The 285755-nt window shown below is 37.6% G+C and overlaps 21 protein-coding genes across 58 annotated transcripts in view; 4 read left to right on the top strand and 17 right to left on the bottom strand.

The window, feature by feature from the left end:
* Window positions 1-16584: 16584 nt before the first annotated feature.
* LOC112569145 (neuroglian-like) lies at window positions 16585-39878 on the bottom strand. Of its 6 annotated transcripts, XM_025246851.1 has the most exons (11): window positions 39776-39835; window positions 39454-39531; window positions 31158-31280; window positions 30268-30468; window positions 27820-28152; window positions 25838-26211; window positions 22277-22487; window positions 20825-20947; window positions 19543-19689; window positions 17899-17996; window positions 16585-17470 (listed from the first exon to the last, which is right to left on the bottom strand). In XM_025246851.1, exons 4-11 carry the CDS (start codon window positions 30308-30310, stop codon window positions 17411-17413), a joined length of 1389 nt encoding a protein of 462 aa, XP_025102636.1. In that variant the 5' UTR covers window positions 30311-30468; window positions 31158-31280; window positions 39454-39531; window positions 39776-39835; the 3' UTR covers window positions 16585-17410. The 6 variants fall into 6 exon arrangements, with proteins under 6 accessions (XP_025102636.1, XP_025102634.1, XP_025102635.1 ...); XM_025246849.1 differs by lacking the exons at window positions 30268-30468; window positions 31158-31280 and having other exon boundaries at window positions 39776-39878; XM_025246850.1 differs by lacking the exons at window positions 30268-30468; window positions 31158-31280 and having other exon boundaries at window positions 39766-39865.
* Window positions 39879-41179: 1301 nt separating this feature from the next.
* Window positions 41180-43282, top strand: LOC112569517. Of its 2 annotated transcripts, XM_025247326.1 has the most exons (4): window positions 41180-41213; window positions 41493-41567; window positions 41796-41889; window positions 42110-43282. In XM_025247326.1, the coding sequence occupies exons 1-4, from the start codon at window positions 41187-41189 to the stop codon at window positions 42373-42375; spliced, it is 462 nt and encodes a 153-aa protein (XP_025103111.1). In that variant the 5' UTR covers window positions 41180-41186; the 3' UTR covers window positions 42376-43282. The 2 variants fall into 2 exon arrangements, with proteins under 2 accessions (XP_025103111.1, XP_025103110.1); XM_025247325.1 differs by lacking the exon at window positions 41180-41213 and having other exon boundaries at window positions 41223-41567.
* A 13065-nt stretch (window positions 43283-56347) lies between these two features.
* Window positions 56348-60588, bottom strand: LOC112569239. 2 transcript variants are annotated; one of them, XR_003100342.1, is made up of 5 exons: window positions 59681-60588; window positions 59079-59429; window positions 58462-58749; window positions 57965-58263; window positions 56348-56880 (listed from the first exon to the last, which is right to left on the bottom strand). XR_003100342.1 is itself a non-coding variant. In XM_025246972.1 (4 exons), exons 1-4 carry the CDS (start codon window positions 59751-59753, stop codon window positions 58073-58075), a joined length of 903 nt encoding a protein of 300 aa, XP_025102757.1. In that variant the 5' UTR covers window positions 59754-60588; the 3' UTR covers window positions 56351-58072. The 2 variants fall into 2 exon arrangements, 1 of the variants encoding a protein (XP_025102757.1); XM_025246972.1 differs by having other exon boundaries at window positions 56351-58263.
* A 3761-nt stretch (window positions 60589-64349) lies between these two features.
* Window positions 64350-71413, bottom strand: LOC112568803. Its single transcript, XM_025246285.1, has 7 exons — window positions 71277-71413; window positions 67561-67640; window positions 67260-67339; window positions 66691-66813; window positions 65919-66191; window positions 65344-65441; window positions 64350-64902 (listed from the first exon to the last, which is right to left on the bottom strand). The coding sequence occupies exons 2-7, from the start codon at window positions 67566-67568 to the stop codon at window positions 64858-64860; spliced, it is 627 nt and encodes a 208-aa protein (XP_025102070.1). The 5' UTR covers window positions 67569-67640; window positions 71277-71413; the 3' UTR covers window positions 64350-64857.
* Window positions 71414-73707: 2294 nt separating this feature from the next.
* LOC112567459 lies at window positions 73708-76440 on the bottom strand. The gene is made up of 5 exons (XM_025244150.1): window positions 75675-76440; window positions 75135-75494; window positions 74609-74896; window positions 74177-74482; window positions 73708-73766 (listed from the first exon to the last, which is right to left on the bottom strand). The coding sequence occupies exons 1-5, from the start codon at window positions 75757-75759 to the stop codon at window positions 73708-73710; spliced, it is 1098 nt and encodes a 365-aa protein (XP_025099935.1). The 5' UTR covers window positions 75760-76440.
* Window positions 76441-86542: 10102 nt separating this feature from the next.
* On the bottom strand, window positions 86543-96935 carry LOC112568539. 3 transcript variants are annotated; one of them, XM_025245858.1, is made up of 12 exons: window positions 96690-96935; window positions 95783-95863; window positions 95269-95368; window positions 94385-94507; window positions 93065-93325; window positions 89762-89884; window positions 89099-89359; window positions 88636-88758; window positions 88002-88253; window positions 87399-87503; window positions 87098-87116; window positions 86543-86783 (listed from the first exon to the last, which is right to left on the bottom strand). In XM_025245858.1, the coding sequence occupies exons 3-12, from the start codon at window positions 95315-95317 to the stop codon at window positions 86669-86671; spliced, it is 1431 nt and encodes a 476-aa protein (XP_025101643.1). In that variant the 5' UTR covers window positions 95318-95368; window positions 95783-95863; window positions 96690-96935; the 3' UTR covers window positions 86543-86668. The 3 variants fall into 3 exon arrangements, 2 of the variants coding, with proteins under 2 accessions (XP_025101643.1, XP_025101644.1); XM_025245859.1 differs by having other exon boundaries at window positions 86543-86741; XR_003100117.1 differs by having other exon boundaries at window positions 86670-86783; window positions 87399-87460.
* An 8826-nt stretch (window positions 96936-105761) lies between these two features.
* LOC112568305 lies at window positions 105762-111721 on the bottom strand. The gene is made up of 7 exons (XM_025245546.1): window positions 111530-111721; window positions 111234-111305; window positions 109679-109801; window positions 109115-109315; window positions 108331-108444; window positions 107906-108100; window positions 105762-106767 (listed from the first exon to the last, which is right to left on the bottom strand). Exons 2-7 carry the CDS (start codon window positions 111289-111291, stop codon window positions 106685-106687), a joined length of 774 nt encoding a protein of 257 aa, XP_025101331.1. The 5' UTR covers window positions 111292-111305; window positions 111530-111721; the 3' UTR covers window positions 105762-106684.
* Window positions 111722-112571: 850 nt separating this feature from the next.
* On the bottom strand, window positions 112572-121187 carry LOC112568035. Its single transcript, XM_025245034.1, has 8 exons — window positions 121174-121187; window positions 117125-117202; window positions 116594-116710; window positions 115840-116040; window positions 115606-115716; window positions 115116-115319; window positions 114422-114515; window positions 112572-113918 (listed from the first exon to the last, which is right to left on the bottom strand). Exons 2-8 carry the CDS (start codon window positions 117171-117173, stop codon window positions 113894-113896), a joined length of 801 nt encoding a protein of 266 aa, XP_025100819.1. The 5' UTR covers window positions 117174-117202; window positions 121174-121187; the 3' UTR covers window positions 112572-113893.
* A 1255-nt stretch (window positions 121188-122442) lies between these two features.
* On the bottom strand, window positions 122443-129542 carry LOC112568034. Of its 2 annotated transcripts, XM_025245031.1 has the most exons (9): window positions 129454-129542; window positions 128421-128485; window positions 128091-128187; window positions 127530-127652; window positions 125893-126093; window positions 125040-125159; window positions 124678-124881; window positions 123625-123740; window positions 122443-123530 (listed from the first exon to the last, which is right to left on the bottom strand). In XM_025245031.1, the coding sequence occupies exons 3-9, from the start codon at window positions 128137-128139 to the stop codon at window positions 123471-123473; spliced, it is 873 nt and encodes a 290-aa protein (XP_025100816.1). In that variant the 5' UTR covers window positions 128140-128187; window positions 128421-128485; window positions 129454-129542; the 3' UTR covers window positions 122443-123470. The 2 variants fall into 2 exon arrangements, with proteins under 2 accessions (XP_025100816.1, XP_025100817.1); XM_025245032.1 differs by lacking the exon at window positions 125040-125159.
* Window positions 129543-132959: 3417 nt separating this feature from the next.
* Window positions 132960-160773, bottom strand: LOC112568036. Of its 8 annotated transcripts, XR_003099963.1 has the most exons (12): window positions 149642-149965; window positions 149022-149115; window positions 148471-148590; window positions 147253-147345; window positions 146573-146764; window positions 145444-145503; window positions 144555-144652; window positions 140097-144029; window positions 139580-139702; window positions 137840-138040; window positions 133989-134080; window positions 132960-133648 (listed from the first exon to the last, which is right to left on the bottom strand). XR_003099963.1 is itself a non-coding variant. In XM_025245035.1 (7 exons), exons 2-6 carry the CDS (start codon window positions 149068-149070, stop codon window positions 144561-144563), a joined length of 513 nt encoding a protein of 170 aa, XP_025100820.1. In that variant the 5' UTR covers window positions 149071-149117; window positions 149643-149937; the 3' UTR covers window positions 143417-144029; window positions 144555-144560. The 8 variants fall into 8 exon arrangements, 1 of the variants encoding a protein (XP_025100820.1); XR_003099966.1 differs by lacking the exon at window positions 149022-149115 and adding an exon at window positions 160755-160773 and having other exon boundaries at window positions 147253-148590; window positions 149642-149741; XR_003099967.1 differs by lacking the exon at window positions 149022-149115 and having other exon boundaries at window positions 149642-149970.
* Window positions 150714-160734, bottom strand: LOC112568032. 4 transcript variants are annotated; one of them, XM_025245028.1, is made up of 10 exons: window positions 160496-160734; window positions 156263-156558; window positions 155547-155894; window positions 155145-155429; window positions 154652-154954; window positions 154365-154505; window positions 154198-154210; window positions 153682-153752; window positions 153139-153188; window positions 150714-152671 (listed from the first exon to the last, which is right to left on the bottom strand). In XM_025245028.1, exons 2-10 carry the CDS (start codon window positions 156339-156341, stop codon window positions 152510-152512), a joined length of 1452 nt encoding a protein of 483 aa, XP_025100813.1. In that variant the 5' UTR covers window positions 156342-156558; window positions 160496-160734; the 3' UTR covers window positions 150714-152509. The 4 variants fall into 4 exon arrangements, with proteins under 4 accessions (XP_025100813.1, XP_025100812.1, XP_025100815.1 ...); XM_025245027.1 differs by lacking the exon at window positions 160496-160734 and having other exon boundaries at window positions 156263-157771; XM_025245030.1 differs by lacking the exon at window positions 160496-160734 and having other exon boundaries at window positions 150715-152671; window positions 156414-157769.
* Window positions 160774-162194: 1421 nt separating the features above from the next.
* On the bottom strand, window positions 162195-165862 carry LOC112569597. The gene is made up of 5 exons (XM_025247421.1): window positions 165841-165862; window positions 165225-165322; window positions 164368-164490; window positions 163961-164218; window positions 162195-163427 (listed from the first exon to the last, which is right to left on the bottom strand). The coding sequence occupies exons 2-5, from the start codon at window positions 165271-165273 to the stop codon at window positions 163219-163221; spliced, it is 639 nt and encodes a 212-aa protein (XP_025103206.1). The 5' UTR covers window positions 165274-165322; window positions 165841-165862; the 3' UTR covers window positions 162195-163218.
* A 3485-nt stretch (window positions 165863-169347) lies between these two features.
* Window positions 169348-172086, bottom strand: LOC112568396. The gene is made up of 5 exons (XM_025245693.1): window positions 171699-172086; window positions 171017-171373; window positions 170356-170643; window positions 169959-170264; window positions 169348-169549 (listed from the first exon to the last, which is right to left on the bottom strand). The coding sequence occupies exons 1-5, from the start codon at window positions 171862-171864 to the stop codon at window positions 169482-169484; spliced, it is 1185 nt and encodes a 394-aa protein (XP_025101478.1). The 5' UTR covers window positions 171865-172086; the 3' UTR covers window positions 169348-169481.
* Window positions 172087-174367: 2281 nt separating this feature from the next.
* Window positions 174368-221244, bottom strand: LOC112568397. Of its 8 annotated transcripts, none has more exons than XR_003100086.1 (12): window positions 221148-221225; window positions 185160-185206; window positions 183625-183975; window positions 183119-183406; window positions 182689-182988; window positions 182001-182051; window positions 179579-181057; window positions 178717-178839; window positions 178119-178379; window positions 177555-177662; window positions 176835-176853; window positions 174368-176229 (listed from the first exon to the last, which is right to left on the bottom strand). XR_003100086.1 is itself a non-coding variant. In XM_025245695.1 (12 exons), the coding sequence occupies exons 6-12, from the start codon at window positions 180932-180934 to the stop codon at window positions 176118-176120; spliced, it is 711 nt and encodes a 236-aa protein (XP_025101480.1). In that variant the 5' UTR covers window positions 180935-181057; window positions 182001-182051; window positions 182689-182988; window positions 183119-183406; window positions 183625-183975; window positions 221148-221244; the 3' UTR covers window positions 174368-176117. The 8 variants fall into 8 exon arrangements, 3 of the variants coding, with proteins under 3 accessions (XP_025101480.1, XP_025101479.1, XP_025101481.1); XR_003100084.1 differs by lacking the exons at window positions 185160-185206; window positions 221148-221225 and adding an exon at window positions 184301-184415 and having other exon boundaries at window positions 179579-179631; window positions 180900-181057; XM_025245695.1 differs by lacking the exon at window positions 185160-185206 and having other exon boundaries at window positions 179579-179631; window positions 180900-181057; window positions 221148-221244.
* On the top strand, window positions 201470-227255 carry LOC112568399. 3 transcript variants are annotated; one of them, XM_025245700.1, is made up of 7 exons: window positions 201470-201649; window positions 222724-222822; window positions 223215-223328; window positions 223718-223918; window positions 225054-225167; window positions 225397-225579; window positions 226078-227255. In XM_025245700.1, the coding sequence occupies exons 2-7, from the start codon at window positions 222741-222743 to the stop codon at window positions 226170-226172; spliced, it is 789 nt and encodes a 262-aa protein (XP_025101485.1). In that variant the 5' UTR covers window positions 201470-201649; window positions 222724-222740; the 3' UTR covers window positions 226173-227255. The 3 variants fall into 3 exon arrangements, with proteins under 3 accessions (XP_025101485.1, XP_025101483.1, XP_025101482.1); XM_025245698.1 differs by lacking the exon at window positions 201470-201649 and adding an exon at window positions 210493-210639; XM_025245697.1 differs by lacking the exon at window positions 201470-201649 and adding an exon at window positions 220162-220648.
* Window positions 227256-228029: 774 nt separating this feature from the next.
* Window positions 228030-232524, top strand: LOC112568334. The gene is made up of 4 exons (XM_025245592.1): window positions 228030-228141; window positions 228623-228976; window positions 229323-229607; window positions 229971-232524. The coding sequence occupies exons 1-4, from the start codon at window positions 228063-228065 to the stop codon at window positions 230294-230296; spliced, it is 1044 nt and encodes a 347-aa protein (XP_025101377.1). The 5' UTR covers window positions 228030-228062; the 3' UTR covers window positions 230297-232524.
* A 1666-nt stretch (window positions 232525-234190) lies between these two features.
* Window positions 234191-249566, top strand: LOC112569156. Of its 6 annotated transcripts, none has more exons than XM_025246870.1 (8): window positions 234191-234491; window positions 236410-236491; window positions 243069-243168; window positions 244059-244175; window positions 246133-246405; window positions 246865-246969; window positions 247444-247462; window positions 248269-249566. In XM_025246870.1, exons 3-8 carry the CDS (start codon window positions 243120-243122, stop codon window positions 248477-248479), a joined length of 774 nt encoding a protein of 257 aa, XP_025102655.1. In that variant the 5' UTR covers window positions 234191-234491; window positions 236410-236491; window positions 243069-243119; the 3' UTR covers window positions 248480-249566. The 6 variants fall into 6 exon arrangements, with proteins under 6 accessions (XP_025102655.1, XP_025102659.1, XP_025102658.1 ...); XM_025246874.1 differs by having other exon boundaries at window positions 234191-234596; XM_025246875.1 differs by lacking the exon at window positions 234191-234491 and adding an exon at window positions 235810-236147.
* A 6201-nt stretch (window positions 249567-255767) lies between these two features.
* LOC112568439 lies at window positions 255768-261214 on the bottom strand. Of its 2 annotated transcripts, XM_025245743.1 has the most exons (5): window positions 261137-261214; window positions 260492-260851; window positions 259357-259644; window positions 258949-259254; window positions 255768-257002 (listed from the first exon to the last, which is right to left on the bottom strand). In XM_025245743.1, exons 1-5 carry the CDS (start codon window positions 261207-261209, stop codon window positions 256986-256988), a joined length of 1044 nt encoding a protein of 347 aa, XP_025101528.1. In that variant the 5' UTR covers window positions 261210-261214; the 3' UTR covers window positions 255768-256985. The 2 variants fall into 2 exon arrangements, with proteins under 2 accessions (XP_025101528.1, XP_025101527.1); XM_025245742.1 differs by having other exon boundaries at window positions 255768-259254.
* Window positions 261215-263086: 1872 nt separating this feature from the next.
* Window positions 263087-271089, bottom strand: LOC112569512. Its single transcript, XM_025247318.1, has 7 exons — window positions 270716-271089; window positions 269255-269342; window positions 268647-268769; window positions 268048-268341; window positions 266708-266818; window positions 265964-265982; window positions 263087-265356 (listed from the first exon to the last, which is right to left on the bottom strand). Exons 2-7 carry the CDS (start codon window positions 269334-269336, stop codon window positions 264933-264935), a joined length of 1053 nt encoding a protein of 350 aa, XP_025103103.1. The 5' UTR covers window positions 269337-269342; window positions 270716-271089; the 3' UTR covers window positions 263087-264932.
* Window positions 271090-277622: 6533 nt separating this feature from the next.
* LOC112568955 lies at window positions 277623-283676 on the bottom strand. 3 transcript variants are annotated; one of them, XM_025246543.1, is made up of 8 exons: window positions 283558-283676; window positions 282490-282574; window positions 282077-282164; window positions 280838-280960; window positions 279604-279870; window positions 279120-279227; window positions 278628-278646; window positions 277623-278313 (listed from the first exon to the last, which is right to left on the bottom strand). In XM_025246543.1, exons 3-8 carry the CDS (start codon window positions 282123-282125, stop codon window positions 278262-278264), a joined length of 618 nt encoding a protein of 205 aa, XP_025102328.1. In that variant the 5' UTR covers window positions 282126-282164; window positions 282490-282574; window positions 283558-283676; the 3' UTR covers window positions 277623-278261. The 3 variants fall into 3 exon arrangements, with proteins under 3 accessions (XP_025102328.1, XP_025102329.1, XP_025102327.1); XM_025246544.1 differs by lacking the exon at window positions 283558-283676 and adding an exon at window positions 282792-282862; XM_025246542.1 differs by lacking the exon at window positions 283558-283676 and having other exon boundaries at window positions 282490-282881.
* Window positions 283677-285356: 1680 nt separating this feature from the next.
* Window positions 285357-285755, bottom strand: part of LOC112568664 — a 2791-nt gene continuing 2392 nt past the window's right edge. Inside the window, exon 5 of the mRNA XM_025246072.1 lies at window positions 285357-285755. This exon is cut by the window's right edge and continues 440 nt beyond it. The gene's annotated coding sequence lies outside the window, so the exon portion shown is untranslated.

Genomic DNA, 285755 nt, shown 5'->3' with positions numbered 1-285755 from the left:
ACAGTGTTTACTTTTTTAGCCCTCTCTTTCTCCCTCGATACACGAAGTATGATAAACACAATATACGTCTGGTATACGTCGCGTTTACGTCCAGATGTACACTTGAAGGACTTATACTCGCAAGTGTACTTGGTAGTCTAGTAGGATGCAAGAAGCCAGTCCTGCCCATAAAAGCAACAGGTGTATCTGATTATTCTTTCAAGCGTTTGTCGCTTTGTTTAATTCTCACTACATATCTATATATTGAAGTTGCAAACTTCTCTGTTTATTTACGGACTTCCCAGGAAATCTTGTGTGCAATGATTTTTTCCCATAGATATAATAGTTTTAGAAACAGCTCGATTCCAGTGGAATCAACTGTTTATTTCTATTTACCGTTGAATCTTGTTGCCGTTGGTAACGTTGAGCTTGGAAACACGTACAGTCGTGACGTCAGCTAGCTTCGCGGAGTCCAACGAGCAGAGTGTTTACAAATGAACGAATGCGGAAACTTCAATTATTGTCTTTAGTTCGTACTGTACTTCTTTTTTTATTTAGTTTTTTTTTTGCTACCTTCTTTGGTTTCTTTTTCCTGAAGCTGTTTATTTCGGTGTAGTTTATTGCCTAAAGAATAAAAAAGTGGAGGATAACCATTGTGTAAATATTCACGACTTGTTATTTATGGTTGTCCAAACGTTTTTTTTATACGTTCAGTGTTGAATCCAAAAAAATACATTCTTAGGGGAAGGAAATATAGAGAATGATGCGTGATACTCTTTGTTCTTTGTAAATCGCTCTGTTAACTGTTGACTCAAGAAGATGATCTGTTTATTATTATTATTTTTAAAGAGAACGTTTAGGTCATAGCAGTGATTCTGATCCACCAGGTGACCTTTACAAGTAGTGATCGTAGAAGTGTAAGTATTCAGGTAGAAAGCAAGACACTCAGGCATCCATACAAGGGACTTATTAGTTTGATAAGTAAAAAAATATACTTAATTCAACATGTTTTGATACATATCAAAGAAATTAAGAAAAATCAGCTTCATCCACTTTAGGTAAAACAACAGTTTAAGTATAATACAAATTTTATTGTTTCTTTTAGTTGATATCAATGACTGATTTGGGTGTGGTGGTAAGGACGAACACGTAAGTGGAGTAAATAATTGCCATCAATGCTTGCCATGGACAGAGTGGTGACGTCACTTACATTTTATCGTTTGAGAAGCTTCAGGCACGAACAACAAAAAGCAGTAGATAAAGAGACGCTCCTTCAGAATCGACACGATACAGAGACAGCAATTACAGGCAAACATATCGCTTGAAGTAACAAAAAGTCAGCTTTGCTAGAGGCCTTAACGACTCTGTGCACAAATGTAGGTAAAGACATTCCTAAACAAAAACAAACTTTTTATTTCCTTTAAAGAAGGAGCTTCCAGTAGTTCTCAGCAGGTGAAATACCGACTTCTTTTTTCCCAGCGGCCTGTGATTGATTTGAAGACAAGAGGACAATGTTCATACTACATTTGTATGTTGTCTGCGAGCTCCATCGCCATCTGCTTTTCGCATTCGAGTTTCCGAGCTTACACTATCCTTAGGAAAATATAGATGTAAGTCTTATATAGTATTTTTATGGTATTTGTATTATTCTTCGCTGGTAAAAAAATAAGTTTTTATTTCTCGCAGTCTCTATACAATCTTTGAACCCCAAGCGTTTCCGAGAAAGGTAGGTAATGGTTACTTATGGCCAAAGCCTTAGATTGAAATCTTGACAGTTGGCTTTTTATTCATTATTGTAATAGTAAGAATAACATAATAGGAAGTAAAAACATACAACACGCCTAATAATAACAAAAAAATCCTAATTGTGGATCTGAATCCCTTCTATGAAATTTCTGAGTAGCGCAGGAATAAATGAGGGTCTACAACTCCTAGTTTGCTTTTTTTAATTAAATGAGGGTGTAACTCTGTAAATGAGTCTTAAGACTAAATCCTAACTCTTGGCTGCCACTAAGACAAAAAAAAACTTATTGCAAATACTATCACCGATGTTTCAGGCAATCTTCTTAGACTATTAGTGCACATAGAGATGTAGAAGAGGTAGTGTGGTACATCATTGCAACGGGATACCAACTAAATTAGTGATATTGTGTGATTCCCTCCTTCTATGGAACTGCTGGATGCTGCTCTCACTCACCTATCATCACAGCTGTGGCAACGGGATTCCCTCCTTAAATCAAACCGCTGCATTCATCCTTCCTTCCCTTCTTCCCTATTTTAAATATCCAAAACATTTGTGAATATTTTAGGTACATTCAACTGGTTTTATACAGGATTCTAGAGCTCAGTCTTGATCTTTATCATAAACATATGTCATTGATGTATGAACCATCAGGCCTACCCATTGTTTGTAATTTCTCAAAATTCATCAAAAGCATGAAAGCAAACATTGCTGATAAGTCACGATGCAACGGACGCTTAAAAAGAAAATAACTTATAACTACAGCTGCATTTAATCTTACAACACTCATGTGAACAAACAATTATAAATAAATCTGTCAAAACGAAGCAAATTAACGAAACAGTTAAAAAAGAAAAATGAGTCTGTTGAGGAAATTAATCAAATCTCTAGTCCGTTTTTCTTTATCTGTTGCTAACGCAAAGCTTTCTTGATAAGTATATCAACAATGTTTATTAAATGTTTACTCACCTTTGCTGTATGTATCTCTGCATTTGTGTGAATGGATTTATGAATGTAAGTAAGATGTACTGTGCGTGCCCAAATGTATAATTGTAGCCCTATATCTTCACATTGCTATAAGTAGCTTCAATCTGATTGTATGATTGAAATAAAGAGAGGGTTTAATGGTGAAAAACTCAAGAGTGAAAAGACCCCGAAATGAAGATAGAAGAACACATACATTTTTCGACACTCCACAGTCCGCTGTTATAGGCGCACTCGAGGGCGAAAGTGTCGTCTGCTGTTGTAGCTTACAGATGCTTTGTGTGTGTGTTTTTTTTTTCTCTGTGTATTCTGTCTCTCGTGTTCGAAGTTCATACAAAGGCTTTTTTAGTTCTTGGCTGTCGCTTCTTGAACATTGGTCACAAGGGAGGAAAAACAAAGTAATGTTTAAGGTGTACATCATTAACTGTAGTGAGTGACCTTTGATATCATCCAACGTACAATGGGAGGCTACTGCGATTATGACACTAAGACAACCGAGTTGTCGACCTTGACAGCCTGAATTAATTTATTTTCCTTTTTTTAGCTCTCCCTCTTTGCCTTCTCTCCAATCATGTTAACAGCCTTATTTGCTGATCTCGTAACAAAACCTTCTTCAGCTGTGACGTCACTAATAAGTACTGCAATTTAGTCTTCGTTCTTTAACTTTTTATTTATCAAATAAATCTTTCCTTTCACATTAAATACAAGATGAGAAACCAGGGAATTTTGTTTTAAAGTGTAGCAGGTCATTGATACGTGAATCTAAAATGCAAAGATAAAAGTAACTCAGCTTTACGGACTAAAAAGCTGTAAAATAATCTTAAATACACTTGACACATTTGAGTGCACACGCATGGGAGAAGTTTGTTGCTCTCATCGGGCATTGAACCAGCGCGCTCTCAGTTCAAACGTCAGTGCACTAATTACTCTGTCATCCGCTTTCATTCAGTTGTATGTTTAAAGGCAAATACTTTCATCCTTTTTATTATTCTCTCCATCCCAGCTTCCTTTGTTGCCCTCAATCAGGCGCTATATATTACTTTGTCTCTAATCCCATAACACATTTATTTATTTAATTTAATTTGTTTATTTTAACGATTTTTTTATATCATTCTGTCATTAAGCACTAAAGTTTACTAGATAATGATCTGAATAAATTACTCATCATCATCATCATCATTGTCGTCGTCATCGTTGTATTTTTAATAGTCCAACGTGTAAATCTCTATTTTCTAGTGCAATGTTTGCTTTTCCTGTCATCTTGATGCTTGCCTCCATTATTCCCTGTGTGGTCTTCTTCTTCCTGCCAAACATGTTACTACAAAGGAAACCTTTTTTAAATCGACAGAAGAAGGTTTTAAAGCAGCTGACTGTACTACGATGTGCATTACAGAGAGATGTTACTGTTATACAGGAGGAGGGGGGAATTGTCAGTCAGTCAAAATAAAACATTCGAGTATAAAACTGTATTTCTTTTTGTATAATTTGTTATTGGCATTTGTTAAAATGCATATAAATTAAAATAGCCAGTAAATTGTTAAAGAAATCTCAAATGCCCTGTTAAAATAATCGCATTTTATCTGGTATCGGGTATACAAGTAAAAAATTTTAAAGGCATCTGGCCTATGGTTCATCGGTACAGGGCTTGTCACCAAGATTAGTGCAAGTATGCTATCCTTTACATGGCATTATAAAGGAACACCAAATAAACTTCCTTGATATTATAAAATGTGACATTTAAAACAACTTTAATAGTAATTAAATCCACTTACAATTGACTTGCAGAGCTGTGTGCTTCAGAACAACTGGACTCGAGATTTCTTTGAAAAATACCCATACAACACCAGTGTATGTCCTCTTGATCAGCAAAGAAACCCGCATCTCGGAGTTGTCGGCCTGACAGAGTCATTGACTAGACTTTTACAGACTGGAACAGGATTAGTAAACCATCGGCACCTACAAGATTCGTGGAGCGTATAGTTTTCACATAATTTTATTTCAATTCGAAAATCCGATTCTTCAGTAGTTTCTCTTGTTGTTAGCTGATAGGTGAAGTTGGCGAATGTGTTTTCTGCATGTACACTACTCTCGTAAAATAGCTCTTTGTCTTTAGGTGTACCTGAAAAATGTCGAAAGATATGTTTAGATTGTTTACGAGAAGAAATTTTGAAGTGTTATCAACAAAAAGTTCAATTTTTCAGTCGTTAATACTTATATTTTTCAACAGGCACTCTAAATTTCCATTTTTCATGACATCGCTATGTGCCACTATCAATAGTAAGATTTAAAATAATTTAACTAATTGATGATTGGTTTAAAATTCCATAACTATCTCTTAAAGATAAAAAAGGACTTACAAGCTACAGTGCTGCACACTCCATTATCTTGAAAGAGAAGCAACAGAACCATCAAGCAAATCGTGTTCCCCATTTCAATGCTCATGTTTCTTCATCTGATAAAGCCAAGGGCGTTAGGAAGAGACGACCACGTGACACAACCAACCGACGTTCTTCGGTTTCTCTTTCCTGCATCTAAACCTTTGTACTCTTTATTAATTAATTAATAACAGATTGCTGTCTTATCCCAGCGTTTAACAAGATCAGTACCAACACCAAATTTTTAAATGTGCATTTATCTATCCATATAAGAAAATATAGTTGTGAAGATGACAATGATAACAGAGAGAGAGAAAGAGACAGAGAAAAAAGAATAAAGATCCTTATAAACAAAATAAAAAGTATTTCAAACAACACCTTTATTTCGGTCGACTGCCATTTGACTGTATTTAGTAATATCTGAAGCACCACTTACATGGAATAGAATTCCCATACACATTCCAACACATTCCGGCTTCAGTCCGCAGGCAAGAACAACATCCTGCGGTGCATCAGGCTGCCTGTCTCTGTAGCAAATGTAGGGTTCAGTCTCTGTACAAGAGATAATGTCTGCAACATTCAATACACAGCAGGCAGCCACATCACCATCTGTGTCTTCCCCACTGTTACTGCCGACTCTGAGCACAAAGAAACTCCTCGCTTTTGTGAGTTTCATTAGGTGGGAGAGAGGGTATGACAATGGAACTTAAAGGTTTACTTTCTTTAAAAACATACTGAAAATAAAAGTCTAATTTCTTAGTTCTGAGGTGGGTGTGACGAGAAAACGTAAAGATTTTAGTCCTGTAAAGATAAATGTAAGACAAGTAAAAATATATATTTTCTGAGTCGTTTATTATTTTTTTCTAATTTACTAAAGCTATTTTTAAAATTAATTATTAAATTAAATTAATAAGTGTGCATGCTGCATCAAAATAGCCTGGCAGAAAAATATTTCTTTTAATGATTTACAAGTTTTAAAATTGACTTCAGTTTTCTTACAAGAGAAAAATACTTATTTTTGTTGTAGCTCAACTTCTCAAAAACTTTGTTTTAACGGAGCACTATGAGCCTTAGAGAAATATAAGGTTAATTTTTAAGGAGGTTTTTAGAAAGCAGGGATTGAAAATAATTCCGAAATTTCGAAAAATGTTTTTACCCGTAAATATATTTCTTGGATAATTCTTCTTCGATTTCCATATAAGCTGTGTAGCTGAGGCCATGTATTCTCTGCTTCTCTGTGTGTCTACTACTCAGTATGCTTGTAGACATCAGCCAACGGCTGGTCAGTAAGGTGTTAGGAATTTTATGTTTAGATTGTAGACATGTGTTTACAACACAATGTTAAAGAAAATTTAAAGCCTCTTAAAGTGTAAGTAGTAACTCATATTAACAGTTTTGTAATATAATTAATATGAGCAGGTTGTTAGTTTGATGAGAAGGCCACACTGATATTCCACTTGCCTGATGACCTAGTATTATCGACTGATGATCGGTTTGTAAGAAACAGTATTTATTGTTAAGTATTAATATGTAAGGTATATTTACTAAGCAGGAGGAGGGAGTTGTAATCTGCTGAGGATACAAACTTGTTAATGAGTTGTACCTATTAAACAGATACTTAACAAACCTCTTGCTTAGTTTAACTGGAGTTTTATCACTTTCACTTTCATGGTCGAGGATCAGGATTTAATGATTCATTGTCAAAGTATATCTATACAGGTTTACATTATATATATTACACCATATAAAATTACTTTATCATAAACATAGGAAGATGAAGAGAAAAATTTGTAAAGAAATAATTATGAGTTAAAGAAAAAAATTACAGTTAGAGTGTGTAAGAGATTTGTAAAAAATGTCCTAAATATAAGTAAACAAAGCTTACCGCAGATATCACAATGTTTGAGAATTTCTCTCCTAACATCACCGAGAAAAGCTCATTCAATGAGTTCGCTGCATCTCTTCGTGTGCTGAGCCTCTCTCATCGATATCTCTGGCTCGTCCTGTCGCCTGTTTTGTTGTTCGGGGGACTGTCAACAAACACAATTACCATCCTCACTTTTTGCAAAATAATAATGAAAGCGGTTAAAAAAGAAAAGCCAATATTAATGTATTTTGTGCTATTGGCGGTGACCGATTCTGTTGCTTTAATCGTGTTTTTGACACCTGATTGGCTGGAGGTTTCCTTCGGGGTCAGACTGTGGTCACGTGTCACGTGTAAACTTGTAGCCTGGCTCCGCGAAGTAGCAACCTGTCTGTCATCCTGGTTTCTCGTTACCTTGACAACGCATCACACGTTTTCTCTAATCGTCACCAACATTTCCAATACTATGAATCGTATGTTTCCTGTAACAACATTTGTACTAACGGTTGTTGCGTTGTTTATTAACAGTCATCGTTTGACAGGGACAGAAGCAATCGGTAATTTATGTGTGTACTACAATGTATTTAATTACCTTGCTTTTTTGACTGGTCCGTGGACTGTAATCGTGCAAACACTGTATCTTATTATACCCTGTGTTGTAGTGTTTGTTAACAATGTTATGTTAATAAGACATAAACGTGCGATAGACGAGGCTGCCAGAAGGACAACATCTGATGTAGTCACTGGAACCTCATCGACATCCATCACGGTTACCCTGATTGCTTTGTCTCTAGTGTTTATAGCGGTTGTCCTGCCAAACGTTTCTATCTTTATTGCAACATACTTTCTAAATGATATTTTCACTTCTTATTTCCGTCTCTTCGGATCATTTCTATTACCCACCTTCTATTCAGTCAAATTTTTTTTGTATTCTCTAACATATCCGAACTTTAGACAAATGGTGTATAATACGTGTAGTTGTCATGTCTGTGGATACTTTAAACATTCTACTCACTTTCGTAAAATAGACTGTGCAGTCTACAATAAAGGAAACTAGGTATGTACAGTTCACGTTTTAGTTTTTTTTTAATGTTACATTGAAAAATGTCAATGGTTAAATTACTATTTGTTAGATTTTTAGTTTTTTTTTCCTTTCTCATTCATTACAAAAGTACACATGTAGAGGTCTCAAGAATAGGGAAATACATTTTAATGAGTTTAATGGAGAACAGCAATCATTTGACTAAACTTACTCAAAATGTATCATGCTGCTTATTGTTTCTTTCTAATATGTGAAAGTAGACAAAATGCTTTATTTACAGTCCAATCGTGTTTACACAGTGAACTAAAAATAATTACCGTTAACTGCTACTTTCTCTGACTATGTAAAAGTTTGTTTTGTTTACTCTTTGCATCCAATTTCGGAATCTTTGAATCTACTTTTTTGTATAAAAGTATTTGGTCGTTGTGTAAAGATATGTTCTACCTGGATAGAAGTATTTCGTGTCTCTATGAACATAATTTTTTTGTGGTGTAAAAGTATTATCTAAGTGTGGCAAGTCGGTTTTGACAGTATAAACCAGGTGAAGTGATCGGTATGACAGGAAAAGCCGATCCTTAAAGAGAAATCAGACGAGAGTGTGCTACAATGGGTGAGTACTTCTGTTAAAAAGTTAACATGTGTTTCCAAGCTGAAGAAAGAAGAAAAGAAATTCACGAACAGTAAAAGCTTGAAAACGCTGGATGAGAGATGTAAGAAGTTTTGACTACGAACACGACGAGAACCATCCAGCACTTAGGTAAATACAACTGTAAACATTAGTTTTAAGCTGATAAGTCTTTAGGAAGAATCCTATTCCAAACTTCATAGCAAACCTTTCTGTTCAAGGAAAGTAAAGAAGAAGCAAGCTATATAGATGTAATCATTAGTAGCTTATAGAAACTGCTCCTCAGGTTGTTGCATTCCCTGCTGTTGTTATCTTGCCGACCACACCCTAGAATTGATTACCCTGATAGATGTTGTGACTTTGTTTTCAATTTACTTTGTTACTCCGATGGCTTGTAGATATGTGTGGAAGGTGCACGGTGTGTGTGGTAATCATTCTCACAAACACTCATATATCAATCCACAGTCTGCTACAGTATTTCTGGGTTTTAGTAAAACATAAATACTGGCCACGGGTTGCAGGGGAACCATAGTACAAAACTCACATGTCCATCACACAGTTTACCACGTGGCTCACTAGCCCCTGCCTTTGTTGTTCCTTGAACACAAAACCTGATGTTTGATGTAACGTATAGAAATAACAGATTTATCAAACATAAAATTACATATAATGAAAAGACTCGTGTAGGTGGGAGAGTGTCCCCTGTGCTATTCGAGTACTTCCACTATTCCAGTCGTGTTATCTTTCTCTACATCGACCATTTTCTTTCACATGATCATCAAATTAGCTCTGATGTTAAAATTGTTTTTGTATTTGTCGGTGTTTGGGTGGACACCAATACTTCACACGACAGTCACGGCACTGATGACTTGCCTTCGAAAGTGTTGTCCTTCCCGCCCGATCTGCCAACCTCGTCAGAGAGCGACGACAGTTCTCCCTTAGACACAGAGTCTCACAGGTAGTGCCAGTCTTCTCATCAGTAGTGCAAGTCCTCTTACAGGTAGTGCAGGTCCTCTCACAGGTAGTGCATGCCATGGTCACGACATCCCTTCTTCACTGAGTCGCTCACTTTCTAAAGATTCTCTAACCCAACATCCTTCTTCTCGATCATTGCCCTCTTGGCTTAAGACTGTCTCCAGGTACAAGTGAAGTTGTCCTTAAAGAATTCCGTGAAGTGTCATCCTGATTCTCTGTTCACTAATTTCACTTTGCACATTCGAAAAAAACACATACACGGAGGGATGCCATTAGTCGCTCACTCACCAACCAATCAAGTAGCCAACATCGACAAGAGAATGACAACCCTAGTGAAGCTCCAGAACCGACTGCACTGGCTCACTCCCCGTCAACCTGGCAGACAGGTGTTGTAGTCCCCGATGTGTCACAATCTTTATAGACGTCACTGACACCTCTGCCAATCGGCTGGTCACACTCGGCTGCTGTAACCACTTAGGGCTGGCTACTTAAAAAACCTCTGCTCTCTTACCCCATACAACACCTGTACACTGGTACACGCGCCTTCCTTTTCTGACCTAAATGACTTCGGGTTATCAAGAAGCCACTCTAGACACTAAAGAGCGATTGTTACTTTCATATTTCGGTTACCACATGACACAGTCCTACACCTCGATTCAGCCACTCACGCACAGCTTTAACTTTATTTAGGAGTGTGTCTGCTAGTGTGTGTTGTGTATTCGTTTGTAGGATTCTATCCATATGCGATTATGTTTTTGTGTGGACGTTCGCTTTTTCTGTGTTTGTGTGTGTGTGTGTGTAAATTGGGAAAATTAAGGTGGTAATACGCACTACTCACACATTGTGCTGACACTTCATTATTCACACAAATAATTATCGCAGTAGGTGAACAAGGCGCCCTGAGAGTTGGAACAAGAGAAAGAATATGGCAAACACTGGAACTAACGCTAGCTTCTCGTATCCGGACTACATCATCTTTGAAACAAACACCAATGACTGGGGTTTGCCATTTAAAATGGCTATCCACTGGATACAAGGAACACTTCCGTTACCTCTTTACATCATCGGCACGTTTGGCAACGTCATCAGTATCGTGGTTCTGTCTCGTGTGACATCAGACCTCCGCTCGTCTCATCTCTGCTTTATGGTTCTGGCCGTGTCCGATTTGCTTGTAATCAACTTTGTTTTGCTAAATGCATTTATTAATGAGAATTTTACGACTTCATTTAAAAATGTCAACGACATTTGCTGTAAAGTGCACACCTGGATATCGTACATCCTCAGAGGGATGTCGGGCTGGATGCCAGTGCTGCTGACAGTGGAGAGAGCTGTCGCCGTCCTCTGGCCTCATCGTGTTGGTGTATTGTTTACATACAGACGGACAAAGCTGATCATCCTAGCAATGACAGCGTTTTTCGCTTTGTTTAACTCTCACTACATATATGGATTTAAGTTGAGATCATTTCTGCTTGTTTTTAACACTTTCCAAGAGGAGCATATTATGTGCATAGCCTCCTTTGGAAGCTATGAGATTTTTAGACACCACTGGAGTCACATAGAATCAACAGTTTACTTCTATTTACCTTTAGCTCTTGTTGTCGTTGGTAATGTTGTGCTTGTAAACACAGTGGTGAGGTCAGCAAGCTCCGCGGTGTCCAACCTGTTGAGGGGCGACGTGTCTCGAGATGAACGAAGGCGCAAACTTCAATCATTGTCTTTAGTCCGGACTGTACTTGTTGTCTCTGTAGCTTTTTTCTGCTTTCTTTTTCCAGAATCTGTTTATTGCGCTGTGTTTACTTATAGGTTTGACAGCATAGTTGCGGATACAAATTATTTTTTCGTTGACGACTTGTTTCTGGTTATTGTAGTACATCTTTTTTTTATACATTCAGTGTTAAATCCGTACATTTACATTCTTACTGGACGAAAATTTAGACAAGAATGCTCAAAGCTCCTTTGTTCTTTGTATTAGGAACAAAGTTTTAATAACTACAACAATATTCAACTTTCGAGAAGAATTTGGAGAGGGCTAAAGATGACGATGCGCCACACTCCGTGGTTTGACATGTTCATTTGTTTACAACACACAACGAAAACCAATCTTTTGTTTATAGGGTTTACACACCCGTTGAAGTATAATTTTATTTTTTAAGAAAAGATAAGTTTTTAACGAAAAGGAATAAACATTTAATGAATTCATAAAACAATCTCCACAATATCTGTAGTAATTAAATACTCTTGACCTATAGTCACTTTATAAATGTTTCATAACAGCAAAACAACAAAAACCACAACACTAATGTAGGTCTTAGTCTTCTATAACAGACAATTCAGTGGCTCTGATAGTTCTTGCCTCCATTTTTACTTCTAAAAATGAAGATGTTAGCCTCATATGTGTCGACCACAGACGTGTATAGGTGGATAGTTTTTTGTTTGCCCAGACAAGGCTTAGTGTCTTGGGAAGTTCTTCGCTATTAGTCTCAGCGTGACTAAACAATAAATAAGATTAAACCACAAACTTTGTACACACCTCAATGTTTTTGAAGTAGTGAACTGGAAAAAAGTCGTCCAGCAGTCCAGTAATACGTGGCTGGACTGTCAGGCCCAGAAAATCGTGCGAACCTTCACCTGTCGAGCTTCTCACATGCGAGGGAGGAGAGCGGGTGTAAACACAGGTGTACTGACACGCACCTGGGATAAATTAAGATGATTTCAGTAAAATGTTTATTATTGGCTAAGTACATTGGCTAAGTACAGGGCTATTGTCTTCCTCAGCTTGGAAAATTTTGGTTTACCATGTACCAAGGGCAAGCAATGTTAAGGACAAATTGTTACCAGATTCCCGTTACATCAATCAATCAGAAAAAAGATTTTACGGTGAAAGTGTTTCCGAAATTAATTATTTATTATTGATTGAAAGCGAACGACAAAGACTGTTGGTTCTCACGGTCCAAATACCATCAAAATAAACAGTTCCAATGAAAAGGTTTATTGTTGACTACCTTCAGTTTGAATATGAGTTACAACAGTTTTTTTTTTAACCAACATAACATGGTGTTGTCACTGTGCATACAGGTCTAGTATTTATTGCATTGATGTTTACATTTATGTATTTTAGGATATATGCGAGCTACACATCAGCTTGTCTTTCTGATCATAGAGATACCACGTTAAGATTTTATCTCTATCATCAATTACAATGAAATATTTATATGGTGGACGCTTGAATTCCTCTTTATATTTTGTTCTCCTTATTTTGTTAATGCACGTCGTTGATTATACAAATAGTTTCTCCAATTTCTTATCGACGATAACACAAGAAGAAAAAAATATTCTTTTGTACGTCTACCCATCGGGCTAATTAGTAAAAATAGAAACATTACATTAATTGGAATAAAGGTAATAAAAGCAGAGAGAAAATATAATATGTCCAAATAGAGTGGTTGGTATCTGAATTGTTGCCGTCTTCTAGCCTCATTGTTTTTGTGTATTGTTTACATACAGACAAAGAATACTGATTATTCTTTCAATGATTGCGTTTGTCGCTTTGTTTATTCTCACTACATATCTATATATTGAAGTTGCAAACTTTTCTGTTTATTTACTGACTTTCGAGAAAATCTTGTGTGCACTGTTTTCTCCTACATCTGTAACAGTTTTAGAAGCAGCTCGATTCCAGTGGAATCAACAGTTTATTTCTATTTACCGTTAAATCTTGTTGCCATTGGTAACGTTGTGCTTGGAAACAAGTACAGTCGTGACGTCAGCACGCTCCGCGGAGTCCAACGAGCAGCGTGTTTACAAATGAACGAATGCGGAAACTTCAATTATTGTCTTTAGTTAGTAATGTACTTGGTTTTTTGGGTTGTTTTTTTTAAATTTTGCTACCATCTTTGCTTTCTTTTTCTTGAAGCTGTTTATTTCGGTGTAGTTTATTGCCTAAAGAATAAAAAATTGGAGGATAACCATTGTGTAAATATTCACGACTTGTTATTTATGGTTGTCCAAACGTTCTTAGGGAAAGGAAATATAGAGAATGATGCGTGATGCTCTTTGTTCTTTGTCAATCCCTCTGTTAACTGTTGACTCAAGAAGATGATCTGTTTATTATTATTATTTTTAAAGAGAAAGTTTAGGTCATAGCAGCGATTCTGATCCACCAGGTGACCTTTACAAGTAGTGATCGTAAAAGTGTAAGTATTCAGGTAGAAAGCAAGACACTCAGGCATCCATACAAGGGACTTATTAGTTTGATAAGTAAAGAAATATACTTAATTCAACAGGATTTGATACATCTCAAAGAAAAATCAGTTTCATCCACTTTAGGTAAAACAAAAGTTTAAGTCTAATGCAATTGTTATTGTTTCTTTTAGTTGAAATCAATGACTGATTTGGGTGTGGTGTTAAGGACGAGCAAGTAAGTGGAGTAGATAATTGCCATCAATACTTGCCATGGACAGAGTGGTGACGTCACTTACATTTTATCGTTGGAGAAGCTTTAGGCACGAACAACAAAAAGCAGTAGATAAAGAGATGCTCCTTCAGAATGGACACGATACAGAGACAGCAATTACAGGCAAACATATCGCTTGAAAGTAACAAAAAGTCAGCTTTGCTAGAGGCCTTAACGACTCTGTGCACAAATGTAGGTAAAGACATACCTAAACAAAAACAAACTTTTTATTTCCTTTAAAGAAGGCGATTCCAGTAGTTCTCAGCAGGTGAAATACCGACTTCGTCTTTGCCAGGGGTTTGTGATTGATTTGAAGACAAGACGACAATGTTGGTACTACACTTGTATGTTGTCTGCGAGATCCATCACCATCTGCTTTTATCTTTCGGGTTTCCGAGCTTACACTATCCTTAGGAAAATATAGATGTAAGGCTTATATAGTATTTTTATGGTATTTGTATTATTTTTCGCTGGTAAAATAAAATATGGTCTTTCAAGTGTATTTGTCCAAACGCTGAATATTGTTGACATGTGGTGAGAAAATCTTCTCATATAGCCTCCACTTGTCATTAAGGTCGTCGTTTGTCTTTCACTTCTGCTGCACCAGGTTGACTACTAAGGATGGTAGCGAATGTTTGGCTTGTACTAAAACTACTACTAATGTGTCTATGTAGGTACGTGTTTGTGATTGATGCACGTGCTTGAAAGCTCCTACAGTTGTATCCTTTACACGTGCCAACTGTCTACTCCATCAATTCTTGAAATAAATGTCTGTGATGTCCAGCAGAACGATGTGGTGTCGTCCTGTCAGCTTTGATCACGTTTACCAACATTCAAACAAACAATAAGTATTTCCCATGTTTTGCTGTCTTTGATATTAACCGCATGAGATAAGGAAATCACCATTCGTCTTCTTTTAACAAACGAAATTTTTATTTCTAGCATTCTCTATACAATCTTTGAACCCCAAATATTTCCGAGAAAGGGAGGTAATGGTTACTCAGTAGAGAAACAGCGTTTGAATTTCGTCTGAAAGCAGTACGGATCGCAGTAGGGTACCTTGATTAAAACGTATTTAAAGTCAATGTCTAGAGACTTTGAAAAACAAAGTCATGTTTAAGGTGTACATCATTAACTGTAGTGACCATTGATATCATCCAGCGTACAATGAGAGGCTACTGCGATTATGACACTAAGACAACCGAGTTGTCGGCCTTGACAGGCAGAATTAGTTTATTTTCCTTTTCTCTTTTCACGGGAGTTTTCGTTGTTCCTCAGCTACTGTGCCTTCTCTCCAATCATGTTAACAGCTTTATTTGCTGAAGCTCACAATAAAGTCTTCTTCAGCTGTGAGGTCACTAATAAGTACTGCAATTTAGTCTTCATTCTTAAACTTTTTATTTATCAAATATATCTTTCCTTTCACATTAAATACAAGATGAGAAACCAGGGAATTTTTTAACAAGTCTAGCAGGTTACTGACACGTGAATTTAAAATACAAAGATAAAAGTAACTCAGCTTTACGGACTAAAAACCTGTAAAATAATCTTAAATACACTTGACACACTTAAGTGCACATGTATGGGGGAAGTTTGCTGCTCTCATCGGGCATTGAACCAGCGCGCTCTCAGGTCAAACGTCAGAGCGCTAATTACTCTGTCATCCGCTTCCCTTCAAGTGTATGGTTAATTATAAATACTTCTATCATTTTTATTATTCTCTCCATCCCCGCTTCCTCTGCTGCCCTCGGTCAGGCGCTTGATATTACTTTGTCTCTAATCCCATAAAACATTTATTTATTTTATTTATTTATTTTAACGAATTTTTTTATAATTCTGTCATTAAGCACTAAAGTTCCTTAGATAATGATCTGAATAAATTACTTATCATCATCATCATCATCATCATCATCATCATCATCATCGTCATCGTCGTCGTCGTCGTCATATTTTTAATAGTCCAACGTGTAAATCTCTATTTTCTAGTGCAATGTTTGCTTTTCCTGTCATCTTGATGCCTGCCTGTATTATTTCCTGTGTGGTCTTCTTCCTGCAAAAAATGTTACTACAAAGGAAACCTATTTAACATTGACACAAGAAGGTTTGAAAACAGCTGACTGTACTACGATGTGCTTTACAGAGAGATGTAACTGTTGCACAGGAGGGGGGGGGGAGAATATGTCAGTCAGCAGCAGGTTATGGTGAGGTCACTGAGTTCAGAGGGCATCCTGGTGTGACTCTTGAAGGATGCTGACATCGAGGACGTTGCTAAGGGTGCAGACACCTCATGTGAGTGGATAAGATGGATAAGATGGATAAAGGGCGACTCTTGGACAGGAAAGTCGTATATCTAGAGAGATATGCTAAGGGCATTAATGACCAAACTGCACGACTTGTAAAGTTAGTGATTATCTCCCTTGTCTACGCAATTTCTGTCTACATATCGAACTGTTTTAAGACGATGCATTTCATTTCCGTTGTCATTTTAGTGAATTTAATTAAATTGCACTCATGCTACCAAAATAAAATGTGCGCAATAAGTCTTCTTGACATTGGTAATATCCGGTTTTTATTCTTTCAAAAATAAATCTCAATCCATTGTTGTGGTAGAAATGTGTGTGTGTTAGAAACAGGAATCTTTGATTCCCTCAGCATCAAGTTGAGTGTCAGTAAATCAAAAGGTAAACTAAGCTTGAGAGAATAAATTGATCTTCCTTGTAATTACTCCTTCTCTTGTGAGCCTGGAATGTGTCCAGGTCACTGGAAATATGTTCCAGCTGATTCCATACAAAACAGCGAGCCTGTCTGAAGGTAAAACATTTGTGGTGATGGTAAGAAGGAAAAGGACGAGGAGGAAGTGATGAAAGAGAAAGAGCCTGAAAAGAAGAAGAAAAATAAGACCAAAAGTTATTGTTTAATGCACTTACCTTGCTCGTGCAGTACCAGCCCCCCAACGACAGAAATATGTTGATAAGAAAGCGAAATCAACAGTCAACAAAAGTCACAAATTGTAAGTGGAGGCCAGTTCAGAGATGTAGTGCACATCTACACAGTCATTATGAATCTGTGATAACAGCATATTATGGGAAACACAAAACATTGAAAAGTCTGTGTACAACAGTCAGGAGGCCTAAACAATAAACAAAAAGCAAACTGTGTTTGATTGCAGTGAAAAAAAAAATAATGTGAGTTTATATCCACCAAATCATGTTCCCATATTTCATTTTACTTAAAAATTTTCCTGACAGTTAAATCAAATATATAAAAATCTCTTCCTTTTGTGTTAGACTTAGGCTAAGTGATTGTAGATATGTCTGCTGAATTAATATCAAGCTAGTTCATCTTCACACTTATCCACACGAGCAAAACATTTTAAACATCAGAGGTGATGACCTGCTTCCATTTCATGTTCATATTCTCTTCTTGCTTTTTCTGAAAGAATAAAAGTCAACTATAAGATGTTACAATTATTTAATTTTTTATAGAAAATTTGATTAAAAAGACATTTTGAAAAAGCAACAGTTTTAAGACATCTAAATGAAAACATAGCAAGTATGCACTCGATTGCATACACATGCACATGCACGCTCTTTCTTTCTCTTTTTCAAACACACACACACACATTTATTGGTTTCTTCGAATTCTTACTTTCAAAATATGTGTCCATGTTGTCTGTGTGTGCGTGAGAGAGAAAGAGAGGAATGTTTTTTCTTAACCAATTTTAGTCTCTAGCAAAATGCTAGAAACACACGCGTAATAAACAATATGTATTGGTAAACGTTTCATGTCCAGAAACACTTCCTAATGTTTAAGTATATGAATTTATTTCATAGATTCGTTATTTGTCATTTTCAACTCACCGTTCGTTTTAGTTTTAGTAGAACAGTAACAGCTACTGCAATCAAAGTCAAACCAGCGACGACAGGTAGCACCACCATATATACAGGTACAGGTGAACCTTAACATAACACAGATTCAAGTAGTTTTAATAAACTGAAATGGTAGGCGTAGGAAATGATTTGCTTTGGGCCATAGCCAAAGTGTATGGTCTAAAAATCTAATGCCAGGTTATGAAACAAACTAAATTACGTGTAATTAATCTATTTCAGGAAATGTGGTATGATTTATGTTCGGTAGAAATGCTTGCGAGTAACTCTGTAAGGAAAATAAAAACAGGAAAGGAAACGAAAAGGACAGAAAAGGACGGGAGAGACCTAACCCTGCACCTTACTGCCAGTTAAAGGTAAGTGAGCAGTAGTTTTAGAAGCAGAGGTTGATGCATTAGACTATCTTCATATTTTGGAAAACACTTTTCGATGAGATAATGTCCTTTAAACCCTCGCTAAATAAAAACTCTTAGTGTAATTCAATCTGTACAGAAAGGTGCAAGACTGTATTATGATAAAATGGTAACTAATATATATGTCCCTAACTTTTGCTCAAAATGGGATACAAGACTAAATAGAAATGTTGATTGGCATATTATATTCAGGAAAGTAGCCAAGATTTAATTAAAATGGCTCCAAATCAGAGTCCTGCATAGAATACTTTGGACAAAAATAGCTTTATTTAATATGGGTCTAGAAATTGATGATCTTTGTGACTATTGTAGATGTGAAAAGGAAAACATTCAACATATTTTTTGGAAATGTAAATGTGTTCAAGATTTCTGGCAAAGCTTTCAAAATTATGGGTCAAACAAATGTGGGATTATGACAAGGATGATTTTAAGCGAACACCGGGTTTTATTTGGATGCAGTAATACATTTAAGACAGATGATGTACTGGATTTAATTTTACTGCTTGCTAAATCATACATATACTCTTGCAGATTTAAAAAAAAAACCACACCTCAGTTGCAACCATTCATTCAGATACTGCAACATAGATTTAAAATTGAAATTTTTAATGCAGGTCTGGAAATGAAAGAAGAAAAAGTTGTACAACTTTGGCTACCTTATATTCAACTTTTTGACCAAAATCTAAACAGTGACTAGACTTTCATACATGTTGACATACACTACCTTATATGTCTTTTATATTGTTATATATGGTATAGTGCAATGGAGTGAATGGCTTAAACATAGAATATGCTATATGATTAATGGGTAAATGAAGACTATTATATGAAGAATAGTATATTGAAATGACTCATAAAAATGTAGGGGACAAAAATGTCTGGCACTATTTAATGTTTGTGATATTATGTACGTTTGTTATATTTCAAGGAATATGATTTAGATGATTTTGTCATGTAATGTGTTAATGGAGAATAAATGTTTATGTAAAAAAAAGAATACACACACACACAGAGGAATCCACACACACACAACTCTCAGAAGCGATATAATAGCGGAGTGAGCGTAGTGAATTTAAAAAAAAAGAACGTTGATATATTATCTGATTCTACATTAGTCTGAAAAATGGACAAATCATCATTCACTGGTGTGTGACTGAAGTCAGTGAGGCAGGACGGAAGAAAATGGATGAGATAAATGACTAACCCTTGCCCCGCCCGGAACTGGTTCGTGCCGACACCACAAGGCGGTAATTATTGGCCGGTTCCAAACCAGTGATCTTGGCTTGCAAGGTCTCAGGGTCATCTATTTTGGGCTTCAGGTTCCTTACTGGGCCGAGCTGGGCGCCCTCCACTGTAGAACACAACAGAGACAACAACACACAATGACAACTCACATCCGGGGATGAGGTCTGACTGCAGCTTTGTCCATCAGCATGGCGGGGGTTAGCTAACCCCTCGTCACAAGCATCACACATTCAAGTGGAAACCAGTTGAGTCACAACACTTCTTGTCAACAACAGTATAAAAATATCAATGTTTACAAAATCAATATTTACAAGTTAAATAAAAAAGGAATATAGAAAGAAAATATAGAAAACAAAAGAATGCAACAAGGAAGGAAAGAATGGCAGAAATCTAAAGGTTCAGTTGTGAGGAGACAGAGGTCAACAAGTTCAGTTGGGAGGAATTAATGATGGAAGTATCGGGGAAATAAATTAGTTAATGTAAAAGTTGATGTAAAAGGAAAGAATAGGTTTGGTGGATGACACTGTGTGAAGTTTTACTAGAGTTTGCTGTAGGGGCTCGCGAGACTCCTCGAGAGCTGACTTCAAACGACCTTCCCCCTGACCTGGTGGGTGTGGTGTGATGCCCAGGAAACCCACAGCAAGACTTTTGTGGCTTCGTGCCTGCCTCCCCATCCCAACACCCTGACTCTATTAATAGCTCTGGGGTCGGATCAACAATAGGACACAGAACAGGAAGTGAGAACACGAACATGTGTGGACGAAAAAAAAAAGACGACAGGAGAGAGAAATTCTGTCGCCGTCGTTGTTCTAAAAACAAAAGACTGAAGGAGCAGAGGATAATGTGAGTCACATCTGCATTCAGAGCGGAAATACAGACTTTAGCTGCCAGCAGCCACAGTGTTAGTAGGCGTGGCTATCAGTCACAGTGTTAGTAGGCGTGACTATCAGTCACAGTGTTAGTAGGCGTGGCTATCAGTCACAGTGTTAGTAGTCGTGGCTATCAGTCACAGTGTTAGTAGGCGTGGCTATCACTCACAGTGTTAGTAGTCGTGGCTATCAGTCACAGTGTTAGTAGGCGTGGCTAAGTATAGTCACAGTATTAGTAGGCGTGGCTAACTATCAATCTCTGTGACTGCCGTTTATTATTATTGAGGGGCTGTTTTTTTCTGTTTCTAGTTGTTCTCAGTAAACATCACTGTACACCCACCTGGCTGTCAACCCGCCTACCCGTGAACCCACCTGGTTGATACCCGATCTCAAAGTCTGTCAGGCAGCCGTTGGGTTCCACCGGCGGCTCCCGCGACAGCAGGACGTAGTCCTCCTCCACCTCCACCGTCGGCAGGCTCAGCACGGCGCTGGGCGCTGTCACATATCATCACATGACAGATGTTTCCAGAAGCTGTCCCCTTGTTTAGTGGTCTATACCCGTGTTTATGTTACTGTACTTGCATATCAACTGAGGCCTATGTGTACCTCACGCACCTCTCAACTACAGGATGAGTGAGACAAGGCATCTCAAACTTCTCTTGGGGTTAGATGAGCTCAGTGACTCAGCTTATGTAAGTTAGGTAGATACCAAAGTACAATAAGCTGAGTTAGTGAATGTGTTGGATGTTTGAAACTAGTCAGAATGAACGATGACAGCAGGGTTTACACAATGCTTATGGAGTTAGATGCCACGGACAAAAGTAACTGTTTATCCAATATTAACACAAAGTTATTTACTCTTGTGTTTTTTTGTGGTTAAACAGGGTTACAACAGGTCCGCTTGTTTACAAGCAAGTTACAGCAACCACAGGTGTTGTGTAGATGACAGGAGTGGGAGTATCCCATCAATAGTAGTGAGAGGCTTTTTTTTTATTCTCCTTATGGGATCGCAAGAGCTGTTACAATATTTGCCAGTGGACACCGAGGACCAGACGGTGACAGTTGGGCTCAGTGGAGACTGGGTGTGTCCGGTACTGCACTTAATTGTCTCCGGTGTAGAGGACTCACTACACACCACCCTCTGTGCCCATTAGGTCACGAAATGAAGATGCTCACTGTGTCCTCTGTTGTCAAGCCCTAAAGTAAGGTTCATACACACAATGGTAGATTAGTCCCAACACATTGAAAATGAGTTTGTTACAGGCCTCATCAAATGAACAAGTTGTTAAAATGTGAAATTATACCTTGTCTACACTCACACGTCTACAGTAGAAGATTAATCTACGTACCTATATAACATCTGATGGCAGTGTTTGCAATTATAGCTTTCATATCACGTGTTACTGTAGCAGTGCATTATCTTTGCTGTTTGCCTCCCCTTCTAATGGGGCAAAGGCCCTTGAAAAAAAGATTCAATTGAATTCTCAAATATTAGCCAATGTAAGGTGCACGTGGATCACTCCCACTCCGTGTCGAGCTCCAGACACAGGTTACTGTCGTAATCGACAACAACAGCGACTGCACGGTGCTAAATGCCAGGTGCTACGTGTCAGGTGCTAAATGGCAGGTGTTAGCTAAGTACCACGTGCTAACTGCCAGGTGCTAAATGTCAGGTGCTAAGTGCCAGGTGCATGGCTAAACTAAATATGTCACGAGCAGTTTAGTCGACTGTTTAGTCACTAAGCCAATCATCTCGGGACTTGGCGGCGCACTTGTGCACACGACCCCTAACCGTGAACGATGACGTCATCCATAGCGACTTACTTCCTTCCGGTGTGAAGAAGTCGATGGTCTTGCTGGGCGGCCCGGTGTAGTGCGTGTTCCTCACCGCAACCTGGCCTCGCAGGGCTATGTTGGCGGGTAGGCCGGCCAGAGTGGCCCTCACCACTGGGTGGCGCTCCACGGTGTCGGGGGTGACTGTGATATCAACCTCCTGCATCTTGCGCCGGCCCTCGCTGGACTTCCAGTACTGCAGCTGCACGTGGGGACGTCACTAACATCACAACTCATTCACTTCTGACACTTTGACCGCCTCTGTGTCCATGCAACTGCCTACTCAACTGGCATTCAACCCGTCTATACATCTACCCACATACCTAGCATTCCACCCGTCTATACATCTACCCACACAAGCAGCATTCCACCCGTCTATATACCCGTCATCTGCAGGGCCTAGCTCACTGTGCACAATTTTAGTCTCTTACAGAAAGAAGACAGTAGTATCTCCCTTCCCACGTCTGATGACCGTCCTCTTATTATTCCTGTTTACCAGACACCACCACCACCGACCACCACCACCACCACCACCACCACCACCACCACCACAACAACAACAACAACAACAACAACAACAACATGGTTTATGGTTCCTGTTCAGCGAAACAGTCAAACTCTCCCCCAGTCAATATTTGCCTGCTGCCCACCCGTCACTGAGTGCTTGACACGGTCACAACTCATCTCTTCCTGTGCATCGCTGCTGATAGCAGTGCACACGGTGCTGGTCCACCTGCAGCCTCCACCCTCGAGGTTCCTGCTACCACATTCTTTGTTGTGTCTTCTGTATTTATGTCTTCTGTCAGTCGTAAGTACTGCTGCTTATCCCTCCGTCCTTCGTACGTTGTCTCTGTCTCACTCTAGTCTCAAGAGCTGAGCATGTTGCTTATGCGCTGCACAATTCACGCGTTTATTGTTGTTGTTGTGGTTGTTGTTGTTAGTAGTTAAATATGTAACGGAAGTCTGTAATACGCATGCGCCAAACGCGAGTTCTGCTGATCCGTCTTGCGCCAGGAAGGTCGCAGGTCACGTTGAGGAGTAAATGCGATTAGCTGCCCCTGCTGTGTGGTGCTGTCCTCTTAATGCCAGCAGGTCAGACATTCAAACCTCAGCCTTTCCCTCGGTTCCTGCACCAGGACCCCAGCCCCTCCACTTCCTCCAGCCCTTGTCTGTCATCAGACGGACGTCACTGGTGGACCGACTGTCACCTCAGTGTGCGGACCTGTGACTCAGTATTGACCAACAAGGACTGGAGGCCAACAAGCAGCGGCCACTACGTCCTCATCCCGTGATTATCACCCCTCGCTGTCCGCCACTACGTCCTCATCACGTGGTTATCGCCCCTCGCTGTCTGGCACTACGTCCTCGTCACGTGCTTATCACCCCTTGCTGTCCACCACTACGTCCTCATCACGGGTTATCGCCCCTCGCTGTCTGGCACTACGTCCTCGTCACGTGCTTATCACCCCTCGCTTTCCGCCACTACGTCCTCATCCCGTGGTTATCCCCCCCCCTTGCTGTCTGCCATCCGACGCCTCGTGCCGGCAGTCCGGCGAGCGAGTGCACAGAAAAAAATAAAGGAAAAGTCAGAAAAAATGAAAGACATGACACTCAGGTATCTGGCTGTCAAAGGGCCGACAATTCACCCCACTGCCTGAGTACGCCTAGCCCCCTCCCTTCCCTCCCTCCCCATGAACTCTCCAATAATTTCGGCCAGACAACAAAAACGAGAATGGGGCTGGGGCCTGGGTTGCCGGCTACAAGCAGGGAATTATTTGGTTTTCTGTGGGACTACAGAAGCTAATATGGCGCCCGGGCACAACCCCAAATAAGGTCTGGGCAGCCGCGTGAAATTTCGTCTCAAGTCTCAAGCAGACAGAGAATTTTCTGGAAATTGTTACCTCGGACAAGATGTCGTAGGTTCTCAGCTGGTTCCGGTGTCTGTGGCATGAGTCGGTTGTGTACTTGCGGTTAGGTAGCAGCAGGTGTAGGGGGGCTGGCGACAGAGTTGTCTGTTGTTTGTACCACTAAATCTTTGTTCTCACTGCTTGTGGTTTGGGTTGATGTTGTGGTTCAGTCGCTCTGCGCCCATGAAACCTTTTTCTTCAAGGCTTGCAATGCCTTGGCAGGCATCTTATTTCAGGCTGGCAGCGAAAAAGATCAAGAAGCTGCAGAAAGGTTCTGGTGGTTGCTAATGGTGTTTTTCGTACTGAGTTTTTAACTACGGGTTCCAGGCGCTGTCTCTCTGTAGCCACAAGTCGTTGGAAGCATCTTCCTCTTAAAAAAGTATAGTTCTCGAGAGGTATGGAAGAAAAAGAATGATGGCCGAGAGCTAGGGATTTTATCTGACAATAGACGTTCTGCAACGAACCCCAAACTTGATTTTTGTTTGCAAAACGCGGTTAGTGCCGACCGCGACACAGCCGCTGACAGCAGCTCACCTCCTGCTCCACAAGTCGCAAAAAGTCGAAAAGACTTGGAAGTCTGCGAGACCTCAGGAAAACCAAACCTCGTGAAAGTCACAAGAGATGTACAAACTGTGACATCACAACGAACAGCTGTGACGTGTCACGAGGTATGAGGGTGAAGGACACCTTGTTGTCGGGTCTTCAACTTTCACGCAGGTGTCGGCACCTGATGGTCGCTTTCGTCATGTGAGGCTGCGATGAGAGAGTTGTCTGCAGTTGTCTAAATACCGGCGAGTGGATAAAAGGGTGTTACCTCCCCTGAATGAACCATAAAAGGCTTTGGTAATAGCAGCACAGAGACCGCCATAACCACACTCACGCTGTCTACAAACACCGCAAACCCTGTCCTGATGCTCCCAAACCAAAAACTACCCGTGTTAGTTAAGTGGGCATTAACCGGCAAGAGGAGACAAACACATCAACCGTCACTGCACGACGCCATCTTGTCTCGTTAGTGACGCGAGTCGCCCCGGACATGGCGCCCGAGCCAGACCCTACAACTGTGGCCGTCTGTCTGGCGGGCACCAGACCACTGCTTAGCGTATTCACAAAGCTGTCAACACTGCATAGTGTATTATCAACACTGTCAACACTGCTCAGTGTATTGTGAACACTGCTTAGTGTATTCACAAAGCTGCTTAGTGTATTGTGAACACTGCTTAGTTTACAAAACTGCTTAGTGTATTATCAACAGTCAACACTGCTTAGTGTATTCACTACACTCCTTCGTGTATTCTCAACACTGCTTAGTTTTAGCTGCTGTGTGTAAGGTGTTACCTGTGTGTATAGTGTTACCTGCTGTAATGCATTAGCTGTTGTGTGTTGTTCCAGTTCTCGCTGTGCCAGAGGACCGTGATGACCATTAGTGGACGAGTGCAGACGTGTTAGTCAGTGCAACATTCGTCCTTTGTTCAGCAGGAGTGGAAGAGTCTGAAGATGTGTGAAGTGTGTGTGAATACGTTTTGATGTGTGTGTGTGTGTGTGAATGTGTGTGAATGTGGTTGTGAATGTGGGTGTGAATGTGTTTTGATGTGGGTGTGCATGTGTGTGTGTGTGCAATGACCGACAGTGACGTCCTACCCACCGTCCACTCGATGACAAGGTAGCCCTTCTTGTGTGTGCGCGTCACCACCTGTTTGGGGCTGCGGTCCGGCTTGTCGGGCGGCGTGGTGCAGCTGCGCCGCGTGACGTCACTGGGCTGGCTGTCGCCGATGTCATTGCGGGCCAGCAGGCGGAAGGTGTAGATGCCGTAGGGGGGCAGGTCCACGAAGAACTCGTGACGGTCGCCGGGTATGCGCTCGTAGTACGGGTACCACACGTCCGGCTCCTCACTGGTGTTGAACTCCAGCGAGTACTCCCTGATCTTGGCCCCGTTAGGAGGGGCTGCCCGCCACGCCAGTTCTGCTCGGTTTCCATGGCAACTTCGCACTTCCACAGACGTCGGAGGCCCTGGCCTACCTGCGAATCAATCCATCCTTAGTGTCCACCACTACACTACAGCTCATGAAGGTTTATAATCTAATATACTTGTAGAAACATCGTCTCGCTAGTGTTGGATGGGCCCTCATTGATTTTACCTTTACCTGTCATCAGTTTAAGGCCTTGAGCTATTTTGCCTGTCGCAATTCACTTTATGTCACCCTTCATAGTATTTAAAAGTTGTAGAATTATTCCCCCAGAACAAGTTTCATAGCTGTCAAAGAGTGAAGCGGAGATTGGCTTAGAAGGGAAGTGTGCAAGGTCGCTGACGTCACGCTTCCGAAGGCTTCCAAGCTGCTTCATCATTTAGGGAAAAAAGATCAGCGGCCCGGATCAACAATGACCACACTCCCTATCGGCAGGCTCCAGGCTGGCTTCAGACCACGTAGAAGCACAGTTGAGCAGATCTTCAACTGTCACATTCTTATAAAAAAGCATCTTCAGCATTAGCGGAACCTGTACTGTAACTTCACTGACTTTAAAAAGGCATTTGACAGCGTCTGGCACGAGGGCTGTGGCATGTAATGCAAAAATTCAACATCGAAGAAGACCTCGTTCAATTCACTGAAGCGCTGTAAACAGCTCAATGAGTTCAATACTGCTGAACAACAAATAGGAGATTACTGCAGCACCACAGAATGTGTATGCCAAGGATGCCAACTATCACCGGGGCTGTTTAACAATCTTCTTGGAGAATATCATGCTCGAAGCTCTCCACCATCATGCTTCCATCTCAACTGGTGAAAGACCGATCTGAAAACTGTGCTTTGCAGATGACAGACCTGTTAGCAGGCACTAACATAGACCTGTAAGGCCTCAACAACAGACTGACAGACAGTTCACATTCACATGGAATGGAGACCAGCACTGAAAAGAGCAAAGTTATGGTCAATGGCAGTGACAAAGCAGAGATCTCTGTAAACTTGGGAATCACTTTCTCCAAGGACGGCAGCTCCACGCCAGATATCCATATCAGGATCGTGACATAACAGCAGCAATGGCTAGATTAGATAGGATCTGGCATAGTCAAAAGATGAGGTTCACTACAAAGTACAAGCTGCACAAACCCCTGGTAGTGCCGATCCTGCTGTACGGATGTGACGCGTGGACTCTGCTCGCCGAGACTGAAAGGAGAACCCCGGCATTGAAAAACAAGTGCCTGAGGAGGCTGCTCCGGATCTCATACAGAAAACATAGATCCAACGACTTTGTAGGAAACAAGATGGCCACACTCATAGGACGCCTCTACTGTCAACAGTCAAGCGACGTAAGCTGGTCTTTGGTCACGTGACTCGGCACGACACCTTGTCGAAGACTGTCCTTCAAGGAACCTTAGAAGGGGACCAACACCGCGGTGACCAGAGGATGAACTGACACAAACGCAAAGACTGGACAGGTCGTCCTGCACACTGTGTACAGCACCTGCTGACTGTCGCCCACAATAGACAAGATGGCGGCCTGTCAGCTGCCGATTCTATCCATGTGATCCCCCCAACCACAGGTGGCGGTCAAGAGACGACTGACCGACACCCCAAAGACACACGCATACGCATACCGACACACATACACACACGTCAGGCTTCTTACCTTTGACAGCAAGGGAAGTGGTTGTCCACAGTACAGAGCCGTTGGCATAATAACCCTCGCAAGTGTAGAGGCCAGCGTCTTCCAACTGGGCGTTACGGATGACGAGAGTGAAGCGGGTTTTGTCCGCCTTTTGCGAGTATTTCTTGTTGTTGATGTTTTTGATGATTTTGTTGCTCTGCGTGACGTTCATGTTCAGTTCCCGTCCGTTTTGGTACCAGCGCACCTGCAGGTGGCTTCTGTCGAGCAGGTCTGATGACGTCTTGCACAGAAGTCGGACTCTGGAACCTTCCTCCACCTCCAGGTCTGTCGCTCGGGCTTCTAGACACAGCAACACTGCAACAGGCAACAGACAGAAACGTCAGACAGTTGCTCGGCAACAACTAATCCCAACACAAAGGAGAGAAACAAATCCGTTGTTTGCTACGTAGCATCACTACAGACAGCACTACATCACTACAGTATGACTGGCTCCATCCAGGAACTTCCAGATGTTTTACTGAAATACACTTGAGAAGGAACAGCGCAAGAACCTCGCCCGTCACAAGGGGTGGGCTGCATGCGGGGCTTTAGGTCTGAGCTTACCTTAAGCTCAATTTGTTGTCTTAACTTGTAAAGATTGTGGTGGTGTAGGAGCTTGTAATAAGTCTGTCTCACCGGTCTCACGCGGCAAGTCGACTCCTCCCACCAAACGTAACAAAGGTGACTTGCACTTAAGACCGGAGATTTAAGACTTATTTTCAAGGCCGCATATGCAACCCGGACCAGTCGCCTGTCCTCCCAACTCGCAGCTCCGTTAGTTGCCAGGACAACGGGCTGGCAGGCACCAAAAGCGACCAGTATACGTGGGACAAAGTAACGCCATAGTAACGATATTAAACGCTTTTAATCGGAAGAATAGTTATTTTCTTTAGCGACTCTGAGTGTATTCTCGACATTTCTTGCAAGTCGATAAAAACCAAGAATGAATAAAAACAAAATGTGATCATCTGTGGCAGCCAAAAGGTTTTTGGTGCCATTTGTAGCCCACGTGTTTACGGTGAGTCTCTCGCTGTCAAAACAGTTGCACCTTATGTACAGGTGGATGTTGTGGACGTCAGCCAAATGCCATCACCAGCTGCCTATAGAGCACGCCTGTCGATAGGAATACTACGACAGCGCACAGGCTGCTACAACAGTTCTCTTAATTTCACCAAGACGACATACACATGTCCGTTTCAATCCACACCTAACGATACGTCTCTCCGAGCACTTTTCTAGCCACCAGCAATGTCCGTGTGCTCATTAATGTTCATCACACACACCCACACAGTCCGTGTAAACCGTCTTATTCTCCCTCTAACGTAGACGGTGGAGATTAACAATGTGGGGTACGACCTCCCCCGCTCTCCCTCTACAGGTAAACTCAAAAGGCAAAATTCTTACTTTGCGTTGTCGGCATCCGCGGACAATTAAATCGTCAGTGTCCTCGACACTCCATTGAACGAATTTAAAAACGACAGCGACGGCCCTCCATGAGGTCGGTGTGTCGTCGTCGTTGTCAGGTACGAGAGTGGAGCCCACTTGCTCAACACTCTCCGAGGCTTTGATGAGGATGTTCTCCGCCTTATCGCCGGCTCGGGTTCTTCTTTCAACAGGAACCTCTCGTCTGCTTGGCGACTGCCACTGCTTCCTCTCAGCAGAATCGGCGTACAACCTTCAGCAAACTGTGAGTCGGCTGTTTAACCACAACAGCAGCAAGTGTTCTAAACTAAGTTGCAATCCACAAAACACAGTAGCAGCGGCTCTACAGCAACACAGCAACAGCGAGTCTGTCATCAATCCACTCCAATCTATAATACCACAATTAACAGCCGCCGCTGGATCAATCAGCCTCTCGATTGCCCGATGGCTCTCTCTCCCTCTGTCGTCTGCTTCCTCCAAAAATTTTCACTCTCCCCAAACTTCTAAAACTACGTCATAAAATGACGTCGTGTTCTGACGCTTAAACACGACGCAACCAAAAAACACTCTCCGATACTGGTAAGGGCAATAATCTTCTGACAACAAAGGTAACACCCCCTGTTTCTCAACAGACTGGTGCGCGTGACAAGGGGGGGGGGGGCTGATTCACCATCATAACCAAAAGTACAAAAGATTTTGGTGACGGCATCAAAAATAAAAATAAAGAATGCCTTTAATGTTTCATATTCACACACTAAATGACACAGAAAAGATCATTTAAATATTACTTTTCCTTAAGCACAGTACTGTCAGAAGCAACCAATTTTTTTATAAAAATAATTTTAAATTAAAAAACGCCATTCAGGATTATTTTGTTGTCTATAGCTTTGTTTATTACTATAGAAGGCACGCTTATACATAATAATATTAACTGTTTTTATGTGATGGATATTGTTTTAAAGAATGTCCCATAAAACTTTCTCTCATAAACATGTACTTCAGAGCTACCTCTCTCGTCAGGAGGTCGACAGGATTTGACAGTATGATGCATATGGCCTTCAGGTACACATCTTTAACTTCCATTTTTGTCCCCAAAGGTTTCTGGAATGGTGATTTCAGCTATTTCAGACACCGGGTGTTTGCACTCGAAATCTTCTTGTTGGATGCATCTAAGCTCTGACTTGTCCCATGCGCAGTCCACCAGTGGCTCTGCAGGATGATTCTTTACATCACTCTCAAGCACATGCAAGCATCATTGTTTGAAAGTAAAGGTAAAAGGCCTTAATTTCCTCTAGTATTTGTCTAGACACAAAGTGTTGTACATCATAGGCTCATTGCATATTAATCGTAGTTTACCTTCTTGACCTATATTTATTAAAGCAAACGGGTAAGCAAGGCTGTAATTAACAACTTTGAGATTCAAAGTCATGCTCATGAAGTAGTTACCTTAGTGTAAAGATCTCACAAACCCAATAGTAATATCATAAATTACATGAGATTTTAAATTTTAAATAAAATTTGATACAGCATATGATCTTAATGCAGAAAATTTTTCTTTGAGTTTTTATCTTTGTGACACTATTAATTCATTATGCAGGACAGAGTTTTTTTTAAACTGGCTTATAATTTCGTTATTTCACAATTATGCTTTACCAATTTCCAGGATTTTACCATTGATTTTTAAAGTCCACAGATTTTAATTCTGGTTTCTTGCTTAAAAAAAAAATCATTTATCTGTTAATTAGAACTAATTAAATAAGCGTTGAAACCATTTCTAGAGATTGGGTTTTCATTGCTTGCTTGACATATACTTTACATATCTTTGTCTTTTTTATTTTCTTTAATGATAGCAATCCATCCATTTGTTTTTTTAAATACAATATTGACTAATCAGTGACCTTCGCCGCCATCGTCAGGATAAAAGTAAACTGCAAAATCGCTTTGCGTTAAGTTCACGTTGAATGGAAATTTGCAAATCAAGTTCCTTTTGTTTGCTGCAGTGCATTGTGTTCCTGTGCTTCCTGAAAACACACGTACTAAATTATTATGTTTATCTTTAGTGGTGGAAAGTTTCCCATGCACCTATGCGACATACTGTAAAAAGGAAAACGTTCCAAGTAAATGCATTGCACCACGAACTTATATCCCCATGATCCCACTAACAGGCAGAAGAAATGAAGACAGACGTACAATTAACAGTCTTTTGTTTATAATTTAATTACACACACCATGCACACAAATAAAAGCCTTTCACGAGTTATCTGTAGCAAAATCTATCACATTAGAAACCCCTGTTTCCAATTAACTCCGCGTTATTACTAGCTATTCCCGACGGAGAGGCGAAAACAAACTGAGACTCTATTTTGGACTTGTTTATTTGTTCACCCTTGACTCAACGGATACCATCAAGGACCTCTCTGTATGTACCGAGTTCGATTTTCTGTCGTATGAGGCATGAACCGTGGAGAACACATGTTTCTTTTGTTAAGCACTGCTTTTAGGCCCTTGGTCACCCAAGGTTTGTTGTTAGGATAAAACATAAACTGCTTTGAATGGAATTCACAAAAGGAGTTATATGAAGTGATGGTGTTTCTCACAGAAGGAGCTATATGAATTCAGTGATGGTGTTTCTGGGTCGTCCGGATTATGACTTGCTTCTAAAAGTCATCCCAGTCAGTACATTCACCACAGCCTTTACATAGAAGCTAGGACTAGGAGGATGAAGACAATGGAATTCAGACATTTTGTTGCAACCTGCAATGCCAATTATTTATTTAATATATACACAGAAATTTTAAGTATTGGAATTTCTTGACGGAGATCCTAACTACTTGTATCTTTACTCCTGTGTGTTTAATGTCTATATGAGTATGTATACCTGCCCTTGTGAGCGACAAAAAATTTCTGTCCTGGGTATCCTCGCCAGACAATAAAGTTTGTTTTGATTTTGATTTGATTTTGATTTGAAAAATATCTTGCTTAATATATATATATACACAGTAAGCACAAAACAAGCACATATTTATTAAAATATACATTAGAATTTAAATATTATTTACCGTTTTCTTCTAATGTTCGGTTGTTTTAGTACAAATCTAAGTTGAATTGAGTAACCGGCAACTGACTTGGACATAGCGCTTGATCAACTAATCCCTCGCCTACTTTTAAACATCAAAATGCCGGATTGGTCGACATTTTCAGCTGTCAAAGGGAAATAATCCATAGTGGAAGAATTCCTAAAGGTTCCCGTATTTTCTCCCTTATGTATTCATCGATTTGCGCACAGTTTCAACCTCAGACTTATCTGTGGTTACATCAATGTACACCGGTGAAGAAAACGTAGACAAGTGAAGGTCTCGCACTCGCTGCCCAGTGTCCGACCTCTCGACGAGCATGAAACGTAAAATAGGGGACTACTAAAATACTAATTTGAATCTCTAACGACTAATTTCCATTATAGAGCAACACGATAGCGCAGCGGTTACATGTGATGATTACACTAACTGGTGGCGGCCCTCGTTAGGTACGTCATGTGGAAAGAGTGTCTATTGTCACAATTAAAGTAAGAAAAACACGTTTTTATTACATATCCGATATCGGGACTTCGCATGTTTCTCTTGCTAACAGGTCTGGCTTCTGAAAGTATTCTCCGGGTACTTCAGGTTGTTTCCTCAATCGTATCATAAATCTTTTTTTAGAATAAAAAACAACATCTAAAGCCTTTTCAAACTAAATCAACCAACCAATTAGGGCTGGCCGTCGTGGGGTTTTCCGGTTTAATTCCTTCCCTTTCTGGCCTCCTCATAAAAGTTGTTACTAGCAGGAAATCAATCAAGTAGCTACTTAACAATATTGCAGCTCTAAAATTCCAACAAAATATAAGATTACGAGAATGACCCGATTGTAACAATTTTTTTTCAAAACTACAGACTGTACCTGCTGTACGAATGTTTTTTACTAGTCTGTGTTTACGAGAAGAACCCAATTCCGTAAAACTAATATGGTCGGAAGGTATCTCTAGCGCATCAACACGCCTGCTTACACCTTACTGTGCATACTTATGACAGACTTTGGAAGGATTCTCCTTTAGCTGAACGATGAATCAGTCCAGGTTACCAAAAATCAGTTCTTTAGTTCCTTCTCCTAAACCTACCCAGACACAAAGTTCGTTGCAACACCCCAAAAAAACAAAAACAAAGCAAAAAAAAAATTGCAGAACACTTTTCTGATTTTTATTGCAAGTGCAAGTGCTAACGAACACCACACCCAGGCCGGACTTGTGTCAGAACAACCCACTATCCAAAGCATATCGTCCACTCTTGCCGTTCTATCTACTTCTCTTTCCCGCATGGAGCAGTCTCAGACCACTTTTGTTTGCACCGTACACACTCAGCTGAGCGGTATTGAGGATTCTATTACTCAACAGATTTCGCAACAAATTCAGACTTCCTGCCAATCCTTGATACAAAACATCTCCAGGCTCCAGCAAGGTATTGATTTGGTCAAAGAAAATGTACTTGGAAATGAGAGACGGATCAACGAATTAACAGATGAAAATGAACTACTAAAAGAAAAAATGTATGAAATCATAACGGAAATGGATAAGCTCGAGGCCGTGTCCAGACGAAAAAATATTAGGCTGTTCGGCATACAAGAAAGTATCGGTGAGAACTACACAGAGTGCAGCTCAAAAGTGATTAGTCTCTTGAACAAACTATGTGATGTAAAATCATGGTGTGCTGAGGACATTGAGCGGGCCCATCGACTTGGGTTTAAGAGGACTGGCGACAACCGCCCCCGACCCATGATTGTACAATTTCATCGATGGTCCGACAAAATGATGCTACTAAGCGATAAGAATGTGAAGGACAATCTTCGAATGGCCGGTATTAGAGTAGCCTCTGACCTGACGAGACTTCAGGCAAATAACATATCAAAAGCCCGTGAAAAAGGGAAGTTTGCCTTTTACAAAAAGGGACAACTCCACACAGAACCGAGACGCACACGTCCCAGAATCGACAACGAGGTTGCTGTTAATAAAGTAGTTAACGAAGATGGCAAGCATACGACGGACCCCGACCACCCTGGTACTGACACCCTAGGTGCCGCAAACTGCCAGGAATACATACGTCAAACTCAATCGAATGGACAAGATCGGAGTGAGAGACGCCAACAACCTACCCGATCTTCTCCCCTCCAGACATCCTTCGCTGGCGACACTGACACCAACTGTGAAACGCATGGTGCGATGTCTACTAAACGCTCTGTTAGCAGCGTGTATGCAAATGTGTGTGCAAGTGATCAGCATGCTAAGCAGAGCGAATCCAGTGAATACAGTGAAAATTCGGAGCAAGATTGTACAGATAGACAATCTTCAGGACGTAGACAGCCCCCTCGTACAGCGCATGCAAAGAACGGTAGTCAAGTAAATCAATCACCTCGTACGAGTGGTCAGAGTTGCCTACCCAGTGAATGGAGGACCTCGAAAACGACATCGAAAATGGAATACAGTACCCTAAAAAGAACACCAACAAGGAAAAAATGACAGGATGGCCCGGCCTACTATAGTTCATTAAAATTCCTATCATATAATATCGAGGGACTTTCTGTGGACGGTAAGACAGACTTGCTGTTACTGTTTGATAAATTTCACATTGTTTTACTGGTAGAAACATTCTGCAAATCAGTGCCTGAGGCTATGTTCCCAAATTTTACAGTTTTTACCTCACCTGCTCTTAAATTGTCAGATTCCCCGGCAGGCTTTCGGGCGGTGTAGCTTTACTAATTAAGAATGACTTGAGACAATTCGTTACACAAATTTTGGTTGAATTTGATAACATGGTTGCTATTAAGATGTCAAAACAACTGATGGGTGGAGATCAAGACGTTGTACTTTTAGGTCTGTACATTCCTCCACCAAATTCACCTTACTATAAAGATACTGATATCTACAATGGCATAGCCATATTAGAAGACTGTATACTAGAAGTACCAAAACAACTGGGAGAATTACCGCTGATGATTTTAGGCGACCTGAATGCAAGGACAGGATCCGAGAATTTGAGTACAGCTGACGATGATGAGAGTGGTATAGATCAACAGTGTGTTACTACTTTATGTAATTTCCACAGATGCTCTGCGGATGTAGTAATTAACTCTTTTGGACGTTACTTGTTGCAGGTCTGTAATGAATTTAACCTTGTAATTGTTAATGGTTTAGAAACATTGCATACATCTAGCCATGGCACTTTTAGTGGAAACTTTACATACATCTCTAGAACAGGTTGCAGTGTTATTGATTATTTTATTGTTTCTGAAACTTTACTGAGGGTGTGTCATCTTCTCTCAGTTTTACCTATGGTGGAATCCAAACACATGCCTGTAGAGTTAACGTACTTAACTCGTTTCAATAGTGGAGATCAAGACAAGCAAACTTCAGAATGTAATTTTGAAAAATTTATATGGATAGATGATAAAATCATAGAGTTTCAGAACAACCTTCAAAGTGATGTAGTGCAAAGCCTCTTTAGGGAGGCTGAAAATCTTATTGTAAAAGACATAAATACTGCCCTTACAATGTTCAGTGATGGCTTACGGTTAGCTGGTGAATGTGTTAAGAAGACCATATACACAGGGAGAGAGAGGAGAAAAGTTTGGTTTGATGCAGAATGTAGAGAAAGCAGGAAACATCTACGCAAGACCCTCAAGAAATTTTGTACATCTCACTCTGATGAGGATAGATATATATATCTGCAATATAGGAAAATCTACAAAAAATTGCTTTGTAAGAAAAAAGCAGACCATAAAAACTCTTTAGTGAGATGTCTAAAAGAAAATATAACTGATTCTAAACGGTCTTGGGAAACAGTCAAGACCATCCAGAGGAAAACCTCAGCTGCACACCCTATACCTATTGAACAATGGTTCAACCATTTTAACTGTGTTTTTAACCCAAGCGAAGAAGTGACAGAAAACAGTACTACAGCTCATTATAATAGTGTAACAGAGGATACTAGTAGCAACACTAAGGAAAATGATGAAGCACTAAACAGTGTTATCTCAAAAGAAGAAATAGTAAATGTTTTGAGATCCTTAAACAATAAGAAGGCAGCTGGGCCAGATGGCTTAATTGGAGAACTTTATAAATATGCCTTAGATCAGTGATGCACAACCTTTTTCGGCCTGCGGGCCATATCCATTTCGGGCAGCCGAGTCGCGGGCCATATCCATTTCGGGCAGCCGAGTCGCGGGCCATATCCATTTCGGACAGCCGTGTCGCGGGCCACTTCACCGAAAAAATACAAAAAAGAACAAAAAATAGTGCAGATACCATTTTTACTAGAAACAAGTTGTACTTACCATTAATTATGTAGTAATTAGTGGGATATTTGAAGTTGTTTTCCCGAAACCAACTTCTTCTGAATGTCCGGCTGTATCGTAGAGACACCAAGTCGGAGCACTGAATCGAAATGTTCGTCCATCGAAAAAAACATTGGGAAACGCCCCTACGTGGGGATAAATACTTCTTCCCTTTTTTCGTTTTTTTTTTCGTTTTTTTTTAATACTAACATGCCGATTTCCTGCACTGTTGGCAGAAGTTTCGCGGGCCGGATGGCACCGCGTCGCGGGCCAGATATGGCCCGCGGGCCGAAGGTTGTGCATCCCTGCCTTAGATTATGTGCTCCCTTTTCTCACCACATACTTTAACTACCTGTTTGACAACAGCCTATTTCCTGACCAGTGGACAGAATCAATAATACAACCATTACACAAAAAAGGTGATCCCAGTAAACCAGAAAATTATTGAGGCATTTCTCTTGTAAATGTCTGTAGCAAAATATATAGTGCTATTTTGAATAAGAGAATTACAGATTGGATGGAGGACAATGAAATAATTGGGGAGGAACAAGCAGGGTTCAGGAGAGGGTACAGTACCATAGACCAAGCCTTTGTCCTCATGGCATTAATTCAGAAACAGCTACTAAACCATAAAAAATTGTATGTTGCTTTCATAAACTTTCGTCAAGCGTTTGATATGGTTTCAAGAAACAAGCTATGGAATGTACTTATCAAAAATGGTTTAAAAGGAAAAATGTTTTTAGCAATCCAAAGCATGTACAATAATGTAAAGGCTAGAGTGCGAGGTGGTGCAAAACTGTCTGATTATATTGAATGCCCCCGTGGCCTTAAACAAGGTGAGATTTGCAGCCCTGTATTATTTACTTTGTTTATAAACGAACTAACAAAGGACATAAATGAGTATGGGAAGCACGGTGTCCAGCTAACCCCAGAACTTATTGAGGTATTTATTTTACTTTTTGCTGATGATGTTGCCCTTGTATCAGATAAAATCATTGGACTGCAGAACCAGTTGAACAGTCTTTTTCAGTGCTCAAGGTCTTTAAATCTCACTGTTAACCTTGACAAATCAAATGTCTTGATTTTTCGAAATGGTGGTTTTATATCTTGTAAAGAAAAATGGTTATTTGGTAATTCTTCTTTAAAAATTGTGAATGCATACAAATACTTGGGTATAGTTTTCTCTACAAGGTGTATTTTTACACATGCATTAGAAGATATAGCCGAAAAAGCAAAGAGGGGAGTTATAGGTATTCTCAAACTGTTATGGTACATTGGCGATACTTCACCTAACCATTTTTTCAAACTTTTTGATGCACAGGTCCAGCCAATACTTTTATACGGCTCTGAAATATGGGGTCTGTGTACCAGTAACGATAGCATTGAGAAGGTTCACACCTTTGCAATGAAAAGATTTTTAGGAGTCACAACGAGGACACCTAACTCATTGACATATGGGGAATGTGGTAGATTCCCTTTGTTAATACATCAGTACGGTGTGTTGGTTATTGGCTCCGCCTTATAAGAATGCCACAAACTAGACTCCAGAAAAAAGCCTATTTAATGTTAACACTACTTCATGAGCAAAACAAGAAAACATGGCTGCACTTTATTATGATATTTTTGTATAAATATGGTTTTGGCATGGTGTGGGAAAGCCAAAGTGCTGGAAATGATAAACTGTTCCTACAAATCCTGAAGCAGAGACTGATAGATTGTCACCACCAACAGTGGCATGATGCTATTCAAAGCAGTTCAAGATATTTCCCATACAATACATTTAAGACTCATATTATTTTAAGCAACTATCTTGTCTGGTTGAAACACAGAGGCATAAGAGATGCTTTCATAAAATTTAGAATGGGTATAACTGTGCTTAAATGCCATCAGCAGCGTTATTCCTTAACTCAATCAGAATGTCTGAACTGCCCCTTTTGCCCTGACATAGTTGAAACTGAACAGCACTTTCTCCTTTGATACCCTAAATATATGGACCTTCGTAAACTTTTCATCCCTAATAAATATTTTAAGCACCCTTCCCTTTTCCATTTCACACTCTTGATGATAGATAATAGAATGCGAACTACACTATGCCTTGCCTCTTTTGTTTACAATACACTATAAATAAGAAAAACTGTGACTTAGACCAAACATATGTTAATGTTAGTTTGCTATATGTTGTCTTGTGACTGAAATTAATTTAATAAGTATTTGTACTTACATATTTCTATAACTGTATGGTATATGGTTAAATGACAATGCATATATTTACTTGCACCTGGGCATGTTGTATAATATTACTATTGATTATATTACCTATATTATATATAATTGTATTACTATTGATTATTATCTATGATGGTTATGTTCCCCCTTGAAAAGGGCCCCTTGAAAAGGGCCGATGGCCTATTCAATAAACTGATTCTATTCTATTCTAAGCTGCACTATTTATCCATTTTACATTTAACTATTGATTTTGTAAATAAATAGTGCCTTTATTGTCACTTGAAAAGTGAGTGTATAATTGAACCATTAATCTTGTTTCTAAATCGGTAAACACTATACATTGATTATTATTTAAAGTTAGCATATTTTGGGGGGGATGCCTTATACTATTTAATCAACATATTTATCTTAACAACAATCTTACTAGTGAGGAATGTTTGCCTGTCACAGAGAGTGTACATGGTGCGTCCTTGTGCAGGTTTTCTCGATGTTGCTAAAGTAGAACAGAAATAGATTTAACGTATTTAAAAGTGTACTTAATGTAAATGGGATATAATATAAATATTATATGTCTATGTATATAATACATAGTAAAAATGTCGCACTCACCAATCGCCGCTGCAGGCAGTAGAAAGCAGCAACATATCACTCCCTCTATCTTGCATGGCATGGTTCAGTGGTAAATCACTGCAATTTAACTTAGTTTAATTTAAATAAATGGTGCATTGTAACGTCGAACGATATGTCAGTACTAACACTGCTCAGTTATGTGGTGCTGGAAAAAGGATATACTATGTTGCTAATTAGTAGCTACCCGCATACACGAGTTTAGGCTGCGCTGCGTTGCCCTGACATGCAAGGCGTATAAGTAAAGGTTTAAATCATTGAGCAAAATTGGATAGTTTCAAAGCTACACCTTACATTTTCTTACCTCCTGCACAATAGTCCACAGCTTCCTTTCTTGGTGAGAGGCTCGGACCAGAAAGCAAGCTGTCTTTCCAGCTTGTTTACCGAGTTGTCCTATTGAGTCTGGGATTCTCTTACGTCACTAAGGGGTATGTCACACGAAGCACAAAGGCTTTCAAGCGTGCTTCTCGAAGTTTCACGATATGAGACTAGAAGTGATCGGAGATCCAAACTACCATGATAATGTATCTTTACTCCTGTGTGTAAAGTATTTTGTCTGTATGAGTATGTATGCCTGCCCTTGTGAGCAAACGAAAAATGCCTGTCCTGGGTCTCCTCGACAGACAATAAAGTCTGATTTGATTTGATTTGAGAAGAAAATTGTCATTAATTTGTAACAGAAAGTCTCCTTGAATTCTAAGAAATTCGTTGTTTTTGATTATTGTTGTTGGCAAAAATACTAAGAAATAACTCCTAAGAATACCTCCATAAAGATACAAAGATTTGATAAAATAAATACTCACATATTTTAGCCTTTACAAAACTGGTTAAACAAAGTTTCAGTTAACCATGTTATAAAGCTCTTGCGAATATAAGTAGACATGGGGTCTGGTATTTCAGAGAAACAGGCATGTGAAAGAAGAGAAACTGATCGATAAATAGATTGTTATGATACCCCTTAATACATACATCTGTTTGTGTGTACAAGGGATGACGGTGGGCAAATAAGCCAGGTCATTAAAAAGGTGCTACATGCTGAGGAAGAACAGTGACACGGGATCTGAGCCCAGAGAAATAATACACGGAGATCTCACAAAACCTTAAGTGGTTTCTGAAGTAACTTTGTCTTCCTCTTTATAATCTTAGTATAGGCTAAACTCCGTGTGACTTAACCCTAAGTTAATGTTTCGTTCCCAACTAGTATGGGTACACTTGCAGTCTAGTCATAGAGAACATGATGTCGACCTTGAACTCAGCCTTTTATTTAAAAGCATATCTGGAGCAAGAAGCTGTTGAGACGAGCAGGTGTGCTGTGTGCATTCACTGGCTCACCACTTCAGTTTGACACGTAATGACTGGAGCCCAACCCTTTTTATTTTCTTTTAAAGATCAGATACACCCTGCTGCATGAATAAATAGCAGTCCCGCGAACACACAGTAGTTTAAGGGATTTATTAACCTCAGGGTGACCGTCTTCTATTTCTTGAGGCTTTACTTTGTTTAACTTGTATCTGTTTTGTTGCACTGTTATGTAGCTTTGAAATTTCTAAGTCAAATTAGCGTTCTTTCTCTGTCACACAATGAATAAATGCGTTCTCTTCATGCAGAGACAGGATTGGTATCTCCCAGCGCGCGCCAACAGTGTTCCTGTTGCGAAGCCCCGTTATCGTCTGCTCGGGAAAAACCCCGCATAAAATACTTCCGATCACGACACGATGGACAGTCTTGACCAGATTTTGCAGGTATAACTGAAGTCTTATAAATGAAAGAGTTTTTGTAAAATATTTAGACTATGCTTCTTCGTCTATTCTTGAAAGAAAAAGGTTGATTTGATAATTTTGTGCGTGATAGGAAACCGATTAAGTATGTAAATGAAGGATTTAGTACGATGCTGTTTACAACAGTAACCACCGATTATGGTAGTAGTTAAAAAGCCAGCATTCTGATAACTGTTATAATTTTTTTTAAATCGCTGTTTCTAGGGAACAATGCTTCGTGTTGATTTTGTTCTCATATCGCAGGATGTGGAAGAAGATCTATTCGTTGATTCTGAGAATGATGTTTGTGGAAAGATACCACATGACAAAAATATCAAAGTAAGTGCACAAAAAACCTAAGTCTGTTAAATATTCCGACGCACGTTCGAATATTTGTATTATTTTCTGTGTGATTGCATGCAGTTTTTTTCCAAAATGTCTGAAGTAGAATCATTACTTATTTATCTTTTAATTTGCATTTTTGTGGAAGTTGTATATAGAATGTTGCACCTGGTAAAGGGACTCAGGCCTGTTTAGTTTGTTAATTTTTGTTTCAAAAACGTTCAGGTGAACATTGATTTGGTAGACCAAGTCTGTGAGAAACTGATTGCTGATAACTGCATGCCTACAGAGGTACATGAAGCTTGCAGGAGTGTTGACAGTAAGTTTCTGTGCTACTTTTTATTATTTTTATTATATCATTGCATAAAAAATATACATTTTAGTGGCAGAATGTGTCCTGGCAAAGTGTGGGGTGAATACTTTTGTCTTTACCAGTTCAATTTCAGGTAATTTAAAAATAGCCGTTGCTTGTGTTCAAGTATAATTGTGACACACGCTATTCTGATGTATAAACAGAAATCCTCTGTATATTTTCTTAGGACAAGAGCTTGTGTCTCGAATGCAGTTCCTGGAAAGATGTTTTGAACTGCTTAAGACCTGTTTCAAGAACAGCAGCAAGGAAAAAGTGTGGACAAAATTCCACATGGCAATGAAAGATCAAGACAACCTTCGGTCACTTGATGAGATGGTCACTTCAGCTGTCTCACCATGGCTCTGTTTTGAAGCTTTGAATATTATGATTAGTACTGTTTTTGACACATTTTTCAAGACAGAAATCAAATACACAGAAAAAGGAAATCAATAACTTAATGATATAGAAAAGAACATTACTCATTACATTGGAGGAGCAAAAAATCAAGAAAAAAACTTACATACTTAAGGACCAAGAGGAAAAACAGGAAATCTTGACTATATTAGAGTCACTTTCAGCTAACAGTTTTGAAAGCACTTTAAGCTTAACATCTTTACTAGACAGAGGAGGGCTTGTGACACTTCATCCAAATATAGAACTTTTGTTTACAGAACTCGAAATGACTTTTAGAGCAATGTTCAGTGGATTTTCTTCTTCAGCAATATCCTTTGAGGCCTACCTCCAGGAATGTTCTATTTCAACAGTTTCAAAAAAATTTTATGATCATCTCTACTCAGTGTGCACCCAAGAAAATAAAAAAGAGAAAGTCCTTAAGGATGTGATATACATTTATTTCAAGATCAGAGCGCACCACAAGTGCAAGACATTTATGGATGACTTTTATCGGCGTTCAAAAAAGGAAAAGAGAGAAAAGGGAACCAGAAAACGGTTGAAACAAGCACACAAAATTTGAAAGTCATGAGATGAGCAGTGCTGGATGATGAGCAGAACTATTATTAGAAATGAGTGATGAGTGACAACTGAGGTTGTTATTGTGATGAGAGACGTGAAGATGATAACTAATGATGGTGGTGTAAAAACAGGAACAATTGTTGGTAAGAAATGAGGGGGGAAAAATCAGATTGTGGTGGTTAAGTTTGTGAAAGATATAAGACAGAGAGAAAGGGGATGATAATGTATGCCTGGAAGGGGATTTTACTGTTCATGGGATTCTGATATTTTCAATGCTCTTACATGGTGAGGAAAAGAACCTAGGATCTTGACAATTTAAAAACATGCTGCTTACATGCCACTATTTTCAGCAATGAGAAGGTTATAAAATAAAGCAAGTTGAACGCAAGTTGTGTACATTTACTTTTTGCATGCAAAACACCTTTATAAGAATGTAAAAAAATAATATGTTGATCAATCAATCAACCTTTGTCTTTACAAGGCAGAGTCCAGCACAAAAATTTCTTTTTTGCTCACAAAGGTTGCTCAATGCCTCTTTCTTTTCTTCATGGGGCTGTTGCTGATTGTTATAGAGTCATCAGGTTCAGCTTGCCTTTTCCTTGCAGTGTTGTCATTCACATTGTCATATAGTTGTGAAGATGACAATGATAACAGAGAGAGAGAAAGAGACAGAGAACAAGAGTAAAGATCCTTATAAACAAAACAAAAATATTTTAAACAACACCTTTATTTCGGTCGACTGCCCTTTGATTGTATTTACTAAAATCAGCAGCACCACTTTCAGGGAATAGAATTCCCATACACATTCCAACACATTCCGGCTTCAGTCCGCAGGCAAGAAGAACATCCTGAGGTGCATCAGGCTGCCTGTCTCTGTAGCAAATGTAGGGTTCAGTCTCTGCACAAGAGATAATGTCCGCAACATTCAATACACAGCAGGCAGCCACATCACCATCTGTGTCTTCCCCACTGTTACTGCCGACTCTGAGCACAAAGAAACTCCTTGCTTTTGTGAGTTTTATTAGGTAGGAGAGAGGGTATCACAATGAACTTAAAGGTTTACTTTCCTTAAAAACATACTGAAAATAAAAGTCTAATTTCTTAGTTCTGAGGTGGGTGTGACGAGAAAACGTAAAGATTTTAGCCCTGTAAAGATAAATGTAAGACAAGTAAAAATATATATTTTCTGCGTCCTTTATTATTTTTCTATGTTACTAAAGCTATTTTTAAAATTAATTATTTAATTAAATTAATAAGTGTGCATGCTGCATCAAAATAGCCTGGCAGAAAAATATTTCTTTAAATGATTTACAAATTTTAAAATTGACTTCAGTTTTCTTACAAGAGAAAAATACTTATTTTTGGTGCAGCTCAACTTCTCAAAAACTTTGTTTTAACGGTGCACTATGAGCCTTAGAGAAATATAAGGTTAATTTTTAAGGAGGTTTTTAGAAAGCAGGGATTGAAAATAATTCCGAAATTTCGAAAAATGTTTTTATTCGTAAATATATTTCTTGGATAGCTCTTCTTCGCTTTCCATATAAGCTGTGTAGCTGAGGCCATGTATTCTCTGCCTCTCCGTGTGTCTACTACTCAGTATGCTTGTAGACATCAGCCAACGGCTGGTCAGTGAGGTGTTAGGAATTTTATGTTTTGATTGTAGACATGTGTTTACAACACAATGTTAAAGAAAATTTAAAGCCTCTTAAAGTGTAAGTAGTAACTCATATTAAAAGTTTTGTAATATAATTAATATGAGCAGGTTGTTAGTTTGATGAGAAGGCCACACTGATATTCCACTTGTCTGATGACCTAGTATTATCGACTGATGATCGGTCTGTTAGGAACAGTATTTATTGTTATGTATTGATATGTAAGGTATATTTACTAAGCAGGAGGAGGCAGTTGTAATCTGCTGAGGATACAAACTTGTTAATGAGTTGTACCTATTAAATAGGTACTTAACAAACCTTTTCTTAGTTTAACTGGAGTTTTATCAGTTTCACTTTCATGGTCGAAGATCACGATTTAATGATTCATTGTCAAAGTATATCTATACAGGTTTACATTATATATATTACACCATATAAAATTACTTTATCATAAACATAGGAAGATAAAAAGAAAAATTTGTAAAGAAATAATTATGAGTTAAAAAAAATACAGTTAGAGTGTGTAACGGATTTGTAAAAAATGTCCTAAACATAAGTAAAGAAAGCTTACCGTAGATATCACAATGTTTGAGAATTTATCTTCTAACATCACCGAGAAAAGCTCATTCAATGAGTTCGCTGCATCTCTTCGTTTGCTGAGCCTCTCTCATCGATATCTCTGGCTCGTTCTGTCGCCTGTTTTGTTGTTTGTAGGACTGTCAACAAACACAATTACCTTCCTCACTTTTTGCAAAATAGTAATGAAAGCGGTTAGAAAAGAAAAGCCAGCGTTGATGTATTTTGTTTTATTGGCGGTGACCGATTCTGTTGCTTTAATTGTGTTTTTGACACCTGATTGGCTGGAGTTTTCCTTCGGGGTCAGACTGTGCTCACGTGTCACGTGTAAACTTGTAGCCTGGCTCCGCGAAGTAGCAACCTGTCTGTCATCTTGGTTTCTCGTTGTCTTGACAACGCATCACACGTTTTCTCTCATCGTCACCATTTCCAATACTATGAATCGCTTGTTTCCTGTAATAATATTTGTACTAACGGTTGTTGCGTTGTTTATTAACAGTCATCGTTTGACAGGGACAGAAGCAGTCGGTAATTCATGCGTGTACTACGATGACTTCAATTACCATGTTTTTTTGACTGGTCCGTGGACTGAAATCGTGCAAACACTTTATCTTATTATACCGTGTGTTGTAGTGTTTGTTAACAGTGTTATGTTAATAAGACATAAACGTGCGATAGACGAGGCTGCCAGGACAACATCTGATGTAGTCACTGGAACCTCATCGACATCCATCACGGTTACCCTGATTGCTTTGTCTCTAGTGTTTATAGCGGTTGTTCTGACAAACGTTTCTATCTTTATTGCAACACACTTTCTAAATGATATTTTCACTTCTTATTTCCGTCTCTTCGGATCATTTCTATTACCCACCTTCTATTCAGTCAAATTTTTTTTGTATTGTCTAACATATCCGAACTTTAGACAAATGGTGTATAATACGTGTAGTTGTCATATCTGTGGATACTTTAAAGATTCTACTCACTTTCGTAAAATAGACTGTGCAGTCTACAATAAAGGAAACTAGGTATGTACAGTTCACATTTTAATTTTTTTTAATGTTTTTAATGCTATTTGTTAGTTTTTTAGTTTTTTTTTCCTTTCTCATTCATTACAAAAGTACACATGTAGAGGTCTCAAGAATAGGGAAATACATTTTAATGAGTTTAATGGAGAACAGAAATCATTTGACTAAACTTACTCAAAATGTATCATGCTGCTTATTGTTTCTTTCTAATATGTGAAAGTAGAGAAAATGCTATATTTACAGTCCAATCGTGTTTACACAATGAACTAAAAATAATTACCGTTACCTGCTACTTTCTCTGACTATGTAAAAGTTTTTTTTTTTTGCTCTTTGCATCCAATTTCGGAATCTTTGAATCTACTTTTTTTGTATAAAAGTATTTGGTCGTTGTGTAAAGATATGTTCTACCTGGATAGAAGTATTTCGTGTCTCTATGAACATAATTTGTCGTGGTGTAAAAGTATTATCTACGTGTGGCAAGTCGGGTTTGACTGTATAAACCAGGTGAAGTGATCGGTATGACAGGAAAAGCCGATCCTTAAAGAGAAATCAGACGAGTGTGCTACAATGGGTGAGTACTTCTGTTAAAAAGTTAACATGTGTTTCCAAGCTGAAGAAAGAAGAAAAGAAATTCACGAACAGTAAAAGCTAGAAAACGCTGGATAAGAGATGTAAGAAGTTTTGACTACGAACACGACTAGAACAAAGCAGCACATAGTTAAATACAACTGTAAACAGTAGTTTTAACCTGATAAGTCTTTAGGAAGAATCCTATTCCAAACTTCATAGCAAACCTTTCTGTTCAAAGAAAGTAAAGAAGAAGCAAGCTATATAGATGTAATCATTAGTAGCTTATAGAAACTACTCCTCAGGTTGTTGCATCCTCTGCTGTTGTTATCTTGCCGACCACACCCTAGAATTGATTACCCTGATAGATGTTGTGACTTTGTTTACAATTTACTTTGTTACTCTGATGGCTTGTAGATATGTGTGGAAGGTGCACGGTGTGTGTGGTAATCATTCTCACAAACACTCATATATCAATCCACAGTCTGTTACAGTATTTCTGGGTTTTAGTAAAACATAAATACTGGCACCGGGTTGCAGGGGAACCATAGTACAAAACTCACATATCCATCACACAGTTTACCACGTTGCTCACTAGCCCCTCACTTTGTTGTTCCTTAAACACAAAACCTGATGTTTGATGTAACGTATAGAAATAATTTTTCAAACATAAAAATACATATAATGAAAAGACTCGTGTAGGTGGGTGAGTGTACCCTGTGCCATTCGAGTACTTCAACTATTCCAGTCGTGTTATCTTTCTCTACATCGACCATGTTCTTTCCCATGATCGTCAAATTAGCTTTGATGTTAAAATTGTTTTTTGTATTTGTCAGTGTTCTGGTGGACACCAATACTTCACACGACAGTCACGACACTCTGATGACTTGCCTTCGAAAGTGTTGTTCCGCCTCTCCGTCGTCCTTCCCACCCGATCTGCCAACCTCGTCAGAGAGCGACGACAGTTCTCCCTTAGACACAGAGTCTGACAGGTAGTGCAAGTCCTCTCACAGGTAGTGCATACCATGGTCACGACATCCCTTCTTAACTGAATCGCTCACTTTCTTAAGGTTCTTCTTCCTAAACATTGTCCTCTTGACTCAAGAAGCCACCCTAGACACTCAAGAGCGATTGTCACTTCCCTATTTAGGTTACCACATGACACAGTCCTACACCTCGACTCAGCCACTCACCCACAGCTTTAACTATATTTAGGAGTGTGTCTGCCAGTGTGTGTTGTGTATGCGTTTGTAGGATTCTATCCATTTGCGATTATGTTTTAGTGTGGGCGTTCGCTTTTTCTGTGTTTGTGTGTGTGTAAATTGGGAAAATAAAGGTGGTAATACGCACTACTCACACATTGTGCTGACACTTCATTATTCACACAAATAATTATCGCAGGAGATGAGCAAGGCGCCTTGAGAGTTGGAACAAGAGAAAGAATATGGAAACCACAGGAACTAACGCCAGCTTCTCGTATTCGGACTACGTCCTCGTTGAAACAAACACCAATGACTGGGGTTTGAACTTTTATATGGCTTTACACTGGATTCGTGGAACACTTCCGTTACCTCTTTACATCATCGGCACGTTTGGCAACGTCATCAGTATCGTGGTTCTGTCTCGTGTGACATCAGACTTCCGCTCGGTTCATCTCTGCTTTATGGTTCTGGCCGTGTCCGATTTTCTTATAATCAACTTTATTTTGCTAGATGTATTTATTTATGAGAATTTTATGACTTCATTTAAAAGTGTGAACGACATTGGCTGTAAAGTGCACACCTGGATAGGGTTCATCATCAGAGGGATGTCGTGCTGGATACCAGTGCTGCTGACAGTGGAGAGAGCTGTCGCCGTCCTCTGGCCTCATCGTGTTGGTGTATTGTTTACATACAGACGGACAAAACTGATCATCCTAGCAATGACAGTGTTTCTCGCTTTGTTTAATTCTCACTACATATATGGATTTAAGTTGGGATCATTTTTCTTTGTTTTTAAGACTTTCCAAGCAACGCAAAATCTGTGCATTGCCTCTTTTAAAGCTATGCCGATTTTAGAAGCAACTGGATTCACATAGAATCAACAGTTTACTTCTATTTACCTTTAGCTCTTGTTGTCGTTGTAATGTTGTGCTTTGTAAACACAGTGGTGAGGTCAGCAGCTCGCGGTGTCCAACCTGTTGACGGGCGACGTGTCTCGAGATGACGAAGGCGCAAACTGCAATCTTTGTCTTTAGTCCGGACAGTACTTGTTGTCTCTGCAGCTTTTTTCTGCTTTCTTTTTCCAGAATCTGTTTATTGCGCTCTGCTTCCTTATAGGTATGAAAACTTAGTTGCGGATACAAATTATGCATTCGTTGACAACTTGTTTCTGGTGATTGTACAGCAACTTTTTTTTATACATTCAGTGTTAAATCCGTACATTTATATTCTTACTGGACGAAAATTTAGACAAGAATGCTCAAAGCTCCTTTGTTCTTTGTATTAGGAACAAAGTTTTAATAATTAAAATAATATTCAACTTTTGAGACGAATTTCAAGAGGGCTAAAGGTAACGATGCGCCACACACCATGGTTTGACATGTTCATTTGTTTACAACACACAACGAAAACCAATCTTTTGTTTATAGGGTTAGGGTTTACACACCCATCGCAGAATAATTTTATATTTTACCAAAATAGACATTTTTGAACGAAAATGAATAAACATTTAATGAATTCACAAACCAATTTCCACAATATCTGTAATAATTAAATACTCTTGACCTATAGTCACTTTATAAATGTTTCATAACTGCAAAACACCAAAAACCACGACACCAACCTAGGTCTTAGTCTTCTATAACAGACAATTTAGTGGCTCTGATAGTTCTTTGCCTCCATTTTTACTTCTAAAAATGAAGATGTTAGTCTTGAAAAAGGTGAACCTCATATGTGTCGACCACAGACGGGTATAGGTGAAGACTTTTTTGTTTAGTGTCTTGGGAAGTTCTTCGCTATTAGTCTCAGCGTGACTAAACAATAAATAAGATTAAACCGCAAACTTTGTACACACCTCAATTTTTGAAGTAGTGAACTGGAAAAAGTCGTCCAGCCCGTCCAGTATTACGTGGCTGGACTGTCAGGCCCAGAGAATCGTGCGAACCTTCACCTGTCGAGCTTCTCACGTGCGAGGGAGGAAAGCGGGTGTAAACACAGGTGTACTGACACGCACCTGGGACAAATTAAGATGATTTAAGAAAAATGTTTATTATTGGCTAAGTACTTCCTAAGCTTGAAAAATTTTGGTTTACCATGTACCAAGGGCAAGCAATGTTAAGGACAAATTGTTACCAGATTCCCGTTACATCAATCAATAAGAAAAAAGATTTTAAGGTGAATTTGTTTCCGAAATTAATTACTTATTATTGATTGAAAGCTGACTGCCACATTGAATTCTAACCAGATTCCCGTTACATTAATCAATAAGAAAAAAGATTTTTAGGTGAAACTGTTTCCGAAATTAATTACTTATTATTGATTGAAAGCGAATGACCAAGACTGTTGGTTCTCACGGTCCAAATACTACCAAAATAAACAGTTCCAATGAAAAGGTTTATTGTTGACTACCTTCAGTTTGAATATGAGTTAAAACAGTTGTTTTTTAACCAACATAAAATGGTGTAGTCACTGTGCATACAGGTCTAGTATTTATTGCATTGATGTTTACATTTACGTATATTAGGATATATGTGAGCTACACATCAGCTTGTCTTTCTTATCATAGAGATAACACCCTAAGGTATTATCTCTATCATCATAAATTACAATGAAATATTTATATGGTGTACGCTTGAATTCCTCTTGATATTTTATTCTCCTTATTTTTTTAATGCAAGTCGTTGATTATACAAATAGTTTCTCCAATTTCTTATTGACGATAACAGAACAAGAAAAAAATATTCTTTGCTACGTCTATCCCATCGGCTAATTAGTAAAATAAAAAACATTACATTAATTGGATAAAGGTAAAAAGCAGAGAGAAAAGTTGATCAAATGTACAAATAGAGTGGTTGTATCTGAATTGTTGCCGTCCTCTAGCCTCATTGTTTTTTGTGTATTGTTTACATACAGACAGAATATTGATTATTCTTTCAATGATTGCGTTTTGTCGCTTTTGTTTGATTCTCACTACATATCTATATATTGAAGTGCAACTTTTCTGATTATTTACTGACTTCGAGGAAATCTTGTGTGTACTGTTTTTCTCCTCTATCATACTTTTTAGAAGTAGCTCGATTCCAGTGGAATCAACAGTTTATTTCTATTTACCGTTGAATCTTGTTGCCCTTGGTAACGTTGTGCTTGGAAACACGTGCAGTCGTGCCGTCAGCACGCTCCGCGGAGTCCAACGAGCAGTGTGTTTACAAATGAACGAATGCGGAAACGTAATTATTGTCTTTAGTTTGTAATGTACTTGGTTTTTTGTTGCTTTTTTAAAAATTTTTGCTACCTTCTTTGCTTTCTTTTTCCTGAAGCTGTTTATTTCGGTGTAGTTTATTGCCTAAAGAATAAAACAGTGGAGGATAACAATTATGTATGTATTCACGACTTGTTATTTATGGTTGTCCAAACGACTTTTTTTTATACGTTCAGTGTTAAATCCAAAGAATTACATTCTTAGGGGAAGGAAATATAGAGAATGATGAGTGATGCTCTTTGTTCTTTGTCAATCCCTCTGTTAACTGTTGACTCAAGAAGATGATCTGTAGATTATTATTTTTAAAGCAAACGTTTAGGTCATAGCAGCGATTCTGATCCACCAGGTGACCTTTACAAGTAGTGATCGCAGAAGTTGAAGTATTCAGGTAGAAAGCAAGACACTCAGGCATCCATACATGGGACTTATTAGTTTGATAAGTACAAAAAATACTTAATTCAACATGATTTGATACATCTCAAAGGAATTAACAAAAATCAGTTTCATCCACTTTAGGTAAAACAACAGTTTAAGTCTAATACAGTTGTTATTGTTTCTTTTAGTTGACATCAATGACTGATTTGGGTGTGGTGTTAAGAATGAGCAAGTAAGTTGAGTAGATAACTGCCATCATTGCCATCAATACTTGCCGTGGACAGAGTGGTGACGTCACTTACATTTTTATCGTTTGAGAAGCTTTCGGTAGGAAAAACAAAAAGCAGTAGATAAAGAAATGCTCCTTAAGAATCGACACGATACAGAGACAGCAATTACAGGCAAACATATCGCTTGAAAGTGACAAAAAGTCAGCTTTGCTAGAGGCCTTAACGACTCTGTGCACAAATGTAGGTAAAGACATACCTAAACAAAAAAACTTTTTATTCCCTCTAAAGAAGGCGATTCCAGTAGTTCTCAGCAGGTGAAATACCGACTTTGTTTTTCCCAGCGGTTTGTGATTGATTTGAAGACAAGAAGACAATGTTCGTAAGACACTTCTATGTTGTCTGCGAGCTCCATCACCATCTGGTTTTCGCATTCCAGTTTCCGAGTTTACACTATCCTTAGGAAAATATAGATGTAAGGCTTATATAGTATTTTATGGTATTTGTATTATTCTTCGCTGGTAAACGAAAATATTGTCTTTCAACTGTATTTGTCCGAACGCTGACTATTGTTGACATGTGGTGAGAAAATCTTCTCATATAGCCTCCACTTGTTATTATGGTCGTCCTTCGTCTTTCGCTTCTGCTACACCAGGATGACTACTAGGGATGGTAGAGAATGTTTGTCTTGGTGGGTGATCGTAATTAGAATCAGACGACTATAAACTATGACATGGCTGAGGATGGTGACGAGGACATTGAGGGCTGTAGACCATGAGCCTCTTGTAACTGTCTGTCCTGCGCTTCCTTGTGCAGTGCATTCATATGCCATAGTCGTTTCCTACTTAAAAAAATATTGAACGATAAACTTTGGAAGGACTGATCATTGACACATTTAAATCTCTCATTATTATCGGAAAACGTGGATAAACAAGTTGGACCAACACAAAAAAAAAACCATCTAATAACATCTTCCACACAGCATCAATAAAACTAACTTGTGGACACGTAGGCTACAGGCCGTTCGACCCACCGGTACACGGAATTTTACTGATTTTCAAAAAATTAAAAAATAACTAAAACAGCTAGAAGAATAATTCAAATTGATAATGATAGATCAAAATGTGTAAAATAGGAACAATCCTACCTGAACCTTGCTTGAGAACTCACTTTTATTATTGTAATCCATACAGAATCGGGTAGATGAAGCAGAATTTTTTTTTTCAGCACGTGTTACACAAGTTGTCACCGTACACGAAGTCTAACACAAAGATGACTTATAGGAACACATTTTGATCTTTGAAAACCAAAAAGAAATGCACACACATTGTTCTTGCCAATAGAAATTCACAAATGATGCCAGAAGTCTGAACAATCCGAGGAACTAGCCGTACATTTGTCAATCGTCAAGCCATTTTTTCTGAAGGGGAAAAGATAGGTTACTCTGGAAAATTGACGATAGTGTAGTCAAGACAGAGTACCTTCCCTTTACAAGGGAAGTAACTGTGTTCAGAAACGCCCAAGCTTTCGTACCTAAGCGATTTGTTTACTAAAAAAAGCGCTGTAAACGCCAAAAAAATAAAAAAAATAAAAAAAAATAAAAATAAAAATAAACAAACAATGGTCCTGTACGCCCTTCGTTCGCAAGTGGACTACGCGCGGGTGCGGGCCAAGGACACCCACACATTTCTACCGAGCTTGTACAGTTGTCGTGAGACTGTTTTATTATATATCTCGTGTCAAACTTACTTGCATTTCGACGTCGATGCTGTATATAGACGGTAATGTCCTGGTTGTCCTTTACAGCAACAGGGAAGGAGAATCAGATTTCAAACATTTTATTGAGTGCAAGAGTCAGATTTTGGTAATCTCCCTTTACTTCGTAATTTGTGTTTGACGCTGAATAAAAAAAAAAAAGATCAGAAACTAGGAGATGGATGTAATATTTTGAATGATTCAACTAGAGTTTTTCAGAAATTTCATCCTTATTTTGGTCATATTTTAATATAAATAATGCTGTTAATGATGATCTCTACTTTTATTTTTCTTAGATGTTTTTTGTCAACTACTTATATCGTCACGACGCCGCCAGTGCCTCTCGTCTTTCACTCTCTCCAACACACCAGCGGGTCGGACAATTGCGCGTTCTTTCGCTCCAATTAAAGAATGATGCGTCTGTACGAGTCTCCCGTGTTTACTGATCAAAATCACCAAAAAAAAAAAAAATCCTAACTATAAAACCAAAACGGTTCTAACAATAGTTTTTCCTTCGATTTCCACATCTACGAAGTACAAAGAACACCTCACACACTATAACCTCACTGCCTTGGCAATCAACGTCTCTTCTATCGCAATCACAAAAAATCCACCTTAGCTTCTACTCGCTTTTCAAACTTACTGTCTTGGCAGTAGTTCCTTCGTTCATACTACCACATTCGATCTCCGACTAGCGAAGCAAATGTCTCGGCAAATGCGTTCACTTCTCCCTATCCGCTCTCTAACCTCCTTCTTCTTCCACTCACTAACGTTCTTCCTCTTCTATCCACTCTCTAACGTCCTCTTCTTCTCTCTATTCTCCAGCGTCCTTCTTCTTCTATCTGTCCTCTAACGTCATTCTCCCTCTAGCTGCTTCCTAACGTCTCCCCTCTTACCTCACTATTTTGTTTGACGTCACTATACGTCATTTTTCACGTTCCATTTAGAGAACATCCATCATTCACACGTTTTCATCCACGCACGCGCAGAGTCCTAGCACTCTGACTAGATCCATGATATCTATACAAGTAAAGATAAATTTATTGTAGTATGTTTTAACGACAGCAAAGTACGTCAATGGTTGTAGCTGCGTAAAGGCGTGAATGATGATTTCAGGGAGGATAAAGCCTTTTTAAAATCAGATGAATAATTCTTTTGGCCTATGTTTAGGAGTTTGTTGTTATTATTTGACAATATTCAAAAATACTCACCTTGAAAGCAGGAAAACATTGATATCATCATGACAACATTAAATATGTTGAGGTAACAAGCCATCATTTAAAGATGGTGGTATTTGCTGTGGTCCTTCAGTTCCGAGCTCGCTGGAGCATTTGAAGCTCTGGCTCTAAAGCGGAAATCACACAGGATCAAAACTACACCAACATCTTCCTCCAACATACAAGAGGTTATTGTAACAATTCTCTATTTTACCAGATGCCTGTAACTGAACTTCTTCAGGAGTAGTAACTTTTCCAGCAGATGTAGCGAAAACAATCTTACAGACTACCAGAAGTCATCTGAGAAAAATATAAAAGAGGCAAATAAATTACATCAGCCCAAGTATTCAAAGTGTTTAGTTCTTGGCTCTCGCTTCTTGAACATTGGTCACAAGGGAGTAAAAACAAAGTAATGTTTAAGGTGTACATCATTAACTCTAGTGAGTGACCAGTGGTATCATCCAGCGTACAATGGGAGGCTACTGCGCTTATGACACTAAGACAACCGAGTTGTCGGCCTCGACAAGCTTCAGTTTATTTTCCTTTTCTCCTTTCACAGGAGTTTTAGGTCTCCCTCTTTGCCTTCTCTCCAATCATGTTAACAGCCTCATTTGCTGAAGCTCGTAATAAAGTCTTCTTCAGTTGCGAGGTCACTAATAAGTACTGAATTTAGTCTTCGTTCTTAAACTCTTTATTTATCAAATATATCTTTCCTTTCACATTAAATACAAGATGAGAAACCAGGGAATTTTTTTAACAAGCCTAGCAGGTCACTGATACGTGAACCTAAAATGCAAAGATAAATTAACTCAGCTTAATTGACTAAAAACCTGTAAAATAATCTTAAATACACTTGACACACTTGAGTGCACATGTATGGGGGAAGTTTGCTGCTCTAATCGGGCATTGAACCAGCGCGCTCTCAGTTCAAACGTCAATGCGCTAATTACTCGGCATCAGCTTCCCTTCAAGTGTATGGTTAATTATAAATACTTCTATCATTTTTATTTTTCTCTCCATCCCAGCCTACTCTGTTGCCCTCGGTCAGGCGCTACATATTACTTAGTCTCTAATCCATAACACATTTAACAATTTACAAATATGAACTGTAAGTTTTAATTCTTGAAACCAATCAAGACAAGGCTTAATGGATAATTTTAATCCTCTAATGCCTTTCTCTTCGCCAGCCTGGATTTGGTGGAAAAGTGTTTAACATCCTTACAACCCCATTCCTTTTGCACATCATCATCATCATCATCGTCGTCATCGTCGTCATCGTCGTCGTCGTCGTATGGTCGATATATTTTTAATAGTCCAACGTGTAAATCTCTTTTTTCTAGTGCAGTGTTTGCTTTTTCTGTCATCTTGATGCCTGCCTGCATTGTTCCCTGTGTGGTCTTCTTCTTCCTGCCAAAAATGATACTACAAAGGAAACCTATTTAACATTGACACAAGAAGGTTTGAAAGCAGCTGACTGTACTACGATGTTCATTACAGAGAGATGTTACTGTTATACAGGAGGAGGGGGGAATATGTCAGTCAGCGTCGGGTTATGGTGAGGTCAGTGAGTTCAGAGGGCATCCTGGTGTGACTCTTGAACGATGCTGACATCGATGACGTTGTTAAGGGTCCAGAAACATCATGTGAGTGGATAAAGAGCGACTCTTGGACAGGAAAGTCGTATATCTAGAGATATGCCAAGGGCATTAATGACTAAACTGCACGACTTTAAGGTAGTGATTACCTCCCTTGTCTACGACCACGCAATTTCTGTCTACATATCAAACTGCTTTAAGCCGATGTATTTCATTTCCGTTGCAATTTTTTAATTTTAGTGAATTTAATTAAATTGCCCGCATGCTCACAAAATAAAATGGGCGCAATAAATCATTTTGACATTGGTAATATCTGGTTTTTATTCTTTCAGAAATAAATCTTAATCCATTGTTGTGGTTAACAACAGAAATCTTTGATCCCCTCAGCATCAAGTAGAGTGTCATTAAATTAAAAGTAAACTAAGCTTCACAGAATAAATTGATCTGCCTTGTAGTTACTCCTCCTCTTGTGAGCCTGGAATGTGTCCAGATCACTAGAAATATGTTCCAGCTGATTCCATGGAAAACAGCGAGCCTGTCTGAAGGTAAAATATTTGTTCATTAAAAGACCATCGATATTTTTAACATACAACTAAGTTCTTAAGATTTTTAATGTTACTTGCAACACTTCATTCAAATCTGTAAATTGGTATTTGTCTAGTGGATGTAGAAATCGCATGAAATGCACTGACAAAAAATCGTCGAGAACATTTTTTTTAGACAGCGATAAGAAAAGAAAAAGGTGTTGATGATGATGATGATGATGATGATGGTGGTGGTGGTCGCTGGTGGGTGGTGGGTGGTGGGTGGTGGTGGTGGTAAAAAAGAGAAAGAAGAGGAGGAAGTGATAAAAGAGAAAAAGCATGAAAAGAAGAGGAAGAAAAATAAGACCAAAAGTTAATGCACTTACCTTGCTTGTGAAGTACCATTCCTCACAACGACATAAATATGTTGATAAGAAAGCGATTATATGTTTGTTTACTTGAGCAGTGACCTTTTACACAACAAATGTTGTAAAGTCATATTGTTTAATTTGATTTACACCGTGGTGTGTTCCAGACTGCGGTTGTCTTATCAGGTTTTTTTTCGTTTTATACATTTACACAATTTTTTAAAAGGAGAACATTAGCAACAAATCATAATGACAAATAGCAATTCTAATTGTGAGTTTTCATATTAATGTTATGTTTATTTACTTGGTTTTCTTAACAATTCTATATTTTAACACATACTTTTCTGAAAAACGTTTAATCTAGGTACAACAGATAAAGTCTGTTCCTCTTACTGTATATCAAGAGATGTGAGAGAAATGTCCATTAGTAACCGACAATGCTTGTTAATGGAGCTACTAATTATGGATTGAAAGATGGTCAACTGTGAAAAAGATGTACGTTGTACTTTTGTCGGTAAGTCTTCCAGTCTAAAGTCAAACTATTACATTTACTAACGTGACTTTCTATTTCCATTTAGAAAAATGCAAGATTTTAAATGTTATTCATTAATGCCTTCAAGAGATTAGAAAATGTTACTTTTAAAAAAAGTATTAAACATAACATTATCTTTATGGGAATATTGGAAAAATAATGAAATGAAGAAAAAAAAATATAATTATATTATTCTTACCAGTGCTGTTGACGAGATGGAAAGTAATGCTTGAGTCCCCTTGCTCGCTGACAACATGCAATGTCCAGACCCCTTCTCCAATCCAGGTTTCATCGAAAGAGCTCAGGGTTAGTTTGATACAGGGGCATGTCCACTCACTTCGCATTTCACTTCCCTGGTGGAAGTAATCGGCTGTACCTGGGTCATCAGACACTTCCTGATGTTTCTGGTGTAGGATCTCATAGCCAATGTCAGACCTTCAGTTAAAACTTTCTGTACATCTGTGACTTGTTTACTTATGTAGGACAGCTGGGGTCGACCTGAAAAAATGAGTCTTTAAGAGACGTGCAGAATATGAAAATACAAAAGGGGTGTATTAGAATATTAAAGACTAAGAAAATAAGGAGGATTACACGATGATGTTCACGATGGTGATATCGATAACAGCAAAACGTTATAATGATCCCATATTGCTCGTATTTTATACATATACCACCTAAAATTAGTTTAAAACTCACATATCACAAGGATGACCACAGATTTGTTCAGTTCTGAGCCAGGCGCCTCACACCTGATGGTCGGCCACACATTGTGACAGTGGACCACTCCTAGTGACAGTGTTAGAGGACCCTGACCATGTCTCACAGAGCTGAGAGTGTGACCAGTGCCGTCCACCATGCGGATGCTGACCGGAGGATTTCCATTTATAAAGAAACATGAAATGTTGACATCCTCATTTTCGTCAACGATGTGTGTCCCGTTAGCCTCCTGTCCATTTAAATACAAATCTGTGATTTTTGCCTGGTCTGTGAGGACATAAACAGTGATTGAATTTGAAAATTTAGTGAATTTCATCTTCAGTAGTTTGCTGTTGACATACTAAAATGGAGATAAATGGGAGATAACAGACAAAACTCGATTATTTCATTAGCACTCTTTTATTACCTTGCAATGTAATTAAGTAATTTAAACAGCTGACTTTTATTCAATGGTACAGAGCTCGCTCATCACTAAAGTTAGATGATTCTTTTGGTGCACATATAATTTGGTTTTACAGTGCTATTTTGGGTTACCTAGAAAATAATTTAATGACTCAGAATACAGCAGCATCAAATTAAATAATAGTTTCACTTACAAGTGACTTGTACAGTTGTGTGCTTCAGAACAGATGGGGGTGAGCTCTGTTTTAAAAGCACCCATAAAACATCAGTATAAGTTCTCCTGATGAGCAAAGAAACCCGCATTTCGGATTCGTCGGCATCACAGAACGAATCATTTTTCATACTTCTGCAGACTGGATCAGAATTTAAGAACCATCGGCACCTACACGATTCATAGAGTGTACCAATGTCACATAGCTTTATTTCGATGCGATAATCAGATTTTTCAATATTCGCCATCGATTTTAGCTGATAAGTAAAGTTGGCGAACGTGTTTTCTGCAAGTACACTGCGGTCATAAGAGAGCTCTTCATCTCTCGATGTACCTGCAAAATGCAGAGTGTTAATACCAGTTCGTTAATGAGCGAAACATTGGACAAAAAAAAAAACAACCTACTAAAAAAACCCTCCAAAAACAAAACAAAAAAGACCTATATCTATTTCCTAGTCGTGAACATTAATACTCTGTTGCATAGTCATATGAGACTAAAATATTCAAATTATAATGACATAGTTTTTTAACCAATGATTAATTTAAAATACCACTAACATATTTTACAGATAGCGAGGAACTTACAAGCTATAGTGCTGCTCTGTCCACTCTCTGGAAAAAGAAGCAGAAGTACCATGAAGCAAAATGTGTTACCCATCACTACAATCGTTTCTTTCTCTGAAAAACCTGGAGGTGTGAGGAAGAAGATGTCACGTGACACAGCCGTCCCACAGTCCTCAGTTTCTCTTTCCTGTCTAGCAAGTTTAGTACCCGTTGTATAATCCAAGTATTAGAATGAAGAGATACTTTAAACCTCTCTCTCTCTTCTGTAATTAGTATACCCTGATTGTTACTTTCTCCTTGACACATCTTGTACAACACGTGTAACTCGCCTTCATGGGATGAAATGACCTCTGTAAATCCTATCATTTTTCCTTAGAAATAGGTTAGATTTTGTAATGGGTTTAGTTTTTTGCATCATGTATCATTTGAATTGAGAAGAACCATCAAATAAACTAAATTTCATATAACTACTCTAAAAAAATCCCGGTGACAGGAGAATTTACTATTTACATGAAAACGTATATGCAACCAAATGTACTGAAGTATAAAGTTTTATAACAGAAAATTACAATTAAGACCAGGGAAATGGAAATATTCATTAAAATGATTAGGAGACTGGGTAATAAATGTTTAATAGGCTTACTTTAGTTCCTTTTAAGTTTCCTGTTGCAAATCGCTCTCCTGGTATCCAAATTTAACACATGTGGAAAATCGATTACATTCAAAGAATTAAAATTATTACAAATTTAACTTAACTTTCGTTTCGTATTTCTCATTTACTTTATAATGCTATATGTAAATATTGATAACATTATTGCAGTAAAAAAAATAAATTAATTAAATCTTCAACATTTTTTTTAACTTTTCCTGGTGTTTTATATATTTGTTCACTTTATTTTTTCTTCTTTTGTTTATTTTCTGCGCAATGAGTATTCTTCGGAATGGATACCTGCGCATTACAAATCGACTTCATCATCATCATCATCATCATCATCATCAACATCATCATCAACATCATCATCAACATCATCATCATCAACATCATCATCAACATCAACATCAACATCAACATCAACATCATCATCATCAACATCATCAACATCATCATCATCAACATCATCAACATCATCAACATCAACATCATCAACATCATCATCATCAACATCATCATCATCATCATCATCATCATCAACATCAACATCATCAACATCATCAACATCATCAACATCAACATCAACATCATCAACATCAACATTATCAGCATCCCCACTATCATCTTCAACTTTCCAGTATACATCCAATACTGCCATTCGTTGGGCCAAGGTTTTAAAGGTAAAGCCCAGTTATTTTATTAGTATTTTTATTATTTTGATGTGGTCCTACACTTCTCAAGCTCGCTCTACATATTCAATTCTTATTTGAATATACAGTGGTGGTTTCTTAGCATGTTATATGTTTGATGCTTTTGGAGATTTACAAGGCAGTTCTTAACATTTTTAACATTTCTAATTGCTTCAGTTTACTTGGAATTTACTTGGAAACTAGGTTTTTGGCCTAGAGCCTTAAATGATAAAGTTTTTCCCGCATAAAAGTTTTTAAAAAAGGAACAAACGCCAACATTGCTTACTAAATACTTTTACTAGTCTACTCTAAAAATACAGGTCAACAATAACAACTCAAATATTACATATGTTTATTGCATTGCAGTTTGAATGAAGTACAATCTTTTTGAAAAATAGGCAATCAATTTTGGCACCAACACTCGCAAGATATCAATTAGTTAGTAATATAATGACACACGAATGCAAACTTATTTTAAAAATGTCGGTAAAAGTAAAGGCACGCGATAAACTATTAAAAATAACACAAGTAATCTGTCATACTTTAAACAACAGCAAGTATGTTCCGTACTGAAACGATGAAAAAATAATGTAACAATATCAGTGAAATCTCAAAAAATAGTGAGAGAGGGAGAGATGTGTCAATTACATGAGTTTCTCTTGTTTTTACATAAAATACTAAGGGACAAGGGAAGTGATATGTAAAATAAATCACGAGCTAATAAATTTTTAACCATGATAGTCCTCTCCTTATTGCCACTTCGAAAAAAATGCTATCAAGGAGAGTAAACTGTGGTAGTAGGCTCAAATATAACAGCGTCTCTTTTCTCAGTTGACAGCGAAAGAAAAATAGAAAGTAAACGAGAAAAGAACTGTGATATTAAGCACAAATAACATCAACAGGACCCTCTTTGTGTCCATTACGAAACAAAGACCCGAAAATACTGTAACAGCAGTCTGTAGTAGCAATCAGAACAACACTGCATAAACAGATTCTCCTTGTGGTCTCGACGAAAGGAAAACAATGTACAGAACGGGTAAATTGTCGTAAATCCGAAATATTTAACACAAATGAATTCTTAATCTTGTGATCGAGATAACAAAAAGCTATCATGCCAAGTAAAAGAGCATGAAACAATTTGTGTTTAGGGTGCTCAAACAACCTTCAGGGTTATCAAAGAAAGCTTATAGTAGTTTATTAATACATGCAAGCTATCCTTACGCAAAAACTTTAAACTTGAATACAATACCGACGAACTACTCTTGAGCCAAGATAATGCATAATGCTGCCAACAAATTGGAAAAAATATGTCAATTTATATTACATATGTTTCCACTGTACAGTGCATTTAAATATCTTTACAAATATCTTTTAAAGAAAAATTGAGAACACTTAAGATATCAAACAGATACAAAATGTTTACTAATAAGAAAATCAGATCATTAAAGACTCTTGAGTGGTAACACATGTTTCAACAGCAACAAAGACATAAGACCTCAAAAAAGCAACAACAAAACAACAAAAAATAAAAAAAAAACATAGCTGTCGATTTCGACCCTGACAAGAATGAGTAGCATAACAGCTGCACCATGAGCAGAGAACACTAATAGTTTAATTGCAATATATATATATCAGAGAGTGAAATATATGCTGACATCTGGTTCCAAGATGTTGCAGGAGAGACTGCTAGTCAACCATTTAAAGTGGTCCATAAAAAAGAAGTGATGTGGTGCCGGCATGGAAGAACAATCTAGAACAGTGGTTCTCAAAGTATTTCGGACCGCGGACCACTGTACTAAAGTAAAAAATTTGGCGGACCACCAAGGCCTAAAAATCACTCTGTACTATGAATTTCACATTTAAATTGCCTCATTTGTTTCATTACAATTCAAAACTAAATGTCCTTTTGTGACAGTAGTATAGTAATAAGTTGACATAAACTACCTACCTTGTTCTTTGTAATTAAAATGTTAATGCGAGGAATGCATCACTTTAAACATCACTTTGCTGACATATGACGACTGTCAGCCGCGGACCACCCGACTTCTGCCCGCGGACCACACTTTGAGAACCACTGGTCTAGAAGATAACAAGTGAGTAGCAGAAGCATAGATTAAACAGTAGACACAAAGTGTAACTAAGATCTACAAAAAGGGGAAAGAAATTACTAATTATCAACTAGGCAGTAAGGTAATGGGACATCAATCTAACTTTTACATTATAAAATGTCAAGAGAACTCATCGGAAATTTGCTACAAAGTTTTTCTTTTTACCAGTTGTTATTGATAAACATAGCGAAAGATGAGGGAACATCAGTTTCTTTGTCAGTGATTAATGTCCGTTGCTACTAACTTTGAAATTCAGCATTTGTTTTGTTAGCCTATGCAGGAAAAGTATGGCACAATAACATTTAACTTGCCCTTTGTGATTAAGGGAAAAATATGAAAAGTCTGCATACAACAGTCTGACTTAAAGACACAAAAAGTGGGTAGAATCTGCTTAGATGTAGCAAAATAAAAAATAAATTGAGTTCTTTACCATCTTTACTCTAGAATTACAATAGAAAAATATATTTCTACTTGTTCATCCATTCTTCTTCGTATTTAGGAACTATTCTAAAATTGTTTAAAAATCAACAAAGGATGATAACACAACTGCAGTACTCTCCTTGTTTTTAACAAAATAAAGCAAAACTAAGGAGAGTAGCCACATGGTAATATTAACAATCTACAGAGAATCTTTTTCTTATTACAAAAACCCTCGAAGTCAAAATTAACGAAAATGTCCCGCGTATTGAACGAAACTACACTCAAGAATACTCTTCGTTTGGTCATCACAAAAGAAAGCTTCAAACATACGATGATGGTATATGGTGTATGAGTAAAATGTCTTACATAACATTAAACTCTTTGTTGTCATGGCGAAAGGAAACCCAAAAGTTCAAAGAGAGTAGATGTTATAGTAGGGCCGTACTGTTGACCACGTGAGGTATCTCTTTATTGTCAAGTGGAAAACAAAACCATAAAGAAGTCCCACGTGGTAAGGGTACAGACAAAACCCACTGATTTTTTTTTTCTTTTCTCTGTTTAAGGTGAAAGAAAAGCACGAAATATAACAGAGAAATTAGAGTATTAGTAAAAAATTTTACATAACACTACACTCTTTGTGATCACGGCGAAAGGAAACCCGAAAGTTCAAAGGGAGTAGCCTGTTATAGTAATGCCGGACTGTTAGCCACGTGAGGTATCTCTTTATTGTCGTGTCGAAAACAAAACATAAAGAAATGATTCGTGGTAAATAGTACAGAAATAACCCACAGTTTTTGGGGGTTTATTTATTTATATATATATTTTTTTTTTGTTTTTTTTGGGTTTTTTTTTTTTTTTTTTTTGGTTTTTTTCTTTCTTTTCTCTGTAGAGGGTGAAAGAAAAGTACGAAATATAACAGAGAAAGGAGGTCTGCGGTATTTGAAACAAACTAAAAGAACATCACAGGTAAACAAAGTAGGAGTTGCCTTTAGGTAAAAGATAACAGTTTTCTTCTTGTAGTTTCTTATTATTATTATTATTTTACGCCACCAGTGAACCATAAGGCCGCAAGTCTTCTTGTAGTAACGAAAAAAAAAAACCTTAAGAATTTGTTACTCCAAATATGGTTTGATTTGGTTTTGAATTGTCGAACAATCAAATTCACCAAATCAGGTTGCCATATTTCATTTTACTTAAAACCTTTCCTGACCGTAAAGCCGACTATTGCCGGCTGCTAACGCATTGCGAATCTCTTCATTTTGTGTTAACTGAATAACATCGTGCTAATCTATCTTTACACGTATCCACAAGATCAAAACATTTTGAAAATTAGGCGTTGACATGCTCCCATGGTATTTTCACTTCTGGTTTTGACTGAAAGAAAAAAAAGTCAACTATGAGTTGTTACAAATAATTAACTTTTTTTTCTTGTAGAAAGGTTGATAAAAAAGAATTTTTAAAAGCGACAGTGTTTAAGACATCTAAATGAAAAACATAACAAGAAGTATGCCCTGGTATGCATAAATATACACACACGCACTCTCTTTCTCTCTCTCACACACACGCAGAAATTCACTGCTTTCTTTAAATTTTTACTTTCAAAATATGTCCATATTGTCTGTCTGTGTGTGTGAAAAAGAGAGAGAGAACAATTTTTTTTTACCGATTTTAGTCTCTAAAAAAGAAATACTAGAAACGCACGTGTACTGAACCCTTTTGTGCTGGGAGAAGTTTTATGTTAAGAAACACTTTATAATGCTTAATTATATAAATTAATTTCATAGAGTCGAGCGTTATTTGTCATGTGCAACTCACCAATTGTTTTCGCTTATATAGAACAGTAACAGCTACTGCAATCACAGTCAAACCAGCGAAGAGAGGTAGCACCACTATATGTACAGGTACAGGTGAACCTTAACATAACACAGATTCAAGTAGTTTTAATAAACTAAAAAGTTATGCGTAGAAAATGATTATCTTTGGACTATGGTCTAAATATCTAAGGCCAGGTTAGGAATCAAATAAAGTGTAATTAATGTACTCAAGAAAAGTGTGGTATGGCATATGTCCAGTAGAAATACTTGCGAGTAACTGTCGGGATAAGATGTAATAACTCTTTGTACTTCAGTGTTCGTAACTCTTTAGTCAATCCCTCTGTTCCATTATGCAGGGTGTGGGCCCTATCGTCCATAAGTATTATAAGAGGGTGGTTACATTTGTAATCCAACTGGTATAACATTACAATTATTTATTACCGAAGTCAAACTGAAAGTAATTATTGCAATAAATGCTGCTCTCAAGTTAATTTAATCATAGAGAAATTGCGCATTTATCGTTTGTTACTAATACACACCGAGTACACAGTGTTTAACATAAGTATTGACATTTACCTTTGTCATTAGGATGATTTTCGGGGATGGTTCCGTTAAACTGATTTGTCTGGGTCTCTACTTGCTTGTCTTGTCGCTTTTCACCAGATCGACAGGGATTTCCTAGTTTATGTTCGAGACCCTCAAGATTACATCTGTATGTTCCATTAGCGCTTTTAAATCGTGTTGGCAAACTGATTTCAGCAGTTGTCGAAACCTGCTGCGTGATATTAAAGCCTTCCTGCTTGAGGCATTGAAACCAGTGATTCAGCCAAATGCAGTCAACCAGCAGCTCTGTGTAAAGTATTGCAAACCAAATAGTTGACATGCCTTTCAGCATTACAGCATTTTACTTGTTGCACAGTTGCCTACCTAGCATAAAATGTGATCTTATGTAATCTAAACATTTCTTTCGTTGTTTACTTAGACTAGGCCATCAATAATGTCACAAAATATAAAATTCAACAAGTCAGAGTCAACATTATAGGTATGGACATATTTACACGTTAACAACCTGCGAGTTGTTGTTGCTACTTATACAGGTAGATTGTTCCTTTTCTACATATTTTGATCTATCATTATCAGTTTTAATTATTCTCTTACCTCTTTTAGTTTTATTAATAATTTTTCCGGAAAGGGAAAAAATCATTAGTACCAGTGGGTCAAACTGCCCTCTAGCTTAGACGTCGGAGAAGAGTTAAAGTTTTGACAACTATGAAATCCCAAGTAATATACACAGCGGCATTTAAATGTTTTCTATTTACTGAGAGTGCGCATAGAAATAGCAACGTACCTTCATAACCATTATCGAACTGAAAATAAACTGAAAAATCTGTTTGCGTGGCATTCACATTTCTGGGAAAGTAACATTTTAATACCGGCCTCTCAGATGCATCGCAGTCTGCTTGTGTGTTCACTGCAAAGAGTGCGAACAAACAAACACACACAAAAACACCCACAGCATCGTGCGCCAACCCATGCATACGCAAACCAATAGGCACATGAAAGGGCAAGTCAAGTAAAATACGTAATATTATACAAAAGCAATAATTCTGAGTAACTGTTACTAGATTTGAAACTGCGTTTCCTATGAGCGATGTTGCTCAATATGGGCTTATAACCCAATATGACCCACAGTTCGTCCCAGCTTGGATAATCTCCAAACATTGTGGCACCTGCTTATGACTTTAACTGTTTAGGTTTTTGTTTTAGTAAACCCTCTTTCTTATCTCAAAGAACCAAAAAAAAAAAAAACCCATAACGTAAAACGTCTTTCGTGATCCCTTTGCTAATAATGCACAATATAAAAACGTAAGTGTTCTGTAAATATCATCCAACGATCAATTCATTCTGTATGCTTACCTTTATGAAGCAGAGCGAGTACCACAATAAGCCACGAAATTAGCATATTTAACGGATATGGTGCATAGTCTCCCCTCCGCCTGCAAGGAAAAACAACAAAGCAAATTTATATCAACAATAATTTTTGCGACAACACAGTGTATTAAGGACTTCAAAGTGTGTAGTGCGTAGCTGGTTTGCCTTTTTGAGTTAAATTTTATTTATGTTCAGTACTTTTGCCACATCCCAAACAATTCGAGAAAAAAAATCGGTACAGTTTATATTTAAATTTGAATGAAAAGGATTGAAAAGTATTGTTTACCTGGACATTGTAGTATAATCTGTAACAGGTAATCATGCCTGTCTTTGCGCCTATGAACATCCTGGACGACGTCTGCAAAACTGAATGCCAAATGAAACCATCGTCATATTAAGTCCACTTGCCATCTGTCGTCAAATTTTTGTCTTTGATAACAAATCGAGTAAATTGATATAAACAAAAACGTCTACATAGTTTGACAATGTTGTTAACGCGGCATTTACTCATGAACTATTTCAGTCAAGTGCACGGATGACGGGCAATGATGTCCTGCCAAGTTCGAGTTGTACAACTGCACTTGTGCAGTTAATCTGCGACCATTTTTAGATAAAAAACGAGTTCCCAAGTAGAATTTTCTGCTAAAATTCTACCTTTCTTTCGTAGATATAGTTTATCTAGTCTAACCTACCTATATACCTAGTCTACTAAAACCTAGCACCTAACTCCCTTTCTTGAAGATGTGACACAGGACTGATAGTTCATGTTTTTCTTCTTGGTAAAGTTTCCTCCATCGTCTGTGTATGGTGTAGGTTTAGTGTTTTTTGTTATAGTGATAACATGAGATACACCTGATGACTACATATAACATGTGTGTGTGTGTGTGTGTGCATCATTGTTCATGCTTGCGTAAAAAACCTTTAACTTGCCTTAAGTGGCCAAGGATATATACATGTGGGTGAATAAGTAAATATATTGTGACTTACTGCCAACACTTATTTCACTGATGACTAATCAGATGGTACTCTTAACTTCAGTTACTGGGTATTCTCCCTACACCTAGTGGACCTTTCCTTGCTATGTCTCCTTAGTAAGTAAAGCGCCGGCCATTATAAGTAATTAGTCATCCCTTTTCGTTCCCCCTTTCTTAAAAAAAACTGTTAGTCATGCGATAGGTGCGGCTCGGTCACCTCGCTGTGATGATTTTTTAGCCTCATGTCACCCCTGTGACAGTGTGTAGAGGTGATTTGTAGCAACGGCCATTATTTCTTTTGCACAGTTTTGTCCAGTAGAAAGACATCCTTACCTGTATTGCATTATCTAACCGAAAATCTGCTTGTAACATGTGTAAAAGTAATTAATGATTTTTAAATCTTTAATTTTCAGTACCCGTTGTCTGTAACCAGACGAAGCGTTGGGTCGAGTTATTTCCCTTGATCGTTTAAAAATGTCCTCAGATGACCTCAAGGTTCAGACCATTTGTCTTTGTGAAGAGGATTGTATTTTCTTTCCGTTTTAAGTTTGTGCACAATGCTTAAAATTTATTTCTTTATTCTTTAAACTGACCACTAGTTTTGGCTGAGATTCCCATTTGCAGGTAACCATTAATGTCCTGTTAGCTTAAAGTCTTACTTTCGCAACTTCCGTGGATACCAAATTTTCCTTTGTTATGAAGTTGTAGCTAGGACTGCTAACCATCCATAACCAAAAAAGAAAAAAACCAACAACAAAACAAACAAAAAAACTAAACCAGTAGTAATCCGCTATTTTATGGTTTACATGTTATCTAGGTATTTAATTCTATTGTTAATCCATATTTATATTAAATTATTTTTTCTTTACTTTTGAATCAGTAAAACTAAGCGAAAATCAAAGGCTTTTATCTGCCTAATTAAATTTTATTTGTTAACATTTTATTATATTTCATGTTATTATTTTACATCATTTTATTAGTTATTACTTTGTTATATTAAATTTTATGTTCTTGTTATTTTCTTATTTGATTTTGAGTTAACCTTTAGTCATTTCATTATTGAATTCATCAATTGCTTTTAGTACCCTTGCACGTGCCCTCAAACTATAAAAATACACCAAGTTATAAATTTATTTAAAAATCAAGCTAGTTTAAAACGACTTCCTTGAATGATTATTTTTGCATCATTTTATGAATTTATAAGCTTTTTTGACTTGGCACGATTGTTATATTCGTTATTGTAATTGTCATCTATCACAGTTCGAGTAATTGTCGTCTACTTTGATAAATGTTTGCACCACAGTTACTTCCCTTTCTTTGTGGTAGCTCTATCAGAGAGCGTAGATATAGAGAGGCTGCACTCCTTTGTCCTTGTTAAGAAAAGTTGAGTCCCTTTGAAACGTGAGTGCAGCCTCTCTATATGTAAGCTTGGCAGCATCAGCTACATGTAGAGGATGATCTTACACTTACTCGTACATGACTCGCCCACGCGTCGTGGATCTGAATCTCACCATCGTGAAAAGCATTTTTAAGTCGGGAATTACCCCTGCTCTTAGTCTCGACATTCTCCAAATGCTTTTTTAAAGGACCAGTTCATATTATGATGCACATACAAACTCAGGATTCTATCGTTCAGTATGTTTGTAATCGTCATCATCTTTATGAAACTAATGTGGCTGACCTGACCTTGTTGAAGGTATTTGATGCAGTATTTATCCGGTGTAACAACTAAGGTTAATAATATAAAAAGAAAAATTATGATAAAATATCAACATACTGATTGGTACATAGTACAAACCTGAACAGGCATATACACCCTATACTGCAGAGGTATAACGAAACAAAAGATGTGTGCCTTCTGCAACACATCCTCCTCCACTGCACGTACATACAGCAAACACGCAAGCAACTGTCCACACTGATGAACGAGCTCGCAAACACAACCCCCCACCACACACACACTAGCCTGCATACGCTTCAACACCCATCCTATCAACAGCATCTCAAACAGCAGCAGCCATAGTCCTCACAGAATACAAACAGGCAATATGGACACTGAGAAACAACGCACGCCTCCACAGACACGTTGTAGCACCATCCCAGATAAAAGACGCCTTCACCTCGAGGATCAACACCAGATTGAGGAAAGACTTTACCAGAAGAGCACTACCACGAGATGTGGGGTAACCTAATGTGGAAGACAATTGCAACAGGGCGGGAGAGGGAAATCCCAGTTTCCGCCCTCCCACTCACCAACCATCGCCAAGAAACATGACCGACGCAACACTAGAAAGGATAAAGACATGCAACGACCTCGTCGTAGTTTTGACATTGTGAAAGAAAGGCAACAAATGAACAAGGACTTTTCGTCAGCTTGATTTTGGATATGTGAAAAAAACGTTTCTGTTAATACCTGTAAATATTGTGTATAGCTTTGTTTTTATTGTTTAATAAAGAAACATGGAAAAATACCCAGCTTTGTTAAACTTTCTGCCAGAATTTTTTTAATCCTTTTTTTTTAAAAACATATTGTTTTACAAAAAAATTATTAAAAGAATAAGTCGTTTCTATTTATTCGCTCGCATAGAAATGTAAATCTTTAATTCAGGTAACCATTTAAAAATGAATATTGAATTTAATCACAACAGAAATACAGTTGTGTTCTTTTAACAGTGGTTGCTTAGGCTATCATAAATCGTTTCCAATGCAACCGCTTACGTCACAAATGTCAACAAAGATTTTAGAAATTTCAATCAATTGCAAAACAAATGATATCAGAAGAATAACGATACCCTGTAAATCGTAGATTTGTAATTTTTAAGCCGTACCTGGCCTCTATTTAAAATAATTCATGTCCATTGACACAGGACGGTGTGCACATACAGATGACACAAAATGCCTTTGACTTTCTCAGTTAATACATTAAGTCACAGACCCACAAGTTTAACTGTTTCAAATATATGTAATGTTGAAATTTCAAGTCAACCCGTGTATTTTGAATAAGCGAATAAATAGAGCAAGTACTCACGGACTAGTTTCTGTAGCTATATTCCGTTAGCTGACATTCGTACCAACTGTAGCCTGTACCCGGTCAAACATTTGTGACACGACGGCCCCAAAAGGCCTAAGCCGAAACTTGTCGACAGTTCAGATGAGTCAGTGGGTCAGAGACGCTAAAGAAATTCAATGCGCGCGCAGTGGGACACGACTATATACAAGCTCAACTTGTTGGCAGGTAGCTGACGGTTTCTTTCTTTTGTACCAGCAAGTTTAATGAAATCCTTTGATGTTAAAGAAATCCTCTCAGTATTTATGCTTTGATATAAATATATATTTTAATATATGAATCAACCTGTAAAATACCTTTATTTAAACAGATAATTTTGTCGCTGTATTTGTATTTATTTTAAAGTCAAAAAGAAGATTTTGTCAGCAAGCTCTCGCTCTCTAGCTCACAGTCGTTTTAGCGGTTCGTAGCAAATTCATAATTTCTTGATGAATTTAATTCAGGATCAACTTAGACTGAGGCCCTTAGTAATATGCTTAGACATCACTTATTCTGAAACACTTTTGAATCCTTCTTTACTGGTAAACATATTTTTGAACACATTCACATCTTGTGATGAGTTATCAGTAGTATCGTGCACTTGAATGGCGAAAACAAATTCGATTTCCCTTCATCTATCCCTAATAGTTTCAGTGTGCAGAGTGAAATTTATGTTCTTTTTAATTGTTATTTACAACTGCATTTATTGTAATAGTTAACTAAATATCCACAAGTTGGGAAATCATTTGGTCACCTTTAAGACCTGAATAAAAAATAGTGCTTATAGTTACAAAATTAGCAATTTTTTCCATTTTTTACTTTGTGATGCTTTTTCACTGAAGCTGACACTTGCTAACAAATCTTGCTTTACCATAGTTGGTTTTATCAGTTTTCCCTGAAAATCTTTTAACACTTAAATCCTAATATCAAACGATATGACACAGAGTGAAAAAAATATATACTATCATCGTATCTTGACTAGCGAGCGGTAAATACATTTTAGAGCACTTATAAGAGACCCATTAACTCTTAAAGTGATATATAAAATATTTATTTTCACAAATAGTACATCTTTTGTCCAATCAATGCAATCATCAAAGATCTGATTATATACCATTTAACAACCACATAAAACGATAAAAAAAGGAATCACTCATAAAACAGTTTAGGATAGATATATAGATGGTATTTAAACGCATCCATTCCTTGGTGTCTTATGCTGCTTTTCTGTCTTTCTGTCTTTCTTTTTGTTGTAGTCATTAACTAGTGTGAGATCATCAGGGAAGCGCAGCGTGGTGGTTCTTTAACTCCTACAAAGACAATGTCATACCTTTACAATGGTGTCAACTTCAGTCAAATTGTTCAGTGGATTTACAATTACGATTATTTCTTCACGATGCTAAAACACAACCTTGTAAATATTAAAAATACGTGGACTAGTACTATTTCTTTCGTAAAAACAGCAATACTGTACACAGTGTAAGAAAACAACAACTGGCACTCACTGTATGTTATACTTTCATACTCTGACTGCTTTCTGGGATAAATGAAGTCTTAACAGAAAGTCATGTAAGTGTAAAACTCCTTGCAGATCTGCATAATCAACTATAAGACAACGAATATACAATCAGACGAGCACACTACTCAGAGCAACAATTCCATATTAATAAACAAGACAGGAATCTCCAAAAACGTACCTACTTGGCTAATGCCGCTGACAGATGTGGCAGGTAGTCATTCGTCTGGAAGTAGCAATCGACTAGTCAAGCAAACAGCTTGGTACTACAGATAAACTTCAAAACACCCGGCGGAGTCCTATTTACACCATTCCTTTTTATGTAATAACGACTAACTCTACAAGCCAACTATAGCTGCGGTTTGATGCGATTATTACCTTAAGACGGCTAAAAACAAAAACCTCATAACAAGGCTGATGTCACATTCAGTTTATTTTAATTTCAAAAATCAAAACACATGGATTCCCTAACAAAACAATCTTCTCAGTCATTAGTAGTGTTGAAAAAGCCGGAGTATTTCTGTTCGCAATGGCTTGAGAATCTTGAACGAGAAGAACATCGCCGAACTAGAACAACTTAAGTATTTTACCTGATTTGGATCCATACGAACTATAATTTTCTCCACAAGCTCAAAAGGACCATCATGGTAACCTCATTGTAAGGCGTGGAGGCCATCAAGAGAACCACCTAGTCTCTCGATCGCTAATTCGCGCTGAGAGAGAATCGGGTTCCCTGTTTTTTGCTTGGGCGTTTATTGCTTCTGGACAAACATAGCCTATAAGATTTTCACAAGCTTTGTCCAAGCCTTGCCAAATGTTGCTTGTTTACTGGGATAAATCCTTTATGAAATATAATAATATGAAGGAATTATAAATACATTTCACATTTTAAAAGTTTTACTCACTTGTCCTCAATCTGCTGTTTCCGGTTGTCATTACAGGTCCTCGGTCACCAACTGTTAAGTATCATTGAATTAGGTAAATGCACTTGTTTTTACTGAGCTGCTATATACGTGTATGTAGAAGTTGAGATGATCACGGTAGCATTTCTGGCATACATGTGTACGTGTGTGTGTGTGTGTGTGTAAGAGAGAATGAAAGAGATATTTGTTATAACCAACCTAGTAAGATGTCAACATACATAAAACAGAAAAACTAAAATACTCTTTGAGCACTTTACGTACATCAATCAATATAGAGCATCAAAGAGACCATACACATCTCACTTTTAAGGCTTTAATACATTTTTTCATCAAAGCTTATATTGGTATTTAATGGATAAAAATGGTAAGTTAGCTCCTTATATACGCAAAAACAATCAGGTAATAGAAATAAACTGCGTTTTCAATGTATTTATAATACTTACATTGACCTGTGTTATTAATGAGTACAAAGGTAATGTTTGCACTGCCTAGCTCTGTTATGACATGTAGCGTCCAAATCCCTTCTCCAATCCTTGACTCTACAGGAAAAAGGAGGGTTAGGTTGAAGTCTGGGGCACTTCCGCTTAGGTTACATTTTACTTCACTTCTAGCAGGTTGTGGGGACAATTTGTTCATGTGACATTTTCTGATGTTGCTTGTATAAGACTTCAGTCCAAGCGTCATCCCTTCCTCCAGGACTTTTACCAACGATAAAACTTGAGTCTCAGTGTGAGAAAACTGAGGAAGGCCTGAAAAAAGAAGACGAAAGAAAAACGGAAGTAAAAGACGAAAACAGATGATTGATTGGTTGTTTGATTGATTGATTGGTTGTTTGATTGATTGATTAAATTGATTGATTGTGGTCTTGTACTCACATCTACCAAGAACGGCCACTGATCTGTTCAGTTCTGATCCAGGCGCCTCACACCTGATGGTCGGCCACACGTCCTGGCAGCGAAACTCTCCAAGAGAGAGGGTGAGGGGGCTCCGTCCGTGCCTCGTAGAGCTGTGGGCGTTTCCAGTCTGGTCCAGCATGCGAACACTGACTGGAGGTTTCCCGTTGATAAAGGAGCAGGAGACACTGACCTCTTGGTTCTCGTCAATAACCACAGTCTCGTTAACTTCTCGCCCATTTACCTTCAAGCCTGTCACTTTTGCCAGGTCTGTGAAAGAAAAATAACTCTGGAAATTATTATCTCTAATATTGTCAACAATAGATAAAACCTGACCTTGACATATTGAAAAACAAAGATGGTATAATCTTTGGCACATACTCTTTGTCATATTTATAGACAGAATAATCACAAACACTACTTTTTACATAGTACATAAAAGCACTTGAATGGAAGCTGCTATTTATTTTTACATCTTATAACAATTACTGCAAGAAAGTTAGCTTACATGTGACCTGCAGTGTCGTGAGTTTGATGACACGTGGTGTAGAATCTTGTCTGTAGAGCTCCCATATGATGTCACTGTAGGTCCGTTTTACCAACAAGGAAAGAAGTATTTCTGAGTTGTAGACATCACATGTTACAAAATTTCTCTGATTTTTGCAAAATATGTTATTGTCAAACATCGACCGGCATTTGCAAAGTCCGTGATAACTTCCATTTTCACACAACTTGATTTCAATTGCAAACACATCGTCATTGACATACGCCCTAGTCTCATCTTCCAGGTGGTAGCTAAATGTAGCCTGTGTGTTCTCCTGAACTGCTATTTCGTCAAAATGTGTTTGATTTGTCATCGTTACAGGGCCTGAAAGAGAAATTATAACAAAATCATTACTACATAACTGTTTTTTGACAAAAGTAATTAAAGAAACGGAACCGCATAATAAAAAGACTGATTAAATGTTTAAACTGGGGATCTTTGAAATACATCGGCAATAATTGTTTAAATATTTAAATTTTAATGTTTAAAGTATCCAAAGCTCACATATGAAAATGGTTTCTCCATTCCTCTGCAACAGCTGCAAAAATGTCATACTGCATAAATAATAGAATCTGTCCATGTTGACCATCTTCTGTATACTGCACTTTGTGAGACTGAGTGCGGGGAAGTGTGAACTGGGAATTTAAGCTTAGTTTAAGTGCAAATGTTGATAGTTTCATATTCCACTTTGATCCGAAACACAGTTCGGTTTCATTCTTCTTTAAAGCACCAAAAGTAAACTACAGCAAAAGTGTGTGTCTGAGAGAGAGAGATCTGTGCATGTTGTCATCCTCGAAGAAAACACTTCACTGCTATTAGGGCAATACAGGAAAAAAACAAGAGAAATTAAACAAACAAAAGACCAAACATTGATGCTTTTAAAGATGAGGGTAGTCTTAACTAGGTGTATTTCCTCATACATTATTCATGTTAATCTTAGTTTGAAATGACCCGGACAAATTCGAGGAACAAAACACTTTCCTTAATGAACTTAAACTTCCTTTGTGGAGATTTACAGTTTCATTTCTTAGTGCAATCATCGTGTGAAAAAGTCAAGCCTTCTAGAGAGCGCTGTTATGTATGGATGTTTATTCGGTTTTGAAATAACCTTAAAGCAACATACATCTGTGAACAAGATAATAAAGAAAATAAAAATTCAGAAAAATGTCCAAACACACGACCAAGTCCAAATGCGTTATTCTGGGTAGCTGCCATTAACAGATTGCTAACATCATATGCGTTGTGTTTGTGCATGTGGGCTTTGCTGGATAAATGCTAAGTACTTTTTCTGCCGGCTGATATCTCGAAAGGCGCAAACAGGGCCTCCGAGAGCCAGCCCCGGCCCCGGGACAGACGACCTCTCCGGGCCACTTGTACTTGTAATCGTAAATTATTTTCCCAGTAAAAGAAAAGGAGAAGAAGAAAAAAAAAATCCACTGACCAAGGCCGGGCCCCCTTGACAGCCTCGGGCCCGGGTACACCAGACCCCCTGTCCCCCCCTCTCGTCAGGCCTGGGCTCAAAGATTAAATGTCTCGACCAGGTCAGCAACGCGATAGTTGACTATTTTTAATGGCTTTAAGGGTGTAAGCCATTGCCTTTCTTGAAAAAGCTATTACTAAAAAAAAATCCTTAAAATCCGTTTACGACCTATATTAAAGCCTGTGATCTACTTGCATTATGTTGAATTTTGTATTATTTTTACATATTGGAGATTTTTCAGAGAATTTGTACGCACGCATTTAGAAATATTTTTTTTGTAGACACATAGCTGGAAATCATTTTCTACTTATGGATTTAGAGCTGTGGTTGTCATTGTCTTCGTCACAATTTTACCATGGACGTGTATAGGTGGACTGCTGTCTCTCTGCCAAGACCAACGCTTAGCCTCTAGTGAAGTTCTCCGCTGTTAGTCTAAAGAAAGAATGTGACTAAACCGGAAGCTTTGTACAAACATGCCTTGTTTTTGTAGTTAATCTGAAATGTAAAAAAACTAAAAGCTTTGTATATAACTGACTCTTTTTAGCGAGTAACTGGAAACAATCGTTTGCCAGCAGTCCAGTAATACAAGTTTGTTGATTTATCTTCTTTAGGCACTTCTGTGTCCTTTTGCAAGTAGTACGCAAGGAAACCATTCAGGGCTAAGAGTTTTGTGTCCTTGTTCTTGTCGTAGGGGTGTCTGAACGGCATATCTTTATCTGGAGATTGAAGAATTAAAGCAATCTGGATTCTGAAATTACCAAACTTTTTTTTAAATGACATATACATTTCAATAAATCAAACTTTAATGCTTTGACACAGTAACTGAAAGTACAGTGTCTTGATTACAATAATCTATATATCATATAAATATAAGATGAAAAGGAAATTTCTGGCCTGTTTGTAATAAGTTAAAAAAATTAATGTAACTCAAAAAGCTAATACTCAGTAGAATGGTGTAAAATAAAAGCAGAATGGAAGTTGTGAGTTTTGCCAGAGCTTAATGCTTACAGTTATAATATTCGTTTTAAAAGATTTTAATTTTATGCGAAAACATTATATATACGTCAACCAGTTGTAAGATAACACATTCTAAAAGCACGCATGCGCATGCACACACACACACGTACAAACTGCATGGCATGTATACATGATTTACATATTTAATGAATCATACATTTATTTATTGCTAACTCGTTATTTTAATACATGTTTGTGAGAAAGATGAGTTCATTTTTTGGGGCCAGCTTTTCCGAAAGGTACACGGTGATCAGGAACTAAGCAACTTAATGACGCAAGGACATAACAACGGCAGGTGTCGTAGTCGTCGTGCGAGTGTCTCCTTAGCGAGTCGCAAGGCTACGCATAAGCTTAGATATTGCTTGAGGTCGTTTCTCGAGAACAACTGACAGCCAAGAGAGTGTTGTGGACGCGATAACAACATTATGTAGGTAAGGTGCATAGAAGATTCCTTCACACGCAGGACGGCGCCATGAGCGGGAAAAAAACCCAACAAAAAACTATTGCGTCCGATTTTCAGTCATACAAAGATAAGGCACAGAAGCAACCGCAGACATTTTATATGAGCCTCTTATGTTAAACATTGTATTAAGAGTCAAAAGGCATAACTCTCAGTCTTCCAAAAGTGTGCTTATGTAACAGAAGAGATTAGTGTGGGGTGGTTGAGCACGACCATGGCCAATGCTGGCCGTGTGTAGGAATAGGTTGAGTACCGAAAAAAAGGGGCGCAATGATCACATTTTAACGCAACTTATTTCTGTTCTTTAGTCTTAATAAAATGTTTTTTTCAATTTATGTACATTATTACAGTACATTGGACTATCGGGAGAAAACCTCTGACGGATATATTTGCACGACATCAGAACTTAATGATGGTATGTACACACACCAGTCATCTATATGATATACAATGTACGAGGTCGTGTGCAATGTCACCCGAGATTTTAGAGGCAACTCTCCGTCCAACAAACACAAACAGGTGTTTACCCATTCAGGTTTCGGGCTCCCCTTTCTAAAGTGTTACCTGTCTGACTTGACAATAGGTCATTGTGCACTTTTTGACAGTGTGCGATCAGGTTCTTTTACTTTGGGGAAATCACTGTTGACAGTCAGCAGAGAAACCGAGAGAGATTTCTGTGAGTAGGAGAGCAGGTGATTCAAATTTAAATAAACCTGTTACGTCACTTGACTCAAACTGAACACGTCTGACGAGGACGTATTTTCCTAAATGGTGAAACTGGTTTAAATTACTCATAAAGTTAATCTTGTGAATCTTGTTAGGGTGAGGGAAGCTCAAGTTGCCAAGCTCCTACTGGCGCTAGCTGGAATCAAACTGATCGCCCTGATGACGTCCACAACCTCTTAGGTCAGCCGAAAGGCGCTAAGCCTACATACAATCAGGTTTCAATGTGATCAAGGACAAAAAAACAGCCATGACGAACAAACTCATCATATTTCGTAATCGTAGGTAGATGTCAAACGGCGAGAGACAGGACAAATCATGTCTAATATCGCTTTCACTGGGACGATTAGGAGAACAAATCAGTGTCCTGAACTATACATTACTCTTCCTTCTACTTTGTCATTCGCACTGGAGAGACCATGTTTACTGATATCTTCAGCTAATGAATAGAATCAAGAGGACCTCACAAAACCTTTCACTATCAGTCCAACCTCAAGGATTGCGACTCGGCACTCTTCCGGTAACTGCATCATAAAATTAGTTTTGAGGAGTCGATTACAAACACGCAGCTACAACGACAAGGAAAGGACATATCTGAGTCGCTAAGCTGAGGGAACTATAGCCAAAAAAGGGGGGTGTGCCGTGTCGCTCAAAGCAAACCTACTGTACCATACCGGGTACAAAGTTTTCACCAAGTGCATGACGTGAAAAGCCTTCTAAATGTTTTTTACCACGGCAGGTCACAAGGCTATCGCTGAACACTAGAGCAGGAAGTTTTGCCAATTTGCAGCCAAACGTGCAGTAGTAGTGTAGACTCCACCAAACAATTTTTAAACGAACTGTTTAATAAGGGTGTTTTCTAGATAAATGATCCGGATCAATAATGATTACTTTAATTAAGAAAGGTGATATGAATAATCCTAACAACTGTAGAGGTATTTCCCTTTGTGGTGTTACAAGTAAGGTGTATTGTTTTATAATTAACAGTAGACTGCAGGAGCGGATGGATGTAAAGGATGTTGTTGGGGAATGAAACTGATTTTAGGAAAGTTTACTCAACTGCTGATCATATGCTTATATTTATTTAGAAAGTTTGTTTTAAATCGTATGAAATTTACAAGCATTGAAAAAAAGCATTGGACTCGATAACAGAAACTTATTATGGCAATATTTGTTTAAAAATGGAGTTACAGGCAAGGTATTCACATCCCCCAAAGCCCTGCATAAGAATGTAAAAGTAACTTTGGTATGGAACACAGTTAACTGATTAAATAAATTGTATTAAGGGGGTACGGCAAGGTGATGTGTAAAGTCCTCTATTATTTTCCTTGTTATCAATGAATTAGCAATCAAGATCATTCAGAATGGAAAACATCGAACCTACATATCTATAGATATTTTACTATTTTTAGATAATGTAGTCTTGATAGCTGAAATACTGATCGGTTAGCAAAGTGAGCTAAATAGTTTAAGTATAGCGTCTTCTACCTTGGACCTAAGTGTAAATTTAGAGAAAAGTGACACTGTAGTCTCCCGCGAGTGTGGGGTTTCAGGAAGAAGAGAATGCTAAACCTACATTAGTGTTGTAATGTCTATTGGTTATGTTTATTAATATCTAGGATTGTTGTTTCTATTAAGTTTAGTTTTACAGCTGAATCCTAGAAGAGTGGGAAAATGGATTATTTTGTAATAATTAAAACTCTTAGTTTCTATATTTAGACAAGTGTAGAGGTGTGGTGTTTTTGAAACTTTTCGATGCCCAAAATTCAGCTTGTGTTACGATACGGTCACAACTATGGGGAATAGACAAGGAAATTTAATATTATGAAGAAGAGCACCTTTTCTGCCTTAAAACATTTCTCGTTGAGCAAACTCCAAATGATCTATTTTATGGCGAATTACATAGATACCCAATTACAATAAATTAACAAAATATATGTATTTGTTACTGGTTTAAACTTGTTAGAATAAGCAAGGAAAGGTTACGAGGAACAATCTACAGAATACTGTTTAATTTAGACGCAAAGGGTAAAATTAACTCCCTTCCCAGTAGCAACCATACTCACTAACCCCGGCTGAATCTGCTCTCACATTCCGACTCATAGCAAATTACAAATCTGAATTCTCAACTCCAGTTAAGACATCGTTTACTGAACAATTTCAATCCTTTAACTCCTTTCTCGCCGGCCTCGATCTGATAGAGCAGTGGCTAAGCATAGGCATTTCTTCTCAACACAGTGAGAACTTGCAACCCTCGGTTCAGATCTAGTTTTCAAGTATCTGATATCTTTATACAGTGCTGACTGTTTAGAAATGGCAAGATGATGCTGTGAACCGCCATTACCACCTCATTTCTTCTGTACTTGAGTCGTCTCCTACTTTTAACGAGTCTTCCATTTTGTGCTGTTGTAAAGCTCTAAAAGTCTTTAGATAATGAGCTGTATTATTATTATTTGTATTAGTATATGGTATTTGATCTTTGGCATTTGCCATTTCACATTAGTATTATTGAGACTGATGAGGAACGCTGACATGGAGGACGCTATGGCACTTGATACGTGATGTGAGTGGCTAAGAGGAACACAGGGCGAGGCTTGGAGAGAAAAGGTAAGAGAAACGCCAACGGCACGCTACATGTAATGGTAGAGGTTGTCTCCCCTGTCTGCCCCCCTTTCTCCTGTATACTTCTTAACTTACGTGTCGGATGTGTAATTGCCTTACTTCTTATAACCTACATTATGCTTTAATCTCTGTTGCTTTCCTCATATATCGTATTTTATTCCTTTTCGTTCTTTATTAATGTGTAATTTACCTATTTTTGATGCAGGCTGGTTTCGCCTCGGTAATACTCAAGCACTTTAAACTCTAAATGTCTTCATCATTCTGCAAGCTCATTTAATTTGTTTCTGTGTATTTTCTGGGTACAGATAAAACCGTTCTAAGCCGATGTAATGATTTCATTTACTTTGTAATTTTCATAAATTTAATCAAATCGCGTGCATGGAAGCAAAATAAAATGTGCACAAAAAATCTTGATCTTCGTTATAACTGGTTTTTATTATTTCAAACATATTTCTCAACCTATTGTTGTGCTAAAAGTGTGTGCGCGTGTGTTTCGGTGAGACAGCTTCCCTTTGTTTACAATCCCTTTGGATACAATCTACCAACAACTTCTGCAACCACAATTACACAAGCAGCAGAAGATAGTACCCTTGCAAGCACAAGCGAAGATAAATCGCAAAAGGAAACAAATCAGACAGCTTGAAACTTCTTCAAGTATTCAAGTATGTTATGCAAACATAAGTACCTGCTCTTAGTCACACCAAAAGATTAACATCTTAATTTTCAACATAAGAACACGTAAAAAAATACATGAATCCTATTGCTAGCTATTCTTCTCGCCACATTTGCCAATGGTGTGTTGTGGCATGTGTCCACAAGATAGCAAAACACGTTGAGTATCAAACTGCTGCTGTTTTGGTTCAAAAGCCGTCTCTTGCTCTATGTACTTCAAAAATCCATTTAAAATGTATAAGTGTCAAAAAACCGACTTGTGTGTTTGTGTGAAAGATATTCTATAAAAAGATGAAGAGGAATGTGTGGGGATATGTAAGTCCTTAGAGGGTGACAGATACGATATCTATAAACTTAACAAATTATGTTAGTTACTTAAAGATTGTGCTTTTAAATCTTCCAATATTTTGACACTTTTTTCCTCGGAGGTCAATTTGGGATTGTTATAAATAAACTTCAAAAAATGTCAGCATCTCTAGTCTATACTAATCAGCTATTGCAACTATTAAATATATCTGATCACTATTTTATTCCGATAACATTAGTCTCCTACCTCATCGGCAACAACATCCACAAGCCAACTTTAGTAAGGTAGCAGAGAAAGCAGAGAAGACGGGCTTAAAGATCAACAGAAAAAAGACTGAAGTGATGAGAATGTACCGGCAGTTTACTTTTTATAATATGGTCTATGTTATACAGTGTTTGCATTCATTAATACTATTGTCTGCTTTGTGAACCGAAATATGTAATGCCAATAATATTTCGTGACCAAAGCAATAAACAAGATTTAAACTTGTTTCCATAACAAATAGTTATTTTATATATAATCAAAATTGAAGTAGTACTGTCGCCGATGTATATTGATCGTGCATAGAGCGCGAGAGTAGCTGACGGTCTTAGTTGAGACGGCATGGAGGAAGATAACTCCTCCAAACCTGTATGTGTGCACACTCGCAGTTGTCGTTACCAGTGTCAATTTATTTGCAATTTGACATCAATTGTCCTGTTGACTTTTTTATACTCTCCAGTCAAGTGCATTGACCCCACAGTCACAAATGCGTTCTTAAAATTCTTTATAATTATTAATATTCCCCTGTAAGGATTTGTGATCCGTGTATTTTTTTTTTTTTTTTTTTTGATGGATGTCAAGGCAAACCCGTAGGAATTGAATTTTTAATGAAACTTAAAACTCCCTTTTGTCTTTGGTGACACTAAAACGCGAACCGTTAAAGGAAATTCTGCATTTTATGCTTATTGTAGGTTCGTTCGCACTTAAGTTTGCATCACAAAGGGAAATATAGCCATCATCTAAAGGCAGAAACCATAATTACGAAAAGACAACAAGCTTTCTCTAATTGTTTTCTTTGTGAGACACTTTGGACAAACAGGTTATCATAAAATGCAGAATTTTTTTCATTTTATTTCTAAAGCAAAGCTTTTTGATAGAAAGGCTCGTATTTGGCAATATTGACAAACAAATTTAAGAACCTTTTCTTTCGTATCTGGTGTGTGTGTGTATTTTTTACTTTGCTTGAGTAGTGCGTACCCCTATATCGTTCTAACCTGAACAAGTAAATGTCTTCTTAACTGGACAAATGTCATCAAATGTGCGATTAAAAATGATCACGATCATGATTATAGTGTCAAGTGCATGCGGTGCTGACAGTAGATTTTTTCCAAAACTCTAATATTCTTCTGACTGACTATTAGACTCATTAAAAGAAACTTTATAATTAGCGTAGTGTTTATAATAGGTGTGATGTAATAATGATTGACTTTCTGGGGAGTACATTAACTGATTATTTCTTTTATTTTTTAATCGCGTATAATTTTACGTATTAAGCTTACCACATATTTTTTAGTTATTAATTTGGACAGAGCATTGAAGCAGATTTAGTTGTTTGTAGTGAACAGGAACTCCATGATGTTCGGGTGATTATGAGTGTTCAGCGAGTATGTGAGGGTCTGTGACGGTCTGTGACATATGGTGACCCCGACATGATTCGTAACATTATCTGCCTTCCACGGGGGAGTCTGTAAGGAAAGAAAGCTTGTAATTAATATTTGGTTTTACTTGTGCTGAAAATATACACTCTTAAGTTCTTTCTTCCTATTTCTAGCTTTATAGTTCTGTCAAGGTATGCAGGTGTACGCCCCCATAGTAAGAAAATAGTCTGTATGCCTATACCTTCTTTCTTGCCCGCTTTTGTCCTCTTTTTGTCTTTTGCCTGTGTTGCAGTATTTTTTTTTTTCTTTTCGTAGAGATATTTTGTCTTTTGTAGTACATTTGTTGCATTTTAAAGCAGATATTAGTCATTTAATGAATTTTGTGTGTAAAATTAAGGCAGTGTAAAAACCACATAAACATGGTTCCTCTCACATTCTATCCACGAACTAAAAAACGAAAAACTTACTTAATGAGGGTTTTTAGCATCTGTACATTGGTAACATTTCTTAGAAAAAAATTTTAAAACACTATATATGTGTGAGGTATAAAGATGAAGGTGACCGCATTTAAATTAAGCTACAAAGCATGTCCCAGGCGTCTATTTCGTAGTCAATGGCTCGTTGTGGGTCCCAAATCGAGAGTGCTTATTTCTCTCAAATACTGAGTCTTTGCAGTCCAAGATATTTTCCACAAAGCATTTTATTTACAGTTTTATACAACAGTCTACTTTTGCATATACGCTGGCAAATCGGAGACAAACATCGCAAACACAATCAACAAAAGCACACGCTTAAAGCTATTCTCGAAACACTCAAGCTACAACGAGATATATTCCAGGACCCTTTATCTATTGCTGAATAGTCTGAAGGCAGGAAAGTCGCCAGCCGTTAATGAGCTCAAGTAGAGTGGAAAGAAATTACAAAGGTCTTGACTGTCCTATGCCAAAGTGTATGGGAGCGGAAGGAATGTCCCAAACAATGTAGGCAGTCGCTAATCTAACCCCTCGAAAATAAAAGAAAAAAAAAACCAAATAGTTCCAGAACTACAGAACTAAAAACCGTATTAGTCCCCCCAAAAAAGTCATGATGAAGGTCAAACAGAACAGCATCACAAAAACAAACGGTTTTTTTTTTGTTTTTTGGTGTTTTATGCCGTTCCAGCAACTAGGGCTATATCACGGCCACAAGAAACAGAAGAGCTGCTGGAAGAACGAGAAGGCCAGCTTAAGACAACTGAGCAGATCTATGAAAGAAAAGCACCTTCAACATCAGTGAGACCTCTACCTCAACTTCATCGACTTTAAAAAAGGAATAAGACAGAGTCTGGTATCAGTTGCTATGGTATATGATTCAAAAAGTCAACATTGAAGAAAGGCTCGTTCAAGTAGTCGAAGACCTATATAAGTAATCAACGAGTACAATACTGTTAAACAACTAAATAGGAGCTTTTTCTTGAACCACAGCAAGTGTACATCAACTATGTACCCTATCACATTTGTATATATAAAAGTCGATTAGACAGCTTTTAACCTTACATGAAAGCAAAAGTTAGATTTTTAAATTTTTCTTTTGGTCCCGGACCCATGACAGCTCACAACTATTCAATAAATCTTTAAATGCAATTGCCTAATTTGAATGGATTTCATTACTTGCATCAATTTTGTAGATGATCCAAAAAAAAAACAATACTAAAATACTTATACGCATTATTAGAGTAAATAAGAGCTTTCTTATATCTCTTGTATTCCTTCCATACTTGTTTCTTGTACCAATTTTCTTTTTTACATAAGCCACGAACTTATATCCCCTCTGTTAAAATGTTTTTTTTTTCTGTTTCTTGCCTATTTTAATTTAAAGGCTTGCCATTCTTTGTAATTAATTTGATTCTAGATGTAATTCTTCCTACTAGTTTTTTTTCTCTTCTTTGAAACTTAGCCTCATTTAAATCCTTTTTAATAACATTTATAGTTTTTGTCATGCTGTTTATTTTGCAAGGAGAGTTTTATTAAAAAAATAGTGTGACCATTCTGATGGGGAAAAATTGCTAAACAGCTTATTAAAGCAGAACTTTTGCTAAAAGTATTATTGTTATTGTTATTGTTGTTTTTGTTATTATTATTATTTCTTGAAGTACATTTTCAATGCACTGAGAAGAATAAATGGCTACAAACAAACAAACAGTAAAATGCACAACCAAAAAAACCAGCAAATGACTATATATAGTGAATGGGAGAAGAAATTAAGGGACTAGCAAAATTACAATTTAAATCATACTAAAAGCAAAGCACAAAGAAACAGCGCTAATTTCAAAGTTAATAAACATGTGGAATAACAACAAATTGTCGAAATGCAGTGTTTACAGACATTTTCTTAATTGTTGGCATTGTTTTCATAACCGTGGTAAGCCTGGGAGAAATAAATTTTAATATTATTAGAAGACACTACCACACCTCTCCTGTACTCCTGCGTTGAGATGTAGATATAACCGCTGACACTGTTGAACCTTTGGGCATGAGAGTGGTTGTTGAAGGATGTGTATCAGTCAGTACACAAAAATGTATTGACAATAGTTTAGTATCACAGATCGGTGCTTTCCTCTTCGCGTGACCTTGATAACTCATGGTCAACCAAAGGATCATTTTCGCCATTCCTGTCAGTAGACAAGCGGTAACATACTTCAGTTATATTTGTTCTGAAACAAAGGAAATTTTAAGGAAAGAGATATATACAAATGCACGCTGAATCAAAGAATCTACTACATACAAAGAAGGCAATAAAAAAATGAGTCCATCTATCTGTGCATAAGAATATAACTACATGAAAGAGTATGTAAATATTAGCCCAAGTATATGTGCTCTTGCGTTTATAATGCATTCGTCGGTTTTCAAGCAAATGTATGCATAGTTTATTGTACACATATTCATCATTTGTCAATTATTATTCCAGAGACCAAAGTTATTGTATCTTTGTTTATAATATTTCGTAAAACAGTCAAATAATACTTACATTTTAGATTTTCCTGATCCTTAAACAAACAAAAATAACGCTTATATTTTATCTTTAATTTTAAGAAAAACCAATTGATGTATCAGAAATTCATTAACTCGAAACTTAATTCTTTAACGATAAAATTGTTCTTTTGCAGATTTTTCTCACACTTCTTAATGACGAAATTTAGTTAACAAAACATTCTACAATGGAAAACCAAGAGTGCTAATCTGTGAAGTTTTAAAAGGCATTAAGTTTTGAAGCATTACTGCAGTGTGATTATATATTTGTTTATTTACACAAAAAGAATTGTACTAACTTTTTTGTACATGCATGTACGTAACCATGATGATTAGGCCTAATATGCAGATAGCGACAGCACTAGAAACACCACCAACAATCCACAGAATACAGTTGCATGCTGCTGAATAAAATATTTATTCATGAACATTGTTTTACAATGTAGGTAATACACGTGCTATATAATTTCTACAGATTATGTATCTCTCTCTATATATATCATCAATGAAGTTTTATGGTGTAGGTGGAGTTGATATAACTTAATTTATTATCTTTATTGATATAAATTGAATCTAAATTCTTAATTCCGTCCGATTGCTAGACAAAGTTTAATTACTCTTTTTACTGCAATGGTCGTAAATTCTTAGGCAATCAATCCGTTACATTATACAGGGTGCGGCCCTTTCAAAGTAGTCCATGTCGTCCAAACGTATAAGAGGATGGTTACATTTGTAGTCCAATCAGTGTAACAGTACAACTATTTATCACAGTAGTCAAGCTGAGACTAATTATTGCAATAAATACTGTTCTAAAGTTAAAGTAATCACAGAGATTGGCCATCTGTTTTTTGTCACAAATGCGCTGCGAGTTCAAGGTTTCTAAGATAAAAATTGACATTTACCTTTGTCATTAGGAGGATTTTCATGGATGGGTCCGTTAAACTGATTGTTCTGGATCTCGTCTTTCCTTTCATCAACCTGACTGGGTTTTCCATGTTCGAGCCCAAGATTGCATCTGTATGTTCCATTTGCACTTACGAATCGTGTTGGTAAACTGATTTCAGCAGTTTCCGAAACCTCTTGCTTAACATCAAAGCCCTCTTTGTTGAGGCAACTAAGGTTGTGATTCAGCCATGCACAGTAAACCAACAGCTCTGCGCAAAACATTGCAAATCAAACACTTGACATTCTCTTTAAGGCTTGCTTTTTGAGCAAAGAGCATTCTACTTGTTGAAACACAGTTCCTTAACAAGCATCAAATAAGGTCGTGTGAAACATAATCTACACATTATTAATATTTTTGCAGTTGATTTTTATCTTAGACCATCGACAATATCAAAATATATCTCATTAAATGTCTAACAATAAACAGTAAAGGTAAGCACATATTTACACAATAGCAAAATGCGAGTTGTTGTTTCTCCTTACACTGGTAACTTAAAAGTTTTAACATCTCCACAACAATCCCATCTGATATAGACAATGGATAAAATTGTTTCTATTTAAATGATAGCGAGTATATAAATAACAGTGTACCTTTATCTATATTGTAGATCTGAAAATAAACTGAAAAGGCTGTTTGCGTGGCGTTCACATTTGTAGAAAAGTTACATTTTAAGACGTTTGTTTCAGATACATCGCAGCTTGTTTCTGTGTTCCCTGCAAAGAACACGAGAGGAAAAATCCCTCACACACACACACACACACACACGCACACACGCGCGCACATAAAATACTGAACATTACATAAGTAGTAATTATAGGTATCTTTGATCAGATATGTCCATTGACTGGTGTCATCATGTGGCCTCAGAGGATGGTTACATTTGTAGTCCATCCAGTGTAAAAGTACAACTATTTATCACAGTAGTCAAGGTGAGACTAATTATTGCAATAAATACTGTTTTAAAAATAAACTAATCATAGAGAAATTGGCCATCTGTCTTTGTCACAAAGGCACAGCGAGTTCAATGTTTCTAAGATAAATATTGACATTTACCTTTGTCATTATGAGGATTTTGGTCGATTGATCCGTTAAACTGATTGTTTTGGATCTCGTCTTTTGTTTCATCAAACTGACAGGGTGTTCCTTGTTTATGTTCGAGGCCCTCAAGTTGACATCTGTACGTTCCATTTGCACTTACGAATCGTGTTGGTAAACTGATTTCAGCAGTTTCCGAAACCTCTTGCTTGACATCAATGCCCTCTTGGTTGAGGCAACTAAGGTTGTGATTCAGCCATGCACAGTCAACCAACAGCTCTGTGCAAAATATTGCAAATCGTTGCAAATCAAACACTTCTCTTTAAGGCTTGCCTTTTGAGCAAAAAAGCAATCTACTTGTTGAAACACAGTTCCTTAATAAACAAGCATAATATGGGATATTGTGAAACACAATCTAGACATTATTGTTTTTGGTGTCGTTTATTTTTATAATATTTCATCGACGATTTCACAAAATATCCCGTTCAAGGTGTCACAGTCAACAGTAGAGGTATGCATATATATATATAAACACACACACAATAGCAAAAGGCAAGTCGTTTTTGCTACTTATACAGGAAACTTAAGACTGTCAAAATCTGAAAAAATCCCAAGTGATATAAACATATGGCTAAAATTGTTTCTATTTAAATGAAGTGGAGCATATAAATAACAGTGTACCTTCATTGATATTGTCCAACTGAAAATAAACTGAAAAGTCTGTTTGCGTGGTGTTCACATTTGTAGAAAAATTACATTTTAAAACGTTCGTTTCAGATACATCGCAGCTTGTTTCTGTGTTCCCTGCAAAGAACACGAAAGAAATCACACACAAGCACATAACATACGCAATATTACCTAAATAGCAGTTATTGGTATCTTTCATCAGATTCAAAAGTACATATCTTATTCTCCATTTTATGTAATATTTTATTTTAAGGAGACAAGAATAAACACTTGTGAAGTATAAGCTTTAAGTAAATCTACATAAGAGTAAACTTCACAAATTACAATTTGTAAATAATAATTAAAAGATCATTGATATTGATCATCGAGACAAGAATGTATTTACACAAATATGCATTGCCAATGCCACTTTGGAGTGAATGCTGCTCTAAAATTTCTCTCCTCTAAATGTGACCCTCCACGACGAAATGAGTCTTATGGGGGTTCCTAAGGCAAAATAAAACTGCTTAGAATCGTGTAAAGAGTAGGATAAATTTGAATCTCGTCTATTTATATGTGTTCATGGGGAAAACGTTGAAGGTTTTTAGTAGTGTTGTGTTTAATAAGAGAAATGACATAGGACTCTTTTTTTTTTTTTGCTTCCACCACGAACTTAGATCCCCTGGAGCGATGGCAGACGATTATTTTCACTTAACTGCTAGAACGAGGCTCGGGTGCTCAAAACTTCCGGTTAAGCTTACCATGGTTTAGCTAGCGAATGACTTCAATGACTATGTCAGCAAAGTCTGCAAGAGTAACAGCAATAAAGAAACGCGCAGGTGCTGGTTCAGACAAAAGTTTCAAGCCATTGACAGCCAAGATTTGTTCAAGGCACTTTGAAGAAGAATGCATTGAAAAAGGTACTTATCTTATTGTTTACCTCTAACTCTTCTTTGTCCTGTACATGTTTTAGATCGCGACTATAAGGCTTAGACAATTTTCACATAGCGGAAGATATCCCCATTAAAACAAAAATTTAGTTATTAATAATCGCGTCATTCATTAATTTTTCAGTAGATCACTTCAGAAGTGATTAAATATGATTGATTAAATTAAATTGATTAAGTTGATTAAATTGATTAAATATTCGTCTTATTGTTTTAAAAAACTCGTTGTATATGAATAGGCCTAGATCAACATCAGTGCTTTCAGTGCACACACCCCTACGCCAACACAGATGATTTACAATGTGTCGTCTGCTGTAAACCAGTATTATAGATTTAAAATCAAGAATAGAAAATAGCTAAATTGATGTTCCATTTTCTCTTTGATTTGTCATTATTGTTGTGTTTTAGTCTATCAGCTCATACAATTTTATATTTTATGTTTCACTATTACCATTGATATCCTTGAAGCTCACACACCCCTCAATCATCATCCTGAAAGCACCACAAAATACCGGATTTTACATAAAAGCGAGAGACGAGGTGAAGCATATAAGCGAACACTTAATTCATGATTCTAGATCTAGAAGTTTAAATGCGATTCATATTATTTATTATTTCATGCAAAAGATTTCAGACTAGTGAAGCAAATACTTCTGTGTTCTAAATATATACAAGACTGGTTAATAGTGCACACAAGCAATGCACTTCGGTAATTATATTGTTGATATCAAACGTCTCATTAAATTCCATTTTCGCGCTGCTCTTCCGGAAGTACGATCATGCTCTGGTTCGCCGAGACTGACCGCGGATCACTTCGCAAGAGGCCGAGAGTGAGTCTCGGCATAAAGACATCAGTCCATAAACGCACGTCCATACTTCCACGAAGTCTCGTTCTCCGTCACGTGACCCTATGACGTGTGGTTTCCATAGTGAAAACCATGCCTCGAGAATGTGCTGCACCCGATTGCCACGAAAAGATGGAAAAAGATTCAAAATTTTCCTTTCATCAGTTTCCGACAGACAGAGCCTTACAAGCCTTACACACAGAGTGCGTCATACAATAAAATGACATCAAATCTTCGCAATGACGACAGGTCCTTCCGAGTCTGACGTCACAAGGAAACTCGTCTGCTTGACCAACTCGGGAAGCTATCGCGATTACACGGCGGAAGGACACAAAGGTCGATTTCACTAGATTTTTTCAATGTTTATAAACATCGGCAACCGAAATAGTGCTAATAAGTGGTAATTAAGCGAGAAACGAATCCTTTATTTCTCCTGTATTGCTCTCGTGCTATGTCATTGTAACTAAATATAGTTTTGAAACGTTTGACCGTCGCCACAGCCTTATCCAACTCTTGAGTAACCCTTTAAGTCGCGCGGAGCATGTTTTGTACTAGATGGTCCGAAAGGTGACAGGGGTCAATTTGTGCAGTTTGACTTCTCTTTAAAAATAGATTCCTTGAGTATTAAACTAACAGGAAAATACACTGCTATGTTAAAATTAAAGTTAGAAATTGACTTTATATACTTTTTAATCGAGGTACCCTACTGCGATTCGTACCAATGTCAGACGAAATTCAAACGCTGTTTCGATACTGTTTCCCTGTCATAACCTCATCGTGCTATACCTTGCCAGAAGGCCAGCAGTCTGTATGCTTAGCTTCTTCAAGAACGATTCAAATATTTAACGACGGAAAGATTTGTTTGCAAAGGTTTAGGTGTAAACAAACCCGGTCGGCCGTCTTGACGTTAATTTTTGAAGCCGATTTTCTCAAAATGGCCGCCTTCGTACTTTCACACTTCAAACGTTTCTAACTCACTCAATGTTAAGACTAAGAGAACAACTTATGTGTCAAAAAAAAAAAAAAAGTTCAGAGCCTAAACGTTTTAAAAATATGCTATTCGGCAAATCTGAAATTTCCGACTTATGAGTCATTTCGTACAGGGTCACATATTAATTTAAGAGAAGCTGCATCCTTAACATTTTGTGTCGTAAGTAAATAAAATATTTGTGTTTTTTTTTAATTCTGTTATAGCTTTTACTTGGCAAATGGACACAATGTTGCTTTTGTACACCAGCTGTCTATGTGGTAAGCTATCCATTTCACTCCTGAGTAAATCGACGACCGCTCTGCTGCTCAATATGTCCATTGATGTGACTGGTGTCATCATGTGGCCTCAGAGGATGGTTACATTTGTAGTCCAACCAGTGTAAAAGTACAACTATTTATCACAGTAGTCAAGGTGAGACTAATTATTGCAATAAATACTGTTTTAAAAATAAACTAATCATAGAGAAATTGGCCATCTGTCTTTGTCACAAAGGCGCAGCGAGTTCAAGGTTTCTAAGATAAATATTGACATTTACCTTTGTCATTAGGAGGATTTTCGTCGATTGATCCGTTAAACTGATTGTTTTGGATCTCGTCTTTTGTTTCATCAAACTGACAGGGTGTTCCTTGTTTATGTTCGAGGCCCTCAAGTTGACATCTGTACGTTCCATTTGCACTTACGAATCGTGTTGGCAAACTGATTTCAGCAGTTTCCGAAACCTCTTGCTTGACACCAATGCCCTCTTGGTTGAGGCAACTAAGGTTGTTATTCAGCCATACACAGTCAACCAGCAGCTCTGTGCAAAACATTGCAAATCAAACACTTCACATTCTCTTTACGGCTTGCATTTTGTGCAAAAAGAGCATTCTACTTGTTGAAACACAGATCCTTAACAAGCGTAAAATAAGGTCGTGTGAAACATAATCTAGACATTATTAATATTTTTGCTGTTGATTTTTAGATTAGACCAGGGATGCTAAACCTACGGCCTGCGGGCCATATCTGGTCCGCGACGCGGTGCCATCCGGCCCGCGAAACTTCTGCCCACAGTGCAGGAAATCAGCATTTAGGAATAAAAAAGACCTAATAAAACGGAAAAAGGAAGAAGAAGTATTTATCCCTACGTAGGGGCATCTATCAATGCCATATTTTGAGAATAAGATGGCCTGAGAGGATCTCCAACAGCAGCCTGTGGGAAAGAACTAACCAGAATGTCACTAGTCAAGACATCAAAAAGCGCAAGTGGGGCTGGATAGGACACACCCTGCACAAACCAGCTGACACCATTGCCAGGCAGGCACTTGACTGGAACCCGCAGGGGAAGAGGAAAGTTGGGAGGCCAAAACAGACTTGGAGAAGATCAGTAGAGAGCGAGGCAAAGGCTGCCGGAACCACATGGGCCCAACTGAGGAAGGCTGCCCAACACTGGGTTCCCTGGCGAGGTGTTGTTGCAGCCCTATGCTCCTTGAGGAGTAACAAGGAATGATGATGATGATGAGAACTTGTTTCTAATAAAAATGGTATCTGCTCTATTTTTTTTCTCTTTGTTTTTTGTATTTTTGCGGTGAAGCGGCCCGTGACACGCATGTCGGAAATGTGTATGCCCCGCAGGCAGAAAAAGGTTGGGCATCACTGGATTAGACCATCGACAATATAAAAATATATCTCATTAAAAGTGTCACAATCAACAGTAAAGGTATGCACATATATACACAATAGCAAAATGCGAGTTGTTGTTTGTCCTTACACAGGTAACTTAAAAGTTTTAACATCTCCGCAACAATCCAATCTGATATAGGCAATGGCTAAAGTTGTTTCTATTTAAATTATAGCGAGTATATAAATAACATTGTACCCTTATCTATATTGTCCATCTGAAAATAAACTGAAAAGGCTGTTTGCGTGGCGTTCACATTTGTAGAAAAATTACATTTTAAAACGTTCGTTTCAGATACATCGCAGCTTGTTTCTGTGTTCCCTGCAAAGAACACAAGAGAAAAAATCCCTCACACACATACACCAACACGCACACACGCACATAAAATACTGAACATTACATAAGTAGTAATTATATATATCTTTCATCAGATTCGAACGTACATATCTTATTCTTCATTTTATGTAATCTTTAATTTAAAGAAACAAGAATAAACACTTGTGAGGCTTAAACTGGTAAAAACTTCATAAGAGTAAACTTCACAAATTACATTTTTCAAATAATAATAAGAAGACTATTGATATTGATCATCCAGACAACAATGTATTAACACAAATATTCATTGCCAATGTAATCTTTAGAGTAAAAGCTGCTCTTATCTTATCACTTCTTTGTATTAATTTAAGAGAAGCTACAGCCTTAACATTTTGTGTCGTAAGTAAATAAAATATTTGTGTTTTTTTTAAATTCTGTTATAGATTTTGTTAGCAAACAGATGTAATGTTGCTTTTGTACACCAGCTGTATACGTGGTAAGCTATCCATTTCACTCCTGACTAAATCGACGACCTGTCTGCTGCTCAATATGTGCTTTTTACGTGACTGGTTCAGTCATCTCGCCTCCAAAACCATTGCTCGAACCAAAAGAAAAAGAGTGGCAAAAAGAAGAACAAAAGAACAAGAAGAAGAACAAAACAACAAAACATAGAAACGCCTTTGTGGTCCCTTTCTTAAAACGCAAAACTAAAAAACTTAAAATTTATTTCAACAGCATGAAGCGTTTAATCCACTGCATAAGCTTACCTTTGGGAACAAGAGCACATATGAAAGTCAACCACACCATTTTCCCCATTTTTGCAATGTATGAACTGCGGTGGTAGATGGTTACTTCTAAATGCTCCACCTGAAAAAATGTAATTTAATGCAAGATAAAAAAAATATTTTTATTACATAATTCTTATAGCATATGAAGGAGTATTTGCTTTATGCTGTGTAATTATTTTTAACACTAGAATTCTTGCCACATTCAACAATTTGCGAAGAAAAGTAAATTCAATACACTTTTCTACTTGAATTTAAACTGTGTTTCCCTTCACAATTTTTTCTCATTACAAAACAAAAGATCTGCCCATGGGCTTCACGTTTTTGATTAAGAAAGACCTCGTTTAACTTTGCTAACAAGTCAAAGTGCTTTACAACCATACTCGATATTTGCATGTATTAATTCCCAAATAATCGTATAAATTCTTAGCAAAAGAGACACTTAAAATACTTAAACACACGAACCCAGAGAAAAATGAAAATAAAACAGTCAGACCTTCAATAGAGTTGTTGTCTTTGCGTATATAAAGTTTAACTGTCAACTGGCAGCTATAACTCTCCAATGATAACTTTCACACTGTGTTCAAAAACAGATAAATATGAGAAGAAAACATACTTAGATTAATCGTAGTCCACTTTCGACCTCAAACATGCATATTCACCTTATTGAATTCTCTTCCCTGATAACACACTGTAAACCTTCTGTTAAACCACTACAATTGATGTTAATACGCAGACACGTGCAGGTGATGCCGACTATGTTACCACTTCCTGTATTCCTTGACAGCTTGTGCTGGTTAGACAGACATATTACTGATAAACACGACGACACTTCTTTCGTGTTGTACGCCAGCTAGAGGGGTGAAAACACTCGGGTATCTTCTGTCTACAGGGGGATCTTATTAATTGTGATCGTATTAATTACCCTTGATAACACCCACCCGAGTTGCGCTGAGATGTGGGAACAGTCCGGAATCAGATTGAGTTTATTTCAAAATGAGTTTTTTTTCAGATTCTGGCCGAGAATCCATTCTTAGGCATGAGAACCTGAGCGATGTTTCTTCACTTGACTGGAAGACATGCAGAGATTTACTGAACTGAGTCACACTACCTGTTACAAATACTACTAGCATGTAACAGAACTGTGAAGTGTAAGATAGTAATTTTCTTCTGCTTTCCTAGAGACAAGTTGGAATTCTGATGTTTAACGGTTAAAATCTCCAAAATTAAGCATAATAATATACTCATATTTTGGGAATCATAAGGTCACAAAGAAAAACATGTTGCACTCGTGTTCTCCTTTTGGTTATTTAAAGTTTCCTTGTTTCAGATTTGTGCGATATGGACATTTTACCTCTAGTGGCGTATTTTGTACTGAGCAAAGAAACATATCAAATACTCACCCACTGTTCGTGTCGGAAAGTTGTTATTAAACGTCGGTCTGAACAACCTTAGGTCACGATCAATGCCTGGTACTCAATGTTTGCCATCAAACAAGCGGAAATAGTTACACAAATTATATATTTTCTCGTTTAGTTAACTATGGAAGTAAAGCTTGTGATTCGTAAGACAGGATGATAAATATACACACCCACTTTCTAACCTACTTATCGTTTCAACTAGCTGACAAAATATGGCCATGGCCCCGCGTCAAAGTATGAGACCTCATAGATGAAGATAATAATACCCGCAACAAACTTTGGACCTTCACATGCTAACCGATTTTATTCTGTCGTGAATTTTATCCTTTGATACGGAATGTTAAAGGGCCGTGACCGAAACTTATCGATAGCTGGTTAAGGGGAGCGAAAGGCACAACGCTTGCCGAACCTCGTAAGTTAGGGAAGTAGAGATGGCTACGAGTCGATTTGAATTAAGTTGACTCGACCATAATCTTTTAGACCACTGCCCATAATACTCAACTGAATCATCTTGTTGGACCTAAAATAGTTCCACTATGAATTCCACTTAAAAACTTGGCTTAAGCTGATACTCTTCTAATATTTCATGTTCCTTATAACCTGTTTAAGCAAGTTTCCACAAAGTCACAGTTTCCTCAATAAGAACTAGATAAATATTCGTCAAAGTGGGTCTAAAGGAGTTTTCCATTTGTCAGAAGAATTTTACTCTACTACCAACGCCTCATAATTCCAGACTAACACTCTGCTTCACTAACAGTAACACATTCTGATATGTGGATATTATTTTTTTAATGAGAGACAAATCATGATAGTCCTTACTTAAAAGCTCAGTTTGATTTTTGTTTTTAATTTTATATTAAGTTCATATTTTCGTTCAGATCAGAGCTAAGCCCATGTGTCTAGTGTAGTTTCTTTAGATTTGTCTCCAATTTGCTAATTATAATCGCTTTTGACAAAATTTCTTATACTGATCGATGAACATATGAATTATAACAGTTTATATATTAACATTTTTGACACTCTGATAATCAAAAGTTTAATCTCAAATATAATTATAATTACAAACACGCACCGTGTAAATCTATTTTTAGCAAACGAAGTCTTGATAGTCATGAATATTCATGTCATGGTTCAATCTTGATGGGGACGGTTGAGTTACAGATGTGGCGGTAACATGGTTTTGCTTATCTCTCGATCGCAGATCGCGCTGCGCGTGCACCGAAACCGTTGGCGTGTGTTTGGGGGATGGCAACAGGCAAACCGATGTTAAAAGCTTTCCTTAAGCTTAAGTGTTGCTGGGCTGCAGTTGCAGCTTACTGTGGTTATCAAGTCGACACGGGTAAAAACGAAAACATTATACGATTTCAGTCTTAAATGTACCGGGAAAAACAATTTATTTCAATTCCAAATGGCAAACTACATGGTTTCCTAATCAAAGTATAATTCTCTCCCCTTGTCTAATTGTTGCCGTGAATCAGCCACAATACAATGCACGCTGCGTCCTAATTATTCTGGACGAGATGAGCATCTCCGTACTAAAACAACCTTTGTTTTCACCTGATTTGGCTCCATGCTACTTTCTCATTTTCTCCCAAGCTCAAAGAGATCATGAAGGTGACCGTTTCAAAGGAAACGCCATTGAGAGGGTCACAACCAGGGAATCCTTCCAGATGCATAAAATCGTAACAGATAAGGATGGCAACTAGCATTAGACTCGAGGAAGATTACTTTGAAGGGGAAATCATGTCATCTGCTTTCTGTAGGTTAAATACATGTTTGTGTCATCAGCCTTTTTTCTTTCAAGACAAACGTCGTACCCGTGACAATAGAAATATTAATAACAAATACGAGAGAAGTGGACTAGCCATAATTCCACTACTTTTCCTTGTTGCTGCAAATAAGTGGCGAGAGCAACTTCCTGTTTTTGTGTATTACAGGCGAGAAAAAATCCCGGTAAAAAATATTTTTTTCCTTTAAATATGCCTTTTAATGTTTATTGATTAAAAATACTTTTAAAGTTAATTTGCAGTAAGGTTTAGCTACCCACGAATCTTTTGGGAATAAAGTGGTTACAAGAATAGCTAGCTTGCTTCTTTCATAGTGGAGAGAGTCAGACAGGATAAAAAGTATTTAGTAAAACTATTTTAATTTTCGAGACTATTTTGATTTAATTCTACTTTTCCTTAGGTATGTCTACAGGTCTATGTTAGATATTTAGGTGTTAGGGAAGACTGGCCTCGCGATTTGCTAGTGATTAGAAGTCAGAAAATTATTTACAATTTAAAATGTTGAGATGAAAATAAGTATCTAAAAATAAATTAATTTTGTTAGTCTACCCACCAATCCTTTTAATTATGTATGCTAATTGCAATACGTACTACTAGAAGTACTAAGTCCACTGGTACAGACTCTGAAGGTAATTAATGATATTTATAATACATTTCCCATTTCAAATTTTGTACTCACCTGTCCTTGATTCGTTCGTCATCTGTTCGGTCGTCATTACACGTTCCGGATCATCAGCTGCGGATTATCATTATTTGCATTATTTTGAATTGGGTATAAAATACTCGTATTTACCGACCTGTTACACGCACACGTGGGAGTTAAAGTGGTGATAGTTGAGCGCGCGTGCATGTATGTGTGTGTGTGTGATATAAGCAACCGAAGAAGAATAAAACCCATAGAGAGTGCAAAACAGAAAATATGTAATACTCGTCGATTGTCAGTTTACCGTACATCAGTCGATACAAAGTATCAAGGTGACAACACTTTAAATGTTATAGGAATAAAGCAAATGTTTTTGCACCATTGCAATTGAATGGATGAAAAGAATAATTTACCTGCGTATATTCCCAGAAAGAATTAGAGAGTAGTAATACTTTACTGTTTTCAGACGCACCGTGTTATATATTTTATTCAAATAGTGTAATATTATAAATTATTTAACTGGCTGAGAAGAAAGATCCGGATGGTTACTTTAAGCTTTAGTACAACAGTGTCGATCAAATAAAAAAATGATTTTTTTTTGTAAACGCTCAATGCTCTATTTATAAATAAATATTGAAATACATTAATAATATTTAAATCATGCTATTAACTTCAACGTCATTTGAACATCTACAACATTAGTTAAAGTATTTTAATTGTAAAAGTTATTGTGATGTTTATATTAAAATAATTATTCGAATTTCAATTAAATTTTTTGGTGGCTTCATAATTTTTATAGTTAAAATTTCATTTTAGGGATTCAGCGTCTGTGATTAAGTGTCTGGGGATTAAGTGACTGGGAACCATCGAAAGTTTAATTTATGATATGCAATATTTGTTATATTTATAGACAAGTTGATAGCAGACAAAAGTTACATATTACATAAAACAGCTAATATGACAGCTGTTAATTTTTACAACTTATAACAATTATTGCAGGAAAGTGAGCTTACATGTGACTTGCAGTGTAGTGAATTTGATTACACGTGGTGCAGATTCTTTTCTGTAGAGTTCCCACTTGATATCACTGTAGGTCCGTTTTACCAACAAGGAAACACGTATTTCTGAGTTGTAGACATCACATGTACTATTTTTCTGATATCTCCAAATTTTCTTAATTCCAGAAACCCATCGGCATTTACAAACTGCATGATAACTCCCATTTTCACACAACTTTATTTCAATGGCAAACTCATCGTCATTGGCTCTCTCGCTAGTCTCATCCCTCAGGTGGTAGCTAAATACAGCTTTTGTGTTCTCTTGGATTGTTAGTTCCTCAAAATGTGTTTGATTTGTCCTTGTTACAGGGCCTGAAATAGAATTCATAGCAAAGTTACTGCTACAGAGTTGATTTTTGAGAAAATTAATTAAAGAAACAGCTCCGCACAATAAAAAAGACTGATTAAATGTTCACAAAAATCATTTTTGAAATACACAATATTGAAACATTTAAATTTTAATGTTTTAAAATATCGAACACTCACATGCGAAAATAGTTTTTTCATTCCCCTGAAACAGCTGCAAAAGGGCCATAATGTAAAAGTAATAGAATCTGTCCATGTTGACCGTGATCTTCTGTATCCCTTACTTTGTAAGACTGAGTGCGAAGAAAGTGTGTGATGGGAATTTAAGCTTAGTCTTAGTGCAGCTGTTGACAGTTTCATATTCCACTCTCATCCGAAACACAGTTTGGTCTCATTCTTCCATAAAGCGACAACGTGTAAATGACAGCCAAAGAGTGTGTGTGTGTGTGTTATATGATGTCAATCTATAAAAAAAAAATAGTTCATTGCTATTAGTACAGGAAAAACAATACATATTAAAAAGACAAACAACCCTATATGGATGCTTTTAAAGCTGAGGGCAGTCTTAATTAAGATTATTTCCCCATTCATTTGTCCAGTTCATTTGAAATTCAAATGACCCGGACATACCAGAGGAACAAAACCCGTACTAGAACTGAAAGTTCCAATCTGGAGATTTTAGTTTTGTTTCTGAGTGCAAAAGTCAAGCCAGTCAGAGAGCGTTGGCATGTATGGATGTTTGGTTTTGAAATAACCTCAAAGTAAAATGCATATGTAAAAAAGACACTACCTCAGAATACAATTGAGAAAAAAACAGCGTAGTTCGCGAAAACAGCACTAGGGAACTGTGTTAACTGTGTTAGCAAGATATGCATAGACTGTGCGTGTGTGTGCATGCATGGTCAGTAGCTTTAAAATGAGGTGCTATATAAAAACGATGATTATTATTGCTTTTATGTACAATTAATGTGCCTTTGCTGTCTAGAAATATATCTGACCCTCCACGACGAAACGAGTCTTAAGTCTCGCGGAGCAGTTTTGTACTAGAGGCCCCAAAAGGTGGCAAGGATCAGTTTTGTGCTGTTTCACTTTTCTTTACAAAATGGATTCCTTGGTTATTAAACTATCAGGAAAGTACACTTCTAAGTTAAAATAAAAGTTAGAAATCGACTTAAAATACGTTTTAATCGAGGTATTCTATTGCGAGCCGTACTGCTTTCAGACGAAATTCAAACGCTGTTTATCTACTGCTTCCCTGTCATAACCCATCGTGTTATACCTTGGCAGCAAACCGGAGTCTGTATGCTCAACTCCTTTAAGGAAGGATTCAAATATTAACCGATTAAAAGATTTGTCTGCAAAAGTTTAGTAGTAAACAAAGCTGGTCGGCCATCTTGACATAGTAACAGCAGGTGTGATAAGGTCGTCATGCTCGTGTCTCTTGAGTCAGACCCAAAGCTACTTATAAATTTAGATAGTGCTTACTGTCATTTTTCGTGAGCAACTGCCACCCAACAGAGTGTTTTGTACGTGATAACAACATTGTGTAAGTCAGGTGCATAGCAGATTCCTTTGCACGCAGGGCGACGCGGTGATCGAAAAAAAAAAAGAAATAAAAAAACCATACTGCGACCCATTATCAGTCATACCAAAATCAGGGAGAGAAGTAACCGCAGACTTTATACTTTTATACTAGCCCCTTATATTCAGCATTGTATTAAAAGTCCAACGGCATTACTCTCAGTCATCCAAATGTGTGGAACAGAAAGGAAAATTGTGGAGTGGTTAAGCACCTCCCAGAACATTGATAGTCGTGTGTAGACATCGGTTGAGTACCGAAAGAAAGGACGCAATAATCATATTTTAACTTTTAACTCAATTTTATTTCTGCTCTTTAGTACTAATGAAATGCTATTTTTAAATTATATATATATTATTACAGGATATCGGAGTATCAGGAGAAAACATCTGACGGATATATTAACACAACATCAGAACTTAATGATGGTATGTACACACACCAGTAATCTATATGATACATAATGTACAAAGTCGTGTGCAGTGTTACCCAAGATTTTAGCGACAGCACTCCGTCCTCTTCAAGCATGTGTTTATCTAATCAGGTTTCGGGTTCCCTGATTAAAGTGCTACCTGTCTGACTTGACATTAGGTCATTGTGCAATTGTTTACAGTGGACGATCAGGTTCTGTTTACTGTTTTGGGAAATTACTATGCTGACAGTCAGCACAGACACTGGGAAACAACATAATAAAAGATTTGAGTGTGTATAGGAGAGAAGGTGCATTAACTTAAAATTGTATCGCCACTTGACTCAAACTGAACACGTTTGACGAGCGCGTACTTTTTTAAATGGTGAAACTTGTTTAAATTACTGGTAAAGTTAATCTTTAAATAATAATTTTATATTTAATAATAATCGTTTAAATCAACGAGACGTCATGAAGCCTTTCACTATCAGTTCAATGTCAATGATTGCGACAGCGCTCTTTAGATAACCCTATCCTAAAACTCCTTTTTGCTGAGTCGATTAGAGATAGGCAGTCCAAAGAAAAGAAACGGGCATATCAAATTCACCTTTACCTCTATAAGCTGCGGGAACTATATCCAAAACAGGGTGGTGTGCCGTGTCGCTCAAATCAAACCCACTGCGCCATACGGGATACTTTGTTTTCAGCAGTGCATGATGGGAGTCACCCTTGTAAGTGTTTTGTCACGGCAAGGCTACTGCTGAACACTGCATGACTGGAGTAGGAAGTTTCTACTGGTTTACAATCGAAAAGTGTAGTAGTAGTGTAGACTCCCAAAAACAATTTTTTAAACGAACTGTTTAGTAAGAGTGTTTTTCCAGACAAATGAACCGAATTAATACTGATTACTTTAATTAAGAAAGGTGATATGAATAATCCTAACAACTATAGAGGTCTTTTCATTTGTGGTGTTACAAGTAAGGAGAATGTTTTTATTGTTAACAGTAGACTGCAGGAGACTGCATTATTGTTATTGAGACTGACGAGGAACGCCAGCATGGAGGACGTCGCTAGGGAAGTTTATACGCTATGTGAGTGGCTAAGAGGAATAACACAAGGCTTGGAGAGAAAAGGGAACAGAATTGCCAGGGGTATTAATAGCTACAATATATGTCAAGGTCTAAGCCCTAATCTCCTTTATAATTCTTAACGCACCTGTCGGATTTGTGAATGCCTTCCCTCTTAGACTGACATTGTGCTTTAATCTCTGTAGCTTTTCTTATATCTCTTATTTTCTTCCTTTTCTTTTCCTAATAATTTCTAATTTACCTATTTTCCTTGTAGGCTGGTTAGGCCTCGGTAATGACCATTCGCTTTGAACTGAAATGTCTTCGTCATTCTGTAAACTCATCCAGTTTGTTCGTGTGTGTTTTCTGTGTACAGCTCCAACTGTTCTAAGCTGATGTATGATTTCATTTACTTTGTAATTTTAACAAATGTGATTAAATCGAATGCATGGAAGCGAAATAAAATGTGCACAATAAATTGTGTCATTGGCTATAACTGGTTTTTATTATTTCAATACAAAGTCTTAACCCATAGTTGTGCTACAAGCGCGCGCGCGTGTGTGTGTGTGTGTGTGCGCGCGTGCGTTTAATAAGAATAAATAAAACCAGCACCAGCACCAGCACCACCATCGTAAGTCATTAAGGCACAAGTTTGTCCTTTGTCTCTAATGGTACTTTTAGCCCTTTCCTTAAGAAGAATCGCAAATAATTTTTATCTTCAATTACAGCTCACTTGACGTAGGTCTCTGTTTACTTAATTTACATTCCTAAGCCTTTTTTGTTTATTTGCCATTTGCTATGTACTTCTTTCACAATGCTCGCATTGAAAGTTAAAAGTTATTAAGTTCTTAAATCGTTGTTATTATATTCCTAGTAATAAATAGATCGTGATCAGGATGTCCGCAGACACGCGCGTTCTTTCCACAAACCAATATATAAACAGATCGCTTGAGGGTGGGCGTCCCTCCTTAGAGCCACCAATAATTATTGAATTCAAACACAATTTTAAATGAAAAATAAAATACAAAGTATCAACAGTCAGAGATCCACTCTTTCTTTCGCCACACAAGATATATTACCATTATATTATATCATTCATCCAACGCACTATTAGAATTGACAATAAAGTTGATTCCCATAAATACTGTCACTGATAAGGTATTCTGCTGTCTCCGGTGCTGTCCTTTCTTGATGAATTACCAATGTTAATATCCACTGTATTATAGTATAAAGTGGACGTCTTTGACGAAACCCAAACCTTTTTATATTAAAGTCTTTGCAACCCTCCCAAGTCCTCTATTCTAATGAGTAACACTAATCTTATTTCCTATAATTCGATTTATTTATTTAAAAAGTGTTTTTACGATACCGACAGCTTACAGGCAGAAGGTCTCGGACTTGCACATGCGGTTGCCTCCTAGGTGTTTAGCAGGATGAGGATAGGTGAGTTGGAGGCCGAGGGAAAGCCTTCCCTCCACCGGCGGTTTAAACTCAGGCTGTTTGGAACTGTCCTTTCCGGATGACGGTTTTGCACCAAGTTTTCTGTTCTGGAACCGTTGTTTACTCGCTCACACCAGTGTGTGGTTTCTTGGCCCCACCAAGAAACTGTACTGCGGGATGCCCAAGCCACAGAGCTCCCCACGGTGCGGACACGGACTACAGTAAATCACGATCAGTGAAGTACATCCCCTGTAGTATAAACGCAATATTACTTCCCCGGTAATACGTATTCCGCGGTCGCAGCAGTAGCGAGAAAGTCCAGAGAAAAAAAAACAAAACACCAATTCCAAATTCTGTTCGCCGTTTACTCCCTGCTTACCGTTTTTTCTTGACCTTATTTTCCTCTCACTTTTTCGTCACCTTTTTACCGTGACGTTGTTTTGACATCACAACTGACGTCATTTGCTCAAGGGCAACAACATCCAGCTTACTAGCCTAAATCAGATCAACCACGGTTGTCGACCTTCCCTTACCCCCCTCTACTAAGTGCTTATCCGTTACAATGTAACACTTTGTTCCACACGGAAAAATTGTACAATCACTTCAGACAAAGTGAAATTCTCGTAGACATGTGATCAATACAATATAACAATATAACAATATAACACAACTTTATTGATTAATGTTGAAATAATGTATTTTTCACACACACACACACACACACACACACACACACACACACACACACACACACACACACACACACACACACACACACACACAATCACAACAGCAGACACAGCATAGTTCCTTGTCAAAAGGTATGTTGGCAGTGTAAATGTTCTTATTTCGCCTTATTTCTTATTTTAGACTTAAACTTTTAGCTGTACACAATAATGGAGACCACCACCGCTACATACATATCTTCACTGCCTAAAGATTTACGCCCCTTTCTTCCTGCTTTCTGTCCCCTCTCTTGCGGATAATTTGTTTTTTTAGCTTTTACCCCTTAACTCTCCGATCAGATCCTGACTGTTGAGCGCAAATGTCAACTAAGAAAAAGACAAAAAGTACTGTTTAATATACACCATTATGAATGTGACTTCAACATTTTTGGTGTGGCAGTGGTAAAAACATGTAAATGGACAGTAAATTGTCTTTGAGGCTCCAAACTTTTATTGCAGTGGCATGAAATTTTTCGACATCTGCTCTCTCTTTTAAATTTATATACATATATAGAGAGAGAACAGATTTTAGGATTTTAGTTTCTGATACTTTTCTGAAAAGAGAAAAACACATTACTAGTACTATGCATTTTGTTTAAACTCCCTTCCTAATGTTATATTTGATTTCATTTTTATATAATTGCTTTCTTGTTCAGTGGGAGAGCTAACCCTTTGTTTTAATCTAAGGTGACCAGACGTCCCGCTTTTGACCTCGTGTCCCGCCTGCTCATCGGGCGGGTCGCCCAATGTCCCGCTTTCTGGCTTTCTGGCAAGTCCCCAAATGTCCCGGTTATCTTTAAAAATCTAAATACCGTACGCTGATTCGCATCCGGCAAAGTCAGAGGAAAGGCCCCCCAAAGCGCCCCCCCCCTACTTTTTTCGGCGTTCTTTGACGGTGACGACACCATCATCGGCATGTGTCCAGCTTTCGCTCCCGAAACGTCTGGTCACCTTATTTAATCCCTACACTACACCAGCAGTTACTGCAAACACAATCACAAAATCAACAGAAGATAGCACCGCCGCAAGCGCAGGTGCAGATGAACCTGAAAAGAAAACAAATCAGACAGCTTAAAACGTTTTCGAGTGTTTTAGTATGCTATGCAGATATAGGCATCCGCTTCTAATCACACAAAAGGAGTGGCATCCTACTATTCAACGTAAAGACACACATGAAATAAGATAAACAAATCCTATTGCTAGACATTCTTCTCGGCACATTTGCCAAAAGTGTGTTGTAACCTTTGTCCGATAGATAGCTGAGCTTGAAGGTGAAAAAAAGAATAAAACAACAGAAAAGTCTAACGGGGCTACATGGGACAAAAAAGAAAAAAAAAAGAAAGAAAGAAAAGACGGAAGGACAAAGACTGAAGCCTTTACTACTATCTTAGATAAAAGTCATGTTGGCCTGTGGCAAGGTCGCACTTTATGTAAGAGATTCATTTTATCTTTTCACCCGCGGTGCTTCCTGCGCGCTGTCCTATCTATTATATCTATTCTATAAGCTAGGTCAACTAGAGAAAGCACTTTGGATATCTAACTTGCTGCTGTCTTGGTTCAAAAGCCGTCTCTTGCTCTGGGTACTTCAAAAATCCGTACAAATATCTTAGCTGTTATAAAAACGACGTTTGTGTGTGAGTGAAAGATACTGTATAAAAATATTAAGGAATGTGTGTGGATATGTAAGTATATGCTTCAAATATTTTAATACCCCTTAGACCAGGGGTGGGCAATTAATTTTCCCAAGGGGCCGCATGAGAAATTGGGATGGTTTTAGAGGGCCGGACTAATGTAGTTAACTCAGGTTTACCCAATACTGTATATATAGTATATATACTGGCGGGCGGGCCAGCGGGCGGGCCGGTCAGAGACAGGAGGCGGCCCTTGCTCAGGTCTGCCTTAGAGGGCGACCAATAAAGAATATTGGAACTTTAATCTATAGATTTAACAAATTATGCCAGTCACGTGGAGGTTGTGCTTTCCAATATTTTGACACTTTATATTTCTCGGATGTCAATTCTGAACTGTTATAAATAAATGTTAAGAAATGTCGACATGTCTAGTCTATCTTGATCAATTATTACAACTGTTGAATATATCTTTTCACTATTTTTATTCCATATAATTATGAGATAAGTATTTATTATTTATTGCTGAAAAGCAATTTTCCCTGGAGTTTCTTACTTTTATAAAGTGCGTAGCTAGGAGGGGTGCATCCTTTGACGACAACCTGCTGTAAAAGCTGGTCCGCGTGACAAAAATACTCGTCATTTGGGTCTCCAGTGAGATCCAGTGTCAAGGTGAAGGCCTTGTCACTAGGGCTTTTAGAGCAAACCGTGGAGTTCTGACAAACTGATGTTGTGAAGCTGCCCACCACAGCTGAAAAAAAAAATTTAGCTAATTTTTCATAGTAATTTAATAAAGTGGCTCATAAACTAAATATGCAAGCAAACAACAAACAATCCCATCCATAAATATATGTTTACAACTGTGGAATTATTAATTGCTTGGCTATAAAAGGTTTCATGCAATATAAATGCAAGTAATGGGATAAATAAAGAAAAAGTTAAAGCTAAATTATCAAGTCCACTGAAGTAACAAAAACTTACTTGTGTTCGTTTTGACAATAAAGCTGTGAACAGTTACGGAAAAATTGCAGTTGATAATCACTTGACGTTTATCCAATGCTACCATGGCATCACAAGAAGTGGAAATATCCTTATCTACAAACAGACACATTACGCAAAATAATAATATGGTCTTTCTCAATATTTTAAGAGTTGTGAAACTATATAACCTTCAATCCTCCCTTTGCTGTGCTAAATAACATTTAGTTTTGTTTCATATAGCTGTAGCTAAGTAAAAAAATTATATTTCTTTAACATTTGTTTTTCACTTAAATTATGTACATATTTGTTACCATTACTTCAGTCTGTCAAACTGAGATTAATTAAACTAAAATATAAAATGTCCCTGCACAGTTGCCTCTTTGGTGGGTACCTTGTTGGCAGTATGCTGACCGTTGTCCGACATCAACGGCCTTCACTCTCCTCTGTGAATTCAGCTGATGGTCATAAGTCTCCATTGTTCATCTTAGTTACAATTGAAGATCAACAGTCTTCACTTTCCTTTCTCTTTTTATGACGGGGATCGTCAAGATGTTGTGTACTTGTAAACTGTCTTATGCAGGCTTAGCTAAAGGTGTGTATGATTTATTACACTTTAAAATAATCCTGTACAAACGTATCTTTTAGGAATCAGTCTTCTGTTTGTCTGTCCGTAAAATATGTTAGTAATACTTTTAAAGGACAATGATATCTGTTATTATGTGTACTATTATTTTAAGTTATGGGACATGCAGCATTGTCTGATAGACCTGTAATTGCTAGTTACCTTTCTCTTCAGGAAGGCGACAGGATTTGATGGAGTGGTGTCTATGACCTTCAGGGACACACCTGTAACTTCCGTTTCTGTCCGCAAAGCTTCTTGGAATGGTGATTTCAGCAAGTGTAGACACCGGGTGTTTGTACTCGATGTCTTTTTGTTTGATACAGTGAAGCTGCGAATGGATCCATGCGCAGTCCAGCAGTGGCTCTGCAGAAAGATTCTTTGCATTTTTTTCGAGCACATATAACACTAACCGATTTAATTAACTTAAGATATTCAAATTTTGGTAGCTGTTGAAACAGGTAACTTTTGTAAAAAGGTAAGAAAAACTTCTCCATATAATTTGAATTAGAATTCTTCTCTACAAAGTTGTGGCCACACTTTCTATAATAAAAGATCAACGAATTGTTCCCAGAGACTTGCCCAAAAGCTAGTTCCTACTTTCAATTCTTCCTTTATCGTTTATACAGTTCCAATACACAAGGGACGTCCAAACACAGAGAAAATAAAGAAAAAAGTGCTTTGTGTACATATTATATTAGTTATATATTTATTTCAATATTAAAATACCTTCACCGCCATCGTCAGGATAAAAGTAGACTCCATAATCTCTTTGTGTAGAGTTCACATTAAATGGAAATGAGCAAACCAAGTTCCTTCGATCCACTGCAGAGCATTCTGTCTTTGTGCTACCTGTAACATGCCGGGACCCACAGTTTAAAGTTCTTGCAAATACAGTCAGACCTAAGTCGAGCTAGAAGGGACGCCCCCCAAAATATGGACCTACGGAGTTATGGAGTTAGGGACATCGGCTTAATAGGCGCATGTTAATTAAGGACAATGGTTTTTTTCTGGGTTCTGACTCCATTGGCATTGCCTTCAAGTACTTTTCTGAATCATCAATGGTTTGATGCCAAAAATCTACTTTTTGAAGCTCTCCAGGCCATTTGCATCGTTTCTATCAGGTTAGTTCGAAGTGGGTGTGTCCTTTCGATATCCATGCGGGCAATTTCTATAACCATGCTTTCACTTTCGTTTAGAGGTATAAAATACACTGAGGTTGTAATAACATAAGGGACACTCGTTATAAAGAGGGTTATCTACCAATGCGGATGATGAAATACTTGACGAGCTTATCACGACATGTGTCACACTCGTTCCAGGAAGTTTGTAAGACAGTAGTTAATCTCTTCCTTCTCACCGCTAAAGTGAGAGCCAACAGGTTCTGAGATTACAACCTCGACAAACTATCTTCGTGTGAAACTTGCTCGCAGGCTTGACGGTCGGTGATAAACCTTGAGTGAAAAACTATGTGGCAGTAGTTTTGCATTAATTTCGTATGCTATACTGTATAAGATTATTCTATGTAAAATGTAGCACAGAGCACTTTAGTGAAACGTTTTCCATTTTGTATATGCAAGTCGTTCACTAGTCGAAATGCTCAGGTTAATAACCAAGACGGCACACAAAGGAAGGAGAGAACCAATCCACAGAGTTCTGCACATTATTAAATAAGCAACAATCCTAATCTTACCCTTTTTTTCTACCATGGTTAATGCAGGTAAACGAAACCCCTACCACACAAAGTTCAGTAACGGTTTTTTCACGCGGAAAGAGGTTTGTAAATTCAAATTTAATTTCTTGACGTCATTTGTTCACACATAACAGTTCTAAAAATACTTTCGTATCAGGTCTACCGCCTGATCGTTGCATAAACTTTAAGAGGACATCTCTTTTTAAAAGTTTAAACACACACACACCTTTGTGGTGTCCTTAATCTGGGCTTGAATAATACAGGTGCTATGTTACCCCATCTAAAAACGCTATTCAGAACAGGGGAAAGTAAACACATTATAAGCATGTTTATCCTAATAACAATGATTATCTTTATTCTCATTTCTTGTGAATAGTAAACTAAAATATAGTGGAAATGACTTTCTTGTCACAGAGTGTGTAGATGTCTTGGTGTGTGTTCATGCGCAAACAGGTGTGCAGGTGTTTCTAACGTAACTAAAATATTAACGTAATATACTTAACGCTTTTAAAAAAAATGTTCTAAGTATTTATTGCATGAAATATAATTATATATATATATATAATATATAAAGTAAAATGTCCCACTTACTAATTGCCACAGGCAGCAGCAGGAAGTAACACATTACTTCTTTTATCTTGAATGGCATTGCGCAGTCGGAGGCTGCATAGATAATTGCAATTTAAGGTAAATAAATACTGCACTGTAATTTTGAATGATGTGTCAGTGTTAATACTGCACCAGTATTGAAAAATGAATAAACTATGTTGCTAATTAGTAGCCACGCGCATACAAGTCTTCGCTATGATTTGTGGTGACATGCAAAGCGTCTGAGGTATTGCTACTTATCAAGCGGTAAGCAAATGTAGTTCATTTCAAAACCATACCTTATATTTTCGTTTCTTTTCCACGATGATGCACCGCTTCCCTTTCTTGAACAGCGAGCTAGTGTAAGCTACTCCTTGTTGCATAAAACATTTGTGTACAGATGCTTCCTAATTTTTCATTTGTGCAGATATGCCTTCAAAGACTGTAAGAAGTCCCGGTGTGTCATATGTTTAGAGAAACACGCAAAAAAGAGAAACTGTTCGCTAAAAAAGTTTTTTTTAGGATACTCCGTATTACACGAAAGTCTATGTGTATGTGGAGAGGAATGAAGATAGAAGCTGAGGCTCTACCACTATATAGAAGGCGGGTATTTGCGCCACATGCAGAGAACGAACAGCGTGTAAGAGAAGGTATCAAAGTCCAGACAGATAACACACGGTGTCTTCTTCTTCTTGTTCCTATTCACCCCCAGTGAAGCATAGGGTTAGGTTAGGCCATCTGACCCGGTTCAGGGCGTTCCTTTCAGTTGGGAATACACGATCTAGTAATTTTTAAAACATTCCTGATGTAGCTTTTTACTTCTATTTGCAATCTTCGAAAAGTCTAGGCTCAACTCTTTGTGACATATGCCTAAAGCAGTCATTCAATCCCAACGTACAAACGTGTTCGGTCTAGTCATTAGAAAGAAGTCGGTCTTTGAATTAACCGTTTATTCCTCAGCGTAGCTCGTGCACAATAAAAAAAAAAAAGTCGATAAATAAGCGCCATGTTTTTTTAGTTTATACCACCAGCAGGTGCAGAATTATCTTGTAGTGGTGTGGTGGCTTGCGCGCATTATTGCTCCACAGAGCAATGTCGGAGGGAGCCTTGTGCTCCTGGCAGGTCCAATTTAGTCGAACAGGTCTGTCAAAGGAGAGGTCAGACTAAAATGTTGCACGCTGGCCCTCACTGTTGGAGGTTTTGCTTTGGGGTAACAACCCACGCATGAAAAATACAAATGTAAATGTAAAGGTTTTCTTCCAAATGTTTTTGAGTGTTGACCTGTACTCTACGGTTCACCTTCCATACAGTATTTTACAGTATCAGACCAACACACTGGTGGTAGTATTTTAATAATTTTATACCAAAAATAATTCCAGATTTGTTTTAAGCAAGTTTTCCTCATAAGCAACCTTAACATGTATAATTTATTAACAACACGTCTACAAAAAATCAGTTGTTGAACAAAGACACGAGCAATCAGTGATGCTTTCCAAACAATAAAACATATTATTTTTTTTAATGTACACTCGACTGAATATACATCTGTTCATCATGGGCTTACACAGTTATATAATCATATTATCTATTTTTCTAATGTTAATCTAGTAATAATGATTAACTACTGCATGTTCGTCGAGAGATCACTGGTCCCTTGGATCGCGGGCGAACCCAGCAGATGCTCTCCTCTTTGAGAACGACAACTTCTGTTGGCAGTTGTGTCCAACGTCTACCTCTCACAGGTAGTGCAAGTCCTGGTCACGAAATCCTTTTGTTTAAATGGCGACAGCAGGCAGTCGTGACAGTCCCTTGTCACTGACTCTCCCCTTGTGTCAAGATTCTCAAACTCAGCGTCCTTCTTCCTGAACTTTGCCCTTTTCACTAAAGACTCGGTCTTGAGAGAAAAGTGAAGTTGGCGTTGGAGATGCTGAAGTCGTTTCGACTGACTGCTCCGTCAACTCTGACGGCGTGGCGAGAAGTCTTGAATTGTTCTCATTTCCTTACTTTGAACATTTACACATACAACAACGAATGCCACTGGCCAACCAAACACCTGGTATCTTTCATCCAATCGTGAAGTAACCAGCTATGGCAAGAGAGAGTCACCACCCTTTTTTGACCCCTCTGCTCAACCTGCAGGTGGTGGGGTGGACAGGTAACAAACCTTCCCTCCCCCATGTCATCCTACTATAGGTCCTGGTAGACTTGTGGGACAACCCAGAGAAGTTACTAGACCTCACTGACATCTCTGCCATCCAGCTGGTGGCTGTAACCACGTGCGACTGTCTACAACACATCTACACAGGCACATACGCTCCACTTTCTTGCATAAGTAGTCTCTAGCTTTTCCATTTGAGCGATGTTACATTCCTTCCATGTCTACTACATAACACATAAGCACCACATTGATAACCGATGTTTCCTCCTTCACGGGGTTATACTATAATATTAATATATTTAGCAGTTTATTGGTCTCAAAAGCGAAAGTAGAATAACAATCAACCCATGATCGTGAAAACTAGATCATTTTTACGTATATATTACAAATTTAATACATATTCACGAAATGCAGTTCCTTCAGCAGGATCAAAGTGCTTCGTATCCAAAGTTTCATGAACAAGCCATTCACACACATGAAACCTTTTCAAACATTTGGGCACACATTACACTTTAGTTGCACTTTTGTCTCTGAAAACGTAAAGATAGAGATCATATTAATAATGTTGTTGTTATTTCATATAAACATTTATAAATATTTATCTTCCTACCAGCACATACGGGCTCAAGAAACTTTACATTGGTAAGTAAATAGGTATCGATAAATGTTAGAAATTTTTTTTTTTTTCATTCATTTACTTTTTTTTTTTCTTAACCTCCAGACAACACATACACAGTGGAGGCCGACGCCGAGATACGAAACTACGCCCCTTAAATCTCACGTAGCGCTTAACCTACCGCGTATCTACTCCGTGTGTGTGTATATGAGTGTTTTTCAGAAAGAGAAAGAAAAAAAATGACTTATTCTAACGTTATCTTTTTCAGCAATACAAAAACTGTCAAGCATGACATTTTTTAATTAATATTAAGAAATAAATATGTTTCTAATTGATGAGTATACTGCTTTTTTTTTAGATGGACTATACTTCATTATTAAAGACAGTTTATTCTGAAATAAATCATTAACGACTTACCTTGATTTTAGGAGGGTTAGCTTAATGATGACTACAGCCACAATCCCAACAGGAACGAAGGATAGTGCCGCAAGGTATATTAGTGTAGTAACACCTTACAATACAAAAGATAGCAAAGATTTAAGCAATTTTGAAAAATTTTGCGGTTAGGTGATCTTCTTCAGGTCTCCGTAGCACACGGCTAAAATTAAAATTAAAACAAGCAAAAATACAAACTGGAAATATCAATCTTAGAGTAAAGTCTACATTTTTAGGTGCTTTCTCATTATATTTTACCATGTTTAAAATTGATATCAAAAAGTTTTACAGATCGTATGACGAAGCCACAGAGATTACAACTAAGTAAAGTAAAATGTAAGCAATCTGAGTTAATGATATCATAACTGTTATGCAACTCAGTATTTAAAAAGAAATAGCGAAAGATTATCAGAATGAACATTTTATTTTATTGCATTGCTCTACATCAGAGATAGATCAAGTAAGTACATTGATTTTAACCGTGTTCAAGTAAATTAATCTTTAATAGATCGAGGTACCTGGAAAGACAGGAGGAAAGTTGACGGAAGAACAAAGCAAAGATCAAATGCATTTAAACTAGTTGACTACTTTTATACTATCTCAGCATTTAAAGATAAATATTTTGCCTTAATAATTCACATAATTCACATCCTTTCCATCATCGCAAGACTCTTACTTTCATCGTTTGCGTTGTTCACGAGGCTGCAGCCTGTGATGCTATCCCGCAGAGCAAGATTGTTCGGAAGGCAATAATAATAATCGTTGTACAGGAACTCAGTTACAACAAGCTTTACCATAAATATTTCATTGTTGTGCTTAAGATTATGTTCACAAGACGTTGAGTTGTGGCAGGATGATCTTGTGTAATTGGCAACGACAACTGAAAAAAAGGAGGTAAATCACTTTGTTAATTGTAAACAAATTTTATAAATTGTAAACAAATTTTATAAATTCAATTTATTTGACAATAAATCAACTATCAAAAAATTAGCTACTGGTTTCTCAATGCACACTTTACTTAAGAATCTCGCGGTCACAATAAAAGAATAATCAGTGAACTCTAAACAATAAGAGTAAGGCTAAGCTACATAAACAGTTAATTATATTAATTACATTTTACATTTTAAAAATTATTAGATTGGTTTACATGGAATAATAATACTTACTTCCGCTCTTGGTAACATTGAAGCCGATGACATTAAAAGAAAAAATGCATTTCAAAGTCACTTGATAGTTCGAACCTGCCTTTACTTCACAAGTTGATGAAAAATCATGATCTGGAAACAAAGTTGATAGTTAAACACATTTACTTAACATACATTGTATCGGTAACATCAAGTTATATTTATGACAAAGGAACACAAACTCTATGCTTTGTTAAATATACAGCTCTTAGTTACCTCCCATATCAGGAAGACGACATGATTTGATGTTATTGTGCCTGTTCCCGTCTGACACACATCGATAACTACCCTTCTTATCCCCAAAGCTTTTTGGTACGATGATCTCAGCCGTGTCAGACACTGGATGCTTACACTCGAAACCCTTCTGTTTGATGCAATGGAGATGTGACTTGGTCCATGCACAGTCCACCAATGGTTCTGTAAAGGAATTTTTCAGATTACTTTCACAAATCTTAGCAATTCTATATTGTCTTAAAGTAGTTAGTAAATAAAGTGACATACATTGCATGGCAAAGCACAACAACCTACTTCTAAATTTAAAGATAATTTAATTAAGAGAATGAAAAGCTTGCTTTTAAAGATGTAGACCTATTTACAGCTATGTCATTAAATATTTAGCATGTAGTACTGCAGGCTGCTAAGGTGACTAATTAATAGTTCTTTAATTGTACAAGTACTATCGAGATGCAACAGTAAACTATGACTAAATATGTATTTTAATACATCCTGCAGAATTACCCTTTACTTTTGTCTTACAGTTGTTCTGTTAGGTGATGAAACACCACTCTCTACCTAGTTTTTACTAAACAAAAGTAAGTCATCCGTGTCTTCAATCTCCCTTCTTCGTATATGGCCCTAACAAAAACAAAAAAAACCACCAAAATTTCTGCGTTCAGCTAGACAGACAGGAAAACAATAACTATAATAACGGGAAAAAAATAATGTCGCAAAATATTTGTTAATTAAATACCTTCACCACCATCGTCATAATAAAAGTAGACTCCAAAATCACTTTGTGTTGAGTTAACATTGCTTGGAAAAATGCAGATTAATGTTTCTCTACCTCTTGCTTTACATCCTGTATAACCTGCAAAATAAACGTGCATAAACTCCAGACAATTTTAAAAGCAGAAAACCTGCATGGACATTAACAAAACAAATACTTACATATGCTTCAGTTTTAATCACAAAAAGCGAAGGAAAACAAAATAACCTAGAAATGTGAAACAAAACAAGTAAGATATTATATTTGCACAGGTGAATATAGCACTACATGCCCCAAAAAACCATTCATGGCATAAAGAAATCAAATAAAACACATTTAATTATCACGTGGGCATATAAAACCAAGTACATAGCAAAAATCTGTCAGCAACATCAAGAAATCTACATTTCCAGAGTAGATGATTAAACTTTTTTTTAAAAATCAATTCTTACATATCATAGTAATAAAAATATAATATATTTTCAACAAAAGAAAAAGAAAAAATTGTGAGTCTACCCATCGCAGATGTGTTGACGAGCAAGAAGCAGCACATGACGATTTTCATCTTGAAAGAAATGGTGTCCGAAAAGGGCACTGAAATGAAAATTGCAGTTTAAATGGAAGTTATTATCTTTTAGAGACAACATACAAGAAAATAAACAGTGCACTGTAGTGTCTGTGGAGGTGATTCGTCTGTGCCATGTCGAGGTTTCTCTCTCCCCCACCATCGCCAGATTGCACGGTCGTAGCGGCTCACTCAGCCGCCACATCACACAACCACTCGTTCGGCCAGAGGAGGGACACGAGGTTCCATCGAACCACTGTACACCAAAATATGTCTGCAAATATGCTTACCTTGAACTTCTCAGGACCATCACCATTCGTCATTATCTAACCACTGATGCACCTAAAACTCTAATATGTGTCTTTGTGCTATCAATGATGGATTACGCAATTTTCCTTTAGATGGAATTCCTCTTGACAGACTTTAAAGGATCCACAATACTGCTTGTAGACCAGCTAGATGTGAACATATATCATCTATTATATACTCTCCTTACTGGTCATGGACCGTATAACCTACAAACTTTCCACTTTTACTTACTCGGGTGTTTCTGGCACATATCCTCGATACCTCTCCGAAACGACTCACATCTATACATCCTTTCGACCTCTTTGCTCATCTTCTGACACCAGTCCCACTTACTAAGACAAAGACGTGTGGAGAGAGGTTTTTGTCCCACCACGTCTTGGATCATCCGTCAGCCTTCTTCCCTCCGATTCTCTTACCAGCTTTAATTACAAACTTAAGACACATCTTTTCATAACGACTTCACTGTGTCCCTGTCCTGATCCTGAGAGTATATAAGGAATCTCTGTAATTACTTTGTATACGAGTGTGTAATAGAAGTTGGCGTGTCTGACATCGGTGCATGGTTTGTTATCATCTAGTCTAAGTTTTGATTGACGTAAAGTGCTCTGAGCAAATTTTTTTGGAAAAGAACTATGTAAATACTATGTAAATCCTCATGATTATTATTATTATTAACAAAGACAATGAATGGTACAAACAAATTTAATTACGCTCAGAAAATAAAACAAAATATAAAGAAAAAATAACTGAAGGTATGGAGGAATGAAGAAATGAAGAGATAATCACACTGCTTATAACACGCGACATATACCCATCATTATGACGAAGCAGCGCGGAGTTAAAAAACAACCAGGGTATCATGTGTTTAGAAGAAGAAAATCCCCAAAATCCATACACCAAAAAGCAGGCCGACCTATATCCAGGCTACGACACAAGCTAGCACAGAAAACACTGGCTCACACAAAAACGAAACCTCTCACTCGCTGATTAGGACTGCAACGAATTCGATGATGCTGAAACAAAAGTCGAACACTCACCCACGAGGCTAGCGGGAATTCGATTGATCGATTACTTATGGATCACAAAGGTGCCGGCTGACATCGGCACGATCTGCATGACACCGTTCCTTACGTCAAGCGTTGCAGGATGCTATAGGACGACTTTGACAAAGGGGTTCAAATGAGCCCAAACTGTATGATGAAAGAGGGAGGAAAAGGGAAATCTTTCGTCCAAAAGTCTAGAGACCTGCTGTGACTATGCAAAAATGCGACAGGGGTCTTGGGGCTCACGAGTCAGTGTATTTGAAGCTTGACTGGACTGGTGTGATCCAGAGTGCTTTGATCGGTAATGCTAGCCTTAGCCCCAGCAGGTTCAATACAATTCTAGTCAGGGCGTGTGAACCTGTTGATGGCATAGGTCTCACCGACTAGAATATTCCCACGACAAAATTTGACCCCAGATGAGGCAACAGATTTTTTTTCAAGCTGAGATTACCGACTAACAACAACAACACCATCACTGTGGAGAAAGGGGTGGAATCGAACGTCGATTTTTTTTCTCAATGATTACCCATCTTTAAGCACAAGAATAACGATCATTGTTCAGCATAAACGAGGTAATGGAGCTTTACAGAGAAAATGTCTGATAACGCACTCGAAAACCAGTGGCTGTACAGTTCAGATCGGACCTTGCCTATGTCTGGGGGAAGGTCCAGGCTCATCATATGGCTACCGGCTGAAGATGATCTTTACAAATCAAGATGCCTGCCTGTTGCAACTGGAAATAATGGGCCATGATCGAATTTCTGCCACCGTAAATGTTCGTGAATGTAAGTCAGTCAGTTATTCAATAAATCTATCTATCCATCAATCAGTGAATTAGTCCATCTGTAGTTTACTAATGAACACACTGTGTTCTCAAATACGTGTTATGAGGGAGAATAAAAATCTGTCATAAAAAGATTAAGTTATTCTTAGAAAAAATATGTGTTTTGTGTGCATAAGCTAACTATAAAATAAGGCAGGAAAAGACTAAGCAAAGAAAAAAAGATTAAATTCCCCAACGTGATTTAATTTTAGTTAAAGAACTGAACATTTTTTTAAAGCTGCAAGAAATATGAACAGTATGTTTTTCACTGAATACTGTTTTCTTTTGCAGCTGTGAGTACAACCTCCAAGCCAACAAGGGCACCGAGTCCGGGTAAGCTCAGGTACACCCAGGGTTAGAACCAGTGACAACTTATTCACTAAGTTTGGGCTGTGAGTTTGTGAATTTGGTGAGAAGTTGGCCCTTCAATTCTGTAAAATATTATAACATTAATCATTCATACCAGTTGAAACTGTCTGTACAATATCGTGATTTCTTGTATTAGTTGAATTTAATTTTTATAGTTCTTCTATTTTTAAAATGTAAAAATTACTCACATACATGCAAATGTTTGTCTTTAAGGTTAGAGAAAATGTCTTTGTGGAAATATAAGTTAGGGGCGCTAATTTCGCTTAAGTTACTCGGTTTTCAAGGGATTTGTCTCACACTATATATGGCGCTGATTGTAATGAGTTGTGATAAGTCTCGTGTTGTCTCGTGTACGAATGGCGTCTTGTGTCTGACGTCATGTTGATGATGATGTCGATTTGTAATGCGCAGGTATCCGTTCCGAAGAATGCTCATTGCGCATGTGTCTGACGTCTTGTGTGCGTCATTTGTTCCACGTCAATTGAGGCAGAAAAAGACGTCACATATAAAAGGAAAGCATTTGTTCTAAAAATGGCCGAGTAAGCGGGAGAAAATTACAGTTTTCTCCGCCATCTTCTTAATAACTCGCTCAGTGACATTCCTCTGAACTTCAATTCTATTCACCTAGAAATCTCTTCATCCTCATCATCATCTGAAGGGAGCTCGTCGAGCGATGTGTGTGTGTGTAATACGCCGTGCGTATGGAAGATAAGTACGTTGGTCATATTACACTGATTCTCCGTTCTATTTTTAAAAGTTTAATTCAGTGTCATTAAAATGTATCACCTGATGTGATCCTCGCATTATAAGCCTATTAGCTAGAATTTTTCGCTTCAGTGTAAGAAGTAGTGACATATTTACTTATAACATGAACATTATCAGTAAACACTGTTCTCTATCTCTTTCGTTTCTGAGTACGGTACCCTATAAAATGGCCAAGACTGAGTGAGGTCGAAACACTACCTCCCTTCCCACTACTTCAATCCTTACAAAACATCAAGTCTTAGCACCTGTTCAGTGGTTGATCTTTTCCTACAATCACGTTTGAAAGAGGTCAATGATCAAACACACAAACATGTGAGTCCAAATTTGTATATTTTTATATCGTAAGAAATATATCACATTTCAACTTCTCTTAAGTACTTACGCCAATGCATGCAACATGTAAGTTAATTTTTGAGTTAGAACCAGAAATAATATGTAAATGTCTTTGGCTCTGATTGTGTCTACTGTGCTCACTTGTGGATAAAACAAAATGATAGATATTTCTGATAGTAAAACGATGATTCCGTTAATTTTCACACAGTGTTATCTTTTCTATAACAACAATTACAGAAATGACTATGTTGTCGAACGTTGCTGTCAAAACTTAATATTGCTACAAACTCTTAGTTTCATTAATGATGAAGTTTAGACAAGAACACTCTTAGTGGCAAACAGGATATCATAGACCTACCTTCAGCCTTTGCGAGAGGTAAGAAGACAAATATATAAAGTTTGCTACGTTGTTGCTATAAATGTACTTACGGCTCGCTTTGACTGCTCACCCGTTAGCAAAATTTGTAATACAACAACAAATCAAAAGCTTAGCTTATAACTGTGTGTGTTACACTTGTGCATCTTCTATTACGTATTTGAGCTTCATATGGTATTATAAAATAGCTGCTCACATGATAGTAGAAATATTTCCAATGTCTACCTCAGATTCTACGTTAACGTGGATGAGAATAATTTAGGAAAATAATCATAAGCTGTTTGTAAAGCGCTGAGTCCGGCTGATACTAGAGAAAGGCACTATAAAAATGGTGGTTTTATTATTGTTATTATAGAAAATAATTTATTTAGGGTGTAAGACATTAACATTGCCCAACATGTCATGTAAGTTAGCTCTTCCTAGCGGTCTGTGTCAGGTAAGTCCTATGTCTCTAGTTCTGTTTAGCATCTATCTAGAGAAAGTTTTATGCAATACACTTCAGCATCACCATATTTCTGTGTCGATCGGGGAAGGGTGGAAGCCGCTCAGTAATCTTTTCTTAACTGGAGGCAACGATCTGATGGTAGGAAGAAGAAACAAGTTACAGGGTCTAACGGAAAAAACTTGCTACCAGTGCGAGTGCGTGCGTGAATGAGAACAGTGAGGACAAGAGCAAGATCATTGTAGAAAACACCAAATCCAGCAAACTAAAGGTCCGGATGAAGGTGTTGCGGCTTTTTTCTTCTTCTACTTCTTTTTCTTTGTCGCAGATTTGATGTTTCTTCGTATTTGGCTTTTTAAGGAATACTTTGTGTCTCAAACTTTGCAACTTGCTTCAAACGAATGCTTACCCTTTCCACGGATTTAGCTCATAGCAACCTTTTATCTCGCTTTATTCCTTTAACATTATGATTTTTCACACGCTTTTGTCTCTGTGATCCCTAATTTAATTCAATTTATTCCTTGTTGCTCCTTGTTATCTAATTTAGTATTCATTTAGGGGTTTTTTGTCGACTGTGTATTGCACGTGCTTCATATTACTTGAAAACAAGAAATAGCGAAATTTAGAGAGTTATGATATGCAGATATTTTCAAAAGGAGATTCTTTATTGTGACGTATGTCACTCATAACAAAATTAAAAATAAAAAATGAGAAAAACTAATAAATATTTTTCATTTGCTTTGTTGCGTTGTAAACTCATAAAATATATTTGGTAAAGTTAGAAAAAAACAGGTACATTCTAATTATCATTAAGACAGATATGTACATGTAGAAAAAATTATTTATACATGTATCATAAATTTATTTACATATGCGCACAACCCCTATACACACACACCATGCACACGTACATGCAGAACAGAACATTAAGAAACACCTACAATACTTGAGCTTGATTATCGTTCCCCACATGTAGTCATCATCTATCAAAGGTATTGTCGCTTCACCCAAAGCCATTGCTAGTGATCGAGTTTAAAAATGGTGAACTAAAACATTATCAAATAACATGGATACATAAAGCATATCCCACTCGCGTCCACCACGTCGTAAATGTAAGTTACAGATATTCATTACCATATTATTGCATATCTACGCGATAAGTGAACTCGTTCTACCTGAGGACATTAAATATATTTCTCTTTTGACATGTCAGTTTTATTGCTTTTTGTAAAGCTATCACAGACGTCCTATATTTGCAGGTAAACTTTTCTTTTTAAAGTTTTTTCTTATAAATCATTTCAGATGTACTTATCTAACGTTATCAGCTTTCCTCGAACCACTGCATTATGCATACACAGGGCTTCTGCTAAGGCTAAATTCTTTGGGGTCCCAGGGACCCCTTCTTCAGATTTTTAAGGGGTCCCTGTTCTTCACCCAACTTTGGAGGGGACCCCACTGACGAAAATTGAAGGGGTCCTCCGAACTTTGCGTACTGTACGCAATTTTTTGCATAAGCAGAAGCCCTGATACATTTGACCTTACATATAAGTAACAAAATATGTTTGCATTGCTATAGTACCAAGAGATCACTATTCCAGACTTGACCAACAAAAAAGATATTGGTAGTAGTAGGTTACTAAAACTTATAATTCTTAGAAATAAAACGCAGAAATTTTAAAGTGTTCTTTTAAACGGTGTATCACAGATAGGTGTCTTTGTTGCAGGTTAATAGATATAAATTTTTAAAAACATCCATCAAAATTTGTTTCGCGGGCACTCGGCGCTCCCTAGGGAGTGATTTTGAGCTGCTCTGTTATTTTGTAGCGCATCGATGGAATTAATCAGTCCCCATAAGAATTAGTTCGTTTTCTTTGTGTCGATTTTGCCGATTTCCTTCCTGTGATACAAAATAGGGGCAATAATTGAAATAATTAAAATTTCGTGAAAAAATTTTGCATTTTAATAACAAACGTTAAAAAACTGTTACTCACCATTCGTCGTTTGAAGGATGCTCGAACAATCCAAAATATCACAATCACTAAAACCATTCCAGTTGTTACAGAGACAACGATGTAGATTATTGTAACATTCACAGGTACACTTGAACCTTGAATGAAATATAAATAAATATAAAAAGGAATTATACGCAAAAGAAATTTTCAAAAGAGATTTTCTTAATTTTATTTTATTATAAAACGAATTTTAAGCTAGTTATCCATTCTTTCAGTAGTAACATGCCTTCATACATCGACATTCTAACCTATTGACGGTTCATTTTTTGTGACATATTCGATCACGGCACAAAGGACTGTAGCATGATCATATCCCGGAATTATTCATGTTTATAAAGATTTTCTATGTTTTAGTGCCTTTATGGGTTTTTAGGTTTGTTAGTGAAAGGGTCTTATTAGTCCGAGTCAATTTTCAACATAAGAACTGTAGATGCTTTTCATGTAAACTAATACCAAACATTTTATTTGTTTTTCAAATTATATGACATCGTTGTACACTGAACGCAATCTGTTTTTCCGTCCCCTTGATCCAATCACTTAGCGGCTTTCTTTTCTTTACAAATGAGAGTTCAGTATCGGAAATGGTACCGAAAATCCGTTTGCATTTTGGTCATTTTCCTGTTGAAACAGGGATGGGTCACATTGGGGTACCTCGATTAAACTGTATTTGTAACTTTTATTTTAACATAGCAAACTATTTTCCCGTTAATTTAATAGCCAGTAAACACTTTTGTGAAGCAAAATGATCAGGAGCAGAAATATCTGATATTTTCTTAGACTGGTGGTATTTTAATAACAAATACTTTGGTGTTTGTTAAACTTCATTTATGAAATTAAAGTTGATGAAAGATTTAAGACGTTGCAGAAAAAAATTATTAAAAATTTATCCCCCACCACCAAAACATTTATAATCGATTTCTTAAAAACATATTATCGGTAATTATATTCTGTAAATATTAAAATTATTTTTTACACTTTTACGTTTACCATTTTATAAGTTTAAAAAGAAACGAGTAATTACAGCTTTCTTACTTTGTGTCTCTGTTTCCATTTTCGCACTGCAGCTCTTAACCTCGTGTCGAGGAAAGATAACATTCGGGAGACAACGATACTCGTCATACCCAGGATTATTTTCAGTCTCCACTTCCACAGTAAAGATGTTAACGCTGTCCTCGATCTTATAGCTACACTTGTTTGAAGTTTCACAAAATGTTTTTGAGAAGTTGTGCACAATGTCTGCAGAAAAAAAAAACAACTCATATTCATTTGCATATTTTTTTTTATTGTGAGATGCACATTTACAAACTTACAACATCGATGAACTGGATACATATGTCATCATATATTGCTGAATTTTGCATAATCGTTTAAAAGCGCAATGTTTTTCAACTTACTGTTGTTTTTGTTGTTGTTGACAATACTAAAATTGGAAACGTTGAAAGAAAACCTGCATTTTATTACCACTGTATGCTCCACAGTTGCGTTTGCATCACAAAGTGCAAAATGACTCATATCTGCAGACAGAATTACTAATTAAGGGAAGACAAGAAACATTCTCCCTACCTATATGGTAAAAAAAGATATACAAGAGCCACGCATATATTGTCTTTAAAAAAGAAATGTCAAATAATTGCTACTTAGCAATGTTTATATTTGAGAGTCTTGCTCGCTTAATCTTCAAATTCATTACGTATATTTAAAATAAGAATTCACAATTCTGTTGAGAATTTCTTTTTTAACAAACAAAAATAATAACATTTTAGTATGAAATATAGCATTTTAAAAATTTAGAGCACAGAGTTTGGAAATGTTGAAGTAGTGTGCGTAATACATGCAATGGTGTAATCTAGAAGTATTCAATGGTTTAAATTAATTTTGCGATGATTCAACTATAATAATAATTTTTTTCTGCTTTCAAAAAGTCAGTAAAATTAAGTCACAACTTTGCTAGGATAGTTCACGCAGCCATTCCATGTCGTTTTATTTCTAAGCAATCATCTATCGCACTAAAAAAACTAAAAGGAAATTTTATAAAGTGAGGACAAACTATAACTTCTCTACACATTCACAATTTTCTCACATTAGAGATATATTAGAGAATACACATGGAATAACTAAAGTATTACCAACAGACTTCGTTTACGGTTTGAGAGTTTGTTAAGTACTTTTGGATAATCGCATTTATTTTGCAAATACTTTGACAAAAAAGGACTTACAGAAAACTATTTTTTCAAACCTGTGTTATACCTTGCTTCTTAGAGAGCTGACAGGGTCTGATGCTGTCATGTTTGTAACCATCAGTTACACATTTGTAACTTCCATTTCTGTTTGAAAACTCTGTAGGTATGGTGATTACAGCAGTGTTGTTCACCGGGTTTTTACACTCAAAGCCCTCCTGTCTGATACAGTGAAGCTGTGACTTGACCCATCCACAGTCAACCAGGGGTTCTGTAGAGAGTTTAAATCGATTAAAATGATCAGATCACAGAATATCAATTTTCTGTATTGTGTATAATATACAGTCATTGACCAATTTAAAGTCTTGGTTCAGTACGCCCGCATTTACTATGTACCACACTCGTCGTGGACAGAATTCTAAGACTTCAGAAATAGTAATTAGATAATCCGAAACTTTACTTGGACGGGGGAAGACGTCCTAATGTATGCCTTTGAGTGAGACAGAGTAAAAACCTTTGACTGGACATTATAAATTGAAATGATATTTTAATGTTTCCATTTCAAAAATGTACAGAATATCCCCTGTTGCTTATTATTTAGGTGACATTCCGCTCGCTCTTGCTGCCTCCCTAACCCTTTACTTCCTCTCTCTTTGTAATTATCTATCGATGTCACATCCAAAGCTCCCTAAAACCCCGGAGTTATTTAAATGAACCCCTGACCACAAGCAGAGCACGTGATATTTTCTCACAAATAAAAAAAATTCTTCGAAAATATTATGAGGATAAAGCAAATGACATGGCCTTTGAGAGTTTCAACACAAAAGAGTTACAAACATCGTAACACTTTGTTTTCTTTCTTTATAGTATTTATATATCCTCACTTTTTCTTAGTTTCATCAAGTGAGTGGTGTTCGATATTCAACACATAGTCTGAAGTCTTCATCACTTCGCATAAAACCAACATTTATTAGCTCTACTAAGCTAGTGAAATGATAGAAAGAAATGGGAGACGAGCTATTTTCGATTTTTTTTTATAAAGATAGAGAAGTTTTATTTTCAGAACAAGATCACTTACATCATAAATTAAGATAATTAGACCAGAACGCATAGTGCTTTTTTGGATAGTTAAGAGTACCAAAACATGTCATAATGAGTGAGTAACTTTTCTTTTAACTTGAAGACGATAGTAACTTTTTTACACTGTGTTGTGTTTTTCATCTTATAATATTTACCAAAATATGTGTTTATCCTCCGTTCTTTCTCTCGATTTAAGTGTATTAGCCTCATTCTGAGTAAAGAGAAGTGACGCGATGATTATAGACAAATACGCCTAATGAATATAATTATACCGTCCACTCTCTCTCTTTCGCGGTAATCTTGACAATCTAATGAAATAAGTTGACAATTTTGATGTCAGTTTTTCCTTCTTGTCATCTAAGAATCGCGAATAGGTGAAGAATTTTTTTTAATGCTCTAGAAATATTGCTGTTCCTAGCTGAAAGAAAGAAAGAAAAGGACAAATTACAAAAGTTAAGAAAAGACATAAATATAAGCTGGCGAATCATAACATATAAATTCTCCTCTTGACATATATTTCAGCATTTTTTCTATCATATTTGTTCAAGAAATGATTTGATTTTTGCTATAAATGTACGATGAGATAGAGAAGAGATAACTAGATAGTACCCATTTTTAGGTATTCACCTTCGCCACCATCATGAGGATAAAAGTAGACTCCAAAATCTTTCTGAGTTGAGTTGACGTTGTCTGGAAATTTGCATACTAAGTTTTTTTCACTTGTTGCCGCACATTCTATTTTCAACTCACCTAAAAGGCAATTGAAACACATCGTTAGACTGAGACAATATTGGCACATTTCTGATTACTTGGCACAAGCAACTATGCAATTATGAACAGATAGCAAGTATACATAATCATCTTATCTTTTAAATTGCCATTTATTTAAAAGTTCAAGGCTTGAAAAAAGTTATGTATATACGTGTCTCGACATCTTTAAAAATACCGAAATAAAGTGTCAGTACTGCAACATTTTTTTAAAGTATAAGCCTGATAAATTCCTACCACAGCATTTGTTATCCAGTATTCAGATTTTTTTTACAGCAGAAATAATACTTTCCATTTAAGTTTGATGTGCTATGTCGTTTTAGTCGCCTTACAGTGGCTTTCATATTCTAGTATGTAAAAAAAATTAAAATATTGACTGATCATAAAAGATAAAATATTATTTTCAAGGTGCTCACCTACCGCATATAACGTGCTGTAAGAGGAAAATGAAAATGAAGACACCCTTCATATTAATTGGGCAACTCGATCATCAGAAGTGATGTAAATTTCTCAGCACCTGCAAGCAGATGACTGACTAAAAGGTCATTGCGTTGATATACGTCAAGTTGTCTGTCTGCTGTATATACTGATTTGTAGTAACCTATAGAAAAATACACATGGTCAACATTTTTAACATTACCAAATAAATTAAAAACTGTTAACACACATAAATTAAGTGATGTTGTTTTCATGTCGATAAGTTTGGCTTATTAGGAAAGTGCAATTCTGAATACTGTCTTGATCTGCTACCTGCGCTAAGCATCCACCGAACACATTTCTTGACAGGTTATAACGGGCTTGTTTTTTACAGGAGTCTGAAACATATATAAACTTATTTTAGATAGAAGTACTTCGTTCCAAAATGGCTTCCTTGAGGATCTATCATCATTTAATGTACCTCAATCACAGATTTTTTAACAGGTAAGCTGGGTATTAAATGCTGATTATTAGTGTATATAATAGTTAACATAATACTCGTGTAGCTAGCAAAACTTCACAAGTACTTATATAATTTCGATTTGAAATTTGAAGCATAAACGTTTTAGACCGAAGAGTGTCTTGTGTATCATATTTATAATCAAAGAAAACAATACATTGCATAAAAATCTTCTTAAATATTTATACATTGATTAAAAAGTTTAGTCACAGAAAATTATATTTTGGTGTACAACTTTTCCGCGTGTGAAGTTTACACCCAGTAGAGTAGCAACAAAAACCACATCACAACTAGCCCAAATAAATGAAAATGTAGGGGAAATAAGTTTTGGTACATTTAGGAATCGTTCTACTATTTATTACAACCCCTAGCAAGCTGAAAAATATGTTTTGGTGCTGGTTTCTCCATTGGACAAGGATTTATACTACAACAACCAAAAGTAGCAAGAAAATAGTAACATTAAAATTTTTATGAAATATGTTCTTGTATAAACATCATGTTTAAGTACATTTTCTTAATACATCTTTTGTGAATTTCTATTTTGTGAACTGCATCCTAAGCATGAAGTATCCTGATTCGTGAGTTAACATATTTAATTCGAATTTAGTAGTAAAACACAAAGAAAGTATGTAAATGTTTAAGATATGCTCTTCAAAGCAGTGTGTCACTTATGGTTGTCTTTATTGTAGGGTAATAGGTATAAGTATTTATACACTGCTGTTTTGAAAGTTGTTAAACACTAATGGTAAAATAGTTGGTCGCGGCAATGAGAAACGTAACTAACAAGCCGCAACGAGATGTCCACAAATAAATAAATAATTTAATGTTAATGAGGGTTATACTTACCTTTTAAACGAAGAAATGTTTTCTTCTGAGATGAGCCCACTTTAGTTTCTAGAACAGGGTAACATTTCGTTTTATACTCTTCCTCTCTGAAAAATAACAGATAAGTTCGGCTGTCCGGGAAAGCCCGTCGTCATCAACGCGGGGCTTTTTGTGATTTGATCGTGGGTGTTCCAGGCGTGCCTGTCAATGTGGGTGTCATTGTGAGTGTGTTGAATATTATCTGATATTTGCTTTGATTACTTCTCGGTGTAAAATACCAGTCCTCCCCTTTCTCCGCGCGTGATTGAGGTGTGACCTCTTTCCGTTGTGCTTAGCCATTGGTATATATTTACTTAGTAACCTAATGTAGAATAGAGCATTGCAAATTCATGTCTTAAGAATTAGAAGAGTAGGCGGATTAAATCAGTATGTATGTGTAAATATGTGTGTGACTAAGCACGTGTTGTAAGTTTGTCGTCGATTGAACTGAATGAAGCTTGTATTGCCTTGATCACAGGAAAGTCTCAACCAAAGAAGCTGTCATCTTATTCGGAGCTTAACGACGCCCTACGATGGACTCCAGACGGCCGAAGAAAACGAGGCCGCCCAAAGAAAACTTGGAGAAGAACAGTGGAAAGGGAGATGAAAGGAAAGGGCTGGACATGGGGTCACCTAGAGCGGGTTTCAGCCGATCGACATCGGTGGCGGACTCTGGTTGAGGCCTTATGTGCAACCTGATGTACGAAGAGGAATAGATAGATAGAACGACGCACGAAAGAGATTTTTGGATACAGCATGATCTTTTTTGAGGACTTTATGGTCAGGTGTGTAGCATCAACAAATACAACACAAAGAACACTTCATTTCCAAACTCCTTACTGTGACACTGTCCTAACCATGAATGTGTATAACGTGTGTCAGTAATTTACTCTATGTATGACTGAAAATATATATATATATTGCAGAAGCGAGCTTGTCTGTTATATGCAAATACGGGCGCATGATTGTTTACAATTTAGTCTATGTATGGTTTATATAAAGCATTATAAGTAATTCTTTAAAAAGGCTCAATATAAATCCTCATTAGTATTAATAATGTAGCACCCATGACAAGTTCGAAAAAGGGCTATAGCAGAAAATTTTTCTTGGGAACTTCTTTCCTATTTTCTTGAGCAACAAAAGGGAACGGACTGATTAATGACATTACGATCAGTATTTAGTTTGTTCTTTTGATAGATTGCTTAGGTCTGGTCTGAAAGGCTAATGTTATACGTCGTCACCCAATGCCGTTTTGAATACTAGCTTAGTTGAGATTTGGTGGGAATGTATCTCTGCACTGGACACAGTTAAAGAGTGAAGCAAGTTTAAATTCTAGCTGAGAAAAAATCCGAGAGTTTTTTCACATGGATGGAGGAAGAGGAAGTTTCTGTTTACTTACTGCTCCCAAAGATTCCCCTACATTACAATAAACGCAACAAACTTTCACTTTACTTCGTTTATATTCAGTTTCACTGGCAAACACATCCGGAAGTGTTTCATTCACAATGTCGTCCAGTGCACTAATCACCATCCCGAGTTCGTGATGAAAACCTAGACCCTAGGGGTTCGGTGAGTCGGTCTCAGGGGTTCGGCGGAGCCTCCGCCCCGGAGGTCAAGACACACCCGCAATTCGTGATGACACGAAAGAAGGGTTCGGTGAATGTGCATATGAAACTAAAGAAGGGTTCGGTACCTCAAACAGGGCAAGGTTAAGAACTCAAAGGTTAAGAACCCACTGTTCTATTATGACCAAATGCCTTCACTTCTTAACTCCGTTTTACAATGGCAAAAATCTACGGCAAAATGAGCGCAGCTATGGAAGATAATAACAAAGAACAAAGAATATAAAACTTTTCTGGAAAGGCTGGCTACCTTTCTCTAAGCCAGACAACCAACCTTCAGCCATGTTGTGCTCATAAATTAATGTCAGAATGTTTATTATAAATTATATCTCCTTTGGTCGGTATCCAAAACATGAGAAAAATAAGCTAATTCAGATGATAAAAGTACTAGCTGACCAGGTACTCTCATTTTATATATATAGTGTGTGTGTACTCAACAACTCAAAGTTCAAAGGATTTCTAAATTCAACTGCTTAATGTCATCATGTAAATACAGTAAACAGGTTCACGTATTTTCAAATCGGAAGTGTTCAGTGTTGTGTTACCAGAGGAGCAGCAACACCCACAGACGCATATTTCCCTGTAGAGTCAAAGCTCGGTCGATGTTATTTTTATTGAGGGGAAAGGCATGAGCTGGAGTTGTGCCAGTAATGAAATGCCTTAAATGAACCGCGTGACTGGATATTATATTTACATCGGCCTATATTTGTGTTAACTACGAGCTGTGTACCGAGAAGGAACTGTCGGGATAGTAAGTATTCAGTGGGACTTTTGCCCGGTTTCCTTTACTGTGAGTAATAATGCCCTGGTGTCATATTTGTTTTTGGTTTCATTTAGAAATTTATAGATTATATATCTGTATATATCTGTGTATCAGTGTTTGTGACTGTAAGGGAAGTGGGGGGTTGGGTATATATATAATATTATATATTATATATGTGCATGTGATTTAATGTGTAATATTTAAGTTAAACACATTGCTGGAATTTAGGGTTGCCATTTGACTAACATTGTTACTTTTACAAATCCAAGTTTGTTTTTAATATTCTTCGTGTGCATGTCTGTGTGTGTGATTGTCAAAGTGTCCTTTTGAATATATGTGTGTGTGTGTGTGTGTTTGTGACTGTGTTTGAGTGTGGTTGTGTGAGTGTCTGTTTGAATGTGATTGTGTGTGTGTTCTTTCATTTCCTTATCTAGTAATTTGCTTTGCTTGGCATTGCATTTAACGAATCTAATAAATTATTTAGCTCATAACAACAAATGTAAAAGTTAAAATCTAACTAAAACAAAACTGGAAGTTTAAAGTATGTCGATAGTCATTTCCTTAATTAACCCAGGAAAACAATGTGCGGTAAAGTATCAAACTACAGCAAAAATTAAATGTACATACCCTAACAAACTGCGCAAATTTTATGATAATAATTATATACCTCCATGTAACAGTGTGGTCTGTGAACTTCACTGGAGTGCACTGGAAGTAAATGTGCGATTAGGGCTTGGACGAGCTAAGGGGAATAACCCAGACTGAATGTTTGATTAAGAAATTCGCCGATTGAAAGATCTCTAATTTTTTCTTCTACCCACTCCTCTCGGATCAGATGTCCTCCTACGGGGTAATTTGTTTAGGTTTAGCATTCAATGAACAGCGCTTATACATATACATTATGCACACTTTATGCAGAGGAAGATGTGTTTTACCAAAAATGTTGCCCTTTTGAATGTATCTTAGGTTAATTTTATGTTTTCAAAGTAGTAAGAGAAACTAATAAAAAGAATAAGAACAAGCGAATAGGTCATTTAAATACAAATCAGACTCACATTTCACAGTATGTAGTTCATTTCACACTGAAAGATCACCAAACAACATTGCCTTTCGTGTTTTATTGCAAAAATGAGAAAGGCTTATGCTTTAGTTTGTAAATTTTTCTTACTTGTGTTTTAAAAATTATAAAAAATATATCGGTTGAACAAATACTGTTATGCATTAATGAATTGGATGAGTGTTACATTTTGTGGAAATTTTACAATGACCATTAAATGTAAGTGACTATCAAGGGCCCTCTTTCGTCTTCTTTGTTTGCTTCCTTACAGTTTTTCTTTTTATATTTCGTTCAATGATTTTTTTCTCATTCTCTTCTTGTTTCATAAAATCATTTGCTTTTTGCACAAAGACAATTCTGTACGGAAAATGTATGAGTGGACGGAGAATATATGGTGATATATATATAAAGCTTTTTTGATTGTGTAAATGTTAAGATCATAAAATGCTTATTCAAAATGCTGCCTTTAGTTGATTTGCACCCATCTTTACTTCTTAATGTCTATTTAGTCAAATTTGGTGCAAAATTTCCTTGATGCGGGATGACTTGAGACTTGTCTCATAAATGCATTATTTCAAGCAGTCCGCTGATCCGTCACCTTAATATAAATGGAACATGTGACGCTTCTAAACTTAGGTCTGCTCTTTATCCTCTCACACAAAATGCACTCGATGTAGATGATATACTGCATGTGTGGACAATTCATTTCAGTGTTGTGAGGTATTTGTAAAGGAACTGCAAACAAAGCACAATTTTCAAGACATAGACAAACAGAGGATTTGCATTCCAGAAAAAAAGCTTAAAGACATTTATCTTTGTTTTGACCAAATCTTACAAAGTCACAAAGCCTTTTTAAATGATTTTGTACATATTGGAAACTCAAAAGGACAGAACAGGTTTTGACTTGCAACATGTAGTCACATAGCTTTATAATTAAACACTGTGCAGAAAATATCCAGAAAGTTATGTGTACACTAATGTATATCCCTGTAGAATAATATATTAATCGTTTTGATTTTGTGTAGTTTAAAAAATCTGAAAAACTTTATATCTTAGAAACAAAGCAATATCTTACCTTTCTTTAACAAAACAGTAAAATAGTCACCAAGTACACACAATTCATTACATTGGAGAGATCAGACAGCATCCTTGCAGCATTAAATCGAACTTGAAACAAAGAAAGTGGATACATGTTTTCAAATAATTATATTTAACCTGATCTTAAATAAAATTACTATGACATGGATAATTATGTTTAAAAAATCACTTGCATAAGATTACAACGTGAAAAGTAACAATTTAAGCAAGCAAATCTAGCAAATACAAAAAAACGATGTAATTAAGGAATACTGGAGGAATACTGTAAAAGAAAATTTGTTAATGTTGTGGCCGATTAAATTAATATCTCAAAGCTTAAAATTTAGTTTGAATCAAGTTGCCTTAGCACAGCGGTTCTCAACCTGTGGGGGTCGCGACGTGCCTACAAGGGGGTCGCGAAGGTGGTCATTTTTTAAAAAAAAGTTTCTTATACTGGTATTAGTGAAATTAGTTTACATTGTGTAACCGAGTGGTGCGGGGGCTCAAACTCCAAATCTCTTCTTCCTATTCAAGTACACTGTCTCGGCAATGCAGTGACTTCTCACTTCCAAAACTCAAAACACAATCCCCCTCTAAACAATTAAGTCTCCAATCTCCCTCCTCTCACCTTTTGCCCTCTCTCTTCCCCAATTTCTCATCGCTGACTACCCTCTCCCTCTCCAGTCACACCCTCTCTTTGTTTTAAACATCTAAAAGGCACGCATTCAGGAAACGTCCATCATTCACAACCCTTTCATTCGCACGTGCTCAGTCCTAGTACTCTAGGTCCCTGACAGAAGGCCATGACCAGACAATGCGCTGCGACTGGATAAAGACCGCAGTTTTAATCAAAATTTGGATGCAAGTACACGTGTTTGTCCTGAAGAAGATAGCCATGGATAAATTTGTGCTGCGAAAAGGAACTGATTGCGGTGGTTTTTTGAAAAGAAAAAGTGAAGAAACGAGCGATGTGCAAGTTTTGGGTGCTGGAGCCGATGAAAAACCAGAAAGGCCTGCTACGAAAGTAAGAAGGTATGACAATGAATACTTGAAAACTGGTTTTACAAACATTATTGTTGATGGTAAAGAACGGCCACAGTGTGTTGTTTGCCTCGCAATATTAGCTCCAGAGAGTATGAAGCCAAACAAACTACGGCGCCATTTGGAAACTCAGCATGCGGAATTAGCTTGCAAACCTCTCGAATTTTTGAAAGAAAATTGCAAGAATACAAAAGAGCCAAAAAAACATTTGTCTCACATACATCAATTCCTAAGAAAGCTTTGATGGCTTCGTATCAAGTTTCCTATCGCATTGCTCAAAACAAAAAAGCACATACGATCGGAGAGTCATTAATACTGCCTGCAGCAATGGACATTGTACGGACCATGATAGGAGAAGATGCTGCTACGCAACTGCAAGCCATTCCTTTGTCAAATGACACAGTTCGCCGAAGAATAACTGAGATATCTGAAGACGTGTCTGATCAGTTGATCAGTCGTACAAAAAGCCAAAATTTTGCTTTGCAGTTAGATGAAGCTACTGACACTGCAGGTGACTCACATTTGATTGCTTACATTCGTTACGTGTGGGAAAATACTCTTCTGGAAGACTTTTTATTTTGCAAGAAAATTGAACGCAGAGCAACAGCCCAAGATTTTTTTGGGATTGTCGATGACTTCCTTAAGGACCAAGGCATTTCCTGGAGTTCCTGCGTCGGCTTGTGCACAGATGGCGCCCCTGCAATGGCTGGAAAGAAACAAGGGTTGCAATCTCTTATTAAAAAGGTTGCTCCAGATGTGTTTGGACTCACTGCATGATCCACTGTGAAGTTCTAGCTTCCAAAGATTTGAGTGTTGAGTGAACACAGTGCTAACAGATGTCATAAAAATGGTGAACTTTGTAAAGAACAGTTCTGCAGATCTCGAATGTTTTCTCTTATATGTCAAGACATGGGAGCCGACTATGACACCTTGCTCTATTACTGCGAATCAAGGTGGTTGTCGCGTGGAAAAGCTCTCGCAAGAGTCTTTGAATGCGGGAAGAATTGTGGGTGTTTCTGAAGGAGAACTCTTTCAACAAGGCTGACCTGCTTAAGAACGACCGATGGCTGCTGCTAATGGCATATTTATCTGACATATTTGAGAAGCTGAACGTTGTGAATACTTCTATGCAAGGGAAGGACACCACCATATTACAAACAACTGACAAGATGAATGCTTCGTCCGAAAATTTCGTTGTGGACGCAAAAGATACGCCAAGAAAATATTTTTGATATGTTTTCCGTGCTTGTGTAAGTGCAAGGCTGACAACTTGAATCTTGATCAGGTGAAGAATGTGATTATTGCCCATCTAAACGGACTGCAAGAAAGGTTTCAGCATTATTTCGCTGAAATTGATGTGACTAAATACGAATTGGATTTCGTAATCCATTTCTGGCTGATCCTAGCACAAGCGGGTTGTCCACGCAAGAAGAAGAGCAGCTCATCGACCTTTCGAGTGACCAGATCCTGAAAATGGTCTTCCACAACACCAGTGCCAACATTCTGGATTAGGCGTCAACGGTGAATACCCTCTCCTTTCTGAGAAAGCAATGAAAGTTCTGCTGCCATTTTCAACTTCATATATGTGTGAGCAAGGATTTTCAGCATTGGCAGCACTGAAGTCGAAATACAGAAATCGTGTGGACGCAGAGGCTGAGCTGCGAATAGCAGTGGGTACGAACATCGCACCCAGGTTCGCTTCTTTTGCAACAGCAAGCAGGCTCAACCTTCTCATTAATCAAAGTGAGTGTCCAATAAAATAATATTTATTAGCTTTAGTAAATTTCATTAACAGTTATACTTCTTGCAGATACGAACTTTGCTCTCTCCGTTGTTGAATTGCATTGATTTCTCGACGCGGCGTTCTAGGTTAGCTAAGCGCCCCCCCCCCCGCTCTTCCACCGACCTAGCCGGCTAAGGGGGGTCGCGGACGTACCGGTGTTCGTCAGGGGGGTCGCCACATGTAAAAGGTTGAGAACCGCTGCCTTAGCAGAATATGGATTAAAACACATGTGTCTCTGAAGTTAGTATTAATGATTAGATACAAATATTGCACATTTTGGGGATTCAAAGTAGTTTCACCACGATTTGTTTTGGCTGAGCTTACTAAATAATGTAGATGCACATATGCACGATTACTTTTATGTCCTTGTCTTCTTCATTTACATGTAGACAGAATTTTATTAGTGTCACTGCATTTGATTTATATTCGTTCTGTCAAACCCAATCATATATTAGGGATTTTTAAGTAACCATTTTAAGACAACTTTTAAAAAAACTATTGGAATACAAATAAAAAGCTGACATTTTATTTAAAAGAGGAAACTAGGAAAAAGTTTACTTTCTCATTTACAGACATATATCTGGATTAAATCTGGATTACTTTTGTCATTATTTTAATAAGCTTATGCAAATTATATTTTCTATTACTTATATTATGTATTTTCATTTTTTTCTTTTTATTCTATTAAAGTAAAATATAATATCATTCATTCACTCATCGTTTTGTGTGCTTTAAATATTTTCCATTTTAGTGTATTTAGTATTTTCTTGTATATAATTTACCAACATTATGTGTGTACATTTCTGTGCTTTCTTTAGCTATATATTTATATATTTGTGTGGTAGATGAAAAGCAAAGTTGTCTAGCGTGCTGCCATATATTTTTCAAGTATTTATTTGCTTTTTTTTGTACTAATGCATTGATTAATACAGTGTTGCTTTAGTATGCATACAGTTGAAGATGTTTGTGAAAGTAAAGGTTCAAAAGGGAATGGCAAGGTTGTATTAACCCACAAGCTATTATACCTTGCTTCCTAGAAAGCTGACATGGCTTAATGGTGTTATGCCTGTGGCCGTCACTAACACATCTGTACTTTCCATTTTCCTCCAAAATCCTTGTGGGTATGATGATCACAGCAGTGTGGTTTACTGGGCTTTTACTCTCAACTCCCTCCTGTTTGATGCAGTGAAGCTGCGCATTGACCCATCCACAGTCCAAAAGAGGTTCTGTGCGAATTTAGCACATGTAATCATTCTTTAATCATGTTTTCAAGCAGTTTTTATACTTTCTATAAAAAATCTATACCATAAAAAAATACATCTTAATTTTCTACATTGTTATCTATTATATACATGTGCGTTAAGCTTTGTGGTAATTTAAAGTTAAATAAAGCTAAAAAGATGATGGCAACACTAATATGTAAGAACAAAACTTTGAAATGCTCTGTGATGCAGTATTTAGTAATTAAAAAAGTGATCGCAAAGTGTAAGTTGTGATTTTTGTGCGTAAGAGAATCCGTTAATGGAAGGTCATCTCACAGCTTTAAAGGGATGAGGAAAAGAATGACATTCCTCACGAGATATCCGTCACGGCTACAGAGCAATCTTCAAAAGATGTTTTTATTTTAACCTAGTGTGTGCACGAAGAAAAAAAAATTAAAAAAGAAACATGATCAAGCAAAAACCAGTCATATGTTATGGGCGAGCAAATAACAAACAGGAAGCCAACGCACGGATGTTTTGTCTTCTGTAGAACAAACATGGGTTGTTTTTGTTTTTTTTTTTTGTTTTTTTTTTGAATGCTGTATTTTTTAATCAATGATTCAAAAATGTATACCGGTGGATGGCAAAAAACCTCAGTTGGAGTAATTCCATATTTTAGTCACCAGTAACCATGACATCGCAAGCATATAGTTGGGATACGGGCGGGGCAGAAACGAGACACACACGAAGTGGTTCTGAACAAACAAACATGTTTGGGCGAGGTGGTATACATTTGTTTAGCACAGGCTGTTCTTGACAGTACTTTTATCTCAGGCCATGTCGGGGACATACAAAATACTTTCGTCATTTCGTTCAACTGCAGCTTAACATCTATTAGTTTGTAACCTGTTAATTTTTTTAAATTCTTTGTTTCAAAAACAATTAACTATGTGTCATTTATGTTTATTGATGCTATCTATTATTTGATTTTTTTCCCTTCAGAATGCCGCCTAAACAGCAGACTTTCCTTATCCTTCTATACCTAGTTAAATACAACTTTCCGGATTTCAAACTGCCAAAGCAAAAAGGATTTACAAATAATTTGTTTGTCAAATTTCTTGTAGGTTTTTTTTCAGAACACACTATTTTGTGCTCCTAATTTATAATCACGTTCGTGGAAATCTAAGAAAGAAAGCCATTCATATTAAAAGCCTTTTTCAGACGGCTTTTAATACTATTTTAAGATAAAACCTATAAGCTCTATCTTTTTTGGCAGTAATCATTACAACAACATTATATATGTGGAGCCCTGTTGCCATAGCTAAACATACACATTTAAAAAAATTTTAATATTTTAAAATCTCCATGCATGATAGTGTTTGCCATATGATAGTAAAAACCGGGAACGAAGGATATGGATGTCAGGTGCCTACTCTTAGACATTTAGAAGTGAAGAAAATGCTTAATTAGACTTTTGTTGTTACCTCCACTATGGTTTGATGAATCAAGCATTTCAATTTTCAAGCAAAAGAAAGGCATAATAAATGCTGTTTCATGAGTTACCTTCACCACCATGAACAGGATAAAAGTATACCCCGAAGTCTGTTTCTGTAATGTTAACATTTTCTGGAAACGTACACATCAAGTGTCCTTCAACAGTTGCGTTGCAACCAATTTCTGCCTCACCTGGAATAGAAGTATGTGCATCATACATACACGTGATTAGACGATTAACTGCTACCACTAACACATTTTGATGCAATCAGAACTGACAACAGGATTCACACACTTTAGTACTATTACAAATATATATATATAAACTAACACTTAGTGAGCTGTTTCTGAGGTTCTAAACCTTTAAAGTAAAAATTACATCAGCCACTTCTCTAATACGTATCCCTTTTAGTATTTTTTTATATTAATTTTTTTAATTTATATTTATGTTAAATATCGTTAAACTAATATTGCAATAACTTATACATTACTCTCTGCAATATTTAATGTCTAAATAATTGTGAAAACGCTTTTGAATGAGTTTACTTCTGGTGGTAAATAAAGTGAATACTAAGTGCACAGCTACCGCTTGAGACTAGCTGTGGCAGCATGAGTAAAATGAAAACATATATCATATTAGAAAATGATGAATTACAACTCGGTCGCTTCAATTACCAAAGCCTGCAACCATAAATTAAAATCCATGTAAGAACTCTCTCAGCATGTAATGCGTGCAATGGTAACCTCGTCGATATGGAAAAAAAAAATTTTACGAAATGTTTAAGACCTAATGCAGTGACATTTTTCCTCTGAACAAAGAACATTTCTTTAGGCTTTCCTGAAAAAAAGGCACGTCCAAGCAAGAAGTCAATCAAACATGTTAGAACATAGCTGCTTTGTCCAGAGCGTAGGCTGATATGCTACCTATCTTGGTTTGTATCACAAAGAAGAGGACTTGATAAATCGCGGATGCACTCTAAGACAAAGAAACAGGCCGATGTACATTGTTTTATCTGCTGGTAATTTTTTTTAAATTTATTGCAAGCATATCTGATCAAGCTTGTGGACAGAAGAATTACAAGAAGCAAATGAATGAATGCGTCCACTAACGCTTAGTAATTTTGTTGCTGTTACCTACCTGTGCTAAGGCAGACCCAGACGGCTTTAGTTCTTGTCGATTATCGTGTCTTTCGCGCTCTACTTAAATCAACCATTCGAGCGAGTTCCCGCGATCGCAGGAAGTAGGTCACAACTTAGATATTAATAAAAAAAATATATAATATCTACACACATAAAATACCAAACAAGCATGAATGTTATTAGAATATACATTAGAATTTAAATACTACTTACTGTTTTCTTCTTATTCTCAGTTCTTTGAGTACAAATCCATGTTGAATTGAGCAACTGGCAACCGACTTCGACATGGTGCGTGTCGCCTAAACCTTCGCCTACTTTCAAACATAATGAAATACCAGATCGGATGACTTTTATTCATGTGTTAAAGGGAAGCAATCAATAGTGGAACAATTCCTAAAGGTTCCGGCGTTTTCTCCCTTATGTATTCATTTTCGCACAAAACTACAACCTCAGACACTACTGTGGTTACGACAACACATCGCACAGCTGTGGGACTCGCGGTTACAAGCAGAGGAAGGGGCTTTATTTTACGTAGTCATTGTTGTCTTAGCCGCTTACACAGTTCTGTTGCAAACCAGAAGAGAAAGAAAATGCAGCAGAAGCCCATGTAAACATGAAGGTCCACAATTTCTATCCAAATCGACGATCGACAACAAAATATAAGCGTAGCAATATTAAGGAGAGCCGATCCACACAGCCTGTTATTTCCTTTATACACACCAGCGAAACGCTCAAAGTGACAAAGAGCTGTTACAAATCATTATTGTCACCTGTGGTCTAATTGTCGATAGTGCTAGCTGCGTCTAATAGGACAGCTCCTTTTACTAGAAATGTGTAATTAATGCACATGCTCTACGGCCTGCCTCACTGAAGTTAACATGAGTCGCTCGAGTTCATTTGTATGACTGTTGACCTCTTTGTTTTCGTTCTCGAAAACCGAGAACAAGGAAAATGACTTTTCCCATGTTCTTGAGCTGGCCGAACAGGACATGAATCACGTAGCTTTCCCCTTCTCAGAACTTTAACACCGATAAGCCCCCACTACACACCAAACTTGTACGGTGTCAACAGAGGTCAAGAAACACTTCCACTGTCAAGGGTTCCCTGCAAGCATCAGTCACTTGCTCAGCCAGAGGCAGGTGACGGCTAATCAAACAAAGGAAACAGGGAAAAACAGGATAAAGACACTTACCCTAAAACAGAAAACTGATTTAAAGATAGTGTAAAATAAAACAACCCGCAAATAGTAAAACTGGCCATCGAGATGGGACTGGCCTTCCTTCCCCTTTGGACCTGACATGATCACAACAAATGTACGATACGTGAAAGTTGCGTGTATGCTTTTAGCATATGTACTGTTGATTTTGAGTACTTATATTATTTATGTGCTTGTGTTCGTGATTATAATACATATAATACATTACAAGCATAAAAGTTCCATACCCTACTTATTTTACGTGATCACACACAGCATATAAAAATCGATAACATTCTAATAAGAAACTAATAAAATTTGCACTAACAAACAAGTTATTTGCATAAACCAAGCGTAAGTTTTTATTAATTATTTAAATAATTTATATTAATGAAGGCTTGAGGAGCTAAGAGCAATGCATTATCTTTTTCTTTAAAGGATTTTCTGAAGCTTTCAGTAACAAAGGAAGAATTTTACTTGACATGTCGAGGGTTTTCCCACTCAAAATCACGCCTGTTCCCCAGCAGCATTTTTTCTTGTCGACTTGATGAGCAACAGCTGCGTTTGCAAGGTGTTCAGGGATCAAATTTGATATCGGATATTTTATTATTTCCTGTCTGTTTGACTGGTGAGTCTTTGACCTTGACCAAGGTTTCATATGTATTACCATTCCAAAGATCGTTAAATATTTGTTTAGTTACGAGATAGTGACAACAACTATATGGTATTAAGATTCTTTTTCTTTGCTCCCGTTATAAGTCGTAAGATATCGAGTTTTTCTGGAAAATTCTAATGGCTGGCAGCGACGTTTACATTTACATCTGGGTGGAAAATAGGACTCAAAAATAGTGAGCGCATGATTTAAATAATAGAAGTACAAATTCAAATTTTCCTGTTGACATTTCACTGTTGGTAGTGTAAGGCTATTTAAAGGGAACAAAAAATTCCTCGAAGGAAGACTACTCTAAAAAAAACCAAACAAACAGGAAAATCACTGTCTTTCCTTTTCCTCTTGATTACTACACATATCTTCTAGTCACAGCGTCGGATGATTTCTCACGTGCCCCATATAGCGACGCCAGTGAACTTTTCCTATCGTAAAGCATTTCCTCTCGCAAAAACCTTTGGAAAAAAGGTTTCAACTATTTATTGTCCCTCTGTAGCTTTACAACAACAATCGCTAGACTCAATATATTAATAACAAATAACTGACAGTGAATAGCTATGTGTGTGCAAGAAGTAGAAAGTTAAAATAAATATGAAGATATGCATTTTATGCATTTCGAAAAAAAATAATTGAAAAAGTCTATGCTGTAGAGAAATACACTGCTACCAGTTTAAAAGGAAATAGTTTAGAAAGTTAGCCTTGAAATTAGCGAATCTCTTCGGCAGATGTACTTAGTCCATCTCGCAAACAGCGGGTAACACGGTTTTGTCATACAAGACAAAATACAAATTCATTACCAAGTAAACACTTACACATGCATATCTCGGTCTAGACAAGCTATTTTTGTAAATAAATGCAACATCGGTACTTAACAAACACATCTCAGAAAAAATTAAACAGCTTATCGCTTTTTAAACTTTATTGTTCAAAAACAAAATGCATACTAAACAAAAAGAAAAAAAATCTGTAATGAAAAGTTAAAAAGATAAATAAATAATAATTTTGAACATTGGTTGTTTTCTAATGAATAATAGACTAATAAATAAATGCAAGACATTTTATGCAAATTTGAATGAGGGCGTGAATTCAAATCTTTCCATAGGTAGGCTAACTTGTGTGTGTCTAAGCCGTTCTCTGAGTTTTAAGAAAAGTAGACCTATTATTTATTTTCTTTTTAATTTACATAGTTATCTTTTGCATATTTTTCCACTTTCTATGTCAGTGGTAAAAAAATCGGCTTAACTCGACAAATATTATTTCACATATATACATTTAAGTCCATAAAGTTAGAATCGCTTAGGTTCTAAAAGTTGGACTTTCGTAGAGTAATATCCTTATGAGTGGCACACTTGGAAAAAAAATTTAAACATTTCTGACTCTCGTGAATTTTGCGGATGTGACAACTTAACATTACCGATGCCTTGCGAAACTTTCTTCAAAGCCGACTCCTACTTTCTCACGAAGCAGTTTGCAATACATGGATTCTGCTGTTAACCAAAACATCTGTTACTGTTTATCTGCAAGAAAAAAATATCCAATTCAACTGAAATTCAAATAAATTTTCTGTAAATGACAATAGTTTTTACTGTGATCAAAATGTGAAAATTCTAATTTATTCTAAAATATTTTCCCAGAAGAGTTTATTGGCGTTGAAATGGTGTCACACGACCGGGCAGGATTTTTCTGCAAGGTCAAGTAAGGGGGACAAAACTTCACTGGTGCCTCTTAGTTAGATGGTTTCATAAAATAAACCTAAACATTTGGGTATTGTATACATTTATGAATCGTATTTACATTTCTTAATATATTTACATAATAATGCTTTGATTTAAAAAAGCGACCAAATCTCTATTCTCTTATATCTTACATTTACTATTTTATTTAATATTTAGAAATTAAAAATTATTGCTGTCATATCTCTCATACACTTCCAGGAAATGAAATAAAAAGTTGTTATTAAATTCAAATAATGCAAAATGTTTCATAACTTTGCTATAAAAGAACACTTTCAGAGTTAAGTAACGAAGCAGCATCAACTAAACCTTTCTTCACAAAAGAAATGCAGAAGTCGCTGAAGACACCGAAGCCATTACAAAAGAGAGATGCCACACAAGCACTGCAGAGTCAGTCAAGGGTGATCCTTGGAACAACAATAAATGCAAGCTTTTTGTTTGTAAATAATTCTTTTGTTAAATGTTCTTTTGTTAACCTGCAATTCCATTTAAGAGGCTTGTATACACAACCAGTAGCAAGTCACCAATGCGGCAACAGTGAATGAACCACATGTACTGTTAATATATGAAACAGTTCATCAAAGGGAGTTAAGCTTTTTTTTAAATTGTATAGATAAAACTACAGTTCATCGAAATCCTTTGGTTAGGTGATAAAAACGTAACACAATAGTGGATAAAATTGTCTGTACTTATTATACTAAATCAACCCACCAAATATTATAAACTATTAGTACTCTTTTTTAACGTAATTTAAAAGTGATTTCTGAATATTGATTTTAAAGATTTGAGGCTTTCACAAAAAAGCTGTAAAAGCTAATGTTAAGACATTTTTCTCATGCAAAATTCTTTTGTAAAATTTTGTAATCATTTCTCAGCTCTACGAGAAAGCAACTTATTAACGAGCCTCTCACTTTCAGAATTTGTGTTCGCCTTACAGCTACACTTCTTTTAATTTTGAGTGTAAAAATAATTAATCCACTCATTGAGTTGTAAGTTTTTCTATCTATAATTATAAACACACACACTAGGGTATTCGGAAAATTTGCCGTCACATTTTAATGTTCACAGTATCATGAACTGCACTTGCAGATTCATAAGCGCATTTATATACCATTTTTAAATGTATACAATATTGAAATACGTGAAACATATCATTATTCCTTTAGAAAGTGTATTTGTAATCAGAAGAAAAACCTACCATTAAAATTGTTTTCTTCATTGTTCAGGCTTTCCATTCTCCCTTTGACATGATTTTGACCTGAAACCAATGAAATTATATTTTTACAAAATAATAAGGCCATTTAGTAATAGTTTAAAGAGGTTTTGTTGCAGGTGCCGAGTCTGGTCTCTCCCTTGACAGACTTGTTGGGGTTGGTTACACCTGCCAGGAGCACATGGCTCCCGCCGACATCGCTCTGTGGATCGACAAGGCACACAAGCCACCACACCACTACAAGATACGTTTTTTAAAATAATTTGAACGATTTAAGATCTCATGTATTTTTGTCTTCTGCATTTAAAAACCCTTTTAAACTTGAAAGTTATAAATCTTTCCTCAAGATAAATAAAGCATAGATCTTAGCACTTATGCTCCTCTTAAAAGTTGAAATGAAATAGTAAAAAAGCGGACATTGTCTAAAAGAAACAGTAGTGTTTTGTTTTAAAATGAAAGTTTTATATGCATATGAGAATAGCATATGTTTGAGGGGTTTCCTAAAGTACAGGATACCGAATCTTTTATCAGTAGTACAGACAGCTGTAAAGAACAGATGCATTTAAAAACCAATATAACTGAATGAGTTTTACCTCTTAAGATTTATTAATTTGGACAGATAGACATGCTTTGTTTCACGTATACACGGAGAGTAGATTAAAAAACTGCAGTAGACTATACTATACTTTATCGTACTTTGGTGATGAAATGATATTACAACATAACAATAGGATTGCAACAGACCACAACATTGGTGGGTCACCAAGACTAGCGACAGTTAAACGACTCAAGCTTGTTTGGTTTGGTCATGTAATCTGGCTCGACAGTCGATGTAAGCTGTTCTTGACCTCCTTAAAATGATACAGACAGTGGTAAAAAATTCTGGAAAACATAAAGGAATGACTAAAAGAAAAACCTGCTTACCGCTGCCTGTGTAATGTCTCTGTAACAAGGTCTTTCGAAAGCTTTGTTTATCTAATCTACCCAACGACCCCATTAGTTCTGGCTGAAAAGCAAAACAGAGGCCTTTTCCAGTAAATGGTACAAAAATAGATTAAATCGTGGAAATAGTGGAAACTGAATATTATATAAAAAAAAACAAACTCATATTTACCTCGAAATCGACACTCATTAATGCTGTTGTGTGTAAAACCTTCAGGTACACACTTGTAACTTCCATTTCCGTTTAGAAAAGTCGTGGGTATTGTGATGGCAACGGTGTTTGACACCGGTGTTTGGGGAGCTACTCCCTTCTGATTGATACAATGAATATCTGACTTGATCCATGCACAGTCCAGCAGTGGCTCTGTTTAGATCAATTGACACAGCTTATTAGTATTAGTTATGTGTTTTAAATACAGTGTTATTTAATAGCATTGTAGTTCCAAACTAAGCAACGAAATTAAGTATTAGGACACAGAAAAATGTGCACAGTACCTCGCTGTCCGGTTAGAGATCGCTCCAAACAAACACATAATACACAAATTTGTAAAGCCACATTTTATTTTTTAAAGAAAATTCCACAAAGTAGCTGTTAAAGAGAAAGAACAATTAACACAAATATTAAATCCATGAAATAGACTAAGCATCTTATAGAGATTACACAATTTTAAAAATAGTTTTAACATTATAGGGTTTCATTAGCGCAATAGAGAAAAAAAGAAAAACTGAGCACATATGGAATTTTTTTAAACTAGACATCAGATCGTAATGTCTTTTCGCTATTGATAAAGTATGATTCTTTCAATTGATATCTGGTCAAATGTAAACGATATTGATAAAATATTTACTTACCCTTACAGAAAATGTAGAAGAATAAGCTGATGTTTAAGCACTTCCAAGATATGTTCGTTAAAACAAACGACTCCGTTCATTTCCACAGAAAATCTAGAGCACAAACATTTTTTAATCTTTTTTCGCCAAGGACGTGACCTAATCAGTTACATTAAATTTGCATTAGAATTGACTAATAAAGCAGTTTTAATATTTTAGAATTCATTATGTAGACTGTAGAGAGTACAGATAAAACCCAAATCTGATCAATAGTGTTTACAAACTTCTGTAACACTCACGGGTCATTTGTAGTTTCTGATAATCATAACTTTGAAAGAAAGCAAGCTGGAACAGTTCATGTCGTTAAGAGTTTAACAAAAAACCTGAATACCCAAGAAATAGATAATACAACAGCCTGACATAAGTTGACATGACTTTTTCCTAAATAAACAAGAAAGATTATTTAACTAAATAGATTACTCTTCTTTAAAGCAAAATTCTTGATAAAAGTTATGTGAGAGAAGATTTTAAATTTCCTATTTCATGAGACCGAAACAATTTGATGTAAAAACGTTTAACCATCTAACACTTGCTTTATGCAAATCTATTCTTAATAATAAAATAATGTGTATATCTATATATGTCCCTTCATTTATGCTCAAATTTTTGGATTAATCATGGCATAAACCAGATAACGAGGTAGATGTGCACTTACACCAATTCATTAACAATAACCTGAAAAAAAATCCTGCTTTTGAAAAAAGAGACCAATAGCAAAAATTAGTAATTTGAACTGTAAGTGCTTAAAGTTATAAACACTAGATTTCAAAATGAAATAAAAAATCAAAGTAAAAATATATAAATCATCAAAAAGAAAAAAATTCCACCAAAGAGGAAGACTCATTAGTTTGATTTGTAGGTACATCTGTTCCTTAAATTTTTATCACTATAAACACAGCATATGTGGAATTCTTTCCGTCAAAGGTAACGTTTTCCTCATATCTCTTTAAGAACTGTCACTACTAACAATAATATACATACAGGAAAAAAAATAATTTCATTATGTTGTTATTATTTGCTATTGGTAAAGATTTGACGTTCCAAATAGCTAAAAATTAAAAGAGAAAACAGAAATCAACGTTAAGTGAATACAACTTGAAACAATAATGACTACAAAAATTTACAAAAACTGTTATACATGAACACATGAATTATACAATCATTTAAAAATCAGTTAACCTTCACCGCCATCGTCTGGATAAAAGCTGACTACAAAATCACTTTGTGTTGAGTTGAGGTCTTGTGAAAATTTGCAAAACAGCGTCTCACCATCTGCTGAACATCCTGCTTCTGTCGTGCCTGCAGCAACACATGTAAACAGCTTTAACCATGGGATTCTTGACCCAAACAAATTAAGGCAGTACAAGGTAATTTTGAGTAAAAAGTATGATAACCATCGATTAAGATATTTCAAAGAATTTCATTACAAAAAATTAAAAAAAATTAGGAAGTCATGCACTTAAAAAGTACAGTCTAAGCAAACTTAACGTCTGAGACGGTTTATTAAAGCATAATCAAAACAAAAGGTACTCCAACTTCCTCGGAATAAGAAGATAAAGTACCATGAGTTACAAATTTATTTACAGAAAATCTGTATTCCTTCAATTCTAATACATTACAGATACCAAAAAAAAAAAAAAGAAATTTAAATGATTAAAGCTCAAGAGTGCCTTTTAATTAATGTAGGGAGCACTTTCTGTTAACCACAGTTTAACGGGAGGCACACGCACCTTTTGGGACAAGTTGTGACAGCAGAATCAAATAAAGGACAGGTTTCATATTTGCTGAAGATGAATTTGATATCAAGAAGGTACTTGAGCAATACTGTGAAAAATGTAAAGCCTCTATAATAAGTCTCCAGACCAACCATTGCACTTCACATTACAGTTAGCGTGGTTACATTTGCTTAGCGTAGGATGCGTTACAGTCAGTCGTCAACACAATGTCTGAGGTAAATACATTTCAAACCATAACGCCCTTTATGCTAGGGGAAGAAATTAACATAATTTGATTCAGGGATGGCTCTGTGTTTTCACTCCTGCTTGTTAATTCAAATATCTTGTCTTATTTCCATTGGGGCACATATTATTTCATGTACATATGAAGAACTTATCTGAACTGCTCATTTAATGGTTCAACGACCCGTTCAAAGTGAAATAAATAAAAACATATATATATATTATGCCTTAAATAACTTTCCCCCAATGATATCAAACTGGTGCACGCTACAGAAGGTGTTGACTAATGCAATAAAACTTCGAAATTTCTCTAAGGAGGATTGCATAGTCGCAAATTTTGCTAAATTCAACTCCCACTTTATCTAAATGGCTCAATGCCTTTCACTGCTTACCTTTTACAATGAATGATTTCCTCGAGTTCTTCAGTCGAGCTGTAAAAACTATATCTCAGTCGAAGTGTATGGCGATCTACTCATTTGGGCTTAAGCCCCTCTGCAAAGAAAACATCAGAAATTAGGTAGGTCCAAAATTACTATCTTCAAATGACACTAGATCCACTAAAACATGCTCAACACTCCACAGATAATAAAGATATACAAATTCATCCGCATACTTGTCAAATAACGAACACTTAAATAGCCCATTAATAAACATGTCTATTTATAAATATCAACGCACATCGCGTCATCTATGAAAACACACACAAACATAACACGCATGCACACAGATGAACCCAAGCGCACACAATACGTGAATAAGAAAATATTTATATCTGTTCATGTGCGCAACTCTCACACAGCCTGACACGTTTTGTGGTAAAATATAAACATACTATCTAGTCATCTAAAGGCCTAGGCCTTACGACTGCGAACTGCGCAGAAGGGGTCGCGAAGGGATGGGGGATATGAACCTTCGTCCTTGACATAAATCACGAGGTTCAAATGCAGTCAACAAACCAGGGAAACAATGCTCTTCAGATCACATGTTGACGATGATAATAAAGAGAGCCTTCAACGAGTTAATTTACTGATGTACAGATGAGGTGAGCAGCGCTATTCTGGATCCTTTGAAGTCTGTCAAGAAGATACTTGGGAATGCGAGCTAAAAGAGAATTACAATAGTCCATCTTTGATAGCACAAAGGCAACAGATTAGAGTTTAAGTTACATCAATGGTGATATAATCACGAATGGTACTGATCCTAGGAAGTTAAGGCTTTTCTTTTGTGTGTGCGCGTGCGTGCACGTGCGTGTGCGTGTGCGTGTGCGTATGTCGCACCGTTCGCCAAGGCGATGCTTTGTTTCAAGCTGGTGTTTGCACCTCGAGGTTTAAGAGCTTCGTAAAAGCTGATACCAAGATATCGGGATCTATGAATGTTCTATGGGAGTAAACAGAGAGTTGTTTATCATTTGCAACAAAACTACAAGTTCGTTCCGAAAAGAAGGAAATAGTTGCTAATAGTTTATCTGAATTTAACATCAGAAATCGAAAAGTGCGTGACATTGCACCTATTTTAGCACTTGCAAATTAAAACAAATATTTTTAATTATCATTGATTTTTAAATTATTTAGTTTAAATGTATTTATGTTTTAATTTCTTATATTTAAAACTTACTGATTATTTTCTTTTGACATCGGTGCACTGAATTTTGGTAGATGTTTGCAGCAAGTAAAAGAGAACAGAATTTTGTGTCTATGTTCTTTACAATATAGAGACCTAGGCTTGATGGAGTATGACCCAGACCCAATGAGGATTTTAAAGAGACGTAACTATAGCAATAGACTATGATTTATCAGCAAAAAAATAAAGTTTGGATTGTGTATCTGCAATTATCTGTCTTTACAATACTGTTGAGTTTTTATTTATCACCCACACACACACAAAATATTGTTATACCGACAATATGTCAACCACGGATAACATTTTGTAATTAAAACGTTTTATTTGCATCAATATGCGAAGAGAAGTTTCACCATAATTACTGTATCAAACCCTAAAGAATGCAACCTTTATTTTCTTTGCTGACTTCTAATTGTGAAAATAACATCACGAAAAATGACAGGTTAGATAAACTTTACTTATAAAACCACAACATAAAAATTCACTCAAATGAAATTACAAAAGGGAAATAAATGTGTAAGCTAAATGATAACAAAAAAGTTCTTGATTCGTCAGTGTCATGTTAGTTTGTGAATAACTACTCCTTGTAGCTGTTTCGGAAAAGGCAGACTTATGCAAGAGCACAAATATTTTGCAATATTTGGCAGCTTTTTAAAAGTGCATTTAACTCCTATTGTTTGTTTTGCTACCTTTACAATGTTAGTATTAAATTTATTGCAATCTAAGCCGCATTCTTCCTCCTACTGATATTTGAATAGCTGTTTTGAAAGATAAAACGGATGCCAGTGTGTGTGTATATATATAGAGAGAGGGCAAGTGAATCAGTGTTCTATAAAAAAGGTGGCCAAAACTTAAATAATTTCAGTTTTAGGCTTTAATAGGATTATGTATGCATGTTCTTCTGCATTTAAAATAAAAACAACAAATACAAATAACAATAAAATGGCTTTTAAAATCTTTATTTATTTACAGTTTCTAAGAGCTGGTCCCCTTTTAAGTAAAATCATAGTAAGCAATAACACGATTCCATAATTTTTACCTACTGCATCTGTCCCGGATATTATATTTTAGTTGCATTTCTTTATTTTGGACACTTACCGCTGTATACAAAACACAGGCGAGAATACCAGTTATAAACTACTAATAATAAAAACCAAGAAGACATGTGAAATAATCTTAATAATTAATTTTAAATAATTGTGAGACAAAAGGAAGCAAACTTTTTTTAATAGTTGATATGAGGCAATCTTCCCATAACAAAATCAGTTAATTTATAATCAAAACATTCTTGCTTTTTAGATAAAACATAGATGACATTATTTTACATACAAGGCAACAACAAAAATTTACTGTACAGTCTCTTGTATTGCATATACTTACATATTACCCACTGCCATACAGCAAGCCAGGTGTTTGCTAAAAGCACAAAACATTAAACTTAAGTGAGGCTCCGGAAAAAAATAACAGTGTACACTCAACAACACAATTACGAAGCACTGTTTTAAAAAAAGTATCTCCGTCATAAATCGAGAACATGACTTTACAGAAAACAAATAGCAGCTCAAAATAAATATTGGCAAAGGGAAGCAATCACAGTATCGATAGAAAACAGCAAATTTCGTCGCCATTGATGATCACCATCACCGTTCCGTACTTGATGTAACGGTCGCTGCAAAGTTAATGTCGGCATACTGTGTCTCGGCTTTGGAACCAATAACCACATCAGATGTTGCTTTTTCTGTGAAGTCTAGCTCCAGGTAAACGAGACGATCATTGGTACTGGCCGAAGTAGACATCCGGTGCTATTACAAGAACAAGAACAATAACACAAAAAACTCTTCCCTCTGTTTATTCCTATATTTATATATTTTATATGTGTGGCTACACCCAACACAGCTTAAATTTTATAAGCTACATCACTTGCTATCAGATTTTAATGCTCTGCACCGATCTTAACCTGATTTAGAAAAGTTCAGTCCTTAAGAAAACTCTCTTAATGCGCAATATAAAAAGTGCATTTAAATAAGCATAAGATATAAGTGACAATATATAATTTAAATTCTAATGTTAAAAAATCGGAATATTATAGTATGGACAGACGTTTCAAGCATCACGCAAAAAATAAATTTCATTGGTATTAAAATTTTTAAAAGTCACGACAATTAATTTCCGTTTTAAGATTACCTACAATGTTTACTCAAATAAGGATAATGTGTCATTATTGTGTCACATTGCATAGAATAAAAGTGAGAAGTGTTGTTATCTTTACCTGGAATGTAGCTAGAGAACAAGCAAAGGTATGGTACCTGGTGTCGTTGTCTGAAGAAAAATTCAAATGAATATTAGACAGAAAGGATTTGCTACCTTAACTGAAAACCATAATAGAGGGGCTCTTTTGGTTGGTTTGCATTACATTTTTCTTCATTTTTCTCCTTAAAGATGTCGTTCTTTATTAATGGAAAGCATGCATAAGACTAACATATGACAACAAGTTGTTCTCATAGACACAACAGCTTGTAGTGAGATAAGTTCGTTTTATACCAGCACCTAAACTACCATAATGTGTTCAATGAAACGTTTTCCAAAATTAAAATGTCAGTGAACTTTGAGGGAAACTGCGGTTTCTATTTTTTTTAAAAATACCTTAATAACTGTAGGCATTGTTTAACATTTGGACAGAAGCAAAAAGAATTATTAAGCACCTTTAAAGAAACTGTGCTCTTTAGGAATTAAAGAAGAAATTCTGTTTTTATTCATTAACTATATGAAATGATAATGTGTAACAATACAGCTCTGTTTCTTAGTAACGTACAAGTGGCATCAAATTCCACGTCCTCCTCTGCTCCGTTGTTTGTATTTGCTTCAGTTTCCGTGACATGCAGTCTAAAGAAAAGAAGAAATACCAATCATCATCGTCATCGATAAATCTAAAACTTTAATAATAAATATAAAAAGAAAAGAAGTTTGGATTTTTGTAATTATTTTGTGAAGTAAAACCTTTGTTTAGTTCCTACGTGACTGTCATTAGAGTAGATGTTTCGCCAATTTTTCTTATCAATTGCCGAGTTTCTTTTGTTTCTCTGCTATTTCTTTATCATGCTGTGCAATGAAAGCAGTATACAGCTTTAAAGAAAAAAAAATAGGTTAAATTTTTTTTTAAAATACAGTTCATGTTAGCGGTAAAATCATACTAACAAACAACGCAATCAATACACAACACTTTTGACCAAACATATGTGCTAAAGATATATTTACACGTATTTTACATGTAGGCTGCACATCTAACTAAATATATATATATATATTAAACAAAATGTAAACAACATACCTACGACGTCGTCCTGGAAAATATAAAAAACAGATAGGTGTGACTGTTTCCATCTACCTGGAGGTCATTTAAAATATACGATTTTACAGTTTATCGCTTGTTTCTGTTGAAATAAAAAATAATAATACGCATGCATAATCTTCAACACGTTATCGCTAAGAACTCACCACGTCTACGCAGTTTAATTATGTAGATAACTGAAACAGATGAAAAAGATACAATGAAGATGCCCACACATAGAAGACACCAAGTGATTATAAGAGCGTTTGGCGAGACTGGGGAAACATATCCTGTTCCCTGCGATTTGTCTGAAACAAAATTTAAAAAAAAAATACTAACTTGCATTAAAAAATTGCATAACAATATCTTTGGATTTAGTAGACATATCAATTGCAACTTAAAATTGGAACCATACATTCTTAAATATGTAAAATTAATGTTATTCAAGACTAACCTTCAGCTGTGGTATTGCAAAGCACAAAAGATATGCTTGCATTTCCTTGCTCATTTGTGACTTTCAACGTCCAGTTACCTTCTGTAATCCGTGATTTGTTATCACCAAAGCCCAGAGTCAAGTTGAAATCAGGGACCTTTCCACTTAGTTCACAGAATAATTCCAAACTTTGAGGATGCAATGACGCCAACGCCATGGTGCATTTAATACTGTTATTTGTGTAGGATTTCAGTCGAAATGTAAGACCTATAAATTTTGTCAGGTCTAAAACTTGACTTATTGTGTCAGAGAAAATCCTAAGACCTGGAAAAGGGACAATAATTTCGATTACGTTTGTGTCTACCTTATCTGTTTACATTCATTGTTTTTGTAAAACTATCATCGCTGATTAAAATCACAGCATCGCATCAGCGAAAACATCATAGTTAATGTATACAACTGAACTATATCTACAACGTCATCCATACATGTAAACTAATTTAAAAAAACTCACATTTAAAAAGAATAGCTACAGATCTGTTCAGTTCAGAGCCCGGCGCCTCACACCTGACGGTTGGCCACATGTCATCACATTTGTAAACACCTAGGGACAGAGTTAGAGGACCTTCTTCACGGCAGATGGATTGTTCCTGTCCAGTGTCACTTACAAGACAAACGTTGAGAGGAGGGCTTCCTCTGGTAAACAAACAGGAGACGTTAACCTCCCGGTTCTCGTCAAGAAGGTGTGTATCATTTATTTCCTCGCCATTCACATACATTCCAGTGATTTTTGAAGGGTCTGTTGGAAGAACAGATTTTAAATAAAGTACTTGAAGAAATTATTAGTTATGGTCAAATATAAATATTTTAAATGTTTTTATTGTAATATATTAAAATATCGCAAAGGTAAACTTACATGTGACATGTAAAGTGGTGTGTTTCAGAACAACTGCAGTTGCGTTTTGTTTAAAGAATATCCACAGGACATCACTGTACTCGCTCTTAATGAGCAGAGAGAAGCGCATTGTAGAGTTGTCGGCCCCGCAGATGGAATCATTAGTTAAGTTTTTACAAACAGGACCTTGACCAGAGATCCATCGGCACTTACACACGCCTTGAGCAGCCAGAGTGCCATTTTCACACAACTTTATTTCAATTCGAAAATCAGAGTCTCCAGAGGTCAGTGGATGGCTGAAATCGGCGTAAGTATTTTCTGCATGCACACTGTTTTCGTAGTAAGTCAGATTGTTGTCTGTACGTTCACCTGTGAATCATAATAATGATGATGATGATGATGATGATGATGATGATGATGATGATGATGATGTATCATTTGCTATATTTCGATTTCGCACTAGTGTTATTATTCCGTAACATTTAAATAAGCTGTGTACAATGAAATGACACTGGGTTCATTTGTGCTACATTAACCTTTTACTGAACTTTATATTAGAAAAGAAGTTACTGGAAATGTTGTATTGTCTTTTTAGTAAGAACAACGACCTACAAAATAAACGATTTTTATACAAAAAGTTTGAATATTTAAACGATTTTTAAAGATAACATAATGAGAGTCAATGCTTAATTTATTATTTTACTATCATAGTGAATTACAAACATTTAAACACTCACACTTTATAATGCTGCTTGCCTTATTATCTTGAAAAACTAATAAAAGTATCATCCAGCAAACTGCGTTGTTTCTTTCCATTCTCTACACTGGTAATTGTTTCTGTGAAACAGAGTCGAAGGAAGTGGTTGCCTTGGTAATTAAGTATCTTACTGTCTGAAGTGCATCCACCAGGAAATTCTGTTCTCTTTAACCAGCTATGAGGCCTTGTCCTGCCGACTGTAGTTTTCCATCCAAAGTTTAAAGCGTGACCCCTTAGTCAACAGTCAACACACGAACCTGCAAGCTGTGGGAAAAACTGGAGAGACCATTCAAAATAGGCTTTATGCTAATTGCCAGCTGTCAGGTTCAAACCCCAAAACACGGTCAAATAATGCTATGTGCATTTCACCACTCTCACATTCACTCAGTTTCGTGTCCGGAAGTTAGAACTAATATCTTCCTTATTTTCCGAGATCACATACAGGATATAAAATCAACAATACTCTTATAATAAAGCAAAAAAATCGCTAAGAATAACATAGTCTATTATGAGCAATAAACCTAGTTTTAGTAGCTCAACTATTTCATTATTTCTAGCAGTTAATTTTCTGATGTAAACATCCTTTTAGTGGTAAAATTTGAATCAAACGAAAGAATAACATAATACTACATCCGGACTCGAACAAGATGGGAAATATTGTTATAGTAAAGCGGATTAGTGGATTAATAAATATAGCCACGCTGATATGCAGTGCTCGTAGGGATACTAGACTTTAGCTAGTCTATCTATATTAATACCATCATAAGATTGTAGTAGTTTTAGTAGACTCATTGTTTTCCTCATTTCTTCACATATTTTAGCGACAGGCGAGGTGATGACATCGAGAGAGAAAATAATGTACAACATGTGTACGACATTTATTAAGTATTCAATAATCGCTCTTTCACCGGAAATAGTGCAGGTATTCGTTACCTATAATTTTGAAAAACTGCATCGAACTGTCTAGATATATCAAACAGTATTACACTTTAATTATGACATTTTGTGACTGTGTTTTTAAACCAATTGTATTTTTTATTATTTCACTATTATACATAATGGAAGATTGTTTAATTATCTGTATCGAAAGCTTGTCCTTTTTATTATTTTGCAAAAACATCGTGTTTATACTGAAAGCTTGACTAAAGTAGACTATTCATTATGTTTGTCTTTGAAGGATTTTGTGAAGTTTAAAATACACAAGGAAATATTTTACTGACATGTCAAGGGTTGTCTGACCCATGTTCTGTCTGATATTATCATCCCGCGTGTTTCCCTGCAGCTTTTGTTCCGATCGACTTAGGGATGAGCGACAGCTGATTTCGCCCGAAACTCGCGGATCAAACTCGATATTAAAAATTGTATTATTTCCTGTCTTTGTAATCAGTCAATCTTTGTTTATTGACCAAGCCCTTATATATTTTGTTCAAAAGATCGTGAAACATTTATTTAGTATAGGGAAAGCTGGAACAGTTGTTATGTAGTCCTCAGATTCTTTTTCTTTGTCTTCGTCATTAAATCGTAAGATATCGAGTTTTTTCTAAATTGGCATGCCTGGCAAAATGTTTACATTTAAATCTGTGTGTTTAGTAAATGTAACGGAGAACTAGTGAGCGAATGATTTTAAATAACAGAAAACGTTGTTAAGCACAAAGTCAAACTTTCATGTTGTCATTTTGCTTTTCGTTATGTAAGATGTCAAAAAAAAAACTAATGAAAGGAATACTATTTAGAGAAAAACCCAGAAAATGACTTTGTAAGTGTCTTCCATTAACCTCATCATTGCTATTATCGTCTATACTCAGAACAAAGCATGCTTTCAATCGAATAAAATTTGGAAAAATGGTAGATGGAAACTCATTATCTCTCTCTTTAGCACTGTAAAAAGAATTATATATCCTATTAGTATTAATGTTTGTACTTAATGTTTCCGCTGGTGTTTCGCGGTGAAAGCCCGTGAAGGTTTTTGTAAAACCCTTAGTCCGTAGTTACTAGTTCGGACGTGGCTAGTCGCGAGCCTAGTCCAGAGCAGTGCAACCGGCGTAAGCGAGGAGACTAGCTAGTCGGGTATAAGGGGGTTTAGTCGGGACTAGCAGGGGACTAGCTACGCCCGAGCAATGCAACCGGGTCCAGCAGACCGAATAACACATAAAATATACCATATGTTGATGAGTATTCATATACAAAGCGAATGAACATGGGTATCTCATGTCTTCTTTTTTGTTACAATGTCGGGTATGGCGATTGCAGTAGTGTCAATTGTGAACACACTAGTACGTTTCACAGTTCACTACATTTGAAAAGAGAGCACAGAAATAAAAAAAAATACAGATGAATGGGGAAGAAAGTCTCATAATATTATGATTAAGGGATGACTGTAATTCTTCTTCTTTGTTTTATATTAATTAGAGACGCATTATTTCCACGGGACATATATATGCGTAAATAGAGACACATTTATATTATGTTTAAAATAGGTTTTCCTGATTATATCAAATTGGTATAAACTACAGTAAATGTTGACTATAGCGTTAAAACTTATTTAATTTTCTGAGAAAGATTGCATGGTCACACACCTGCCTATATAAAGTTCCAACTTTATCTAATACGTGCAATACCTTTCGCTGCTTACCTTTTAAAATGAATGTTCAAGATATTCTCGAAATTCTCAATAGAAAGAACAATATCCCAGTAAATGTTTATAAATAGAAGCAGCTGATAGGCTTGAAAAATATTTGTAAATACGACCTAGAAGAGCCTTTGTGGTGAGTGCATCAACAATTACGCAGTACCAGAATGAATCCTCTACAATTAATCTTGCATCCAATAAAACATGTTCCTCACTATACAGGTAATAAAAACATACTCGCTCAATCGTTAAATAATTAACACGCTCACATATATTCTACACAAATAAACATGACGATCTATAAGCATTAATTAACATCGCGTCATCTCTGCGCGTGCACACACACACACAAACACAAACAAGCATACACGCATATAAAAACATAGCATGCACGCATACGAACCCAAGCGTACACAATCTGTAAATATTAAATCATTCACATCAGTGGGTTCGTGCAACTCTCAAACAGAATGACTCAGTTATATGTTTGTGGTTAAATATAAATATACCATGTAGTCATTTAAAGGCTTAGGCCCTTTCATCACAAGTTGGAGCAGTTGGGTGGGGAGGGGGGACAACAACATTCGTCCTTGACCTAAATCACGAGGTTCGAGGACAAATGTAGTCAACAACATGAAAACCAAAGCAAGAAAACAATGTTCCTTAAGAACATATAGACATGATAATAATGTTTGTTCCTACAGCTCAGTGTTGTAGATAAAGTTAGGAACACTGCGCTTTGCAAGCACAATCTCACCCATCTGTTTATGTACAGAGAATGAAATACCAGTGTTGTTTTTTTGGTGGATGTGTGCTTATTTATACACCAAGATGTTGACGAGTCACTGTGAATGTTATTCGCGATGTTAAGGAAAACCTTAAACGATGGTTATGCTTCTTCATTAAGCAGCCTAATTAACTGATATATGCAGATCAAACAAAGCTATTACTTTGTTCGTTTTCTTATTTGTTACATTTGTTTGCTTCAAAATTTTATATTTTCATAGTTACGTAAGTGATACAGGCCGAGAGGTTGTGAAGTGGTTATTTATATGTCTCTAAAGATAAGAAATGAGAAATTTACTAGTCTGTTTTAAATCAGTTTCATGAACATTGTGTTTTACACACACACATATGATAAGAATAACAGTTATTTCTCATTATGTCTATTGTTTAAAATATAGATCTTACTTCCAGTTATTTATTCACAAATAATTCATAATACTATCAATACTGATACTTGATTATTTAACTCCTTATGCAGTCTGTGTATATTATGATATATGGGGTATTGCTTTTTTATATTGCATTGTGCACTGCTTGGATTTCGTTTGAAATGAACCTAAGGCCTCTACAGAAATAAATAATCAAATATTATATAAGAATCAATAGACTCAATAATATCAATAACTGTAAACTTTTTACACCGTTTGCTTAGGCGCGATATTTGACAGTTTTATGGCAACCGTTAGCATTATCTATGTCAACATGTTTTGACATTTGAAGATATGACCAAACAAACAATATCAATGCAATAACAATGTCATGCTTGTCATGGATTTTTCATTTTTAAACTTGACTTACCCTAAATGGTGTGTATCTGACGACATGTTTATTTCCTTGTTGGTACATTTAAGTATTGCTCTGCATTTACCATTAATAAAGGTAAAAGAGAAGTCCTGTTAACTCACTGCGGACGGAAGAGCTAGAGGCAGTTTTACACACCGGTACGCACGAATTTTAAGGATTTTCAAAAATTTATAAAAAAATAACTAAAAGAGCTAGAAAAATAATTCAAATTGATAATGATAGATCAAAATGTGTAAAATTTTAACAATTCTACCTGAAACTTGCTTGAGAGCTCACTTTTATTATTGTATCCATACAGAATCGGGTAGATTGAAATAGAAATTTTTTTCTACACGTGTTACACAAGTTGTCACGTACACGAAGTCCAACAAGAAGATGAATTATAGGAACACATTTTGATCTTTGAAACCAAAAAGAAATGCACACATTGTTCTTGTCCATAGAAAATTCACAAATGATGCCAGATTTTTGAAAATCCGAGGAACTAGCCGCATATTTATCGTAGCATCGTCTCGCCAATTTTTTTTCAAGGGAAAAGAAAGGTTACTCTGGAAAATCGACCGATAGTTAAGTCAAGACAGAGTACCCTCCCTTTAGCAAGGGAAATAACTGTGTTCAGAAATGCACAATGCTATCGTAACTAAGCGATTTCTTTACCAAAAAAAGCGCTGTAAACGCCAAAAAAATTTTAAAAACACGGCGGTCCTGTACGCCCGTCGAGCGGAAGTGGACTACGCGCGGTTGCGGGCATCAGAGCCCGCAGAGGTGTTCGTTTCGGATATTGTGTGTGTCGATCCCTGAGGATTTATGCGTGGTGTTCGCTTTGGATCATGTGTTGATCCCCGGGAATATATTTGTGGTGCTCGCTTTGGATCTGGTGTGTTGATCCCAGCAAATATATTCTGAGCCGTCGATTAGGTGTCTGCATAGTCAGCACTTATTGTTATTAAGCATCGGAACGTGTATGTGGTTTCCTCTAAACGGTTGTGTGTGTGGATATCAGTCAAGTGTGGGCAAGACTGCAAAACTGTTGAACAAGGGCCAGAAAGGATTTTACCTGGACGTTTCATTTCTGGGTGTGAGTAACTAAGACTTATTCAAAAACATTCGACAGTTTGGAGTTACAGGTCGCTGTGTGGAAGACCTACGGACTTTGTATATATTTAGTTAATGTTGATTAATAAAAATTTTTGTTGCCCACGACAAATCTATGTGATTTGTGAGTGAAAGAACACGAAAGGGGAAGTGTGCGTGAAGTGAGCGAAAGTGTGCATAGACCACGTCCATGACAACACTCCTAAAGCGTATGCGTTTTGCCTGAAAAAAAAAGTTGTAGTTGGAGCATGAAAATTTTTTAAAATGATGTATTATGTGTTATTTATTGCCGTGTGTTTACAGCTATCTATATTTGTGTAAGTTACAACTAAAAATTAAACCTATACAACCTCTGTTTCTATTGTCAGCTGCTATTTTCATAGGGTAGGATTTAATAAATTGAAGTAAGATTTGTGTACATTGCCAGGGATATGTTTGTTTATCTATTTATGTAAATTGTTTTATGTGGCAGTATGTTATGTTTTCTATATGGATTATTTAATAATAATTAAAAAAATAATAATAAAAAATGAAAACACAATCAGGAACAAAAAAACAAGAACAAGAGCTGATAAATAATTAATAATAATTAAATAAATAATTACACTTTATTTAATACATAAAATGTGAAATCTAATATCTATATCATTTTAAATACACTTATACATAGATTTTGGTAAAACAATTTAAGAAATTACAAATGAGAAGAAAACATGGATACAGGGAGAAAAGGGAGTTTGTATGATTACATTTAACTTTCACAATGCTCGACATGCGAAGTGAGGAGCAAACGGTTTTAGGTGATCAGGCAGCTGAATGGCTATAAAAAAATTAAAATATTTTACAGTTTTGCCCAGTGCCTTTCTTTTTCTCTTGTTTTATCGTGTGCTTATGCGTATGCTCGTGTACACCTATTTAATAAATATCACCAGCTTCAAGGTTTAGCAGCTGCTTAGAAACTGCAGAAAACTTTATTTTTGAGGAAGGAGCCATTTCATAATTGAAATGTTTAAACAATTTTGAACTCATGATATTATATTGTACCGTAAGATAATTTGCAATAAAAATAATGCTCTATAGTGAAAGGGATTTTAAAAAGTTAAAAATGAGCGTTATAATTTAGTTACTATAAAGGCTGAGGTTTGGATATGTTAATTTAAGTACTTAGAAAAAATACTGGCACAAATTAGCTGAACTAAAGAAATGTGTTCGTATTTCAGCAGAAAACCGTGCAAATTTTAATTACTAATATATTTTTATTTACACTGTAAATAACCTTAGTATCATAAATACATTTTGCATATTAAACAAGGGATATTTCAGAGATTAAGTTGTCCAAGTAGGATAATATATAACCAAAACACAGAAAACATGTGGAAATTATCTTCATGAATTTCCACTTTGGCTGTCAGAGCGGCACAGTTGATGTCAGCGTAGTGTGTCCGGTAAGGAGCCAATAATTCCGCTACACATGGTCTTCTCAGAATAGTCTAGTTCTCCGGAACTCAAGACCTAGGATTCCCACGATCCATCGCAGACAGTTGATGGTGCTACAAAGGGATTTAATCTGTAATTACGTAATTTTTTCCCTCGGAAGGATAGCATTCATTGCAGGGTCTTATTCAATGATTGACGTCTTTCATCACATTATTCAGTCCAATTAGTAGTCCCATTAGGATCAAACCGGCAAAGAAAGCAGGAAGAACAGAACCAATAAAATTTGCAATGATGTCGAAATCTTTTAGTCCAATTACTAGTCCCATTAGGATCAAACCAGCAAAGAAAGCAGGAAGAACAGAACCAATAAAATTTGTAATGGTGTCGAAATCTGCTGAAAAAAAAATTCATTGTGATCTATTAGCTGGATTACAATATACGAGCAAAATTGTTTAAAAAGTTAAGTCCATAAATTAGGAAAAGTACTTTTGAATGAAATTAATAAAAACATAACTAATAGTTAAAACAACAAGAAGTAAAGGTTACTCGCTATTTATTATAAGTAAATACTGTCTAAATGCTTATATATTAAGGTAAGTTTAACGATTTTCTTAATTACAGACACTACTAACCTCTATGAAGTGGGACTATTGAAATGTATATTTCTTAAGTCCTGCTTTGTGCGTATATTTGTGTGGGTTGAGCTCAAAACAAACAGTAGAAAGAAATGTTTCATTTGCTGCTTCTAAAGTGTACAGAGCAAGACAGAGAACATGTGCGTGTGCGTGAGAGAAATAGAGAGAAAAAGAGAGTATTCAGAGAAAAAAGAAACCCTTTTTTTTAAAGAGTTTACTTTGAAATAGGTTATACGTATTAATATAAGTTAAAAACAAATATACCACCATCTTAAGAATGATATACAATTACCGTTCTCTTTCGGGAGGTGCTGGTATTTTAAGTCATTTTGACCTTCTTCAACTTTACTTTGGGTGTTGAAAGATCGGCAGAGTTTGATGTTTTCAAGGCTTAAAGTGCCAGTCGTGCATCCGTATGCCCCAAGTCTGCTTGCAAATTTTATAGGCACGATTATTTCAGCCACGTCTGACACAGGTTGTTTGCATTTAACGCCTTCCTGTTCGATGCAATGAAGATTGTCATTCACCCATGAACAGTCAGCCAGCAATTCTGCAGCATGCAAGCAGACCGATATTTGCAAATGGTGTATTTTGCTTTTGAAAAAAAAAATCATTTTAGCAGTATTAATGTATTATAAGCGTTCGCAGTAAGTAAATAAGAGAAAAAACGAGAGGGAGACTGAATTAATGGTGATGTACCTGTTTTGCCATTTTCGTAATAAAAATATAATGCAAAGTTTGTCCGTGTAGAGCTGATGTCTTCAAAAAATTTGCATTTGACGTTTGTGCCGTCAGATGCATCACACTCTGTTTCTGCGTTACCTGCAAAAAATGATTCAGAAATAAAACTAAACCACACACACATACAGACACCCCTTACTTACCAGCAAGGACTTGTAATTATTTGTAGACATAAAAAACGAATCCTATCTGAACTTTGTACGAATTCCGGGTTTATTAATCACAACTGTGTCTAATAAAATACAGGATAAAGTAAACTATAAATTATAAAATAAAAGAGCTACGTTGATTAGTTTTCAAATAACATAAACTTCTTTCACCACATAAAAACACATAGTAACATAATCAAGTCGTGTTAGAGATCGATTACTTTTGTTTTGTTTATTTATGGCGGGGAGGGGTGTTTCTTACCTTTTGTTGAGTTTAGTTTCTGCTATTTGTATTGCTGCAATACACTTTGACAAGAAATAAAACTTAAAAAGAAAAGATTACACACATCCATGTCAATATTTGTATTGCTGACAAAATTAATCTGATGGCAGGCAACAATAATGAGTTTGCAGTTGTTGTTTTTTTTCTTTCTGACACTGGTTATTTTGCTCAGATTTCGGCTCAGCGTGGATTGTCTCCCAAGTCGTGGCACCTGCTTACGTGTCTGAGTGTCGAGATTTTCTTTTAGTGCAACCTCTCTCTTCTCTTAAAGAAAAAATAAATCATAAAAGGGGTTCCGACATCCCTTTCCTAACAGTACGCAATATACAAAATTAAATGTTCTATAAACAGCATGCAACGTTGAATTTATTCCGTATGCCTACCTTTATGAAAAAGAACGAATAGGAAAGCAAACCACAGAATTTTACTCATTTTTAACGGATGAACTTCAGTGCTGGATAGTTGCCCCTCAGTTCTCTTCCTGAAAAAATATATAATTTCACTTTAAATATAAAAAAACCTTTTGTTACATAAATAATTTTATCAATTGCATGTTGCGCGATACGTGACTTCAAAGTGGGTAGTGGGTAGCTTGCTTTCTTCAACTATATTTAAATATAGTTAAACTACATTTAATACAATCGCCACAGGGCAAGACGTGAGAAAAACGATAAATTCGTAATTTTTTGCATTTAAATCAGATTTTTAAAACTGTCCTCATGTTGAGTATACTGTGTTAGAGGTAAGAATCCGCATATATGTCTATGCGTCCAAGTGCATCTCGACGACGTTTGAAATAATGGATGCCAAACGGAAGCGTTAAGTTGAATGAGTTTGCCATCCGTCGTTAGATTTTTGGTCTCTAAAAATCGCGTAAATTATGTATAAAAAAGAACAAAGGCCAATATCTTTTTGACAATATTATTAAAACAGCATCTACCCGCTAACTATTTCAGTTCAGTTTACAAATGATAGGTAATGATGCGTGCACAGTGCTACCAAGCTCTAGTTGCCCTATGCAACGTCCCCTACTTGTTTTCTGTTCTATTTAAAGGTTCGATTCCCGAACAGGGCTCTGTTAAGCAGCCTAGAAATTTCGGCTTAGGCCCTTTTCAATTGCTTCAGACTCCATAGACCAAGATTAATACATACAGCAAGTTTGGGACTTTCATAGGTGTACTGGTTTTATTGTATTACATGACACTGAATCGCAAGGGGCCTAAGCCGAAATTTGTCGATAGATATTTACGATAAAGCTTGGGTGAAGAGGTAAGATAGCCAAACTCAGTGTGTGAAGGAAGGGAGAGGGAGAACGGTCGATTGACAACGGAACACATCGATTCGACCACAACTCAAAATTCGATGTGATAACGACAAAATCCTGTAGTCAATTCAACCGTAGAGCATATAGTCGATTAATTTGACCACTACCTATACTCGATTCGATCAGATCATCATCTTACTAAACTATTCCATGAGGAGTATTCAATAACATGGCTCTACCTGATTTTATTAATCCTTTCTTTATATGTTGTGTTCTACCTATTTCAAAGCTTTAATCAATCAAAGCAAGTTTTCACAAAATCCATATGCAGCTAAAATCTCACAATAGGTAAGATAGGTTTTTGTAGTTTTACAAACTATTTGAAGTGTTCTAATATAGGCCCACGAAGTCGAATCAGCTGAAGCCAGTGGTTAAATTAACTGCAGGCTGTGGTCAAATCAACTCAGGGTTGTGGGTGAATCGACTAAGTCTCGTCGACGATTCGGTAAACAGCAACAATATGGTTTGCTAAGAGCTTTTTCGCTTACGAAGGCGAGCTTCGTGCATTTTAGAGGAGATCAGGGGCAGTTATAATGAATATGGGAAAACCATTAGCTGCATTTTCAATTATTGCTACTTCAGTTAAGTCATACGTAGAAGAATATTTTGGAACTAGCTCTTAACATTCTGCTGTTACTGGTGGCAAAACTTTGATTTGCTGCTTGTGACAAGCTTGTTACCTTGTAATTGTAATTTTAAAATGTTCTGTATTGCTACACTGTACTGAGTGTAATTCAGTAAGGTCGATCATATTACCTTTTCATTCTTTATTTACTTACGTTGCACGCTTTGTGTGTATATATAAATACATGCATATGTTATGGTGTTACTGTATGCACTCGTTCGCATGAATGTGTTTAGGGCTGCTTCTGATTACCAGAAGGATAAATCAAGTATTTTCATCGTCACTGCCCATGTGTTTGATTAAGTGTATGTATATGCTTATATGCGGATCAAATATACTTATAACCCATATATGTGCATAACAATCACTTTTTTTGAATGTACATTCTCTGAAAGTGATGAGCAAAAATAAGAACTTTCCGATAAAGTTTGAAACAAGCAAATAAAAGTTTCAAATATCATGCAACTTACCGAATGATGATGTTTTGTTAAACTGTTTCACAGCCAAGAAAAGTAATGCAATGATGGTGTCAAAGCAATCTGAAATCTTGTCTCACCACTAGGTAAGCAAACCGAGGGTTTCAAGTCGACACTAAACTTGTTACACTCTTTTTTTTGTTAATATTTTCCGATTTATTTTGCATTTTTATAGTTGAAGATTTATAACAGAAATTTCTACGTTTTAGCAATCTTCCTCAAAAGAAAGTAGACTTCCTTGTTATGTAGGCTAACACGCAATTGCGCCTTCAAGGCTGAAACATCAGGTAAGTCTTGCTTTATTCGCTTCAACAACTCCCAACTGACGATATGCTAATACTAGGTCGTGACACCGAAGATGAGCTGCTTCTACACGGATGTACAAAAAAGGAATGTGCAAGCTTTGATTTTTATTAACAGATGAAGAAGATCTTACGATACAGGAAAACGTTTCTGCCTGTATGTCAAAGGTTCAGAAAAAGACTTTTTGAAAAATTGCAGTGCTGACTACCATCAGAAATACATTTGGAACACTAAATAATAAGCAAAAATAAAAAGGATCATACAGGCACCCATATCAAAGTTGTCATAATGATTCTCCTACCTTTGGTGTGAAAATGTAGTATAAGTTCCTTATACGTGCACATTTGCTGTTCTCTAAATCTTTAGTCCTTTTTCCGTCTGCTATAATTCTCTCAGTCCTGTAGTATAAAGTGGTCTGGTTCACTCCTTTAGTTTGATTAGATTATACTTCTTATGTGATGCATCGCATTACGGCACAGAGAATGTATCAACTACAAATGCCTAAGTCATCTGCCTGATATATAGATATACACTGATATATAATTATTGTAAAAACTCCTAATTACTATGTTTGTACTTAAAATGAAGGACGTATGAAAGTATTTCAACACAGAAGACCGTAAAAACCACGCAAGTACAAAAAAAAAAAAATAGCAGTTGACAAGTAAGATACATGTCTTAATAAACAAGTAGAAGAGTTTTTCATTTTTAATTACCAATAACAGAAATCATATAAACGGTTAAGTATGAAATATTTTAAAGAAAGTTTAAATAATAGCACAGAAAGATAGAAGAGGGTATTAATTTCTCAAAAAGCAGTAAAACCAAAATTTTCTTACGTTTTCTTTGTTTCTTCAGAGTCTTTCCGCTCTTCATCTGATTCTCAAGCCTTCGTGATTCCCAGTCGAAATGAAAGAAAACTTATGGGTCGCAACCTCTCCCTACTATTGTCCCTTCAATTTGAAATAACTTACCTTTTCTCTATTCGACATTTCCATACATAAGACCAAAGGAACAAGTACTTAAAATTGATCTTTTCCCGATTTGAGTAACAGCCACAACAGCAAAAGCCTTCTACATTTTGTCTTCAATTTTCGTGATATTTGAATGTATGAAATGATTGGATGGAAGAAATGTTTCAGCATAACTATTTTTAATGTAGATTTTGTCAGAAGGAGGTATGTGTGTTTACATAGTCATTATAATTTTTAGTTGTCTAAAAGACGTAAAGACCATTCTAATCTTAGAAGTATTGTTTCCATCCCATCAGAGATTTGGGGAAAAAGCAGCTTTAAAGAAAAATGTGAATGGTTTGAGTTGTTTTCAGATATCAGTAGATACAGGCGATATCAAACTAGCATGTAAATTTAAGCTTCCAAATCCAATAAGTTAATTAAGTATCCGCTATGAATCGCACCCGCGATCAACGAGCGTTGATGACAGTGTACTACGTCACATTGGTACACCATTCACAACATTGCCAGAAGTCAGAACCAATCAGAGAGACAAGGAGCCACAGTTCAATTTGTTCGGAAGCTTACAGTCTGCATTTCGCGTGGTACTGAAAAAAAAAAGTTACTTAAGCTCCAGAAATGCAGACTTTCATCGTTCGGATAAACCGAACTGTCGCTCTGATTGGTGTTGAAGGCTGACCAAGGTGCGAATGGTGCACCAACGTGACGTAGTACACCATTTGCAGCGCTCTTTGATCACAGGTGGGAATTATAGCAGATAATTAATTAATGAAGAGGATTTGGAGATTGAAATTTACAGGTTAGGTTGATATCGCTTATATCTACCGATATCTGTTAAGAATGCAAACCATTTAGAATGGTCTTTAATAAATGATAATTAGATAAAGTTGAAGAAGGACAAACGTATCATTGTGCTTCAAACAATCTTGCATTCTGCTTTAGAAGTTGAACTCACAGGTCTTGATCGTTATGTTTCCGTCCGTAACTGCAGTGTCTCCTCCACGAGCTGCAAATTTTCAGTGATGCGAAAAAAGTATAATTAGATTAATTTGTTTTTATATGTGTATGTAGGTGTCAATTGTATGCATTTCCGTAGCTGATGCGTGTCCTAACATCGGTGTGAGAAAAATAACCATGAGAAGAAAGGTTGATATCAAATAAGCGTATGAATGGTACGGCAAACTAATTTTATCAAGGTAAAGAAACAAATACACAATTATAACAGTTGCTTACAAGCCCTTAAAACATCAGCATCAGTAAAAATTACCCGGAAGGGAGGAAGGGAACGTTGTGTATGTGTTCAAGAGAGAGAGGGTTTGACCTTTTCATCAAGTTGACAAAATCGTTTAGAGTGGACAATTCATTGCTTTTGTAATATTTTAGTAAATGTTTAAATTAAAAATAACGATACTTACAGTCAGTAGTGGTATTTGTGAGTACAAAAGTGATGTTTGAATCGCCCATCTCTGTAAATACATGTAACATCCAAATCCCTTCGTCAGTCCACGAAACCATAGCAGGACTCAGGAACAGTCTAAGTTCTGGAACTCTTCCTTTTAATGCACATGGTACTTGCTTAATGATAGGTTGTGGAGGAAATTTTGTCATCATACATTTTTTTATATTTGTGGTGTAGGACCTCATTCTAAAAGTTAAACCCTCTTGGAGAACTCTGTCCAACGCTAATAAATGGTATCCTGTGTGGAACAATTCAGGGAGACCTGAAAGAAAAGCAGAAAAAGTTGATGATAACATCTTTATTGAAAGGTTGGTTGATTGCAACGACGAAATCTTACTTGCTTCGATACTCACATCTGACAAGAATGGCGACAGATCTGTTTAGTTCCGATCCCGGTGCCTCGCACGTGATGACCGGCCAGATGTCGTGACAGTGAGAACCTTCCAGAGAAATCACGAGAGGTCCCCCTTCTTGTTTTGTAGAATTATGTCTTTGTCTTGTTTTGTCTCGGATAAGAAAACTGACAGGAGGATTTCCATTTTCGAAGGTGCACGAGACTCTGAGCATCTGGTTCTCGTCAACTACGAAAGTCTCGTTAGTTTCTCGTCCATTCACCTGCAGCCCTGTGACTTTTGGCGGGTCTGTAGGAAACAATGTAATCCACAAATATTCTAACAAGTTATACTTTTTTTAACAAAAAATCTGTAATTTTTTTTATAAAGATATATATTCCCTCTCTCTCCTTTCTGCTTCTCACTCTCTTTTTTTCTCTCGATCATCCCTCTTACACTTAGTTATATACGCTACACACACAAGGGAATAAAAAATGATAAAGTAAGGAATTTTTAAAGCAACAGGAGAAATAGTTGAAATAGAAAAAAGACCAAAATACATGTTATTAGTAGCTAGACATAATAATCTTTAAAAATGTGGGGCTGAACACACCAATAAAGATATTTGCCGTGCATCTAAAAATAAGCACAATTAACGATTGCCAAAATAAAATTCGCTTACAAATGACTTGTAGATTACTAGTTTTTAGCATAACCAGAGCCAAATTTGGTCTGTAGAGTTCCCACAGGATGTGGCTATATGTCCGCCTGACAAGTAGAGAGAAGCGCATCACGTGGTTGTCAGCCTCACACATGAAAACATCTCTGTGTTTTCTACACTCGGCATTCTTCCCAGGAATCCATCGGCATCGGCACACATCGTGATATTTTTCAATTTCGCACAACTTAGTTTCAATTACGAAAATCGTATCGTTGAAAGTCTGGCTGGTGTTGACTCTTAGGTGGTAAATGAAATCAGCTTGTGTGTTATCTTGAATTGTTATGTTCTCGTGGGGTGCTTCTTTGTCCGTTACTGTACCTTTAAAAGAATAGAGGTTTCGATCTTCAGTTACAAGAAATATAATTTAGGACATAATATAAAAAAAAAATGACAAAGATTTTAATTTGCAAATTGTGTAATTAAGAGTTAGTAAAGAAAAATGATCTAAGATATTTAAAACATACTATCGCGATTCATAACAAAAATATGCGAAACAAAAGGACAATAAAAAAAAAATTTCAAAGGTCATGATATTACTACTTAATTAAGAATAAAGAATCAGAAAATTTTCAATATAATTAGGGATAGTTAAATTAATCAAACAAACAGCTGTATGGAACGTAGAAAAATGTAAACTACTTACAGGCAAAAATAATTCTTGTTCCATTTTCACAGTCGAAGGACAAAAAACCTATCAGGAAAAAGTACTCTTGGATTTTCATTCTTATTTTCTTTTTCTTTGGAACCTCTGAAGCTGCGCACGATAAAGGTTTGCTGTGTAAATGATAGAGATCAACCAATTTAGCCATCTGCAGTTCCTTATTTTCTTTCAATTTCGTTTTCTTCCACACACCCGTGAAGGAAACGGTTGTGACTCATGTTAAGAGTCAATGTCTTGAGCTTGTCTTTACAGGGAGTCCTTTTATTATTTTTGAACCACTCTTTGATACAGTTGGAAAATTTATGTTTCAGGCATTGCAGCTATTTTTTAAAAATTTATTTTCTTGATTGATACTTTAACTTTTTTCCGATTTCTTTCTTATTCTTGACAGTTTCGTTTTTGGAAGTTATCTCAATTGTCTTTTATTATGTGATATCAATCGTCTATTTCGATAACCAGCTACAAACACTAACATTAGTATATATTTACAAACATAGCTGCAAATAATCATGAAGTATGTAGAGATACAATATAGCGATTGAGAATAACTTCCGACAAGGAAGAAGGGGGTAAAAAAAAGGAAACTTGTCTCAAATCTCCTCCTTGTATCGACATGAAACTTGCAGTAACCAACATTGTATTAGTTCGCTTTCATCAGTTTATTTCCTTATGCATTCATTAGTGACAAAGGAAACGACTTAACAAATCCCAATATTATCAAGTGAAGTAGTCGTTTTACTTCACAGCAGAAACTTGCACAAAGAGTCAACAAAAAAGCTCTTTGAAATCATAACCTCACCCTGTGATACACAGTGTAGCTACTTCATATCTCGGCTGTCTCTTTACTGTGTTTCACTTTAGTTTCTCATAGATTGTGAATGTAAAGTGCACTGAGCTTGTCTACGTCCGCAGCAAAGAGGTACACAAAATGTTACTTTATTACTTTTATTATTATTATTGTAATCCTTATAATGTTGCATTCAGAAAGAGAGATAACTAAATCAAGCGCTCTTGCAATTATAATCCCAGTGACCTCCCCTTTTTAAGGCATAGGAGGAAGATTTGTGTGCGGCATTTGTGTGCTGTGTTTTTCATCATCTACCAGGATCTCTATAAAATGAAATTCAGATAGAGTACTAATAATAACATTTTGTATAGCAAATTTTCCCACAGTGTTTTCCATTATTTAATGTGGACAAGACCATATCATTACAACAATAATACATTTTACGTGAAGCTGTATGCAATGGTGTTTTGTTAATAAACTATATCTCATTTCTGATAGATTTACCAGAAAATATTGATGATGGTTTAAAGCCTGTATTAGTCTGTTTGTTCATCTTTATTTTGTAGTTATTCCTCATTTCTTTGTTTACTTTAGCTATGACAAGTAATATATATATACATGTGTGCATAAGAAGTTTGCCTTATAATTAGCGTTACAAGCCATTCAATAACCCTGAACTTAGCAGGCATCTGGATATCAAAGGTCAAAGACACGTTGCTGATAAATAAAATTTTCAAATAAAATGCTTTTTAGAAATGTGTTTCTTTGTAAATGAATTTGTGAGTATGGGTTAAGGTTTTTTCGCACGCTTAGCTCGGAAGATGGATGATCCGAAGGAATTTCACTCTCATCCGATGGTGAGCCCAGCTTAAAGACAACAAAGAGTTGACCTTTAAACAAATGTAGTCAAATCAAATGGAGTGATGTTCTTGGAATGCATTATTGAAATAGCATAAATAAATCCATTTGAAATGCTTATATGCATACTTTAATCTTCTTTACAGATCAGTTATTAACCCTGCCTTCGTGTTCCCGTCGCTTGAATTTCCGCGGCTGGTTATTGTTGTTGTTGTCACTGCTGCAATCGCCGTTGATGGGGTTGCTGCTGTTACTGGAGCTTTTGATGAGTCGTCTACTCATTATAAGTCAGGCGCGGATACGGGTACGAGGACTGCCACCCACAGGGCAGCCGCGTATCACAGTAAGTAAATAAACAGTAAGAGTTTTTTCTATATTTGTAACGAGGTAGAAACGGGGGAGGAGGATGGTCTAGTCCCAATCCACTTTTGGTATACTCCAGTGCGAAGTGAAAGTTTTGCTTCTTTAGTGCTTGAACTAGGTCAATTAATACAATTACCTCCTCTTTATTTATGATTTAATTGCTTATATCTTTGGTATAGCCAATATTGGTATCTGACGCCGGGCTAGGTGACTTTTACAAGAGACTGTTGTTTAATTATTTCATCTCACGTAAGCTTTAAAATAATGTGTATGCCTTCTATTGGAATGTGCATCACTGTTTTAAGGCCCATCTAACTTTTTCAGGGTTGGTGGTTATATCTGACTTGACACAATCAGACACTAAGTGTTTTGATGAGTCTGAAAATCGTTTTCATATCCCTCATACAGATTAAACATTTATGTTAGACAAGACCTCTGTGATTTAACAATGTGGAGAGTGCTAGTTGTGCTTGTTAAGAAAGAATTAACCCAACTCATTTGCCAAATAAATGGTATTACCAACTATTTGCTTTTGTCAGAAGTGGTTTTAAGATTAGAATTAAGAACTGACGTCAATGTCTCGTTGCGGGTCCTAAATTTACTATACCAGCCTCTCCAAGAAAATGAGTCCTTAAAGTAAAAGTTATTTCGAACAAGCATTTTTATTTACAGCTATATAGAACAGCATTCTTTTGTATGCAAGCTTGCAAATCACCGGCATACGCTGACAGCAAATAATCATCAACAGCACAACTTCAGAACTACTCTAGAAGCAGTTCTTACTACCTAAACGAGGAAAAAAGCGAAACACAACTCCGAACACACACAAAACGGTGAGTCAGGACTCTTTTTGTGCCTACACCTTTTGAATTGGGGCTCTTTGGCCTCCAAAACTTTGAACACACACAAGAAACTTAGTGATAGATGTGTTTCACTGACCACTAGGGACATACACAAGACAAACTGTGTCGGAGCTCGGCAGACTCCAAAACTTTATATATAACATATACAACAGTCGCTGAGTCAGAGCTTGGTAACCTCCGCATTACACACACAATACGCTTAGAAGGGCTTGGTAGAAACCACAACCCTGTACGCACACATAAACAATATGATGACTAAGACGGAGATTGGTAGCCATTGCTACTCTACACACACACACACAAAATACGCTATGTCTGAGCTGGGTAGCCAATGCTACTCTATACACCCACACGAGACGCTATGTCGGAGCATAGCCTCTACTACTCTATATACACACACACACACGAGATGCTATGTCGGAGCTTAGCCTCTACTACTCTACACACACACACACGAGATGCAATGTCTCAGCATAGCCTCTACTACTCTACACACACACACACGAGATGCTATGTCGGAGCATAGCCTCGACTACTCTATACACACAGGAGACTAACTAGGTCAAAGCTCAAGGGCCTCGACTACTCTATATACATACACACGAGATGCTATGTCGGAGCATAGCCTCTACTACTCTACACACACACACGAGATGCTATGTCGGAGCTTAGCCTCGACTACTCTATATACACACAGGAGACTGACTAGGTCAAAGCTCAAGGGCCTCGACTACTCTATATACACACACACGAGATGCTATGTCGGAGCATAGCCTCGACTACTCTATACACACAGGAGACTGACTAGGTCAAAGCTCAAGGGCCTCGACTACTCTATATACACACACACGAGATGCTATGTCGGAGCTTAGCCTCGACTACTCTATATACACACAGGAGACTGACTAGGTCAAAGCTCAAGGGCCTCGACTACTCTATATACACACACACGAGATGCTATGTCGGAGCATAGCCTCTACTACTCTACACACACACACACGAGATGCTATGTCGGAGCATAGCCTCTACTACTCTATACACACACACACACGAGATGCTATGTCTGAGCATAGCCTCGACTACTCTATATACACACAGGAGACTGACTAGGTCAAAGCTCCATAGCCTCTACTACTCTATATGCACACACACGAGACGCTATGTCTGAGCATAGCCTCTGCTACTCGACACACACACACATAAGATGCTGGCTGAGTTCTGTGTGATTATATATGTGTCTGTTACTAGTTATTCTAGCTTAGTTCGGAAGAAAGATGATTGAGAGAACTTCCAATATCACCCAGTAAAGAGCTAAATTTTTAGATATTGAATATTTTTCACTATGCAAATGTGATTCAGTTACATGGAGTAATGTGCTTACAATGCATTACTAAAATAAAATTGAAAAGAAAGTCATTTAAAAAGTAATAAAGGTTACCTGGAATATTGCAGGATATAATTCTAAAGAAAGTTTTTGATTATTTAATTCATAATTTTCTCTAGCATAGCCTGTTGTTTTTTTATTATAGTTCACAGAAAGTGGCTTGACGTTCTGTCCATTGCATGCATACGACCTCTTTCGTCTGCCAGCCGTGAATCCATGTCCATAATGTCAATTTTGCTGAATTGATAGGATTTCTCACTGAAAAGCAATCATAATTGTAGGAAATAAATGAATTATTATTTACAAAAGACTCAGTGTTAATAGTGGTGTCACTGCTTTTACGTCTATCTTCCTTTTCACTAATTTTCTCTCTTTCCCTTTTTTGTGAGAAAGGGAATGCGTGTGCGGGAGAGAGAGAGTAAACAAATTAACTTATAAAGCAAGGTTTTAATTATGTTCCTAATTCAAAAGATGAAACTGAGCATGTTTTCCATAAATCAATCAGCTTCTTACATGAACAACATCTGAACAATTTCTTTTATATTACGATTGTTAATCGACTAAGTAATAGCTGAGTTCACGTGTTGAATTATCAGAGGAGTCTAAATGACCGATGTGAAATGACATGAAACGGGTGAATGCATTGTATAAATCTCAAAGTAATTGAAAATGGTATAATGTTTTCATCACAAACATAATTAGAATGGTTTTATGTCAGGAAAATCAGAGATTATCAGTTAGAATATAAGGATTAAAGAGAACAAAAAATAGTAATTTATTTTAGGGGAAAGTACTCAATTTTCGCTTTTCTACAAATGACTTGCGCCGTAAAAATGAAAAAAAAATCAATTCATTAAACTTACCGTTCATGTTTTAAATAATCTGAAACAGCAAGGGAAAAAGTAATAATTTTTTTCTTCCGCAGATTTGAAATAGAAGTTCTTTTGACCACATTTTTGCTTACTTCGAAATTAGCGCTGAACAGATATCTTAAATCATTCATCTTCTCTTCTTTTACCTTTACTTTAATAATATTTGCTGAATTACAAAGCTATGAACAAACAGAATGCTAAACTCTAATAGGTCACAAATCCTTTGCAATTTAAAGTATATTTCAAACAGGTTTATCTCTGGTAGTTAAGTTTAAAATGCTTCACATCCCTCATCAATGTTGTGCCACAAAATCAAACACACACACACACACAAAAAACCTTCGTTTTCGAAGATTCGTTTTGCTATTATAATCTTTTTGCCTTTGAATTATCTCCCTTTACTCATGGATTTGCGACTGCTCTGAGTAAAGACTCGAAATCCATCTTCGTTAACCTTTGATCCCCTAAACAATTAAAACTTAAGACGAGTTCAGAATTCAAGATTAAATTGTCGTTTACAGCTGACAAGCTTCTCGGGTCTAAGAAGTCACATCCTAAGAGGATCAAGAAGTGTCCATGCTGTTTAAAACATTTTAAACGTTTGAGACTGTTCCATGACTAAGATTATTATTAATAAACTTTATAGAACATTTTTTAAGGCCTGTAATTAAAACTGATTTGTCTATTTCAGTTAAGAAATAATATATTTACTTTTCGTCTTCCATCGCCTAACCAGTATCACAGTCACAATGCCAATGGCAACACATCCTAACAGAGTTCCAGAGATGGCGAAAATCGTTGTTGTAGAAATGCCTTTTTCTGTTGAATAAGTATTGTTTTAGCGCATTTCAATTTAATTATAGAAGAATACAAAACTATAATATAATTTGACTGTATGCTTTCAAAGAAAATTCTAACAGTGAATAGAATAGTGATTTTTCAAAAGCATGTATAAGTAATATATGACTATGCATTTGTGTACTAATACTTTAACTGCTGTTCCTGCTGATACTAATTATAACAAATATCGATAACTTAGTATTTATGTAAAGTACATTTTATTGACTGATAAGATGTATGACGATAATAATGCCAAGTTTCATTACATTGAGAATAGTGTGAACAATTTTGTGTGTATGTGTGTCTCTGTCTGTTCTATTTGACTCGCTATCTCTCTATATATATATAATTTATAGTGATTCCTAAAATATATTTGTGATAAATCTGTGAATAATCAGGCTGAGGCCCCAGCATATTTTAAGCATGCAATTCTACCTTTTTGATCAGGGTGGCTTACGTCTACGTTGTCCTCAACTAATTCGGTTTGGTTCTTATGCTGGTTTTCGAAAAAATGACAGGGTTTGGAGTCTTGGGTGATGTGACCTTCAAGTAGACATAAGTATGATCCAGGTTTGCTTGTAAATCGTGGAGGCACGCTGATCTCAGCAATGTTTGACACCGGCTGCTGGCACTCAAAACCTATCTGCTCGATGCACTCAAGCTTGTCGTCCACCCATACACAGTCAATCAGCAGCTCTGTGCAATGCATTGAAGAACGACAAATAAGGGTGAAAATCAAATGCTTTTACACAATTTTAAACATATTAACATTCTCTATTGTTTGTTACTTTTCTATGTTATAGCTATTTCTGTAAAAAGAAACAACAGTGTCAATTGTTATCAATGCGTTTCAAACAAAAGGTTTAGTAGTCAGCATACACACTTAAAATAACTCTTATCTGCCGACACTAAACTTTTGATATTCAGCAAGAACTTCTAGACATGAATAAAAACATTAATTTAAAAAACTGAAAGACAGAAGTAGAGGCAAAGACATAGAAAGAGGCACTGACACTAGAGATAGAAAATGTACCTTTTTTCCCATCTTGTGATAGAAAATATACTGCAAAGCTAGTTTTAGTAGAAGAGATGTCATTCGTAAATTTGCATTGTATTGCTCTTTCTTTTATTGTGTTGCATTCTGTAGCTGTGTTACCTGAAATGGTAGAAATAGAATGCAGGTGCACGCAAGCACACAAATAAAGATGCACACATGTACACACTGATAAATTATAAAAAAGAAAACTAGTACACATTGCAGTGACCAACAGTCTTTAAACATACAATACTAAAAGCAATGTAATAACTTTCAATTAATTTACTTTACTCTATTAATGATTGGCTAACGGCATTAGAAAATACCATGTAAAAAGCGGTCTAAATCGTACAGTTATGTTGCACTCTATTACTCAATGTTCCCAGACCTCCACTTGTATGAAGCCTTCACAAAGTAAAGAAGTTTAACAAACTACCCTGATATTTGTATTATTGACTTCTCGCTTTCTTCGTGTTTGTTTATCTGATGGCACCTTGGCCTGCACTTTATAACTACAGCTCTGCGGTTAAAACATCTGCCGTGTCTGAGCAACGGTGTTTTATTTTGTAATCAAGAAGCTCTTGTAATGTTAACTACTTGCCAACTACTTGTCCTCGCTTCAGAACTAACCCCCCACCCACCCCCTGCCACGAGTGACGTCATGTTTTCTACCTGCTCGCCTATCTCGACATCTTTGCGTAGGTCTGGCAGATTGCCAGTAGTACACGGTCGAGGGCACACACATCATTTATCTTCCACTGTAACAGCGTCTATCTACTTGTTGTTGGGGACATAGTAACCTCCTTCACCAATCATTACAAACAGTGCACTTAACTCTTTTATTGTAAGGTTTATTTACCTTGTCGAACAAGGAACAGGAGTAGACATATCGTTATTCCTTTCATCTCAAGCCTGTAATTAACAGGGAAATATATTTCTTACCATAAAATACTCATCATGATAATGAAAGCTGCTTGAAATATTTCTTAAGTTAAAATATAAAAAAATAGTATTAATAAAATGTCTCTTACATAGGTTTTTGCAAGCTCATTGGTCAAAATGCATTTACGTACCTAACTTTTCTTTATCAGATCATTACATGAAAATAGGATGTTGCACCATTTTAGATACCGATAAACCTGTGCACATGATAAACGTTTATAACTACTAAAAAAGAAACTCACTTATCTCGCTTCAAGTTCTAACTTTATGAACTAGCAGACTAGCTGATTACGCTTTACAAATAATAAGAAAAAGAATCGTGATTCGAAGATACGAGAGAACCCAGTCAAAACAATAGGAAATGAGAAGAGATAAAGTTTGGACTAGGAAACAGTATGGCGCTGTCTTATTTAGTGACTAGGTAGACAGATTAAACAAAGTACTTCCTTATCCAATGCCTGTTAAAAGCAGAACAAATGCAACCATTTCAAAATGTTCCTAGTTTATTATGGAAAATATCCCGAAGACTAAAGAAAATTATGGACCACAGTTGTCTTTATAGCCTAGTTTCACTTTTTACCTTCCAGGATTTACCATTTAGACCTGCAGATGCTTACATCATCTCAAGGAGAGATTAATTAAGAATATTCAGAATAAGCCTATCTACAAGTCAAACCTCTGCAGGTTTATTTTGCTATCGACGTGCAAACGCAAAACCTGATTTAGATATACAAACAAGGAGAGAGAAAGACTGCTTGACAAACTCATGAGCTGAAACTGTAGAAGGCAAAGAAAGCGCCAGGGTCACAGAGTCACGGGAAAGATCCGTGTGACAGCGAGAACACCTGGCCAGACACAACTGGCTTACTTGCTAGGGAAAACAAGGTAGATACTAACAACAGAATAGCAAAGTTCTCTAAAGGTATTTACGGATTATACTTAACCTTGACAGCTTCAGATGGTTACTCTGTATCTTTATTAACGTATTTATCTAAAATAATAAAATGGTGGCTGATTTTGAGTTGTATGTTGTGTCGGGTATATCAAGTGTTCCATTGTGGGTCATTATAGCGACGAGAAGTATAAAGTACATTTACTCACTAAGCTGAGAGAAAAAAAAATTGTGTAAATTAAAGAAACATCTTACTATCACTCACTATTTTCAACGTCTGCTATCTGAGATCAACATTCCAGTATATTTTGAAATAAATAATCATTTTGAATACAGCGGTACTCACCAGGTGATCCCCTGAACGGTGTCGTGATTTCGCATAAAAGCCGACAGCTCTCATGCACAAGCCATGTGTTTACAAACCTCGTTTTCAGAGCAATCGTATTCCTTGACGCGAGCTCAGTTATCACGCTATTGTAATCGTCTGATGTTTTTCTGTCACATCTAAAATTTTACAAATAAATTCCGGCCAACATCTACTCCAAATTATGAATCATTAAACTGGATTTACGCAGGGTTTATAGCTCTCAGAAGAAATAAACATCCATTGCGAAATCAATGTTGCTTTAAGAAGACAAACCAGTGTGTGCAACTTCAGGATCGACAAAGTTCGGCTCAGGTCCCTCACGTCACCAACATACGGGTGTTTGCCTCGCCGCGAGTGGAAAACTATCCGTCGCCGAATTCTCCCTGCTCCGTCGTTGACCTATCTAATATGTATGACCCGGGCTCTGCCGGGTACGAGCGGACTTTAATCTCACCTTTATCAGCTAACATTCTATAACAGTCTCTACGGTGTCTGTGTTTATGGCTATTGATATATCTCTGTCCGTTACAGGACGACAAAGGTTATATAGAAGAACATTTTAAAGAAAAGCAAGTATTGCAAGCAAATCACACAGAAGTATGATAGTTGCTGTGAAAGGGACAAATAAGTATTAACCTTAATCTCTTTTTTCAAAATTTGATCGTTCACCTAGTACTGAGAATAAGTAGTAATGCCATCTCTCATTTTCAATCACTTATTTTTATCATTTGGTTTTTTTCTATTTATAAATCTTTTACTTACTTAGTTTTATTATAATTAAGAGTAATTTATTAATTTAAGCACATTTCATAAAAAATAACCATATGGCTAACATGGAGTCAAAACATATCTGAATATTAAATGTTTTCAATGTTTCTACAAACGATGGTCCACATGAATAGTAAAGACAACGCAAGCAAATTGAGAGGGATACAAAGAGACAGAATGACAGTGAAAAAAATGAAAAGATTTTGTGAGAGAGGGACCAAAGAAGAAAAACAGACAATGATAATAGAAAGTACACAACATTACCACTTTATTTAAAAGAACAATACATTTCAAAAAAAAAATTTTACTCACCCGTCATTGTCCTGTTATTGCCGTTTATTATTGCAGGACCTCGATCACCAACTAAAGATTGCCAACGACAAAATTAAAATACGACTTTAATTTGTTATTCTGCTAAATAAAAATGTGTAAATATACCAAGTTGTGAGTGTTGCACGCGTGTTTTGTGGGCTTCTGAGGACTCCAGTACTTTTATATATGAATATAGGAATCTCTTGTTTTTAACGTGTATGTGCCCACCAGTGCGTGTGTATGTAAACACATTAATGTATGCATGCAAATTTTTATACTGGTAGTAATAATTGAACAACTGAATCGAGTACAAATACTCTACAGTAGACAAAGAAATGTTCATTTACACAGACAACATTTATGAAAAGAAGAGGTTATGCATGTATACCATGTCTGGCATGGAGAGAAATGTCGAGAAACTTAAGATTTTTACATTAATTAAAACATAAAAATTTGAAATATGCTTGATTTCCTGATACATCAACGGTGGAGGAATACCAATCGTGAGCAAATTTGCTATCTAAAGTATAGTAATATTTGTATAGAAAACTTGTCACTAAGTAAAAATGTACATTGTAAATAGCACAACATTATAATTTTGTTTGAATGTTTTTCCAGACGTTAGCTTAAGATTCAAGATTGATTGATGCAAGAATAATTAATAATACGTCGTCTTAATTTTACTTACCAGTGCCATTGATGAGCACAAAAGTGATATTTGAATCGCCAAGTTCTGTTAAGGCATGTAATGTCCAAATCCCTTCACCAATCCACAAGGTTGAAGCAAGGTGCAGAGTTAGGGTCAACTCCGGGACACTTCCGCTTAATTCACACGTCACTTCCCCAGAGATTGGCTCAGGGGGCAACTTTGTCAGCAAACATTTCCTGATATTTGTTGTGTATGACCTCAGTCTCAGTTTCAAACCTTTTTCTAGAACCCTACTTAATTCTAAAAACTGAGAACGAACGTGTGAAAGCTTAGGAACACCTGAAATAATAATTTTAAAAAATAGTTTAGAGAAGATGTGAAAAAATGGAGACGACGAGGACGACGACAACAACGACGAGGACGAGGACGATGATGATAATGATGTTGATGACTTTCGTACAATACTCACATCTACCGAGGAGGGTGACAGATCGATTGAGCTCCGATCCCCGCGCCTCGCACCTGACAGTCGGCCACACCTCGTGACAGTGAAAGACTCCGAGAGACAGAGTGAGGGGACCCTCCCCGTGACTCGTGGAACTCTGCCCGCGCCCCGTGTCGTCCCACAGGTGAACAGGTACCAGAGGATTTCCGTTGGTGAAGGAACAAGAGATGCTCACTTTTCTTTTTTCGTCAATAATGTGCGTCTCGTTAGCTTCTTTTCCATTCACCTGCAACCCTGTCACTTTTGCCGGGTCTGCGAGCAAATCATGAGTTCCTGTTTTTTTTAAAATACTGCTACTGCTACAATAATAATAATAATAATAATAATAATAATGATGATGATGATGATGATGATGATGATGATGATGATGATGATGATGATGATGATGATGATGATGATGATGATGATAATAAAAAAATGCCATCTCGGAACACAGGTCAGCAATTAAATCACTTAAAAATATTGCTTACATGTGACTTGTAATTTTGTGTTTTTCAACACAAGAAGAGTCGATTGTTTTCTGTAGAGTTCCCACAAGACACCGCTGTGGGTCCGCTCGACAAAAAGGGAGAAACGCATTTCGGAGTGGTCAGCCTCACAAACAGAAACATTTCTTTGATTGTTGCACGCGGCTTTATTGTCAGATGTCCATCGACACCGGCAGGCATCATGATAGGTCCCATCTTCACACAACTTAATTTCAATTATAAAAGCCGATTCCTTTGAAGTCTCGTCTGTTTGTTCTCTTAGTTGATAGCTAAAGTTGGCTTGTGTCTTCTCTTTTATGGTTATTTCCTCCTGATGTGTTTGATTTACTGTACCTACAAAACAAATCAAAATTATCAATAAACCTTGAATGTTTTTCCAGCATATGTAACTAGCAATTGTATACTGTTTAATGAAGTCAAAAATTGTATTCTTAAGAATTAGAAATTACTCACATACTAAAAAGAAAGCAAACAAATTAAAAGTAGGAAAAAGAAAACCAATCAATTAAAAAACACACAAAGATAAATCGGAAAAATGGAGTTCTGAGTTTTTATCTTTAAATAAATGCAGCTAGAACCGAAAATTTTTTTGTTAGTATCCATTATGGAAATATTGTATAGTAATATCTAATTTGGCTACAACATTTAAAACACTTACAAGCAAAACCGCTATTTTTTCCATTGTCAACCAAAAAGAAAAATATGACTATAAAGCATAAGTAGTGTAGTCTCTCCATTCTGTATCCTCCTTCTAGGATCCCTTGAAAGTGAACAGGAATAGCTGACCGCTGGGTAATAAAATCTTGATCAGACCAGATGTAGCCATAAACAGTTTCGTATTCCTAAGTTCATTTGTACATGGCATGGAAGAAGGAAATAAGAACTTATTATCAGTCTCGATGTGGTGGGCCAACAAAATTAAGATTTCGATTAATTAGTGTTGCCTTCGATTTTTAATTTGTCGATTTTTTTCTATTTTCTTTTGTGAGATTCCTTTGGAGATATGATTTCGGAAAGCCAGGTTATATTGTACATGTCTCAGTTCTTTCACTTTAGATACTTATCTGCTGATTTATGACTGCACACATGTCTGTATGCGTTCGTCCATTCGTTCATACCTACAATACACAAAGACAGGTACAAAGAGACGTTTCTGTAAAGAGCATACTTCTGCACAATAGGGCATTAAAGGAAATTTTCTTTTGAAATCGGGAGACAAACACACAAAGAGAAACATCTGCTTAAGCCCTGTACACACGACTTCCTGCTTCGGCCTCCCCTGTTCAGACCGTTATCAGTGAGTAGGTCATATCAGCTTTGGGTCAACACACATTCACGAGGCACGTGAGTCTCCCATTTCCGTGTGTATAGAAAGGAAGCTTTATTCTTGACACTAAAATCCCTGATAACCTTGTGTTTAATGTCAGTTCGCTTCTATTTGCGTACTTACTGGTGTACAGGACTTGTGTTTCCCCTCTATCACTTTAAATACCTCCCTAATTTAGGGATTCACATACCTGCAAGCGTTCGTTGATTAGTAAATAGCTGCATCATAGGTGCACAGCTATAAAAAGAAGAATGTAACAATATTTGACAACTAGCAATAAGAGACATCGCTACAGATATCTTTATAAATAGAGCAGAAAACATTTCATTGGATTATAAGTACAAACATGAATAGCAGGTTCTGAAATGCTATCAATGAAAATGTTTTTAGATTTCTTTTACAGAATAGTTTGGTGTATACAGGTAAATGTGTGTGTTTGTGTGTATATAGTCATATATATATATAGTGCGTGTGTCCCTACTGTTTTACGAGCATGTGACAGGTGCATAACAATTGCGCTTTGCAAGTATGTCTCTGTTTGCCCTTAAATGGAAAATGATATATCAACAGTCTGACCTTCAACTTATTCCTCGCTTATCTTATCTCCCTCTGCAAGGGCTGGTGTACACACCCACACCCACACCAACACGTCTGTTGAATGGACGTACAGACAAGTACCTACCCTTACGAACCCATCTAAAAAGAGAACCAAACTGCAAGTACCTGCTACAAGGCGGGGGAGCAGCTCGACCTTAAAATTTGAACAAACTATCCTGGACCTCCACATGAAACAATTTTGGTAACCTTACCGGTACTATGTGGCTGTCTTTGTTCAGTTAGTTCATACAGTCATTTTTCAGTTTGTCATTATATAACAAATGTGTATATGTAAAACAATATAGGTTCTCAGAAAGATACCAGTGTAAATACTTAAAGTTTACCAACGCGCGCGTGTGTGTAAGTATCTGTGGGTAGACTGTCAATATTAAAACTGTAACCTTTGATTTTCTTGCAAGGATGAATGATTCATTGTGTGTGTCTGTGTGTGTGAGAGCATTAGTAGTATACCTTAGAGAATCTTATGTTAGAGTTATAGTTTCATAATTGAACGGAACAATTAGCAAGATAAGTATGATAGGTTGGAGAATTTAGGTTGAGATCACAGTTAATGAATTAAAGATCATTCTCTACGTTAATAATAGTATGATAAAACAGTTGGTTCAGTGCAGTTTAAGATGCCCTAATGCTAAAATTACTTTTAAAGCTTTGATGAGATTGCTTTTAAATAAGTTGTTTTTTTTTAATTCAATTGATTATAGCGTAATATACATTCAAAGTGTATTTTTATATAAAAAAGTGATGTGTAGCGTGTATAAGTCAGTTTACAACACTTAATGTTTGTGAGCTTGTGTGGGTCGGTATGTTGTCGTCTGTGTGTTGCATATTTGCTGTAATTTTTTTTATATTTTTTATATTTTCATATATATTTTCTGTTTGATTTCTGTGTTTTCTCTTTCGTGTATTTGTAATCGATTGTATTTTCCCTAAACTACATCTGAAACTGTATAAGAAATCTCTCAATTCTTTTTAAGGTGCAAACATACACGTCGACTCTTGTGTGTAACCTTGTTTTATAATGAATGAATGAACCAATCAAAATCTTTAAACCATTTTATGAAATTAATTAAGGATCGCCATTTAAATTTTTTCTTGTGGTTTTGTGCATAAGGAAAGCAAAAGAACAACACGTTATAGTACTTGGGTTAATTTGCAAGTCCTCATAGTATTTTCAATTAAAAAAAAACAAAATCAAAATCAAAACAAAAATGTCCACTGTATCCCGGCTTCTCTTCCTTTTTATATCTTTTCAGTGTCAGGGGTCGATCGACATTAGAAAATAGTACTGGTACTACCACAAAAGCGCTCCTGCTGAAAATGTCATGTCTAATTACTTAACTGAATGCAGCACAGATCAAGCTCTTTAGTTCAAGATCAAGATGAAAGACCTATACCAATGTTCGCTGTCATGTCCTTTGGAAGGCGGAGAGAAAAAAAATGTCCAGAAGATAGAAGATAAAAGTCGACGTGTTTTAGAAGGACGCCAAGGGAGGTAATAATTAAATGTCTCAACCGCTTGGTGTGCTGTGGTTGTCGCTCATGTTTCTGTTTAACTCCAGCACTATGAGGGTCTCCTCTCTCTCAGTGGAAGCTAGGGCTTTTATCTCTTACTAAGCACTGTTCCCCAAATAAACTAGAAAATGTGAAAACATAAAGCGCAAAATTAAAGACACGCGCACACATAGGGACACACACATACACCACACTGCTTTCCACTTTTGTGACTTGAGTTTTTCAAACTTAAAATATGACATATGACAGCTATATTTAATTTCCTGAAGAAAAATTTTAAATTCATACTAATATGTCTGCCTATGACAAATAGCAACTAATTTGCGTTCAATACATCCAAAAGGAAAACACTGAATGTAAAAAAAAAAATGATTTAAATTTTGTTTTTCTGTAGTTTTGTTTTAATTTTTACTTCGTGTCGTTTGTTTATATATATATATTAATCTTAAACATTTTTATTTTGTAACTTTTCTTTAAAAACATAAAGAAAACAATCTCCAAGGAATCATCAATCAATCATCAATCACCAATCATCACTAACATCATCATTAACATCATCATTATCATTATCATCATCATTTTGAGGTAAATTACTCTACCCTCCACTTATTTGTGTGTGTGTTTGCAGTGCCCTGCAAGAACAAACGCTTTGAGTTATATTAATATTGAATCACTCCCAGCATTCAACCAAGAACAACCAAAACACTAGTAAATAGGTCAGCGCGATAGGAAGTCACGTGACCTGTAGTCACGGCACGCACTTGTAATTATCATACTCGCGTTTGTATAGTTCTTTTCTTAACAGCAAAACTCAAAGGCAATTGTAAAATTACTTCGCTGTCAACAAGAGGAGCTTACTCCACTGTACAACTGTCCAATACAGAAACAAAAAACAAACATAAACCGGTGACGTGAGACAACAGCAGTCGGTGTGGCGGTTATTTAAACAAATGCGGACATTTAAATTTGAAATTCATGGTACAGTGTGATTTTAGACCTTGGTGGGCCGTCGTATTGTTTACTTTAGTGAAGTGGTCCACGGTCTCAAATACTTGTAAAACACTGGTGTAAGAAATCACCTTCCAACTCCCTCGAGCTGAGTTACCAAAGGGTTCCAGGGCCATGCACCTGCCTGAAAGGACACGCACTTTCCAAAGGGTGCTCAGAATGAGTCTAAAGTGTATACACTTCATACGTATCGATTTTTAAAGGGTGCTCAGAATGAGTCTAAAGTGTATACACTTCATACGTATCGATTTTTAAAGGGTGCTCAGAATGAGTCTAAAGTGTATACACTTCATACGTATCGATTTTTAAAGGGTGCTCAGAATGAGTCTAAAGTGTATACACTTCATACGTATCGATTTTTAAAGGGTGCTCAGAATGAGTCTAAAGTGTATACACTTCATACGTATCGATTTTTAAAGGGTGCTCAGAATGAGTCTAAAGTGTATACACTTCATACGTATCGATTTTTAAAGGGTGCTCAGAATGAGTCTAAAGTGTATACACTTCTTACGTATCGAGCTGTCACGCCAGTAGTGAATTACGGACACCTAATTTTAGAGCTAAGGGTTAAATACTCGGTTCGCTGATTGGCTAGTCATTGCCAGGTCAACTCGACACAAGAACTGTATGCTCGACTTGTAGGTAGTGTAGCACTCGCTTGTCATCAATTCAGTTAGCAGGCAGGGTTCACATCTCGTCTCGGTACACTCTCTGTATTTGGTTCCTTGTTCAAAGGACTTTGGTTTTGAGGGTATTCTTTGGGTACTCTGGCTTCCTTTTTCAATTCATAGTGCGAAATCGCCGCAAGGTTGAAGCACTTTTCTACTAAGTAAACCAACCGGCAGGAGGTGTACAAACGACTTATTAGGCGTAAAACCGGTGTCTTGACTGCAGGTTGACATTCAAGTGATGTTGTAGCAGTGTCAGAATACTAGTATATTCCGTTTTCATCTGTTGCCACGAACCACCAATCAGAAAAAAAAGAACAGTAGACTGAAATTCATAAGGTAAGTACTGTCTTAATTTTTCTAGTTTATCTTCTCTCTGCTTTTATTGATGCATTTGTTTTGTTGTAGTGCTTCTCTGAGCCTTCGTTACATCAGGGCTCGACATCAAAATAGGAAAACGTTTACTTATTTTGTTACCCTCGAAAATAAAGATCTTTCATTTTTTTCTCTTTGTCGTTTCTTCTACCTTTCAGTACTTTCTAAGGAATAATCACTGAATCACATCTTAAACTTTAACAGAGCCAGGTGGCGCCCCTCGGGATTTTCTAATCCATTGTTTCCTACGCCACTCTTTTCCATGGGGGAATCCAATCTTAGTTTATCTCCTGGTCCAGTAAATGGTCAGTCCCCTATCCTTCCCTGCTTGTGTCTAGGATATCTATCTTTAGCGGATTAAATTAACACCGTAGTTTTGATTTTATTTATATTCCTCGTCTGAAAGGCACTGTAGAGTGCAGGTGACTGTTCCCGTCTTAGTTCGATAGAGTTGAAAGTGTGTTGCCGTCAAACAAATACTCCATCACTCGCCTACATGTCGACCATATTAAACGAAATCGTTGATATAAGACCTCGGTAATAAGACTTTCCCCAAAATCTTTAAGCGAAAAAAGTGTGATCCGAGAGCAACAGTTTTCGACCTGCGGGGAGGATGCTCCGACAAGGGGAAAGGGGGTCTTTTTTTGTTGTTGTTGTTTCTAATATCATGTAGGTATTAGGGGAATTAGTAGCTAAGGTGAGCGGCACACGGAGGTGCCTGTTTTCGTTGAAATGGAAGTGGGTGCTCGAGGTCACGAGGTCCCAGGAAAATACCACTAGTCAAACAGGTCTGCACTCCGCTATAAAGGCGATTCCTCGTTATCAGACCCGGTATGTCCTTTCACACGGCGGTTATACGTTTCTGTAGCCGTAAACCCAGAAAGGATTGAGGTCCGACTCGTCGAGAACAGAAATAATCCTCTAACACATGCCTAACACTAGTCTGCCGAATTATCACTATGCCGGACAGGAAGGTGGGTAAGTTTTATTTATTGGTCAAGTGCAAGCAACCCAATCTGTGTGTGGGTTGTTTTGCTCTGCACTGCAAGGAGCTCTTTGAATTATGCGAATATTGAAGCACTCTCAGCAGACAATCAAAAACAGCCAAAACATAATGTAAAAATTTGTGGCGAAATAGGAAGGAAGTGACGACGGGCACTTGTAATGATTATCTTACGCGCGTGTGTATAGCACCTTATCATACAGAGGATCTCGCAGGTCGACGACACGGTTTGTTTGGCGGACCCACGTGAACTAGTAGACACACTTGGGACTGCAGTCGGCGGAACACTTGATGGACACCGAGGCTCCTTCGTTGAGGGTCTGCGTGGTGTTGGACGGGAAGAGGGAAATTGTCTTATCATACAGAGGATCTCACAGGCTTTACAATAGTAACAGTACTTCACTGTCAACAAGAGGCAAAGGGGGAATATGTTATATTGCGACATAAATGTCAGGAAGGCAGGTAGAAGGTGGGCACACCAAGGTTACCCCCATATCTTTCAAGTAAAGGTCATCCTCTGACATTGTTAGGTTGCTGGGGTGTAAAGTTCGTGCAGCTTGAAAAAAAAGGTGGCTTCTCATTCCTTATCTCCTCCTGTCTTTTCTTCCACGACCACTCGCTTGCGACACCATGTCACGGCACGAAAAATCACGTCCTTTAAAAACACAACCAAGGGATTGCCTGATGCTACCCTCATCATGTTCATTTTGTTGACGAGTGGCTCAGGAGTTTACAGACTCAAATACTTTTTTGCACACAACTCGAACTGGGTTCACCAATCACTTTTGTGTGACTGTTAATAATCGTTTCCTATCTAATGTTCTCATTCTTTCAGCCATGTATTCAACATTGACTTGCAGTACGTAAGTCGAAAAGGGTTAAAATAATCTGACAGTCATCATATGTCAGCGAAGTGACGTTTAAATAGCCAGAGATGCTAATTAGTCCAGTATTTATTTCAAATGAAATTTAATTTCATAGATATCCGACTGCTCGTTCACATAAAACATTATTTACCAGCCAAGTCTTTACATCACAGCGCGAGCATTGCATCATTTAACCACGTTATCCGTTACCCTTAGTAACGCAGTGAACTTCCTTATTTTTAGTTTTAGTTGACTTTGCAAAGTATGTAATTTGATGGAAACTTATGACTGTACTACTGTCACAGAAGTACGTTTAGTTTTGAATTGTAGTGAAACAAATGCGGACATTTAAATTTGAAATTCATGGTACAGTGAGATTTTAGACCTGGGTGGGTGTCGTATTGTTTACTTTAGTGAAGTGGTCCGCGGTCTCAAATACTTGTAAAAAAACTGTTCTAAGAAATCACGTTCCAATTACCTCGAGCTGAGTCTTCAAATGCTTCCAGGCCCATGCACCTGACTAAAAGGACCCGCGCTTTTAATTTCTATAATAATTGTATGCTTTAAATTAAATTTTTCGAGTCCCGAGGGTGCTCAGAATGAGTTTAAAGTGTACGCTACTCTCTTATCGAATTCTCTCACGCCTCACCCGGTCCACGCCTTTCACTCCATACCCAGCTGTCCTATTCAGGTTATCTCGACAGTAAACAGGGAGCTCTGCTCTCAAGAACCCACTGGGGATCCACCTAATTTTAGAACATGAGTTTACAATACTCGGCTCGCTGATCAGCTAGTCATTTCAAGATCCCTCAAAGCAAGATAACACTGCTTATCGACAATTGAGTTAGCAGGCAGGGTTAAGAGCTCGTTTGGGGACACCCTCTGTATTAAGTACCTAGTTCGAAAAACTTTGTTTCTGAGAGTGCTCTTCGGGTACTCCGGTTTCCTCCCTCTTCCTCCATAGTGCGAGATCGCTGTAAGGTTGAAGCACTTTTCTACTAATTAAACCGACCAGAGGGAGGTGTACAAACGACTTATTAGGAGTAAAACCGGAGTCTCGACTGCAGGCTGACATCAAATATTGTTGTAGCAGTGTCAGAATACTAGCATATTCCGTTTTCATCTGTTGCCACCAAACCAGCAATCAGAACAAAAGATCAGTAGACTGACATTCATGAGGTAAGTATTATTTTTCTAGTTTATCTTCTCTCTGTATTTATTGATGCGTCTGTTTTGTTGTGGTGTTTCTCTGAGCCTTTGTTAGGTCAGGGCTCGACATCAAAATAGGAAAATGTTTACTTATTTTGTTACCCTCGTAAAAAAATATCTTTCATTTTTTCTCTTTCTCGTTTCGTCAACCTTTCAGTACTTCCTACGGAATAATCACTGAATCACATCTTAAACTTTAACAGAGCCAGGTGGCGCCCCTCAGGATTTTTTGGTCCACTGATTCCTACGCCACTCTTTTCCACGGAGGAATCCAATCTTAGTTTATCTCCTGGTCCAGTAAATGGTCAGTCCCCTCTCCTTCACTCCTTGTGTCTAGGATATCTATCTTAAGCGTATTAAATTTACACCGGCAGGCGTTGTAATAATGAATTGTAGCTCATACTATCATTACACAAGTGTTTATTTCGTATGAGAGAGAGATAGCACAGACGTGACAGTAAGAGACAGCCTGACTCTTAGCACCTGTCTGAGCATCTGTGGCCATTGTACAAGCCCATGGATTTAAAAGCAGGACATCTCCTGACTGTTCCCGTCTTAGTTCGATTGAGTTGAAAGTGTGTTGCCGTCAAATACTCCACCACTCGACTACATATATGTTATCGACCATATAAAACCAAATCGTTGATATAAGACTTTCCCCAAAATCTTTAAGCCAGAAAAGTGTTATCCGAGAGCAGCAGTTCTCGACCTGCGGGAAGGATGCTCCGACAAGCGGGGAGGCTGGCGATGGGGGTTGATCCCTGGCCGGGTGACAACCCAGTGACAGAGGGAGAGCGGGATGGGGTCGACTAGCGACAGGATGCAGGTGCACCGTTGTGGTTGGGAGGGGTGAGGGATGAAGAGGCGAGGGGAAGAATGTGTGGAGACATCAGAGAGGTGGCAGCACAGTTGGTCGGAGGAGAGAGAGAGTGTGTTGTGTCGAGGTTGTCCAGAGGCAGCACCATCGACTGGCATCAGAGTAGATGATCAAGAACCCACGAGAGTGTTGTCTTTTGTTGTTGAGGAAAGATTGGAGAAGGGACCGAGTCTTATCCGGTTACAGAGGTGTACAGTGGGGCCAGCCTTACATAAAGGAGGCTTCTCATTTCTTATCTCTTATTGTCGTTTATTACCCGACACTCTAAAGCAGTGGTTCTCAGATTGTAGTCTGCAAACGACCACTTGTGGGCCTCACGTATGTCACGTGATCCGCGACTGACAGTCATCACATGTCAGCAAAGTGATGTTAAAATCGCCAGAGACACTAATTACTCCAGTATTGATTTCAAATGAAATTTAATTTCATCGATGCCCGACTGCTCGTTCACATTAAACGTTTATCAACCAAGTCTTGACGTCACAGCGCGAATATTGCGTCATTCAACCTAGTTATCCGTTACCCTTAGTAAAGCAGTGAACTTCCTTATTTTTAATTTTTATGTGTACTTTGCGAAGTTTGTAATTTTATGTAAACTTATGACTGCACTACTGTCACAAAAGTACGTTTAGTTTTGAATTGAAGTGATGGTGTACACATGCGGACATCTACATTTGAATTTCACGGTACAGTGTGATTGTAGACCTTGGTGATGTAAAGGTTATCTTCTGCATTCTTATCAGTATTATTTATTGAAGTGGTCCGCGGTCTAAAACACTATGAGGTGTGATAATATTGCTCCATGACATCAATAATTTCCAGGTCAACTATAGAGATACAAGACGTGTTGGCTCACCTGGTAGTCCAACAGTCGGTTGTCACCAATTCAGGTAGCAGTTGGTGTTCAGATCTCGTCTCGGGACGCTGTATTTTGTACCTTGTTCTCAGGACTGGGTTTCCGAGGGTTTTTTACGGGTATTCCAGTTTCCTCCCTCTTCATCCAAAGTGCGAAATCGCCGCAAGGTTGAAGCACTTTTCTACTTAGTAAACCAACCAGCGGGAGGTGTACAAACGAAGTGCAAGGCGAAAATCTGGTGTCTTGGTGGCAGGCTGACATTCAAATAATGTTGTAGCAGTCTCAACATATTAGCATAATTCGGTTTCATCTGTTGCCACGGAAATAGCAATCAGAACAAGAGGACAGTGGACTGAAATTCGTAAGGTAAGTACTGTCTTAATTTGTCTACTTCAGTTGTGTCTTCTTTCATTAATGCGTCTGTTTCGTCGTAGTGTTTCTTTTATCCTTCGTTAGATCAGGGTTCGATGCCAAAAACGAACTTTTACTTACATTGTTACCCTCGTAAATAAATATCTCTCTTTTTTTTCCTCTCTCTTTCTCTTGACAGTAAGAGACATCCTGACTCTTAGCGCCTCTCTGAGCATTCGTGCCCATTTTCAAACCCGTGGATTTAAAAGCAGAACACCTGCTGACATTTCCTTTCTTTGTTTATTGTGTTGGAAGTTTGTTGCCGTCACACAGATTACCCACCACTCGCCTACATGTATGCTAGCAACTATATAAAAAGAAATTGTTGATATAAAAACTCGGTAATAAGACCACCCATCAAAACTTTGCGCGAGAGAAATGTGATCCGAGGGCAGCAGTTCTTAACCTGTGGGGAAGATACTCTGACAACGGTAAAGGGGATAAATTATTTGGTTATTTGCTAGGGTGGTTGGCACACGGAGATCACAAGTTTTTATTTGTGACCTCGACCCCACTCCCATTCCAACGAAATAAGACACCTTCGTGTGCCGCTCCGCTTAGCAAAAAATTGCCCCAGGGAATTGACGAGAGGACTTGTAATGATTATCTTACGCGTGTTTGTATAGCACCTTATCACACAGAAGATCTCAAAGGCTTTACAGCACTTCACCTTCACCAAGAGGTAAGAAATGAATACGTTATCTTGCGGCATGCATAACAGGAAGGTAGGTAAAAAGTTGCGGTCACCGTGCAGCTCCTGGAAGTGTTTGTCATCCCCTCTTATGGGTATTGTTCACCTGTAGTCACACTCGGTGACAGCTTGACAGCTTGATTAGTGTGGTCCGCGGACGACCACCTGTGGGCCGCATGCATGTCACATGGTCCACGACTGACAGTCATCACATGTCACCCAAGTAACGTTTAAATCGCCAGAGACGCTAATTAGTGCAGAATTGTTTTAGTCGAGTTTTAATTTCATCGATGCCGGACTGCTCGTAGGCATAAGACGCTGGCTGACTATGACCACGTCACAGCTCGAGCAGTGCGTCATTCAACCGCGTAATCCGTTACCCTTAGTGTTAATATGTATGTGTTTACCTTGCTAAAGTCTGTAATTGTATGTAAACGTATTACGATGCTACTGTCACAGAAGTCCATTTGGTTCTGAATTGTTATGAAACAAATGCGGCCATTTGAATTTGAAATTCACGGTATTATATGTGATTTTACACCTTGGTGGGCAGTCGTATTTTTCAACGAGCTCAGTGGTGCACAGTGTCCCAAATACTTTTTAAAAATAACTGCTAGAATGAAATATGATCCCATTTCTTCCATATGGGTCGGCCAAGAACTCCTGGGCCGTGCACTTGCCTGTAAAGCCTCATGCTTAAATGCTGATGATTATACGCCTCAAATTAATTTCTCCTCCTACGAGTCCCGCTGGGGCTAACAACGAACCTGAAGATTGCGCTACTCTCGTATCAAACTTTTAGGTCTATCAGTTCAGACGACCGTCAACTAACCAGTAGATCCGCGGTTCTCAAACGCTGGGGAAGGGGGACACAACGTGCTTTCAAGGGGGGCGCGAAGGTGGTCATTTTTTATTGCTTATACCGGTATTAGTGAAACTAGCTTACATTGCTGGCTAAGGGGGGTCGCGGACGTACCTTTGTTCGTCAGGGGGGCGTCACAAGTAAAAAGTTGAGAACCGCTGCCGTAGATATTATTTTGCACTGTCTTTTTAGGAGACGGTTTATCTACTGATCACAAATTGAAGGTTAAAAATAAAAATAAAAATTGGAGCAATATAACGATGTGGGTGTATCTCTCGTGGAACATTACGCGTGAGAAGACTGCTCTCTGATTGGCTGTTTCGATTGTGCAGTCTGGTTTGACTGACTGGTCTCCTTTACAGAGAGAGCCACGAATGTAGCGAGCTGCGAGCTATGCCTCCTGACGTCACCCGACTACACCAGGGAAAGCCGATCAGAGAGCAGTCTTGTCACGACTTGTTCGCACTACTGTATTTTCGAGGGTTTCTCGGGTACTTGAGTTTCCTCCCTCTCCCTCCATACTGCAAAATCGCCGCAAGGTTAAAAAACTTTTCTACTATGTAAACAACCAGTGGGAGGTGTACAGACGACGTTTAAGACGTAAAACCGGTGTCTTGACTGCAGGCTGACATTCAAATATTGTTGTAGCAGTCTTAACATATTAGCATAATTCGGTTTTATCTGTTGCCACGGAAATAGCAATCAGAACAATAGGACAGTGGACTGAAATTCATAGGGTAAGTACTGTCTTAATTTGTCTACTTAAGTTGTGTCTTCTTTCATTAATGCGTCTGTTTCTTTTATCCCTCGTTAGATCAGTGTTCGATGTCAAAAACGAACTTTTACTTACTTTGTTACCCTCGTAAATAAAGATCTCTCATTTTTTTCTCTCTTTCTCGTTTATCCTAACTTTTTGTACTTTGGAAGAAATCATCACTGAATCACATCTTAAACTTCAACTGCACCAGAGGGCTCTCTGGGTTTTTTTTTATGCTCCACTGGTTTTACGTCACTGTACTTTTTCACGGTAGAATCGGATCTTGGCTTATCTCCTGGTCCATTATGATGTCGGTCCCCCCTTTACTCCTTGTTTCTATGATATCTACCTCTTGCGGATCGAATTAGCACGGGCAGGCGTTTTAGTAATGACGTTTAGCACATACTATTATTACACAAGGTTTATTTTGTATGAGAGAGAGCGCGCACAGACTTTAAACGCCTCTAACGAAGCGACGCAGGTGTGACAGAGGGAACCTCTTTATCGGCCCATTCAGAGATAGGTTCTTATGACCTCTACTTACATGCATTCCTTTTTGATTGAGAAAAAGTTAACCGCACAGTAGAAGTAAGCGTACAAAGAAAATATTAGACTTGAACTGTCTTGACTGTGTACAATAACATTCAAAAGATGATGTAACAGCTATAGCATACAATAACTACCCGTGGACGAAATGTTTACGTCTATAAAATAAATACTTTCAATTAAAACACCCCTTTAGAAGGCGGGCAGACACTGAGGACCTCAGGGTCTTTAAGGTCACACTATTTACCTCGCCCTGTGTTACTAACCTATGTACCCGGCCAAGACTTCAGTCTCACAGCTGAGCACATCGCGGACACATACAATGGAGCAAATGCAAAACATTTAAGACTGAATAGAAGAACAAGGAACAAAAGCGACTTAGAGAGGCTTTTTTATTTAAAAAGTTATAACATATTTATATATATTTAGAAATACTGATTAAATTTGGCAGAAAATCTGCAAAGAAGCGCAGACCCGCAAACCGTTTTTCCCATTAATCTCTTATAAAAAAAACCGCGAGATAGTGAAGCCGCGAAAGGTGAGACACAAAGTGGCGAGGATTACTCTACTAGAGCCTTCATAGTCTGCTAGCGAGGACTTGGGTCACAGGTCGAGCTGTGTTCTTTTGTTTAGAGATAACACGATAGGTAAAGAGATCCTTCAATTACCACATCTGTTTACGATATATGATCTTAATATCTGAGGTGCGAATTTCCTAGCGCGGGTTGTGAAAACAAAGACATTTTTGAAGGCTACCTCTCATGTAGTCAAATGACTTGACTAATTCGAAAGCAAATTCAAATGCAAGCAACCGTGACTAAGTGAGCAGAAATCTGTGGGTTGTTGAAGGGGCCGCCAAGAAGCAGCAGGGGCCCCGGGCAGACGATCTATCCAGGCCCTATTTTCCAGTATCTATGTTTACAATTTGCTTACAATTGACCTCAGTATATTTACAGGTAAAGGTCGTCTTCTTAGTCGTTGGGTAGGTATGAGTCAGACAAAGCTTCTCTTAGGGGACAATGTACCACCTCCTCACCTTCGCTGCCGTATGTTCTCTTAAACCCGAAGGATTTTGCTACTAATCTCTGCCAACTACATTGAATAAGACGGTCGCTACTCTGCAAAATATCCACCTTGTGTGTCTCTAACCTCTGACTTCAATGCTCTAACCACTCGACAATACTGTGCGTGTGTGAGTGTCTATATTTTTTCTCTGTGTGTGAGAGAAGAAAGAGAGAAAATAAACGCTTTATTCTATGTGCGTATTTAATCACTCAGCACACAATCAGAAGTAGATACAATCTATATGAGTGAGAGAGAGAGAATAATAGGACCCCATGGTCATGCACCAGTAAACGCGCCGCTGCACGCGGTGTCGTGTAATCCACCATTAAGGAGGTGTCAGGGTTAGGATTCCACCCTCGACGACCCTAACAGGACTTCTCATATTACTTAAACTCTTGCACTCATGCACATACACTCGCATTTTCCTCTACATACTTGCAATCTGCGATAGGGACGGAAACTTTTCACCACTTCAAAGGCGTACATAAGTCAGATTGACCGCGGCTGACAGTCATCTTATGTCAGCGAAGTGATATTTGTATCACCAGATACAAACACTAAGTTCGGTGAACGTGCATATGAAACTTGTGGGTTCGGTAGCTCAAACAAGGTTAAGAACCACTGCAATAGAGGCTGAATGTGATTTCGGTAAGTAAGACAAGCCGATTAGTGAGCTCAGTTAAGGTGAAGGCATCGGTAGCATCTACGCCAAGGTTGATAGACGAAGATGGTAGAAATAGAACTGAGAAGGAAATTGCGCGATGAAGGTGTATCGTGGTACGATTTCATGGCAAAGAACTAGAGGATTATGTCGATGAGCAGATGGAGACTTGGTATCGACGAAGGAGGGAGGAGAGGGTAAGGCGTGAAAGGAAAGAACGGAAAGAGAAGGATCGCGAATTCCAGCTAAAAATGGCCGAAATAAGAAGCAGGGTTAACCTTACAAGCGAAGCTGAAGATAATGATCACCGCGACTCTAAGATTATAAAAGTTAGTGTCACGCTGGTTTAGGAGACGCAACCATTGCGCAGAGCAGCAGACATAGGTGATAGCGAGACCGATAACAGTGACGGTGACAATTTACTCAGTGAAGATGAAGATGTAGGCTATAGGTCAGTATAGGACCTCTAGGAGGAGGAAGGGTCAACGTGAGATAGCGGCCCCTGTTGTTTGTTACCGCTGTAATGGCGCAGGAAGGGGGTATTGGTGTTTTACGCCGTGTCAGCAACTAAGGCTATATCACGGCAAGGTAGCCAGCCATGTAAACAGATGACAAGTGCAGAGAAAGAACAGCGTGCCCGAGAGGACCAGCTGGCAATACTATGGTGAGAAATGAAGCAAACGCTAGTCGTTTCAGGTCGATTAGAGCAGGTGTGGATTCGCAAGGTAGTGCAGTTAAAACGCCAGCTTGTCATTACATATCATTAGCGGGCAGCCTTCACTCTCTGTATTTCGTACGTTGAGGTATTTTTGAGGGTGTTCTCCGGGTACTCTGGTTTCCTTCCTCTCGCACCATACTGCAAAATCGCCGCAAGGTTGAGGCACTTTTCTACCAACCAGCGAGAGGTGTACAAACAAATTATTAGGCGTTAAACTGGTGTCTTGTCTGCAGGCTGACATTCAAATCATTTTGTACAAATCAACAAATCCGTTTTCATCTGTTGCCACGGAAGTAGAAATCAGAACAAAAGGACAGCAGACTGAAATTCGTAAGGTAAGTACTGTCTTAATTTGTCCAGTTTAAGTTTTATCTTCTTTCATTAATTCCTTTGTTTTGTGGTAGTGTTTATTATATCCTTCGTTAGATCAGGGTTAAAGTGGTTAAAGTGGGGTCCCAGGCGGGGATCTGAATGAACTCGAATAGGTTGGTGTTGACTTTGAAACTCAACACTGCTTAGGCACATCGTTGTGATATCGAGTTAGCTGCTTCTGGACGTATTCTCGGCGCATACACCTATCCTCCTTTAAACACTGTATCAGGTACTCATTTCCGCTAGTTAGGTCGAAAAAAAAATCTGCTACGCTATACGGGTATCGAACAGGCGTGCCTCTCAATTCTAATCTCTTTGCTCCAATGACTGGGCTATCGGGATCAGACCGTCTGCTCGTGTTAAGGTGAGTGACGAAGTTCAGTGCACACAGACATAGAAAGCCACAGGTTATAGACAATAGGTTATGTACAGGAAATGGTGTGGGGAGGCAGCGTCGCCGCCTGGCTCCGGCTGGCGTGTTGTGAATGGTTACACAGGGGCCATAGATGTGAAGAAAGGTAAAACTACGCAGCACGATGTGAACACTCGACGGACACAGCTTTATGTTACTTTACTCAAGTCATCCTTGACATTTGAAACCATACGTTTATCCATTTGCACACAGTCTGCTTGCCAAGGTGGCCAAGCTCAGTGCACTCAGACCTTAGAAAGCAACCGGTGACAAACATCATGTTAGGACAACATAATAGTGTGCCTGGGCAAGCGAGCGCGTGTTTCAGCTGCAACTCGCTAGAGAATCGGTAATAGGAATGCGAAACGGTGACAAGTGACAATAAGTGAGATTGATATCAATACGCGAGACTGATATGACGAGTGACAATAAGTGAGATTGATATCAATATGCGAGACTGATATGATTACACGGACGAGGTGAAAGGTCGCGTCATGCGTTCCGGTGTAGCAAGATAGGACCTCTCCTCAAGATCAGAAGTTCCCTCAAGGTGTTGTAAGGACAGAACCGAGCTCTCAGCGAGAACCAATGGTCTGTGCATACTACAAAATTAAAGTTAACAGTAGAGAAACACGTAAAACTTTTAGTTTCAAATAATTACAGCTTGCAAAGAAATATGTATAGTGGGACTATTTTTCTTTGATATCACTGCGCGAGTTGGTGTTTGATCGTCTGCTAAGGAGTAACTACAAGTCAAATTTAAATAAAAATAACATGAAAAAAGCTAAACACATACAACTCACGCTTTATTTTTGGTTTTGATAAAAAAATACCACGAAAATGTCTGCTAATCCATTCAGCAACACTACAAAACACAGCGTCTGCATACCTCGAGGAACTTCTGATCTTGAGGAGAGGTCCTATCTTGCTACACCGGCAACCTCAATCCGCGCGCGCACCCTACGACAGGCCAGCCAAGTGTGGAGAACAAACACCACAACCAGGAAACTGATTACTCAACCTGCAGCAGTCACCCACATAAAAGCCGAGGCAAGGGACCGTAGCAGTGCAGATAGCGTACAGCGGGTCTTGTCTCCACATCTCACTCCGGGCGCTGGACCTGTACTGAGCATCGTCACCTGGGAGCAGCCGGGTAGCTGTCGTGGCATAGACTTCGGAGGAGCGATTGCATAGTAAGACTTTGTCTTTCTTTATAGAAGTAGAAGAAGAGTGGAGGGGGGACGGTCTAGTCCCACCCATTTATGTACGCTAAGCTCCATTCTAAAGTATTGTGAACATTTCTCTTTCAAGGCTTTAACTGGGTGTGTCTGTGAAGAATGCTTCGTGAATTTTAAACATTACGAGCCACATGTACTTCCAGACGCGATTGTTTATTCAAACATTACGATTGTTTACTGGAATATTGCGAGTGTTTGTGGATTGGGGATGGTGGTGTTGGTGTTTGTGTGTGAAACGAAAATAAGAGTTGGAAGTACGAAAACACAAGCAAAGAACTGAGCGATACTATGATAGACCTGTGTGTCTGAGTGTAAGAGATAAAATGGATAGTAAAGACACAAAGACATGAAAAGAGATGACAGTCGTTATCGTCAGAGCCATCAGAATCGGAATCTTCATCTCTCACAACACGTTGTCGTCACTTTTACTGCCTTACCGTTCCTGATCCAGGAAATCCAGCGATTGTAGATCATGGGAGTTACTGTTTGTGATGTCTGCTATAGCGTCCTGTAGCCTGTTGTTTGACCTCACATGTGTCCCACCACTCTTACCGTCGCATTGACTCTGTGCAGTTGGTAAACTCTAGGGGGTCGCTCTATTTCCACCCCGATAAAACGTCAACCAAGCATGGCATCAGAGCAGGTGCTATAAATACGGGGAATCCCATATCTGCCGACCGTTCAACTGCCGTGGCTCTAGTTTTTCTTTTAAAAGTAGATCATTTCACCAATCAAATTTTCTGTCAGCGTGCACGCTAACACATAGGCGTTTTCCGATTATACAGTCGGATGCAGGCAAAGGGTTAAAGGTAAAGATGTCTCCTGACCCTTTACGTCGTTTGGAAGTGATGTGTTAGAGACCCTTCATCTCTCGTAGCCAGCTTCGGGTGAGGAAGATGGGGACATTTGTCAATCAGTTTTGACATTTGTCTCCTGATTTAACGCCTGTCTTAGAAATGATTGTGCGCTGACAATGCTTTAAACCAGGGTGGACCTATCAACGCATTCTTTAAAAAGCGAACAAGAGAGTACGGAAGAACATGACGAAGATTATGATGAAAATGAAGATGGAGATGTAGACGTAGAGGGTTACGTCGTTATAACTAAGACGTGTTACTTTTCAGTATACATGTATTGTAAGTATACTTTTTCTGTAATACTTCTCTGTGTAAGAGTTGATGAAAACACACATTTCAATCGACGAGGTTCCGTTATAAGGGTCTGGGACAGCCAACCATCACTGTATTTATTGAAAGCTAAAGACATATACAGCGTGTAGGTCTGAATACGCATTATCTCTTGATAATCAAATATTCTGTCATTAGAACATAACAACAGGCTATCCGTGTACACTGTATGCTAAAAAGACCCACTCTTACATAATAAAAATAAATAAAAGTAAAAAAACGATACAATTTGACTAATTAAGCGTAATACACCCATTAAACCGAAACAAATTCAATAATTAGGTAAGCTTAATATTCTCGACTATGAGTCACATTAGTAAGTAAAAAACTAAAAATCGTCAGATATTGAACCCCAGTAGTGTCGCCGTTGTAAACAATAATACTGTTGTTGATTCTGAACTCAGCTGCAGTGTTTCCTGTAAATAAGTGCGGAACTTCTTCCGACTTAGGCAAGGAAAAAAAAGGCGAGTCTGATTTGGGGTCCCATAAATCTTAGCAATCCACACCAACCAGCCCCTTCTTCAACCACCAACACCGTTCCTCTCCCCACCTTTTTTCGCCCCTTCTCCAACAGTGGTTATCTGGTTACTCGCCCTCGAGTAATAATAATGATTACTCTGTAATACATGTACCGAGCAACTAGCATGGTGGTCGACTTACAGGCAGAGAAAAGATATCCTGCTCATGTCATTCTATCAATTTTTTATTAACATTATTCATCTCCGAAAAACAGAAGCCAATATGAGCCACTCTTTGCACGTCTCGCCCTATTTACTACCAAGTTGACCTCATGGGGTTTTGCGGGGTCAAGGTGACAGGCTTATCGCCTACTTTGACACAAACCCACTCAGCAGGTTGACACATTATTCACCTGTCAGATTTTAGCGTCCTACCTTCGACCGCACTAACAGAACTGATCGTCTACCTGTCTGTCTAATCATTTACTAGCCGGAAAGTAAGCTGGTTAGGTTCTTTTCTTTTACTCATTACTTTGAGGTTGAAGTATTTATCTACTGTCCTCTTTTAGGTTTTCGTACATCTATAATTTTTTCTATCCTTTATTAAGTCAAACGTCTGCAGTAACGCTTTCGATGCACAAATCATTATATTTACCTAGGACATAAATCTGCTCGGCTGTCTAGTAGTGTGGTTTTTCTCGTCAGAAAAAAAAAATCAATTTACGTTGAACAAATGTACTTAAAGTACGATAATATATGCCCTCTTGAGGGCAACAAAAGGTTAAGCCATAATTGTTCAGTCCAAGGAGCGGTCCTAGTTCACTGTTGCACAGCTTAATGTCCTCTAGAGGCTGAGTAATGATCCCAAAAGTCTGAACAACCGTACAAAAGGAATGCACATTGGTACGAGACAAAATGAGATTCGTACATCCGATTGCTGTGATAAGTTACAACTGCTGAAATGACAGGTATTAGTCGTCTTCCAACAGTTTTATCGCTAGAATAGTGCTGTCAGTACTACAATCATGCTTTAACTTAATTATCGCTATCGAGTGTCGTAAACTCTGGAGTAGAAGCACGTGGAGATGGTAGAGGTTATGATTTCCGCCGACCTGGCCTATCACACTCTCGATACCTCCACCAAATCACGCCGACATTTACCGCGTGCACCTATACTAAATTGCTTATTTACACTTTTAATCAATTCGTCGAGCCCCCACCATGCATCAACCCAATAAACAACTCAAGGCAATCTAGTATATTAAAGAAATGTATTAATCATGGATAGGATGATACAAACCATAAAATGATAAAGGGAATGCAAAGAACTGGCAAGTTTGCAAATGATCTAGTTCCCTATCTTGGCTAGTTATATAGGTTGTCCCGTTAACACTAATTATGCTCCTTAACCCTAATCCAGATATCTAGTGAGCCAATCTGATCTTAACTACCACGCTCACAACACTGCACAATCACTCATTTCGTACAATAGACACACACGTGCCACTTAGCTTCACCCAAGCATTGCTGTGTGGAGTGTTAGTCTCTGATGGACACACAACTGTCACTTGCTTTATCGCACAATGGCTTTTCGCTGTGTGGAGGACCCTGTCTACGCGCCGTAGAAAATATGATGTTCACTGACCTTGTTCTTCTGAAGTCCGGCTCCTCGACGAGACATGTGGGATGTCGAAGGCTGGGACGAATTCACATAGAAAAGGAAGGGAAGAGAGCGAGAGAGAGAGAGCTGTCTAACCCTAGTGCCGACGTGCTAATAGGGTTTGGGACAAGGTGAGAGTTGAGATGGGGGTCTCCAAGCAGAGCGTAATGCATGGGAAAGGGGAGGCGGAAACTAATCGTAGATTTACTTGATATTACTTCTAACACTAGACTCGCACAGAGAGCATTCACCACACACACACACTGTCGTGCGTAGGACTTCTCCTTAATAAGGCATGACACTTCCGGCGATTTTCTATTAATAGGCGGCTCTTAGCTACGTGTCTAACTCTATAAGAGTGACTCGTGGTGGGCTCAAGCAGTCAAAGTTTTGGATTGTTATCATCACGAGTAAATAAGCCTGTGTAGGTCCACCCGGCAGTATCACTCACTTGTGACTTCAGCAGGCAGGGTTCACATTTCGTCTCGGGACACTCTCTGTATTTGGAAGCTTATTTGCACCACTGTGTTTTTAAGGTTTTCTCCCATTCCTTCCATAGTTCGAAACCGCCGCAAGGTTGAAACACTTTTCTACTGAGTAAACCAACCAGCGGAAGGTGTACAAACCAAGTATTGGACAATGCGACGGTCAAGTGGCCCTTCTACAAACCCATAGATTAAGAGGTCGCACACCTTCTGACTGTCCCTATCTTTTTTTAAAGTGTTGAAAGATGCTAACACACAGACAGCCCACCACTCGCCTACATGTATGCCAGCGATCATATAAAAAAAGTCGTTGACGTCAGAGCTCGGTAATTTGGCCATCAAGCAAATCGTTCAGCGAGAGAGAAGTGTGACCACGAACGTAGATCCCCTGGACAGTTGGCAGACGATTTTTTTCACTTACCTTCTAGAACAAGGCTCCATACCAGTAAACTTCCAGTTTATTCACATTTTCGATTAACTACTAAAACGAGGCATTAAACGACATAGCTTCTGGTTTATTTATCGCGACGCCCTCCATCTGTCGGTCAGTTTAACAGCGTGTCCACCCGTCTCGTGAATAGAGCAGAATTGCTAAACCCACACTATAGCTCTAACCCTACTCTTTCGTGACAATTTCATTTTGACAAATTAAGCGTAATACATCCATGGAACCAAAAAAAAATTTAATAATTAATGAAGTTAAATATGTACTACCATGAGTAACCATCAACATGTCTTACGGCCCTCACTTGCCCCTTCTCTGTAGCTGGTTATCTGGTTGCTGCAAATGGACCCTTTAGTAATAAGGTTTTCTTGTAATACATGTACTGAGAAACTAGCATGGTGGTCGACTTCCAAACTGAGGAAAATGCGTTGTTAACATGATTTTATGAAAACTGTATTTTCCCCTGACACTATCTTTTAAAAACAGCAGCAATGCGCGCTCCTAATAGCACGACTGCGCGCTAACTACTACCGAGCTTACCTACTGGTATAATGGGCCGTTCGGGGTCACATGACCTCCTGCAATGTGACTCAGAGCCAACTATGTATCTATAACATTTAAGGTTCGATATTTCACGGCATAACAGAATTGATCGTCTACCTGTCTGCCTAGTCATTTACTAGCCGGAAAGAGAGCTGGGTAGGTTATTTTCTTTTACTGGTTACATTCAGGTTTAGGTATATATATATATGTTTGATACGAATCGATGTTTACATTCATCTATAATGTTGACTATGCTTTATTGGCTCAAACGTCTGCAGTAGCGTTTTTGGTATGTAAATATCATTATGTTTATCTAGCACATAAATCTGCTCGGCTGTCGGGGGGTGTGGTCTTTCTCATCAGAAAAAAAATTGCACGTTGAACAAATGTAGGTGGAGTATGTTAATATAACTGTTTAACATTTCAAGCCCCTTTTAAAGTTTTAAAGTTTTTAAAATTTTCAAGCCACTTCACTTGTTTAAAGTCAGATATTCTCATAATTGGAGCCTGTCTGTCCCAACTACTTTCCTTACACTATAGTGGCATACACGTTTATAAAGGAGCTTTGTCGGTTAAAATATGTAATCTCAACAGATCTTACCCAGAAAAGTATTAAAATAAAAGTTTATTTACGATCCATACACGTCACAAGCCATATACTAAAAAATAACACGTGTTGTCTTAGTTCTATTTGTAATTACTTTCTTAGTTCGGACAACCTGCTTTAACCACTCAGATATCAACTTCCACTTAGTCTGCATGTAAGAGACGAAAAAAAGAGCTCGTGACCCCCATCAGGTGTACTAACATATGAGTGAATTCTCGTGTCAGTGGGTTTGGTCGTTAAGTTTATGACATGTGTTGTCCTAGCATTTGACAACATCATCGTCTCCGCCAATTATGTGGCTAAATATAACTTAAATTTAAAGACCTAAAATTATTGCATCAATGGTTATTATTGCATCAACAACAAAGAAATATTGTCTTACAATCACCATCCCCACCACCTCATGTCTTGTAACTGTCTTTTTTTGCTTATCATGTACGCTGCTTACGGGACAAAAGTATAAAACATCGGAGAGTTTAGTTTCATTCTAAACTAGATGACGAGAGATAGCTAAGTTGTCAGATAACAAGTTTATTTCAACTAATAGGAAAATAATCGATATGTTACACTGAGCACATATCTTGTTTGACTCCTACGGGAATGTTCCTTCTACTAGCTTGTACACACAGATGGACATAAGTGGTACTGCAAAGCATGTCTGTATGGTGTATCGTATTTTTGTGTATCGGTGCACCTGTACGGGAGACTTTTTTCTTCTCAAAGCGAGCTCAAACTGACGATGTTGGCGTGAGGTTTCACTCGAGACTACAATCGCTGCTGTCACACCGCTCCCTGACACCAAGTTATAACCCTACAAAGATCAGGAGAATGAAACGAAACTAACAGGATCTGGAGAAGGAAGAAGGAGACTGAAGAGGAGAAGGTTTCGACATCCACTACCAGAAACAACCATGTACAATGTGAGCTCCCTTCAAAATAAACAGGAGGAACTCTCTGCAGTTATTTAATTTGACGAGGACTACCGACATTGTGACCTCTTCTGTCTTTAGTGGCATGACTAACAGATAAGGTTACATACGAACTAGAAGGATACACTGCGATTCGATTTGACAGAAATGCACAAGCAACTAATAAGCATCTGAGGGGAGGCTTGTGTATGCTTGTAATTGAGAAATGGCCCACAAACTACACAGTACAGAAACAGAATAGTACTCCTCACTAGGAGACACTGACAGGGTCTTTAAGGTCACACTATTTACCTCGCCCTGTGTTACTAACCTATGTACCCGGTCCACACTTTAACCTCACAGCTGAGCACATCGCGGACACATACAATGGAGCAAATGCAAAAACATTTAAGACTGAATACAAGAACAAAGAACAAAAGCGACTTAGAGAGGCTTTTTTATTTCAAAAGTTATAAATTATTTATACATATATTTAATGATTAAATTTGGCAGAAAATCCGCAAAGAAGCGCAGACCCTCAAACCTGTTTTCCCATTTATCTCTTCTAAAACCCCGCGAGACAGGGAAGCCAGGAGAGGTCAGCCACAAAGTGGCGAGGATTACTAGAGCCTTCATAGTCTTCTAGCGAGGTCACAGGTCGAGCTGTGTTCCTTTGTTTAGAGATAACACGATAGGTGAGCAGATTCTTCAATTACGACTCTTGTTTGCGATATATGATTTTAATATCTGAGGTGCGAATTTCCTAGCGCGAGTTGTGAAAACAGACATTTTTCAAGGCTAGCTCTCATGTAGTCGAATGGCTTGACTAATTTAAATAAGAGCAACTGTGACCAGGTGAGCAGAAACACCAGATCCCTCTGCTCTCCTTTTCGTCAGGCCTGATTGTTTACACGACGGATGTATGAAATATCAAAGTCGGTAGCGATACTCTAAAATCTACGTCCACCCATTAACAATAATTTAAGTTTAGAACTCAGTCAAGGTAACAGCACTGAAACTTTTAGACAGCGGGTAGACACACTTCACCTCCGTATCTTTATAGGTAAACGTCGTCTTCTTAGTCGTTTGGTAGGGATGCGTCAGACAACTTCTCTAAGGGGACAATGTACCACCTCCTCACCTTCGCTGCCGTATGTTTCCTTAAACCCGAAGGATTTTGCTACTCATCTCAACTATATTAACTAAGACGGTCGCTATTCTCCAAAGTATCCACCTTGTGTGTCTCTCACCTCGGACCTCAATGCTCCACCACTCGAGAATCCTGTGCGTGTGTGTGTGTCTATATTTTTGCTCTGTGCTGATGGTGGGTGTGTGCGGGTGGGTGTGCGTGTGTTGGGTGGGTGTGGTGGCGGTATGTGTGTGGTGGGTGTGTGTGTTGTTGTGCGTGTGTGGGTGTGGTGGGATGTGTGTGTGGTGGATGGGTGTGTGTGGTGTGTGTGTGGTGGGGGTGGGTGGGTGTGATGTGGGTGTCCTGTAATCCATCTGTAAGCAGGTGTCATCGTTAGGATTCCACCCTCTACGACCTTAACAGAACTTATCATATTACTCAATTTCTTTCCCAGAAGCTCACACTCGCATTTTCCTCTATAGCACGGTTTGGAAGGAGTTTCTACACGTTTATACATTCAATCACATAGCTATGATAAGTTCATTTATCTTTTGAAAAGGCATGTCCAATCATTACCCAACATTTTCTGCATTATAGATATCTTCATCCTTCATCAATAAAAATGTTGTTAAAAATTAAATCTGTAAAAGTTCAAACAAAAATCAATGTAAAATTTATGTTCAAAATGGTAAACCGTTTTACCTATATCACATTAACTTACATTAACTTACAGTGCAGTAGAGAGACATAGCTGATTTCACAAACTGAAGCATAAATTTTCAACAAAATAAACACTGCTAAGTGGGCTAAGTAATGTAACAAGAACTTTAGGAAAGATTTTTTGTTGTGCAGTGAATATGCATCAATTTGTCTGTTTATCAACAAAACTGTCAGACTGGAAAAAAAAAAACACTTTCTCCAATCTCCACCAAAGCCATATAGGCTAACGTGTATAATTTTTTGAAAGTTTTAAATCACGTAAGGACTGTCTTTTGTTGCCTGCCTCACACCCCGTTACCACACACAGCAGGAAGCATTTTCCAGGTGACAGCTGTGGATCTCAGCAAACTTGCTTTCAGCCAACTACACCCCCATCCAGCAACATTCTGGCAGCTGGCGGTCGTATTTAAATACTCATATCTGTCTTCTCAGACATGAAAATTTCAAGGACGAACGGTTTTCACGCTTTCCTTACGGAAGAGGGGTAAGAAAACAGGGGAGCTCTACCCCCATTCCCAATATACATACTCTATCCGCAACAATTGAACCTGCCGCGAGTAGCAGACGGCTGACGGATTTTTAACTCGCTGCCGTGGCTAAAAATAAGCTCAGTGGAAGTTTGAGGCGTATATTTAGCTGTTGTCTATGCCGGTGAACTGATAGTAGCCACAGTGTTCATACGAACCTCACTCTACACCTGAGCAGCTTCAGGCGGACCCAAACATAGGAAGCCACCCTGGGGCACCTGAGTTAGCTGTTGTTGGACGACTACATTGCGATACTTTACAACGATCCGAAATACAGTAAGATATTTTTTAATTTTTGCAGGGACATGAGCGAGGAGGTTGGGGTGGGGGTGGGGTGGCAATAGACAATGTGCCAGCATCTTTTCGGACTGAAATAGTGTTTTTACGCAATTTAACTGTGTCAGCTGTTGTGGATCTGGTTCACGACAACTGTATGTTGTTGCGGGAGGGGGAGGAAATTGTGTTTTACGCCGTGCCAGCAACTAAGGCAATATTACGGCAAGCAGCCAGCCCTGTAAACAGAGTGAAGAACATCGTGCCCGAGACGAGAAATGAACTCTGGGCAGCCAAACTTCACTGTATTGGTGACAGGCGCTAACCGTTGCGCCACCGGACCGCTCCTGTATGTTGGGGAACAAATTCATTCGCGCATAAAATGCTGGCGAGTTGTTATAGTGTGGTGTGACCATGGCGAGACTATTGTTGCCCGTGTTTGGTATTTGTTGAATATTAGCTGTATATTGTTGAAGATAGCCGGGACGTCCCTCTGTAAAACAATTGTTTAAATTTATTGGTAGATTGCGCATGTCGTGTTTGTGTGGTGTGACATGTATTGCGTTCGAAAATTGTTTTTTTTTTAAATTGTTTTATCTAATGTGATCAGTTCAAACAAGCCTTTCATAATAACCCATTGATTGCCAAGAGAAACTATATAATCTGTGTAAACTCTTATCGATGGAAACTTAACTCAACTCTACTTTAAAGACAGCGGAGGATTCACTTAGCTTGGACTGTCGAGGTCGCTGACGTCAAGCTTCCGAAGTCTTTCCCTTCAATAAGACTTTTACAACAACAACAAAATCAGCGGTTAAACTAAGAAAAAATCTTAAACATATATATATACTCAGATTTCGAAGACAGACACCCAAAAAAACTGCAAGTATACAGTTGGCAAAAAAACCCCCCAAAAAAACCAACAACAAACACCTAAAAATAAACACTAAAAGGGAGGAGTGACACCGGGGGACACCGCACCTGCACACAATACGTGGTAGCTTGGGGAAGCAAGTCTATCAACTTTTTCACCGAGTTTCACTGTAACTCGCCCTCTGACCCTGTGAGGACACCCGCCCCACTCGTGTCCGTCAGGTACACACCCGGGCCCCGGTGACCCTCAGCAGAAGCCAAAGTCGAGCAGCCACTTGGTCACGTGTGCGCTTGCTCACAGGTTTGAACGCTGGCAGCTCCAATAGAAAGCTTGGTCCCACCCTGGAGCACACCTGGGTCACGGGTCCATGCGATGAAAATGCTTTAATACAAGGTGGACCAATTAATACGTTCTTTAAAAAGTGAACAAGAGAGTACGAAAGAAGTTGTCGAAGATTAAGATGAAAATGAAGACGCAGACGAAGACGTAGAGAATGAGACTTTCTATACTGATTACTTAAGACAGACTGAGTACAAAGATACAGAAAGTTTTACTATGCGAATTGATCCTTCGATGACAGCTATGCGGCTGTGTAGCAGGATGAATCGTTGACTAATATGACCCGTTGAAGCGAGCTCTGCGCACGCGTAGCTACCATTTCCTGCGCATGCGCTGTCCGATACTCACGTTTCGTCAGGTAAAAAGCAGGATGAACAGTTGAGCAATATGACCCGTTGAAGCGAGCTTGTTGTAGGGGAAGGACCGTTGTTGAAGCGACTCCTTATGGTCTGTCCATAGACACAGGGTCTTGTTGTGCTACTGAATGGGTGTTTTCTGCGGAACGTGTGTCTCTGTGGATTAACAGACATTTTCGTACATTTGTCTCAGCGAGAAACTACGTTTCCTACAGTAATAGAAAGCTAAGTGTACAGTGATAGGAAGCCACGTTGTGCATACACTGCATGGATCTTCTAGTGTTGCTGAATGGATTAGCAGACATGTTCGTGGTAATTTTTTCTCAAAACCAATAATAAAGCGTGAGTTGTAGATGTGTTTAGCTTTTTCGTGTTATTTATATTTAAATTTGACTTGTAGTTATTGTTGTCAACCTGTCACTACAAGGGGGCGCGAAGGTGGTCCTTTTTTAAAAGTTTCTTATACCGGTATTAGTGAAATTAGTTTACATTGTGTAACCGAGTGATGAGGGGGCTCAAACTCCAAATCTCTTCTCCCTATTCAAGTACACTGTCTCGGCATGCAGTGACTTCTCACTTCCAAAACTCAAGACACAATCCCCCTCTCAACAATTAAGCTTGTAATCTCCCTCCTCTCGCCTTTTGCCCTCTCTCTCCCCCAATCTCTCATCGCTGACTCCCCTCTCCCTCTCCAGTCACACCTCACACCCTTTCGCCCTCGCACGTGCTCAGTAGTAGTACTCTAGGTCCCTGACAGAAGGCCTTGACCAGACAGTGCTGCTAATGGCATATTTATCGGACATATTTGAGAAGCTGAACAGGGCGGGAACCGATGGTCAGCGCGCACAACACCCACGTGACTACACCGCGTGCAGGCTTTCGCGTCACTGCGGACAGGGTGGGGAGGGGCCGTGAACAGCGAACCTCAGTTTTGTACAAGCCGCAGACTCAGACGACACGTGGTGTAGCATGTACATGACGTCAGGCGTCGCTACAGTCAGCGAAAAAAGGCCGTGACCTCCCCTCCCCATCGTCAACCGGGTAAAAATAGCCTGGAATATTTCACTCGTCTGTAAACCTCTCTATTATTGTGCGTCCCCAGCACTCTGAGAAACAGAGAGACAGGAACATGGCTGTAACGGAGCACTAGCATATCAGCCAACAGACATATTGTAGTGATTACGTCGTTATAATTGTTGTATCATTATAGTATGTGTAAGGTCTTAGGTAAACGATCATAAGAGTTTGTGTTATACCAGCACATGGGCAAATAATCGTCTCAATGGATTATGTCGGTAAATTAAGGACCTCTTTTTCTTTTTTGCACTAGCATATCAGCCAACAGACATATTGTAGTGATTACGTCGTTATAATTGAGAAGTACTCACTCACTCAACCATAGCAGAAGATAAATCGAAAACCCACACTATCGAGGTGATGAAAGGTTGGAACTGGTCGACGATGATAAGCATCGGCTCTGCACTCAGTTCATTAATTGGAAACTCACACGCATTCTGCTCAAGCCCAAGAACTAATGAAAGGCAAGGAAGGTTATAAATGTGTATGAAGCAATCAACAGAATATTTTACCTTAACATTAACAGAAGGATAAATGTTTTTTTCCTGTGTTGGAGCCAGATGTATTCTTACGTGCAGTTCACTGACGCAGCCGTTGGAAAATCTACAAAGAAACTGTTGGCTTGTAAATATATTCACTAGTTTTCCATATGATGCAATGCTATGTGTCCCAATTTAATTAGTCCAATAATGTGTATGCTGGGAAACGTTTATAATATCGATACACACACTCTGACATAAGCATATCACGTAAAAACAAACGACGAGTAGACTTTCTGTTGTTGTCGTCCCGATTCGAAGTTTCTAGGTCGAAGGCAAATTCATCTACCATCTCTAGAAAGACATGACGATGAAATCTGAACTTTTAATACACTTCTATGTCGTCGTATATATCTATCAATCGCAAAATACTTATTTATTTGAAGATTCACCGTTAATATCGTATTCACACCTAACCTCTACAACAATGTCAGCCAATGTGGCGTCAGTGCGCACTATCTCTAAACTAGGTTCGCATGCGTCGGGGCATATGATGGGCGGGCGGCCGTACAGGAGCGAAACGTGATTGGCGAATCTCTTTTCCGCTCACGCCTTTCCTTCCCCCCACCCCATTAATCTCCGTCTGTTAGTTGGTCGCTGCAGACGCGCCGTCAAGTAGTGCGGTTTCCCTGTAATAAAAGTACTGAGAAACTAAACTAGTGGTTGACTTACAAACTGAGGAAAGGTGCCTGCTAAAGTTGCCTGCTAAAGTCATTCTATTTTTCCCTAACATTATTCATCTTATAAAAACAGCAGGGCAGGCCATGTGCATCATTTCCCCACTAAACTACTGCGCCCGAACTACTCTCGATGTGACCTCATGGTGTAATCGGTCTTGCGGGATCACTACTTCCTGATAGGTCACCAAAGCCGTCTGTAAAGGTTAAGGTTCGACAGTCGAAGTGCTTACAGAACTGTTCACCTACCTGTGTGCCTAATCATTTACTAGCCGGAAAGAAAGCTCGGTAGGTTCTTTTCTTTTACTCATTACATTGAGGTTCAACTATAATTCTACGATACCGTTTGAGCTTTTCATACATTTATAGTTTTGACTATTCTTTATTAGTTCTAACGTCTGCAGTAACGTTTTCGATGTAACAATCATTATGTTTACCTAGCACATTAATCTTCTTCGCTGTCCGCTGGTGTGTGTTTTTTTTTTTTTTTTTTTTTTGTCGTCAGAAAAACAAAACAAAACAGTAAACGTTGAACAAATGTACGTGGTGTAGGATAATATAATTGTATAACACCATAACATATCAAGCCACTTCTCTTGTTTAAACTCGGATATTCTCGTGATTGGTGCCTGTCTGTCCCAACTACTTTGTACTATAAAGACACGAACGTTTAAAAAGGATTTTTATCGGTTAAAATATGTGATCTAACCAGATCTTAAGCAGATAAATATTACAACAGAAATGTATTTACAATGCATACACGGCACAAGCCATGTATTGACAAATAACCCTCGGGATGTCTAAAATCTGCATGTAATTACTTTCTCAGTTCGGACACCCTGCTGTAACTATTATGATATTAACTTCCACTCAGTTTGCTTGTGAGAGACGAAGACAGAGCCTCTGACCCCCATCAGGTGTACTAACATGTGAGTGAATTCTCTTCTCTGTGGGTTTTGTTGTTAAGTTCATGACATTTTTTTGTCGTAGCATTTGTCAAAATAATCGTCTCAGCCAATTATGTCGCTAAATAATTTTAATTTAAAGACCTAAAATTATTTCATTAACGGTCTTATCAAAACGGATTACGTCTTTACAACAAAGACATATTGTCTCGCCATCACTATCCCCACCACCTCATGTGTTGTAACTGTCTTTCGCTTATCATGCACACTGCTTACGTGACAAATGTATAAAACATCGGAGGATTTCGTTTCTTTCTAAATATGATGACAAGAGATAGCTTAGTTTTCAGATAACACGCTTTATTTTAAACAATAGGAAAACAATAGATATGTTAAACATTATATATTAAACATATCTTGATTAATTCCTACGGGTAATTAGCTTCTACCAGCTTGTACTTTGATGGATATAAGTGGTACTGCAATGCATCTGTTTGTAGTATCATATTACTGTGTGTAAGTGCACCTGTATGAGAGACTTTCAGTCTTCTCAAAGTCGATCGGCAAAAAATGATGACGTAGCCGTTGGCTCCCACTCTAGACCATCTACTATAGCTGCTGAAGAAGGTCGCATAAGCCCCCTGACGTGAATTTAAGTGACATCCCAGCCTGCAAGAACTCTTGGGTCCCTCATGGGACCTCTTCGGGAAGAAAGTTGGGTCCCTCTCGGGTTTTGGAGGCGGGACCCTAAGGGGACCTCTTAGGGAATTCCACGGGTTCCCATGTTTTCCCACGAAAGACCCACCCACCTTCCCACCGATCACCCATGAGAAGTCGTGTTTTCCATCAAACTCCCAACTCCCACTCCCCTCTTGCTGCATCCCTCACCCTTTCTCACTTTTACTTACACTGGTACACAGGCTTGCACACCATGAAGAAAACATTCAACAGCTTTTCAAAATCTCGTTTCCTCACAACCCATAAATAGATAGGCAAGAGATATCATTAAACAATTTTATTATTTACAACAAAAAACTATTTTAACAGTTTACATTATTTAAAGCATTAAAGTTGTTTTGAACATAAGCATTCATCCAATTATTTACATAAAAATTACAGTCAATAATTTTTACCCCATGAAAGTTATTTTTGAAATAATTATTTATAACATAAAGTCAAACAATTTACATAAAAGATAGAAAAATATGACACCAAAAATCGATCCATGAGTGGTGGAATCCCTGTAGAAGAAAAGAAAAAAGTTACAATGTATTTACACATTTTGATTTTTTGCTGTGTAAGTAGAACTAACCTCTCACATAGATGAAAGCTTAACTCTTTCTTTATGCACTCAACACAGGTGGCCGCTCACTTGTTATGCAGTATTCACATTGGGCTGATGCATTGTTGTAATTTGTTTAGGCCTATACAGCTCGTGGTTTAAAAGAAAAACTTAATAAATAAGATAGTTTAGGCCTTTATGAATACAATTATCTCCCTTACATGATGAAGGACGTATGTTTGAACGAAAAGTCTCGCCGATATTCTATACTGGTGTCCAGACCACTTAATCCCCAGACACTTAATCCCCAACGCTTCAACCTTAAAATGAAATTTTAACTATAAAAATTATGAAGCCAGCGAAAAATTTAATTGCAATTCAAATAATTATTTTCATATAAACATCACAACAAGTTTTACAATTAAAATACTTTAACTAATGTTGTAGATGTTCAAATGACGTTGAAGTTAATAGCATGATTTAAATATTATTAATGTATTTCAATATTTATTTTAATTGTAAAACTTATTGTGATGTTTATATGAAGATAATTATTTGAATTTCAATTAAATTTTTCGCCGGCTTCATAATTTTTATAGTTAAAATTTCATTTTAAGGATGAAGCGTTGGGGATGAAGTGTCTGGGGATTAAGTGACTGGGAACCTTCTACACTACCTGTCCTTTTCGATGGTACACATTGTGAACATCATGCATCTGAAACGTCGAATAACAAAAGAAAGAACATCCCAGAGGATATTCCTGCTTCAGATGAAGGAGAATTTGGCCACGAATGGTGCAAAAATGGTTTTCATCTGCTCCCGAATTTTTTGTTTGAAATGTGTAAAAAAAAAAACATTTTCCAAACTTCACATAATATACCTAATTTTGGTTGGATTATCATAAAAGTGAGTTCACAAGCAAGATTACGGTAAAATTGTTCCACTTCTACACATTTTGATCTGTCATAATCAATTTAAATTGCTGTTCTATCTTGTTTAGTTATTTTTTAATAATTTTTTGAAAAAGGGTAAATTCATGCGTACAGGGGGGTTTGACCGCCTTTAGCCTTGTGTAAAGAAAGAGTTAAAGCTTTCATAAATCTACTAATTACTAGTGAGATTACAAGAACTTGAACAAGAGTGGAATAAAAGATTTTTAAACGGTAATGTCTTGATGGCCATTTGTGTGTATAAGAAGTTTTGGATAATATCTGAAAGTAACCAATTAATCTTTAGTACAAAAAGTAAAGTAAATAGGCCTACTGAATAAATCCACGAAGAATAAAACAATGCTCACATTAATAATTTTAACTTGACAAACTCATTTTGTAATTCCACTCACCATTAGATGGCATCACCCTTCGAATCATTCCTCAATCCATGTCTCTTGGACTGCAGCTGTGCACAAATAGAAATTGTAAGGTAGACTTAAATGCTATTGTACACAATAATAAATTTGTAAATGTAGAGAAAATAATACTTAGATTCACTATTTTTTAAAATTGTTCGGAAACTTTGTCCTTTTAAGTTCATATTGACGTACACCTCAAAGAAATCAAAACCAAACAAAAACTACGCACCAATTAATATACTTCTCAGCTGAAGTGACTGGAAACTTTTCCCCTTTGGTTCCACTGAGCCAACTCTGAAGATAGCAGCCGTTTTAAAATTCTCCGTGCACGAGAGGTGCTGAACCTGTTAAAAAAAATCTGTAGTTGTTTCCACCATGTAAAATACTACAATACAAATGCAAAATAAATTAATTCACTGGATTGGGTAAGTTTAAGATATAATGCTGAACCTACTCCACTGATGAGGATCAATGGTTGCATGATGAATATAGCTACAAACCAGACCCAGTCTCTTAAATAAACCCTAGTGGGACTTCAGAGAAAAATAATGGCATTAAGTGACTCAAATCACCAAGTTAATTAAGAGTTTAATCAAAGCTATTCTTTATGAAAGTAAAACAATTTTAGTGGTCATAGTTAATAGACACACAGACTGCTCATTTTGACACCATGAAAAGCAAGTGACAGAATTATTTTATAAATAATAAATCTATGCATATAAAATACTACATTATTTTGTACTTCATAAAATGTGTATTATTTGTTAATACAAATATTACACTGACCACACATCTTGTCAGGAGAGTTAACCTGTAAGCCGATGCTATGCCTGCCTGTTTGTTAAATGGTTTATCAAGACTGTAAAGCATAACATACATATTAACTGATATATTAGCTAAAGTAAAGGTAACATTTAAAAAAGGTGTCTAGTACTAACACATTATACTTAAATGACATACCACTTTTGTTCTAATTCCTTTCTTCATCAGCTCCTCTTTCCCCATATTTTGAAGAAGCAGGGTGACCTGATTCAGTTTGTGAACTACATTCTGTAGTGTTTTGCTCTGCTCATCAACTTTGCTGAGAACTCTGTTCAAAAATGTATTTGAAATCAAAATATTACTTTTAGTCTTAAAAGTAATGACAAAACAAACTATGGATGCAGGTCTATTGACATTTTTTTAATTAACAGAAAATGTTTAGATGGATTAATAAGGATGTGCATGTACACCATTAAAAACACAAAACCGTGTGCTTGTATAGTGATCCTCATGAATCATAGAGGGAGACAAAATAAACTTACTGGTAAATTCCACTGAAGCCAGACCTACAGTCAGTGTGGATCTGCAATTAAAGATTGTTATATAATTAGTTCTTTTTGTAATCATTGTACAAAAATATAAATGAATAAAAATGGCATGCGCAGAGACATTTTAAAGAGAAAAAAAATATATGTGATCAGATAAGTGATTGTTAGATAAAAAATGACAGACTTTGACAAAGTTCATTGCATAGCTTTGGAATTTCATACATTTTGTTTTAATTTCAAAGTGTATAAGTACAAATAATGCAAAAATTCTCTTCTTTTGCTTTGCAATAATTTTCCAAAATTTTTAGTTGTTCAGAAAGCAATGTGATTGTCTTGTTGCTTTCCCCTAGAATGCAACCAAGACGTTTGGTAATCGCAGCACCACTGTTATTGAGAAAGCAGACGACGAATTTCAAGCATGACTCAATGAGTTCATGTCATAGGATTTCAACTTCGAAGTTAATCATCAATGATACGAGAGATTGTGTGTGTGTGTAGTGTGCTTTACCTCTTGACTAGTTGATTTGAACCATTCATGCACTGTCATCTTGCTTCCGCCAATCGTATTCGCGCTCAACATTTCATTTCTGTAATTAGTAAATACGTGCAATTAGTAGGCAAGAGATACGATTAAACAATTGATTATTTACAACAAGAAAGGATATGGTTAAACCATTTAAATTATTTACAGCACATATAGAAGACAGCGTCATGTAAAAGCGAGTTGCCAGTGGATGTATGTGTGAGACTGCCGGGTACAACACGTGAAACATTTCACAAAAAGCACTACAATACTTATATATGATCATAAATTATTCATGACTATCCACTGTTATAAAGTATATTTGTTTTAATGGCATCTTTCACTTAACTTTATTAAGACTTACTTCAGAAATCGGCGGTGTTTCACTTGAAGATGGACGTACAGTTCAAAATGTCCGCGTGCAGGTCAAAGTAAAACCCGCCGATGTGACCTTCCTATGACCCGTACACGCGGCGAGGGGTTTGGAAAACAGCGGGTGGAAGGATGCGACACGATCACGTGGCTACCAAATCGAGAGCGGCTGAAGAAAAAAAGCGCGATGGACGCGTCCGTTTAGGATCGAATTACACGCTTCCCATCCCAAAGTCTCACTTCCCTATCGGGGCCGTTCAAATGCCCAAAGCCCTTGCACGCTGGGATATTCCGATAAAGATTGGGAAAGGAAAACAAAACTGACAGGATCTAGAGAAGGGATAAGAAACAGACTGAAGAGGAGAAGTGTCGACATGTACCACTAGCCATCACCATGCCTTTCTCGGGTGAGGAAGATGTTTTATTGACAGGCTAGTCGGCAGTGCCTGTGCTCTCTACCCCCCCCCCCCAACCCCACCATTCTCCGGGTAGGACTGGTAATTCGCACAACGTGTACTCCCACTTTCCCTCGCACGGCGATACCATTCCATTTCCGCAAGAGGGAAAAATCGACCTTTAACACGTAGTGTTACAATTTTGGAACACAAATATTTTATATTAGTACATTTACGGTCAGCAAGACTTTTTATTCTGAAATCAATTCGCAATGATTTGATAGTCTTAGTATTGATTGGTAAATTTTAAGAAATATAGGTTTTGTTTACTGGTAGTAAGGTCAAATGAAAGATTGTCGCTGTATGCGACTGAGAATTCACTGATCCGGAAGTAGGTCAACACGTTAGAAATTAACAAAAAATAAGTTATTTACACGATATAAACAAACATAAAGTACCAAACAAACACATATGTTAATAGAATATGCATTATAATTTAAATATTACTTACTGTTTGTTTATTTTCAGTTGTTTGAGTACAAATCCATGTTGAGTCTAATAACCGGGAAACCACTGTAACATGGCGCTTGATCACATAACCTTTGCCCACTGTCAAACGTAACGAAAGACCTCATTGGTTGACTTTTTTCAGCTATTACAGCTGTGAAAGCTGTTAAAGGGAAGTAATCTATAGTGGAACAACTCCTAAAGATTTAAGTACTTGCCTCCCTTATGTGCTCATTCATTCATATAGCGATGTGTTCTATAATCCTACCCTGAGGTAGTACATATCTGGGCGACCCAGCAAAGCGGCACTGTACCGGGTGGGTGAAATTGAACCACGCTGACAAAGAGCTAGCGAATTGATTGTAACTGCAGACAGAAGAATAATATGAGTTTTGAATTAGATGACACAGATTTGGAAGTTTTTGTTGGAATTCTTCTGCTGAGCAACTACAATTCTTTAGTTCATTAGCGTTTGTATTGGAACCCTTAAGAAGACGTTCATCATTCTTTCGTGTCACACCACATGGCTTGGAACCACTTCATGGAGATAAAGGCATGTATTCACCTGGAAGACAACGATAACACCATTTCAAATAACAAACTGTACAAAGTTCGTCCTCTCATCGATACGCTGAATATACATACGCCTGCAACAGTTTGGTATATTTAGTGAACATCTGGGCATTGATGAAGAGATGGCGCCTTATTATGGCTACAGGCCAACTATAGTCCAGTGTTTCGTTCACAGAAGTGGGGGTGGACACTGTCGATAGCATCAACATGGAATTTCGTCAACATATTGTTGTTAACTTACCTCAGTACTCAGAACATCATGCACCATCAACATCTTGGCCGTCTAGTAAACTAGTCAGTAATGTGAGGTTTGAAGGTGACAGTCATCATTTTGTTTCATTTTAAAAGGAAGGAAGATGCAGGTTGTATAAGAAAAGTGCTCGTCTGATTTGCTCAATGTGAAAAGTCCCTCTTCATCTAAACTGTAAACAGCAGTATCGTAGTCCCCGAACTTTTGAACATTACACAATCTATACGGGAACATTTTTCAGTAAAATTTTCTTTTGAACTGCACAAAATTTTTAAGATATTATTAATAATTGGACAAGAATATTGTGACTATTCCTCTTATTCCGCTCTTCAATAACATTGTAGGACAACATAAAGTCCACCAGAAAGATATTGTACCTTGCTTTACGGGCATATATCTCTGGACTGTTTGCAGATGTATACTAGCCGAAGTTGTTTGCAGAGATGACTGGCTGCAGTTAATGGAAAGGAGCTCGATTTTAAAAATGTGTCCCTCAAATTTAGTCAGGTGTCATGATTCATTCTCCTTTTATACTTAGATGTCAGGTTATTTTAAGACTATAGATGCTGATATCTGTTGAGATTGCATAGCAGAATCCACTTTTCATATCAATCTTATACAGTGTGTTTCTCTGGTCCCTTCTTTTTGTTTTGTTTTTTTTATTTTTTTTTTTTTGGAATTTTTTTTTCTTTGGATGTGTTAGTTAAATCCCCTTCTAAAAATACTAATTTCATTATAATTTATTATCTGCTTGCAGTTGTTCCAAGTTTGGCAATGTTCAAACAGCCTCTTCTTGTCCTTGTCAACATGTCTGTTCCTTACTTCTTGCCTATGCTGCTACAGCTAGCGGCAACAGGTAAGTGTATGTTATGCTCACCTGTCTATAACAGACAATACCTTTAGTATTTAAGGATACCCTTGAATTGTTTACAGCTTTCTATGGAAATTATTCATAGAAGAACAATCCCTAAATGTACCAACAGTTTCTTCCCGTAAAAAGTCATTTATTTACGCTAAGACTAACCCTTTGTTTACTGTACTGGCGAAAAACACCGTCCGCGGCTGGTCGGTATGGCAAGTACATGACACCACGAGACAAAAAAGTATTTTGCGATGCGATCATACCTGATTCTTCATTTGAATGCATGTCTTTTGCTAACTGCCGTTTTATTTGTTTTTAATTCGTTTTTATCATCCTTATTATTAAAGCTGTGAACACTTGAAAATTAATACACGTTTTTGTTGCAGAAACAAGATGCTATTTAGAAAGTCAAGAGAAGTTAATGTGTAAATTTCCACAAGATGTTAACAAGACACATCTTGATTTCGCTGTCTATTTCTATTCCAAAAATGGTGGAGAAGGTTTGATTAATTTATCATCCCTTTAAATTGCTTGAGGTCCTTTCCAAAAACTACACATCATTACATGCATTTAAAAAAATTCACGCATTTGTTTCTCTCGTGCGTTATATTTCCAAAGACAGTGCATATCACCACTTGTTTATTTAAACTGTTAAGAAAAAGTGCACAAAACCTGCAATAATGAAGGAGTAGCAAAATGTTGCTTGAAAAAAACCTTACTTTATTAGGATTCATGAGTAAAAGTTAGTTTAAATAGACCTAAAAAAAACTTTTATGATAATTATCGCATGTGTGTTTGCATGTAGTCGTCACAAAAAATAACGATACAGTATCTGCATTTAAAATTGAGAAGAAATTAATTATTGGTTTTCTTCCAACAAACTGTACAGAAAAGCTGGTGGATTGTGGATGGATCGATTTGAACTTTCACTGTATCAGACAGGAGGGTTTTGAGTGCCAGACACCGGTGTCTGACACGGTTGTGGTCAGTATGCCTAGCAGCTTTGCAGACAAAAAAGGATCTTACAAATGCATACCTCATGGGGATGGTCACGACACAGCCAGGCAATGCCGGTATCCTATGGCGGAAGGTAAGTGCTATTATTTCTTTCTTGGTGTGTTTATGAAACCAATCGCAAGTCCTTACAGACTCATCCTGCAACGGCAACGGAGAAATAGCCGATACGATAAAATATTCGCCTCTTGCTTGGCAGAAAGGGTTGCTTGGAAATACGAAGAAAGTACTCAAACAACTTTACTCTCAAGCAGCTGACCAAAACAATGACTGTAATGTGTGAATGTTACATTTTTCTCTACGGAATTTTAAACTATTTTCTCTAGCCAAGCAATATATCCATAGTCTTGGGATCCAAATTTCTTTATTGCTAAATTCAGTATCTCTAGCGCTCTTGGCTAAACTACATTTGACATCTTTCTCACATTATTTACCCCCATGCCATTTTTTGGGGGTGATTTGTACTTGATAATGTATTGTTTCTGTTTTGGACTGGATTTGTTAGGCTGTTCTTGTCGTGATAAAGTACACGGTGGTAGCAGAACCAAAACAAAACAAACCAAAACAAAACAAAACAAAACAAAACAAAACAAAACAAAACAAAACAAAACAAAAAAAAAGCAAAAAAAAAAAAAAAACAAACGGACAAAACAATTATGAATATGATGCTATTGAGATATTTAAGACTTTTTTCTTTGAATGGTTTTCATGCCATATACATGAAGATGCATGGAAAGATTATATTGTTTTATTGTAAAAATAAACAAAGATCAGTTTTTGACGAGGAATCAACAAAGCTAAGAACCTTGTATGTTGTTATTCACGATAATAAGCTACTTAGACATTTGATTGCTCATCAAATCATTTTTATTGTCATCCAAACTATAATTGCCTACTTCAGACATTTACTGTAAAATCCTAAGTATGGATCTAAAAGCAGATGAAACTAAATTTTTAAGAATTTTAGGCACAAAAACATTTTTCAAGAAAGAAATAACAATGATTAAACGGTTATCTTCTTGACATTTAGGTTCGGTATAGGACTTTGATTTGAAAATGCAAGAAAAATGTTGAATACTTCAAAGAACATATACGTAAAATACAATTTCTTATGTATTATGCATATCATAAAGACATTTACTAAAAAATTACATCTTATATTTCGCCTCAAAATATAATTCTATAGCATGTATTACTATACTGGTTTTCAGATGAGGGAAAGTTTGCGGCTTGTGAGGCAAACACTGCATTACACAGTCTTTCCGTGGCTGTGATTTGTACTTTTTCCTTCCAAGTTGACAGTTTCAAAGTCCTTCGGAATAATAGTAAGTTTGAAGATTTCTTTACAAAGACATCATTTAATTAAAAAAGCAGCTTTTTGCTTCTTGTTCATCAACGTGTTAATAAATGTGGGTGAGTGCAAAACTGTTGTCATATATGGAAACAAGCAGTTGTGGTTAAATCTACTAATTGCATACCTTTTTATTTTTGTAGTTACTTTTAGTTAATAGCAGTAATGTGCAAGACTAAATGACTCCATTTATTCGTTTTCAGATGCGGTGGCTGAGTACACCAAATCGTCGTGTCACCATTCGTGTCATTACATGCCCTCCAATAATACAGATGTGTTTTCTATAAGTTTGAATGTGTCCACGCACCCTAATGACGAGTTCATCTGCCTACCAAGTGCTCCCTTCATTTCAATCAAAACATGCAACATAACTACAACACTACAAGGTAACAGGCTTCTTTAAAAATAATTCTTTTAGAAATACACGCAAAAGAGAAAACCTCATTCCAAAGAAAAACTGTTTATCTGTATATGATAAAATTACCGTGTATAAAAGTTTATTATCGGCTAAAATAAATCAATTATTAACAAAACCTTATTTGAATAATAATAAATATTTACTTTTGTGTGTGTGTGTGTGCATTTACTGTCAATGGTCAGTCCGATATACATATATAATCATTAGTCATTGAAACGTTGACAAAGTGTTAAAACAATCTGTATAATTTTTAACATGAGAAACGGTCAAGACAAAACAAAAAATCATGAATTATAGTGCATTTATAATCCGACTCACCGGTTTGTTAGGGATTTCAGACTCTTCATATGGCTTTTTGCTGGATCAAACCAGGTAAAATTGTTTTACGCATTTTCATCTCTACGTACTATCAATATTTGACAATGTAAAAAAATTAAAATAACTATGTATTTGTTTTTATCCAAAGGTTCCCATGCGTGTGCCGTTGTTGTGAGTCTACCTGTTGTCGTGTCGCTGGCCCTTCTGTCAACGATAATCTATTTTGGACCACACTTCTACTAGCCTCGTGATGTTTAGTTACTGGGCAGCAAAACAATGGAACTCTCAGCCTTTCCATATTAACTGTTATGTTGTAGTCGTTGGTGTGAGGTCGGCCGCACGTCTGTGATCCTGTCCATCTTCATCATTCTATCACGTGCTTGAGTGAACGTGGCTGAGGCAAGCCTGAGTACCTGGAATGTTCGGTGCAAGAGAGCGCATGCGTGACTAGTAGATGCTGGATGTTCCGAAATGACTTTGCAATTTGTATATAAGCGGTTACAGCAGTTAGAGGGGAATGAAACAATAGAGATAGAGAGAGATGCTGAAGCTACTGAGTGCGTGAGTCGCTGAGGTCGAGTGTGTGAAGTGATTGTCGCTGATTGTTCCCTGGGTGTGTCGCCGATTTGTCAGCTTGAGTGAAATTGGACACTGTTTGATACAAGAAAACTATGCTTTGTTTGAATAATTCGACTGCACAGATTCAGTTTCTTGGAGAAGTTGGCCCTTGACGTAGGACCCTGCAACGAGCGATTGACGATATAGGCGCCAGAGACTGCATTGTCATCCACCACCTGATCACAATCTTTTAAATGTGCTCTCAAACCCACCTCTTCTTTAAACACTACTCCTAACACCAGTCTAAACAATGTTTGTCCTTTTGCACACCCAACCCCCCTTTGCACCTCTTGCTACTTCTCTGATCGTCTTCCATATGCAAAATCACGAAACTCTCAGTCCTGTCTATCTGGCTCCTTATTTGCGTTTTATGTATGTATTTTTATTTATCATCAGTACTAATGTTCATTCTTCCGTAGTTAATATGTTTGTTTTTCTATGCCTTGTATGTTGCCAACGTCCCATTCTTGTTCTTATATGAAAGAACAACGGAAATAATGCAATTTATAATTTTCTACAGTTTGCTACAGGGCTTCCAAAGAGGATTAGGAAGATATCGTTTATAAAGTTTTAATGTGTAATGATGTCTTTCTGCTGTGTACATAAAGAAAAGTCCGCAGATGGAATAGGGTTTATTTATAAGTAAAAGTGAAAATTAAATAAACATGTTGTTGTATTAAAAATTACAGACTGCTGCATTGAAATAAAAAGTGATGTTAAAAAAATGTGTCGAGTTTGTAAAAGTACGTTGGTTATCTTTGTAGTATTGTTGTTTGTGATGTTAGGGGGTTACTGGTGAACGTCTTGACAGGGGTCCCTAACAACTGACATCATCAGTTCTCCCACTGTAATCAGTTTAATTATCAAATCCAAAAACCGGAACATAGCATATAGTAAACACTGTGATACAGACTTTCTGTTTCTCACAAATGCAGATTTTGAGTGGATTTAAGAACGTCCTCCCCAGTAAATTCTTCCGACTTACTAAAGGAAGATTTTCAGTTCCCAGCTTGATATTACTGAGCTTTAACCTAAATTTGACACTGATCATATTAGTTTAAATTTTGACTTTCGTCGAAGCCCACAAGGTGGCTTAGCCTGGTGGTTCGTACCAGGACCAGTTCGTTGGTTCTAACTTCAGATAGACTAATGATTGGACAAAGATTATGGCAATAAACATAGGCAACCTTGTATAACAGAAAAAAATTAATTGTAGCGGAAGAAAAGGCTTTCGAGTGCTTTAACGTAGATGCAATTAACTAAATGAATTACATATGAAGTCTTATTAAAATTATCCCTTAATGTGAAACGTAATATGGACTGCGAAGGCTGAAAAATTGTGTTGTTTTGATTATCTAAAATTAACCAAGAAACAATTGAAACCCTTGAGGAAGAACAGTTAACATGATACTTCCTGGCTTACTTATTTCGGCCGATTAAAAACTTAAGTACAAGTCTGGCTCTTCCTTCAGTTCAGTTTCAGGCGTACAGAGCAACAGAAAGCAACACTAGAAAATGGAGAAACAAAAATCATTATGTTGGATCGTGCTTTTGTTTTTCTGTTGGAATTTTTGGGAAGCCAGTGCTGATCAATGTAAGTATCTTAGCATTATTAACTCTTACAAGTCTACTCAATCATGTTTTTGAGCAGCGGCGTCTCATTAGCTATGGTCTATTGACGATTGAGTCTTATTATTATTTTAACCGGGTGGCTACTTCTTTCTGTAGCTCAGTGAGTTTCGCTCACGACACTTTTATGCCTCTCCTCCTTCTGTTGTCGATCTCTAAATTCGTGTCGTGTTCTCACGTGCTCTCTGGACTCTCATTTTTATACAGATAATTTTAAGATTGAAAACTGTTGTCGGATAAAGTTTTTTTTCTTCATTTTCCACAGTTATATCGTAAAACTGATAAATTTTTCTCTGTAAATTTAAAGAACTAAATCGAACATTTTACCAAAATGTTTTCGAAATTATATTCACGTATTTACAGAACAGTTATTTTAACCAAAAATAGTAATCTATATTTGTTGTTAATTGCAGTTTACATAAACTTGTATGCATTTTGTTCTGCAGGTCCAGTAACAGAAACAAATGATGCATTTGAAGAGATCGGTGAATATAAAGAAAATGCAGACGTACATTTCAGTTATCGACTGACTGACGAAATCAGAAAAAATTCTCAAGACTTTCTCATTGAAATAAAGTTGTGTAAGTCAGACAGTCTGTACACTGCCTGCAAGTGCCAGTGGTTGTCTAATACTTATCCTGTATGTAAAAGTTTTCGTACTGAATATATTTGTGAGGGTGACAACACTACAATGCGTTTCTCGATGCTCATCAAAAGAACATACACAATGGTCAAGTGGGTCTTTTTTAAACAAATGTCATCGCCAGTTGTTCTGAAACACACTACTTTACATGTGACATGTAAGTCAAATTAACTATTGTTAATTCTTTTTTGAATTGTGTCATATTATAGTATGAAAGGTCATTTGTGCTTTATGGCTTACGCAGCTAAAGCTTTTTTTTCGAGGAAGTAATCTTATAAATAGAAGCCTTACAGACAGAGAGAAATTAGGTAAAGAATGTCTATGCTATTAAAACTAATTGTTCTCAATTTTCTGTAAAAAAAAGTTTTAGTTCATGGGATATTAAATTCTCTTTGATCTCTCAATAGTTTTCATTGTGTGCATTTTAATAAAAAAATTGTACACTATGAAGAGTAAGTCTCTTGAAAGTTCATTCTTAGATCATATTTTCTCTCTTTCTACAGACCCAGCAAAAATTACAAGTTTGCTCGTGAACGGAGAGGAGAGTAACAGGACACACCTCGTTGACCAAAACACGGTGGTTAACATTTCTTGCTTCTTTACTAGTGGAAACCCTCCTGTCAGCATTCGTATGGTGAACGACTCTGGTCATGTTGTGACGGTGAAGCACGAACAGGGTCCTCTGATGATGTCCCTAGGAGTGGTCCACTGCCACGATGTGTGGCCAACCATCCGGTGTGAGGCGTGGGGATCGGAACTCAACAGATCTGTGACCATTCTTGTCAAATGTAAATTTTATACTTGTAGAGTATTAGGCCCACTGATACAAAAAAATCGCATACGCTTATCAGCTTTAAATCACAGCTAGATATTTATTTTCTTAAGTATTCCTTTATCTATCTGCTGTGCCATGTATACATTTCACAGCTGTATTGTGTGGAAGGAATTTATGTGTGCTTAAAGTAAAGTGTGTGTGTGTGTGTGTGTGTGTGTGTGTGTGAAAATTTTACTTTTTCACTGGTTTTGTTGACGGGTGTATTATTATTACAAAGCAAAAAAAAAAAAAAGAACTTTGTATAAAGCCCTCATTATCACCACCACTACGATAATCATCATCGTCTTTTTTACCGTTAGTTTTATACCTTTTTCAGGTAGACCTCAGCTTTCCTTTATAACTGCTGAAGTCCCAGACGTGAAAAGAGTTTTAGAGGGAGGTATGACATTTGCAATGAAGTCCTATACAAGTGACATCAGCAGATGTCTGGTGAACCAGGAGCAGCCCAGAACTACTATGAGAGAAGTAAAATGCCAAATAATCGGACATGCCCCAAACTTCACACTGACCCTCGACTTTGTTAACAATTCCGGGATTGGAGAAGGGACCTGGACACTGCACGTTACAAGCGAGGACTGGAATTCTAGCATTACCTTCCTGATTAACAACAATACAGGAAAGAGTGAGTCTACTACTTATTAAATATCTTTATCTTCTTTCTGCAATTATTTTGCTATTTCTCTCATCCAACATTGAAAGAGTTAGTACTTTACTTCCAAAGGGTTTTTAGAGACTTTTTTAAAAAATCACTCTGAAGGACTTAGAAGCAAGTTATGTTTTGATTGTGTGTCTAAAAGAAGACAACAGTACTCTTTTATTTTAAAAAAATGTGCTATTGACCAATCAAAAAAAAAAAAAAGAGTAAAGCTGTCCCACTGTCACTCTTGTGGAAAGTCGCGTTTATGGATCGTAGTACGGAACTTATCCATCGCCGCCAGTTAACATTTTTTTCCACCTTTCACCGTAACACTTTGTTCTTCATGAAGAGTGAGCACTACTATTCATGTCTAACTGGGGATCTTTGTCAGACTAACGACAAGGTAAGTAAACAAACCTTTTTCTCGATTCTTTTTTCTTCTTAGACACGAAACCTTTATTCCCGATACTTTTTTATGCTTGTCTGTATTAGTCAGTCTTTGTTTTTTTATTCTAAAATGATTACTAACGTGAAAATCTATTTTTTACACTGACAAAGGAGGGTTTGGCAGCAGCAGATGACACATCTACAAACTCATATGAAAACAAATAAAATTTAATGTTTTAATGAGGTGACTTTAGTGAGTGGTCAGGTTTCATCAGGGCACTGAGTGAAGAGGGCATCCCGATGAAGCTCAATATGGACGCTGACACCAAGGATGTCACCATGACAACACAAAGAGGGGCTGAGTGTAAGGCTTGATGACAAAGATATGTATCTGACAAAAATGTGCAAAGGGAGTTAACTGCAGTGTCAAACTAACGATTGCATTAACGATTGTTTCCCTTTTATCTCCATTAGATGAAAATTTGCCGCAAGACGCTTCTTTAGCTGCTGATTACTTCCATTCTTCAATGAAATTCTACTTTCACGTCTTCTTCTGTCCTTATATTTTCATTTTTCTTTTATCGTCCTTTTTTATTTGTTTGGTGTCACTGATTTTTTTTTTCTATTTTCTCCATTTCCCCCCCATTTTCCCCTGACAAATAGTGGTAAGTCGGTGGTTTTACCTAGCTACAGCAAACTGAGGAGAGCTCTCAGTCGCTTTGATCTCATCTGCTTACATACTAGTGCTAGCTTGTCTTTCTATAGCTTTTTTCAAGTCTCTGTGCTTTTTTAATGTGTACAACTCAAATTTTAGTGGTAACTATATTGCTTTAATTTTTAAAATTTTACATTAATTTCACCTCTTATGCAAAAATATAAATGTTTTTTACTATGTCTTCTTGACATTAGAAATGAAAAGATGTTTCCTCTTTTTAAAAGAATAGTTCTCTCCTGATTGTGTTTGGGAATGCCCGTTTGTGTGTCTGAATGCTTTTCGGTGTATATGTGTGCGTGTGTGTGACCCTAAACCAAAAGAAGAACAAAACTAACATATCTGTTGCTTTGTTTTAATTTTGCAGGCCTGCAGTCTTTGGACTTGATGGTGTCCAGATCCCGGGATATAAAGATGTTAAATGGTCAAATGATTTGACATGATAGAGAGCTTTTTGAATGTTCCTGTTAAATAAAAACTTCATAAATGCTACGTACAGACTTTATTTCAGTCTTTGAAATTTTAGTTACTCTTATATAATACAGCCTATTATCTATTGTTTTATTTGCTAAAATTTAAAAAAAATGACACATTTTTTTTAGATATAAAGTATGCTCAAACAAAAATTTCACTGAAATCCTAAAAAATTCATCAAAACATTAAAAATTATGTTTAATATGTACGGATATATCAGTGTTCAAGTATCGACATAAGAAAAATTACTTGTTATAAAATTAACTTATCATAAGGATTTATCAAAGACAAAATCTGACATATCTGAGCAATCAGACATTTCCTGATGTCTCTTGTATAGGATTTCATTGCAAATGTCAGACCTTCAGTTAAAATGTTGTGCACAAAATAAAACAGTTGTCCTGTGCACAGGCGCAATACACAATAACTACAAAGAATACTCGCGCAGCGGGGTCACGAGTTCACACGCTGTTGAGGTGAAGCGGGTCCACGGTGGCTGGTTGACACAATGGCGGATGAGACGTCAACGACGAAGAACACGTAGAATATGTCGAATACGGAGGAGATGCAAATCATGGAGAACAAGCAGAACAGGTAGAACAAGTAGAAACGAACGAAACAGATAAATGGAACCAAATGGAAGCCTGTAGAAAGAAAAAACAATTTATCCAAACAGACGGCTCCTCCGCAACTGTATAGTTTCTAAGCAAAATATTCTTATACAAACACATATAACTGACCATTAGACTAGTGGTCCTTAACACACAAATCCACACGAGGAGCAACGGGTGCGCGCCACAAGCGCGGCGATCCGGCCATCACAAATGCTAATCTAAACATAGTGAAGCAGCAAGTCTGGCACTTAGAATAAAATATGAGCATAGTCATTAACATGCAATTCTCTCAGGTGCACTCAGGCGCACTCCCGCCCCTAACCAGGGCCCTTAAAGACTGGAATAGCGAGGAAACCAAAGAAAACGACTCCACTCACCCAAAACGGCTTGTGATGATGCCCGACGGTCATCCGCCCTCACATCCGAAACGGAAGCACATCCCCGTCGATATCCGAGGTTACCGTACATCAGAAGCCCACACGGGTTCAGTTTACCGGCGCCTAGACTCCATGCCCGGCCTCCAGCCGTCCTCTCAAACACAACCTCTCCACTCTGCTCAGCGCCTAGGTCAGAACTGCCACGAGGGACGCTGCTCTCTGGGGGTCACCGCCTGTCGCCCAAGTGCTGTGACCAGTCGCCAGCGCCCACGACACCCAGGAACGTCAAAGAGCGTGAACGCTTTTCACGCCTAAACCGTGGACAGGGAAGGGAGGGGCTCGCACAAAGCTCCCACCGGCAGCACAAAGCACTCAAGCCGAGGTCACGTGACGTAGCCAGAGCGTGACGTCAGGCACTGCTACAGTCAGCGGGAGAAGGCCTGGACCTTTTCCCGGAGAACTAAACAAAAACAGCCGTCAACCGTCGTCTGCTGTGAGCTACCTGACTGAAACATGAGCGTCCGCAGGCGTTGACAGAAAGGCCGAAATCATGACACGTGACAGGGTACCTTTCAGAATTAGTGTGTGTGTGTGCTGATATATTAGGTGTCTCCCTAAGAAATGGTGGCCGTGGTACTAACCGAGTCACGAGAAACTGAAAAAAACAATCCAAAGCCTCTAGTGACAATTGCTTAGCTCTGACACAAGTGACGCTGTCACTATAGTGACAGTCTTTGAAGGCATATCTACACAAATAATAACAAGTAGGAAGTACCTGTACACACATGTTTGATGTAAGGAGCAGTATACACTGATGCTGCTTGTGATACATGTTGTACAGTGCATTACTTGAGTCAACGTGTATCAGGCGAGTTAGTATGTTTGTCCAGTTCGCCTTTCTCGGCTTATTATATGTCGGTATATTATCTTCATCTTTCTTTCCTTCTATTGCTGACGATGACATAAACATAGACACGTGTGTCCTATTTCAGCTGAATTGTAATGATACAAACAAACAAAAGTAAGCAGTACCAATGTTGTCATTTTATCTACAGACTAAAGACTTCGTACGCTGGAGTTACTCACGAGCGTTTCTCACAAACACTCGGTTCTTTTCAGTAATTAAGACGCCTGCTAGTCACTGTCATGACACTGATCTTGTTACCTTTTAAAATACTATTTGCCAAAATCCTGCAAATCACGGAAACACATTAAATAGATTTTAATAGAACATAATACTTTATATACCATGCACACAAAATGCAGCGTAATTCAACTTTTTGTCAACAGCGCGATGTCACAAGACGTTGAGTAGGCGGAAGAATCTGATGGTAGACGTATTTGTAACTCGATCTCTTGGTGAGTAAACTTGTTGGCTTTGTGTCCTGGGGTTGCAGTGATACCCGATACCATGCGTGAAATAAGTCCCCAGTGTTCTAACAACCTCTGCACGGGAGCAGGTATGTAAGGAAGGCGACACGAGACCAGCAGCAAGGTGTCTAGTAAAAGGGACCAAAGCGACAAGCGCCGTAGCCACCCTTCAGGCGGACACAAACATAGGAAACCTCCCTGGCGCACCCGAGTTAGCTGTTGTTGGATGACTACATTGCGATAGTTTACAACGATCCAAAATACAGTAAGATTTTTGTTTTATTTTTCCAGGGATATGAGCGGGGAGATGGGGGGCGATAGACGATGTGCCAGTGTACCAAGATAGGACCTCGCGTCAACTCTCAGCGAGGTATGCAGACGCTGTGTTTTCTAGTGTTGCTGAATGGATTAGCAGACATTTTCGTGGTATTTGTTATCAAAACCAAAAATAAAGCATGAGTTGTATGTGTTCAGTTTTTTTTTTTCATGTTATTTTTTTTATATAAATTTGACTTGTTAGCAGACGATCAAACACCCATTAGCGCAGTGATATCAAAGAAAATAGTCCCACTATGCACATCTCTCTGCAAGCTGTAATTATTTGAACCTAAAAGTTTTACGTCTTTCTCTACTGTTAAATTTAATTTTGTAGTATGCACAGGCCATTAATTCTCGCTGAGAGTTCGGTTCTGTCCTTACAACACCTCGATTCTTGGCGCGAGGTCCTATCTTGCTACAGCACTAGCTGTCTCCTCTCATTCTCCTCCTCACCTCTTCATCCTCCACCCCTCCCAACCACATCCGCACACCTGCATCCTGTCGCTAGTCGACCCCCTCCCGCTCTCCCTGTCACGTGGCTGTCAACCGGCCAGCGACCACCCCCCATCGTCAGTGTCGCGTGTCGGCGATTGTTCTGCTGTCCGTGTTGTGCTTCCCGTACTATGCTGGCCCGTCGCTGGGTGTGTGCGTACGGATGGGGAGAAGCAAGGGACGATTTACCTGGGTACCTGTGTAACCCTATCCGTCTCGCGAGCCCTAGAGCCCTGACTCGCGGCGTCTCTTCTTTTCGGGACGGGACAGAAAACCCCTCCTCTCTTTGGTTTTTCCCCCCTTTTTCTTTGTCTTTTTCTTGCCTTTCGCGCGCGTGGGGTCCTTGTTTCGCTTTGTTTAGTAAAATAATTGATTGTTTACGATATCTTAGGCCTTGTAATTATATCTTAGGCCTTGTAATTATAAATTTTAGCTCATACTATCATTACAGGAGTGATTGTTTTGTATGCTAGAGAGCATATAAAAAAGAAGTCGTCAGTTACAATGTGTACAATGAACATGTACACTGACAAAAACACTGATTGTCTAAGCACAGGTTGCAATCACTTTAATAATAAAACATCGAAGATAGTAGCTTCATTCTAACCCTGACGATGACAGAGAGTAGAAATACGATGCTCTACTAGTAAGAAGCTTTTGACAATAATAGGAAAATAAACTCTTTGTTACACTCAGTACATATCTATGGATCCTAATGAGTTTTCCGAAGGAATATTTAAAGTGGCTGTGAAGAGGAAAGGCTGACCTCTGGCTGCGGTCGTCAGTACAGGTACCCGCGCCCGACTTAGACAACACCCGCCCTAAACTGCTCCAATCTGGTTCAGTCCCACCCCTCAGTTTATAGATAGTTTGGTGACCGTCCACGTTGCGTGTCTGTGTGCTATCAAGTAGACTGGCATGAACCCGCTGGGTTCAAGCCAGGACAGTTAAGTCGAAACAATAGGTGAGCGACGAGGGGGCGCCGATCAGGGGAAGACGGACGACAGGCCTCCTTGACTCACGGACGACGGTCACGGTCTAAGTAACGACAAAGGTGTACCAAGGTTGTTCTGTGAAAGAACTGCCCAAAGACTGGTGAACTGTTCGTCGGGTGCGTTTTCGGACGGACAGAAAGAAAGTGGGATTTGTCTCATTTTTATTCTTCACATTTTTACATTTTGTGACTTGATAATAATTAGTGTATTGAGAGACTCATATTGCGTCTCACACCCGAACTTAGACACACACAATGTGCATTGAACACTCTGGATTTTTAAAATAAGAAATTTTTAATGAACATAGCTACGGTTTAAAATGTTCACTGAATAAAAATATACAATATATATATATATATTTTATTGTTCCTGTGCCAGGTTTCTATTGATCAACGGTCTCTACATTTCTTCACCTTCTTTGAAGGGGGTTCTGTACAGTGTCATGCTTCTTTAATACGTCGTGAGTATGCTGAGATAACTTACAGCCCTGAAATATGATTCGAACTTTCGAAGGAAAAAAAAAAGACTGTAAGCCTGACTGTAAGCCCCCAGCTATTAGCCTTCTCTGCTAGGACATCTTGTGGGCGTGGCGGTCTCCCTCTCTCACAAACGCATTCCCCATACTTGCTGTAGGGTCTGAGCGCTGAGGTAAAACTACTTCTATGTGAACACACTGTCAGGGTTAGGACTGAGTGCATTCTCCACAAACAAACAAAACTAGAACATATAAAGTAGAGAAAAATGAACTCCAACTGACACAAATATAAAGACAACTGAATTTTCAAACTTTAATTTTGTTGCTTTTTTTGGTCTTTCTCTTTATCTCTTATCTGTCTTTCCTCATAAGTGGGGATATCAATATTCTGCTTGTAGTGCGTGTTTACATGTACGGTCTTTGTCGCCCCAAGCTAACACAATCCTTTAACACAAGCGTGACACCAGTCTACCGAATCATCCCATAGCCGGACAGGTAGGTGGGTAAGTTTTATTTACTCAAAATATAGAGAGTAAAGTAACTATCTACAACCCTGATGTGTTTTCCTACATCACTAATGTTGACTTAGCTTTAAACTTGGATTTGTTGTGTTTGTTGTGTCTGTGGTACGGATTTGTTCATGAAAAAGATGTTTTGTACTGTATTCAGAGTATTGCACCGATCTCGCACGTATAGCCTGAAAAATTCGAGGATCTAGGCTTTCAACGCGTTCGATACGAAAGATAGAAAAGAACACAGGGGTAGTTCTACCCCGTACCTAATCTACCTGCCCTCAATATGGCGATCAGACCAGTCGGGGAAACAGACCGGTGACGATTTTTAGCTTCGCGTGAAATCCTGCTTGAAATCCTCGCCCATTGTTCATACGAACCCCTCTCTACACCGAAGCAGCTAGTGGTATACAAGGAAGGCAACACGAGACACGAGGAAGGTCTCTAGTAACATGGGGCCAAGACGTAAGAAAAGACTGACGAGGTACAAGCCCCGCAGACACCTTCCAGCCGAGCATAGGAAACATCCCAGGCGCACCCAAGTTAGCTGTTGTTGGACGACTACATTGCGATAGTTCACAACGATCCGAAACACAGTAACATATTTTTTTTATTTTTGCAGGGATATGAGCGGGGAGGTTGGGTGGGGGGCGATAGACGATGTGCCAGCATCTTTTCGGACTGAAGTAGTGTTTTTTACGGAATTTAACTGTGAACTGTCGTGGAACTGGTTCCCGTCAACTGTATGTTGGGGAGCAAATTCATTCTTGCGTAAAATGCTGGCGAGTTGTGATAGTGTGGTGTGACCATAGTGAGACTAGTGTTGCCCGTCTTTGGTATTTGTTTGATATTAGCTGTCTATTGTTGAAGATATCCGGGACGTCCCTCTGTAAAAGAATTGTTTAAATTTATTGGAAGAGTGCGCATGTCGTGTCTGTGTGGTGTTACAGATGTATTGCGTTTTAAAATTGGGTTTTAAAAAAATTGTTTTATCTATTGTTATCGATTCAAACACGCCTTTCATAATAACCCATTGATTGCCAAGAGAAACTATGTAATCTGTGTAAAGTCTTATCGATGGAATCTTAACTAAACTCTACTTTAAAGACAGCGGATGGTTTGCTTAGCGCGGTCTGTCCAGGTCGATGACGTCACGCTTCCGAAGTCTTTCCCTTCAATAGGACGTCATACGCTCCTCTGGCGGTTAAAAACCTGGTGGCTGATGTCTATTCCAAACCCCCAGTATGGAAGTGGAATTGATCTATAATCATTTGTGTATTTTAAAAGGTTTAGACAGGACCTTTCCCTTCCCCTACCCAACAGTTGCTAAGGTCGTGCCTGCCTGTCTGTGTGCCTCTATTCTACATCAGTATGCATCTGGGTGCATGCACAAACAGGTACACATCATATTACCTTCTGAATTCCCTTTCTTGCGCTACAAAAGACGAACGCTGTCAGGCGCCTTGAAGAGACATGTGTATGCGAACTAGTGGTCTGTGTCACGGAGGTTGAATCGGCGTCAGACCAGGATGTACCCGCTTTTGACGTGTGTCCGTTGGTAGTCGCGCCGAATTGACAGTTGCTGCCACGAGATCGTAAATTGTACTTTGGTGTATTGAACTGTCCGGGGTATCCGAGGGCCTGGCTGAGCTGCTCTCATACATGTCACAGACTGTGGTCCAGGGTGGGATGTTTGCTTGGTAGTGTTTACCCTTGTTTTTATTTCTTTAGAGAATGGTTTTTCAGGTGACAGGTAAACATTATTTGTTTCATAAATGAACCGTTGAAAACAGGACTTTCTGCCCTATCACCTTTAAGAAACTGAACGATATGCCGCTATCAGCAGTCGACTTTGATGTTACACAATTATTGTGTGGAGGGGATGAGTCATGTAGAAATATAGGCGGCCCGATGGCGTAATGGTTAGCGCCTGTCACCAAGACAGAGAAGGTTGGCTGTCCTGAGTTCATTTCTGATCTCGGGCAAGCTGTTCTTTCTCTGCACATGGCATCTGTTTACAGGGCTGGCTGCCTTGCCGTGATATAGCCTCAGTTGCTGGCACGGCGTAAAACACCAATCCCCCCCCCCCATGTAGAAATATCAGATATGTACTTAAATCGGGTGGAATTCCAACCGTAAGACATGTAAGTGCATATCACTTGGCGTATAATGTTAGAGGGAACGTGATACTCATGCCATGACGGCTGCTTGCGTTTTTGACCGCATTGCAACTTCTCCCACCCGCCTTTTTACTTCCCCCTACCGCCTTGTATCTTCTCCCACCCGCCTTTTTGCTTCTCCCACCCGCCTTTTTGCTTCTCCCACCCGCCTTTTCACTTCTCCCACCCGCCTTTTTGCTTCTCCCACCCGCCTTTTTGCTTCTCCCACCCGCCTTTTTTAAAATAAAAACAAAAGAAACAGAGTTTATTTCTTAATGTAAGCAGTGTCTTTATTATTTTTTCACTCTTTTAAAAAATTAAAAATGCTTTGCATGATACATATGTGTATCTACAAAATACTGCTTACTTGGTATAACAAAGTCAATGGCTACGGTTTTTTCATAAAACTTGCATTTTTCTCAAACTAAAAAAGACAATAGCAAATGTTGGATTAAAGAAACTATGTAAATGTCATACTGAAGCAATGTTACTTGATCTTCTCGGATGTTTTTTGAGGACACATTTTACTGTGTTTTCGTTGTACTGTATCAGAGCAATCTGCTTATAGTACTCGTTCGACTCTGGCAGAGTGAAAAATGGGGCTGAAGGGTTGTTTTTGCGGATAAAAAGGGTGCGCCTATAAAATGAAAATGCTATTAGAACGCCGCTTCAGACGGTGGGTAGACACAGGTGACTTCAGTATATTTAAATGTAAAGGTCGTTCCCTGACCCTTTTAGTCGTTAGGTAGTGATGTGTTAGAGCAGGGATGAGTAAAGTACGACCCGCGGACATCTTTGGACATGCCCGTTAGTCAATTTTAAAAAAATGAACTTTTTTTCTTTTTTGTCAATTTAGCCTAGTATAATTAGCTTTAAGACTGTTAGAAATGGGCAGTCCCTAACATTCAAACACAAAGTACAAAGATAACAAAGAACATGGTGACGTGTCTTATGAAGTCGTTAGAAAGAATCGGGGGTGGCTGCCTGCAAAGAAAAGTATGGTTTAAAATTTTTGATGTGAGCGAATTCAAACAGCTTCACTTTACACAATAAATAAATTCAGTAAGTGATACTCATTTGCTTTACATCCACAATTACTAGGTTTGTTCTATAAATCACTTGGCGTGTGTTTCCGGTATTTTACAGGCCCGCTGCATAGCTTAGAATTTTGAGAGGGGCCTGAGAAAAACGTTGGTGACCCATGCGTTAGAGACTCGTGACCAGCTTTCCATAAGGCGAGAGGATGAGTAGGCTGTTGTCTCCTAACTTTCGGTAGCTTAATATCTCCTCTTACGTTACAGCCTCGCATTCCAGCTTTGAAAGGTCGACAAAACAATTTGATACGCTATACGGGTATCGACACGCGTACCTCTGTGTTACTAATGCCTATACTCTAACCAAGAGACTGATGCGGTCCAGTGGCGCAACGGGTATTTCCTGTCACCAATACAGTGAAAGTTGGCTTTCCTGGGTTCAACTACAGTCAAATCTCCCTACTATGCCACCTACCGGGACCGAGCAAAAGTGGCATAGTAGCGAGAGTGGCATAGTAGAGAGGGTTCGTAAAAACGGCTTTATTTGCTCAAGTTACCCGTCAGTCCAAAGCAGGGGTGGGCAATTAATTTTCCCAAGGGGCCGCATGAGAAATTGGGATGTTTTAGAGGGCCGGACTAATATAGTTAACTCAGTTTTACCTAATACTGTATACATAGTATATATACTGGCGGGAGGGCCGGTCAGAGACAGGAGGCCTTTGCCCAGGTCTGGTCCAAAGCTCTCAAGAATCGTCGGCTTCGCTAGTTGTCTCCTCTCATTCTCCCCCTCACCTCTTCATCCTCCACCCCTCCCAACCACATCCGCGCACCTGCATCCTGTCGCTAGTCGACCCCCTCACACCTTCCCTCTGTCACGTGGCTGTCACCCGGCCAGCGACCACCCCCCCCCACATTGCCAGCCTCCACCCTCCCTGTGTGCGTGCTATGTTCCATCCACCTAACTGCCATGTCCCACACTACCATAGAGTATAATAATCGAGCACTGCGCGGAATTTCACAACTTGTGTCTTTTAACAGTCACACAAAAGTGGCATAGTAGGGAGAGTAGGGGTGGCATAGTAAATTTTTTTTTACATTGAATTTATAGTCGGGACCGAGCAAAAGTGGCATAATACCGAGAGTGGCATAGTAGAGAGGTGGCATAGTAGGGAGATTTGACTGTATTGTCTCTGTTCTTTCTCTGCACTTGGCACCTGTTTATAGGGCTGGCTGCTTTGCCGTGATATAGCCTTAGTTGCTGGCACGGTATAAAACACCAATCCTCTGATTACTTTTACAGTCTACTCGTGTTACGGTGGGTAACGGAGCTCAGTGAACGCGAATTAAAAGATAACGTAATATAAAGACACGGACCTGATCTACACTTCCACTCTCCGTCGTTCACACGACCATCTGCTGATCCGCAATCCGTGAGTCACGTGCACAGGTTTGATGACTAAGACGCGCTTTGGGGTCATATTTTTCGTCTTCCCAGAGCGGCCCGGTGGCGCAACGGTTAGCGCTGTCACCAATACAGTGAAGGTTGGCTGCCCAGAGTTCATTTCTCGTCTCGGGCACGGTCTTCTTTCTCTGCACGTGGCATCTGTTTACAGGGCTGGCTGCCTTGCAGTAATATAGCCTCAGTTGCTGGCACGGCGTAAAACACCAATGCCTCCCCCCCACACACACACTCTTCCTCTTCCCAGGTATAATTAATCATCTGAGCTTTAGTGAAGGACATTACGACTGACATCAGCACTGATCATTTAATAAAAGCGTTACGCCAGTCTGCCTAATCATTCAATGGTCTGTAAGTGAGCTGAGTCAGTCTTATTTTCGCTTCTAAAATAGAGAGTCAAGCAGATGTCTACCATGATACATCTTTTCTTATATCACCAATTTTGACTTTCCTTTATTGGTTCAAAGTTTTGCAGTACCATTTGCTCGTCATTTTGAGACGAACTAGGTTCTGTCGAGGGAGGGAAAAGGGTGGATCAGTCTGCTTACAAGGTACATGACGGGAAGGGAGGTGAAAAGACCCACATCATGAGGTTGTATAGGTATACCTACCTAGTCCTCGAGACCTGTTTACAAAGTCTTTTGTCAACCACCATTCAGTCGTAGACCGCCGAGTCTCAACGATAAATTCCGTACTTGCAAAGTACGAGAGCGAGAGAAGAATGAATAAAGGCGGGTAACAGGCGGAAACACCCGGGGCAGTATTTGTGTGCAGGGTCTGTACAGACACGGCGTCGTCAGGTCCTCCAATAGCACTTGAGTCGATTGATTTCAAGGGTCATGTCTTCTTTTCATAAGGTGTGTGAAGAGAAGTTTATTTACAATACACACAAGCACCAAGAAGTTTACTGCTTGCCTAAGTGCTAGGTGAAATTCAAATCTGAGTACATTTCCATTAATTTAAAAACTATTGTGAAACAAAAGGAAAAGGTAATATGAGGTTACTGTTTAACCAAGGGTCTGTTGGTCACCGGCAAGAAGTAATGAAAAAAGCAAAAACCGGGGAGTCGGGACTGGGCAAATGTGTTTTAATTAAAAGAAAATAGTTGCCAGCTGTCCACCTGCACTTGATGGGAGGAAACTCAAAGAGAAAAAGCATCCCTAAGTCAGCTGTTATGATTTGCTAGCCTACGAAACCCAAAACTCAGAACAGTTCAAAGCAAAAAAAAAATAAAAAAAAATGCTGTTACCCGAATCTCTGTTACTAAGGGTTAGCAGAATCCCCTTATCATCGAAAATTTTTAACTGTGTTGTTAAATGATCGCTTCTTTTCTTGATTTATCTGTTCAATCAGCATTAAACAATACTAATTTGATTGTTACTTTTTATCTTCTTGCAGTTATTCCATTTGCTACATTGTTCAAAAGCCCCTTTCATCGCCCTTGGCAAGATGCAACTTATTTTTTTTTTCATTATTCCGCTACATCTAGTGGCACCAGGTGAGTGTATGTCGTCTTTACCTGTCCATGAAAAGGACGCTCCTATCTCGGATCTGACGAATAGGTCAGAGTTGACCTACTCCAAGCCTGGCACGAGTAAGACAGATATGTCTACTAGGAGTAGCAATTTAGAACATGTTGTTCTCTGCGCATATGAATAAATACATAAGGGAGACAAGTACTTGAACCTTTAGGAATTGTTCCATTATAGATTACTTCCCTTTAAAGACAGAAAATGTCAACCAATCAGATATTTGGTTATGTGCAAAGTTTCTGTGCTCAAGCCCCATGATAGAGTCGGTTACCGGTTACTCAATTCAACATTTGTACTCTAACAACTAAAAATAGGAAGAAAACAGTAATATTTAATTTCCAATTTATATTCTAATAAAATATATGTTTGTTTGGTAGTTTATATTTGTTTATATTGTGGAATTAACTTGTTTTGTTAATTTCTAATGGTTGACCTAATTCCTGATAAGTAAATTTTTTGTCGCATTTAGTTAAAAAATTAATTTGATTTTACTACAAGTAAAAAAAAAGATATTTCTTAAAATTTACACAACGTAAATGTTTTATAGTGCTCTTTAAAACGGAGTATCAATAGTAACTGTTAACGTTGTTGGTTAATAGATATATTTATTTTTAATTCCGGTTGAAATTTTACTCGCGGGTATTCAGCTGTTCGTCCACTGGTACCATAGTGTGTGGAGGTGAAAACTCCTGCTGTAGGCGAGTATGGGTGCATACTTGTTGATGATTTGGTTTATTTATGATTTATATAAAGTGCTTTGAGCAAATCTTTGAAGGGGAGCCAAAGAATATTAATAGTACCTCCCGTCTGCCTGATACTATTATCATTAATATGTGTACGTGCGCTCAATTTGCAGGTAGCATGGAAACAGAGTATGATTCCTCTAAGACAACTATCCTAAACTGCATATTTCCGGAAAACACTACGAGGACAGATTTTGCAGTTTATCTTTATAATGAAAATGGCAAAACAGGTATATCACATCTCTTTCTTTCTCTCTGTCGCTGAAAACATATATGTACACCACTTTTAAATAGTTAATAGTGTTTAGTTCTTTTTAAAAAAAATTACAAAGAAGTCAACCTGGGTGTAAATAACATACCCAGCTGACGAGTTCATCTTCCCGTCAACCCAGCTGTCGGGAGAAAGTACATGACACTATAAAGTGTTAGTAAACGTAAGACAGTGAGGGAAAGGCCAAAGAAGCCCTCTTTCCTCGTGTAAAGCTGGTCCCGAAAAAAGTGGTCACAAAGACTGTCGCGTAACTCTGGGGAAGAGCACGTGGAGATGGTCAGAGGCTGTGATTCCGTCCCTCGGTCTATCACACTCTCGATACCTCTACCTAATCACGTCGACATTTACCGCGTGCTCTCACACTAAATTGCTTATCAATTAACACTTTTAATTAGCTCGAGCCCCCAGCACGCATAACCCCAATGAACAACTCAAGGCAATTTAGTGTATAAAAAGAAGGTTGTTAATCATCGAGAGGATTATACAAATTATGCCAAAAATGATACAGTTTCAAATATAACCATACGGTCGTTATCTAGGGTGTCCCGTTATTCTAATTGTTCTCCTTCTAGTCCAGATATCTAATGAGCCACGATCCACTAATCTTAATCAAACTACACACTACACACACCACACGCCACTTATCTTTACACACAAGTCTCTAGTCACGTGAGGGCCCTCCTTGATCGACGTCCTGGAATCTTCTGATGTCTTCCGTCGTTCGTATCGGCCTCCTTCTTCACGCGCAGAGATCCTGGCACCACCGCGTGCCTACCTGTACCACGTCGCTTAGGCCGGACTGCTGTCTCAAACTTAACAGCGCCTAACAGGACCAACACTTATCTACCAGCTTTGCCTCTACTGTTTGCGACCAAACAGATGCTGGAGATGAAGCGTCGTTCACTCTGCGACAGAGCGGGTCTTCCACACCTCTGAGTCGGTTGTGCTGGAGTTGTCACGATTCCCAGACAAACTCACAGCAGAGAATCTGAACAGCCGTGAACAGATTTCGGCTACAACCTTCCTCCTCGAGCACCAGTGCGAAAGACTCCGATCCTTCGCCGATCGTGATGTTAAATTCTCACCTGCGCGGGTTCTTCTCTCTCGTGATTGGTCCAACATTCCACAGACTCACTTGGACTATTCCACTATCTAAATTTATCCAATCACACTCAGCTAACACGTGATTGACATGTGGTAATTCTGGCTTATTCCAGGCCACATTACACCCCCTCACTTTACCCCCTCTCACTAGTAAAGCAATCTGCGACTATGGCGCCATCTTGTCTGATTTCCCATTCAATACCTGCATCCAACGGGTGGCACTAGTAGGTAGCGCGGTTATCCTGTTTCAGGTAGGCCGCGGAACTTCCGTAACTAACGGCGTAGGGTGACCGACACTCTTCCCTTCTCTGAGGGATCCCCCGCAACGACAACTACCATTCCGCAACGACACCTACCATTCCGCATTCCAACCTGACCTTGATCTATGTCCGTCGTGACACCTCGCCGCTAACACGTCTCCTCACTTACCGTTTCACCTGATAGTCTGCTTACCAGCGCGTCCGCCTGTTCCGTGGGTGGGTTGGGGGGACAGAAGTGAGACACTAACACTATAGCCCTATACTAGCTATCACATGAAAAAGACACAAAAAAAAAAGACAAAAAAAAAAAAACCCCAAAGCTTTACCTTTAAGTATTCCCTGTCGACTTCACTGTTACATGTTGTCTTACACTTTCAGTGAGGTTATCAATAGACTTGTACATTAAGAAGAAAAATAGGCAAAAAGGGCGAAAATAGTAAAATTGTAGATTTGTTTTTTTTGTGGCAAATGTAACTTGTATATTAAATGATACTCAAGGCAAATATGTTTAAAAACCAGTAAGCTACTTCCCTGTCTCAATACATCCTACAGACCTGCTGGTGGATTGTGCATGGGTGGAAGACAAGCTTGCGTGCATCGAACGAGAAGGTTTCAAGTGCAGGTTACCTGTGCCAAATACTGCGGAAATTGAAGTACCAAAGACATATGTTACAAGACCAAGCAAGATCGGATACACACTTAGTGGACATGACCCCAGTAAAGTCAAAATCTGTCATTTTGTTGACAGCGAAAGTGACGGACAAAAAGAAAGCAAGAATAAACAGCAGCAAAACAACATAAAAGAAAACAATTATGATCAGAAAGGTAAATACTAATCACTATGTTTACATTTCTTTTGAGATGTTCGAGACACAGATACAAACACAATTTCAAAGACACTTCCAATTAACTAACTTTACACGAATACGAAGGCAGGCACACATTTACACATCCTGCAAACGTATAATAGCTAATACATAAGAGCTGTATATTTATATGTAAAGAAATATTGATGAATTTAACATGCATATATAATATAAAGTTAAGTATTGTTTTTAATGGATTAGACAATGTAGGTGTGATATTAGTTTATTGGTTTATGCTTGATGGTTATAGGTATACGTTTAAATGCAAAAGTAATAGAGCAAAATAATATGTATACATTTACAATTATATAAAATGTGCATCACATGCTATTCTTCTACATGTTATCTTAATTATTGATAGCTTTCTTCTCTTATATTTGTCATTTAAACACACATACCATAAATCATCTTTTCTCAGCATCCAGGGACTTTTCTGGTTTGGTTATTGGCCTTGTTATTGGAACATCACCCGCCATTGTACTGAGCTTGATCACCATTGTGTTCCGCAAAGAAGTTTGCAAGAGTAAATAAAACTCTGTATTATTGTACAAAAACACATTAATATGCAAATAATAATAATAATAATAATAATAATAATAATAATAATAATAATAATAATAATAATAATAAAAACAACGTAATGTTCAAACGTTTAACAATGTACAATATAACATATTTATTCTTTGAAAAGAGAGTCGGAAAGTCATCTCTGTAATGTTGAGAGGAGACACCTGGAATATATTCCTGGTAGACTGTTAGAGCTGATGACCTTTTGCGATTGTATTTATTAATGGTTATTAGCTAATGGAGGACTTATAATAGTTCTTTTTTATACCAAGATAGTATTTAATAGAATTAATGTTTAGAAGATAATACTACTAATGAATACACTAAAATTACAGTAGTATTTGTTGGTTTTAAGAAAACACTGTTCATCACTAGTTTATGTAAATTGTATTACGCAGCTTAGTAAAGGTAATCATTTCTTGCGTTTCAGATGACAAGACGCATACACCGTAAGTTACTGTAGAAGAAAACCTTGTGTAGAATTTATACATTTAAAAGTGTGGGGATATTTGTCATCATCATCATCATCATCATCATCATCATCTATTGAAAGCACATTATTGCTACAGTAATTTAAAATAAACACATGATAGGTTTGATATCACACAAACACATTCCAAGGAATGCCTAATCATTAGTTCACAAATACAGCGAACATCTTCTAAACACAACAAATGTCCACTTTCGCCTCGTGATTGTTTTCTCTGGGTTAAAGCCTTGTTCAATAAATTATACAAAATAAAAATGTCAGAGTAAAGGTGTATTCTTCTTTAAATCAGCAACAATTCAGGAAAGATTGTTTTTCGTGCAATGATCATCGTTAAAGACTTTCTGCCCGTCTCATCGTTTGGCGCATTTAACAGATTTTCAACACTTGCCAGCCATTGTGACCAAAAAGATACAATAAAAAGTGATAACTAAAAACATGACAAAACTTTAGTCGTCAATGTTTCGTTGCTGTCACAATCACACTGACTTCCCGTCGTTTTAAGATTAAACGATTATAAAGGTCACCGTATGTTAAAAAGATGTAGACTGTGAAACTTAAGCTTCTTTGTGTTGTAGTTAAGCTTTGTGAGTGTGAAATTGTTGGAATAATTATTCACATTTTCATTATGAAACATCAATCATCCTCATAAGCAGCATCATAATCATACTATCACATTTTATATTTGAATGAGCTTTCACATGTACCCACATACTGAGATACAACCATTGTCATCTAGATCACAAGTTGTTCTTTGTATCTTATTAGAGAATCAGATGCCAAGTCCCCATCCTTGGAGTCCACTAAAAACAATAGCAGAGATGACAACTTAAGTCAGTCAACCGTGAAAGATTATGTGGTTATCTTTTCAACTGAGAAGTCGTCTTTACCTGTTGATGATGAGGAGAAGGCTCCACTTAATATCCAGTCAGAAAAGAACGACAACATTCTGGTCTATATTGAAGAAAAAAGCTGCTAACATTCTAAAAATCTTGATTACTGTTACACTTCACGTGGCAGCTATTTCTAAGATCAGTTCTGTGATTTTTTGGACATAGCAAAGACAGAAAACAGTAAAAAACACACCAAAGTGGTAAAAATATGTTAATTGATAACATAAACATTTTTTAAAATAGCAATACCATAATTTATTTGCAGATAAAATTTAAATATATATTAAGGTAGAGGGAATAATATGAGTTAGAATACATATTAACAGATTTTAAGCTACTGTTTGTGTCAAGATAACTGTCTCTCGTGAATCTCTTGATGATGATGAATCTTTATTCGCAATAACCTATACTCTGTTACAAAGTATGGCTAGTCTTCCATCTCTTCAGTATTCACAGTTCTAATTATTAACTGAACAAGTTTTTTAAACATTTAAGATTTTATGCACATATTTATCTATAAGCACCTAAAATCTCTAGCTCGCAAACATGCATCCCCTGGATAATGTACAAATACATAAACTCGCTGTTCACAAATATGTAAGTCTTCCCAGGAGTAACATCTGTTTTTCCCAAAAAATGTTGTACTTAGGCTCATTTAAATCAAGATATTATTGGGCAGATTACATTGCAATTATGTTTGTATGTTCATTTCTTTGATATTATTGCTGGCTTTGAAATGGATGAGTGAGCTGTTGGTGCTATGATTTATGAGTGTACTAGATTGGTGTGAGTACGAGTAGATTGGTGGATTGAATGTACTGGAAACTGGATTTATTGCTTAGAATGGATCAATCATAGTATTCATGGGCTTTTCTTATCGTCGAGTTTTGCTGAACTAAATCACAAATAGTCAATTAAGTATTTCTATTATTATTATTTTCCAGTGGCAGTAACAGTCTTATGATTCCTTATGCAAAAACTTTGTACTCAAGATCATTTCTTGACACATCGATAATTTTAATTTTTGTTTTTTGCCTATATGTCAATTTAGAAAGAAGGACTCATTTTGATTTTTGTACTTTTCATTCTGATTGCTCAAATGTCCGTATGACCATTTTAAATACAAATGTGGATTTTGTTTCATGTGAATAAACATTTTTACATAACAAAAAATAACACCTGATCATTCGTTTTCTCAATGTAGTAGGAGGCAAAGGTGAGTCTTGATTTCTTTAAAGAATGCTTGGTGTTTCAAATGTATTGACAAATTGAAGCCCTCCTTCGTGGTCTAAGAACACTTCAGGAAGGCTGCCCAGGTGCGAGTTGTTGTTGCAGCCCTATGCTCCTCGAGGAGTAACAAGGAATTAACTAAACTAAACTGATTTGTGTATTAATCTAACAGGGTTTATTTTTAATATAAATAATAAAATAACGTACAAATGCAACACAAAAATTCCCCTCGCATCCCTTTAAAAGGTAAGTCACTAGGCTAATAAAGTGAAGAAGGGGTTGACTTAGTTATTTCTCTTATCGAGTGCAACATTCTTTTACCTCTAGGCTACAGGCAGTTTGACCCACTGGTATACATGATTTTTCCCTTTTCCAAAAAATTATAAAAAAATAACTAAAGAAGGTATAATGATAATTTAAACTGATAATGATAAATCAAAATGTGTAGAAAAGGAACAATCTACAGAAAACTTGCTTGAGAACTCACTTTTAGTTTAATATACATGTATACAGAATCGGGTAGATGAAGTGAAGTTTTTCAGGTACATGTACATCTTTACACAGGTTGTCATCTAACAAGAAGTTAGACTTACAGGAACTGAGTTTGATGTTTGAAAACCCAAAAGAAATGCACACACATGGTCCCTGTCGATAGAAATTCACAAATGATGCCGGAATCCTGAATATCCGAGGTACAAGTCGCACATTTCTCGTATACCGTCTCGTTATTGTTCTAGTTGCAAAGAACGGGTACTCTGTGAAATTAACGATAATTTCGTTCAAACAGACTTCTCTCCCTTCGAAAGGGAGGTAGCTGTGTTCAGAAAATTGGACGCAGAACTTTATAACACGTGTGTCACAGTGATTGCGACAAGAGTAACTGAATAAATTATACAGTATTGAGAAAGAAAGCGATGTAACTACACCTAAGTCAAACCAAAAGTCATCAATAGTTACTACTTCTACCACAATCAAATCAATCTCTTCCTCCTCCTGAAACTACTACCTCTACCGACTCATAAAATCATGGTTGCGGTCTCTTTAGTTTTTAATTAATTTAACAGATTATAAAGAAAAAACTATGGAGAGGCAAATATTGTTCGTGGCCAATAATTTTCTCTCTGATGAGGCGTGTGACACAAGCTAAGACATACTTGAAATAACAGCCCTTGCATGTCAAGCCACAATTAAATTCATCAACTAATAACACATAAAGACTGTGTTAGCACACTTGAGTTTATAAGAAAATAGACCAATAAAAGTAAACCAGTGTAGTACTGGTTACTCAAAGGCTCATGAGGACTGAAGCCGGAGATTTAGGACATGTTGTCCTATTGTTTCTTCCTTTTAGGAAATACTTCTCAATCGCTATATTGTGTTTATTTCAATTTAATGAGCTTCTTTTTTAATTTATATTACTATTTGTATACGTATATAGTCATCGGAATAGGGATGATGCCACAGAATGAATGGCTTTCATTAAGGTGCTCCAATGAATGGAAGAGTAAAAAGTAAAAAAAAAAAGCTACGAGAACCACACTATAACCTTTTGAAATGTGCAAAGGGCTTTTTTTTAATGACCAGGGCAAGTCATATGATACTTTAAACACAAAGTGAAATGTAGATGTGAGTAACAATTACTTCCTTTTCCATTTTGGACAAAAACTGAAACTTGAGAATACGGAACTATAAATGTCGAAATCGGTTAACCTTAAATATTTACACAGTTACCACACTGTCGTGGTCAGTCCCGCAGGAACCACAGAACAAAAATCATCATGAACATTCAGAACTACCTGTGTCTATTGTTGCTCTTCGTCTATAAAAATGAGGGCGTTCTCAGCTGTAAGTTTTGTTCATCTTTAATATGTTGTATATAACTATTTATTATTTAATTTTCTTATGATGACTAAGTATGATTCAAATCTTTATGAAACATTTCCCGTTGCTTGATAATATACTCTCGTTGTTGATTTTAGACTTTTTCAATTTTTTGTGTTATTTTCTTTCCTTTTGGTTTCTCTTAGTTTACTTTCTCTCTATGAGGGTCGTATATTTTAAAAATGAATTAAATTGATAATTAATGACATAAGATAAAGGCAGATTTTTAGGATTCTGGATAGTATTCCTTACTTTTGTTTAAAACAGTCTTTAAACACTTTTTGTCTTGAAGGTACAGTAACGGATAACAATGAAGCATACCACGAGAACATAACAATTCAAGAGAACACACAGGCTGATTTTATTTACCACCTTAGAGAGGAGACAAGTCAGACATTTGTCGATACAGCTTTTATAATTGAAATAAAGTTGTGTGAAAATGAGAAATATCACGATGTGTGCCGATGCCGATGGATCACTGAAGATATCATCAGATGCATTAATTACAAAAATGTTTCCATGTGTAAGGCTGATAACCACGAGATGCGCTTCTCTCTGCTCGTCAAGAGGACCTACAGTCACATCCTCTGGGAACTCATCAGATTGAATTCACCTCTGGTAGTATTAAGGAACATGAAACTCCAAGTCACTTGTAAGCGATTTGAAAATGTTTGTGTATTTCTTTATGCTTAATAACGACTGCACTGAAAAATCTCCTGGAGCACAATCTTTCTTCACAATGAAGACGACACAGTGCGAGTTGGTTCTAAAGATAATTTTTGCAGCTACTGATACAAAATGTTTTCATGTCGGCTTTCCATACTTCTTTTTTAATTTTCTTCCTGCTGTTTTTCTGATTTTTTGCAACTATACCTTAATAGAACTTAGTGGGAAGAGAGAGAGAAATGGGTAGAAAAGGGAAAAAACGATAATACTTAAAATAACTATGAGTTTTTATGTGCAAAGTTATGTGTAATATTCTAGTGTATATGTTTTATATTTTTTAATACAGAACATCAACACACACAATTTCTATATATAGAATTTCTATTTCATGAATTCTGTTTTTTTGTATAGACCTACCAAAAGTCACAGGGTTGCAAGTAAATGGACGAGAAGTTAACGAGACTCTCGTAGTTGAGGAGAACCAAGAGGTTAACGTCTCGTGCTCCTTTACCAACGGAAACCCTCCTGTCACCGTGCGACTGGTGGACGAAACAGGAAACACACAGAATTCTACAAAACATGGAGTAGGGCCTCTCGTGATCTCTGTGGGAGGGTTTGGCTGTCAGGACGTCTGGCCGGTCATCACGTGTGAGGCACCGGGCTCAGAACTGAAGAGATCTGTGGCCATTCTTGTCAGATGTGAGTGTTGTAGTAGGTAGTAGGTAATCAACAACTCAATCATTTTTTGTTATTATTTTAAGTACAGCAATTTGCACATAGGGAATCAGAAATTAGGCTGATCATATTTTTCGACGAGGGTGTAAATTTCAGACCGAGTTCCTAGTTAAACAACGGTAACTTTCTCCGAGTCGATTGATTAGTAATTTGCTTGCGAATGGGAAGAGTTATGTTAATTAAGCTATAATTTTGCTATAACAGGATTAAAATGAAAAAACATCATGTATTATATCATGTACCCTATCATATATTGCAGCACGTCATGATCCTTCTGTCGCGTTGTTTGCTCCTTGGGTGCTCAAGGTATGGGGGGCGGGGGAGGTCGCCCGGGGGCTGTTGTAGCCATCCCTTTTAATCTGGCCAGAGGGAGGGGCCAACACGTGGAGCTTCTCTCAACTGCGACGGAGCACGAGCTAATAGACCTACCTCGGGGACATCGTAAGTCAGGGACGTAATCAAGATGGTCTGTTGTCGCCGGTCCTGACGTAGGACAGGAGGGCGGGGGTCCCATTTGCGTAAGAAGAAGGAGAGCTCCAGGGTTAGGTGGAAACTATATATTGAAAGCCTGGATCGGATCGTGACGGATAGAGTAAAGCTGGGGTGCGGGGAGATGTCGGTGAACCCAGGGTACGGCTGCGTGAGCATAACGCCTCCCGTACCTTCTGTGTGATGCTGGTGTGCCTAGTAGTCTAGCTTAGTGCGTGAGACGGGTACTAAAAAATTTTCACATTCCTCCGGCGTTTTCTGCGTGTGACAGAATCAACTCAACACGAGCCGAATTGGGTGAGTAAATAAAACTTTTCCTATCGCCTTGTTGAAAGCCAATAACTAGCTGACCAGTGAGCAGACATGCTGGATGCGCGAGTGACTGTGGCTGAGAGATCTCTGCATAGATATATGTGGGGCGGGGGAAGACTTAAGTGCTTAGTTTATATCATTGGGGATTTTTATTTGTATTGTAAAGACATGTGTTTAGCTACCAAGATTGTATTAGCGAATTTTCTCTGTGTACATAGGGTTTTGCGTCTGTCGTAGCAGACGACGCTGTTAACGAAATGTTAAGAGAGACAAGGGGCCAGCATCGTGATTTTATGTGCATGTCCGAAGAGAGTGTTATCCATGTGCATCCCTTTCTACAGGCTCAGAAGGTATCCAGGGTGACATTAATTGTCGAAGCGTGGAGAGACTGCCGTCAGTCATCGAATTGAGGACGGAGCGCTATCGACCACCAGAGGGCGGCCACACCTGTGTGGCATTGTCGGTGCACCGTCGACTAGTCGCCGAAATTCAACTCGTCATTGGACGGACTGTGTAATCGCCAGGTGGCAGAGCAGTAGGCGAAGGTGTGAAGCAGTCACTGGACGAGGTGACATCAGCTTCACATTGCCTCAGACAGGGATCAGGGAGGCGGATAAGCTTCTTTGTTATAGGGAACACTCAGTGTGGTGCCGGATTATGCGGACACCATTAGTTTGTCTGGGAAGCGTATCTATAAATGCGTGTTTATGGTAGGTAATGCTTTCTCATTGGTGGAGGGGCTCTCCTCCGCTTACTTTGTTTGTTTGGGTTTTTTTTTTTTTTTTTTTTGATGTAATGTTTGTTCTCTTTTCCTTTTTCTTTTAAGTTGGCGAGTTGTACTGGGACCGTCAATAAACTTATGTGTTGTATTGTACCTTTGTGTGCGTGTTTTGTGTCCACTGAGGAGCGATTGGCTTCGTTGCTCGCGTCTGTCTGTGTGATTGTGAGTGTGTCTGTGAGACAGCGAGTCTGTTACGTGACACCTTCATATGGTAAACTCTTAAATTCCATTGACAGCGGCCATGATTAAATGCAACATGCAACAAAATAAATATTATGGAAAAGTTCAATACCTAAGTAGATAGAATTCGTAGTTAAAAAAATCAGTTTACATGGGTCACCCATGTTATTGTCACTTAGCGCTAAGGATAGGTGAGATGTAGAGTTCTCAACTTTGTCGCTTCTTTGTTTGGTGTCACGGGTCTGTTTGAAGTATTCTACCCTTTGTTCGGGGATGTTCGGATTTACACAGTTAAACTGAACCTTATACTCGTGGCAACATAGTAAGAACTCGTCGATTCCCTTCCTTCTACAGGCACAAGTAGACAGAATTTTGTATCGGATAGTCAATACGTGAACCAGCTGACACAAATAAAACACTTAAAACAAGAGTCTATTTAACTGGTTAATCCACTTAACAAAAGACGACTTAATTCAGACTATTTGACTGTAGTCCTAGGACTGAACATAAATGTCTTTAATACAGTTGAAAATAAATGTGACGGGGTCACAAAATGCGACTAAGAGTATAATCCCCTACAGGGAAACCAAGGCTGTAGTTTAATGATACTTCAAGGGTCGACAGGCAAGTGAAAACAATTCGCCATCAGACGACCAACTGCTCAGTCTGAAATGTCATCAACAGACTGTCAACTTCCACCTCCGTACTTCCCACTGCCAACTGAAGACACGCATGCAACATCTTGTTATTCATACACCGAAAACCGTTCATGCCAGACGGACCCACACATTACATTTCCTGCAGCAGTAGTAAAACTGAGTGAAATGTTTCTGGAAGTCTCTTTCTTAATGACCCTTAAGCATTTTGAAATATGAATCTTGGAATCTTGAACCTTGACCCACAAAGCACACACCAAATATAAGCAATTATTAAGAAACTTGCAAACAAATGTTTTAACTATAAGGTGACCCTCTCTGATCAGAAATGCTTGTGGCTGAGTTGATAATTGCAGAGAGAGAGAGAGAAAAAAAATAGAGGTAGATTCAATTTGCGCATGCTGTAAGAAAGAATTTTATCAATACTTTATAAGATTTGTTTATGGCAATTTTATTTCCATTTGTTTGTTGTGGTTCTCTTGTCGTACGTCTTTGAGGTATAGTTAAATAATAATCTAGTGCACAACTTAAATACAAGTCATAGAAAGTACTGTAACTTAAAAGCAGGATGCCATCGCTGCTTACAGACTGGTTGCAGATTTCTGCAAAGTTAACTTACAAGAACAAGTACACAGAAAACTAAGTGTGCAGCTACCACCTATCTCCAGAGATAAAACACAAAAAGCAGTTCCCTATCTTTCTGAGTTTCAGACAAACAGGCTGGAGGCAGTCATAAGTATTATCCACGATGATGTTATCGAGGTAGTCGACTCTTACAAATACCTATGTACTTTATCTTGATAATAAGATTAAATGGGACATCAACGCTGACATTATCCTCCGTAAGAGCCAACAATGTCTATACCTCCTACGAAAACTCAGATCTTTCTCTATCAGCTCTGTCATCCTCACTCAGCTCTATCAGCTGTTCATTGAAAGTTTCATCACTTTTTCTTTCATCTCTTGGTTCCACAACCAATCCCAAGGGAACTGAAACAGTCTTGTCTCCCTTGTTAATATCTGTTCCAAGATCATCGGATCCAGGTAAAGGGAGTTTGCAGCCTTTTGTCATCAGTAAATCTTCAGGAAACCATCACACACCCTCTGTACTTCTAAGAATGTGTTGGCATGTGAGTTTTAACTCTTACTATTTCTGATCATGTGTGCGAGTGTGCGCTACTTGTTATGAAATCAGCTGAAGCACCATTGTGCTTAAAACTAGTTTATGGTGTACAAAAAGGTCTATACATCCTCAGATAACATACTGGGATATCAAGTAGAAAGCAATATAGCTTTTGATGACAAAACTAGTGTCAAAATAATCTTTTCTCGTTTTGTTCAACTTGCCTAGGTAGAAAATCTAGTCCCAGACAATCTGTGAAGAAAAGATCTCACTCAGGTACAAAAAAGGGCTTTTATGGTCACTTTAATTTTAGATATTAGGTATGGTCAACCAAGTAAGACTGCGAAGTATCTATAAAACACCAAGCTTTTATTTATTTATTATTTAATTAAAGGCCAAAGGATGTTTCTAATCTTAATATATCATAGGTCATTTATGTTATGAGAAATATAGGTGCCCGAGAGACAGGAGTTGTCCCCCTTCTCTCAACAGAAAAGAGAGTGGTGAGACATATTATTCCCTCTACGTCCTTGATCTTCTCAAATGTTGTGAATCTCTGTAAAAAAAAAATACCTTGCCATTGGGAAGGAAACTGAAAGTAAAATATATAGAGGCGGTATGACTAAAACAATACAAAAGTGTTTGTTAAGTGCATAACATTAAACATCGCATACAACACTGTTATCAAGCGGACTTTGACTATCGGGTTGTTTAATCCCCACTAATTGCAAATGTAAATTTTCTCTACCAATATCAGCTGTACAACATAAATATATGACTTTATTTTTTTTACAGAAGCATGCACTTAGAGAGTTATACATGTTACGCACGGTATTCCCATTGTACATATTTATTATTATGATTACCAAACATATTAACTAAAGGCTTCTATGAAAATAGAGATTATTAAATGTTGAGATTGTCGCGTAACGTGATCGGGCGTTGCTGGACTTGCTCTCTCACAGGCACGCTCACAGTCACACAGACAGACTTCCACACTCCCGACGCGAGCAACAAAGCCAATCACTCTCCTCTGTGGACACAAAAACATGTACACGTAGGGACAGATACAAATCTTAAGTTCATTGGTGGTCGTGAAGTGTGACCCACCAACTCACTAGAGAATGAAAAAAAAATATATTGAATCAAATTACAACGTAAAACAAACGAGGTAGAACCCCTCCGCTGGTAAGAAAATATTATTGAACACACACATTTAGACACTCCCCCCAAATAAACTAATGGTGCCCGCGTGATCCAGCTTGGCGCAGTGTCTTCACTATAATAACAAAGGTTATCGGCCTTGGCCAGTGCATGAGGCACTGCACGGCTGACGCCACCACGGCTCAGTGACCGCGTCACGCCCTCGTCTATTGTCCTGCAGCATGGCGGCCACACAATCCGCCTCGCGACGACTTAAATTTCGGCGCTTGGCCAACAGTCGCTGGCAGTTCAACACAGGTTTGACAGCACTTTGATGTCCTCACTTCGATGACTGTTCACACTTTAATGTCATCCCGGCTAGCATCCGAGCCTGCAGAAAGCGATGCACATAAATAAAAAGCCCTTCGGCCATGCAACTATAATCACTAAGCTGGCCACCCAAACGTATCTCTTACAAAGTTCCTCTAACAGCGTCGTCTGGTACGACAGACGCAAAACTCTATGTATACAAAGCAAACTCCCTAACACAATCTTAGCCGCTAACAGTACATCATAATAAAAATCAAAATCCCATATGACAGAAATTTAGCTCTTAAGTCTTTACCCGCCCCATAAACACACATACAGAAATGGCCTCGCTACCACAATCGCTCAAGCACCTCGCACATGTGCAGCTAACTATGCGAAACGGTACAGGAAATGTTCTCATTACTCACCTAACGGCTCGTGACGCGTTGATTCTGCTGCATGCAGAAAACGCCGAGAAATGTGACTGTTGTCTGGACCCGTCCCAAACGCTAAGCTAGGGAACGCTCTGAGCAGAATACCAAGTACAAGAACATCACACAGAAGATACGGGAGACGTTACTAGTAGGCAGGACCCGTCACATGCACTAAACTAGGGAACGCACCATCGAGTCCTGAGCATCCCACTGTCTACCCGTTCCAAAACTCTTCTCTGCTGGTCCGATCCGGGGCCTACAATAAATATACACGGTCTGACCTCGGGGAGAGAAAGCTCCCACTCTTCCCACGCTACTAGGGTCCCCATCCCCATGTCACGAAAGGGTCAGCAACAAAAGACCCTATTTAGTGTGCACCCTCCCCTCGATCTCCCAGCGTCCCTTATTTACGACGCCCCCCAGGCCAGGTCTTTCACCTCCTGACCTATTCCAGCCGAGAGATGCGCGACGCGTCGGCTCTTCCCCTGACCGGAGAAACAACTGGCCACACCAACTCTGGGCATCCCCTTCTGGGCCCCACACCTCGACCACCCCTGCAGCACGCGACACGCGACAGACATACCGAAACAAAACGAATTATTTGAAAAGTACTCACTTTCAAAAGTTTTATTGGTGAGTTCAAAGGTTATGTTTGAATCCCCGAGCTCTGTAAAGACATGCAACATCCAAGTCCCTTCTCCAATCCATGGTTTTGTAGTAAGGTTCAGGGTTAATATGAAATCTGGGGCACTTCCGCTCAAATCGCAGTCCACTTCCTTGGTGTTAGGCTTCAGGGAAAATTTTGTCATGATACATTTACTGATAACACCAGTGTAGGATCTGAATCCAAGTGTCAGACCTTTGCCTGAAACTCTTGTCAAATCATTGATGTGATTATCAGTGTAAAACAACTGAGGGAGACCTGGAAAAAAAATCAGGGAAAAGAAAATGAGTAAATAAAAATGTCTGTCTGTTGGTCTGTCTGTCACAATGTTGTTGGCATGCTATCTAGTGCGATACTTACATCTGCCAATGATGGCTACAGATCTGTTCAGTTCCGAACCCGGAGCCTCACACTTGATAAGAGGCCAGACCTCCTGACAGCGAAACACTCCAAGAAAAATCACCAAAGGTTCCACTCCATGCGTTGTCGAACTCTGTGCTTGTCCGGTGCTGTCTACTAGTCGAATGGTAACCGGAGGATTTCCATTGATGAAAAAACAGGAGACGATAACCTCTTGATTCTCGTCAACGACGTGAGTCTCGGTAACTTCTTGTCCATTCACCTGTAACCCTATGACCTTTGCTGGGTCTGTGGGAAAAGAGTAATCCAAGAAACTACTGTGCTTTATTCTCATCCAATCTTTATCCGTATACTACATAAAAACTTGACATTTCTCTGCTGTAAAATGTTATTGGTGAAAACTCTTATTAAGTGAAATAAGTATATTACACCAACACATAGGAAGGAAGAGAGAAAAAAAATCATGAGATGGAGAGAAATGAAACGGAGAAAGAAACAGCGAAAAGGACATATACTTTGTTCCACAGACATAAATGTGAGTTTTTGAAGAAGAGTGTTATAGTTTTTGTCTGTATCTTAAAAAGAAATGCTTAAAATCTGCCATGCAAGGTCGCCACCGACAAAACAATACTGCAGCCGATTTGAATAAAAGAGTTATTTTACGGCTAAAAGCTTGTGATTGTGCAAAATAGCTATTGACTAAATGTGTATCTATATTTTACTGCAAAAGCGTATTAAGGAGTATATATAAGAGCATATTAAAACTCATATTTATAGCAAAGAATCATTTCCCTTAAGCCTTATTCTGTATTACCTAATACTAATGCTCTATACATGACTGTATATCTTATGTATAAGTGTAAACTTTATAAAGTAAAAGTTGCAATTAAAGTTTCCCCAGAAACATCTTACAATTAATCTCTTTTAGGTTTAAAAATTAAACTAAGAATGTCTTGCTCGCAGCGACGGATAAAATCTAAATGAAATTAATAACTTTAGCTTCAATCTGTTTACTTAATTTGGAATCAATAGCTCTTTACAATGTTTTTCTTGTAATCTTAAGGAGAAAATTCTTTTGCATTTATAAACAAAATTCTATGTTCATCTAAAAAAAACCAACATTTTAATCGCTCACACATGACTTGAAGTCTGGTTTTCTTAATCACCACTGGAGTCAAATTTGGTCTGTAGAGTTCCCACAGGATGTCACTGTAGGTTCGTTTGACAAACAGAGAGAACCTCATCTCATTGTTGTCAGCCTCGCAGATGGAAACATTTCTCTGATTCTTGCACACGACATCCTTGTCAGGGAGCCAGCGGCATCTGCAAACATCATGATATTTCCCATTGTCACACAGCCTTATCTCGATTACAAAGGTCGATTCCTTGGAGGTTGCGCTGTTTTCTGTTCTCAAATTACATCTGAGGTCAGCTCGTGTGTTCTCTTTCACGGTGACCTCTTCGTGAGATGTCTGATTTGTTCCCATTCCTGTACCTGCAACAAAATTATGACAATATCTGAACATTATCTTGCAAGAAATAATATTTAGTTGGGAAGATCCTTGTTATACTTTGTCATGACAAGCCGAAAGTTACAAATAAAGGAATAGAAAAAAAGAGAATAATGAAGGTGAAAATGATCAAAAGCTAATGGTCTTAAAAACTATTAAAGAGATTAAATAACAGCGATATGGTCGATAAATCATTAAAGCATGTACAGTTATCCACATGTAAACAATTTATGGCTCTACAATATATCCTTAAAAAATAGAGTACTTACATGCAAACGCGCTGTTTTTACCATTCTCAGTTAAAATGAGCAAAAGAGTTATCAGGCAGCATTGTCGTTTCATGTTATCTCTTGTCTCCTGGTCAAGAGAATGAGGACGAAGTAGTGCCGGATGGGTTTCAAATGTTTGAGATTAATCCAGATGTAGCTAGTTTCGTATTCTCTGTTTGGTTTCATTATTCTACACCGAGGATTAGAAGTAAATGTTGTCTTATTACTGTAGCTCAAATTATAAATTCAATGTTAAATATACATCTGTTTGTGGAGCATACAAGGGCGCAGGTGTGTCATGTCAATTGTTTTTAGGAAGGATTTAATAAAGCCTGTATTTTGTGATGATGCACCACTTGTAACTAACACTTCTTTTGTTTATTGTTCTTTCGTAACTAAACTTTGTTTGATTAATATTGGTTGTTATTTGATGTCATTGCTTTGTACTTGAGTTTGCTGTCTGTGTGCCGTTTTATTGTTTTATCCTTCTTGATCAGTATTTCTTTTCGTTTTGTGTCTTTTAGCATTTAGTAATGCACTTCCAGCTTTCTATGCCAGTCGACGTTTCACGAGACTCTTACTCAGTCCGTTTCCAGGATAAAAAGTGTACAATAGGAAAGTCTCACCGATTTGCTGGCATCGATGATCCCAAGCATGCGTTCGGCAAATATATCTTAGTACTAACTTGCATACTTTGGGATCAGTTACCCGCCAGACACGTGGTGATTTTCCTACTTACCAGACTCTAAAACTAATATGACCATTACACTAGTTTTTATTGCATGGTGCTAAACGCATTATCGCTTGAGACTGTCAATAAAACTGGGAATATTTCCTGTCGCTATAGTTTTGCTAATCTCTGTTTCATTTTATAAATTTTTCAGAGAATGTATACAGTCAAATCTCCCTACTATGCCACCTACCGGGACCGAGCAAAAGTGGCATAGTAGGGAGAGTGGCATAGTAGAGAGTGTTCGTAAAAACGGCTTTATTTGTTCAAGTTACCCGTCAGTCCAAAGCAGGGGTGGGCAATTAATTTTCCCAAGGGACCGCATGAGACATTGGGATGGTTTTAGAGGGCCGGACTAATATAGTTAACTCAGTTTTACCTAATACTGTATGTATAGTATATATACTGGCGGGCGGGCCGGTCAGAGACAGGAGGCCTTTGCCCAGGTCTGGTCCAAAGCTCTCAAGAATCGTCGGCTTCGCTAGCTGTCTCCTCTCATTCTCCCCCTCACCTCTTCATCCTCCACCCCTCCCAACCACATCCGCGCACCTGAATCCTGTCGCTAGTCGACTCCCTCACACCTTCCCTCTGTCACGTGACTGTCACCCGGCTAGCGACCACCCCCCCCCCCACACATTGCCAGCCTCCACCCTCCCTGTGTGCGTGCTATGTTCCATCCACCTAACTGCGATGTCCCACACTACCATACAGTATAGTAATCGAGCACTGCGCGGAATTTCACAACTTGTGTCTTTTAACAGTCACAAAAAAGTGGCATAGTAGGGAGAGTAGGGGTGGCATAGTAAATTTTTTTTTACATTGAATTTATAGTCGGGACCGAGCAAAAGTGGCATAATACCGAGAGTGGCATAGTAGCGGGGTGGCATAGTAGGGAGATTTGACTGTACTATACATATATATATATTATAGGGGTTTTAATAAATCATCGTAGTCGTTGTTGTTGTCGCTTTTGTCGACGTATTTGAAAAACGTGTTCCAGTGATATGAAAGCTAATTGCGGTTTACGAAGAGAAAATAAAAAACAACTTAACGAGGAAACAGAGTGAAATAATAGTATACAATGCTGGATTGTACATTGATGAAGTAGAATCTCTCCTCCTCATACGCGCACACACACACTCAAAAACAACAACACACAAACACACACTCAAACACACACAAGCTACTAACACAGGAAATAAGATGTCGTAATTCGGGTGGTTAAAATTTATTATTTGCATGAGGTTAAAAGTAACAAGTATATTTAGAACATTACTCGAAGGAAATAGCTGTCGATGTTTCACTTTCATTCATATTATCCCTTGAAAGGAAATTTCCTGTAATAAAGATGAAAGAACGCTTTCCGCAATATCAATGGTTAAATATTGTCAGACAAATAATGTATAAGTTATAACACTCTGCATGAACTTTAGAAGGAGGATATGGAAGACATGTTTATTTCAGTAATAACACATGCTTGGTGTGAGAAATGAAAAAAAAAATGCAATGTGGCTTGTCAAAAAGACAAGCGATAAGAATAAAAATAACAATAACAATAATAATAGCACATATATGGTACACTTTCCTACTGGCAGCAAGGTCAATTCGCTTTGACAATAAGCAATTGATCAGCAATATCAAGTACATTGAGTAGACTCCACAGCCCATTCTCACAATGGGAAACCTGTTGTACACAAACTAAACAAGTAAAACAACGGCGTCAGGCAGAGCAACATTTCAGTTGCCCCACATACAAGGGAGGTAAAGGAAGATTTATCTAAATATTTGACAAAAAAGTTGTGTATCCAGGAACAGAAGAACCGAACGTTACAGCAGGCTAAAATGATGCTTGGAGCAAAACGACATGAAAACACAAATTGGTAATAAAACACATCATTAGCAACATCGTTAAGGCATAGAGTTCGAAGATCTGTTCTGCAAACATTGCATGTATAGGACAGCACCGAAGACCAGAAAATAGAAAACCCACCATGGTCAACAGCGCTTAAAAATTAAAACTTTTAGTGTGATAGGTACAAGTAATCAACATGATGCACACCAAAAATATGGCTAGATGGCACAGACATTACAGTTGAATAATACACGCTCTAGAAAAATGCTCAAACACAACGAAACCTATTTTGAAACATAAGTAATAATGTAAAGATTTACAGATCATTAGGTATACAAAATATACTGTAGATAAATAGGCAAAAGCAACATGTAATGAAAAGAGCTCTCATCTTCTAACCAGTTAGGTGAAGTAGCAGTGTCAAAAACCTTTATTTTCCCTCAGTCTCTATGGGACAAAGACGTACGGATAAAAAACTACGCCATTTGATATATATATAATACAGCTATTATTAAATCATTATTTAATATTTTGGGGATAAGGAAATAGCCAATCAGTCTCAAAGGCAGTCTAGTTCAACTTCTGTCTTATTTTCTTTTTCATTCTATTCAGTTGTCAGGTAAAGAACATACCATAGAGGTTTGTGGAAAGACAATGTCTGAATTTCAATAAAGTCCCCACACTCCAAAAACGTGTGTAAGATTTTAAAGACTATTAGGCATCAGAGAATTTACACTTCAACCTTTTTGTACTCTGGACGAAAAAGGTTTGGGCAAATATTCCACTAAGACAAATGTGCACTAATTTATGTCCATAAGGTAGCAGAGTTTGTGTGGCGTTATAGTACTAAGATGTAGACATGACCTCTGACCTAACTCAGTGACCACCCAAAACAATTACTGGCAGCAGCTTCTAATCTTCCTCAGTTTTTAAACTAAGTTACTATCTACAAATTTCTCTATCAGAGGTATTTATTAGATGAAATGACATTTTTTCAGTTGCTGATATTTACTTTTTTAAAGAGTATTTCTGAGATAAGGTATTTTTATAATTTATGTAAGTCTGATGAGCATCGTTTTCAGGTAAGCTTTATATAAATGGAATTATTCCTAGTATACATCTATCTCAATGGATAGTTATCTAGACTTGAGCTGTCGTTCCGTACGAACAATACGCAGTTAATGTCGTTTAACGATGAAGACGCATGTGGAATTTCAGAATATGTCGATGCTCTGGCCATTTTCACGCACAAATCCTTCGCAGCTTTTATAGTTTAATTTTAAAGAAGAGCGAAATATGTCAGAATATTCTCCGTGAGAGGTCCTTTCTCGTATGGCTATATTTTCTGATTGAAGTAATGGCTTGTCTTCTTTAAATCCTAGTGCAGAGGACGCCCGCTGCGAAAAATCAGGCTGGGAACAAAAGATGTAAGGATATTCTTCATGAGAGGCATCTTCTCGTATGGCTACAATTTCATTATCTTCTGATTGAAGTAATGGCTTGCCTTCTTTATGTCCTGCTGCAGAGGGCGCCTCTGGCTGGGAACCGCGTGAGAGTTGGGTGGCTGAGACTGGGTCTGTCGTTTTGTAATCAGTGGATTTGCACAGGTTGTCTTTGTTTAAAGATAATGAGCACCCTCTGTAATGAGAAGGGATAATACCAGTCAAATATGAATCGTGCAATGTAAAGCTTAGGCATATGAGGATGACATAAATCTTTTTGAGTGTAGATATATCTACATACGTGAACAGTGTTAAAAGTCAATGATCACTGACGAGACGACGACGACGACAAAGATAAGCATGATGATGATGATGATGATGATGAGGAGGAGGAGGAGGAGGAGGATTATACAGGTAGGTAGGAACCTCGAAAAAGAAACTTTATACTAAGGGTTTGCATTCCCAATGTTTAATAATAAGGTGTAGTGATGCAAAACTGATATGCTGATATGCTGTGTTTCTTGCATTCTGATTAAAGGTTAGAAATACAGATGCAGATGCTACACGGCCAATGCGCGCACACACACACACACACGCATACACACAAGTACACCATGCACATGAACGCACGCACGCATGCACGCACACACACATTTTCTCTCGTTGTTGCTGCGCAATATTTTAGTTATTTCTGTTAAATCATGGGCTAGAGACAACAAAGCATTAATTTTGCTTATTCTGTTTTTTTGTGAATCAAAATTTATCTCTCTACAAAATCATTCGAAAAAAATATTCGAACTTACCCTTCTGGTGTCGAAAGTGCTGAAACAAATAAAAGAAACAGTAGAATATTAAGGTGATAAAACTAATTCAATTAAAACCCCAATAAAGTATCATTATTAATATTCTCAATAGCAGTTTTTAATCGGGAAAAAGATTGAAGTGACGAAGTGAGCATTTAGTGGGCAGATCACAAGACTAAAGGAAACAAGCTGGCTTATTCCCAGGGTATATACTTCTTTATACAAAAAAAGAAGGTAGATGTTCTTGCTGAAAAAGACAGTATTGAGATAAGATCCAACCCCAACACCAACACATAGAGGGAGAAACAACTTAGAACTGGACAAAAATAATAGAAGAAGTGGTTTACTAAGAGATACAAAAGGATGGCTGTTTCTTCTCTTATATCCATCCTACGGTTTTTATTATGATTATGATTATTATGATTATTATGATTATTATGATTATTATGATTAGTATGATTATGATTATTATGATTATTATGATTATTATGATTATTGTGATTATTATTATTATTATTATTATTATTATTATTATTATTATTTATTTTTTTTAGTCCACCATCTTGATAATAATTAAAATTCTAAAAACGAGTGTATTTATTATTCTTGTAATTATTTTAGAAAAGTCTGGTTGTGTAATAGCTACATTCTCGATGATGATGATGATGATGATGATGATGATGATGACGACGACGACGATGAAGTAGAAGAATTTCTTTAAAAAATAATTAAAATTATATTTACTTTTCTTCCAAAACTTATTGTATAACAGAAGAACGAGCAAGACAATCATGACGATGACGGCTACACTCCCCAAAACAGCGCCGACAATCGAGGAAGTACTCCTCTCTTCTCCTGAAGAAAAATGTGAAAGCCATGATCATTAGGTTCAAATAACCTGTACAAACCGATTATATTTATATTTGTAACTTTAAAACCAAGTGTAAACGTATTATAAAAAACACAAGGATAATAGTGTATCAAAATGTGAGCATTTATAAAATAACTTTAGATGGTTTTAATAGGTGACTGTAGTTTGTAGTCTGTATCAGACAAGCAGCAGTGACCTATATACAGAGAAATGGAATCGAACATAACCGTAAATATCAAGTGTTCAAATAGCAGTAATAATTCGGCCTATATACACTACTTTAATCAGAGAACATGGACGAGCTCGCGCGTGTGTGTATGTGCTTGTGTGTGTGTGTGTGTGTGTGCTGTCAGTTAGTTGTGCGACTGCATTAAAGGTTAGGGAATCACAGAGTATTGCGATGAGCTGTACAATGCACCAGCCAAGACGGATGAGATCGTTGTAGATAAAGTACGGCCATCACAAGACGACCCACAGGATATTCAAGTCCTGAAAGCGGAAGTCTAAGCAGCAACCGATGACATGCAGTTTGTAAAAGCTGCAATATTCGATTATGTCTCCACGGAACTTAGCAAAGAAAGGGGTGATGAGCTTAAGGAATTTCTCAAAAAGTTGTGTCACAAAATTTGGCAAGCCAAGAAGTTGCCTTGTGAATGGTTGCAATCATTGATGGTACCCTTGCCGAACAAAGGCAACAGTTACAATTCAAGAATCGTCAATCAGCCTCAGCTGTCACGCAAGCAAGGTGATGCTCAAGGTTCTCCAATGCCGCCTCAGGGCGGGCGCAGAAGAGATACTAGCTGAAGAGCAGGCCGGATTCCGGGCCCTCATCAATACTATCGAATAAAGTTTAGCGTGAAAGCGATAGCAGAAAAGACTCTTCATCTTCAGCAAGGTAAAGCTCTTTACCACAACTATGTCAACTTCCGAAAGGCGTTTGATCGAGTCTGGCATGAGGTACTGTTGAATGTACTGCGATCGTTCAAAGTGAATGATGGGGTGATCCTTATCATCTAAACTCTGTATGATGGGTCCAGAAGTTCGGAATCTTAGGCATCATGTTTGAATAGGATGGTTTGGAGAGGCACCATCGCGCTCCAAGTTGTAAAATAACAATGTTGGGTTGGTCACAAATGAAGGGTAAGAGTGAACAACTGATTATTCAACATTTAATTTAAGCCAAAATTGACAAATAATAAATTTTGTCTATTACCTTCCTGGTCATGGTTTTTTTCTGGTAGGCTTTCTACAGGTTTTTGCAGATGAACTTCATTTTCACTCTTATTCTGGATTTCTTCTCCTTCTTTCAGGATTTTATGAAATTGACAGGCTTTTGAATTTTCAGAGTTCACGCCATCAGGAATACATTTGTATGTTCCAGGTATTCTTACAAATCTTGGAGGAAGGCTGATCACAGCTATGTCCGACACAGGATGCTTTATCTCGATACTATCTTGTAAGATGCATACAAGCTTTTTGTTATTCCACGAACAGTCAGCAAGGAGTTCTGTGGAATGTATTGTGATTAGTATAAATCCCGTTACTGGTTTTCAGTTGCCGAGGCTTCGCATTAACGTAACATTCATCAATTGTGTGATGACATTAATAAGAATAAAGACAATATTCTGATAAACAAAGCTTGAAATTAACTTTACATTTTTTGTTTGTGTGTGTGTGTGTGTGTGTGTGTTTCATTTCTCTTTCATAGCGGAACAAGAAGAAACGAGGTAGTCTTACTGTAGTATCTATATAAAACAGTTGTAATTTATTTTTTTAGAACGATAGACAATTAATCACATAAGTACAACGCACCTGTTTTACCGTTGTCCGGATAAAAATAAATTAAAAAATCTGTTTCCGTCGATTCCATGTTTTTCGGAAACTTGCATTTTAATGTCAACCCTTCAGTTGCTTCACATTCTGTTTCTGTGTTACCTGTAAAGCAAACTTGTATCATGGCTTAATGCTTTGTTTATATTGGATTTCGATTTTAAAGGGATCACAGTTTTACGCTAAGAGTGTACACTAGGACTATCAAGAATAACACCAACAGATAAGCACAATGCATAAATCATTAAATGCCTGGAACCATAATTTATGTTAGCTTGATGTAATTGTAAATAAAGGGCACTTATTTTAAAAACTTATTTTGGGACTTCAATAAAATTATCTCCCTTTGCCATCTGGCCGTAATGTGTACCGCTAACTTCAGTTTACACTTTTCTTCTGTAAAAGAACTGGTTTGCATTCTTCTATTTGTCCATATCTTATTCCAAAGCAAACAAGGAACCTCCATCTTTTCCACCCTTTTTAGTAAAAAATAGGCAAAAGCTCTCGTAGCCGTCACACTGCCTCTCACTACCTAAACACATAATAAACAAAAAAGCCGAAATGAAATGCATTTTACACAGTGTACCTACTTTGAGTACCAGCGAACAGCAGAATCAACAGAAAAGTCCTTTTGCGTTTAAAAGAGTTCACCGATGTGGTTAGTAGTTTCATCGTTTCCTGTACAAATAAAGAAAATAAATGTATTTCTGTCATAAGATGCTAAGTAGCAGGCTAATTTTAAACGGGTTTTACTTTTATCGCACAACATTAAGTTCATTGTCATCATGTGTGAATCTCATTGCTACATTTGTTTTATGTTGTTAGAACTATTAATGAAAAAACGATTCATATTCAAAGTTGCATAATGGCTATCGCATACACATCGTACAGAGAAGTCTCCCAAACATTTCTAGTACACCTTGCTCGGCGTGATGCATGAACATTATATGCATAATTATTTATATTTTTTTAGCCTTAGACTTAAATGAAAGCACTCATCAGACAATGAGTCGAAGTTTTTTTTCCCTTTTGGAAGCCTACGGAATGCAATTGTACAAAGCCAAACTATGTCAAAGCTCCCCATTCCCATGTCCCTATTCTATACCAACTGCTTGATAGCAGCCGGGTAGTTCATTAATAAAGGTTGAAGACTAATTGTTTGTTTGCCAGCTAAGCGCTCGTCATACCTGTCACCAGCCTTGACATCAAGTGTGTGTGTGTGTGTAAGTATTCCCTTGGTTGTAAATTTTAAATCATGAGATAACAAAATGTGTGACCTGCTGCTAGACTCACTTTTCCGTGTGAGGGGGCTTTTGTGGTTGTGTGTTTATCAGCAGGTAAGACGGTGTGTGCGTATGTGTGAGTGTAATTAACACATTAACCCAGCAATCTAAGCTTTCTGTTACTTGGAGTCTGAAAACAAGCATTTCTAGTTTCACACACATGTGATTTTCCTTACGACGCATGTATGTAGTTATCGAAACAAACGTTTTGTGTTTGTCAGCTACTTGAGTCAGTATTCCGGGTAGCTGCCTTTTAAAGAGCATAAACCAGACAACCTTTTGTTTTTGTTCGTGCATGAATGGGCTTGGTTGGATGAATGCCAACGTTGGTTTTCTGCCAGATGACATTTGGCAATGACACAGATTAAATGTCTAAACAGTAGGTCAGCGGTATTGTCAACATTTAAAGGTTTCACGGCTTCAAGGGTATACAACAGTCGCCGGCATGATGAAAAGTCTCAGCTTATTATGAACTGGTTCCTACATCGTTAGCTTAACATAGCCTATTGAAACTAATTATTGAAATATTTCTACGAAGCAGATGTAAAAATAGTTAAACTTAATTAACAAAGTCTTGATACAAGTGACCAAAAAAAAAAAAAAATTGTGCTCACACGAGTGAGAGAGAGAGAGAGAGAACTTGTTAGAAAACAAGCATTTTTTGTTTACGCATAAATAAATCCGTTTCTGTTCTCAAATTATGAGCAAGTATGAAAGACATATATTACTCAATAATAACAAAATATCTTGAAAGATTATATTACTTACCTAAATATCGTTTCCCACTAGTTGCATAAATTTCAGGCACATGACACAGAGGAAACGCTTGTTGACGAGTATTTTTTTTAATCAACTGCTGTCATTAAATTTATACTTTAACATTTGTTTTCCTGTCTGTTAGTATGGAAGTCCTTTGTGATCAGAGAAGAAATGTTCCACAACGTTTCGTTAGCTGCTGTCCTTAACAGAAGATTATATTTCCTTTAAACATGCGACATGCGAGGTCGTTCATTTGATTGTGAAAAGGGAGATGACTGAACGAAGTTAACCCTTCGGCTGCCACCTTAGTGTCTTCTCAACACTACTGTCTGAATATAGTGAAGATCAAATCAGATGTCCCGCTATGCGTCTCTCTTACTGTACTGCACCACACACACTACTGACGCAGCTAACAGCGCCTGAGCTATATATCGGAGTGATCCGGGTAGCTACCATGGGATAGTCGATATACAACCCCTGTTTGTGTTTGGAAGGTTGCCAATCTAAACCTTTACAAGTAGTGCAGCTTTTTCACCCGGTCTTATTTTGAGTGTCTCATATCACAACCTAACAAACTGGGCTCGCGAAGCATTAAGAAAATGCGTTGCGGTCCCCATAATAGACAGGAACAACCCACCCTGCAAAGCTTTGCAGGCTGGGAAACACGTCGAGGTATACCGGGAATGTAAACTGACATCACTTGTCATCAAACGTTTTACAAAAGTCATGTTACTGAAATATTTTTTTGCTTATTTATACACCTAATTTTTATGTGCTCAATGCGAGCATGACAATCAAAATGCAAAATTGGTTGTACATGTAGTTCTTTTTTGTAATCTGCAATAAATATTGTGTACATCCTGAAATAGTAATTAATACCTTTTAAGAATAAAGTCATAGACTAAGTCTGAGAATTCTTTGTCAGCATGGTAGTGGACAACTTTGCCTGGTATGTTTATCACTGAGAATATAATGGTTGTCAAGAAATGAACCCGGGTGGAAAAAAGGAAGGCGATCTATAGAGACATATTGCAGTCAAGTTCTGATACTGTATCACCCTGTCTTCTGTTAATTACTTCTAGTTTTCTGTCCTTCAAATCCCGATAAATTTTGTAGACACTAGGCAAAAAATTATTCCATACTTGTTTCGAATCCCCCTGCAACAAGTTCTTGAACCTCTCTGAAGAGCTCTCGAATTTGAGGACCAACAACACTCTCTCTCTCTCTTTACCTCGCTGAATCGAGGAAATATTTCATTCATGTATGTGAAAGCTGGCAAAGTCCTTTCCATGGTTTGCATAAACTTCTTCACTAAACTTACTTTGATGTGAAGGGGTGGTTGAGCAGGATTTTGTGAGCCTTACCAGACCTGAGGTGTGGATATCTTCTCTCCAACTGCCACATTTGCAAGTGCCTTGCTCAGCTATTCTTCTCACATAGGATACATCTATATTTTTCATATCCCTACTGCAGTCCCGTTTAGGAGAAACTATCTTCAAATCACCACAGAAGTGCCATTTAAACTTTTTATACTCAATAGAATTCAGTCGCTGTTTTCAGTTTCTCGAACTTGTCATTTGTGTAAACAGCATGACTACTGGAATAGATGGAGGACGATTTCCTTGTGTATGTTGGAAGTTACAGGCTCTAGGAGGCACTACTCTCATCTCTATCGTTCCGTAGGAAGAAGTGATCGTTGCTACCAGCATGAGAGGCAGCAGTGAACCTTCGACCGGTATTTTTAACAAATTATATCTTTTAACCTTCAACAAAGCTATGGCTATATGGACAGGCAAGCAAAAAAAGGACGGAAAAGCCTTACGAGCCTCATTGTATTTATCTGTTAGCAATAAAATATTTTGTTTACCTGCGTAGCTTGGAAACGCGCTAATCGAGTAGTATAAACGGCTAAGGACGGGTATTAGTGACAGTAACAGGTGCCCCTTGGAACATAGATACAGAAGCACTTGACTAACACAGGGCACATGCTTTTTGGTCTTTGTTCTTTAAAATCCCATACAAGAGTTCTCATGTCGATTGGCATTAAGTATTTATCATTTCACATTTGTTTACGGCTTGTTACTATAGAACTAGTTTGTGATCAGAGAGGTTAAGCTAAATGATCCACAACTTTTCTCTAAATGCAGTCCTCCACGGAAGGTGGTGCCCCTTTGAATTTACTTTGATAGCCTATATTGACAGTTCATTTGATTGTTTGCTCAGAGGATAACTGGGCCGTCTGTCGGTGCTCGGAGCTACGCCTACTGTTTATTGCATTCCTGTTTCTTTGACACTTGAACTGAGGACTACAGTTTATACTGTCAGTCTCTTATGTAGTCAGCTTTTTTTCATGTCCAACTGCCCATTGTGAAGGGGCCTGATTATGCCCAAAAGGTAGGAATAGGCTCATAAATAAACCAACTCTTAGCTAGCTGGGAGATTACAAATTATGTATCTTTCATACTGCCATATCACATTCTACAGACATAACGTTTCCATGTTCTTTTGTGTGCGTCCGTTTATGTGTGGTTATTATTAATATTGTCATTATCATAATTCTTATCATCATGTCTCAGTATCTGATACATTTTAATCATACACCTTTAAATATATTTTGGTGGAATAAATGGCTCTATGGCTTGACTTTATTACTATAGTGTATGCACGCCTTACACATGTTCGCTACAAAATGTGGAACCAGTAAAATGTAAAGTCGTTTACTTGGTTGCAACGGGAGCTGTCAGGACCATCGACTATTGTGTACCTTTTAGTACAGTGGCGCATCTATTCACTCGAAGCTGGAATGCAACAAATAGGACGAAGAGTTCCCATTTCCCAGAAGTTGACCGAAAATCAGAGCCTGGTTGAAACATTTCGGACTAGGCCTTTATGGCTGCACATAATGTGAATTCCTAGTTACTGTATACTCTGGCAGGTGATTAAAATGCTAATGACATAAATGCACAGGTGACAAACATCAGATTTGCACCGCATTAAGACACAACTGTTGCGTGTCGGCGATTATTTTTTATTGGGTTTTTTTTTTTTCATTTTGTGTTGTTCATCCCGCACTTGGCTGGCCTGTCGTTGGGTGTGCGCGCGTGGCTGGGGGGGGGGGAGGATTAATCGACATCAGACCTCGTCCCTTGTAACCCTATCCTGTCTGTAGGAGGGTTTCCGGTAGCTGCCAGGGGACGTTTGTGGTTGATTACTTTGGAGGAATGCGTGCCTAAGTCTTTACAAGTAGTGCTGTCATCACTTGTCATCAAATGTTTTACAAAAGTCATCATACTGAAATAGAATTATTTATTCATTAACAATAGTTTGTGCTCAACGCAAAAATAACAATCAAAGTGCAAAATTGGATGTAGTTCTTTTTGTAATTTTCAATAATTATTGTGTACATAATTAGATGCATTTTAATAGTACTTGACCTCTGGTTAATATCTCTAAAAAAATCAAATCACCAGCAGTAGTCAGTCAGCATGGTAGTGAACAAGTTTCCCTGATATGTTCATCACTAACTATACCATGGCTATCAGGAAATAAATCCGGATGGAGAAAATGACTTGGATCTATAGAGACATATTGCAGTCAAGTTTCTGATACTGCATCGCCATGTCTTCTATTAATTACTTATAGTTTTCTTCCCTTAATTTCCCGAACTGAAATGTTTATTTGTTGAGTCGACGATCCTTCCAAAGCAGGGCGAGATATAAATTTTATCGTTGGGTAGTAGTAGAAGTAGAATTCAATGTAGAGACATAAACTGTCGCATTTAGCTATATGCAAACTTCTTTTTTAAAAAAAAGTAGAAACCGCATTTATATCAAAAAGAAAATAAAGTCGACTCCACGAAAAAAAAAACAACCACATTGCGATATACCGAGGAAGTCTCATACACACTATTAGCTTTAGAGTGCAGATGTCCTACGCCATTCCTTACTCGTATATTTTCGGTACTTTATAATGGAATCAGCATGACTAGAAACTGCAATGCATCAAGTAAGACGGAAAATTCCCATTTTCAAGAAGTTGACCTAAAATCAGAGCCTGGTTGACACATTTCGGCCTAGGCCTTTATGACTGCACATAATACCACTCCCTAGTCACTGTATACGCTGGCGTGTGTTTGAAATGCTAATGACATAAATGCACAGGTGACAAATATCATATTTGCACCGCACTAAGACAGAACTGTTGCGTGCTGGCTATTGTTTTGTCATTTTCGTGTTGTTTTTCCAGCACCTGGTTGGCCTGTCGTTGGGTGTGCGCGCGCGAATCAAGCGACATTTGACCTCGTCCCGTGTAACCCTATCGTGTCTCGCGAGCCCAAAGACCTTGACCTGCGGGGCTAGTCGTCACGCGTCGCTTTCTTACAGAACCTTGGCAGGTCTCTTCGCCTCGCGACTGTGCATCACCCCTACCTTTCATCTTTCTCCCCACTTTTCACTTTTTTTTCCTCCTGCGTGCGCAGTCCTTTGGCGAGTTTTTCTGTAGCTTCTGGACAGTCGTCCTCCAGGAACGGGCTGTGCCGGACGTAATGGACGGTGTTAGACCGGTGTCCTGGCAGCCGGCGCCTTTTTTCTGTTGATCGACCTGTCACGAGCCGTTTTGACTCGTCGTATTCTTCTTCTATTTCTGTTTCTTCGTTCCGTCTTCATCTCCGCTCTCCTACCTCTCCATTTACGACGGCCACAACGTGACAAACGGATTGTTAAGGTTTCGCACCTGCAAGGTGCCCCCAGGGGTGTACCTGGACAAGAGGAAGGGGGATCAGCACTTGAGCGCCACGCAGGACCAGAGGGCAAGCTGCAGTCGGCGAACACCTTGACCAACCTAAAGACTTGCCTTACAGAGCCATCCCGCAGCGCGTGCGGGTGCTGTGTCTCCATGTGTCTCCCTTCCCCTCTGGTTTTTTCTGTTTCCATTTCTTCCTCCTGTGCACAGGGCAGTTTCTCTCTAGCTCTTTTAAGTGTGGGTGTGCATATATGTTTGTGATATTTTATTTATATTACTTCTTGTGTGTAATAAAGCTACTATTTCCTACCGTGCATTTTGTTTTTATTAGTGTTGGGACTCGCTCAGCTGCGGTTCGACTCGAACGTCGCGCCGTCTCTGGTCGAGCGAGTGTTTGTGTGTTTGTGCCGACTGTTTGAGCGGTTACGAGCGTGCATCCTGCAACGCCGGAGAAGGTTATAAGCGACAACGAAGGGCAATAAAATGATAAATAACAAATTCACTTCTTGTCATGAATCTAAACCTTAATGTAATAATATGTAATGACCTCTCCAGTCATAAGCCTTTACAAAGACAGTAAAAAGATGATCAGTTCTACCACGCACACAAGCAGCTACGCAAGGCCTTATATGAACTTTTGATCTTTCTTTATGTCTCTGAATTTTATATTTCTGTTTCCTTTCTTTCATTTTATTTTGAAAATAAAAATCAGCCTACTACGACAACTAAGGCAGTTGCCAAACTCCGCAAAGAGACAGAAAATGTAACATCAGTTCATGACCATTCTTTAAAACTCTGCAAAGGTCTTGGGCTCTTGAGCCTTCTTGGCAACTGACTTCTCAAGTAAAACATTAATACATTCGAGATGATGTTTCCCATAAAGACTTTTAAACGTTGAGTTTTCTTAGGACTAATATCTAATAATGCATACGGTGAAATAGGCGCCGATTCAGGAGTCCCATACTAAGATCTTTTTTCATCTCGTTTGACCATTCGATCAATACATTTTCCTTTCTGTCTTTCTTTCTTTCATCTTCCATGAATAGTATATTGAACGGAGGAAATAATGGTATGGCACCATTAATAAACTTGGATCTGAACACAAAAACAACCTGAAGGAAACCCATATATTTTATCCGGTTCTGTAACATTTAACAGAGAAGGTTAGCCTTTGCATAGTGGTGTAACATAGATGGTTTTGTTTTGTTTTGTTTTGTTTTGTTTTGTTTTGTTTATGTTAAATGGACAATATTAGCAAGACATTACGACATAGAGAGTACCTAATAGAAAGACCATGCTTTAGTTTACTCGTATGTGAAGCACAGAACGAAACGATTCCACTAAACCACAGAAAACTTTTGAGACACGATCAGCACAGTAGGATCACATCGGCGACGAAGCTATCATTTGTTTTAAGTAACAAATTTCGAAAAATCGCTCCTTAACCCTTCAACTCCGACTATGTAGGGTGGGCTGAAGGGTTCTACGAATAGGATGTTTCCTAAGCGGTTTTTGACGAGGAGAGGTATTACAATTTTCCATAAAACTTCTTAAACATACATTCTTGAAGTGCACATATAATTAATGTACTACGAACTTGCCTATAATAAGCAATAAAAATGAGTTATTCAAACACCCACTTCCAGTCCTACTTTTTATACTATTTATCCTTACTGCATCTACTTGTTTATCTAGTACACCTTTCCTTTTTGTGATGTGTCTAGCCTACAGATTGTGTAATCTGTGAGGGAGTTATTCTGACTTAATAACTAAACGTCAAGGTTTATGTTAACAACTACATGAGAGTTAACCGACTGGAGTGTAAAAGTATCTTTTGTAGGACACCACGCATTTCTACCACATCTGATTCGTAAGCACCTGCACAATGATGCATTAGTTAATTTTTCTACGGGGTGGCGGATTCTGTTAAAGCAGTGGAATGGTTCTTACTTTCCGTTCACAGTTTCATCAAATTTGTCACTACTTCTTCATAAGAAGAGCCATAGAAGCTAAGCAGTGATGATTTCAAGTTGTGTTGTTGATCAAAGCTAACGAACATGGTGCATAAGAAATAATAGAGAAAAATCAGAAATTATATTCACTTTGTAACCTGTTTCACGTCGAGAACTAAAGAGACGTATCTTTAAATCAATCAATCATTCAATGAATGAATAAATGAATCAATCAATATGTTTTTACTTTTTGTAACAGCCATAATACAAGACAAACATTTTTCTGTTGCTCTTATAAGAATGTATACACATGAACATTAGATAATATTGTGTATATAAATATATACATAAAAATACAAATCCATATAGCGACATACTCTCTCTCTCACACATACACACAAACTTCATCCAATGCATCAATGTCTGTCATCTTCATAAGATCCTATCGAGAATCAATGAGGCACTGTCGATCTTTCAAACATGTGAGTGGTGATGAAAGTGAACCACGAACTTTTGTTCCTTCACTTTTTAGGTTTCTTCATGATTATCCATACCTTACACACAGAGGAGTAGTTGAGTAGTTGAGAATGTGAGGTAACATCAATAAGACTCGCCTTGCTAGCGTGAGTTCTCTCCTCTGCTGCGCTCCATCAGATCTTTCCTACGACTGATTCAGCTGTTCCAATTTAGTAATGAAATGAATGAATGCCTACACACTTGCTTACTTTGGCAGCAGTGGAGGAATGAATAATAATTTAGGTTTCACAGCTGAAACTTCTAGCAGTTTTTTAAATGGTTTTGTAAAGTTTAACATTTTTAGGAATCTTTAGTGATGGAAGACTATTTCATTTTTTTGAAGAATATCAATGCTGTTCAGGAATCATCGATTCACATTCCTCTTGGCTTGAATATTTCCTGAAATGATAAAAGTGATTTTAGGATGGAAATACATTAGTTAAGAAATAAACGAATTAGCCCCGAAAGTTAATGGATTACTAAAAACTAAAATCTGGGGGTGCACGTGCGTGTGTATAAACATCCATGTATTATAAAGAGTACTTGAACATCAACCAGAGTACGTAAGTACTAGAGTGTATGGCTGTCGTTTCTTAATGAAATTGTTATTTATGACTACTTCCACTGATTTACAGATCAAAAGGTATCACAGCGAGAGGACTTAATTTATCTAAATTATATGTGTCAAGAGATAACATTTGAAAGAAGCTTACATTTGAAGTTCCCTCTTTGCTGAAAGAAACAAAAGTAAACGTTAATATTTTCTTCATTTTAAACAACATCAAACAATGTACAATAATAAATCAACATGTAAAATAAATCAAATGTTCTGTAAAGTAGATGCTGATGCTAAAAATCATTATTTCTTTTGAGAAAACCCTAACCCTTTAGAGATTAAAACTGTTTTAACTAAACAAGTAATTTTTGGATGATGGACTTCAAGTATATAAAAACAGTCTTTAAATTGTTACAATAGTGAGAGATACAGAAGGCACATAAAGTGTAGGAGGACAACTTACAGAATTTCTTGAAAAGGAGTTTGAACAGACAAGACATGGGAACTGTGCTTTTCTAGAATAAAAGATTTAGTGTCTCAATGCACTAATTTAGTTAAGGTTAATTTAAGTTTAATTACTTAGTGTCTTAATGAACGGTTGTTATCTGCTCATATTTTATTTTTTTAATCAGGGGAAAATTATACTAACTTCTTTGTATCTTACGCCTCACAAGCAGAACCGAAATGATTACGGCAACTGCCATCACTCCCAAAGCAGATCCAATGGTGGCATACAAAGGAACTAGAGAACTCTTCCCTGCAGGGAAAAAATCATTGCTAATAATAATAATTAAAATAATAATAATTATTAGAATAATTTTTTTAAATTTTTTGTAACCCAATAGATGTTTTAAAGTTATTAGAAGGTTTACTTCATTATAGTCTTTTTTTCACAGTGTAGCACCTAGAATTTGATCAAAGTACAGTGTTGATGGTAATATGTATCTGAATTCTCTAGGCAATATCAGCGGTTTAATTTTGTCATAATCTTACCATTTTCTGTTATAATCGTCAAATGGCAGTAAAGGGACTGTAAACGTGTTGCGAGGGACACAGAAAGACAGAGAGTAGATTCATCTTTTGGAACGAATGTTGTTCTATAACAAAGTGTATAAACAAAAAAAAAAGGTTACATTTGTCATCAAGATAGTTGCTGTTCTCAGGTTCTATAAATTCCTGTTCCTTTTCTTGTTGGCTTTCTTGATGCCTTTTACCAACTTGACACGATTGGACGTTTCCATGTCCAGAGCCTGCAATACACTTGTATGTCCCGGATCTGTTTACGAATCGTGTTGGCAGACTTATTTCAGCAATTTGCGAAACCGGCTGCTTGCACTCAAAGCCTTCCTGGGTAAGGCACTGAAGCTCGTCATCCACCCACACACAGTCAACCACCAGCTCTGTGCAATAAACCGTAAACCGATTACTAAAAATGGCGTCTATTGCTTATAGACTGGTCCAGATTATTATTTATGTCTTAGGTTACGCGCACACAGTTGCCTTGTAGTAGATCTTTTTACATCCAAACTATCTTGTTAGTTATGCTAATTATGTCTCACTGATTATTTTTGGCATCTATTGGCCATGTGTTGATGATCCCCTTTACATCCGCTCTACGCAAGCGACTTGAGCCTTTTTTTCTTATTCACTCTCGTGTTCTTTGGTCCGACTTAACAAAATGTTGGTCCAAAAAAATAAATAATATTAGGCTTATTAAATATGTAATTAGGCTTATGTGAATAGTTTTTTTACACGTTATTAAATTGAAATATTAAGCGAATTCACTGGGGCAACGGAAGAAAAGTTATCATAATGACATGCTATCAACTGCCAGAATCAAGTAATAAATTTTCTATGTCTTTCACATCGTACAGTAAAAATAAATTAATTTTAAAAAGATATCAACATACTCGATCCTTCTGTAAAATATTTTATCTGTACTAGTTATTAAGACATTTAAATTTTGTAATGCCATAATTATGTCATAGCCTCGTAAAAACCGTCCCCACACAACGAATAAAAGTGGCCTTATGTGTTGAATTTATGCTTTTTCCTATTAATGCTATTGGCCTTGTGTCACGCAAAAAACGATTAACTATAAGCCTTTGTAGTTGACGAGAAGATAATTCAATGAATAGTTGAAGCGTTACATAAATCTGTCATTAAGTATTTTTACTGTTTATACGACACTTTTAACTGACAAATCTGGGCGATGCGAATTCCTTCAAACATGTTATTTTGTTGGATGTACCCAATCTTATGTCTACCTGCAAACGATCTACGGAAAAACAGAAAAAATGAACTGCTATCGCAATGCTAGATACTAATACTGCTTATTTTCGTCAAGAATTGGAAATAATTAAATACCTTCATGACCTTTATCGGAATGAAAATAAACGGAAAAATCCGTCTGTGTAGAGTGGATATTTGTGGAAAATTTGCACGTTAGCTTTCCCATTTCGGATGCATCACACTCTGTGTCTGGGTTACCTGAAACAAGCGCGCATACACGCATAAACGTGCTTGGGTTATAAATTTTACAACAAACAAACAAGAGCAGTAACACTGAGAAACAAGCAGTAGATTTCAAAGGACATCCAGTAAAAGTAATGTTATGCATGAAAGTATACTTAATTTTGAATTACGACGATTCAATAATTTACGAGGGCTACTAAACCATTTCAAAGATATCTAGAGATAAGAAACTAATTGTCTACTTTTCTTGAACCGGAGTACCTCTACCAGGACCAAGTTTCATTAACAGTGTTTTTGGCTTTGTTTCGCTTGTTGATGTTTTATCAAAATGTCTATCGAAGAACAATGTTTGGTTTTACTTGCACTAAATTTCGATACGGTGCCTGGAGCGGAAGAGGGTTGGCAATGTCTTTCCCTTCGACCACGAAAGAAGCAAAACTCCGAATGAGACCAAACCTTTGTCCATGCAGTAATGCAATTATGTCTTAAGACACATGCAGGATTAAAAATGCCACAGTATGATAATGGCACTTTCTCCCAGAATACTGACATCAAGTTTATTTATATTGGTTTTGTTGAAATAACATATTCCCAAACTATATGGTAGAAATCTTGTGCATAATCACTTGTTCATTCAGTTAGTTTCGTTACATTTTTAGTTATTTGAAATGGTACATACGCTATTTTATGATAAACATGCAACATTGTTATTAGTACTTTTCTTTTTTGAAAAGTCTCCATTCTATCTTTTTCCCATTTTATTTTGTAGAAACGCTGAGTAAGGTAATCCACAATTATTTTTGCACATGTTCTTAAGAAGTTTCTTTTTGTTGTTTTCTTGTGCCCAATTTGATTATCAGAAAATTTTACCGAAAATAAATTAAAGCAGAATAAAAAGTAGAATATTTCTAAAAATATTTCTAAAAGAAAGTCTCGAAATGCTATTACGGGAAAGCCAGCTTAACATTAAAAAGTTGTGTTTGAGGTGTTTTAAGATGCAAATTTTTTTCTTTCTGTTTAGCAAGAATATGAGATTGCTTACAATACAAAGGTCAGCTGGAAACGATTTAGATGTGTGCAGGTTGTCATGTTTTCTTTTTGTCTCTTATTATATTCTTTATTATTACTTACCTGTAGCACACAGGACAAGAAGCAAATTGAAAAACAAAATAACAATCATTTGTAATCCGTTGTTGGTAGTTGCCTCGTAAACTTGTACCTGAAATTTGAATGAAGCTTATTAAAATGTCTATCAGAACAAGTATCAGACTCATTATTTACTATGTGAGAAACTATTATATAAATAATATCTATAATCGTATAGTTATGATAGTATTACATAAAAAATGGACTCCATTCACGATATTTTGCCTGGAGTTTTCTCTCTCAGTACAGTTAGTGAAAACAGGCTTTGCTTTTGCCTTCGTACTAAAGGAATCTTTTTAGCAGTGCAGAAAAGCAAGACAGAGAAGGAGATATATATGTGTGTGTCTATATATATATATGAGTAAATTAATTAAATTTTTGAATGATGTGTTACGTACCTTTTTACCCACTAAATCATAAACTGTTGTTATAAGACCAGAGTGAAGGCAGCTTCGGTCGCGTTTGAAACGCCACCTGCACTTTCTAAAAAGGTTACAAACGTTTCACGGTCTGCGCTAGGTACAGTATCCAAGAAATGCAAGATAATACATGATTTACATGGGTTTTATAGATGTAATCATTTGAGGCTGAAAGTAGACCTAAATGTTCGACGCAATGTTGATGAGGTGGATCGAAAAACTGCGACTGCTCAGTTATTTGCCCCAACCAATCACTCCCTAGTATGTTGAGAAAACGTTACCTGACATGTTTTTCTGGTCACGGAGCAAAGAAGGAAAATCTAGGCAGCAGCACCCACCAACTAACCTGACCTAGCTGAGTGGCCTACAATTTTCAGCCTAAGCCCTTTACGAATGTACACTAGTCTAGTCATTTGACATACAAACAGCAGTCTGCTTGTGAACTTACACCCAGTCGACGCAGCTATCAGCTACACAATGACTGACTAGAAAAAGGTACACAACCATGGAAAATAGCATGTCCCGAGAAAGTTGTGGTGTCTAATACTTCATCCCCCACAACGACCAAATGTCAGAAGTTATCTTTATCGTTTTGTAAGACAGGAAAATGAAAGTTTTTTTAACCTTGTGAAAACTTTCTTCTTAACTTTAAGAGTTAACAAATAGTTAATTATCTTTGAATTTACAATCTTTCATAGAGTACCGAAATATGATGACTTTAAGTTAAAACTAATTTATAATATCTCATATACTTATAAACAATTAGTCTCCAAATCTGCATTCAAAGGTCTGTGCAAACTTCCGTAATCCGTGTTAAGCTTTTTTCAGTTCTGCCTATTAGTGTCTTCTTGCCTGCTTGTATACCATTATGCCTTTATGCCTTCCTACCAGCTTATATACCTGTCTGCCTAGAAAATGCCAATACCTTTATCTACATGACAAAAGAATAATTGGTATTTTATGATACTAAAAATTACAAGAACACATGAAAAAAGCTCTTCTCAAGGTGAACATGAGATCTGTTTATCTTTTCTTTATTCTTGCTACCTGCTCCATTTTCAGATGTTTGTTGATCGTATTCTTTGCACTTAGTCCTTGATCTTCAGTGACATTGAATCGTAAAGGGCTCAGGCCGAAATTCGTAGACCACATATTGTTATAGTCATGTTATAGACTTCTGAATTCTTGTGTGTACGAATGAATGTAGATCAATGCTTCTACTATATAGCACTGCTTTGATTTGCCTTCAGGGATATATATATATAAGTCTTAAATGTGTTTACAAACACAAAATCACGTTAACACTGTAGTTCCCTCTTAAAGATAAAAGTCTATCATCACAGTCACACATTTGAAAGTTCTTATGTCAGAATACACATATACATGAAGAAAATGTAGACGAAAAAACACAATCATTAAAAAAATTCAGCTTTTAATTCACAACACTACAATCAGTTATCAATAATGTGGATTGAATTAAAATCGTACAGACGCAAAAGATTAAAAAACTAAACCGACTCAACATGTTTTAAAATGCATAGATGAACACATTTTTAGTAAGCTTTGTACCAACCAGATTCGTTCTAGTAGTTGACTGAAAATAAAAATCGTCTGCAAGCAGTCCAGAGATATTGGTGATGAAACAAAATAACAGCAAAAAATCACTCCTTGCCTTCCTTTGACAATTTATATTAGTGCAGCATATCATAGATGCAATTCATCAAAGAAAAAAGCAGCCTTCATGAGATGCAATAAAAATAAAAACAGGAAAAAAAAAGAGAACGGTAAAGTAAGAAGTGAACACGTGCTACAAGAGATGGTATCACGTGAAGCAATTGCTTGGAACAGGGCTATACAAAAGCTAGATACGAGAAAGCTTCATGTTGTGTATATAATTTCAATTTATATCAATACAAGAATTTTACTGCACACTTAATTTTTAAACTCTCTGTAATTGCTGTGGGCAAAGCCGTTGTCGCAGGCGGCAGTTGAGCAAGTAGTGAGTCCGGTCTCACCAAACTGGTCAACGAGTCCGGGCACGAACTCACATCGGCGAGCAAAATGTCTAACAGACGGGGTATCGTCAGCGCGTGACGGCTACGCCAGTTGGGCAATCGGTCATCTGTAAGCACCCACTCTCGTTCTCCATGTTTTTGACGCTTTTACCAATCCATCCCATTAAGAATCCCTTTATGTTTTAAAGGATGGGTACAAATTATGCAAACTATTGAAGTTGTTTTTCCTGCTGTACTCCGATGAAATCACTGTAGTGCATGCTGTACTCGGATATTTGTTTTCCTCTTCACTTCAGCGTGAAGAACTACAGTGCATGCATTTTAATCAGAGACAGGGAAAATAGAACAAATTTTCAACTTACTTTTTCAGCGTTAATGCTAAATTCTTCTAAAAAATGCAGGAAGAATACGATGTTTACTTTTCAAGTGTTAGTTTATTACACAAGTTATGTGTGAATAGCAGAAAGCTACCTAAGTGTAGCTCTTTATAATGGCCAATGGCAGCTGTTAATTAATTAATTAGTTGCACAATTATCTTTGAATATTTATGTTTAGGTGCGTACGGTAAAAATAATCGATCATGATTATCTGTTTAGCTTGTCTAAAAATTAATCTCCTTTTCCTTGCTTTGTTTCCCTTTCTTTGATTTTTCAATACACAAAGAAAGTGTCCGCAGTACATAAATAAATGTGTGTGTGTGTGCAGGGGGGGGGGGGGTTTGCTGAAATGTGTTTCCTCAGCCTTTTATATTCTGTTATATTTATTTAAGAAGGTCCATTAGACATTAGTTTTTAACCCGTTTAATACATTTCAAACAAAATACATTTAAGTTTTTTCCTAATTTATTTTTTAAAAATTAAGTCTTTTTGAATTTTGGTATTATTTTTTTTGGTTCTCTTTGCGACTATTTTTTCTGTCTTATAGGCCTAACTAGTTTACTATCCCTGGAAAAGCAGCTACTTATCTTCCCTAATCTGGCATGTAATTCCTCATGCAAAAATTTTAAATTAAAAAGAAAACAAATACTACTTATGAACTGCTGGAAGTGATTTAACATTGCATTGTAACAAAAAATGAGTGACTGGTGGAAAGTTCAGAGCTCTTGGATGAGGGACAAAACTCAATGACAAATATGAACCGGACAAAAAGCATAGTTAAATTTTTAAAAAGTGTATAAAAAGAAAGTGAACCACTTGTTTCCCTCTTTAATATACGAGTTCTGAATGTCAC

Source organism: Pomacea canaliculata, linkage group LG7 (genome assembly GCF_003073045.1).
Source record: "Pomacea canaliculata isolate SZHN2017 linkage group LG7, ASM307304v1, whole genome shotgun sequence".
Taxonomy (NCBI): Eukaryota; Metazoa; Mollusca; class Gastropoda; order Architaenioglossa; family Ampullariidae; genus Pomacea; species Pomacea canaliculata.
This window is presented reverse-complemented; position numbering and strand designations above follow the sequence as displayed.

What these genes read in the sequence shown, in the direction of transcription:
- LOC112568305 (XM_025245546.1), bottom strand. Translation starts at nt 111,291, where the DNA reads ATGCCATTCAAGATAAAAGAAGTAATGTGTTACTTCCTGCTGCTGCCT. An exon ending in TCGCCTTCCTGAAGAGAAAG is followed by an intron (nt 108,445 to 109,114) that starts GTAACTAGCAAT and finishes GTCTGTTTGTAG; the next exon opens with ATAAGGATATTTCCACTTCT. An exon ending in TATTGTCAAAACGAACACAA is followed by an intron (nt 108,101 to 108,330) that starts GTAAGTTTTTGT and finishes TTTTTTTTTCAG; the next exon opens with CTGTGGTGGGCAGCTTCACA.
- LOC112568955 (XM_025246543.1), bottom strand. Translation starts at nt 282,125, where the DNA reads ATGATTGTTATTTTGTTTTTCAATTTGCTTCTTGTCCTGTGTGCTACA. An exon ending in TCTTGTCCTGTGTGCTACAG is followed by an intron (nt 280,961 to 282,076) that starts GTAAGTAATAAT and finishes CGCTTGTTTCAG; the next exon opens with GTAACCCAGACACAGAGTGT. An exon ending in CAACTATCTTGATGACAAAT is followed by an intron (nt 279,228 to 279,603) that starts GTAACCTTTTTT and finishes TTTTCCCTGCAG; the next exon opens with GGAAGAGTTCTCTAGTTCCT.
- LOC112568803 (XM_025246285.1), bottom strand. An exon ending in GTTCGATAATGGTTATGAAG is followed by an intron (nt 66,192 to 66,690) that starts GTACGTTGCTAT and finishes TACTTTACACAG; the next exon opens with AGCTGCTGGTTGACTGCATT. An exon ending in AAATCATCCTAATGACAAAG is followed by an intron (nt 65,442 to 65,918) that starts GTAAATGTCAAT and finishes TGTTATGTTAAG; the next exon opens with GTTCACCTGTACCTGTACAT.
- LOC112568397 (XM_025245694.1), bottom strand. Translation starts at nt 180,934, where the DNA reads ATGCGAAATCACGACACCGTTCAGGGGATCACCTG. An exon ending in CCTGTTCCTTGTTCGACAAG is followed by an intron (nt 178,840 to 179,578) that starts GTAAATAAACCT and finishes CTACCATTTCAG; the next exon opens with GTAACACAGCTACAGAATGC. An exon ending in ATCACAAGATGGGAAAAAAG is followed by an intron (nt 178,380 to 178,716) that starts GTACATTTTCTA and finishes TGCATTGCACAG; the next exon opens with AGCTGCTGATTGACTGTGTA.
- LOC112567459 (XM_025244150.1), bottom strand. Translation starts at nt 75,759, where the DNA reads ATGGTCAACATGGACAGATTCTATTATTTATGCAGTATGACATTTTTG. An exon ending in CACGACACTGCAGGTCACAT is followed by an intron (nt 74,897 to 75,134) that starts GTAAGCTAACTT and finishes TTTCTTTCACAG; the next exon opens with ACCTGGCAAAAGTGACAGGC. An exon ending in CATTAATAACACAGGTCAAT is followed by an intron (nt 73,767 to 74,176) that starts GTAAGTATTATA and finishes GATACTTAACAG; the next exon opens with TTGGTGACCGAGGACCTGTA.
- LOC112569239 (XM_025246972.1), bottom strand. Translation starts at nt 59,753, where the DNA reads ATGGGTAACACATTTTGCTTCATGGTACTTCTGCTTCTTTTTCCAGAG. An exon ending in ACAGAGCAGCACTATAGCTT is followed by an intron (nt 59,430 to 59,680) that starts GTAAGTTCCTCG and finishes TGCATTTTGCAG; the next exon opens with GTACATCGAGAGATGAAGAG. An exon ending in CACAACTGTACAAGTCACTT is followed by an intron (nt 58,750 to 59,078) that starts GTAAGTGAAACT and finishes ATGTCCTCACAG; the next exon opens with ACCAGGCAAAAATCACAGAT.
- LOC112568334 (XM_025245592.1), top strand. Translation starts at nt 228,063, where the DNA reads ATGGAGAAACAAAAATCATTATGTTGGATCGTGCTTTTGTTTTTCTGT. An exon ending in CACTACTTTACATGTGACAT is followed by an intron (nt 228,977 to 229,322) that starts GTAAGTCAAATT and finishes CTCTTTCTACAG; the next exon opens with ACCCAGCAAAAATTACAAGT. An exon ending in TGTGACCATTCTTGTCAAAT is followed by an intron (nt 229,608 to 229,970) that starts GTAAATTTTATA and finishes TACCTTTTTCAG; the next exon opens with GTAGACCTCAGCTTTCCTTT.
- LOC112569512 (XM_025247318.1), bottom strand. Translation starts at nt 269,336, where the DNA reads ATGAAACTACTAACCACATCGGTGAACTCTTTTAAACGCAAAAGGACT. An exon ending in GCTGTTCGCTGGTACTCAAA is followed by an intron (nt 268,770 to 269,254) that starts GTAGGTACACTG and finishes TTTGCTTTACAG; the next exon opens with GTAACACAGAAACAGAATGT. An exon ending in TCCGGACAACGGTAAAACAG is followed by an intron (nt 268,342 to 268,646) that starts GTGCGTTGTACT and finishes TACATTCCACAG; the next exon opens with AACTCCTTGCTGACTGTTCG.
- LOC112569156 (XM_025246873.1), top strand. Translation starts at nt 243,120, where the DNA reads ATGCAACTTATTTTTTTTTTCATTATTCCGCTACATCTAGTGGCACCA. An exon ending in GCTACATCTAGTGGCACCAG is followed by an intron (nt 243,169 to 244,058) that starts GTGAGTGTATGT and finishes CTCAATTTGCAG; the next exon opens with GTAGCATGGAAACAGAGTAT. An exon ending in AAACAATTATGATCAGAAAG is followed by an intron (nt 246,406 to 246,864) that starts GTAAATACTAAT and finishes ATCTTTTCTCAG; the next exon opens with CATCCAGGGACTTTTCTGGT.
- LOC112568539 (XM_025245858.1), bottom strand. Translation starts at nt 95,317, where the DNA reads ATGGGGAAAATGGTGTGGTTGACTTTCATATGTGCTCTTGTTCCCAAA. An exon ending in ATGTGCTCTTGTTCCCAAAG is followed by an intron (nt 94,508 to 95,268) that starts GTAAGCTTATGC and finishes TGTTCTTTGCAG; the next exon opens with GGAACACAGAAACAAGCTGC. An exon ending in GTTGGACAATATCAATGAAG is followed by an intron (nt 89,360 to 89,761) that starts GTACACTGTTAT and finishes TATTTTGCACAG; the next exon opens with AGCTGTTGGTTGACTGTGCA.
- LOC112569517 (XM_025247325.1), top strand. Translation starts at nt 41,460, where the DNA reads ATGCTTCGTGTTGATTTTGTTCTCATATCGCAGGATGTGGAAGAAGAT. An exon ending in CACATGACAAAAATATCAAA is followed by an intron (nt 41,568 to 41,795) that starts GTAAGTGCACAA and finishes AAAAACGTTCAG; the next exon opens with GTGAACATTGATTTGGTAGA. An exon ending in AGCTTGCAGGAGTGTTGACA is followed by an intron (nt 41,890 to 42,109) that starts GTAAGTTTCTGT and finishes ATATTTTCTTAG; the next exon opens with GACAAGAGCTTGTGTCTCGA.
- LOC112568034 (XM_025245031.1), bottom strand. Translation starts at nt 128,139, where the DNA reads ATGAAGGGTGTCTTCATTTTCATTTTCCTCTTACAGCACGTTATATGC. An exon ending in CAACAACAACAAAAACAACA is followed by an intron (nt 124,882 to 125,039) that starts GTAAGTTGAAAA and finishes TTTTTTCTGCAG; the next exon opens with ACATTGTGCACAACTTCTCA. An exon ending in AATGGAAACAGAGACACAAA is followed by an intron (nt 123,741 to 124,677) that starts GTAAGAAAGCTG and finishes ATTTCATTCAAG; the next exon opens with GTTCAAGTGTACCTGTGAAT.
- LOC112568032 (XM_025245028.1), bottom strand. Translation starts at nt 156,341, where the DNA reads ATGGAAAGAAACAACGCAGTTTGCTGGATGATACTTTTATTAGTTTTT. An exon ending in CACCACTTTACATGTCACAT is followed by an intron (nt 155,430 to 155,546) that starts GTAAGTTTACCT and finishes TTCTTCCAACAG; the next exon opens with ACCCTTCAAAAATCACTGGA. An exon ending in TGTAGCTATTCTTTTTAAAT is followed by an intron (nt 154,955 to 155,144) that starts GTGAGTTTTTTT and finishes TCCCTTTTCCAG; the next exon opens with GTCTTAGGATTTTCTCTGAC.
- LOC112568036 (XM_025245035.1), bottom strand. Translation starts at nt 149,070, where the DNA reads ATGAAACCTGTCCTTTATTTGATTCTGCTGTCACAACTTGTCCCAAAA. An exon ending in GTCACAACTTGTCCCAAAAG is followed by an intron (nt 148,591 to 149,021) that starts GTGCGTGTGCCT and finishes GTGTTGCTGCAG; the next exon opens with GCACGACAGAAGCAGGATGT. An exon ending in TCCAGACGATGGCGGTGAAG is followed by an intron (nt 146,765 to 148,470) that starts GTTAACTGATTT and finishes TGATCTAAACAG; the next exon opens with AGCCACTGCTGGACTGTGCA.
- LOC112569145 (XM_025246849.1), bottom strand. Translation starts at nt 39,514, where the DNA reads ATGCCATGCAAGATAGAGGGAGTGATATGTTGCTGCTTTCTACTGCCT. An exon ending in TGAGATCGGGTATCAACCAG is followed by an intron (nt 19,690 to 20,824) that starts GTGGGTTCACGG and finishes TGTGTTCTACAG; the next exon opens with TGGAGGGCGCCCAGCTCGGC. An exon ending in CAGTTCCGGGCGGGGCAAGG is followed by an intron (nt 17,997 to 19,542) that starts GTTAGTCATTTA and finishes TGTTATGTTAAG; the next exon opens with GTTCACCTGTACCTGTATAT.
- LOC112568399 (XM_025245697.1), top strand. An exon ending in GCTACAGCTAGCGGCAACAG is followed by an intron (nt 222,823 to 223,214) that starts GTAAGTGTATGT and finishes TTTTTGTTGCAG; the next exon opens with AAACAAGATGCTATTTAGAA. An exon ending in CATAACTACAACACTACAAG is followed by an intron (nt 225,580 to 226,077) that starts GTAACAGGCTTC and finishes TTTTATCCAAAG; the next exon opens with GTTCCCATGCGTGTGCCGTT.
- LOC112569597 (XM_025247421.1), bottom strand. Translation starts at nt 165,273, where the DNA reads ATGAGTAAAATTCTGTGGTTTGCTTTCCTATTCGTTCTTTTTCATAAA. An exon ending in TTACGAAAATGGCAAAACAG is followed by an intron (nt 164,219 to 164,367) that starts GTACATCACCAT and finishes TGCATGCTGCAG; the next exon opens with AATTGCTGGCTGACTGTTCA. An exon ending in GCACCTCCCGAAAGAGAACG is followed by an intron (nt 163,428 to 163,960) that starts GTAATTGTATAT and finishes TTTTTTTTTCAG; the next exon opens with CAGATTTCGACACCATTACA.
- LOC112568439 (XM_025245742.1), bottom strand. Translation starts at nt 261,209, where the DNA reads ATGAAACGACAATGCTGCCTGATAACTCTTTTGCTCATTTTAACTGAG. An exon ending in TAAAAACAGCGCGTTTGCAT is followed by an intron (nt 260,852 to 261,136) that starts GTAAGTACTCTA and finishes ATTTTGTTGCAG; the next exon opens with GTACAGGAATGGGAACAAAT. An exon ending in AACCAGACTTCAAGTCATGT is followed by an intron (nt 259,645 to 260,491) that starts GTGAGCGATTAA and finishes CTTTTCCCACAG; the next exon opens with ACCCAGCAAAGGTCATAGGG.
- LOC112568035 (XM_025245034.1), bottom strand. Translation starts at nt 117,173, where the DNA reads ATGAAAATCGTCATGTGCTGCTTCTTGCTCGTCAACACATCTGCGATG. An exon ending in CGTCAACACATCTGCGATGG is followed by an intron (nt 116,711 to 117,124) that starts GTAGACTCACAA and finishes TTTATTTTGCAG; the next exon opens with GTTATACAGGATGTAAAGCA. An exon ending in CTAACCCTCCTAAAATCAAG is followed by an intron (nt 113,919 to 114,421) that starts GTAAGTCGTTAA and finishes TTACGTTTTCAG; the next exon opens with AGACAAAAGTGCAACTAAAG.
- LOC112568396 (XM_025245693.1), bottom strand. Translation starts at nt 171,864, where the DNA reads ATGGCTAAATTGGTTGATCTCTATCATTTACACAGCAAACCTTTATCG. An exon ending in TAGTAATCTACAAGTCATTT is followed by an intron (nt 170,644 to 171,016) that starts GTAAGCGAATTT and finishes TGTTTCCTACAG; the next exon opens with ACCCGCCAAAAGTCACAGGG. An exon ending in TGTCGCCATTCTTGTCAGAT is followed by an intron (nt 170,265 to 170,355) that starts GTGAGTATCGAA and finishes CTTTTCTTTCAG; the next exon opens with GTCTCCCTGAATTGTTCCAC.